Source organism: Elgaria multicarinata, chromosome 10 (assembly GCF_023053635.1).
Source record: "Elgaria multicarinata webbii isolate HBS135686 ecotype San Diego chromosome 10, rElgMul1.1.pri, whole genome shotgun sequence".
NCBI classification, from domain to species: Eukaryota; Metazoa; Chordata; class Lepidosauria; order Squamata; family Anguidae; genus Elgaria; species Elgaria multicarinata.
The window spans coordinates 7,294,279-7,567,015 of NC_086180.1; the positions used below are offsets into that span (position 1 = coordinate 7,294,279).

General features: G+C 45.4%; 3 protein-coding genes across 5 annotated transcripts; 2 read left to right on the forward strand and 1 right to left on the reverse strand.

Moving 5' to 3' along the window:
• Positions 1 to 18,998: 18,998 nt before the first annotated feature.
• Positions 18,999 to 44,399, forward strand: MAVS (mitochondrial antiviral signaling protein). Its single transcript, XM_063135761.1, has 7 exons — positions 18,999 to 19,090; positions 24,808 to 24,937; positions 27,517 to 27,691; positions 30,881 to 31,164; positions 32,695 to 33,355; positions 36,769 to 36,884; positions 41,743 to 44,399. Exons 2-7 carry the CDS (start codon positions 24,821 to 24,823, stop codon positions 42,463 to 42,465), a joined length of 2,076 nt encoding a protein of 691 aa, XP_062991831.1. The 5' UTR covers positions 18,999 to 19,090; positions 24,808 to 24,820; the 3' UTR covers positions 42,466 to 44,399.
• Positions 44,400 to 51,243: 6,844 nt separating this feature from the next.
• PANK2 (pantothenate kinase 2) lies at positions 51,244 to 65,196 on the forward strand. 3 transcript variants are annotated; one of them, XM_063135202.1, is made up of 7 exons: positions 51,244 to 51,579; positions 54,643 to 54,992; positions 57,249 to 57,502; positions 58,392 to 58,568; positions 60,800 to 60,923; positions 63,151 to 63,276; positions 64,676 to 65,196. In XM_063135202.1, exons 1-7 carry the CDS (start codon positions 51,321 to 51,323, stop codon positions 64,724 to 64,726), a joined length of 1,341 nt encoding a protein of 446 aa, XP_062991272.1. In that variant the 5' UTR covers positions 51,244 to 51,320; the 3' UTR covers positions 64,727 to 65,196. The 3 variants fall into 3 exon arrangements, with proteins under 3 accessions (XP_062991272.1, XP_062991270.1, XP_062991271.1); XM_063135200.1 differs by lacking the exon at positions 51,244 to 51,579 and having other exon boundaries at positions 54,770 to 54,843; XM_063135201.1 differs by lacking the exons at positions 51,244 to 51,579; positions 57,249 to 57,502 and having other exon boundaries at positions 54,838 to 54,849.
• A 10,697-nt stretch (positions 65,197 to 75,893) lies between these two features.
• Positions 75,894 to 159,501, reverse strand: RNF24 (ring finger protein 24). The gene is made up of 6 exons (XM_063136144.1): positions 159,442 to 159,501; positions 110,824 to 110,973; positions 95,672 to 95,714; positions 93,752 to 93,793; positions 79,905 to 79,984; positions 75,894 to 76,546 (listed from the first exon to the last, which is right to left on the reverse strand). The coding sequence occupies exons 1-6, from the start codon at positions 159,471 to 159,473 to the stop codon at positions 76,405 to 76,407; spliced, it is 489 nt and encodes a 162-aa protein (XP_062992214.1). The 5' UTR covers positions 159,474 to 159,501; the 3' UTR covers positions 75,894 to 76,404.
• Between the last annotated feature and the right edge of the window lie 113,236 nt (positions 159,502 to 272,737).

Sequence of the window (272,737 nt, forward strand, 5' to 3'; positions counted from 1 at the left end):
TGGATCGGATCTGGACCGAGTCCACCGTGTGGGGGGGAAAAACTACAAAGGGACTAGAGACATATTGGTGAAATTTGGCAACTATTACAAAAAAGAGCAAATTATGAAAGAATTGAGATCTAAGGTTCAGATACAGTGTAAAGGCAAACCAGTGCAAATTTATAATGATCTTTCTCAACGCACATTAAATTGGAGACGTAGTCTTAAACCAATAACGGAAACATTAATGAAGAATAAAATTCCTTATGCATGGGGTTACCCGGTTTTCTTAAGATTTACATATGGGAGGAGGGAATACAGAGTAACCTCATTGGATCAAGGTAAAGATTTGCTGAAGAGGCTGGGTCTGGATGGGGAAGCAGATGGGGCTGGAGTGGGTGGGGGAGGGAATGAGGCTGGGACATCTGGAGAGTAAGAGAATTGTTAATTATGTTGGAGATAATTGCAAATAAAAATGCTAATATAGAGACCTGCCGGCCAGGCACAGCACTGCCTCCCCCCTCCCCCTTTAAAGTAGATGGCTGGAGTATTAGACTCACGGGGATATGGGGGGGGGATTAGAGTGGGGGGGTGGGGAGGGGGGGAAGGTAGGGGAGGAGGGATCGGGGTAGGAGGGTGTGGGTTTTATGTATGGAGTTTGTGTTTTTATGTAAGCAAGTTTGAATTGCTGAGCACAAGGGATCAGAAGAGATTTCAAAAGGGTGATTATGGATAAAAAGATAAAGGTATCAACACTCAATGTTAAAGGTTTAGGGGCAGTCGTGAAAAGGAAGAGAATAGAACAAATGCTAAATAAAGAGGGATCAGATATTATAATGATCCAAGAGACACACCAAGGCTCCGAGAATTCGAATATGATAAAATTAAAGTGGTTAGCCTATTATGAAAAATCATTAGGGACATCAAAAAAAAATGGAGTGGCCACTTTGATTTCAAAAAAAAGTGGGTTTATATTAGAAGAGGTAAAAAAGGATGACAAGGGTAGATATCTTATGTTAAAAGGTAAAATTGAGGGAAAGGTTTATACTTTGATTAATGTTTATGCCCCAAATGAGAGGCATAGAGAGTTTTTTATAAAGCTGTTCAAAGAAATAGAAGAATTTAAGGAGGGGTATGCATTATTAGCTGGGGATTTTAATATGGTTATGGATAATAAAAGGGACAGGTCAAATCCCACTAATGCTGAAAAGAGGAACAATATGACTATATTGAATAAATTAGTAAAAGAAAATGATTATTTAGATTCGTGGCGCTTACTTTACGGGAATAGGCCTGGATTTTCATACTTTTCCCCAGTTCATCATGCATACTCCAGGATAGATTATATATTTGTTTCAAAAGACTTTGCAACGAGGATTTGTAAAATGGAAATGGGGGTAATAAAAGTAACCGATCATGCCTTGTTAAGTTTAGAATTTACAGTTAAGAAAGATTATAAAGAGGCATATAGATGGAAGTTGAACACAAAGATATTGAAATACAATAAAATAGTAGATAAAATTCGGAAGGAACTGTCGGAGGCATGGGAAATTAATGAAAAAGGAGGAACAGCTGGGTCAGTCATTTGGGACACCATGAAGGCTGTAGCAAGAGGAATCTGTATTAGAGAAACATGTAGTTTAAAAAGACAACAACGTGCAGAACAGGAAAAGTTAGAGATAGAAATTAAAAACTTGGAGGAAAGATATTGGCGAAGTAAAGATAAATATAAATTAGTGGAAATACAAGCTAAGAAGAAACAATTAGAAAACTTAAATATAGAAGAGATTCAAAAGAATTTAATGTATATGAAAAGGGAATATTTTGAAAACAGTGATAAGAACTCGAGGTTGCTTGCCAAGCTCACACAAAAAGAAAAAGGGAGGAATGGGATAGAAACGTTGAAAGATAGTCGAGGGAATTATTGTCATGCAATGAAAGCTAAAATAAAAATTTTTCAGGAATTTTATCAGGAATTGTACAAGGGTAAAGAAATTCAACAAGAAAAGGTGGAGGAGTATATTGGAAGGTTTATAAAGAAGGAAATAAAATCAGAATATAAGGAGTTAATGGAGTCAGTAATAACTCAAAGAGAAGTTGAAGAAGTTATTGATAAGTTAAAAGTGGGTAAATCACCAGGAGCAGATGGTTTGGGTCCAGAATATTATAAGGTCTTCAAAGATTGTTTAGTTCCAAAATTAATGGAACTTTATAATAGGATATTATCAGGAGAGAAGATACCTGAATCATGGGAACATTCAGTGATAATTCTGATCCCAAAACCAGATAAAGATTTGACTAATCCTGATTCTTATAGACCTATTTCTTTAATAAATCAGGATGCTAAAATTTTTACATCTATTATGGCCAAACGATTAAATAAATTTTTGGCAGAATATATAGGAGCAGATCAATGTGGGTTTGTGGTAGGAAGACATATGCATAATTTAGTGGGTAGAGTTTTAAATGTAATAAATGTAATAAAAAAAGCAAATATTAAGGCAGGTATTATGGCATTAGATATTTTTAAAGCTTTTGATTGTGTGAGCTGGCAGGCACTAAAGAGTATTATAGATAAATTGGGATTTGGAAATAAATTTAAAAATGTAATAGAACAGTTATATTCCCAAAATACGGCGGTAGTGGTGGTAAATGACGGACTTACTGAAAAGATACGACTAGCCAGAGGAACAAGACAAGGATGTCCGCTCTCGCCGGTCCTTTTTGTAATGGTTATGGAAGTTTTGGCGAAGGCACTAAGGGAGGATAAAGAATTAGAAGGAATTGGAGAGGTAAGGGAGATAAAGCTAAACATGTTTGCGGATGATACTTTATTGACCATTAAGAATCCATTAAGAAAATTAGAAAGAATTAAATATCAGTTGAGGGAATTTGAGGAAATTACAGGGTTAAAAATAAATTGGTCTAAATCAGAGATGATGTTGTTTAACTATACTAAGAAGGAAGAAAAGGATTGGGAATTTAAGGGGATGGAATTGAAAGTTAAGAATGAGATTAAATACTTGGGAATTAAAATTACAAAAAATCTAGAGAATTTAGAAAGGGAAAATTTAACGAGGTTAAAGAAGGAGGTATTAGAGAAATTGGAGAAATATAAAAGATTAAATTTATCTTGGTTTGGGAGAATAGCTTTGATAAAAATGAAGATATTAGCTAAAATTAATTTCGTATTTAGGATGTTACCTATAAAAATATCAGAAACCGAGATAAAAAGTTGGCAAAATATTATTAATAAATATTGTAATGGAGAAAAGAGAGCAAGAGTGAATAAAAATAATTGGTACCTAAGCCAAAAAAAGGGGGGAATGGGTCTCCCAAACATAAAATTATACTACGTAGCAAATAGATTAAGACATGTTGTAGAAGCAATTATGGGAGTAGGAGATTTATACTGGATGGAAGAAAAAATCATAAGTAAGGTAGAGATGAATCTGGAGAATGTTTTTTTTAAAGATGGAGGAAGAAAATGGATTGGAAGTATAGATAATCCACTCCTGAGGACTCAATGGGAAATTTGGAGCAAATTTAAAGGGAAGCTGCTTCCGAGCAACTCTCCCTTAGCACCGATAATAATGTTAAAGAATTTCCCAGAGGATCTAAAGGGTAGATTATGTAAAATATTAAAAGAGAAAAATAAAATAAAATTAAAGGATTGGGTAAGAGATATTAAAACAAGAGAAGATATGGAAAATTTGTTAAAGGAGAAGAAGCTATCTTGGCTAGAATATGGTCAATTAGAACAATGGAATAAAAAGTGGATTAAAGATAATAGAATGTGCAGAAAGATGACGAGGTTTGAAGAATTAGTAGTAAGTAAGGAGAAAGGAAAAGGAGGTAGTATAGTTTCAAAAGGATTAATGAGTGAAATATATAAAATATTGTTAGAGAAGGAGTTTAGAGAGAATACAGAGAAAGTGATTTGGGAATCAGATTTGAAGATACAAATAGGGCGACAGAGCTGGGAGGGACTATGGAAACAAAGAGTGTTGAGAAGTTTATCAGTAAGAATAAAGGAGAATTATTTTAAAATTTTATGGAGGTGGTACCTAACCCCGGTTAGATTGAACAAGATAAGTGATCAACATTCAGCAAATTGTTGGAGAGGATGTGGGGAAAAAGGAACGTATTTACATATGTGGTGGCAATGCAAATATGTACAAAGATTATGGAAGATGGTGTTCTCAGAAATCGAAGAAATAGTGGGAATGAAAATAGAACAAACACCAAAAATAGCATTGCTGTCACTATTTGAAGATATAAAGTGTGGAAAAGGAACTATAGAGCTGATATCGAGTTTGTTGGTTGCAGCATGATTGATGATAGCTAGGAACTGGAAGATCCAAGGGGAATATTCTATTGAGGAGTGGTATAAAGTAGTATGGGACATAGCCATTAATGATAAACTGACATGTAATATTAAGTGGAGAAAAGGCGTAACTAAAATAAATGAGTTCGAAGGAATTTGGAAACAGTTCCTAGTGTTCGTGTTTACTAAGGGAGATGGGAAACCACCATCAGAAGAAACGATTAGATTTTGGACTCAAGAATGATCCCGAGGTGGGGGGTGCACTTTTATGTTAAGAATGAAAATGTTGTAGTGTGATAAGGCATATGTAATAGTTTTTGATATTTGTACTCAACAATTATTCAATATGTATGAAGCAGATATTTGATGTATTTCTTTTTCTTATTGTGTTTGTTTCAATTATATTTTGGAAATGTTCATTTATGTTTATATAGTGTTGAAAATGAATAAAAATTATTAAAAAAAAAAAAAAAAAGAAAAGCTTTGTAGGTCAACAGGAGAAGTTTATATTGGATTCTGAAGTGAATTGGAAGCCAATGAAGAGATTTCAGCAGTGGAGTAACATGGTCAGAGCGGCGAGCCAAGAAGATGATCTTAGCAGCAGAGTGGTGAACAGAAACCAACGGACTGATGTGAGAAGAAGGAAGGCCAGTGAGAAGAAGGTTGCAGTAGTCCAACCGAGAAATAACCAATGCATGAACAAGAGTCTTGGCAGAAGAGACAGACAAAAATGATCGAATCCTGGCAATATTATACAGGAAAAAACGACAAGATTTAGCTACTGCCTCAATATGAGGAATAAAGGAGAGCGAGGAGTCAAATATAAAGCCAAGGCTACGAGCTTCCTTGACCGAAGTAAGCGTAACATCATTGACAGTAAGAGAGAATGAGAGATGAGGAGAAGGTTTAGGAGGAAAAACAAGCAATTCAGTCTTTGCCATATTAAGTTTCAAACGACGATCAATCAGCCAAGCTGAGATATCTGAAAGACATGCCGAGATACGATCGTGAACATCAGGAGAAAGTTCCGGAGATGACAGATATAGTTGTGTATCATCGGCGTACAGATGATATTGGAGGCCATGAGATTGAATAAGCTTGCCCAAGGGCAACATGTATAAGGCAAAGAACAACGGGCCAAGCACCGAGCCTTGCGGAACCCCTACTGAAAGGGGAAAGGAGGAAGACGAGCTGCCATTAGCCAACACGCTGAAAGAGCGACCCGCTAGATAGGAGGCAAACCAGTTATAGACAGAGCCACAAAATCCAAGGTCATGAAGGGAATCTAAGAGAAGATCATGATCAACCGTGTCAAAGGCTGCAGTTAGATCAAGGAGAATAAGAACGGAATAATGGCCTTTAGACTTGGCAGTAAGGAGATCATTGGTGATCTTAGTAAGGGCTGTTTCGGTGGAATGCAGAGGACGGAATCCAGATTGAAAAGGATTAGGAAACTAATTGGCAGCCTGTGAACAGATTTTAAAACTGGTGTAATGTGGTCACTGCCACATTTTTGTGCCTCAGCTTTGGATCTTAAAACTTCCAAGCTGGGATCATTTCCTGTGTTTAAAGCAAACGTGGTATCAGTTTTTGCAACGATGCTTCTTGGCTCAGCAGTTCCTTCAGCTGGGTTGCTAGGCAACTGCAGAGGCATGCCCTCAGTTTCTCCAGATTCGCTACAATTGTCTGACAAGCCTTCCACTGCTGCTTGGGAATGTGTAATAATAAAAACTTTTCTACCTTCTAACCTCATAATATCAGTACCTAGGATTAGAGGTTCCTCCTGACAGGAATTAACACCTAAAATACATTTCCCTGTGACTCCCCTCCATGTAACCTCCATCTTGGCTACAGGAATTTCAATTATGTGCCCTGTCACAGGTTTGATGTTAATTTTTCTGTGAGGAATAATCTCCCTCCTCACAAGGTCTCCTCTAATCAGAAATAAACAAGCTCTAGTATCTAGAATAGCTTTATGCTTTTTTCCATTTATTAAAACGTCTTCCCACACTAATGTGTAACACTGGGAACTTTGGAGATGTTCAGCATCTTTATTTATATCCACTCTCCTTACTGAGGTACTTTTCTCTTCCCTCAGCCTGGGACATTGTGGTCTAATATGCCCCACGAACCCACAATGAGGGCATGTGAGGTCTGTATTTCCAAACATAGGTTTGGTGGTGTTTCCCGCCTTTTCTGTTGGCAACTGATTTTTATTTACTTCAGCCTCCTTTTTACTCCCATTAGGTTTATACCCTGGTTTAATATTATTTTCTTTAGGAGACTTGCTGGTCATATGATAGCCCCGGTTTAAGGAAAATTGATCAGCCAGGGAAGCTGCATCTTGATAAGTTTTTGAGTCTCTATCTCTCACCAGCAATCTTATTTCTTGAGGGATTTGAAAAATTAATTGATCTTTAATCATCAGATCAACTAAATCTTGTTTGGTTTTCACCTCAGCACAGGTGGTCCATTTCTCAAAATGATCTGCTAACTTGTGTCCTAACTCCACAAGAGATTTGGATGACACAGCATTAAGGCTTCTAAATTTCTTCCGGAAATACTCAGGCCCATAGCGAAATCTTTTATAAACTGCTGTTTTAAATGAGGCAAAATCTAAAGCTTCCCCCACAGGAAAACTGTTATAAATTTCAGCCAGGTCTCCCTTGGTCAAGTTAGGGATAAACTTCATATAATCTTGTGGCTTTACTTCCCACATCATGGCTGCCTTTTCAAAGGTATTGAAGAAAATTTGGGGATCTTGCCCCTCAACATAAGGGGTAAAGTCTGTAGGAGATAATTTGGGAGGTCTAGCCCCTTCCTCAATTCTCCTCTGATCTTCCCACTCAAATTTTCTCTTTTCCAAAGCAAGTCGTTCTAGCTCCAGCTCTCTATCTTTTTCTCTTAATCTTATTTCTGCCTCACGATCTTTTTCCCTCAGCCTTTCTTGTTGTTCTATCTCAGCTCTCTTCAATTTAATCTTTTCTAATTCAAGTTGTCTATTAGCCTCCTGTTGCTCTCTTTGTTGTTTTAATTTCTCTATTTCTAGCTGAATGTATTGAGGAGACATTTCTACAGGCACTTGCCTCAGAGGATTTACCTCAGTTTCACCTGCAGCATGAACTCTGTAATATTCTATAAGAGCCCATTTCATTTCATCAACTGACTTTCCTTCAGTTGTCAAATTTAAACGTTTACATCTGTCTGACAGAGCATCTTTCTTCAACCCTAAGATCTCCATCGTTAATAGACAGAGACTTAACTTTAATAAATAAAATGGTACTGGGAGTTTTCAATTGAGGTCAGGAGTGGTAAACTTTATATTTTATAATATGTATCTCACCACAGACAAAAATATCCTGTCAGAGAATTGTATCAGCGCAACCTCTGACTTAGGTAATATGTAACTTTCACAGCTAAGGACCTCAGAGGTGCTTTACAGTAACCACCCTCTGTCCTGTTCACAAATAAAATCCATTTTGACTTCTGTCACTATAAATGAACAGAGTCTACTTCGGATCCCGACGCTGCTACCACTTATTATGCCACGACACAGGCGCTGAACAACAGACCTTACCACTACCACCACTTCTTATGGGGCGACACAAGCTCTGAACACCAGACCCGGCCGAGGCTACTCCCTGCTCAAGCCAAGCACCACTGCTTGATACGCCTGAGGCAAGGGATAAAACCTACCTTCCTCCAAACTATGTGGAGAAAGGGGTTTAAAATTGGAGAATGGATTTTAATTTATATAATAATGTGTTGTGAGTTATATCTGCTTAGGTGAATGATTGTCAGAGTGGGTGTTATATGTGTAAACTTAAGATGATAAATGCCAAACAGACACGTGGGATTTTTGTGGTAGTTTTAAAAACAAAACAATCAAAATTTATTTTTAAAAGTTCATAAGCTTTGTTTCAAATAACAACATTTAAAAACCTTTTTGAAACCTTTCATACAATCCGGTCACTCATTCACATTCGCACTTTCCTTTTTCTCACACAATCACTCTTGAACTTTCTTTATTATCAGTATTGATTAATATACTTCCACTATGTGCACACCACACCCTAAAGACACCACTCACTACACTGACCCTCAAATTTCCCAGAACTTAAGTACCATAAATACAGAGAGCACTACAGACTCTAAGAGTCCCTAACAAGTCTCCCTGGAAAGAACAAGAACAAGAACTAGAACAGTACAGAACAGAACAGAACTCTCAATCCCCTCCGTCCTTCCCTTATATATCACTCCTCTCCCCTCCCAAGACATTCTAACTCCGCCCACTCAGGCCAACATTCTAAAAACCACAGACTTACACACAGCAGACATACATTTGGAATTGACTTGTGGGGTGTAACGCCTCAGTCACCCCTAGGTGTACTGGTGACCAGCCTGGCTGCCATATTTTGAACTAGTTGAAGTTTCCGGACTAGGCACACAGGTAGCCCTATGTAGAGCGCATTGCAGAAGTTGAGCCTCGAAGTTACCAGCACGTGCACTACCGTCTTTAGATCTTCTCAGTGTGAGGGGTGGACCTCAGTGTGCGGGGTGGACTGTATGGGAGAAGGCGATCCCGCAGGTAACTTGGACGCAAGCCATGTAGGGCTTTAAAGGAAATAACCAACACTTTATACCTCACCTGGAAACTAATTGGCAGCTAGTGAAGAGATTTTAAGACTGGTGTAATGTGATCACCCCTAGCCTGGCTGCCCTATTTTGAACTAGTTGAAGTTTTCGGACTAGGCACAAAGGTAGCCCTATGTAGAGCGCATTGCAGAAGTTGAGCCTCGAAGTTACCAGCACGTGCACTACCGTCTTTAGATCTTCTGACTCTAGGAAGGGGCGCAGCTGGCATATCAGCCCAAGCTGATAGTAGGTACTCCTGGCCGTCGCATCTATCTGGGCTGTCATTTGGAGCAATGGATCCAGAAGCACCCCCAAGCTGCAAACATAGTCTTTCAGGGGGAGTGTAGTAGTATGCTTGCAGTATGCTTGATCTCAGTAAGCCCCTTGGTGTGGATTTTGTTTTGTCCCACTAATACTGTCTGGACTGCTGTCCATCACTTGGAAGTTTAAGAATGGCAGCTCTAGACAAGGTCTGCACCATTGTGGTGCTCCACCACCACACAATCTTAGTTTTGGCAGGTTTGCTGTGGCTTCCACTGCAGCATTAAGTAGGAGAAATTCTTTTCTAAATATAGCTAACTGCATCTTGCCACATCCTGAAGACAGGAAGCAATCAATTTCTCCGGAGACAAGAAAATGGAAGTAGTCAAGCACATATCCCATGTGTCTGGTTTCCATTGGAGTTGGAATGCTGGGAGAGTACTGGGGCCCTTTCCACACCTAAGGATTATCCCAGGAAAATGGAGGGATCGTTGCTGCCTACTCCCGGGATCCCCTGTGTGTCATTTGGATGCACAAGGATGATCCTGGGACAATCCCGGGGGGAAAGGCAGGTATAGAAATGGCCTGGGTCAGGGAATGCTGGCGCATAGTTAAATTATGGAACTCACTACCACAAGATATAGTGATGGCCACCAATATGGATGGCATCAAAAAGGGGTTGCATAAATTCCTGGAGGCAAAGGCTATCAATGGCTACTAGCCCTGATAGTTGTATGCTATCCACAGAATTTGCGGCAATAAGCTTCTGTGCCCCCAGTTGCTGGGGAACATGGGTGGGAGGGTGCTGTTGCACCATGTCTTGTTTTGTTGGTCCCTGGCCGACGGCTGGTTGGCCACTGTGTGACAGAGTGCTGGACTAGATGGACCCTTGGTCTGACCCAGCATGGCACTTTTTATGTTCTTATGACTAGGTATCAAACCCTTCTTCCTGATGTACTAGTTTTCTATTTGCAAGGAATTTTGTGGAGGGAAGGAGCATTCAGTCATGGGAAACTCCCAGACAGTCTGAAATTCTACAACTTCAGGGACATGTAGACCTGTGAGACATCCCTCTGTTTGTCAAATCCTATAATACAGGGATGGGCAACTTCTGGCCTTCCAGACAGTGTAGGCTGGGAGTTCCAATGTCAGTGGAATGATGAATCCGCTCCGGGTTTCAGTCAGAACCAGACAGAACTCTAAAGGAGCTCTCCGAAGTGATAGCTCTTTACATTTCTGACTGGTTCTAACTGAAACCTGGAGCAGATTCATTGCCCCACTGACTCTGGAACCAACAGCCTCCACTCGCTCCAGATGTTTCAACTTACAACTCTCATTGGCCTAAACCAACAGAGCGAATGGTGAAGCATGATGGGAGCTGAAGGCCAAAACATCTGGAGGGTATATCGTTATTTGACGAAATGCACTCTGCACGTGCTCTGTTCCGAGTATTCCAGTGCTGAGCCCTGACCTTGCAAGCAAATGCCAAGGGTGAGCTCTGGCCAGGTGTGAATCTACTCAGCTTCCTTGACAAGCCTTCTGCTGATGCAGCGTCTGGCCAACCTGTTCTCAAGTATCATTCGGTGGCGAGGGACCACTGGAAGTTCCTTCCCTTTGGTCTCAGGAACCAACCCACCCTATGGCTGGCTGCACTGTCAGCATATAAGAAATGGACTTTGTGCATCCATTACTGACAGTGGTGGTTTAAATATTTATAGCATTTGCTAATAAATGGTCTGTGGTAGGTGCACTGAATTCTTTGCTGGGCAACAACAGCTTTAGTTTACAGTAACCTCATGGTGCAATCCAGTGCACGTCTACTCAGAAGTAAGTCCCATTTAATTTGTTGAGTTCAGTGGAACTTCCTCCCAGGTAAGTGTGTATAGCATTCCAGCCTTATAATGTAATCCCATACATGGCTACTCAGAAATAAGCCCCATTGAATCTATTGAATTCCATGGGACTTACGCCCAGCTGTGTATAAGAGTGTCATCAGATGAGTGTTTTATAGCACGCTCATTACTGGCCGCGCACGGATGTTCGCGGGTCCTTTTGACAGTGATGTCTACCTTCTACACATCTTCTGCTCCTTCTGCTTTTTTCCGTCAAAAATAAGGCCTGGAAAATCAGATTTTCTTTTCTTCTTCTTCTTTTTTTACTGTGATGATACCTGCTGCCATTTCTTGCTGTGTGCACTGAGAGTCCCAAAGCTAAGCACCTTAAGGAAAATTTTAGAGACTGAAGTCACAATTGCTTAACCTGGGAGTAATTTATTGAAAAGAATCAAAGATATTCATTCAAGAGATCAGATAATGGATCTCAGGACTGGCAGGGGAAGGAAAAAAAGGCTGGTAGCAGCATTGATGAACAAAGACAGAAGCAGCTAGCAGGCAGCCTATCCCTGAAGAAAGAAGCAGGGAAAGTTCACAGGGTTCTCTGGAAAAGTGGGAGTGATGACAGAAGAAAAGGGTTGGAAGTGACTAATGCCATTTCTACACCAACCCGAAAATCCAGGCTGGTCACGGACGAGTCCCTGTGCATTCAAATGATGCACAGGGTCTCTCAGTAGGAAGGAGGGACGAGAACAGGTTTTCACAGGGATAAGTACTCCCTGGGGAAACCCAATTCTTCCCATGGTCTCAGGATCATCCTGAGACCAGGGGAGGTGTGGCTGCCTGTCTCAGCTTCTTCCCTCCTACCCGTGAGTAGCAGGGATCACTAGAGGGAAGGAACCAGGAGGAATCGGGGTGGGAGGGCAGTGGGGTCGGGGCCTTTTAAAAAAATAACCCCATGTATGTTTAGCGTTGGAGCGCACGTGCGCTCATCTCCTTAATTATTTTTTTTAAAAAATGGCGGGCACAACAACCTTCTTCCTCCCTGGACTAAGGGGAGGATCTCGTGTTCAAGATCTCGTGAGATCCTCCCCTCTCCCTCCCTCTAAGGCAGTGGTTCCCAAACCTTTTCAGGTCACCGCCCCCTTGGTTCCACAAACTCATGCCCAGTGCACCCTACCAAACACTATAAAAATCATTATTCAGAATAGCGGTTTTCAACGACCCACTAAGGAAGATAATAACAATAAAATTCAAAACAGTAACAATGAATTCAATATTTATTCAAAATCTGAAGCACCGGCCATAGGCTTGCCAAGGGAGGGAGAGAGCGACCGCCTCTGTTTTGCAGCCGGCGTGGCAGGGCACACCAAGCAGGCATGTCTTTTCATTATTAAGATTAAGATTACTAAAAATTTAGAAGATTTGGAAAGTGAAAATTTAAATGGATTGAAAAAAGAGGTAATAGAAAAGCTAAAGAAGTATAAGAAACTGAATCTTTCTTGGTTTGGAAGAATAGCTCTAATAAAGATGAAAATTTTGCCAAAGATCAATTTTATTTTCAGGATGTTACCAATAAGAATTTCAGATTTAGAGTTAAAAAGTTGGCAGAATCTTATAAATAATTACTGCAATGCGGAGAAGAAAGCAAGAATTAACAAATCTAATTGGTATATAAATCAAAAGAAGGGTGGATTGGGTCTCCCGAACCTTGAGTACTATTATATAGCAAACAGGTTAAGACACATTGCTGAAGCAATTCTAGGGGTAGGGGACTTAGAATGGATGGAAGATAATACATTAGATAATATTGAGCTAAATTTGCAGAATGTTTTTTTTAAGGAAAAAGGGAAGGGTAATTGGCTTAATGAAATAGATAATTACTTTTTGAAGTTCCATTGGGAACTCTGGAATAAATATAAAAAGGAATTGCTTTCAATTAATTCCCCTTTAACACCAGTGATAATGCTAAAGAAATTTCCTGAAAATTTAAAGAATAGATTAGGTAAAGTTTTAAAGGAGGAAAATAAAATGAGATTAAGTGAATGGTTAAAGGGGATGAATACAAGAGAGAGGATGGAAGATGTTTTAAAAGATTTGAAATTATCATGGTTAAACTATGGGCAATTGGAACAATGGACTAAAAATTGGGTAAAAGAAAATAGAGAGTGTGGAGAGAAGACGAAATTTGAGGAATTAATTGAAAAAAAAGGGATTGATAAGGGACAAAATATAGGGATAAAAGGGTTAATGAGTCAACTATACAATATATTAACTGAGAAAGGAGTGTGGGATAGCAGTGGGAAAGTGGTTTGGGAGACTGATTTGAAGATACAGATAGGACAGCAGAGATGGGAGGGATTATGGAGACAGAGAGTGTTGAGAAATATGTCAGTAAGAATAAAGGAGAATTACTACAAACTGGTATGGAGGTGGTATTTAACTCCGGTCAGATTAAATAAGATTAATAATCAGCTTTCAGCAGATTGTTGGAGGGGATGTGGTGAAAAAGGAACGTATTTACATATGTGGTGGGACTGTAAACATGTGCAAAAGTTGTGGAAGATGGTTTTTTATGAGATTGAGCAGATAGTGGGATTTAAAGTAGAAGTCACACCAAGGATTGCACTACTTTCACCGCAAGAAGAACTTAAATGTAATAAAGAAACGAAAGAGTTAATAACGAATCTGTTGACGGCTGTGAGACTGATTGTAGCCAGGAACTGGAAGATGCAAGGAGACTATTGTATTGAAGAATGGTATAAAGAAGTGTGGGACATTGCTATAAATGATAAATTGACATGTAATATTAAAATGAAAAAAGGTATAGCAAAAACAAATGATTTTGAGGGTATATGGAAAAAGTTCCTGGAGTTTGTATTTTCTAAAGGCAGTGGGAAACCACCAACAGAAGAAACTATGAGTTTTTGGAAACAGGAATGAGATCCCGAGGGGGGGGGGGAGCACTGTTATGTTTAGTATAAATATGTTTAATAGGCAAAATTTGAATATTTGATATTAAGGTAATTTTATGTATATGTAACAAGTGTTTTTTATTTGATGTTTTGTTGTTGTTATATGTTGTTGAATAAAATTTTAAAAATTAAAAAAAAAAAAAAGAAAGAAAGAAAGAAAGAAAGAAAGAAAAAGGGAGGAAGAAGGGGGCATTTCACAAGATCTCTCTTGTGAGAAAGAGTGAGGCTTCTCTTGGTTCAAAGAGACCCTAACCATTCAGCAGTCCAGGAGCTGGTGATATGCCCCCAAACTAAGTTTAATCATTCAAATGTAAACAATGGCCGTAGTCCTTAAACAATGGCTCATCGAAATTAGGACGTGTGCTACTTGGGAATCAAACGAACTATCTTTCCTTCCTCTGAGCTCCGACAAATAGGTAAGCATGAACACCTGATAAGTGGATTTTCCTAGCGACCTTCTTGGGCTGACATTTGGGAGCCTTAATGTAAATGGAAAATAGGATTAAAGGAGGGTAAGAGGTTAAGGAATCAAATATGAAGAATCCTGATCTTGCCACAAGGGATTGACAGCTTTGTATGATGCACACCATTCTGCTTTGAGTGTCAGGCCTGGCCCTTGGAATGGCCAACTTCTCCTAAACTCTCCCAAACCGGACTGAAGCCTTCTTTTCTATGTCAAAACAACCAGAATATTGGATCAGACCAAGGCTCCATCTAGTCCAGCATTGGGTGCACACAGTGGCCAACCAGCTGCCCATGTGAAGCCAGTGGCCAACCAGCTGCCCATGGGAAACCCACAAGTCTAAAGGCCATTATTATTATTACTGCCAAGTCTAAAGGCCATTATTCCGTTCTTATTCTCCTTGATTTAACTGCAGCCTTTGACACGGTTGATCACGATCTTCTTTTAGATTCCCTTCATGACCTTGGATTTTGTGGCTCTGTCTATAACTGGTTTGCCTCCTATCTAGCGGGTCGCTCTTTCAGCGTGTTGGCTAATGGCAGCTCGTCTTCTTCTTTTCCCCTTTATGTAGGGGTTCCGCAAGGCTCGGTGCTTGGTCCGCTGTTGTTTTCTTTATACATGTTGCCCTTGGGTAAGGTTATTCAATCTCATGGCCTCCAATATCATCTGTATGCCGATGATACACCATTATATCTTTCTTCTCCGGATCTTTCTCCTGATGTTCACAATCATATCTCGGCATGTCTTTCAGATATCTCAGCTTGGTTGCTTCATCGTCGTTTGAAACTTAATATGGCAAAGACTGAATTGCTTGTTTTTCCTCCTAAACCTTCTCCTCATCTCTCATTCTCTCTTACTGTCAATGATGTTACACTTACTCCAGTCAAGGAAGCTCGTAGTCTTGGCTTTATATTTGATTCCTCGCTCTCCTTTATTCCTCATATTGAGGCAGTAGCTAAATCCTGTCGTTTTTTCCTGTATAATATTGCCAAGATTCGATCATTTTTGTCTGTCTCTTCTGCCAAGACTCTTGTTCATGCATTGGTTATTTCTCGGTTGGACTACTGCAACCTTCTTCTCACTGGCCTTCCTTCTTCTCACATCAGTCCGTTGGTTTCTGTTCACCACTCTGCTGCTAAGATCATCTTCTTGGCTCGCCGCTCTGACCATGTTACTCCACTGCTGAAATCTCTTCATTGGCTTCCAATTCACTTCAGAATCCAATATAAACTTCTCCTGTTGACCTACAAAGCTTTTCACTGTCTAGCTCCTTCCTATCTCTCCTCTCTCATCTCACACTATTGCCCCGCTCGTGCTCTTCGCTCCTCTGATGCCTGGAACGCTCTTCCAGAACATTTGAGAACTACAAGTTCAACCGCAGCTTTTAAAGCTCAGCTAAAAACTTTTCTTTTTCCTATACCTTTTAAAACTTGATTTTGTTCTGACTTTATACTGACTTTACCCTACCCAATGCCTGTTTACCCTACCCTGTGCCTGTTTGCATTCTCTTCCCCTCCTTATTGTTTTATTATGATTTTATTAGAATGTAAGCCTATGCGGCAGGGTCTTGCTATTTACTGTTTTACTCTGTACAGCACCATGTACATTGATGGTGCTATATAAATAAATAAATAAATAATAATAATAATAATAAGTAGGACATGAGTGCAAGAGCATCCTCTCACCCATGTTCCCCAGCAACTGGTGCACACAGGCTTACTGCTTCGGTTACTGGAGATAGTACACAACCATCAGGGCTAGAACCCATTGATAGCCTTTGCCTCCAGGAATTGGTGTAACTCAGTGGTTCCCAAAGTGGGCTGTACTGCCCCCTTGGGGGCAGTGGGATTGCATAGGGGGACATTAAGAGGCAAGGGGGCAGCAGGGGGGCACTCGAGGTGGTCTTTTCCGAGAAGCGCCTCTCCAGAAGGTCTTAAAACCCAGGGACATTTTTTATGGGAGAAGGTAGTTTGGTCCCAAGCCATGTAGGGGAAGAATCCACACATGTATTAATACCATTTAAGAAGAGTCCTTTTAACGGTGAATTGAAATGTTTCAAAAGTACCAAAACGCAAATGAAGAGACATGCCCTGATTGGTGTGCCCTGCCACGCCAGCTGCAAAACACAGGCGTTCGCTCTCTTTTCCCTCCCTCCCTTGGCAAGCCTATGGCCGGTGCTTCAGATTTTGAATAAATATTCAATTCATTGTTACTGTTTTGAATTTTATTGTTATTATCTTCCTTAGTGGGTCATTGAAAACCGCTATTCTGAATAATGATTTTTATAGTGTTTGGTAGGGTGCACTGGGCATGAGTTTGTGGAACCAAGGGGGCGGTTACCTGAAAAAGTTTGGGAACCACTGGTCTAACTCCCTTTTAAAACCTTCCAAATTGGTGACCATCACTACATCTTATGGCAATGGATTCTATAGTTTGACAATGAGCTGTGTACTCCCTTTGATCTGTCTTGAATCTCCCACCGGTTTCATGGGATGAACCCATTGATTTCTAGTATTTTGAAAGCGGGAGAAAAATGTCTTCCTATTCACATTCTCCACCCAATGCATACTTTTGTACACCTCTATCCTGTCTCGCCTTACTCATACTTTCCCCCACAAGCTAAACAATCCCAGCTGTTGCAACCTTCCCTCTCAGCGGAGTTGCTCCAGCCCCTTGATCATTTCAGCTTCCCTTTTTCCTAGCTCTACAACAAAATAATAATAATAATAATAATAATAATAATAATAATAATTTCTTACCTGCCTCTCCATTTTGATCTAGGCGGGGAACAACAGTAAATATAAAATACATAAAACTGAATTAAGAACATAATATACATTAAAATATCCTAAAAACATCCTAAAATTCCACTGGATAGGCCTGCGGGAAGAGATCAGTCTTGATAGCTTTCTTGAATGCTAAAAGGCTTGATTTCTGCCATGCGCTCTACATAGGGCTACCTTTGTGCCTAGTCCGGAAACTTCAACTAGTTCAAAATACGGCAGCCAGGCTGGTCACCGGTACACCTAGTGGGGACCACATTACACCAGTTTTAAAATCTCTTCACTGGCTGCCAATTAGTTTCCGGGCGAAGTATAAAGTGTTGGTTATCACCTTTAAAGCCCTACATGGTTTGGGTCCAGGCTACCTGTGGGATCGCCTTCTCCCATACAATCCACCCTGCACACTCAGGTCCTCTGGGAAGAATCTACTTCAGTCAGCAAAAACTAGATTGACAACTGTTGCGCAGAGGACCGTCTCTTCTGCTGCTCCCAGGCTGCGGAATGACCTGCCGGAGGAGACTTGTCAACTTAACAGTCTATCAGCATTTAAGAAAGCTATTAAGACTGATCTCTTCCGGCAGGTCTATCCAGTGGAATTTTAGGATGTTTTAAATTGATTTTAGGATGTTTTAACAACGTATATTATGTTTTAATTCAGTTTTATGTATTTTATATTTACAGTTGTTCCCCGCCTCAATCAGAATGGAGAGGCGGGTAAGAAATAAATTTATTTATTTATTTGATGATGATGATGATGATGATGATTAAAAGACTGTCAAGTTCCTGCCCAAGAGTTTCTCTCTCTCTTGCCCGGCTTCGCCCGTTCTCTCTGGCTGCCCCGTTTGCTTGGAACGCGCTTCCAGAGCAACTACGTACCACGAGTTCCATCATAGATTTTAAAACGCGTTTGAAAACTCATTTGTTTTCAATAGCTTTTGGTATTTTAGCCTGATTTACTGTTCTTATTACTATGATTATTCGCTTATTTCTGTTTTGTGAACCCCTTCCCCCCCCCCCCCTTCATATGTTTGAATGTGATTTTAGATTGTAAGCCTTTAGGCAGGGTGTTGCTGTTTTATTTGTATATTTTGTACAGCACCAAGTACGGTATTTCTTCAATTCTAAGACACACTCCCCCCCCCCCCATAAACATCTCTAAAAACGGGGTGCGTCTTAGAATCGCGGGTGTGTCTTTGGGTTTTTTTCTGTTGGTGGTACTGAAATTAGTGTGCATCTTACAATCGATGGTGTCTTACAATCGAAGAAATATGGTACATTGTTGGTGCTATATAAATAATAATAATAATAATAATAATAATAATAATAATAATAATAATAATAATTTGTTGATGAGGCCGTTCCACAGCCCAGGGTCCGTTTTTAGGGTGCAGCGCCCAGGACTGAACACAACATTCCCAGTGCGTTGGCATCATCACAGATTTCTACCAGGGCAGTAGGACCTTGGCAGTTTCATGGTCCATTTCAATCGCTGCCTTGCTTCCGTGTCAACGCGCACGCAGGACGCACGATTGGCTCTCCTGCACGCACGCAGGAGAGCCAATCGTGCCACGGGGGTCGTGTGAACGCAGCCCGCGACCCCCGCCCGGAACCGCCCCCCCCACTCTCTCCCCCCTCTTTGACGGACAGCCCAGAACGGAAGCAACCAGCCAATCGGGCGCAGGCGGGAGGCGGGCTCAGAACGTTCCCCGGCCTGAGTGCGCGCGAGACCGAGGAGGAGGTCCGCCCAAGGCCGCTACCTCGCTCGTGTGTCCTTCTCCCACCGCCGCGCTTCTCCTGCGATCCGACGTCTCCCGTTGCAGGCGAGTCAAGGGCAGGTAAGAAGAGGCGCGCCGAGCCACCTCCGAGCATGCCTCACGGCCTCCCTGGAGGCGGTGGGCGCGTTTTGCTCCGGATTAACACTACGGATTAACTCCACTTCTCACTCTACTCCCCTGCTCGGGTCAGGCTGAGACGCGTGTCCGGGGCAATTCCCTTTTGTTTGCATTCACGGCCATTGGGCGTCACTCTTTGCTGAGCCCGGGGGTGCCTCAAGCTGAATAACGCAAAGTGCTTTCGCTTTCGTCACCGGCTTTTGTTTTTATTTTACCATCTGAGCATGGAAGGAGGCAGCAGCCGAGGCCTCCAGAGGCCCGTTTACACTGGGGTTACCCTATGAAAAGGAGGACGGGGCTCCTGTATCTTTAACAGTTACATAGAAAAAGGGAATTTCAGCAGACGTCATTTGTACACATGCAGCACCTGGTGAAATTCCCTCTTCATCACAACAGTGAAAGCTGCTTCATCACAATTTATTTATTTATTTACTTATTACATTTTCATACCACCCAAATAGCCGAAGCTCTCCGGGTGGTTCACAACAGGTAAAACTCCAGAGTGACCAGATAACAAAAGAGGACAGGGCTCCTGCAACTGTTGAGATGAAGAGGGGATTTCACTAGGTGCTGAATGTGTACAAGGGACTCCTGCTGAAATTCCCTTTTCTATGCAACTGTTAAAGTAGGGTGACCATATGAAAAGGAGGACAGGGCTCCTGTATCTTTAACAGTTGCATAGAAAAGGGAATTTCAGCAGGTGCCATTTGTACGCATGCAGCCCCTGGTGAAATTTCCTCTTCATCACAACAGTTAAAGCTGCAGGAACTATACTTGAGTGATCAGATTTAAAAGAGGGCAGGGCACCTGCAGCTTTAACTGGTGTGATGAAGAAGAAATTTCACCAGGTTCCCCATATATACAAATGACACCTGCTGAAATTCCCTTTTCTATGCAACTGTTAAAGATACAGGAGCCCTGTCCTCCTTTTCATATGGTCACCCTATGGTACCTTGAAAGATGCATTGATTGCCAGTATGTGGAGTATATTACAGGAGTGATCCTATGTATGTGTAGACAGGAAAAAAAAAGTCCTACAACTCCCAGCATTCCCCAGCAAGCACTTCTGGCTGGGGATTGCTGGGAGTTGTAGGACCTCTTTTTTTCTGTCTACACATACATAGGATTGTGCCCCAAGTTAGTAAGTAGGCAGACAAAGAAGCCTCTTATACAGTCATTTTGATCTACCTTCCTAGTTTAAAAAGCGGTACATTGTGTCCCTCTTGCATAGTTTGAGGACTTTTCCTGTGATTTGTTTTACAGCACAACAGATCTGCAGTGATCCAGGCTCCTTTCCTTAAGGTTGTGGTTCTGTTTTGTTATTAAAACAACAAAGAGCCTTGTGGCGCCTTTAAAGATTAACATTTTTATTACGGCATCAGCTTCCATGGACGAGAGTCCTGTTTCATCAGATGCTTGAATTGTTATCCTAAATGGGCAGCCATATATACACCCACGTGGTTGGGGAGGGGGGGGGGGGGAGAAAGAGGAGTGAGATCAGAGGGAAACAAAATTCAAAAAGAACAGGCGGTAATCATTGGGTAAAAGCAAAATAGTCACCGTTTCAATTTACAAGGCATTGTTGTTAAGTATATGAAAAGTAAGATACTTGCTTAGTCATTAAAATTGTGTATGTATGGCTATGTCAGGGTTAAACAGAAAAAGACTATCTGTGTGCAATTACCTTGAGATACACTGGGAGCTCTACAGGGAACCTTGCCAGGATTTTCTTAGGACATTAAGGGGTTAAGGTTAGCCTGACCACAGCTGTTTGTAATGTAGATAAGAACTGTGTAGATATATATGTGTATATAGTTTCTCACTTTTGTAAAATGGAACTGGACTGCACGGAACTGTAAAAGAAGCCTGAAGAGAATAAACTAACTCTGCTGTGTAAGACCTGCATGGTGTGCGTTTGTTTCTGGGCACGGACAGAATCCCAGAGGAAAAGTTCTGGCACCCAACAATTGTTGGTAATGAAACATTCATCCGGGTTTGCTGGTGGTTGAAGTTATCCATTAATAGAAGTATAGCTTCGAAATCACGGGAGGTACTGGTTCCTCTCTATTTGGCCCTGGTTAGGCTTCATCTAGAGTATTGCGTCCAGTTCTGGGCTCCACAATTCAAGAAGGACACAGACAAGCTGGAGCGTGTTCAGAGGAGGGCAACCAGGATGATCAGGGGTGTGGAAACAAAGCCCTATGAAGAGAGACTGAAAGAACTGGGCAGGTTTAAGCCTGGAGAAGAGAAGATTGAGGGGAGACATGAAAGCACTCTTCAAATACTTAAAAGGTTGTCACACAGAGGAGGGCCAGGATCTCTTCTCGATCCTCCCAGAGTGCAGGACACAGAATAACGGGCTCAAGTTAAAGGAAGCCAGATTCCAGCTGGACGTCAGGAAAAACTTCCTGACTGTTAGAGCAGTATGACAATGGAATCAGTTACCTAGGGAGGTGGTGGGCTCTCCCACACTAGAGGCCTTCAAGAGGCAGCTGGACAACCATCTGTCAGGGATGCTTTAGGGTGGATTCCTGCATTGAGCAGGGAGTTGGACTCAATGGCCTTGTAGGCCCCTTCCAACTCTGCTATTCTATGATTCTATGATTGCCCCCACCGTGAAGTTGCTTCTCAAGAAATGGAAGAGTTGGGTTTAATGAACATGACTTCCATAACCTTATTGTAACTGACTATAGGCTCATCTACACCAAGCAGGATATTCCACTATGAAAATGTTATATAAAAGGCAGGATCTACACTACTGTTTTATAGTGGTACTGAAGTGCACTGACAACTTTTGGGGCCCATGATACACCTACACCAAGAAGGATATTGCACTATGAAAGTGGTATGAAAGTGGTATATGGTATGTGTCAATGGGCCCCAACAGTTGTCAGTGCACTTCAATACTGCTATAAAGCAGTAGTGAGGCTCCAGCCTTTTATATACTGCTTTCATGCTGCTTTTATAGCGGAATATCCTGCTTGGTGTAGATGAGTCCTGACAGTCCAGCTTTATTCAAACATGTCACCAGTTGCTTTACCTTTACATTTCTCATGAAGTGAGTGAGCAGTCTTTAAGTGCGGAAGAGTTTCCTTCCTTCCTTTGTGAACCCTGTTGAAAAGGATTTGGAAAAGTACTGTGATTCTACATGATACCGTAGATTCTAAGGGCTCATCTACACCAAGCAGGATATTCCACTATGAAAGTGGTATGAAGGTGGTATATAAAAGCCAGGAGCCACACTACATAGAGGCATTGAAGTGCACTGACAACTGTTGGGGCCCATGACATATACCATATACTGCTTTCATACCACTTTCTTTAGTGTTATATCCTGCTTGGTGTAGATGTGTCCTGGGCCCCAACAGTTGTCAGTGCACTTCAGTACCGCTATAAAGCAGTAGTGTGGCTCCTGTCTTTTTTATACCGCTTTCATACTGCTTTCATAGTGGAATATCCTGCTTGGTGTAGATGAGCCCTGATTTTCTTAGTGAGAATATCTCCTGTGTTGCCTTCTACTTCATCACACTCCTCCTCCTCCATTGATGAAATACCTGGCTGATTGTGGTCACTAATGGAAGACAGTAGAGTCAGTCTAAATGAAACTCTTCCAACAAGAAATCAAATAGTGGTTGTGGGATTTGTGTTGTTTTCCATGAATATTTAAGCTGGTATGCATCCTCAAATTCATTGTCAAGATTGAAATCAGTTTCCAGGAGCGATTGTCTAATACGCTGGGCAGCATCCTTCAAAACGTTAACTGCCATTTCATCAGCATTTAGTGTAGAGAAGTAGACAAGGATGGAATGATTTCTTTCTGTTGGCTTGGAAATCCTAATTTTGTCACCAAATAGTTTCAACATGTAAAGTTTCACTTCTTTATTTGTTATGAGAGCTTCTCCTGACTTTTTATTTACAAAACTACAGATTTAACTGAGTGTTAGACCATAGCCACTGTCCAGAAGTTCTTGAAGAAGTGGTTTAACATCCTCCATTGCTTGAACTTTGGATGATGTGCTTTCCTCATCATCCTGACTCTCACTTTGCTGGCTTTGCTTCTTAAATCTTTGAAGTTAGGCTTCAAGACACAGCTTCTGGTTGTAGAAATCAGCACCAAAGAAAGCAGACTCATCTTCAAGTAAGGTCCCATGGCAAGTGGCCCTAATGAGAAAAGGAGTCCAAGATGGGTGGGAGTTTCTAAAAAAAAATGAAATTTTAAAGGCACAATTTTACAAACAATTCCAACAAGGAAAGAAGATAGAAGACAACAGAAGAAACCAATGCAGCTCTACAAAAAGCTTAGAGGTGACGTGAAAAGAAAAAAGGAAGGCCAGGCTACAAAAGAAGAGTGCAGGAATGACATCAGGAAGGCTAATGCTGAGAAGGAGCTGAGGCTAGCGAGGGATGCTAAAAGCAACAAAAAAGCTTTCTCCAGGTATGTGCATAGTAAAAGATAGGGGAAAGAAATGGTGGTTCAGCTACTCAATGAGGATGGCAAATTGATAACAGATGACAAAGAAAAGGCAGAGGTGCTCAATTCCTACTTTGCCTCAGTCTTCTCCCAAAAGTGGGACTATGAACCACCTGGCAAAAATGAAGTACAGGTTGAAGGGACAGGGTTGCAGCTTGAGAATGATAAACAAATGGCCAAGGAACACCTAATTTCTTTGAATGAGTTCAGATCTCCAGGGCCCGATGAACTGCATCCTAGAGTAATGAAGGAGCTAGCGGAAGAACTCTTGGAACCGCTGTCTACTATCTTTGTGAAATCATGGAGGATAGGTGAAGTGCTGGTTGTCTAATATTGTCCCTGTCTTCAAAAAGGGGGAACTTGAGAGCTACAGCCTGCCGCTACACTGAACTGTTGACCAACACAAACACACAATCCACAGTAAATGAGAATTTTAAGTCTATGAAAAGCTTCACAGTACTTTTCATTTACTACTTTCTGAGTAATCCAAAGTCCAGTTAGGAGAGAGTCCATGTGCAGAGGGCTTTCTGAGTCCCAGACGGCGATGGATCCAAACAGCGAGGAGTTTTGGGCCATGCAAGCAAAATGTTCCTAGCAATACTAGGAACACTTCGATACCACTATAAAGCAGTAGTGTGGTTCCTGCCTTTTATATACCGCTTTCATACCACTTTCATAGTGGAATATCTGCTTGGTGTAGATGAGCCCCTGGTCTGCTTTTGTTGGAGTTTATATATCATTTTTAGAAAAGCATATTTTCATATATGACATTTCATTGAAATTGATATATTCAAATCTATGCAGCTACAATTTTTTCCTCTTTCAGTTTTATTTTGTTTTGTAAAGTTTTACAACATTTTTTTTTAAAAAAAGAAAATCTTTATTGCTGTTGTATTGTGTGTTTTTTTAATAATTTTATGTACACCAGGTGAGGATCCCTTCAGGATGAAAGCACGGTTGGACTAGATGACCTTGTAGGCCCCTTCCAACTCTGCTATTCTATGATTCTATGATTCTATGAAACATATTGAGCAAAATAAATAAATAAGATGGTTTGCCTCTCCTGACTTAGTTTTAAGGGAGAAATGCCTCTGCTTTAGCTATGTGTTTCTTTTTCAAGTGCATTGTGAATTGGACTTCTGATCATGTTCATGAGACAATAACAGCTTCTTTCTTCTTATTGTTCTAGTCACTAGCTGAAGATGGGCTTTGCTGAGGAAAAATTAATAAAGTATATTAATAAAAACTTGCGAAAGTTCGAGTGCATCCGCGTGGAGCAATTACTGCTGCATCTGCCTTGCCTCACTGAAATGGACAAGGTAACTATTAAGGAATAATTTTTTCCTGCTACTGCTGATGCGTAGGGTCGAGACCGCTGCGGGGGGTGTCTTTGGGCCAGCTTTCCCCAAAATAGTGCTGTCAACATTGGTTGGACTACAACTCCCATTAACCCTTTGGTCGTGCTGGCTGAGAATGGTGGGAGTTGTAGTTCAACGCAACTGGAGGGCACTGGGTTGGAGAAGGCCGGCGTAGGCAATACTGGGCTAAATGGATCCGTGCTCTGACTCAGTATAATGTTCAGCTTCCTGGAATATTTTTTTTAAAATAAATCAGATTTGACTGATGACTGTGAAGTTGTGCTTGAGCATATGAGCAATCCCTGGTGAAATTAGGTGTTCCTGGTCAGTTGTCAGAGGATGGGGCTTGATTGCCGTTCCCAGGGCCTTGCCCCTCCCCTTTTTTAACAGACAGAATAAATTACGCAAAATCAAATCAAATTTTATTTGCACCAAGCCATTGGCCATTGCAATTTAGAACAATTAACTGGACATAAGGCGTAAAACAGACAATAAATGTCCTGAGTTCCAGGAAAAAAACCAAAGTCCTTAACATATAAAACTCTGTGTCTCCAAGCAAATAAAAAAAATAAATACAGTTAAGGCTAAAATTATATAATTTAAAACCCAGGGTGTAATTGCAGCCCTCATTTTAATAGCATTTGCAGTTTTTGCTGTAACAATCCTGTTGGAATCCTCAAGAAGAAAGTTCACATAATAATCAGTTGAACGCCCTGGATAAGGCATTCAACTGAGTATTTCTGTACAAAGAGCAAAATAGCAGCACGTGGGCAATGGTTTCAGTGTTACCATCTCCACAGATAAATTACGCAAAATAGTAAGAACTGCAGAACAAATTGTGTGATCTCCATAGTTCACAAAGTTGCAGAATTCAGCTCTAAATGTCACAGAACTGCAGTTACCTTCATACACTTTTTTTTAAAAGGGCAACACACACAATTTACACCTGCTGTTTATCCTGGGATAATATTGAGGTCGGCCCTATGGGGCCACATGACGCACAGCTGAGCCCAGGGTGAACCGGGGACGACCACTCCGTTCTCCTGGGTTATCGGGCACTGCCGTTATCAAAATTTCCCCCACACACCTCTCGAGGCAATCCTGAGGTCCGTAGGTGGTGTGGGTCTCCCCTCCCAAAGCCATCACTGTTCCATACAGTCTAGCTGCTGCATTTTGCACTAGCTGCAATTTCTGTGTTGTCTTCAAGGGCAGCCCCACGTAGAGTGCATTGCAGTAGTCTAATCGGAAAGTGACCAGTGCATGCACTACTGTGGCTATGTTGTCCCTGTCCAGGAAAGGCCGTAGCTGGCGGATCAGCCGAAGCTGATCCCAAGTACTCCATGCCACAGAGTGAGTTCCCTGCCTTCTGGATGTGTTTAATGGCATGTTCAAGTGTTAAAAGTGCTTCTTGTAAATTATCTTGTTAGGATTGCAACAATCGTGAAAGGTAGACCGGTAATTATTATGTACGCTATTGCAGATGGTAGTAGTGTAGGGGCTGAGGCAGAGAGAGAGTAGCTTGCCTAAGGCCACCTAGTGAGTTCATGGCAGAGCCTAAATTTGAATTAGGAACTTCCTGATTTGTAGCACCAGTCTTTTAGTCACCGCACCACATCAGCTGTCCTTGTGCTATGCCAGCTTAAAGTGGCACTTGCACATTTGTACAGCTATATGTTCGCCCTTTCGTTTATTTTAAAAATAGCAACATATAGCTTTAAAACAGTTGCAAAATTGCTTGGGTTATTGCGGGGTTAGGAGGCTAGTGTCATGTATGCCCCTACTGCTCCTGTGTTGGGAGCAGGTGGCGCAGGTAATCAATCAGAAACAGATTCTGATTCAGAAGATGCCAAGCCAGTGGGGGAGGAAGTTCACAAGGGAGAGCCTCCAGTTGCAAATGCCCCCTTCCAGAGTCTATCTCCTCAAGGTCAGATCCTATGCTCTCAGGAGACAGGGGGTCAACTTCCGGGGGTGAACATTCAGAAACATTACTTGATGCTAGGAATCGCCAGAAGTTAAAACATTCAGCGAGATTAGCAGCAAAGAGACAGCTGGAGAGATTGCATGAGAAGTCGTCTACGCATCCTCCACCTTGAAACTGGGGACATTTGAAAAGCCTTTTCTTTCCTTTGAACAGTCAATTGTTTTGCTTAGTTTGCATAGCGTTGCCTAGGGAGAATTTTCCCTGAAAAGTGCCTAGTTTGTGTTACAGAAGTGTTAATTACTTGCAATAAAGCTTTGTAGATTGGCCTAAGAACTTTCCTTAGTTTTGTCTCCTTGGGGACGCCTGAGCAGCTATAGCACACGACAGCTAGTTGACTTCACAGGTACTGGCAAATCAGTGCCTTCCAAAGTTGGCTGTTCCCTGGTTAGTGGTGCATTTGAACTGAACGCAGCAAGAACGCTTCTGAACCATCCCTGCTGTTCTAGAAATGTTACACCGTTACACCCGTATTCATGTTTTAGATTTATTCACTAGCTTCAGCGGGGCTCTTTTTCGCCTTCTCCTGAAGCCTGCATTTGCCTGTTCCCCCTATTTATAGCAAGAGATTAAAGCGCACGTGGCCAAAAGCGGGAACAATATTTCTGTGTGGGAGCTCTTTCAACGCCTGCAGATCAGGGAAAACTGGGTGTGGCAACTCTTAGATGCTCTCGAAGAGGACAACATGGGACACCTAGCTCGTGAGCTACGAGAAGTTTACAACTCCCACCTGCTCCGTAAGTTGCCTTTCTTTCTTTCTTTCTTTCTTTCTTTCTTTCTTTCTTTCTTTCGCAAGCGGTAGCCGCTTTACCTTCTCAGGAGAGTGGAGGACTTCAGGTTTGCTGAAGGGCAGTAATCTAAAGCTTTGAAATGCACGAACAAAGCAGGCATGTACGGGCTGATACAGGTTGCCTTGGCCAACATGGCACGTTGCTTGGGGTAACCTCTAGGTTGGAGTGTTGTGACATGCTGTGATATGTTGTGACATGTTGTGATATAGCTGCAAGAAAGGCAAATGCTATTTTGGGCTGCATTAATAGAAGTATAGCTTCCAAATCACGTGAGGTACTGGTTCCTCTCTATTCGGCCCTGGTTAGGCCTCATCTAGAGTATTGCGTCCAGTTCTGGGCTCCACAATTCAAGAAGGAGGCAGACAAGCTTTAGCGTGTTCAGAGGAGGGCAACCAGGATGATCAGGGGTCTGGAAACAAAGCTCTAGGAAGAGAGACTGAACAAACTGGGCCTGTTTAGCCTGGAGAAGAGAAGATTGAGGGGAGACATGATAGCACTCTTCAAATACTTAAAAGGTTGCCACACAGAGGAGGGCCAGGATCTCTTCTCGATCCTCCCAGAGTGCAGGACACGGAATAACGGGCTCAAGTTAAAGGAAGCCAGATTCCAGCTGGACATCAGGAAAAACTTCCTGACTGTTAGAGCAGTACGACAATGGAATCAGTTGCCTGGTGAGGTTGTGGCCTCTCCCACACTAGAGGCCTTGAAGAAGCAGCTGGACAAGCATCTGTCAGGGATGCTTTAAGGTGGATTCCTGCTTTGAGCAGGGGGTTGGACTTGATGGCCTTGTAGGCCCCTTCCAACTCTCCTATTCTATGATTCTATGCGCCTTTGACCACCATTCAGGAAGTTTTGCTCAGGGGTAAGCAGTGTGATGGCCTCCTTGCAGATGTTTCGCAGCAGTGCTGGGGCTGGCTGGGACTGGCGGGAGTTGGCATTCTCCTTCTGCTGCCCCCCGAGCTCTTGTTTTCCATAGTGACTGGAGCTACTTTAGTTAGTTTTGGGGGTAATTCAAAGTGCTGGTGTTGCTCTATCAAGAGATCACAGATTGCATCCTGGGTACCTTAAACGCTGTCTTCTCCCACACGTGCCTTCGCTCACCATGACATGTCTTAAGATCATCTGGGGACAGAACCGGCCCTACCATTAGGCAGAGTGAGGTGGTCGCCTCAGACGGCAAATGCTGGCAGGTGGCAGCGAGGTCTAGGGGGAGAGGGTTGGATGCTCTGCCATGTGCCCTGCCCCCCCACCCAGGTTAGCCAGGTGCGTTATGTGCAGTAGGGGATGCTGTCCCACTGTCAGCGCAATTATAACAAAAGGGAAAAGGGAAACAAACGAAAAATAACAAAAAGTATAACCAAAAAAGCATATCCATTCACAATACCTATTCACAACAACATCAGTGCTTTAAAATAGGAGAATATATATAGAATCATAGAATAGTAGAGTTGGAAGAGGCCTATAAGGCCATTGAGTCCAACCCCCTGCTCAATGCAGGAATCCACCCTAAAGCATATATATCCAGCACATATATATATATATATATATATATATATATATATATATATAATGTAAGCAGTCTATGGCCCCGTTTGGAAGACACCTTAAACCACGGCTTTAACCATGGTGAGTAAGGCTTTTGCCTTAGTCACTGTGGTTAAAGCCGTGGTTTAAGGTGTCTTCTGAACACAGCCTGGCTTTCTGGCTTAACCACCATGGTTAAAGCCATGGTTTAAGGTGTCTTCTGAATGGGGCCATAATATCTATATAAGCATCCAGAGAACGTTGGTGACTGTAAGAGATCTGTTCACATTATTATTATTATTATTATTATTATTATTATTATTATTAATTTATATAGCACCATCATGCAGCAAGAGCAGTAAGATCTTCAGATCACAGAATGTTAGGGGTTTATCCTTCCAGGCTTGAAGTATGACTGTTTTTGCCGTCGTAAATGCATGTTAATCCCCACGTCACAGGTTACAATTTAAAAGTGCATGAACGTCTGCAATTATCACAGATTTTTCAAGAACAACATTTACGCAGGCAGTAACTTCCAAGCCAAAAGAAGCCATCACAAGGCATGCACATATCATATGCCTCAACGAGCCATATGAAGAGCCCTGCTGGATCAGACCAATGGTCCATCTAGTCCAGCATTCTTTTCACATAGTGGCCAACCAGCTGTTGACCAGGAACACACAAGCAGGGTACGAGTGCAACAGCACCCTCCCTCCCATGTTCCCCAACGAATGATGTACATAGGCTTACCTCTTGCGCTCCTGGAGATAGCACATAGCCATCAGGACTAGTAGCCATTGATAGCCTTCTCTAGGAATTTATCTAACCCCCTTTTAAAGCCATCCAAGTTGGTGGCTAGCAAAGCATTGGAGTGACCAGACCAGGATGTGGTGGCCATGCTGTTAAATCAGCCTTCCCCAATCCTTTGCCCTCCAGTTGTTTTGAACTACCACTCCCAGCATTCCTCACCGTGGGCCCTGCTGGCTGGGGATGATGGGAGTTGAAATTCAAAACGTCTGGAAAGCACCAGCTTGGGGATGGGCTGTGTTAGTGGCATCTAGATGTAGAGTTTTCCCCACCCACTCGGTAGTTATGCGGTGACCCTATTCAGACAACACGCTAAGCCATGGCGGTTAAGCAGTTTGAGCTAAACATTACGGCTTAGCATGTGTGAACCATTCTTAACCATGGTGGGCGCATAACCACGGTTTAAACACACTCGTTAATAATAATAATAATAATAATAATAATAATAATAATTCTTACCCGCCTCTCCGATTGGATCGAGGCGGGAAACAACAGCAAGCATAAAATACATAAAATACTGATTAAAAACATAGTATACGCTGTTAAAAAACATCCTAAAAGAATACTAAAAGCATCTTAAAATTCCACTGAAGTCCACTGAATTAACCATTTACCGCAAAAAAGTTAGCGGCCTAACCATGGCTCAGCGTGTTGTGTGAACAGGCCCACTGACTGGCAGCAACGGCACTCCAGAGATTCAGGCGGGATTTTTTTCCTAGCCCTACCTAGGGTTGTAGGTGTTTCCCGTCCCCCCCACCCTAACAGAAATTAACTGCTGCATCCTTGCGTGTGTTCCTCCTCCAGCTCCTCGAAACAACGCTTCAGCAAGCGCCAACCCGCCCGCTGGGAGTAATATTCCCCGGCCCCCAGAGTCCAGTGCCCCGGCCTCCAATCTGTGCTCTTCTGCTGTACCAGCTCCTTCTCCTCTGCATAACATGTGGAGCTCTAGTGGTGCCCAGGCTCCTTCACCCGTGCCTTCAGAAGCCCTGGGGGCCGTGTACACCTCACATGACATGGATGATTACAGTGCTCCCGTTCAAGAAACCGAGCTTCCGTTGAAGAGCTGCGAGATGGTGGTAAAACCGAAGGTTTGTTGGCTTGTTTTATCCTTGACTTTGGGTCTCTTTTATGCTGTTAGTTTTACTCTACCCTGTGCCTGTTTGGTGCATTCTCTTCCCCTCCTTATTGTTTTATTATGATTTTATTAGAATGTAAGCCTATGTGGCAGGGTCTTGCTATTTTATTGTTTTACTCTGTACAGCACCATGTACATTGATGGCGCTATATAAATAAATAATAATAATAATAATAATAATAATAATTAGCGCCAGGTGAGCTTGGCTTTTAAAAATGGGGTTAAATCCGTTGTCACTGTTTTAACGCCTTTGAGTTGCCACGAGTGCGCTGTGTGGAGCCTGGGACTGACTGTGGCTGAGCGATAGAGCTCATGTTTTGCATGCCAAAGGTCCAGCGATCAATCCCTGGACTGATCTCTTTGGAATGACTGGGAAAATCGAGGGAGATGTGCAAATCTCCAATTGTTCTCTTCTCCATCAAGAAATATACAGTGGCTGAATGTATTGCACTGTGTTAGGATTCAGATACTAGGCCCCAATGGGAAGATGTAATGGTGCTTACTCTGTCTAACTTCTCGTTTGGATTACTGCAATGCGTTATACGTGGGGCTGCCTTTGAAAACGGTCCGGAAACTTCAACTGGTACAAAACAGGGCAGCACCGTTACTAACAGGGACTGACAGGCGAGACCGCATCACGCCAGTCCTTTTCCAATTTCACTGGCTGCCAGTCCAAGTCCGGGCCTGATTCAAAGTGCTGGTATTAACATTTAAAGCCCTAAATGGCTTGGGGCCAGGTTATTTGAAGGAACGCTTCCTCCCATATGTACCTGCCCGGACCATAAGGTCATCCTCAGGGGTCCTTCTCCATGGGCTACTGCCAAAGGAAGTGAGGCAGGTGGCTACCAGGAGGAAGGCCTTCTTTGCTGTGGCACCCCGGCTGTGGAATGAGCTCCCTAAGGAGGTTCACCTGGCACCTACACTATATTCTTTTAGACGCCAGGTGAAGACCTTTTTATTCTCCCAGTATTTTAACAGTCTATAAATTTAATTTTAACTTTGCAGTTTTAAATTTGCATTTTAAATTTGTATTTTTGCATTGCTGCTGTTTTTATCTTGGTTGTGCTTTTATATTATATTTTATATTATGGTTTTATACTGTTTGTTTTACACTTTGAATGGTCTTCATTCTGTGAACCGCCCAGAGAGCTTCGGCTAAAATAAACAAACCTCTGGGCAAAGTTATACCACCTTGAGATTGTTTCTAATAATTTCAACAGTGAAGAAATATTTCACATAATCTGCCATAATGTTTAATTATTATCATTATTTTAAATATTTATATCCCACCCTATATCACTAAGATCTCAGGGCGGCGTACAGATAAAAACTTACAGTATAAAACAATAAATATGCACAGTTAAAAACAAATTAAACCATGATCCAAGTTTAACTATCGTGTGAGCTTTGCCAGGGTCCATCTGGGGAAGAAGACTTTAGTGCCCTGCTCTAATTGCATTACCCCTGTGATTTTCCTCTTCAGACCACAGCCAGTGGTCCCAGGAAGCCAGAATCTTCCAAGAAAAGTGCAGCATCAGCATCTAAGCTCAGAGATGAAGGGGAGAAACCAACTGATACCCAAGCCACATCAGCTACAAACGTATCTCCGGCGCCTTTGACTCGAGGCCACGTGGGAGAGAAGCCCAAGGAGGCAATGCCAAATGCACCACGCTCCTCAAGTTCTGATGCAGCTGGTTCGGAACAGAAATGGGACGGCCGCCAGCAACGGCCTGTTTGCGTGAAAAATGGGTATTTTGGCAACTTGAATCGCCCGACAGACAACGGTGGGCCTCCAGCACCAGCTGCTGTTTGTAGCCCCGGGATTCCCAGTAATCAGCCGGAGGAGAATTCCTACAGCTCTTCTGACAGCCCCCCGTTGGCTTCAAGTTTGCTAGGTGAGAGGCGGGCTGAAGAATTGCTTAAGGAAGACAAGATCCAAGGCCTGCAGGGATATCAAAACGAGAGGCTGTTGGCTGCTCCGGTGGACGCCAGCAGCCCCTTCAACCTGCAAAGACGGTTTGACATAGGGCTGGAAGGATCCCGGGGTCAACAGGAAGGCAGTGGTCATGCTGCAGCGGTGGATTTTGATGAAAGCCCTGAATCCGGCCCAACAGGCAGTGTACCTGGAAATCTCCTGAGAAGAGGTAAGGGTGTGCCGTGTCCAGGGCCCGTTGGAGGGAAAAAAAGCCACAAACCTAGCCAACATGCTCCGATGAAGACCCATCGCCCACTTGTTCATGGTTAATAACCAGTAGAAGCATAGAATCATAGAATAGCAGAGTTGGAAGGGGCCTACAAGGCCATCGAGTCCAACCCCCTGCTCAATGCAGGAATCCACCCTAAAGCATCCCTGACAAATGGTTGTCCAGCTGCCTCTTGAAGGCCTCTAGTGTGGGAGAGGCCACAACCTCACCAGGCAACTGATTCCATTGTCGTACTGCTCTAACAGTCAGGAAGTTTTTCCTGATGTCCAGCTGGAATCTGGCTTCCTGTCACTTCAGCCCGTTATTCCGTGTCCTGCACTCTGGGAGGATCGAGAAGAGATCCTGGCCCTCCTCTGTGTGACAACCTTTTAAGTATTTGAAGAGTGCTATCATGTCTCCCCTCAATCTTGTCTTCTTTAGGCTAAACATGCCCAGTTCTTTCAGTCTCTCTTCATAGGGCTTTGTTTCCAGACCCCTGATCATTCCGGTTGCCCTCCTCTGAACACGCTCCAGCTTGTCTGCGTCCTTCTTGAATTGTGGTGGCCAGAACTGGTCACAATACTCTAGATGAGGCCTAACCAGGGCCGAATAGAGAGGAACCAGTACCTCACGTGATTTGGAAGCTATACTTCTATTAATGCAGCCCAAAATAGCATTTGCCTTTCTTGCAGCCATATCGCACTGTTGGCTCCTATTCAGCTTGCAATCTACAACAATTCCAAGATTCCCTTCTCGTTTGTAGTATTGCTGAGCCAAGTATCCCCCATCTTGTAACTGTGCCTTTGGTTTCTATTTCCTAAATGTAGAACTTGGCATTTATCCCTATTAAATTTCATTCTGTTGTTTTCAGCCCAGCACTCCATCCTATCAAAACCACTTTGAAGTTTGTTTCTGTCTTCCAGGGTATTAGCTATCCCACCCAATTTGGTGTCATTTGCAAATTTGATCAGCGTTCTCTGCACCTCCTTGTCCAAATCATTAATAAAAATGTTGAAGAGCACTGGGCCCAGGACTGAGCCCTGCGGTATCTCACTCGTTGCCTCTCCCCAGTTTGAGAAAGTATGGCTATGGACACCAGTTTCTGGGGAATGTGGGTGGAACGGTGCTGTTACACTCATGTCCTCTCTTTGGACTTCCCATCAAGGCATCTGCTTTGCCCCTCAACTAACAAAATCCTGGCCTTTGGTTGGATCCAGCATGGCTCTTCTTAGGTTCTTAAGGGCACAATCCTATGCATGTTTAGACTGAGAAAAGTCCTACAACTCCCAGCATTATTTATTTATTTATTTATTTATTTATTTATATTTATTTATTACACTTATATACCGCCCCCATAGCCAGGGCTCTCTGGGCGGTTTACAGAAATTCTAAAATTGAGATAAAAACAAGTATACAAAATTTAAAATTCTAAAACACAGAACATACACACATAAAGCATTAAAAACCGTTAAAAAAACTAAACATGTGGGTGATTAAGATGTGCTGCCATATGCTTGGGCAAAGAGGAAAGTCTTAACCTTTAAAGACTAGCCCTTTCCGGCAGGCCTATCCAGATCAATGTGAAATCAAGAATTTTTAAGATGTATTGATTCCTGTTCTAATGTTGTTCCCCGCCTCGATCCAAAGGGAGAGGCGAGTAAGAAATAAATTATTATTATTTTTTTTTATTATTATTATTATTATTATTATTATTATTATTATTATTATTATTATTATTATCCTGGCGCCGGAAAGATAGCAGTGTTGGCGCCAGGCAAGCCTCGTCAGGGAGATCATTCCATAGTCCGGGGGCCACCACCGAAAAGGCCCTGTCCCTCGTTGCCACACTCCGAGCCTCTCTCGGAGTAGGCACCCGGAGGAGGACCTTAGATGTTGAACGTAGTGACCAGGTATATTCCCGTCAGGAGAGGCGTTCCGTCAGGTATTCTAGTCTCAAGCCATGTAAGGTATTGTGATCCCAAGCCGTGTATTATTATTATTATTATTATTATTATTATTATTATTATTATTATTATAATATTTGTATCCCGCCTTTTGTCCAATACTGGGCCTCAAGGTGGTCTTACAAAATTTAAAACATACTTTGTAAAACCTAGGAAAAGAAATGTAACAAACAAACAAAAAAACCCGTTTCAAATACACAACAAAATTATAAGTCATTTACATAGTCCAGCGAGCCAGGACTCTTTTCTGTCTGAACATGTAGGGTTGCACCCTAACTTGCTTGTGATGGAATGAACATCAGAACGCAGGAATCTGCCTTATAACTGTCAGGCTATTTTTCCATCCCACCCAGTGGGAGGGCAACTGGTAAGGATATAGAACAGCGTTCCCCATCCTGCTGTCCCAGCATTCCTGACCATGGGACATACTGAGTTACAATGATGGGAGTTGTAGTCCAGCACCTTTGGAGGGCACCAAGTTGGGGAAGGGCTGCTCTAAACAAAAAAAGAGAAGTAGGTGGCCCTAAGTTGTTTGTCATCAGTTTTCCACAACCCCACAGTCACCTCTGCATATCCTATTCTCCACCCTGTCCTTATTGTTTATCTGCTTTGGGAGAATGAGAATTTCACTGGCACTTTCTGCCTCCCTAGGGAGGATGTGGTGTTAAGGCTTGTGAGCCTTAACTCCCAATTTCCCTGCTTTTTGGTGCTTGGTTGAAAACTGTAGAGCCTTAACATTGTTTTGTAAACCGTAGGTTTTTTGTTCAATGAATTAATATAGTGTGTGGCACTTTACAAAGTAGTAGAAGATAGATGCCTGCCCCGAGGGGCTTACACTTCATTGTTTGGCACGGGGCAGAGAAGAGAAGATGGGGAGAGTGATGGAAGCAGGCATACAGAGGAGAAAAATGTGCATTTCCAGTAGAGACGCTTGGGCTGAGTTAACCGGTCCTTTTTCATTCGAACTGCCAGGCCTTGCATCATGACCCTTCCTGCCTGTTGTGATCATCGAATTCCATGTTCGGTTACCCTGAATCAGGTGTGGGGAACCCAAGTCAGGATGTCAGGGGCCACATGCTGGCAATAGGGGCGGCACTGCTGGCATGCACCCCCATATTTTCAGACACATACGCACACAATCACTCACTCGCACACAGATGTGTGAACACTTTCCTGATTCCTCCAGTTGATCCATACGGATCAGTTGAGGGTAAGATGGGGGGCGTCTTTTATCCCCACCTTAGTGCACTGGGTGCAACGGTTTAAACCTGCACCAGTGCTCAGCTCCTCTTCAGTCCATTGAGAAAGGAGCATTCACCTCAGGTTCCTGGCACCCTTTCTTTTCGACACCTTCCACCTTTGACGTTTCTTCTTCTACAGACGTGATCTCTTCCCCTAATTCGCTTACAGGGCTTGCAGCTCCTCCGAGTGATGTGTACTCCAGTGATCTCAAACCTCCCATTCAAGAGGGAAAGATGCCTTTTGACGAGCCGGACGGCACGGTCACTGCCCCTGTGCACGAGGAGGTAAGCTGTTTTTTGTCAGCTCTAGAGATGTTCAGAAGTGTTGAAGTTGCTGGGTACAAAAGTCAAAATTTGGGGGAGATCAGGGACCTGGGAAGCAGCTTGAGGCTGTGTGCTTCTGGAAGCTTCTGCATGCAGAGTGTGGCACCTAGAGCTGCGTGGGGATCAATGGTTCTAGGCAGCTCACTCTGTTTGCGTTGACCAGGTGCCTGCCTGCTCTCCTCTGTCCTGCTGGCATTTCTGTTCCCACTCTCAGCAGCAATTTGAAGCTACCAGGAGTGTGTCGGGATAGAGATGTAAAATTTCTGGAACTTTTGAAGCCATGGAAAAAACCCATTTCTTTTCCGGGGGGTTTCGGGGGGGGGGGGGGGGGGAACGGAAATTTTCAGAAAAATTGAAATAATGCAATATTAGTACTTCCTTTTACAGATTGAAAGTCACTTTGTTACTTTAGGAACATAAAATGTAATTATGTCCAAGTTAGTCTGGCATAAAATTATTACGTTTGGTACATTAAAAGTGCAGTGTATTCAAACAATTATTACAAATTTAATTTACTTTTATTTTATTTTTAAATTTTTTTGGTAACAAATGGAGCTACAAGCTTCTGAACTGTTAGGAACACCTGAACTGTAAGGAATCTCTTTGGTTTTTGGAAGAAAACACATAAACTGTTTATTCAACATGACTAAATTATATATAATACACACACACACACACTACAAGAAGGATGCAGACAAGCTGAAGAATGTTGAGAGGAGGGCAACCAGGGTGCTCAGGGGTCTGGAAAAATTGGGTGGGATAGCTAATACCCTGGAAGGCAGAAACAAACTTCAAAGTGATCTTGATAGGCTGGAGTGCTGGGATGAAAACAACAGGATGAAATTTAATAGGGATAAATGCCAAGTGCTACATTTAGGAAACAGAAACCAAATGCACAGTTACAAGATGGGGGATACTTGGCTCAGCAATACTACAAACAAGAAGGATCTTGGAATTGTTGTAGATCGCAAGCTGAATAGGAGCCAACAGTGCGATATGGCTGCAAGAAAGGCCAATGCTATTTTGGGCTGCATTAATAGAAGTATAGCTTCCAAATCACGTTAGGTACTGGTTCCTCTCTATTCGGCCCTGGTTAGGGTTAGGCCTCATCTAGAGTATTGTGTCCAGTTCTGGGCTCCACAATTCAAGAAGGACACAGACAAGCTGGAGTGTGTTCAGAGGAGGGCAACCAGGATTATTATTATTATTATTATTATTTATTTATATAGCACCATCGATGTACATGGTGCTGTACAGATAACACAGTAAATAGCAAGACCCTGCCGCATAGGCTTACAATCTAATAAAGTTGTAGTAAACAATAAGGAGGGAAAGAGAATGCAAACAGGCACAGGGAAGTGTAAACAGGCACCGGGAAGGGTGAAGCTAACAGTATAGAGTCAGAACAAGCTCAAAGTTTAAAAGCTATAGGGAAAAGAAAAGTTTTTAGCTGTGTTTTGAAAGCTGTGATTGAGTTGGTAGTTCTCAGGTGTTCTGGAAGAACATTCCAGGCATGAGGGGCAGCAGAGGAAAATGGACGAAGCCGAGCAAGGGAAGTAGAGACCCTTGGGCAGGCAGGAAGCATGGCATCAGAGGAGCGAAGAGCACGAGCGGGGCAATAGTGTGAGATGAGAGAGGAGAGATAGGCAGGAGCTAGACCGTGAAAAGCTTTGAAGGTCAACAGGAGAAGTTTATATTGGATTCTGGAGTGAATTGGGAGCCAATGAAGAGATTTCAGAAGCGGAGTGACATGGTCAGAGCGGCGGGCCAGGAAGATGATCTTAGCGGCAGAGTGGTGGACAGAGACCAGCGGACTGATGTGAGATGAGGGGAGGCCAGAGAGGAGGAGGTTGCAGTAGTCCAACCGAGAGATAACCAGTGCGTGAACGAGAGTCTTGGCAGAAGAGACAGACAAAAATGGTCGAATCCTGGCAATATTATACAGGAAGAAACGACAAGATTTAGCTACTGCCTCGATATGAGGAATAAAGGAGAGCGAGGAATCAAATATAAAGCCAAGGCTACGAGTTTCCTTGACCGGAGTAAGCGTGACATCGTTGACAGTAAGAGAGAATGAGAGATGAGGAGAAGGTTTAGGAGGAAAAACAAGCAGTTCAGTTTTTGCCATATTGAGTTTCAAACGGCGATGAAGCAGCCAGGCTGAGATATCTGAAAGACATGCTGAGATACGATCGTGGACATCAGGAGAAAGTTCCGGAGATGAGAGATATAGTTGTGTGTCATCGGCATACAGGTGATATTGGAGGCCATGAGATTGAATAAGTTTACCCAAGGGCAGCATGTATAGAGAAAACAGCAGCGGGCCGAGCACCGAGCCTTGCGGAACCCCTACTGAAAGGGGAAAGGAGGAGGATGAGCTGCCGTTAGCCGACACGCTGAAAGAGCGACCCTCTAGATAGGAGGCGAACCAGTTATAGACAGAGCCACAGAGTCCAAGGTCGGGTCTGGAAACAAAGCCCTATGAAGAGAGACTGAAAGAACTGGGCATGTTTAGCCTGGAGAAGAGAAGATTGAGGGGAGACATGATAGCACTCTTCAAAGACTTAAAAGGTTGTCACACAGAGGAGGGCCAGGATCTCTTCTCGATCATCCAATAGTGCAGGATACGGAATAACGGGCTCAAGTTAAAGGAGGCCAGATTCCAGCTGGACATCAGGAAAAACTTTCTGACTGTTAGAGCAGTACGACAATGGAACCAGTTACCTAGGGAGGTTGTGGGCTCTCCCATGCTGGAGGCCTTCAAGAGGCAGCTGGACGACCATCTGTCAGGGATGCTTTAGGGTGGATTCCTGCATTGAGCAGGGGTTTGGACTCGATGGCCTTATAGGCCCCTTCCAACTCTACTATTCTATGATTCTATATGTATAATGCTAGCAGATATACCTGGTGTTGCCTGGGTCCCATAACAACCCAACTTTAAAAAATTACATTCTAACTCACTTCCAGATGAGCTAGAAACTTTAAATTTTGGACGTATTCGATTTTTCTTTTTTAAACAAATCTGAGGCTGTAGTGGCCATTTCACAGAGTAGCCGCCTCGTCCTGCACAGCCCCTTCCTTCCACTGACAAAACGCCTACAACTCCCAGCATGCCTTGGCCGGGAGGGCGGAGTTGCCGGGCTCTGGGGGTGACGGGTTGCTCGTGGCCACGCAGGATCGGTGACCTGCCCACACGGGACCCTGCATGACTGCGCCACAGCTGCCCAGGTCCCATAAGGGCGAGGAGCAGCATCAGTAAAGAGTGGAGGGAAGTGGCTCCCAGAGGACACAAGCAGCTGTGGACGCTGGTGTACCCTGCAGGGACCCATGCAGATCTCGCATGGCCGGGTGGGCAATGCTCTGAGATCAGCAGCGGTGAGGCTATGAGTGCCCTGTCGCCCTTGGAGCCTGGTAAGTCTTCCCTCACGGTCAAGGCATGCTGGGAGTAGAAGGCGTAATGGCTGCCAAAGCCTCTGAATTTTTAAAATTATTTCCGAACACTTGAAGGAAAGGAAAGGAACCTCTCGTGCAAGCACTGAGTCATTGCTGATTCTTGGAGGGACGCCAGCTTTCGCTGACGTTTTCTTGGCAGGCCTTATATAGTGGGGTGGTTTGCCGTTGCCTTCCCTGGCCGTTATTACCTTTCCCCCAGCTAACTGGGGACTCATTTTACTGACCTCGGAAGGATGGAAGGCTGAGTCGACCCGAGCCGGCTGCCTGAAACCAGCTTCCGCTGGGATCGAACTCAGGCTGTGGGGAGAGTTTCAGCTGCAGAAACCGCTGCTTTAACACTCTGTGCCACACGAGGCTCAGTTAAACACCCAAAAAATGAGTTTTTAATTTTTTTCTGGTTGATTGTACAGCAAGACTTACCAATTTCCAAAATTTTAAGTTTCTAGCTCATCTGGAAGTGGGTTAGAATTTCTGGACACACAAACACACACACACGTTCAGCTTTATTTATTTAGATATAAACATCAACAGCACCCTACTATTTGTTGCAAACCACTCAGAAAGCTTTGGCTATGGGAGGGTATAGGAATGAAATTAATTAATTAATTAATTAATTAATTAATAATAGATACATCCCTAAACTGAGTCAGACTTGATGTTCCATTTCACAGAATCCGAGAGTTGGAAGGGCCCATGTCGGCCATTGAGTCCAACTCACTGCTTAGTGCAGGGATCCAGTTTAAAGCATCCCTGATGCCTGGCTGTCCGGTCTCTGTTGGAATATCTGCAGCCAGAGCCCACCCACTCCCTAGGCAGCTTTTTCCATACTCTGATTGCTCTGACCAGGAGGGAGTTTTTCCTGAAAACTGCTTTCCTGTAACTAAAGCCTGTTATTTCATGTCCTACAATCTTAGATGATAAGAGAACAGGTTGCAGTCTTCTTCTGTGTGGACAACCTTTTAGGTCAAGAATGGGGAACCTCAGACTCGGGGCCCCAATTCAGCCAGGGTTTCTCAAATGGCCGCACCCCTTCCCCTATCTCCACCCCTTTCCCCCAATCACAGATCATTTAGTGATTTCCTGGATTTTGTGGAGTTTTCCCCCATTCTAATCCCCCCATTCTTAAGGCTGTAGGGTCGAAGAATTGACACACAGTATTCAAGTTGAGGTCTGACCAGCGTAGATTAGAGTGGAACTATTACTTCCTATGGTTTTGAAATGGGACTTCTAGCTTGGCCTAGAACTGACTGCCCAGTCCTGTCCATTTGACTCAGTACTGATGGACATAAGCTCTGCTACCTGAGATCTTCAATAGGGAATGTCCTTACCTGTTTGAAAGGCTGCATTAATGTCTTCCCTCCCGCAGGTGACTTTGCTTTCAAACACCGCAGACTGGAGCACTCCGCCTTCACGTGGGAACGGGAGCAGTGTCCATTGCCTTCACAGAGATAACCATATCTTCAATAGCAATTATGATAGCGATGTGCCCTGCAAACCTAGCGTCCTGCTTTCAGAATTAGATGAAGGTGTGGCAGGACAGTTGAGCAGTCCAGAGACCGACCCCGAATATTCTGGCAGTTCGTCCAGATTTCGCCTCAGCAGTGAGTTCTCTTCAACAAATGACCCGATATTGCTGAGTGAATCCAGCCAAAAGGGTCAGTCGGATGAGTTGAGCCCCTGTCCGGCTGTAGGTAACATTTCGGGGAGAAGTGTGACAGACGGAGCAGGTGACGCTTCTCCTCCGCCTGTGCGTGACAACCTCCAGGACGACAACTCCATCCGAAACTACACCTTCCATCTGGCGGAGAATCCCAGCGCTGACCTTACCGGCGCACCTGATGTGCTTGCTTTGGGTACCAATCCGAGGATTCGATCTCCGGATACCTCCTCCGGCGCGGTGCCTGGACGTCATCTCGTCCAAAGTCCCACTTCCCGCCCTGAGAATTCCGAGGATCTCCTCGCAAACGAGCGAGACGGTGCCGCCGCGCTGCCGCCGCCACCGCCCGCAAACGATTATAACTTGCTCCTTGCTGTTTTCGCCCTGGCGTGTGTCGCAGCCGTGGCTTTTGCGCTGTACAAAAAGAAATAGAAGCTCGGCTTACGAAACGCCTCCCAGCCTCCTAAACATCAGTAATGAATCTCGTGCATAGCCAAGCGTTATAAAGTTTTCCCTGCCCACCAATGATTTATGCTGGGTGTCCAAAAAACCAGGGGCGGGGGGAATGGAAAGACCATTGGTTCCTTTCAATATACTTTCCCCTCGCGGATGTTCTGTGATGCTCACAGCATTGGATTATCCTTTTGCACTTGCCAGTTGCCTTAACGTGCACTTCCTTTAATCCAGGGCTGGTCTGGCTTCAGGCTTCTGGGATCTTCGTTTTTCGCTAGAACCCTGAGGTCCACGGACAGGAGCCAGCTGCAAAATAGGGGCTCATACTGCTAGTTTTATGCTGTTAAGGAACAGGGGGTGACTCTAAGCACATACTCTGCCCAGCAGTTTGTGATCAATAGCCCAACCAAGCTTGCACATTCTTTCACCCAAAAATCCATACCTAGTTCCCCCCACCCTCAAGAGTTCTTTATCTGGGGTGGGGTGGGGTGGGGGTGGGAATAGTTGCTGCTGCTTTGGAAACCCTGACCAACCCACTGCAAATCACCCAGAGATCTACTGGAAGACCCATCTCCTGCCCACACCCTTGCGTTACTCCACCCTTGAATGCGGCTTAAAGAATTGGACTTTTTATTGTGATGGGTGGTATTTCGTACCTGGATGACCCTGGCGCAATTGGTGACGTCACCTCCTTGGCAGGCACAGGCGGACAACCTCCCTCGTGACCCAATGCATCTGGTAGATCTCTCCGGTGGAAAGATGTACTGCATTAAAAAAATAAAATAATCCGAACGATACAATGCATTGCTTTTGGAGAAATTATGCCGCACCCTTCTGCCAACTCTGGTGGCGCTCTTATGTTTTAGCTGCTCTTCGCTTTCGGATTCCGGGGCATAATACAATTGCTTACCGCCTACTGGAGATAAAGAAGAGGGTATGCTTATTTCCCATCATGCCTTAGGCTTAAGAGCTTCATGAGGGCGTTGATTGGCTACTGTTGGGAGCAGGGCTTGATGGACTTTTGAGGCTGCCTTTGCGTCGGGGGAGTGACAACTAGAGCAATGGGAATCTAGCGCTTGAAAGTGCAACTGGAAACTAGTGCAAACCATCAGTTCTGGAATAGGTCTGGACAAGGGAGCTGCATTGATTGATCCCATTCCGGAAGGGCTCCTTTGAGCTAGTTTCCTGGGTTGTGCTACGAAGCGGTAGCTTCGCGTTGTGCTAGTGATCACTCCCATGGTCTGATCCAGCAAAGACAGGTTGCTTGGTTTCAGCTGATCTTCAGCAGAAGATTTATAAAGGGTCTTGTATGGTAGCACCTGATTCTTTTCTTCCTTTAATATCTGTCTTCGGGTTCCTCCACCCCCCTCCATCATTCCTCAGGCTTAGTAGAATTGCCCAAGTGCCTAAAAAAAACAGCATTTTCTTTTTAAGTATTAAAAGAAAGAAAAGAAATATTTTCCCCCAGCCCTGCTTTTTCTGCAACCAGTTAAGATATACTTCCCCAACCTGGTGCATGCCAATGACTATGCTAGTTGAGGATGATGGGTGCTGAAGGTCAATACACCTGATAGGCACCAGGTTGGGGCAGGCGTAAGACCAGGGGCTCTATTTGAACTCAAGTTTGTACTTGTGTTTGTTATTTATTTATTGCAAATTTTGTATCCTGCCTTTCCATTTCTTGAAAACACCAAAAACATGTCCAACCCTAAGAAGAGCAAAAAGTAAAATCGACAGTGATACGAGAGCTACAGAAAAGGTTCAAAATTCTTCCTACAATGGCATACCGTTCCCCCTTCCTAGACATCTTCCATCCCTCTTCCGTTGTTAGCAAAGCTTTCCTTTAATAAAAACATTGTGAGATTGTACCATTCTTCCTGCCTGCCTCCCAGCGGCCTGGTCATCTGAAGATTCTGCTCATTGTATTTGCTGATTTAAAAAAAAATAATACTCGATTAACAGAAAGTGTGTTTGGCTATTTCACGATCCCATCTTAACGCACGCACATTTCTTCAGTACACTGCAGCAAATATGTTGCAGGGCTGGGAACGGGATGCATGTACACAAATAGCTTTTGTTGTTTATTTGTTCAGTCGCTTCCGACTCTTCGTGACTTCATGGACCAGCCCACACCAGAGCTTTCTGTCGGCTGTTGCCACCCCTAGCTCCCCCAAGGTCAAGTCTGTCACCTCCAGAATATCATATAGCTACAATTGTGTAAATTCAGCACAGTTGGAACTGTGATGGCTCATGGCTGTACCAGATGCCTTTTAAAAGTATAATTAATGTTCAGTTGCTGCTAGGAACATAAGAAGTTGTCTTGTACTGATGAAAGTTGTCATCCAAACTATCTAGAGGATGCCAGGCCGGAATTCACTACCACAAGATATGGTGATGGCGTTAAGAGGGTTGGATAAATTCTTGGAGGAGAAGGCTGCCATGGCTACTAGTCCTGATGTCTACTAGTCCTGATGCTATCTCCAGTATCCAAGGCAGTAGCAGAGAGAGAGAGAGAGAGATGTTAGCTAGTTTGGCAGAAGCAACTAGAGCATGAGCAGAAAGCTTGTTTACCAAAATGGAAATCCTAGCTGGCCACAACTTTCCTGTCTGTCTGGTAAGAGGAACTCTTGTAAGAGTCGAATGCTTCAAAGTTCACCCAGAGTGAATGCTATTTCTGCACCCGTACAAGATTTCAAGGAAGGACAACTTCCCTTCTTCCTGCAGCCACCTGCGCCCCAAAGCGCCTTCAGAGAGACAGGCAGGCTCCTGAACAGTGAGGGATGGGCTTGGGAAAGGTAATCACCCCAAATCCGGAGATACTTCAGGGGTGCAGGTTGCTACAGAGTGAAGAAGCAGATGGGAAACTCTTCTTCCATGAACTTTAGAATTTATTTCAGCATCCAAACCTGAAACTGTCCACATCAAATGTTCTTTTATTTTGCACGGTTCGTTCTGGTTTCGCTAGCCATGTGAAGAGGGCAAGGAGCTGGCTGGACTACCTGCCCTCAACCACAGGGAATCTTATTTGGCTATCCTATAAATTTTGCATCAGATACTGCATTCTTTGCCTCCACCCTACCCACCTGCCCTCTGAAATGCTGCATGCAATCTACCCTTGCAACTGCTGCATTACTCACGCACCATTATAAGGTGATGAAGTGCTGTGTTTTCAGTGCTGGATCAGAATGAACTAGCGTACGTGTATTGTGAAGGGAGAAAACTAGGCTGTTTTTTTTTTATCCTCCCCACCCCCACCCCTAATCTGGAAAGGCCTTTATTAACAGATGAACAGAGTGACCTATCAGAAATTGGACACGGCAAGTTCTTTTGATGAAATTGTTATTGCATCAAATCAACAGTGCAATTTTCTCAATAGAAGTTGCCTGCCATCATGAAGGTTATAGTTAAATGATCCACGGAGATATCACACCCACACCTACACACCCATTAAAGTCTGTCAGTGTTGACGCTCCGGAGGGAGAGGGTAGTTCAGAGTGCAGAAGCCATTAATTCCCCCCACACACCAAAAAACTAAGCTAGTTCTTAATATGTGTTTTATTCTTCCAAGGAGCTTCAGACCAACATTGGCACATGGGCCCAAAGAGTTCTTTCCATCCCCACACCCCCAGCCCTCACACACTCAGCCGCACACACATACACACAACCTTTACGTATAAACTTGGCCCTATATTCATAAACGTGGGCATGAGCAGGCCCTGCTCTTTCAATCCACCCACCCCTTTTTTTTGCAGCAGACGGGGTGTGTGTGTAGGTTTTTATGCTTGTACATTCCTATTCACGTTAAAGGCCCTATGTGACGGGGAAGTAAGATGTGCCCACCAAGGGGTATTCCAGTGTCCCTTTGCACGTGCAGCCTGCGTGCTGGAGTCACGTGTCAATCAGTCCTGTGTGTGTGTGTGTGTGTGCGCGCGTGGATTGTGTTTTTTTGGTTCTCAGTAGAATGACTTCTCCAGTGCCGTTCAGTAGGCTGAGTCGGGGATTCCAATCTGCATTTCCCATATCCCTGTCTCCCCTCACCAACTTGGGTCAGGGTGTTCTCTTGTTGTTCTATGCAAGCATTTCAAGCAGGAAATGAAGCTTGCCTGCTCATTACATCTGTTAACACTCAGGAAATATTATCGCATAGGCCTGCAGCGCTAGCCTTCCATTTCCTGTGTTGCTTTCTCACTGGGCTTACCTACCCTCCTGCTTCTCCAACTCCATCACTTCGTAAAATGATCCCCTACCCCACCCCCAATTCCCCAACGAACACTCAGTGTCTATCTTGCCAGCATCATAACAATGAAGCTCTCCAAGGTATTAACAATTTCCACATGCAAAGGTCTAGCTGAGACAGTATTTGTCTTGGATGTTCATTGACTGGGTTTTCTGTTTTTTGCTGTTGGTAAATTCCAAGGCTTTAAGAAACTGCAGGGGTGGTGTCAAAGAAGGAAGGACGTGCAGCAGTCAGAAGGTTTCAGCTAATGCGGTGATAATGGTAATCTATGTAAGTGGGTCAGTAGGTTAACATGTGCGTCTATCCAGAAGGATCCATGAAGGGCAGTGAGACAGCAGTCAGCATTTTCAAAGCTGAATTTGAGAGTACCAGATTCCTCTCTCAAGTACTAAATTGGGCAAAAGTGAAAAGAACAAAAACCTGGACCAAACAGTCCTTTGGTCTGATGCAGCTTTCCTTATGTTCAGAGGGGTTTACGAAATCCGTTTTCAAAGCTGCAGTGTCTGCACACACACAAGCTACCTACTGCAGAAATGGGGTGGGTGGATTGAAAGAGCAGGGCCTACTCATGCCCGCATTTATGGATCAAGGGCCAAGTTCACACTTAAAAGGTGTGCCCAATGCTGGTCAGAAGCTCCTTGGAAGAATAAGACACATATGTAAAAACTAGCCTAGTTTGGGGGGAAATTAATGGCAGTGTCTTATAGCATAACCTCTGTGCATGTCTATTCAGAAGTAAATCCCAGTGAGTTCAATGGGGCTTCCTCCCAGTATACTAAGGGTTAGTCATACTTACTAGGGAGTAAGCCCCACTGACTTCAGTGAGGTTTATTTCTGAGCAAATAGGATTGTGCTGATAGGTAGAATACAAAAAGACCTGTTTGGCCAAATCAAAGCTGTTTGTAAGATGTAAAAGAAAACGGGGCTCTTTTAATAGCTGCATAAAAGAGTGAATATTTATTTATTATTGATTTATTTATTGAAAGTATTTTTTAGCATGCCCTTCATCTTAGGATCCCAGGGTAGCAGCTTGTCATATAAGCTACACTTGCTGAAATTCTTGCTTCTGTACATTAAAAGTACAGGAGCCTTGTATACTTCCCCATCTGGTCTTTCTCTGTAAGGTGAAAGAAAAACATTAAAAAATACACCAAGATAAGCTCAGTACTGTCATATATGTGAATGATGCAGCCATCTTGACATGTAGAAATTAAACTCATGGAGCTATTCTTACCCAGTATACTGAGAGATTAGTGGGGGATTAATCTTAATTTTGGGGTGTCAGATTGCACAAGAAATTTATTTATTTATTTATTTATTTATTTATTTATTTATTTATTACATTTTTATACCGCCCAATAGCTGAAGCTCTCTGGGCGGTTCACAAAAAACAGTAGAAAAAGGCAGCAGTGCAATCCTATGTGTCTTCTCAGAAGTAAGTCCCATTGACTTCAATGAGGCTTACTTCCAGGTAAGTGGTAAAGGATTGAAGCCTGATTATATTAACAGTTCAGGTTGAATGTTATGAATGTACACAAAGCGTTGCTCCCCAACTACACTTGACTTCATATTTTGTTATTTAAGGCTTTGTACATTAGACTTTGAGAAACTGTATTGCACAATTCTGCAAAGCGCACCTCAACATTTTTTTCTTCTATCCACAGCTTTCCTACAAATCCTTTGGGGCAATTTTTCCAGTGACTACCAGCAGGATGTTTAGAGGGGAAATGGTTTCCAACCAGAGTTTTGTAACTTTCCCCCAAAGAGGAAGTGAAAGTCACAAGACAATGCTAAAAGATTTTTTTTAACATACTCAAGGAAAACTCAAGTTGTACTGGGAGCTTTCAGCTGTTAATTTTTTTAAAAAAAGCCTGAAAAGCATGCACATTAATATGAGGGAATGGGGTTATTTATTTATTTATTACATTTCTATACCGCTCAATAGCCAAAGCTCTCTGGGCAGTTATTTCTATACTGCCCAATAGCTGAAACTCTTACAGATGTTCCCTTCATTTAAATTTTGTTTAAAGATCTAGATGAGCACTGTGACATTTGAAGGATATGACATATAAACATTAAAGTTGGGCTTTTTTTAAAGAAACTTTTAAAAGGTACTCTAAATGGAACAGTTATGGTTGTGTCACTTTGGGATTGTCACAGGTGCTAGCCAATACATGCCCGCAGTGCATGCGATTGTAGTCCACACACTCCTCACAATTTCAGTGGTAGGACTAGTCTGAGGCAAGTGTTTGTCCCATTTTTACAGCGACAAAACCTTGTGGTTAATTACTGGGGAAATGTGATTCCTCACCACCAAAAGGCCCCCTTCATGAAAGACGTCTGCAACACCTGGAATACTGTTTACACTGATATACAATTGTCTTAAAAGACCATAGGTGTAAATGAAAGCTTTGCTATATACCGTGTTAGGTGCAAATGTAATAAATGTAATGTAATAAATAATAACAAAATGTTCCCCAAGGTGGATAACGTGGAATTAACTCTTATTATCCCTACAACACTCATGCGTGGTAATAGAGAGTCCAGAAAAATGCTTGCCATGTTTTAAACAGCCCTCCTCCTCGACTTTTAGTGGATAGCTGACAGCACAGAAATGTGGCAGCTTTTCCAGGCATGGAGATAAATGACTGGAAAGTCTTCATTTGTTTAATCTCTTAAGAGATGTATTGTTTTCAGGTGCCACAAGAGTCTCTTGCTGCAACAAACACACAGCTACCTCTCTGCCATTGGTTTAATCCCTTTGTGTGTGAGTGTGAGACAGCTGCTAAAAGGCACAGGACCAATAAAGAAGATGGCAACCTTAACTGATTTAGAAGATGTACAGATGGGTAGGGTGGTCAACTTTTTAAATTGCCGCTGCAGTTGTGCAGCTTGAAGTTTGCAACAAAGGTGAGTAGGACATTGTGCATTACAGGTGGCAATGTGCATGCTGTGAAAAGCTGCAGAAAAGGGCAACTAAAATGATGAAGGGGCTGGAGCATCTCCCCTATGAGGGAAGGTGACAACAGCTGGGATTGTTTAGCTTGGAGAAAAGGAGGATAAGGGGAGACATGATAGAGGTGTACAAAATAATGCATAGTGTGGAGAATGTGGATAAGGAGACATTTTTCTCCCTCTCTCAAAGTACTCTCAAAGTACATTTTGTGAACCGCCCAGAGAGCTTCAGCTATTGGACGGTATAAAAATGTAATAAATAAATAAATAGAACCAAGGGTCACCCCTTGAAGCTGATTGCTGGGAGATTCAGGACAAATAAAAGGAATTACTTCTTCACACAGCACATAGTTCAACTATGGAACTCACTACCACAGGATATAGTGATGGCCACTGTTACAGCCACCAATTGGGATGGCTTTAAAAGGCGGTTGGATAAATTCCTGGAGGAGGAGGAGAAGGCTATCAACGGCTACTAGCCCTGATGGTTGTATGCTATCTCCAGTATCCGAGGCAGTAAGCCTGTGTGCACCCATTGCTGGGGAACATGGGTGGGAGGGTGCTGTTGCACCATGTCCTGCTTTGTGGGTCCCTGGTCAACAACTGGTTCAGACACCAGACCTTTTTATTCTCTCAGCATTTGAACAGCCTATAAATTCAATCTTAACTTTGCTGTTTTAAATTTGTATTTCTGCACTGATGCTGATTTTATCCTGGTTGTGCTTTTTATATTGTATTTTATATCATGTTTTATGCTGTTCGTTTTATACTTTAAATGGTTTAAATTTTTGTGAACCGCCCAGGGAGCTTCGGCTGTTGGGTGGTATAAAAATGCAATAAATAAACAAACAAAAAACTGGTTGGCCCCTGTGGGAACAGTGCTGGATTAGATGGACCCTCTGAGGGCTTTTCTTGTGTTCTTGTGTACTGATGAGTGAAACTGAGGCCACTATTAAAGACACAAGGACAGGCCAGGGCGCCATTTCACCCTGGTCCTTTGGCATTCGATGTCTTGGTATGAACCAAGGGTGGTGTAAGCATTCCTGAGGTAATATTTTTGAAGTGTTTTGAACACGATATATATATATATCAATCGTCCATTTGAAATCAGCGTATATAAACAGTATACTAATTGTGCGCGTGCATATATGTATTTTTCTTTGCACCAAATCCTGTCCTTGCTGGGTAGGCATGGATACCTGATGTGCCAATCATGCTCTGAGCCCCGCCCGGTAGCCCAATCCCGTTCGTTTCACTGGAGCGCAAACATGTCGCTCCCGCTTCTGGAGGAGACGGTTGGCTACAACTATTCCGTTATACGTCCCACCCCTGGAGGCCTAATCCCAACAGCCCCGTTTTGTTCGAACTTTTTTTGGTGCTGTTGTCAATCTTGAACGGACGACGTTAATTGGAGGGATTCGATCTTGGCTCCCCCCCTTACATCTTTCCCCAACCTTATTGGCTAGTGTGTTTGTCGCTCTCAATAAGGAAGGCCGTGATTGGTGGATGTTTGGGGAAACTGTCTTCCCCCCCTTTTTTCTGAGGAGAAAAGGGCGGGAGCGAAAAGGGCGTTTGGCGCAGGCGCAGTGTCTGGTTCGGCTGCTGCTCTTGCCGCGGCGAATGGGGCCGGGCGGCGCTGCGGATGGAGCCGCTGCAGAATGGAAGTGGCGCGGCCGAAGCTGAGGCGGAGTCGCGGCCACCACCCGCCACCGCGACAGGAAGCGAAGCTGGCCTCCCCGCGGAGCAACCGCTGCGGCGGGCGCCCGCCTCTGCGGCCCCAGGCGATGGCCGGCGGTGCGGTGGAGGGTCTGGGCGGGCGGAGGCCGTCGCGGGCCGCGAGAAAGAGCGCGCGGGCCCCGCTTTCCGGCCGCGCCTCGACTCCCACCGCAAGAACCGCCCTCGTGAGTGGCCGCTAGGGGGCGCCGGGCGGGAGCCGCGCCTGTGAGGGAAGAGGGCGGGGGCGGATGCGCTTGTGGGCGGGGCCTGACTGAGGGACAGACAGATGCGCTTGTGGGCGGGGCCTGTGTGGGCGGGGGCGGATTTATTGGTGGGCGGGGCTTGTTCTGAGCTCTTGATTTCTCTTTGGGTGAACTTGTAAACCAAGATATTTAACGTTATTACATTTTTGCCCCATTTTCCCACCAAGGGATGTACAGCAGCAGCTTTGCCCAACGTGGTGCCTTCTGTATGTGTTGGACTGCAGCCAGCACGGGCAATGGGAATTGTGGGAGTTTTGGGCCAGCGCATCATGAGGGCACTGTGTTGGGGAAGGCTGCTGAATAGTGTGGTGTACATGTTTCAGATTATTATTATTATTATCACCATCATCATAATCATCATCATCCCGCCTTTTGCCCAATGCTGGGCCTCAAGGCGGTATCTCAAAATTTACAACATATACATTAAAAACCTATAAATAGATACTAAAGTTAAAAGTATATGAAACATATTCCAATATTTTAACATTTCAAATGGCAATTAGTTTCCACAACAGCCCTGTGAGGTAGGTTGGGCAGAGCGACACGGACTGCGATTGGCTCACAGTAGACTAGAGAGCTTCATATCTGAGTAGCAAGAGTTTATAAAATTATGCCCGGTGTGGAAGAAAGTCGATAAGAAGGGAAAACCTCTTTCATAACACTAGAATTCAGGGCTTTCCACTGAAGCTGAATGATAGGGAAATTCAAGATGGATGAAAGGAAGTACTTTTTCACACAGGGCTAAGGAATTCACTACCACAAGTGGTCATGATAGTTTATTTATTTATTTATTTATTTATTACATTTTTATACCGCCCAGTAGCTGGAGCTCTCTGGGCGGTTCACAAAAATTAAAACCATTCAGAACATTATAAAACATCCAACAATCTAAAAACCCAAATACAAAATACAATATATGGCAGATCCAGTTTTCATATCATGGTTGGTAAACAGAGATTACGGCACACTTTTCCTGGTTTGGATGGAACAGAAAACTGCAGATTAGAGAATTTACAGGGTGCTGCTCGGACAGTGCTGTTCCAGGCCAGGGGAATTGCACACTTTCTGGAGGCTCCAGAAGGTACATTTTGCCTCCCCGCTGCGCCAATCAGGGCCTTAAAGCCCCTCTCAAAACCTTGGATTAAGATGGTTAATGGTTGCCAAATTGGACAGCTTTTTTTAAAAAAAGGATTAAATTCATGGAGGATAAGACTGTCAATGGTTACTAGTCATGATGGCTATATGCTCCCTCCAGGATCAGAGGCAGTGTGCTTCTTACCTGTATGGCAGTTGCTGGGGAACATGGGTAAGAGGTTGCTATTGCATTCATGTCCTGGTTGTCGCTTCCCAGACACATCCGGTTGGCCACTGTGGAGGTGGGATGCTGGACAAGAGAGGCCTTTGGTCTGATCCAACCGGGCTCTTACGTGAACAGGGTTCACAAAGAGCTTTCCTTCTTTCCATGCTACTGCACATCTGGGAAGAGTTCATGTGCTATCTGTGCGTGGGATGGATGGTTTCATTAGTGTTTGTCTTTTGCAGTCAGTGATGTCATCCTTTAGGATTTATATTTATATGATTTGTGCATCACCTTTCTACTAAGAAAAATGGCATTCAAGGCAGCTTAATATTAGGAATCCTTACAAAGCTATAAATTGGTATTTGTGAAACCCATCTTTAAAAAAAAAATCCATCTTAGTATCTATTCTGTTTATGACAGCCGAGGAAGTGGGAAAGAAGCATTTCTCATGCTGTGAAATGTGTTTACGTTGCTGGTTTCTTACTAGGACAGCAAAAATAGTTCTTACCACAGATATTAATATGTGCTTAGAGCTCAGCTGTTTTTGGTTGAGGAGGGAAAAGGTTTTTTATATAATCAGGTGTCCTGAACTCTTGAGTTCCTGACATTGAGAGTCAAGAGACCACTTGCTGCCAGGTAAATGATCTAATCAATAACAGGATTTTAAAACTTGCATGGGTAAGCACAATTCATTGTCTCCATTACCATTTATTTGCCATTTACTTTAATGCGCCCATTCAGAAGTAGTTGCTATGTGGATTTATAAGGTATTTATGATTGTGAACCGCCCAAAGAGCTCCGGCTATTGGGTGGTATAGAAATGTAAATATAATAATAATAATAATAATAATAATAATTTATTTAGCTAATGGGGAAGCTTTGGCAGGTCAAAACTTGAGAAATGTAAGAAAAACCACCCCAAAAGCTAAGAATAAAAATATGTTCATGCAAGTTCTTTATGTCGGAACTTTAAAACCTTGAACATCAAAATATACCTGAATTACATCTACTAGTATCACATCTGGCTGAGAAATCGCAACTGTTAATCCCTCTCTTAGACAAAATGGCTGAAGTTTGTGGAATTTGTATTTGTGTTGTGTCTCGTGACTCCTTCCCGACTGCAGTCCTTTCTCTCTCGTGTGAACTTGTTTTCTGCTCAATATCCTTTTCCATACAGCTCCCCCCTTTCTCACGTCCCTTTGCAGTGTTTTTGCTAGACAGGCTGATGTTTTAATGCTGAATCTACGTAAACCCTGTTCAGTTGTCAGCATATAGTGTCTATATGCTGACAACATTCCTGCATTGAGCAGGGGGGTTGGACTCGATGGCCTTGTAGGTCCCTTCCAGCTCTACTATTCTATGATTCTATGCAAGGAACAGGGATGAGTATACTCCTTCTTTTGTCATTCTCGCTGCCCCCCCCCCCCCATGTGTAGATGGCAACGAGAACTATGAAAGGGATGAAGCTAGTATGCTGTTCCTCACTCCACATTGCAGAGACCTATGAGCTTTCTAATGACTGAACCAGGTTATAGTTTTGCCAGGATTCTAATATTTGTTGCAATCTCCTGATGTCGGAATGTGGGTGATGGTGCTGAATGTTGTATATGGGCAGGTAATAACAAGTGTTTTATGCATATAAGACTGCCTTTTATAGTTATCCTTTCTCTTCCTTATTCCTTTAGCCTTTCCATGGTTTGGCTTGGATATCGGAGGGACGTTGGTGAAGCTTGTCTACTTTGAACCAAAAGACATTATAGAGGAGGAGGAGGAGGAAGTGGAGAATCTGAAAAGCATTCGGAAATACCTGACCTCCAACACTGCCTATGGAGCTACAGGCATTCGGGATGTTCACCTTGAGCTAAAGGATCTTACGCTGTGTGGACGTAAAGGCAATCTGCACTTTATACGCTTTCCCACTCATGACATGCCTGCTTTTATTCAGATGGGCAGCGAAAAACACTTCTCAAGCCTCCACACCACCTTATGTGCCACAGGAGGTGGAGCCTATAAATTTGAGCAGGACTTTCGCACAGTATGCAATTTTTGGCTTATATACCCTTAAGCTGCAATAGCACCTTGTTAGGGGTTGAGTGTGTATTAATATCCCTGAAACAGCGGTTCCCTGTTGGAATGTGTTTGGGGTAGTCTAGTTTCCTGATCTGACTTTAAGAGCAACGCAGAGTTGGCCTCCACGTCTGTAAAATAGATATTTACTAATCGCAAAACCTTGCCCCTGGCATTACATGAAGTAGGGCTTTACAAGAACAGCTGCACAATCAAGATGCCCAGTTAAGAGTACTGGCTACCGCAGCTTTGCATCTGCCATCCCTTCATGAGTTTAACGTGTGTTGGCTTAGCTGATAGAAGAGTTTATCTTGTAATGACTGTTGTGACTGTGCGGTAATTAGGGAAAACTGCTTGCTTACCGTTGAAGTGGGGAGTGTGTGTGTGTCTTGCTCAAGTACCTGTGGAACAGAGCAATGCTTGAAATACTTTCTTAGTTTAGTTAACCAAAGACTGAGGGTAGCAGGAGGCAGTTAAGGGGTCTCTTTGCAGTCCTCTCCACATCAGCTCTGGCAGCTAGTCTTCATTCATTATGCAGGGACATGGGCTTGCTGCATGCCTATGATTTCACTGTGAATCATGGAATTCAGTGTATATTTTATTTATTTATTTATTTATTGCACTTATATACCGCTCCCATAGCCGGGGCTCTCTGGGCAGTTTACAGAAATTCTAAAATTGAGATAAAAACGAGTATACAAAATTTAAAATTCTAAAACATAAAACATACACACATAAAGCATTAAAAAACGTTTAAAAAAACTAAACATGTGGGTGATTAAGATGTGCCGCCATATGCCTGGGCAAAGAGGAAAGTCTTAACCTGGTGCCGGAAAGATAGCAGCGTTGGTGCCAGGCGAGCCTCGTCAGGGAGATCGTTCCATAGTCTGGGGGCCACCACCGAAAAGGCCCTGTCCCTCGTTGCCACACTTTGAGCCTCTCTCGGAGTAGGCACCCGGAGGAGGACCTTAGATGTTGAACGTAGTGACCGGGTATATTAACGTATATATCAGGCTCTTGCAAATCTCCGTTTTCCTTTTTTTTCTTTAAAGACCCATCACATTTCCGTTCCAATAATTTTATGAACGTGCTTTTCCTTCCGGTAAATTGATTGATAGGGTTTTTTTAAAAAATAAATTTATGCAATTCTAAGATGCTCTGGGGTCAAAATGGTTTAATAAATAAGTCAATACAAACTAAGCAGACTCCTCAAGGTAAAGGGAGGATGTGATTCTCAGGAGGCAGAGGAACTAAACCAGGGATTGCAGTCCACAGTGAGGGTATATTTGGGAGTTTATGGCAGAGCAGAAGCAGCTAGGCCACCTTGCACCAAATCCAGGGGTAGTTGGCCTGGATTTGGTGCAATGTTTGCTAAAAGCAGTCTGATTCGGGGATGGCTTGCTGAAGCCCCCTTTCCTCATGAGCGTCTTGGAACTGCCATAATCAGTTGACAGGATTATGGGAGACGTGTATATATTGGGGAAGAACTGCAACTCAGTGGCCTTTTTGGCTCTTAGCTGCACCGCTGCTCATCCTGAAATCAGGATGTTAGCTGAAATCAGGATGTTAGTAGACGTTAGCTGCCCATCCCAGGACAAAATATCTTTTTCAACTACCAAATATTTGAACCATCGTGAAGTCAGGGTGCAACACTGTGGCCAAATCTGAGGGCAACTACCCCTGGATTTGGTGCAAGGTGGCCTAGCTGCTTCTGCTCTGCCATGAACTCCCAAATATACCCTCACTGAGGACCGCAATCCCTGGTTTAGTTCCTCTGCCTCCTGAGAATCATATCCTCCCTTTACCTTGAGGAGTCTGCTTAGTTTGTATTGACTTATTTATTAAACGATTTTGACCCCATGTGTTTTGACCCCAGAGCAGCTTAGAATTGCATAAATTTATTTTTTAAAAAACCCTATCAATCAATTTACCGGAAGGAAAAGCACGTTCATAAAATCGAACCACTGTAATCATATTTATATTTCGTTCAGAGCGCTTAACCTAGCGAATTGGTATAGGGTTGAATAAACTGTTTTCACTACTGCTGCTGCTGAACTTCCTGGATTTGGCATTGCTGGCCTAGGAAGTCGACACGCAATAGGCCAGTGTCCCTGAGTGATATGCCTGTGGGAGAAGGAAGCTGCCACCATGTGCTAGGTCCCACTCCCCGGGCCCTGCTGGAAGTGTTTATCTGGTTCTCTTCAGAGCTTGTTTCTCCTAACAGGTGAGCGACCTCCAGCTTCACAAAATGGATGAACTCGACTGCCTTATTAAAGGAGTTTTGTACATTGATTCAGTTGGGTTCAACGGACACTCGGAGTGCTACTATTTTGAAAACCCAACTGATCCTGAAAAATGCCAGAAGCTCCCCTTCAACTTGGAGAATCCGTACCCTCTCCTTCTGGTAAACATCGGCTCGGGGGTCAGCATCTTAGCAGTGTATTCCAAAGACAATTACAAGCGAGTGACGGGGACCAGGTGAGAACGGGAGGTGAACGCACGATGCCTTTAGCTCCGATAAGCCGTGAATTCGTCATCTGCAACTCATATATGCAGCTAAATGTCACCAATGTATCAACACCACTGTCACCCAACACTGCTGTCACCATGTGGTCATGTGTGCACACTGATCATAGTGTAGTCAGAAAATATCGTGACGGGCTGTGCTTGGGGGTAAGCCCCATTTAACACAATGGAACTTAATGAGAAAAGTGCATGGGGTTGGGCTGGAAGAGTGTTAACTACTTCCTTGAGTTCATAGGTCATACAACAGGATTTTCCACACCCACCCACCCACCCCTGTGTAGAGAGATCTGTGCCAGCTAGTGGGATGTCAGCTATTTTCATTAGGACTTCACTACAGACTTGGTTTCTTGCCTGTGGCTATTCCCCTTCTTGCCCTATGTTCTTGGGGAAAAGGTTGAACCATTTACAACACACACACAATGTACAGCACCATGTACATTGATGGTGCTATATAAATAAATAATAACAAAATAATAATAATAATTAAAAAAAAACCAGTGCGAGAAGAGGGCCAGGATCTCTTCTTGATCCTCCCAGAGTGCAGGACACGGAATAAAGGGCTCAAGTGACAGGAAGCCAGATTCCGTCTGGACATCAGGAAAAACGTCCTGACTGTTAGAGCAGTACGACAATGGAACCAGTGACCTAGGGAGGTTGTGGGCTCTCCCACACTAGAGGCCTTCAAGAGGCAGCTGGACAACCATCTGTCAGGGATGCTTTAGGGTGGATTCCTGCATTGAGCAGGGGGTTGGACTCTATGGCCTTGTAGGCCCCTTCCAACTGCTATTCTATGATTCTTTTGGCAGTTGAAATTACTTGTGCGTCTTTTCTTTTTTGCTAGCCTTGGAGGGGGAACCTTCTTTGGTCTGTGCTGCCTTCTGACTGGCTGTTCCACCTTCGAAGAGGCTCTTGAAATGGCATCCCTTGGGGACAGCACTAAAGTCGACAAATTAGTGCGGGATATTTATGGAGGTGACTATGAGAGGTTTGGACTGCCAGGCTGGACAGTAGCATCCAGGTAAGGTCTCACCTGGTGCTTTTGTAAGGGAGCGTAATACCTCTGTAGGACTCTTTTCTGATTTATTTATTTATTTATTACATTTTTATACCCCCCAATAGCTGAAGCTCATCTGGGCGGTTCACAAAAATTAAAACCATAATAAAACAACCAACAGGTTAAAAGCACAAATACAAAATACAGTATAAAAAGCACAACCAGGATAAAAACCACACAGCAAAAATTGATATAAGATTAAAATGCAGAATTAGAACAGTAAAATTTAAATTTAAGTTAAAATTAAGTGTTAAAATACTGAGTGAATAAAAAGGTCTTCAGCTGGCGACAAAAGGAGTACAGTGTAGGCGCCAGGCGGACCTCTCTGGGGAGCTCATTCCACAGCCAGGGTGCCACAGCGGAGAAGGCCCTAGTTTGTACATAACAAAAATGATTTACAAATTAGTACATAATTCACCTAGTTTATACATAACAAAAAATCCTGGCGCTTGTTGCCCCCGCTTTCAGTCGACAACCCAGAAACGCCCCGTTTCTGGGTTGTTACCATGACATCTGAACTTGGAACTCTGCATTGTTTAGGGGAATAATAACCCAGGGTTATCCAAATAGTAACAATAATCCGTCGTTTGTTGTGGAGTTAACTCTGGGTTGTTTTACCCCCAAAACAAACCAGGAATACAGCCTTACTGGGTTGTTGATTGAAAGCAAAAGTGAGGAGCGCTCCGGAGTCACCATGCTCACTTATTCCCACTCAGCTACAACAATTCCTGGTTTAAACAACCTAGGAATTGTGTGGTACATGGACAATCCTGTTAATTGTAATAGGCTGCATTTAACATTGTTCCCTGTCCAGAGCCTTTTGAGATGAGGTGGGCTAAAATTCAAAGAAATAAACATGTGTTAATAATGAAACAGAGAGTGGTCATAGCATTTTGTCTTCTGCTTCTAAGGAATGAATCCAGTAAGTATTAGTGGAATCCAGAAATAAAGTATATTTAGGTTCTGAATCATTCAGTTCAGCCTTTCTCACCCTGTTGCCCTCCAGGTGTGTTGGACAATAGCTCCCAGCATCCCCCAGCCAACACAACTGGAGAGAACCAGGGTGAGGAAGGCCGCCTTAATTGCTTGATCTCTGTCTTTCTCAGTATATAGTCCTGAAATCATTTGATAAGCCTGTCTCTCTGCTTGAGAACAGTGCTTGTCAGCAGATAGTGGATAAAGGATGGAGCCAGCTGGCCTTTTATTTATTTAAAACATTTCTTGGCCTCCTTTCAGGGCAGCAGAAGCCCTCACAAGGCGGCTTACAACAAGATGGCAGTTTATTGCCTGAATAAGTGGGCCTTTTTTCCTTTTTTTAAATGCTCTCGCTCTCGCTCTCCCCCATATTTTTGAATCTTGTATTTTTCATCCCCACTTCTCCCATTCCAATTAGGCTTTTTATTTCCCCCGTGAAATAAATGATTGCTTATTTTCTTTGAGTTATCTGGTGCTCTTTTGCTCCACGGATCCTTCACAGCACCCTCGCTCTCTGTTTGTGCTGTGCCGTGGGTGGGCCGCTGGTGTGTGTGGGCAGGTGATCCTGTGTCTTCGCAGAGCGGCTGAACTAGAAGTCCTTCTCATCTGTTCTAGCTCTGTGATTATGTTATTATTATTATTATTTTTATTTATATAGCACCATCAATGTACATGGTGCTGTACAGATTACACAGTAAATAGCAAGACCCTGCCGCATAGGCTTACAATCTAATAAAGTTGTAGTAAACAATAAGGAGGGAAAGAGAATGCAAACAGGCACAGGGAAGTGTAAACAGGCACCGGGTAGGGTGAAGCTAGCAGTATAGAGTCAGAACAAACTCAATATTTAAAAGCTATAGGGAAAAGAAAAGTTTTTAGCTGAGTTTTGAAAGCTGTGATTGAGTTTGTAGTTCTCAAGTGTTCTGGAAGAGCGTTCCAGGCGTAAGGGGCAGCAGAAGAAAAAGGACGAAGCCGAGTAAGGGAAGTGGAGGTCCTTGGGCAGGCGAGAAGCATGGCATCAGAGGAGCGGAGAGCACGAGCGGGGCAATAGTGTGAGATGAGAGAGGAGAGATAGGCAGGAGCTAGACCGTGAAAAACATCTTCTGGAATTGTGTTCTTGTTTTCACACCGGGTGTTTTTTTTTTAATGTGTGTCTTGTAAATGGTTCAACCTTTTCCCCAAGTGATTTTTTTTTTCTGTGTGCACGTTTCCCTGTCCAGCTTCGGAAACATGATGAGCAAGGAGAAACGAGAGGCAGCTAGTAAGGAAGACCTGGCAAGAGCCGCCTTGATCACCATTACCAATAACATCGGCTCCATAGCACGGATGTGTGCGCTTAACGAGGTACAAAAAGGGAAGCTGAAGGCGGCATACACACACACACACACACACACACACACACACTGCCCCTGGTGTGTGGGAGCCAGTCAAGGGCACACTTTTCATTGGGGATCCGCGCTCCCTTCTTCCTTGCGGGGTGGTGGTGAGGAGGTGCTTTCTGCATGCAGTGTGTGCTTCGCTGTCCAGAGAGCATTGTGGAGTAGTGACACTTGGGCTCCAGGCTGAGTGAAACGCCACTTCCCTCTGCTCTCAAGGTGAGTCAGGAGCAGAAATGACTACCATGGGATATGCTACATGATGTTTCTAGTTTTCCTAGTGAACTACTCACTTGTTCCTTTGTGAATAGCAAATGAAACATTTATTTTCTGGGGGGTGTTCAGGATAGTCAGATGGGAGGGACATTGGGGGTCATTGCTGCTTTAAAAGGGGTCTGTGGCTCCCCTCCTTTCAGCAAAGAGAGCATGGCTAATATTCCAAGCTGAGGACGTCCACAGAGGAAGAGTGTAGCAGAGCCTGGGGGTGGGGGGTGGGGAGCAAGGGCTGTCCTAAGGCAAGAGGTGCTCCATCTCTCCCAGCCTCTCTTGCTGATTTACCTGAGCTCGGGGCTTTCAGCTTCTTTACAGTGCTGCCTTGTTGCAACCATGTCAAGCAGCATTGTACAGGGCTATGAAAGAACCGGGGCCTGCTCGTCTGGTTACTTCGGGGCATGTGTCCTTGCACAACTATAAGTAATTCTTCAGATTAGTGGCCAGACGGCAAGAAAGGTTAGTGTGTGTGCGTACGTGCGTGCGTGCTGGTGCTGAAATCCATTGCCTGATACCAGCAGCTCCTAAGAGAGAAGTTCTGGGGCAACTCAAGAAGCAGGATGGAAAGGTACGCTGGGAAACCAGAGATAAAGATGGTACTCATGTAGAAAGCGGGTAAAGGGGGAAAGTGTAAAGTTGGATCTCGAAGCCAGGTCTGAGCTGGGTTTTAGTTGAGTTGTTAAGGTGAGTCGCAGAGTAACTGCTTTTGTTTATGCTTATATAATCACTGACTCTAGGATGCTGCGTGGGGACGCTGTTTGGATATACACACAGGTTAGATACTGCACTGGTTTATTTGTGCTCAGTACGTGAACTTCATCTCCTCCTCCTGAATCACTTTACCACCATCCTCCTGGGACTTGGCTTTCTCTGTCCCTAGGCCCCATTTCTCCCCTCCCCAGTCAAACTCACAGGCACACTCAAAACATCAGAAGCGCCCTGCTGCATCAGACCAAGGGTCCGTCTAGTCCAGCACTCTGTTCACACAGTGGCCAACCAGCCATCGGACAGGGATGAACAAGCAGGACATGGCGCAACAACACCCTCCCACCCATGTTCCCCAGCAACTAATGTTCAATATTCTGTGACTTATCCTTGCCCAGTTAAAATGTTTGAGCCTTCTATGACATCACAGCAATGCAGCTAGTGGCTTGGATAAGATCTTACATAGGTGTCCCATTTAAAGATCTTTGGACAATGTGTCAATCAAAACTGGTATAAGAGCCTGGGAATTGCAGTCCAATGACTCTTCTCCCATGATGCTCCAATCCCCAACTTCGATAATCTAGATTTGCATACTAGCTTGTCCTTTTCCCTGAAACGGTCTCTTCTGTAGCCTGACTCTACTCCTGCCAATAACTTTTCTAATGAAAAAATGAGAGCCAAGCTCTGGTGCTGTTGTTCTTTAATCTTTAAAGAGCCTCCAAGAAATCATTCAAGATTAAGGAAGAACAGCGTTCCATCGCACCAGAGCTTGGCTCTCATTTTTTTCATCGGTTCGGTGGTGCTCTTTCCCCTCTTTTGTACCAATAACTTTTCCACCCAGATGTGTGTTGTCCTTTCTGGGTCAGCACTTTCCGCCCTCTCATAGATGCTTGACAAGGTGTAAGAGAGGAGGAATAAGGGGATGATGTGTGTGTCGTCGTCCCCCCACCCAAAGGGACCTGCTTAATGTTGAGGTTTGAAGGAGGTGAAGGCCAATGGAAATAATCCTTTGCCAGTGAGACAGCTGCCAACACCTGGGCTTTGCATTGTTTTCTGGAACATATCAGTGACTCGGTCACTAACGTTGTGATGTGAAGCAGTATGAACAGATCCGTGAATATGGCGCTCTGAATTCACATTGGCAAGCAGTACGTTTTTGAGTCTGTCCCCTACTCCGAAGGTGGCAAGCAAGATTCTAATTCTCCTTTCCCTTCTTGCAGAACATCAATCGAGTGGTTTTTGTGGGCAACTTCTTGCGCATCAATACAATCTCAATGAAGTTTCTGGCGTACGCTCTGGATTACTGGTCAAAGGGGCAATTGAAAGCCCTCTTCTTGGAACACGAGGTAGGGTCACACTGCATTGCAGATGCTGGTTCAGTTCAGACAACCCGTTGCTTGACGGTGTTTTTAGAACTCCACAGTGGAGTTTTTATACCACCGTTGAGAAATGTGAACCGCCCAGAGAGCTTCAGCTATTGGGCAGTATAAAAATGTAATAAATAAATAAATGTGTTGTCTGGCAGGAAAACTCCGCGCAACAGTGGAGGGGTTTTGTTTGGAAAACACTCCATGCAGAATATCCACGCTGTGCAGAAGAGAGTTCCTACACAACCGTTGTGTGGTGGGCTCTGTGGAGTTTTCTGTTGTGTTGACTTTTTTCACTGGCTGCAGAGTTCTCTGGCAAGAGCGGCAACAGGACGGAGTGCCGCTCTAGGAGATCCACTGGGATTGTTTTTTTCGCAGCGATGGCTGATGGGATACCATTGGGAGGACCAGGGGAGGAGAGAGGGCAGAGGAACTGTCCATCAAATGTCACGATGGATTTTACTCAACTCCGCAGTAGCTCACAGTCACACAACGGTGGAGTTAGAACATGTTGTGTGGAGAGAACCCCTTAAAAACCTCAACTGTTGAGTGGAGTTTTCCCACTGCGTTGACTAATGTGTTGTCTGAACTGAGCCACTTTCTCTCTTCCCCTCCTTCTTATCTAACCTGAGGAAGGGAGCAGCATGAAGAGGGATTTTTAAAATTTCCATCCTGATTTTGGTGCTGTGTTTTTTACTCTTGACAATTCAATGAACTTGGAGCTTGTGTTGTAATTCCTTTAATAATTAATTGGGTTTTTATCTATAACCAGAGGACTCTGGGTAATGAACCCTTTCTCGGCCAAGAGCAAATTTCGGTCCATAGAGATGGTTGGAAGCAGCAGCAGCAGCAGCAGGCCAAAATAATATTTTTACTAGGGCCACGTAACAGAGACCCAGGGAGGAGGGGTGTGTTGGTGGGAGCATGGACGAGATGGGGGTGAAACTCGGAACTTTAAAACGATGAATCTCCCCCTGAAAAGTTCTCCAAAACATGGATAGCAACTGCTCCCCCTGAATATGGGGTGGGGTCACCGGAAGGGGCAACTCAGAGCTGATCCGGGAGCAGAGGCACATGATGGGGCCTTTCCCTGACTCTCTTGCATCGGGCTCAGATGAGAGAGGGTTTTGAAGAAAATCTAAAATATACTTCAGTTAAAAGATTATCAGTATTTAATATGCTGATTAGTTTTACAGGTTTTTAATCAGTTTTATATATATTTTTTAGTGTTTTTATATTTGATGTTGTTCCCCGCCCCGATCCAGAGGGAAAGGTGGGTAAGAAATAAATTTATTATTATTATGGCAAGTGTTTTTCAACAAAGAGTCTGATTAATTATATTTGTGGGGGTTTTGTGGTGTGTGTGTGTTTTTAACAGGGTTACTTTGGAGCGGTTGGGGCATTTCTGGAGCTTCTGGATCCATCCTGATTCCACATGGTGCCTGAACCCAGGATGCCGCTGGGAACATTTACACCAAAGGGAACATCTGCATTCATTTAGCTTTATTTGTAAAAGCTTCTGTCGGTTTGACAGATAATAGGAAGTAATTTTGAGCGGCCTCATCAATCAAGGACAAGGGTATTTTTTTTAAGAACCGTTACAGCTCATCCCAATATATACTAGTTTGTAAGAAACCCGTACCTGTATATGCAAGTGTGTGGACTGAACATACCTGTCTTTCAACTCTTAAAATGCATGTTTAGTCAGCCTTGCGTTGAGCAGCTTTTGTTACCGAAACAGGGAACCGGAGCTGAGATGGAGCAAGTTGCACTATTCACAAACTATTTTAAGTGTGAATGTACTAATCTTGTATGAACTTGAAGGGCTGTGTGAATTTTAATAATCGCACCAAGACGTGCAGGATATGAAAACACACTTGAAATATTAAATCTGTTGTTTTTTTATATAAAAAAACGCAGTTTGTCTTCTTCTGACTTGAAAGAAAATTGCTTCCTTGTTTGTGTTCATGTAATACCTTGAGGGGAGGGGAAGGGAGGGGGGAGAGGAAAGCAGGGTTTAAGCCTGCAATCCTGATTGTGTTTGTAGCAACATGATCTGTCACCTTTTCTTCCCACCCTAAAGATCCCATCTCAGAAAACCGGGAGGGTGATCAGATATTGGAAGCCACCTTGTGGATGGCAGTATTTTTGGTGTGAGGGTGCAAAGTGCGTAAGCATCTAAGATGAACAAGGAAAAGGGAGAAACGTCTCAGGTTGCTGTAAACATCTTTATTTTGGACAAGCCCAATGCGTTTCGGGCTCTGGCTTTGTGTTAGTCCTGCTTAAGGGGGGTTGTAATAATGTAGGGTGACCATATGAAAAGGAGGACAGGGCTCCTGTATCTTTAATAGTTGTATTAAAAAGGGAATTTCAGCAGGTGTCATTTGTATGCATGCAGCCCCTGGTGAAATTCCCTCTTCATCAGAACCGTTAAACCTGCAAGAGCCCTGCCTTCTTTAGCTCATTCATTGTTATTTATTACGGTCACAGACCAGCAAAGTCAACACCAAAACATACAAAGGATACATAAAAACTGACATAAAAACAAAATACAGCTTGGTGAGTTGCTTCTCTAAGAAGGATTGCAGTGTTATTTTTCTAATTTGCATTGAGGTCATGAGAAACTTAGAGACCCTTTCAGTAATATGGGAGGACACATCCCTTAAACAGATTAATACCAACGTTGTGGGGCTACATCCAGAAAAGGCTGTTAATAAAGAAAATATTAACTTTTTTCTGCATTCCTCATACATGTTACAGTGCAAATTATTATTATTATTATTATTATTATTATTATTATTCCGCCTTTTGCCCAATGCTGGGCCTCAAGGCGGCCTTACAAAGTTTAAAATATACATGGGGGGGGGAAGGGAAATAAAACCATAAACAATTAAAAATACACAACAAAATTATAAGACTTTAACATAGATGGAGGGCTGGATTATTCTCCAAAGGCCTGCTTGAACAAAAAAGTTTTAGCCTGCTTCCGAAAGCCCTTCAAGGAGGGAGCCAGCCTAGCTTCCCCGGGAAGAAAGTTCCAGAGCACCGGAGCAGCCACCGAGAAGGCCCTCTCCCATGTTCCCACCAAGCGTGCCTGTGAAGATGGTGGGACTGAAAGAAGGGCTTCTCCAGAAGATCTCAAAGCACGGGCAGGCTCATAAGGGAGAATACGGTCTTTCAAAATGACGTGTTCAACAGATTCTATTGCTCAAGAACCACAGGGACATATCTGTTCATTAACCCTAGAGTAACCTGATACAAAAGAGGGCAGGGCTCCTGCAGCTTTAACTGCTGCGATGAAGAGGGAATTTCACCAGGTTCTCCATATATCCAAATGACACCTGCTGAAATTCCCTTTTCTATGCAATTGTTAAAGATACAGGAGCCCAGTCCTCCTTTTCATATGGTCACCCTACATCTATGGCAGAAGAAACGGCCTGGGTTTTTGTTTCGCAGGCATAAGATCTATTTTGGACTCTGTGACTGGAGCTTTTAGGTACTTACAATTTCTCCAAACAGTGAGATAAAAATAACCTCCTGAGTTTCTGGTTTTGGTAATAAACCACCTGGGTGCCAGCAGTAGACCATTGCTTCACTTGGTTTTCCTGTGAGAATGAAATGGTTCCTCCTTATTGCGGTGCCTTGCAAAGTGTGGGGGCCGCCTATAGCCTTAAGAGAATGGGGCAGGCTATGAATGCATTACGAGAAAGAAAGGGACATTGCTGCTGTGGGGTGTTCAACAGCGTCACACAATTGGGTTTGATCTTGATCTTTGCAAATTACAGAGGGACGTTCAGAGGGACTTGCATACTGTGTGCAAGCTGCACGATCTTGGAACGTGCATATAGGCAATTGCTGAGTTCGCGGGGCAGAACTCTTTCACGAAAGACACTGTGGTGCTACTGACTTGATAGGTAGTTTGTCACAACCACGTGGGATCAGTGGAATACCATGGAGTACTTTACCACCTACTAAGTGGATCTACTTCCCCCATTGACATGGAGAAGGAAGCTGATAGTCCTCATGGCTATGTGCTACCTCCAGTATCAGAGGCGGTAAAGCTCTGCACACCAGTTGCTTGGGGACTTTGGCCGGTGGGTCTTTTTGCACTCCTGTCCTGCTTGTGCGGTTCCCGTGGGCAGCTGGTTGGCCACTGGGTGAACAGAACGCTGGACTCTTCATGCCCTACTTAATTACTTCCTGACACTTTTAGCTGACAAACAGGATGCAGGACTAGATGGACTGATGTTCTGGGGCAGTAGGCCTCTTCTAATGATGCAGGGCCAGCCTGTCTTAGTGAGACCATTTACCTGTCTGGTGTCCAATATTGTCTACTCTGACAGGGGTCTCAGGCAGAGAAAACATTTTCATACAAAATTATGCATGGTATGGAGAATGTGGATAGGGTGACATTTTTCTCCCTCTCTCAAAATACTGGAACCCGGGGTCCTCCCCTGAAGCTGATTGGTGGGAGATCCAGGACAAATAAAAGGAAGGACTTCTTCACACAGCGCATAGTTAAATTATGGAACTCACTACCACGAGATGTAGCGATGGCCACCAATTTGGAAGGCTTTAAAAGGGGGTTGGATACATTCCTGGAGGCGAAAGCTATCAATGGCTTCTAGCCCTGATGGTTATGTGCTGCTTCCAGTATACGAGGCAGTAAGCCTGTGTGCCCCAGTTGCTGGGGAACATGGGCGGGAGGGTGCTGTTGCACCATGTCCTCCTTGTTCATCCCTGGCGGATGGCTGGTTGGCCCCTGTGTGAACAGAGTGCTGGACTAGCTGGACCCTTGGTCTGATCCAGCAGGGCTCTTCTTATGTTCTTAACCATTGCTACACAATCCTTTTACTTGGAGAGGCCAGCAGTTGAATCTGGAACCTTCTGCATGCTGAGCATGTGCTCTTGTCCCTGAGCTTAAAACCTCCCCCTCTCCCAAATATGCTTTGTAATCCCAGGGCAATCAAGAGCAGTTAGAGGCAGGTGCCGGGACAGGCGGTCAGTTACTCTGCAGTAGGTGCCCAGCCCAGTTTGGCAAATGAAAGCAAATCATCTTTCTCACTGTGCATCTTGAAACAGCGTCATTTTTGAAGGAACCAGCATCATCACCCAAGTCAGTGGTCCCTTTGGCGGTGACATCTATTGTAGTTCATGAAAAGTAGGTCAAGAGGAGTTAAGTTCCTTAACTGATGGGAGGGGGAGGGATTAGACCTGGGGGAGGGGGGCTGGCGAAAGATGAGTTGTGTCTTCAGCAGAAACTTTCGCAGTAGGTGTGGTTAGAGAAGATGCGGAGTGGGATTTGGGAGTGTGGATTTGCTTCTGAAGGCTAATAGTGACTCTATTTTAACACCCCAAATCCCTAGACATTTAGGAGAGATGCGAGTTAAAATGCAGTCTTCAAAAGCGTGGTTTAGGGAGAAAATATTCTTTCAGCAGAGATGTTTGAAGCAAAGGGGCCGCCATATATTTTGTTTCTGGCAGGGAATATTAAAATATCTGTACTTGGAGAGAATGTTGGGAGCCAGGGTAGAGGCTGCTATGCAAAAGAAGAAGAAGAAGAAAAGGTGAGGGCTGTTTAAAGCCAGGCAGGTAACGGCTCAACTGAGCTGAGTTGCAGCGTGTTCAGTGTTACTTTTGACCCCTTTGTTATCACTAGAGGGCAGCATGGGTCTATCCAACCGCACAAACGTGGTTTCAGTAGGAATGCGAGAACATTTTTGTTTCAGTTTGGTTCTGATAAGAATTCACCAACATTTGCAAAGTCCTCCATATTTGTGACAAAAAGAACTTGAAATTTAAAAAACAAGCAAACATGTAAAAGAAAAGAAAAAAACCTGATCTATTTGCCCACTCAGGCCCAGGGCTTTGAGTGCTTTCTCTTAAAAGTCTGAATTAGAATCCCTGTGTATTCAGCCATGAGAGTCTGTGTGGTGTAGTGGCTAAAATGTCGGACTGGGAGTCGGGAGATCCAGGTTCTAGTCCCCACTCAGCCATTGGAAACCCACTGGGTGACTTTGGGCCAGTCACAGGCTCTCAGCCCAACCCGCCTTACAGGATTGTTGTTGTGAGGATAACATGGAGAGGAGGAGGATTATGTATGCCATCTTGGGTTCCTTGGAGGAAAAAAGGTAGGATATAAATGCAACAATAAATAAATAATTAATAAATAAATGTAAATTCTTAATTAGGGTTGCCACCTCTTTTTTGCTCTCCTTTTTAACAGGTATATGGCAGGGAAGTATATCATGCTCCTCTTGATACAGGGAATAGCTGTACATTAGAACGTAAGAAGAGCCATGCTGGATCAGACCAAGGGTCTGTCTAGTCACACCTCTGTTCACACAGTGGCCAACCAGCTGCCCACGGCAAAACCACAAGCAGGACACGGTGCAACAGCACCCTACTACCCATGTTCCCCAGCAACTGGTGCATATAGGTTTACTGCCTTTGAATCTGGGCAGTGCAGATGGGTGAGAAAAGCTGTACCTATTGAATTTGGCTGGTGTAGATGGGTGAGAATATTGTTTCGGATAAGAATTTACCGAATATTCCAAAGTTCTCCGTATTCAGGAGAAAGAATTTGGGATTTAAAAAATCTGAATGTGGGAGAAAACGAAACTGACAGACGGAACTTTCAACATAACTTAATGGATGGTAACTGGAAATGAAGCTGTTAGAGTGAAGTTGACCTGGGCCGAAGTTGATGTATGTTGCAGCTGATTTGTGGCCTGTTGGTGTGTGGCAGCCTTGTGAGTGATTGAACCCCTTGTCCAGATGAGTGTCCTGAGGCAGCTGCTTCCCCAATAAATGTCATAATTAGGGGTGTGCACGGACCCCCTGCTCCGCCCCACGGGCAGATCCGAAAATTTCAGATTGGCCCACGCCGCTCCGCCCATACTCCGCTCCTCTTCGCCGCAGAGCTCCGGCTCTGAATCGGAGCTCTGCAGTGGAGGGGAGTGGCGCCAGGTAAGGGACCAAGGGGAGGGGGGCCTTACCCGCCTCCGTCCGCGGTCCGTCGGCGTCTTCAATTGAGCCCGCGGTTCAACCAGGAAGTCTGGGCTGCAAGTGGCCCAGACTTCCTGGTTGAACCCCGGGCTCAATTGAAGATGCCGATGGACCACGGACGGAGGCAGGTAAGGGAGAGGAGGGCGGGGGGGTTACCGGGCCCTGCCGCTGTCGCCGCATGGGCGACAGCGACAGCGGCAGGGCCCAGTAAACCCCACTTACTTTCCGGCGGAGCTCCGGATCGAGGCGAAGGATCCGCCTTCACCTTGATCCTCTTTGCCACACTCCGCCGGCCCCCCAATCCTCTTCGCCTCCGCCTTAAGGGCAGGCGAAGCCCCCCGCTCCGCTTCTAATTCGCCGGTCCGATTAGAAGCGGAGCACATCCCTAGTCACAATACAGTCCTGGCCTAATGGATCTGCCATCGCTCTCCCTTCTACCTGGGGACACCGGGAGGTGGTTAGACTATTTCTCCCTCTAGTGCAGGATTGTCTATGCTGAGCGGTACCTGCTCGCCATGGTCTGATGAAGGGGGCTTCTCCATCTGCTCCCAGATCCTTTTAACGGGAAACTCTGCTCTTCATGATCTGCCTCTTTAGTCCACTGTGGGGCCTACTCTTTGGGTTGTCATTTGGGAGCCCTGGACTTTGTCCCCAAGGCCCAACAGTAGCTGCACCACTATTTCACCAAAGCTTTTTTGTGGGTCACTTCCAAGCACAGAGGTAAGTGACAAAACCACGGGCAAAACTATCCTGGCAGCTCCTATTACCTGTTACCTGTTACCTCCTATTACCTGTTACCTCCTATTACCTGTTGGTAATAGGAAAAATGACCTTTGTGTGCAAAAGCCAAAGAAACGCACAGCATCAGGAGGAAAACAGAGTTGGCACCTGCCGGGCCCAGTTCTCCCAAAGGGTGTTTCATTTGGGGACAGAGAAAGTGACCCAAAGAGGCAGCAACTGTAGCACAGATGCCTCCCAGCTGATCTAACTAAGCACAAGAGACCTGCAACTCTCCATCAGAGGCGAAGCTGAAGCTGCTCCCTCCACAGAGCGGATTGGAAGGACTGACCACTCGGCCTCATGCAAAGATGGCAACACTTCCATTGTGGGAGAAAATACGTGGCTGTTTTACGGACGAGGCCTCTGCCTTTCCCAGTTACGCATCAGAACTCAACAGATGAAGCGCTCACCCAGCGTGGAGATTCCGTGATACCTGCCACGCTTCTGCCTGCCATCCCGGTTGCATCCTGCAAACCATTTGGGAAACTCACCCCAGGGGATTCTAGGTTCCCCCCCGCCCAATTATGTTCTATGTTTGGCTTGCCAGCAGGGCCTTATAAAGCTACTATGCATTAAGGCAGCCTTGCCCAGTCGGCTCTCCAGATATTTGGGACTACAATTCCTATCAGCCCCAGCCAGCATGACGAATGGGCAGGGAGGATGGGAGTTGTGGTGTGAAACCACCCAGAGAGCTTTGGCTATTGTGCGTGGGGTGGGGTGGGGTGCGGTATAGAAATGTAATAAATAAATAAATGAAACCTATTCTAGCACAAATCTTTCCCACGTCAGAGAAAGCTGCTTTAACTAGTAGTTTATTGCAGAGCCTCTGGTTGCAGCCTAGCAACCATTGACACAGACCAAGATTGCAGTTGGAAGGTTCTAACATCATGAGAAGTTTGCTACACAAGCAGTTATCTTTTAGATAACACCGTCTTTATTATAGTTGGACTTCACAATAACCACCTTGTTGTGGTAAGTCATTATTGCTCCCATTTTATAGCTGGGAGCTATAAATTAATTCCTGGGGACACTTCCCCCCGCCCACTAAATTAAACATTGGAGGCATACTTTCGCGTCACACATTGCTAACCAAGATCCATGCTGTCTGGCTGAGGATTATGGAAATTTCAGTCTCTCCACACCTGCAGGACTCCAGGTCGGGGAAGGCTACGATAAACGGCATCACAAAACAATTCCTTTTTTTAATGGTGTGTACAGTTTTGGTCACCACATCTAAAAAAAAAAAGACATTGTAGAGCTGGAAAAAGCTGCCAAAAAGGGCAACTAAAATGGTCAAGGGGCTGGGGCACCTCCCCTATGAAGGAAGGTTACATCAACTGGGCTTGTTTAGCTTGGAAAAAGGGAAGCTAAGGGGAGACATAATAAAGGTGTACAAAAATTATGCATGGTGTGGAGCATGTGGACAAGGAGACATCCCCCCCTCAAAAAAAATACTAGAACCCAGTGGGGTCAATCCCATGAAGCTGATCGGTGGGAGATTCCAGACAAATAAAAGGAAGAACTTCACACTGCATAATTAAACTATGGAATTTACAACCACGATGTAGACATGGCCACCAATTTGGATGGCTTTAAAGGGTTGGATAAATTCCTGGAGGAGAAGGCTATCAATGGCTACTAGCCCTGATGGTTGTGTGCTATCTCCAGTATCTGAAGCAGTAAGCCTTTATACATCAGTTGCTGGGGAACACGGGTGAGAGGGTGCTGTTGCACCGTGTCCTACTTGTGGTTCCTGCTTGACAGCTGGTTGGCCACTGTGTGAACAGAGTGCTGGACAAGATGAACCCTTGGTCTGATCCAGTATGACTCTTCCTAGGTTCTTATTTTCCTCCTCCTCCTCCCCATGGACTGATCGGCCTTGCACGCACCATTACATTGCTTGATTGACTTTTATTGCCCCAAGTGCCGGTGACCTTTTGGCATCAACTTGAACTCCTGGAAATTCTCCAGGTGCTCAAGCACAGGCCAAGTTGCTTATGGTTTGCCCAGCTGGCAACGCCACTCTGCCGCTGTTCCCTTGACCCACCCCCAGCTACTGTGTTGTTTCAATGCTCAAAGGATAAGTGGTCACCTTGCACACCAGGGCTTGGGTACACCCAATGGGTTACTGAAATATCACAAAAATTCACCCACCCACCAGCAGCCCAAAGAAATGCCAGGACAATATCCAATGGCCAGAAAAAGAAGCTAGCTCCATCCATCGGCCAGAGAAACAGTAGTTAGCCATGACTAACCTAAATCCCATTGCAAAGGAAAATTCGGGAAATAGCAATCAGTGAAGAATTGACACAGAAGTTACAATGTCAAAGAGGAATAAAACACAAAGATAATTTTGAAAAGGACTGGAAAAATATATAGAATATATGAAGAAAGAAAAGAATAGAGCAACTCTGGCAGAAGCTTACAGGACTCCCTGGGACTCCTGAAAAGAAGCAGTGTTATAAAATAGTAGAAAATAAAATGGAAGAGGTAAGGAAAAATGATCTACCATCTTAGAGAAATGGGGCAATCTAAGGGAGACAGACTGGGCTGGGGAAGGGGCTAAATGGTAAAATGTGAAAGGAAAGTAATTTTGCTATAATTTTTAGCTGTAAAAAGTTTACTACATTTTGAATGTTTGTTTATATATATATTTAAAACAACAAACAACAACTAAATCCCTTTGATTTCACTGAGCCTCCCTTAAACATGACTAAGGGTGCAAATGTTATGCATGTTTAGACAGAAAAAAAGTCCTATAATTCCCGGCATTTTCCAGCCAGCGTGCATAGGATGGCACCCTAAACCTACACCCTAAACATGCATAGGATGGCACCCTAAGCCTACATCCAACCCTTTGACTTTGCAAATGGATGTATAGGTTAGTAAGAACAGATTCACACATGCACACACGTTATTTCCAAAATCTGCCTTTATTTACATTTCAAGTCAAATCACATGCAAACTTTTCCTTCCCACCCACCTCCCCAACATTTAAGAATAGTGTGATTAGCAAAAAAGATGCATTCAAATTTTTAAAATAGCAATTAAATATACAAAAATATAGCTTACAAAGTAAAAACCCAGCAAATGTTCTCTTTGTCTTTTTTATTTAAAAAAAAAATATTCTGCTGCAGAATTTTATTTATTTTAGTGTACAAACGCGTCTATGAATCCAGGAGGATCCCTAAGGTTCATAAACTCTTTCAAGAGCTGCGCACTATTTACAAAATGATTGTGGAAGGGGAAAGTTTGAGGTTAGGGGTAGAAAGAGATCAGACTGAACCTGAATGTGTTAAAATGGTAAATGTCAATTGTAACCTTAGGCAGCGATCTCTTAGGGCTGCTACTGAAATTCATGCAATGTTATCAACTGGCTATTGGAAATGTTACCCTGTTGCAGAAGAGCTAGGAAGAACAGTCTATGCCGTGGTTAGAAAATGTACAATGTAATACTGAAAAATCCGTTCCCTCTATCCTTGGATCAACAGCAAGTACTGACATATAAATAATAATTTAAAAAAATACAGTCCTCAAAACAAGGGGGAAAAGTTTCGGTTTGCATCCTTTGTATACTCCAGAATAATATGCACACAGTTAATTTTGACCATGGTGATAAGGGCTAGAAACTTGCTTTTTTAAAAATAAAAAATAAAATAAATGCAAGCGGTTTTTAGGAAGCCAAATTCACAGCAAAAGTGGAATTGGGCTCCGGTATGTTCTGTTTGGCTCTGTACTGGGGCAAAAACATGTAGTCCAACACATCTGGAGCGCCCCAGGTTGAGGAAGGCTGTACTAGAGAAATATATCAGTGGCCCCGTTCAGACAACACGCTAAACCATGCTGCTTAATGCATTCCGTTAACCATTTTGTCACTAAGCAGCATGGTTTAGCGTGTTGTCTGAATGGGGCCAATGGCTACTAGTCTTGATGGTGTTTGTGCACTTCACCCAGGGTTCAGAGACAGTTATTAATCACTGTGGTTGTCCCCCAGCAATTGAGGGGTGTGTGTGTTTAAAGGCAGTATGTCTGTCAGTACTAGTCAGTGGGGACCAGGAGCGTGAGTGTGCTTTCACACACGTCCTCATCTGTCTGGCCACTGTGGGAACAGAATGCTGGACAAGACAGGCCATTGGTCAGATCAAGCGCCAGGGTTCAGCTTTTGTTGTCTCGTCTGGATTTCACAGAAGAACACCCGCCACCAAAATCGGCACTTTTAACACGCTCAAAACGATGAAGACTTCAAATTTCAGGGCTACATTTGTTTTTTGTTTTTTTTTAAAAAAGCAAACTCACTCTCCCTCGACATGTGTCAACGCCCTCTTTCTGGGCTGGCAAACCCCTCGAAATGGATTCACATGATGGGAGAATAGGAGAATACTCCCGTATTCCAGTGCTGAATCCAACTGGCTGGACGTCAGCCCCTTTCATGAGAATGACACCTTGGCCTTGTTATTCCCTTTGCTTCTCGCGGGACAGTAATTTGTGAGATCTGTTTCCCCCTTCCACATTCCTGGGGCACTTAAGGAACCGTTTTCCGAGGCAGGATTTGAGCAAATGTGGACCTTGAGTGCCTAAAAGTAACCCATCACGCCACCGGTAGAGGTCGGCCTAACTTTTAATCAAGCACATTCCTTGCACCATTGTAGGGTCTCATCCTTAGCGGCTGTGGGTGGGCTCTACTACCGCCCCCCCCATCCCACACACGGTCGAGAGAGCATCTGACGTCCTGAATCATCCGGCAGCGGTGTCAGGATTTGGCCTTGCTGCTCGTTCAGTTCCAAGCGCCACAGGCAATGCGGTGTGAGGTAACCACTGGGGTGGTGGGATTGCGGGGCGCAGATTTCCCTAGGAGCATGCCGCGTCTCTCCATCCATCCCGAGACGCAGAGAGGCACTCCGCCGCACGCAAGGCGCCCGGGCGTTCCTGGCTTTTGTCTCTCGGATCGCTTCCGGCTTGGGCCTCTCGCCCTCCATCCGGCTCAAGTCCAAGACAAGTCCGATCTACCCTACAAACGACCTTTGTAAAGTGCTCGTATGAAAAGAAGAAGAAAAAAGAGGAGAAAAGAAAAGCCAAACCCACAGACTCGCCTTTCCCCCTACTGGTTTGTCACACTGGTGGACGCTGTGCTAGGGACGCTTCTGTAGCTGAAGCCCCTGCCCTTCCTCCTTCAAGCGCATCCGGGGAGCTTGTCACGAGCCAAAGGGAACCCTGGCCAGTACTCCAAGGCCGTGAGCAGCAGCTTCAGAGAGCGGCGAATCCCTGCACGGGTCTTGCGGCCGGTGGGTTGTGCCGAGGGCGTGAGCAACTTGCGGGAAGCTATACGATGTTTGCCGCCCCGGGCAGGGGCTCTTGCGGGGGGCCGTGGTGATCCGGCTTGCTGTGGAGCTGGGCCAGCTGGAGAACGGCCATGTTGCAGAGTGGGCACACTTTCCGTACCTCCAGCCATTTGATGAGGCACCTGGGGGTGGAGAGGAAACACATTCAGCCATCAGACGGGCTCTGTCGGCCGCCTTATAGAATCATAGAATAGCAGAGTTGGAAGGGGCCTACAAGGCCATCGAGTCCAACCCCCTGCTCAATGCAGGAATCCACCCTAAAGCATCCCTGACAGATGGTTGTCCAGCTGCCTCTTGAAGGCCTCTAGGGTGGGAGAGCCCACCACCTCCCTAGGTAACTGGTTCCGTTGTCGTACTGCTCTAACAGTCAGGAAGTTTTTCCTGATGTCCAGCTGGAATCTGGCTTCCTTTAACTTGAGCCCGTTATTCCGTGTCCTGCACTCTGGGAGGATCAAGGAGAGATCCTGGCCCTCCTCTGTGTGACAACCCTTTCAAGTCCTTGAAGAGTGCTATCATGTCTCCCTTCAGCCTTCTCTTCTCCAGGCTAAACAGGCCCAGTTCTTTCAGTCTCTCTTCATAGGGCTTTGTTTCCAGACCCCTGATCACCCTGGTTGCCCTCCTCTGAACATGCCAAGAGCTCCTGGCCCTCCTCTGTGTGACAACCTTTCAAGTATTTGAAGAGTGCTCTCGTGTCTCCCCTCAATCAGTTGGTCAGCTAGCCTTAAAGCTAGCTGACCAACTGCATGAGCCTCACACATAAGACAGCAGAAATGCTTTATTTGGTTTTAGACGGCACACGCACAAGAACTACCCCTGGCTTTTAGAAAGGGTGAGAAGCCACGTATTTTTCATTTAGCCTTTTAAATTACATCATTTACATGTTTTAACACTTTACTGTCTTTCATGCTCTTATTACTTAAAAAAATGTTTTAAAATGTTAATGTTTTAAATTGTTGTTGACTGCCTTGATGGTGTTTTTTTTAAAAAAATTAAGTTTTGAGAATAATAAACAAACTAATAAACACCGGGGGCAACTTACAGGAAATCAGAGATCCTAAGTTTCGTGGATGATTGAAAGTAGATCAAGTCCATTCATCTAAAAGAGTCTTTCCAGAGCGTTTCATGCGTACTTGGTGGGTGTCATTATTTTGCTTCATTTCTTACATAAAGCTCCATCACACCAGGGATTAACACGCTCCCTACTGATGGAAAAGAGCCCAGCTCTGAACCAGAGAAACTTACAGTAGTTGCCATGCCTTCGCTTCTCCGCCTGTGTTTCCGTTCCTCAGTTACTTCCTCTTTCAAAAGAGGAAGGACAGAAAGAGCACGAGGCCCATTGAGTCTGCTGTTCTAACGGCGCTGCTTCTCCTGCACGCAGCAGGAGAGAGCAGCAATTCAGAGTTTAAAAAAACATCGGACTTAATGAGGGATTTTGTTGTTGCGTGAGGAAGGCCAGAAGGGGCGGGAGGCAGACGATGTCATATGAGGGACCTGAGCACACTCTGTGAGTGCTCAGGAACAAGCGTGCAATAAAACGCTTGTCGGATGGAGCTTATAGTCTAGGAAGCCTTGATGGCATTTTAGTAAACAAGGCAGACCAGCAACAACATTAGCAGCAGCTGCCTCTTCATGCAGAGGAGGAAGGAACAGCGATTCTTCCAAGATGCACAAGGATTTCAGAACATCATTGTATCAAAAACAATGATGCAAAAATATGTCTCTTGCTGCCCAGTTCATCGGGGGCACATTTTTAATCAGCACGACTAGAAGGACGATTTAGTAAAATCCTGGTTAATGAATGGATATGTCCCTGTAGCACTGGAACACTGGTTGCAATTTAGATGGGGTGTGTGCTGAAGTGGGGGGCAAATGGAAGCTCCCCCACCCCCAGTGCAGAGAACAGGAAGCACGGCAAAGCGTTAAAGACCCCCCAACACAGACTCCAGGGTCCCAATTCAGATTGCATGCACGCATGCGCACACACACAGGCTGTAATGCACACTTCAAAAGCCATTCCCCCCCCCATTGCTAATTTAGGGTGACCATGTGGAAAGGAGGACAGGGCTATCCTAGACTGTCCAGATACAAAGGAGGGCCGGGCTCCTGCAGCTTTAACTGTTGTGATGGAGAGGGAATTCCACCAGGTGCTGCATGCCTACAAGTGACACCTGCTGAAATTCTCTTTTCTACACAACTGTTTAAGATACAGGAGCCCGGTCCTCCTTTCCATAGGGTCACCCTGGCTAATTGCATGGATGGCATCTCCTCTCTTTTGGCTCTGAGCTGCTGGAAGTAGCAGGATATAAACCAGGGGTGCTGAATCTCAGGCCTGAGGGCCAAATCCTGCCTTCTGGAGTTCCCTAGAAGGCGCTGCCCTCTTCCCCAGGCCCTTGCCCTGACCCCCTATCGTTCAGTGGTTCCCTGGCTTTTGCATGGATTCCACCCCTACCCCCCATTCTCAAAGGTTGAAATGTCTCCCCTAAGGCTTAGCTACTGACATATTTAAGTTAAAATGTGCTGGTATTCCAGCCCCACCCCTTTTTGCCTCTGGCTCCTCCCACCACTGGACCGCAGACCTCAAAGTCTTCCCCAAAATGGAATTGAGCCCCTCGGGCTGAAAGAGGTTCTTCATCTCTGATATAAATCCCTTTAGCAAATGAAACCAATTATGAGTCAGGCCCTGTGGCTCTCCTAACGCTGTCTAGTCTGGCTGGCTTGATTCCCAGGAACATCTACCTTGGAAGTCAGAGCACCAGGCTCAGTGGATCTTTGGGCTGATGCAGCATAAACGGTCCTTGCCGTCGAAAAATTCCCCAAGCGAACGCCTTGCATCTGAAACCGCTTCATGCCACATCTGTCCATCCGTCTGCAGGCTGGCTGCTGTTCCCAGGTAGAGGGGATCTTCCTAAGCCCTGCCAACCACGGACCTTCTAACTCAGCCTTCCTCAACCTGGGGCGCTCCAGATATGTTGGACTACAACTCCCAGAATGCCCCAGCCTGGGGCATTCTGGGAGATGCAGTCCAACACATCTGGAGCACCCCAGGTTGAGGAAGGCTGTTCTAACTGGAGATGTAAGCAACTGAGCCTTCTGCAAATTCAAGGGTACAGCCAATACTCTAGCCCTGAGCTAGGGGCTCCTGCATGAAGGTGAACCACAGGTTGAAACCTGTACATGGCGATAGATGCGCATGACCTGAAACTGTTGGGCAGGCTCTTCCTCACCTGTAGTTGCCACAATCATGGGACCTGGCCCTTAGATGTGGGCACAAGGGCCAAGAAAACAAGGACACCCCCCCCCCCCCAGTCTCATAGCCAAGGCCCGTCTCCCCAGATGCTTTCCCCTTCCCCTTGGAAACATAGAGGCTGCCAAGACCCCCGGGGCTGCCAAGACCCCCGGGGCTTCCAAGAGATACCCGAGAGGTCGTCACAACCATTTTGCTCTGGATTTTCGTGCCGATTGGTGGAGGTTGGCACTTACTTTCTATGGAAGGCATGTTTGCATGGACAGATGCCCAACTCATCCTTTGGCTTGAATTCTTCCAAACAAACAGCACAGATCTGGAGAAGAAGCAAAGGACAAAACGGAAAAGAACAGTCAGCCAGAGACATGCCCACACGCCTGGAAAACGACAACAACACCCCACTTTGCATTCACGGCGGATGAGATGAGATCGAGGGAGAGAGAGAGAGAGAGAGAGAACAGTTATTTCATGGTTTATCAGTACAGGGAAAGACTGCCAATTCCTCTGAGAAAACGCCACTAACTAAATTCTTTTCCATGTGGTTACAGATTGGATGAGTTTCCCCAGCTTCGGCATTGACCTTGGCAGGTCTTCAGTGAAAGCGGGTTGCGCATGACTTCTTTCTTTCAGATTCTAACAAACGCAGTTCGGTGGAATCTGCCCCCAACCCCTAAGTGCCCAAATTGACGGTGGATCTGTAACATCATTCATTTCTAAAAGCTGAAGGCTCACAGAAGTATTTGAAGAGAAAGGTGTTATCCCAGTTCGCCTATGGGGTTCATGTTATCCTTCAATTCTGATTTTAGGGGTTCGCTCTCCCTCAACTCCAAGGGCCTCAGTGAGTATTACTGGAGACTTAATGGGTATTGCTGTTTCTTAAGTAAATTACTGCCTTAAAATCGCAGCTAATGGAAGCTTGGTTCGTTAACATTTGCAGGCCACGTCAGGTGCGGGAATCCATTTCCAAGTGTGGTTTCTCCTAGGTGGTTTAGGGCTTAAAAAAAAGTAAAAACAAGCCCTTTGAATCATGCCCAGAAACAAACTGGTAGCCAGTGGAATATCCTTAACCAGCACATTTCCAGATGCTCTAGTTAGTAAGCTCACAGCTGTATTTTAAACCAGGAGTGGGCAGGAAGTAGATCTCCGGACGCCATGGACTTCCGGTGCTCAGCACTCCTGACCACTGACCATACTGGCAAAGGCTTCTGGGTACTGAAGTCTAAAACATCTGGAGAACAGTTTTCTGCCCTGGCCCTGTTCTAAACCCAACTGAAGTTTCCAAGAAGTCTTCATTGGCAGCCCCAGGTAGAATGCATTGCAGTAGTCTAGCCTGGGTGTTACCTGGGCATGCAGAACAATGGGTAGGCCATGTTTTCCCAGGAAGGGCAACTTGTACCTAATGTACCCACTGAACCTGGCTAAAGATCTTTATGCTTTTTGGGACACTGGCTTCCCCAACCATAAAGCCAGATCTAACAGCATCTACCAAGGGTTAGGGTGACTGAAACAGCCACTGCAGACCTAAAGGCCTCCCATTCCACACGCTGTGTGTCAACTCATCAAGTGATCATACCAGAGACCAAAGTCAAACATAGAATCATTACATAGGATAGTAGAGTTGGAAGGGGCCTACAAGGCCATCGAGTCCAGCCCTCTGCTCAATGCAGGAATCCACCCTAAAGCATCCCTGACAGATGGTAGTCCAGCTGCCTCTTGAAGGCCTCTTGTGTGGGAGAGCCCACAACCTCCATAGGGAACTGATTCCATTGTCGTACTGCTCTAACAGTCAGGAAGTTTTTCCTGATCTCCACCCGGAATCTGGCTTCCTGTAACTTGAGCCCATTATTCCATGTCCTACACTCTGGGAGGATCGAGAAGAGCTCCTGGCCCTCCTCCGTGTGACAACCTTTCAAGTATTTGAAGAGTGCTATCATGTCTCCCCTCACTCTTCTCTTCTTCAGACTAAACATGCCCAGTTCTTTCAGTCTCTCCTTATAGGGCTTTGTTTCCAGACCCTTGATCATCCTTGCTGCCCTCCTCTGAACCCCCTCCAGCTTGTCTGCGTCCTTCTTGAAGTGTGGAGCCCAGAACTGGACGCAATACTCAAGAGGAGGCCTAACCAGTGCTGAATAGAAGGGAACCAGTACCTTGCATGATTTGGAAGCTATACTTCTAATAATGCAGCCCAAAATAGCATTTGCTTTTTTTGCAGCTACATCACACTGTTGGCTCATATTCAACGTCACACGTCCCTTGCCAACGCCAGAAGACTAAACTATTCATATCTAGCCAGAGGCTCTTTGATGTGCCACCATCCAACTGGGTTGGCCATGCAGAGATTTCAAGAGGAGTAAACTGTAAGCAAAGCCACCTATGAAAAGCGGGCCAGCCAAACAGGGCTCCACGGACAATACTAACACCCGCTTTTATGTTTTTTAAAAGGGCAGCTGTACAAGTCAGGGATCTCCAACGCAGCACCCGAAGGCACCTCCAGTGGGGCCCAAAAGCTCTTCATTCCCTGCTTCCATCTATCTATCTATCTAATTGAAAAGCGTTAGGGCACCAGATACTCCTTCCTTGTTCCTGAACCTCCTGCTCATCAGTTATCCCATGGGCAGCGAGAGGAAGTAAGGCAACGGGATAGAGGGGAGAGAAAGAGTGAGGCTAGAGGCGGGGAGTGGTGAGAAACAGAGAGGTAAAGAGGTAGGGTGACCCTATGGAAAGGAGGACAGGGCTCCTGTATCTTTAATAGTTGTATTGAAAAGGGAAGTTCAGCAGGTGTCCTTGGTATGCATGCAGCACCTGGTGAAATCCCCTCTTCATCACACCAGTTAAAGCTGCAGGAGCCCTGCCCTCTTTTGTATCTGGCCACTCTAGTATAGCTCCTGCAGCTTTAACTGTTGGGATGAAGAGGGGATTTCACCAGGTGCTGCATGCATACAAAGGGCACCTGCTGAAATTCCCCTTTCTGTACAACTGTTAAAGCTACAGGAGCCCGGTCCTCCTTTCCATATGGTCACCCAAGGCTAAAGAATGGGAATGGAGAGACAGAGCGCAGAGGGGAACAGTCTGTGTGGGCAGAAGTAGACTGGGCAGGCCAGGAGGCAACTCTGTCCATTCCCCTCTCCCTCCCAGCCTCTAGCCTCACTATTCCTCTTCCTGCTCCACCACCTCTTCACTAGCCAGGCCGCCACATCCTCCATGGAAGCCATTTTGTGGTGGTGCCCGCAGCAGGTTCTCAAACCCCCAAACGTGCCCACAGGTCCCAAAAGGTTGGGAACTCCTGGTATAGGTGGTTACACCTTCATGCTTCTCCTTCCAAGGCAGGGCAGACATCTTGCGAAGGATGGAACATCTCCTCAAAAAGTGCCTCTCCGTTTGTGCGGTCAGGCACACAGCCACAGCTGCTTTTCAGCTCTCGTTTCTATCAGGGGAAGGAGAGGAAGCCGATGACTCAGGTTTGGAATCTCACAGTCTGGTACACGCTGTCCTAAGGAAACAGACGTCTCATCTCCCACAGCAACATGCCTGCTTAGCTGGGTGGGCCGTTCCTTTTAGCCTGAGGGCCAGTCTAGGAAACCAAGATGCCATGCAGCACGGGTCCCTCGCTCAGTATCACCTACATCAAAGGTACTGAACTTCACAAGCCATTTGACGGTTTCTTCAGTGGGGGAGCGATGACTCCGAGATCAGTGGGGCAGAGAATCCGCTCCGGGTTCCCGTCAGAACCAGTAAGAACTCTAAGGGAGCTCTCCAAGGCATGTCTATGACCCTGTTCAGACAACACACGAAGCCATGGTTAGGCTGCTAACCCTTTTGCAGCAAACGGTTAGTGAGTGTGTTTAAGCCATGATGATATAGCCACCACGGTTAGGAATGGTTCGCACAACACGCTAAGCCATAATGTTTAGCTCAATATGCTTAACCACCGTGACTTAGTGTGTCATCTGAACAGGGTCTAGGCCACAGTGGTTAAGCACTTTGAGCTAAACATTATGGCATAGCATGTCATGTGAACCATTCCTAACCATTGTGGCTACATAACCATGGTTTAAACATGCTCACTAACTATTTGCTGTCTAAGGCTGAGTTCAGAAGATCTTAAACCATGGCTTTAACCACAGTGAATAAGTTTTTTTGTGTGTTTTATTCACCATAGTTAAATCCATGGTTTAAGGTGTCTTCTGAACACAGCTTAAGGGTTAGCCGCCTAACCATGGCTTAGTGTGTCATCTGAACAGGCCCTATGTTTCCCCTCTCCGTTCTAAAAGGTCCCTAAGGCTTAATTTCTGGCGGTAAGAGCTGTAAATGAAAACATGCTGGTGATTGGGATATTTTGGGTATTTGGGCCCTGCCCCTTTTCCCTTCAGCCCCGCCCACCTCTGGAATGCCCCCCCCCCCCCAAGATCTTCTTTGAAGTGAAATTTGGTCCTTGGACTGATTACAGTTCAACAACCTTGGTCTACAGCGATCGCCATCCGCTTCTCAGGGTTTCAGAGATGGATGCTTCCCAGCCCTACTGGGAGATGCCAATAATAATAATAATAACAATAATAATAAATTTATTTATTTATTCCCTGCCTCTCCCTCTGGATCGAGGCGGGGAACCTTTTGTACACAGAGCGTGTGCTCCATCATGCAGCATAAATCTGCGTAACTAACCAATTCAAGGGGTAAATCCCACCCACACGGGCAGTTGTGTCTTATTGCATTCGTATCCCTCTCTTCGTGCAAGGAGCTGAGAGCAGCATAATTGTATAATTGTTTGAATATATTCAGCTCAAGACCTAACGTTAATTTATGTATCCTTCTTTTGATTCTGCTCCCTTCCACATTTGATCCCTATGTATTATTTCCATATATGTTTTAATGGTATGTTTTCTGTAATTAATTCAATGTATTGATTCCCTGTTGAAATGATTTGTATTTTTCTCTTTCTGGTCAATTGACTGCAAATAAAGATGATGATGAGGGTGTTACCCTGTTTTATCCTGGATAGCAGGTCAGGTCAAGAAGCCCACGCTGTTGCGTTTTATTGCTAAGAAAGAACCCGGATTCCCACATCTCAACTCAAACCCTCTAATCCAGCCTTCTCAACCTGGTGCACTCCAGGTGTGTCGGACCGCAACTCCCAGGTTGGAGAAGGCTGATTTAATGGCTTAACACTGAATGGGACAAACGGTACCCAAAGAGGTCACATGTCCGGTTATCTCAAGCAGTAGCCACCAAGGAGCCATCCCTCCAAGAGCTCGTCGAATTAAAAATCAAACTGCCCACGGCGGCACTCAGTGGCAATGAGTTACATAGAGTGAACAAGCCTCTGAAGAAGCCCTTCCGTTGGATCAGCAGAGTTTGGCTAGGTTTTGAGTGGACAATTAAAACCCACTAACTTTACAAGTGACCTTTTCCTGGTGATTAAAAACTATCAGCCCTAGCTAGTTGACTTGCAGATCAAGCATTTCTCTTTGTGGCTGGCAAAAAAGGTACTTCTGGAAAATCTTGAGCTGATAGTATTATGTTATTTGGGGACATGCTGGATCCCTCTTTTTCCCTTTCTCACGGACTCTCGGGTCTTTCCAGCCAACGTCCAACATGCTAACCACGACCCTGCCCTTTGCCAGATCGTTGTTCTGTGACTGTCGGCAGGTTCTGACAACGCCACGTACTGCTGCATGCACAAACACACACGCACATAATACCCACAGGCCCATACAGAAAAGGATCAACACAGATGCCTGCATTTTGGGACTTTCCTTGGGAAGCGTAGCTATGAGAACTGCCACGGTGCGCACCTGCGTTTCACAAGCTACCGCTACACCACTGCCCAAAGTCACCTACTGACATCTGGGTGGGGCCGTGGCACAGTGGTAGAGTCCCTGCTTTGCACAAAGAAGGTCCCATGTTTGATCCCCGGCATCTCTGAGTAAGGCTGGAAAAACTCCTGCCTGAAACCCTGGAGAGCCGCCGCTGCTGCCTGTCAGTGTTGACAATACCAGGGTAGACGGGCCAAAGGTCTGGCTCAGTAAAAGGCCGCTTCCCATGCTCCTAACTTCACGGTTCTTCCTTTCTAGTTCCGGCTTGCTGAGCGAGATCTTCTCTTACAGCTACAGGCGCGCCTTCTAGAACTTCGCTCTGCAGAAGATACTCTAGTGCAGCCTTCCTCAACCCGGGGCGCTCCAGATGTGTTGGACTGCATCTCCCAGAATGCCCCAGCCAGCTGGCTGGGGCATTCTGGGAGTTGTAGTCCAACACATCTGGAGTGCCCCGGGTTGAGGAAGCCTGCTCTAGTGACTTGCCTTCCAAGGCAACCGGAGTGAATTTTATCGCTGATCAGGGATTTGAAACTGCCTCCCCCTGGCCCAAGGACCTGATGGCAGTTATTAAAAGCTGAATAACATTTTCGAAAGGTTGGAGGGAGACACACACACACACAGAGAGAGAGAGAGAGAGAGAGAGAGAGAGAGAGAGAGAGAGGTTTGGGCTGGCGAAGCAAAGGAGAAATTGCCCAGTGGAAAGGAATGGGCGCAACCCCGAAGCAGCGACGTACTTTAGCATGTGAGCAGGCTGTCAGATGTCTTGAAATACAAGCAGAACCAGAAAGGTGGCTGGCTGTATCCAACCAATATCTCCAACCTGTCTGTCTTGGCCTAGCCTAGACGGCTCCCTCTGCCCCCCCCCCCCCCAGAACTTCTTGGCTTTTAAGAGCCGCTTTGTCTTCCTCATAGCCCAAGTTCACCGTGGGAAGCAAAGAACACAAAATGATGATGGTGGCATGTGTGTGTGTGTGTGTGTACTGTGTGTGTGTGTAGCAAAATAGCCGTGGGGAACTTTCTGGGAAGCGATCGAATGATTCCAGCTAGTAGTTTTCAGTGGAAGTTTTACATGTGCCAAAATAAAGACATTCCTTCTATGAAATAAATGTGTTGGTCTCTCTCTCTCTCTCTCTGTGTGTGTGTGTGTGTGTGTGTGTGTGTGTGTCCACACAATGAAAACACGTGCTGGGTGTATCAGCTCCTTCTATCTGAAAAGCTCACGACTCCTAAATGAACCTGCCTGGCCTTTCAAGTCCTTCTCACAGCCTGTGATCCAGGCCACTTCCTTACAGAGGTTAGGCAGGCATCCCGGACAACTCTGGAAAGGATTGTTGTTTTGAGGATAAAATGGAGACGAGGAAGGGCATTATGCACACTGCCTTGGGTTCCTCGGAAGAAAAAAAGTGGGACCTTCTCAGGTCCTCTGGGAATCATAGAATTATAGAATAGCAGAGTTGGAAGGGGCCTACAAGGCCATCGAGTCCAACCCTACTCCAGTCAACAAAACCAAGGCTGACAACTATTACCCAGAAGACCTTTTCTTCTGCCGCTCCCAGATTATGGAATGACCTGCTGGGAGAGATTCGTCAACTTAACAGTCTTCTGGATTTTAAGAAAGCTATAAAGACTGATCTCTTCCGGCAGGCCTACCCAGTTGAATTTTAAGATGCCTTTTAATAATGTGCCGCTTTTAATGATGTATTAGTTTTAAATGTTTTAATCAATTATATGTATTTTATGGCGTTTGCATTTGTGCTGTACCCTGCCTCAATTTGGAGGGAGAGGCGGGTAACAAATAATAACTACTATTATTATTATTATTATTATTATTATTATTATTATTATTATTACTACTACTATTATAAATAAAAAACAGGAGGGCTGGTTTAGATTCCGGGCCTAAGTTTCTGCACCTCTGTCATAAACGCTGAAGCAAGGGTGTATAGGGAGATATTTCTTTTTGCACCTGCCCTTAAGTGCTCTGGGAGCCCAGGACCGAGGCACAGATGGGTGTCCACTCACCTTTTGCCAATGCACCTGCTACGGTGTCGAATTCAAAAGAGTTCTGGGATTTAGGCCTGAAAGCATCTCCAAGCGGAAATGCCATATGCTTTTCCTCACCATTCAGATGCCCCTCTTTGGAAAACAAAACTTGAATGTGTGTGTGTGTGTGTTTGGGTGCACGTGTGTAAAAAATGAACACGCAACCCTCTGGATTCTAGGCCCTGGTCTGTCCTTCATGGTTCAAAATCAGCTTGGTTTCTTAATAAAATCAGTCCTGGGGGTGGTGAGATGTACCTTTCTCAAAAGAATTGGCTCGATTTAGACCCAACGCCTTGGCAGGCTCCATGGAGGCCTGCTGGGACTTTCTCCCTGCCTCCCTCATGGCTCTCCACCCAGAGTAACAATTTACAGCGTATATAAATAACTTCTTCATCTGTGCGACTGTTGGCAGGGCAAGCCGCGGTCCGGTTGCATAACCGACGTTTTGCTTTGCTTCCTCCGAGCTGTGCGATAACGGTGCCAGGTTGGTGCTGCTGGAAGGAGGGGCGTCAGAGCTCATGCACCTAAGGGCCAACATGCCTCCCCCCTTCCCCTGCCTCTCCGGTGTCCCAAAGTTTAAATTTAGAGTCTTGGCCAGTCACGCTGAAGGCGCCGCAGTAATTCAGGAGGGCTTTATTCCTCTTTCCTCCTTGGCAAAAGAACGCTGCAGTTTTTACGAGTCAAAAGGGCAAAGAACCTCCTTCCCGAACTCAGAAATAGGTTGATGGGAAGGTGACCCAGGTAAGATGTTATTTCATTGGATTGAGGCCTGTCGGTGGAGGAGGCAAGCCTTCAGACGTCACTGGGCTCTTCTTCAAACGGAAAGGTATGCTGTGGGCTAACGTTTCTTAACTGGAGATGCAAGGGATAGAATCTGGCACAAACGCCATGCACAGCATGTAACCTACCGCTCAGCTATGGCCCTTACCTGACATTTTAACTCTCACGGCTTCCCCCAAAGAATCCTGGCAACTGGAGTTTGGGGAGAGTATAATTCTGTGATGGAGATACCCAACCTCTCTCACACAGAGCAACAGTTCCCAGGGTTTCCTGGAGAAAGGGCCACTATTAAAACAATCTGAGTCGATAGCTAGTATAGATAGGCCTGGCATATTTGTAGCTGGGCTTGCCTATTCCTAGTAAGCCTCTTGAATTGCTCACTCGCCCGCTCTGTGTGTTTTAAGACAGGGGAACTCCAAGCTACTGCTGGTGCGTCAGCTGCGACACCTTCTGGACAGCCTGGCCACAGTTATCTATGTTGTGAAAAAAGAGGGGAAAAGCACCGCAAAAAGGCTGTAGGAAAAAAAGAGGTGACTAGTTCTGGTGCTATGAAATGTCAAAAAGTTTCTTTATTTTTATTTATTTATTTATTTATTTATTTATTATTTATTTATTTATTACATTTTTATACCGCCCAATAGCCGAAGCTCTCTGGGCGGTTCACAAAAATTATTCTTATTCAATAATTTTCTTATTTGAAAATTATTGAATAATTATTCAATTATTGAATAATTTTCTTATTCAAAATATAAAAAACGTTCTAAAAACTTTAAACCAAACGTGTACAATGCTCAACGTTTCATATCTATCTATCTACATGCTCAAGTTAAAGGAAGCCAGATTCCAGCTGGACATCAGGAAAAACTTCCTGACTGTTAGAGCAGTACGACAATGGAACCAGTTACCTAGGGAGGTTGTGGGCTCTCCCACACTAGAGGTCTTCAAGAGGCAGCTGGACAAGCATCTGACAGGGATTCTTTAGGGTGGATTCCTGCATTGAGCAGAGGGTTGGACTCGATGGCCTTGTAGGCCCCTTCCAACTCTGCTATTCTATGATCTTTCTATCTATCTATCCCTCATCAGGTAGAGTGTTAAAAGATAAATAAAAGAAGTTATTTAAGACTATATAGCTGGGAACAGATTTAGGGAGTGGAGGAGAGTGCCGAGGTAATGTAAATAACTACACTAGCTGTAATGATAAAAAAATACAAACTCAGTAACCGTTTCCTCTAATACAAACGGTTGAGTTGATTACATCATGAGTAGGTTAGTCCAGTAGAAACTTAATGTAAAGGCCCATATATTGTATTTGACTATGAGTGTGGTTTCTTTTTATTTAATTTTAAGTTGGATGAACTTGTTTATAATGCAATATGCCTTTATATACATTTTTCTTGAATGTCTTAGAGCTCCTGATGAAGGATATATATAGATCCGAAACGTTGAGCATTGTACAAGTTTGGTTTAAAGTTTTTAGAACATTTTTTTTTATATTTTGAATAAGAAAAATAAAGAAATAAAGAAACTTTTTGACATTTCATAGCACCAGAGCTAGTTGCCAGTTTTTTCTACAGCACAGTTATCTATGCCCTGGTAAACTCCAGATTAGACTACTGCAATGCTTTGCATGTGGGGCCGCTCCTTGGAGACCACTCGGAAACATCAACTGGTTCAGCAGTCTAACTGCTTTGACTGCTGTTTAGGACAAAGCCATTAGTGCGACGAATGGCGTTTGGAACACCAGACCAGTTGGAACACAGCTTCAAGGGCAACCCTGTACCTTCTCAGGCTCCATTCAAAGCGCCGGTGCTAATCTCTTAAACCATGAGATGCCACGAGAGATAAGTGGTTTTACGTGGTATTTTTCAAACTTTTAAAGCTTTATATTATGTCTCGTCCTGTTGTATTTCCTGGTTTCAATTGTGAAGTGTCCAGAGAGCCTCGGCTATTGGGAAGGATAAAACACAATAAAAAAATGAGGTGAGGTGAGGTGGGCAGGCACTTGAATTAGGGTGACCAACTGTCAGGATTTCCCCGGATTTGTGGTGTCAGGGGGGATTTTCTATAATTTTCAATAATGTCCTGGAATAACACACCTTCCCCTTTAAGGCTGCCATTAGCATAGCAGGAGGGAATGACATGCTTTCTTGAGGCACATCATTCCCCCACCCCGAGCTCCAATTGAGGTCTTAAAGGGGAAAGTGGGTCATTCATGGACATTATAGAAAAGGCCCCAATTGGAGTGGATGGTGGTGGTGCAGAATGAAATCCTTTCCCCTCCTCCACTCCAATCGGGTTCTTTAAGGTGGCGGGGGAATAAAGTACTTTCTGCAGGACTCAGAAAGCTGCTTCCCCCCACACACACACACTAGGTGTCCTCTTTTTTGGTTTCCCAAATATGGTCACCCTACTTGAATGAGGGCTTCTTCAGTGGGAGGCCCTTGGTTTGCACAACTCCCTCTCAAAATAGGTGCAATTAGCCTCAATTGTGACTTTCTTTTATTACATTTATATCCTGCCTTTGTTTTCCTCCTCAAGGAACCGAAGGCAGCATACGCAATCCTCCTCCTATTCATTTTTATCCTCACAACAACAACCACCCTGTGAGGTAGGTTGGGCTGAGAGTCCGTGACCGTCCCAAAGCTCCCAAATCAGGGCTGGTACCCTAGGCAAGGGGAGCTACTTGCACTCCCCCCCCAAAAAAAATTGCCAACTTCGATTCAGCTGTTCAAGAAGAGTTTCTGAACTACTATAGTTTCCTTTTATTATGTTTTTTCCCTTAAAACAGCTAATTTGTAGAAAACGGTGACCCTTAAAGGGCAGTACTGCGCCCCTCTGAGGTCTGCACCCTAGGCGGCTGCCTAGTTCACCTAATGGGCGCACCGGTCCTGCCCCAAATGTCCGTTAAAGACCCTTTCATTTACACAAGCATCAGGGTTCCTGGCTTGTTGGCACTGTGGTGTTTTGAGGTTAGATTGCTATTGTTGCGTTTTCATTGTTTTAGTGCGATTTTATGGTTGTTTTATCGGTACTTGTTCTATTAATATTGTAAGCTGCTCCATGCTCCTTCTGGGGTGGGGGGAGAACCAGAATTCGAAATGGTCTTGCATTTTCATTCATTCACTTTGCTTAGGGCCAAAGTAACCGTTGTCTGGACATGTTAGCTCTTTGCAATCAGGTCTGGAGTCTCTTCTTTGGGTAGCCCTTGTTATTGTTGTTGTTGTTCAGTGTTGTTGAACAACAACAATGTTGTTCCCCACCTTGATCCATATATTATTATAATATAATAAAATATAATATAATAATAATATGTTGTTGTTGTTGAGGTTAGGTGGGTGATGACGACATGGGACCGGGCCTGTCCCTTGGAGGATCCCAGCTGTTGGGACACCATTCTCAGGACCATGAACCTTACACACACACACACACCCTCAGTGACCTTTCTGTTTTAATCACCAAGGCCTTTTAAATTCAAAATAACGACACTGGAGGCTGGGCGGCTCTGAAGTCTGTTAGTGTAGCAGTAAATCTGCTCCAGGTTTCAGTCAGAACTCTAAAGGAGCGTTCCAAGGTCGGAAACAGTTTGCTCTTTCATGTTCCTTTAGACTTCTGACTAGTTCTGACTGAAGCCTGCATCACTCCACTGACATCGGAGTCACCAGCTTCTACTGGATACAGGGCATTTTCTCTTGAGAGAGGCATCGCTTCCCACAGTGTGAAACCCATTCTTTTTACCCCACCGAACCCCTCTGGCGTTTGAAATGGTACAAAAAGACAACGAAGCTGATTGAAGTGGGGGTGTCAAAAGTAGCACTCCTCCAATTCTGAAAAGAAAAAGAAAAAAGCTTCGGCAGCCTTCCCCAACCTGATGCCCTCTGATGTGTTGGACTACAATTCCTATCACCCCCAGCCAGCATAGCCACTGGTCATGGGAGCTGTAGTCCAACACATCTAGAGAACACCAGATTGGGGAAGCATGGCCTATGCATGTTTTTTTCTTAGCAGCTAAGGGGATATATAATTGCTAATAATAATAATAATAATAATAATAATAATAATAATAATGGCAAAATAATGATGATGTTTCCCGGTTGGGATGGGGAGACAATGACCCCGTGATCACTTTCTGGTAAAACGGCAGCAAAGCAAACCAAGTTACTCAGCCAAACCGATGGAAGCAGTCTCCATTCAACAGTTCCTAGAACGACACAATATCTCACACAATATTCAGCTCCCTTAGATCACTGCATAACCTGGGAACGAAGGTGTTCCTTTGGCTCATGTCCAAGTTCAGACATGGTTTCATATGTGATCAGAGGGAGAAGCAAGTTACAAGTGGCAAAGAGCACCTTTTATCAGCTTAGGTTGATATACCAACTACGCCTTTATCTGGACAGAGATAGCCTAGCTACAGTTATCCATGCTCTGATAACCTCTCGTTTGGATTACTGCAATGCGTTATACGTGGGGCTGCCTTTGAAAACGGTCCGGAAGCTTCAGTTGGTACAAAACAGGGCAGTCCGTTTACTAACAGGGACTGGTCAGCGAGATCACATCACGCCAGTCCTTTTGCAACTTCATTGGCTGCCAGTCCAGGTCCGGGCCCGATTCAAAGTGCTGGTATTGACATTTAAAGCCCTAAACGGTTTGGGGCCAGGTTATTTGAAGGAATGCCTCCTCCCACATGTACCTGCCCGGACCTTAAGATCATCTACAGGGGCCCTTCTCCGTGAGCCCCTGCCAAAGGAAGTGAGGCAGGTGGCTACTAGGAGGAGGGCTTTCTCCGCTGTGGCACCCCGGTTGTGGAATGAGCTCCCCAGAGAGGTCCGCCTGGCGCCTACACTGTACTCCTTTCGTCGCCAGCTGAAGACCTTTTTATTCACTCAGTATTTTAACCCTTAATTTTAACTTAAATTTAAATTTTACTGTTTTAACTCTGTATTTTAATCTTATATCAATTTTTGCTGTGTGGTTTTATCCTGGTTGTGCTTTTTATACTGTATTTTGTATTTGTGCTTTTAACCTGTTGGTTGTTTTATTATGGTTTTAATTTTTGTGAACCGCCCAGAGAGCTTCGGCTATTGGGCAGTATAAAAATGTAATAAATAAATAAATAAATTACAAGAAGCGAAAACAGCCTCTAGATCCAGGGTGGGCAGAAAATAGATCTCCAGATGTTTCGGTTTCAATTCCCAATCATTGGCCACGCTGGCAAGGGCTTCTGGGAGTTGAAGTCCCAAACACCTGGCAATCTACCTTCCACCCACCTCAACCCCTGTTCTCCATCAAGGCTGTATGCCAGGCGATCATTTCTAAAAAGCGATGGGATGGACTTTCCCCTTAACACGATCTTCCTAGTAGCAGCCCATGGCATTGGTAGCTTGATAACTGTAGTTAAGTCATTTGACGGATCTCCATCAGGGTAGGGTGGGGGAAATGCAGCTTACCTCATGTAGGTTGAGTTCTTTGACTTTTTCCTTTAGAATAACCTGCCAGGAAAGATGACATGTTAGCAGAGGGGTTGTACCAGTCCCCCCAAAAACAAAAAACAAACAAACAAAAAAACAAATTCCAAAGCACAGTTTAAGCCTGACAATGAACAGACCTTGCTCTTTTGCTTAAAAAGCCTTGGCCGCAGAGGTTTAAAGGCAGCTTCAGAAACGCAACACCCTGGCTATAAAACCACTGCTGGACACATGAAAAGGAGCCCAAACACCTGGCCCAAAGGGATATGAAACGTACAACCAATTTCTAACACCTCAAAGGAGTTTCATGCATTGAATGGCTTCTGTGGGACCCCCAAAGAGGGAGTTTCATGCATTCCGTGGGACCCCCAAAGAGTTTCATGCATTGAATGGCTTCTGTGGGACCCCTCAAAGAGAAGGACAGCAGACTAAGAGGTGACCCTGGTGGTGTCTGCCATGACACAGGCTCTGAACTTGGCCACAGACACGCCCTGCTCAAGCTAAGTTCCACCACTTGAGGATCCTGAGGCAAGGGACAAACACCGCCTTTCTCCAAACTAGGTGGAGAAAGGAGTTAAATTGGAAGGATTTCAGTCATAAATCAAATTTAAATTTTACTGTTCTAACTCTGTATTTTAATCTTATATCAATTTTGCTGCGTGGTTTTATCCTGGTTGTGCTTTTGATACTGTATTTTGTATTTGTGTTTTTAACCCGTTGGTAGTTTTATTACGGTTTTAATTTTTGTGAACCGCCCAGAGAGCTTCGGCTATGGGGCGGTATAAAAATGTAATAAATAAATAAATTAATTAAAAAGCGCTGTGAATTATATGTACTGAGAGGTGAATTATTGTCAGAGTGGGTTTTAAATGTAAATAACTACAGATGATAATGGCTAAACCGACAAGTGGGATTTTTGTGGTAGTTAAAACAAACTGGTTAAAACTTTATTTTAAAAGTTCACAAGCTTTGTTTCATAATAAAACAGTTCCCAAAAAACTTTTTAAAACCTCACATCCAATCCTTTCACTCTTCTCATACACACTTTCCTTTCTCTCACACCTTCACTCTTGAACTTTCTTTATTATCAGTATTTATTTTATTTTATTTATTACATTTTTATACCGCCCAATAGCCAAAGCTCTCTGGGCGGTTCACAAAAATGAAAAACCATCAATATTGATTATCAATATTGATTATCAGTATTGATTAATATATACCAACTGACTATCAGCACACCACCCTCAAAAGACACCACTCTCTACACTGAACCTCAAATTCTCCAGAACCCAAGTACTCTACACACCATGAGCTAACACAGAGAGCTCCCAATCTCCCCAGTCATTCCCTTATATATCACTCCTCCCCCTCACAAGACATTCTAACTCCACCCACTCAGGTCAACATTCTAAACACACCAGACTTACGAATGCTAGACATGCCTCAGGGAACTGAATTGTGGGGTGTAACGCCACAGTGTCCAATGGAGTAAGTGCGTTTAGGATTGCAGTTGCAGAGCGTGAAAGTTAAACAGCTTGTTATTTTTGTGCTTTATAAAATGACTGTGCATTTGTGGAAGTTTCTAGGGATGTAAAAGAATTTCGTTTTTGCTCGCAAAACTTGTGAGCATGCCCTATTCGAAGTCCCAAATGCACGCTCACGTACGCCACTCCCACCTCCCCCCACAATTCATGTGAGAAAATTCGCTCGCGTGCTCAGAGTTAGAACACGTTTTTATGTTCGTGATACGTGGAACTGTGGGCAAGGTGCTTAGTATATTAGGATTAAAAATTGGTGTGGCCAGCGGCGGCCATGTAAAATTGTCTTGAAAAGAGAGAGAGAGAGAGAGAGAGAGAGAGAGAGAGAGAGAGAGAGAGAGAAGAATACATGCACACATCTCACCTGTTTGTAGGCATAAAGCTCTTTGTGGGCTTGATGTCTTAGCCTAGAAATCAAGAACAAAAAGAATAAATTTGAAGGCAGAGTAAAAACAAACAAAAACACGGAAAAAATAACCTAGAAAAAAAGATCACAAGAGAAAGTTGGTCCCCCCACAAATAAAATAGTAAATCGTTTGGTGAAATGCTTCCTGCACTGTACAATTTCAGACTGTAGGTTAGAGTAATCGCACTCCACACTAAACCATAGTTTAGTGCAACGTGCGCAAGCAGGTGAGCCTTGGCTGTTATGCTCCGGGATCCCCTTCTCACACAGGGCCAAGAGATGGTGTTTGGAAACATCTGGTCCACCGCAGCCTTCCTCAATCTGGTGCAGACCAACTGTTGTGCACTAGGACTCCCATCAGCCCCAGCTACTTAGGGATGATGGAAGTTCAAGTCCAAAAGTGCTGGAGGGCACCATGTTGGAGACGGCCGATCTACCACAACATCAATCCATATAAGTTGTCCCCTCCTCCCGGGATTCGTTGCTCTGTTCCATGAAAGACACACAGAATTCACAGCTTCTGTCAGGTTCTGTCCTACAGTACCACCTGGTGGCCGCAGTGCACCTTGCCGGCCGCAGAGTAATTGCAGGACCCATGCCCATATCAGCAAGCACTCTCAGATGGGCTGATGCAGATCAGCTGGGAGTAGCCAGGAGCGGGCTATATAAGAACGACATTTCTGCTACAGCCTCTGCCACAGCAACATGGTCTTCTGTAGCCCATTCCTGACTTCCTGCAATTCCAGACCTTGCCTGACCATGCTTTTCACCTCTGGCCCTGCTTGTCTCTGGACCATGCCTTCTGCCTCAGGCCCTGCTTGGACTCTGTTTGCCTTTGGACTCTGAACCCTGCTTGCTTCTGGACCTTGTCTCTGGCCCTGCCTGGACTCTGTTGCCGGTTCTGCTGCCTTCCATCCTGGCCCTGGCGTTCCTGCGCTGAGGCCTTGCTGCCCATGCCCCAGACCTTGACAGCTTCTGCTTTCGTGACAAGGGGTGCTGAAGGAGCAGAGTCAGCTCCCGGTCTGAAGCAGCCTTGGGCAGAGCACTTTCGGTCAAGGAGGGCTTACCTGGCTACAGCTGCAGCACTTAGTAGCTGGGCCTAGTTGCCCTGTAAATCTCCCATCAAGCCCCAGAGTGATGCCTAACTTTGGGCATTGGGGGATCCAGCCAGGTGCTGCTGCTGTGAGTACCAGGTAAGAAAAAACAGTTAAAGCTGCAGGAGCCCTAGCCTCTTTTGTATCTGTCCATGCTAGGCAGGGCTCCTGCAGCTTTAACTGCTGTCATGAAGAGGAAATTTCAAAAGGTGCTACAGGCCTACAAAAGACACCTGCTGAAATTCCCTTTTCTATGCAACTGTTAAAGATACAGGAGCCCTGTCCTCCTTTCCATATGGACACCCTACCTCTGAGGGACTGTTGAACCTAATATGTTTAAGACAGTATAAGCCCACTCAGTGCAACAAGACAATAAGCTGGCCCATGGCTCAAAGAGGCTGCAACCTGCCCCGTTTGTATCTACTGGCAGTGCCGGCCCAGGTTTCTCCTCTACCTTCATGCTGCCATTGTCACCTGTTGCTTTTGCTCCTCTTCCTCATCATTGCTCCCACTTGCTTGGCAGGCAGAGAGTCAGGGAGCAAGGAGGCTGGGGCGTCTCCTGCTCTTCACCACCAACATCCTTGTCTGGGTCGAAGCGTGAAACAAGCAGACTGCAGTGGTGAAGAGGAGCAACTCCAGGGAGCTCTTGCCGGTGGACCCTTGCTGGGATGTGGGCTCACGACAGGTGCTCAGCCACGCCTACCTGCTAGGGTGACCCTATGAAAAGGAGGACAGGGCCCCTGTATCTTTAACAGTTGTATTGAAAAGGGAATTTCAGCAGGCGTCCTTTGTATATATGGGGAACCTGATGAAATGTCCTCTTCATCACACCAGTTAAAGCTGCAGGAGCCCTGTCCTCTTTTAAATCTGATCTCAGTATAGCTCCTGCAGCTTTAACTGTTGTGATGAAGGGGGAATTTCACCAGGTGCAACATGCATACAAAGGACACCTGCTGAAATTCCCTTTTCTATGGAATTGTTAAAGATACAGGAAACCTGTCCTCCTTTTCATGTGGTCACCCTACTACCTGCCCTTGATGCTCGCTCTGCCTAGTGGTATAGAGCACACATGCGTTGCAAGCCAGAGGCGTCCTAGGGCTCATCTACACCAATTAGGATATCCCACTATGAAAGCGGGATATAAAAGACAGGAGCCACACTGCTACTTTGAAGTGGACTGACAACTGTTGGGGCCCATTGACACAGGCCATATACTGCTTTCATACCACTTTCATAGTGCTATATCCTGCTTGGTGTAGTTGTGTCATGGGTCCCAACAGTTGTCAGTGCACTTCAGTACCGCTATAAAGCAGTAGTGTACATCCTGCAGTGCACTTCAACACCGCTACAAAGCAGTAGTGTGGCTCCTGCCTTTATATACTGCTTTCATAGTGGAATATCCTGCTTGGTGTAGATGAGCCCATAGTTTTGCATGCATGTTTTGATTGGAGAACTCCACTGAAAACTTTAGAAAAGTGTTAATTTTGAAGGATAACTCCATTTCAGGTCACGTATTGAACTCAAAGTGTGAAATGGGGTAATTTTGCATTAAAATGTGAACCGAGTTAATTTCTCCCCTATGTCTATAGTTGCCTAGATAAACCCACAATCCAAAGGTGGCATTACTACTGAAATATTTCAGGTCGTACAAAATTCTATAGCTAGATTAACTGGAACCTTGAAATCCCTAAAAGACTGGCAGCCAGGTCTCCTCTCATATTTTCCTTTCCAGTTAGTAAGATCAGCATCTGAGTCCCCTGCTTCAGTTACCCCCACCAAATGAGGTGAGGTAGGTAGCTACAAGAGAGAGGCCTCATCTACACCAAGCAGATATTGCACTACGAAAGCGGTATATAAAAGGCAGGAGCCACACGACTGCTTTATAGCGGTACTGAAGTGCACTGCAGAATCTACACTACTGCCTTATAGTGGTATTGAATTGCACTGACAACTGTTGGGGCCCATGACACAACTACACCAAGCAGGATATAACACTATGAAAGTGGTATATGGTCTGTGTCAATGGACCCCAACAGTTGTCAGTGCATTTCAATACCACTATAAAGCAGCAGTGTGGCTCCTGCCTTTTATATACCACTTTCATACCGCTTTCATAGTGGAATATCTGCTTGGTGTAGATGAGCTCCTAGATTCAATCCCTGGCATCTTCACTTAAAAGGTGCAAAATAGCAAAACTCAAACAGGCTTTGGAGGGGGAACAATCTTCGATTGTGAGACGCCATCGATTGTAAGACGCACACTACCCTATTTCTTCGATTCTAAGACACACTTTTTTCCCATATAAACTTCTCTAAACATGGGGTGCGTCTTAGAATCGTGGGTGTGTCTTAGGGTTTTTTTTTTCTGTTGGTGGTACTGAAATTAGTGTGCATCTTACAATCGAAGAAATACGGTAATTTCAGTACCACCAACAGAAAAAAACCCCTAAGACACACCCCGTTTTTAGAGATGTTTATATGGGGGGGAAAGCGCGTCTTAGAATTGAAGAAATATGGCATTAAAACTCAGCGTTAAGCCTGTGGAGTAGAAGTTTGCTTTACAAAGGGATTTTAGCTTCTCTCCAAGTCATTTATCTTATATTTCCGGGGTCCAACTAGTGTCTCTTGTCATCAGGGAAGTTGCAAGTTACCAATGACGACAAAAATGAAGAGTGGGGGGAAAATAAATATTTTTAATATATATATATATATATATATATATATATATATATATATATATATATGTATGTATAGATTTACCACCATTAATAGTAAGTACACTTAAACTCTGCAGGTTCAAATCTAGAAATCTGCAAAACACACAGCGTCTGTTGGTGGCTTGGATACACACATGACGCACAAACGCACACCTCTCCCAGGGCGAAAGCGCAAGAAAAGCATTCCTCCTTCACCACCTAGGAAAGTCCCTTCCTTAAAAAAGAAGCCTGATAGAATTATTTGTTCTGGCTCTTGAACAAGGAGGGTTTTTAAGAATGCCACAAACACATCAAGGCTGGGCACTTGGGTTTCGTGCTATATATACTTCTGGGTGGCTGGGTTTTTAAAAAAATAAATTTTAAAACAGGGTGCAAGAAACCAACACAGCTTGTTGTTCAAATGGTTACTTCTTGTTCTGTTGTATTTTCATCCTACGCTTGCTTCTGCTATAGGTTTCTTGCAAAAAAGCACACGGCATTATACCCACCCACTCTCTGTCCATCAATTGCCACTGGGTGATGCTTGCAGGAATTTATACTTCCTAAACAGGTAAGCAGAAGTATTTATTTGTCCAGGTGTGGGTTGCAGCTTGAAAACAGTAAAGGATGAGGCTAAATGGTCCAAATGATACATATATTTGCAAGGAGACCTTTACACGAGCACCTGAAACATTGTTTCCTGTCAAGGTTGACTCTCTGGTCTAGGCCAGGCTAAAAACGGAGTAGGATGCTACTGGAAATACATAGAGCTTTATCACACCAGCGTTATACTGTGCAATCACTGCGAATTGCATGCAAAGTTTTCCACCTTATAACCTGCTTTGATTGCGAAGTACTCCCATGTATCCTGCCTTAATTGTGCTATAAAGCCAAAAGATTCGCCATATTTAGCCCCTACATTTTGAGCGTATCTTCTGAGCCACCGCTGGGACACAGGAGCAGAATTTTAAAGAAATGCTTACATCTGCGTAAGCTGTAAAGATAAAGACACCAAAATCGGCACAGTAATAGATATTAGGGAGAGCTTTAAGCATACCAAATTTGAATTGAATTGGGTCATCCGTTGATTTTTTTAATGATTTTTTACATTTCCCCCCTTAAACTCACTTCCTGGTTTGCAAAGGATCGCTGCCTCCCGGTAGCAAAAACAACAACAATGGTGAAAGCTTAGTACTACGGGATAATCCGAGAGAAGCAGGGATGTGGGATGAAGCTTACAGTATAGCTCCTCATGGGATTGTACCACTGCAGAATGCACAAAGTGGATTTTGTCCATGCTGGAATAACTTCCTGTTCCTGTATCAAAATCTTCCCACATGTTAAAAACGTTATTCTGGCCTGTACTAGCTTTCCAAGTTCAGGGAGGTTTTGACAAAAGCATGCAACCCTATTCCTTTCCCATTCATGCTGAGGTGGTACAGCCCAGTGATGACTGTACCAGGCACCTTTCCTGGATGCTTCAAAAGGCCTATTCACAAATCCACGATGAAAATCTACGGACAAATCCGCCACGCACAATTCGGAATTGTAGTATTGTAAATCGGACACTCTCTTTCTGTACATAAATGAGCAGAATGCAATCTTTGTAGAAGCTGTCCAAGTCTCAATGCCTAAGCAGTGCATTAGGGTCAGGACTGGCTTAGCAGAGGAAGAGAAACGGCACCGCTGTGCCTTGCAGGACAAAGAGATACTGCTTTGCAAAAGGAGTAATGAATGACTTGTTTAATCTGAGCACAATTGAAGCTGAAAAATAATCAACTCTCCCGACAGCTTTATGTTCAAATATGCAGTTGAATCTGCCTGAAGAAAAGGCATCAGCTGCAAAATGAAAACTGGAGTAGAACAGAACTTCTATGGGAAGCTATAAGAATTATACCAAAATTTAAAATGTGCCCAAGACCCCTTACTGAAATAGTTAAAGCAGACTGGAAAATAGCTATTTACCTTGTCACCTATGGTGAGCAAAAATTGCCTCCAGGTGAACAACAGACAAGGAAGGTTTTGTACATTATAAAGAACAGTTTTCTTTCCCACCACCACCCTTTTTATTTATTACATTTATATCCCACCTTTTTTTCCTCCAAGGAACCCAACGCAGCATACATAACCTTCCTCCTCTCCATTTTATCCTCACAACAACAACCCTGTGAGGTAGGCTGGGCTGATAGTCTGTGACTGGCCCAAAGTCACCCAGTGAGCTTCCATGGCCAAGCGGGGACTAGAACCCGGATCTCCTGACTCCCTGTCCGACACTCTAGCCACTACACCACACTGCCTCTCCCTTTTCCTTCCTTCATGCATCATATAATCACTTACACAGGTATGGGTACACTATTGTAAAAATGCTTTGTGGGCGAATAACTTTGGCAGATTTATTTGTGAGCCTGAGTTATGGGATTACATTATTTGATATAGACAGAAGGTGCCAAGTCTGCGGGTGATAGTCAGACACACAGGAAGGTGTTGGTACCAAGTACAATTGCAAAAGAAAATTTTTAGAAGGTACACAGAGAACATTGTGACCCAATAATAATAATAATAATAATAATAATAATAATAATAATAATAATAATAATAATAATAATAATATGTTACCCGCCTCTCCCTCTGGATCGAGGCGGGGTACAACACAAATGCAAACACTATAAAATGCATATAACTAATTAAAATATTTAAAACTAATATATTATTAAAAGCAGCACTATATTAAAAAGGCATCTTAAAATTCAACTGGGTTTTTGAACAAAGCAAACATACAACCTGCGTTCCAACACGTTTGATCTAAAGTGTTCTTCTTATGTATGTGAGATGTTGCTACTCCGGATTTGATGTTTAAATCTCTGTTTCTACTGCCAAAGAAGCCTGTGTGCTTCATTCAAGATGGAGACAGTTCTGAATAAACAGTTTATATTTTCCAACGTGGATGATCGAAAATTTGACTGACTAGACTACAAAACTGATGGGCAGACACATAGAATAGCAGAGTTGGAAGGGTCCTACAAGGTCATCGAGTCCAACCCCCTGCTCAATGCAGGAATCCACCCTGAAGCATCCCTGACAGAGGGTTGTCCAGCTGCCTCTTGAAGGCCACATCACAAGGCCCAATCGCTTCGGAGAAGCAGGAATTCTATATTCTCTGGTGAGGACCACATTGGACAAGTGACTAGGCAGGCCCCTGAACCCGCACTTGAGTTCCTTCCCAACATCTGCACGGGAAGGAAGGCAAGTGCAAATTTTCCGGCCCTGCGCCTCTGGAAAAGTAAAAAAAAAATAAACTGGAGGAGGGCGAGGGAGGAGAGGAACGGGGCTGTTCCTCCCCCGCTTTAAATTTTTTAATAATCTGTATCTGTGGAGCTCCGCAGATACAAATAATAAAAATAAAAACGGTGTGTGTGTGTGTGTGGGAGGAACGAGGCAGGCAGAGGAGGACGTGAAAGGGCCATCTCCTCCCTCTGGCCGCCCATTCCTCCCCACCCCCATTTTTTAAATTTTTATTACCTGTATCTGCGGAGCTCCACAGATACAGATGATTAAATTTAAAAAGTGGGGGAAGGAACAGACCGTTCCTCTCCTCACTCCCCCGGTTTTTATTTTTGTTACTTTTCCAGAGGCGCGGGGCCGCCCATGGCGACCAATCAGGGGGGCACTATGGACTCCATTGAAAAAAAAAAAAAGCCGGGGTAAGCGCCTGAATTTTTTGGAGCGGCGTTTCCAGGGTTTGCAACCCGGATGGCTTTGCAATGGCAGCTGCATCATGTAGATCAGCCTTCCTCAACCTGGGGCGCTCCAGATGTGTTGGACTGCATCTCCCAGAATGCCCCAGCCAGCTGGCTGGGGCATTCTGGGAGTTGTAGTCCAACACATCTGGAGCGCCTCAGGTTGAGGAAGGCTGGTGTAGATGATATGTCGCTACTGTGAAGCCACCCTTCGTGTAGATGTGCCCCAGAAGTGATCTTAAGGGGCTTCCCAGACCCCCGTCCTGAAGACAAGTAACTCCACACAAGCTAAGGGCTTAACTTTATTACAGACCAGCCTCCTCCAACCCAGTGTTCTCCAGATACGACACACTACAACTCTCATCATCCCCAGCCAGGGAATGCTGGGAATTGCAATCCAACACATCTGAAGGGCACCAACTTGGGGAAGTCTCCTAAAGGCAGCGGCAAAGTGGTTAAATAGTCTATGGCCCCGTTCAGAAGACACCTTAAACCATGGCTTTAACTACAGTGACTAAGGCAAAAAGCCTTATTTGCTGTGGTTAAAGCCATGGTTTAAAGTGTCTTCTGAGCACGGCCCGGCTTTCTGGCTTAACCACTGTGGTTAAAGCCATGGTTTAAGGTGTCTTCTGAACAGGGCCATTCTCTTTTCCCCATGAACACTTGAAGCTGTAGTTCCCCTAACAGAGGGCTGGATCAGTGGTCCCCTTCTGTTGCAGGAAGACTTCTATCAGAGGAAGGGAGAGCGCCGCTCTTTCCACACTCCACTACCTCCTGCTTCCTCCTGCTTCCTCCGGCCCTACTGGAGAGCCATTGCTGCCAGTCAGTATCAATAATATTGGGCTAGAAGGACCCACAATCTAACTCAGTTTCCTGTGTTCTAGTCTTCCATTCAGTGCTATTCAACACTGTGCCCATAATGCCGCACGTTTGTTGAAGTTGATGGACCGAGGATGAACACAGAGTTTTAAAAGACAAGGAAAGAAAGCTTGAGGGTATTTACAAGCAGCTGTAGGACTCTTTCGAAAGACACAACTTGCTCTATTGTTGGATGCCTTTTGTGTTGCAAAACTTCTATATTACCACGCGCTCTCCTCCACCCTTCATTCCTTCCATAGATTTAATGTGTAACTCATTCTGATTCAGGGCGCAACCCTAACCCTAATTAATAAATACCAAATCCTCACTTCAAGGGCAGCAGAGCCTACTGGAACTAATATAACCTCAATGACCATCAAACCAGTCAGGTGAGGTCAGAGCAATTTCAAATAAAGAAAACGCTCTATTAAAAACATCAATATAAATGGGAAAACTAATTAAAAACCTCTCACTCCTACTTACCAGGTACAATACCTATGTGCCACAGGGCACGTACACAGACTTTCAGGGCACGTACACAGATTTTACCATGGAACTCTCTTCTAGCAGAGATCAGACAGAGTGAACTTTTACCAAAACTGATGTGGGGATCGCTTGATATGAGATGGCAGGTACATGGGTCATTTTAAAACTTCCACATTATTTTACGTTGATGTTTAATTTTAATGTGGCGCTTTTAGTTAAATTGGCATCCCCATAGGATGGATCAAGTCTGAAGTGTTTAAATAATAAAATAAATGAAAAGAGAAAAATGCTTAATCTCCAGCACATTATTTGTTTTTTGATTTATTTATTTTTTAAAAGTCAATATCTAGGAGGGGATCCTTCATTTATATCAGCCTTCCTCAACTTGGGGCGCTCCAGATGTGTTGGACTGCATCTCCCAGAATGCCCCAGCCAGCTGGCTGGGGCATTCTGGGAGTTGTAGTCCAACACATCTGGAGCGCCCCAGGTTGAGGAAGGCTGATTTATATGGAAGAATGGCCATGGATAAATAGGATTAGGAGAGCTACAGAGACCAACACATTTAGAGGCCACCAGGTTGGGGAAAGCGGTTCTAGAGCTCTATCAGATGAGTGTTTTTTTGCACGCTTGTTCCTGGGCACTTATGGATTTCCGCGGGTCCCCCTCGTGACGTCGTCTGCCTCCTGCCTCTTCCAGCCTTCTTTGCGCGACAAAAAAACACCCCAGTAACTCCGACTTATTTTGAAAGACGGAAGCTGCCGCTATCTCCTGCTGTGTGCAGGAGAAGCAGCGGGATCAAAACGGCCCCCAGAATGGTGCAAGTTGTTTACTTCCTCTTTCAAAAGAGGAAGTAGTGAGGGACAAACGCGCGGGCGGAGAAGCGACGGGAAGCAAACGCGATTTCCCTCGTCTGATGGAGCGCTTTGAATCATGAATGAGCAACATTTCTATTTTCCTTGGGTTTGGTGTAGCTAGAATAACATGTAGACTCCTATGCTTGGAAAACTCCCCCCCCCCTCAAAATATCCCTGCAACTTCTCTTACAAATGTGCTCTCACTTTGAGGGACGTGAGCAGCCACTGCGGTGTGGACAGCTCTTGTGGAAAACGCTCTTTTGAAGCGAAGCACTGCGTGAGGTTGTTCACAACAGCGGCCGATAAACTGGAATCCACACAATTAAATCCCTTGTACCCGATGGGCCAGCAACAGGAAGAATGAAGCTGGCACAGAATTCGCCCACTGCTGCCCTAGTGTCAGAAATGTGGGTTGCCTTAATAACTGCCCCAAAAGGTGCCGCTCCAACCGCGTTTGCCTCCATGGCTAAACTTCCAAAGCAGCAATAGTTTTGCAAACCAGCTGTCTTTTCTACCACTTGGTTCAGATTAACAAGTCAAGCCTGTTTCATTCAGCTCTGAACCGCGCTGCTGAGTGAGCAACATACATGTGATAAGACACTGAAGGGGGGGTTGGGAGAGAAAGATACCAACAGTTCCTTAAGCATGGAAGTTATTCATGATTTGGAGCTGGGATCTCTAGGGTGGTGCAAGTTTTGAAGCTCAGACTCCACTTTTTGATTAAGTTCTTGTAGTCTCACCACCTGCCCTCAGAGAAATAAGTGTTTTGTGAGCGGCCATGCCTGCCATGGCAGCCATTTTGTGAGAGTGCCCTCGGCGTTCTCTCAAAATTCCGAATGGGCCCACTGAGCCAAAAAGGCTGGGGACCCCTGCCTTGGAGTGATAAACGCAGGAAATCACCCAGCAAATTTGTTTCTGCCTCCTACCACATGTGTGAAGAAGGTGAAACACTTCTAAAAAGGTTATGTAAATTTGCATTTTCATAGAATCATAGAATAGTAGGGTTGGAATGGGCCTATAAGGCTATTGAGCCCCGGTGGCTGTCCAGTTGCCTCTTGAAGGCCTCTAGTGTGGGAGAGACCCACCACCTCCCTAGGTCAGTGGTCCCATTGTCATACTGCTCTAACAGCCAGGAAGTTTTTCCTGCTGTCCAGCCGGAATCGGGCTTCCTGTAACTTCAGCCCATTATTCCGTGTCCTGTACTCTGGGAGGATTGAGAAGAGATCCTGGCCCTCCTCTGTGTGACAACCTTTCGAGTCCTTGAAGAGTGCTATTTTAAATTCATATTTTAAATTTCTGCATTGCTGCTAGGTTTTATTCTACTTATACTTTTGTATTGTGGTTTTAAGCTTTCATATTATGTTTTATGCTCTACTTATGGTTTTAATTTTTGTGAGCCACCCAGAAAGCTTCGGCTATGGAGCGGTATGGAAATGAAATGTACAGAAAGCCACGGGGGGACGGGTTTTCCACGCACTGGAAAAACACCCACCACGTCACTAAATAACCAGCAATGGTTCCACAGCATTACTTTTCTGGCATTCTAAGATCTGCCTGGAACATCAAAGCACTTACTTGAAAAACAATTAAGGCGGCATCTAACTAGCGACCAAATGAACCATTCTGCTTTGGAAACGGGGGGGAAAATGTAAAACTAGTTCTCAAGTGTCCAACAGAAGAGAAACCAGGTATCAAAATGCCAAGTAGACAAAGCAATTGCAGCTGAGGGTAGGTCTCTGCTTGCACAAGATGAGGAAGTCGACACTGAATATGTTAAAAACCTGATGGGATTTGGAGTACCAGCGGAGAAAGGGGTGAAAATAAGTTTTTGATAGAGAGACGTACTGTTTCTCGAAGTGTAAAATAGTTCCTTCTGATTTGGGGAACTCCAGGCCTGCCCTGCATCAAACTATAAAACAGTGTGTTTGGTCTGGGTCAAATCCAGCCTGCCTGGGCACCCAATCCGGCTCACTGGGGTTCCCCTGGTGCCATTCCCTTTCCCCAGGCCACTGGATGGTTTCATGGCTTTTACACAGTTTCTCCCCATTTTTAAAGTTTGGAATTACTCTCCTAAGCTTAGTGACTCGCTGGAAGAGCTTTACGATAAAATATGCTGATATTTTTGCTACTTTGGCCTTGCCCACCTCTGGAATGCAGCCCCCGAGACCTTCTCTGAGAGAGGTCCCCCACCCTTACTTTAAATTTATACACCATGACGCTTTGTGCAGACACCATGCAATGAAAACCCACGGGCGCCCTCGGTCCTGTGAACGCTTCGACACGCATCCAGATCACAAGAAGATTGGCATTCTCGGGTGTTGCACCAGATCACTCTTCCCTGTCCTGGTGCCCTCCAGATGTGTTGGATTACAACTCCCAGCATGCTGGCTGGAGGATGCTGGGAGTTGCAGTCCAACACATCTGGAGGACGCCAGGTTGAGGATAGCTCCTAAAGGCAATCCCTATTCCTTCTGGGAATAGTACACATTGTACATTGTACTATAGCTGGACATCAGGAAAAACTTCCTGACTGTTAGAGCAGTACAACAATGGAACCAGTTAGCTAGGGAGGTGGTGGGGCATTCAAGTGGTGGGCCACACTAGGGGCATTCAAGAGGCAGCTGGACAACCATCTGTCAGGGATGCTTTAGGGTGGATTCCTGCATTGAGCAGGGGGTTGGACTCGATGGCCTTGTAGGCCCCTTCCAACTCTGCTATTCTATGATTCTATCAGGAGCCTGGAGATCCAGCACTAGCTCTTTATTTCAGGGGATTCAAATGCCGAGAGAAGAGATACAGAGAGTGCAAAAGGGAAAGGTCTGCATGGACAGAAGCAGGCCAGGAGGCAACTCCGGCCATTCCCTCCCTCCCAGCCTCTAGCCTCACTATTCCTCTCTCCTCTCCACCACCTCCTGACTAGCCAGGCCCCCACGGCAGCTATGATGTGACTAGCCACATCCTCATAGGCAGCCATTTTGTGATGGTGCCCACACGTCCGGAAAGGTTGGGGGACTCCTGTCTTACTCGCTACACCACTGTGACATCTGGCCAGGGTGGGCAACTCGAGGCCTTGGCCCAGGACCCTTGACCCCGAGTCAGATCATTGCTCTATTTAGCCCAGTACTGCTGATGGGCAGCAGCTTCCCATGGCCTGTGGAAAGAGGATCCTCCCTCATCACCTGATCCCCGTTTTTGCTGGAGATGCCAGCAGTTGACTTTGGGTCCTTCTCAATGCGAAGGAAGGTGGTCCACCACTCAGCTGGAGTGCTTTCAAATCCCCAGGCGGACATCTTTGGGCAGGGAGGAAGGTGACAAAAACCGCCTCCCTTTCCCCCTCCAATCCAAACTGCAGGAAATTGCTGTTGCTCTTCGGTCTGAGGAACAGGACACCTCTAGGGAAGCCACCTGGCAGCTCCACAACACCTCTTGGGAGGTGTACCGATGTGCATAAAAAACAGGAGCCTGCCTGCTTGCCTGATTTCTTGTTTTTGCACTTGCCAGGTGAATCACAGAATCATAGAATAGTAGAGTTGGAAGGGGCCTACAAGGCCATCGAGTCCAACCCCCTGCTCCATGCAGGAATCCACCCTAAAGCATCTCTGACAGATGGTTGTCCAGCTGCCTCTTGAAGGCCTCTAGTGTGGGAGAGCCCACAACCTCTCTAGGTCACTGATTCCATTGTCGTACTGCTCTAACAGTCAGGAAGTTTTTCCTGATGTCCACCTGGAATCTGGCTTCCTGTAACTTGAGCCCGTTATTCCGTGTCCTGCACTCTGGGAGGATCGAGAAGAGATCCTGGCCCTCCTCTGTGGGACAACCTTTCAAGTCTTTGAAGAGTGCTCTCATGTCTCCCCTCAATCTCCTCTTCTCCAGAACACGGCTTCTCTCTTCCCAAGCAGCAAACCGCCTTCCGGAGCAACTCGTGCAGCTTTCTTGTGATTTGGCCCTCTCCCACCAAGGTCCTAAAGTGCATGCCCAGGGCCCACACCCCGGCAGGGGCCCACTGAAAGGAGCCTCCTGAACTTGCTCTCCGCTTCCCCATGGCAACCTGCTTGTTCTTCGGCCTCTCGCTCTGGCCCACGCACCAATCGTAGTGAGAAGAAGGCGCAGCAGATGCCACCACTTGCTTGCTCCCAGGCTCTCTGCCCGTCAAGCAAGCAGTAACAACGATGAGGAGAAGGAAAAGCATTCCCAGCTGGTGACCGTGGCAATGAAGCGGCAGACTCACTGAGGGAGGGAGCCAAGCACCCTCAAAAACCTGGAGCCAGCACTGCAGATACGCAAGTACACATTTGAAAACAAACACACGGGACTCAGTTATTATTATTATTATTTACTTATATAGCACCATCAATGTACATGGTGCTGTACAGAGTAAAACAGTAAATAGCGAGACCCTGCCGCATAGGCTTACATTCTAATAAAACCATAATAAAACAATAAGGAGGGGAAGAGAACGCACCGAACAGGCACAGGGTAGGGTAAAACTAACAGTATAAAGTCAGAACAAAATCAAGTTTTAAAAGCTTTAGGAAAAAGAAAAGTTTTTAGCTGAGCTTTAAAAGCTGCGATTGAACTTGTAGTTCTCAAATGTTCTGGAAGAGCGTTCCAGGCGTAAGGGGCAGCGGAAGGAAATGGACGAAGCTGAGCAAGGGAAATAGAGACCCTTGGGCAGGCGAGAAACATGGCATCAGAGGAGCGAAGAGCACGAGCGGGGCAATAGTATGAGATGAGAGATAGGAAGTTATCTCTCTGCTGAGCATGCTAAACAAACAGGCTTTGTAAAGCGGAAAAACGACTCCTGGGACAAGGCGCTTCGCGATGTCGCTAGCGCCCAGCCCATCGGCCCTCTGCACAGCCCCTTCTGCCTCAACCTGGCGGGGCTTGGGACCCCTTGAGTTTGACCCGTGAGAGGAGATTGTAAATTAGACAACGCCATGACAATTCTACTTCCCAGAGCGAAGTGGCTCCTGTTTTTAATGTATACCAGCTTTCCCCAGCTGGGTGCCCTCCGGACATTTTGGACTTCAGCTTCCATCAGCCACAGACAGCATGTTCAGGAATGATGGGGGTTGTCGCCCAAAACATTTGGAGGACACCAGGTTGGGGAAGGCTGGTGTAGACCCACATCCCCCTTCAACACCTGTCTCTTTACCATCATCTGCTCTTACTCATAAGAAAACATAACAACATCCCTGCTGGATTAGTCCAAAGGTCCACCTAGTCTAGCATCTTTTTCCGGCGCATGAATCCGATGTGTGTCTAATTTATTCCCACGCCAGAACGCGGGCAGACCACCCAGCGCAAGGTGACCGCAAACACCAACGTGCAGAGGGGAAGTAAGGACGAAGGGTTGTGTGAAACTGACCGGGATGAGCTCGCTTACCTGATCAAGTAGCAGCAGAAGAGTAAACTGAGGATGAAGACAAATATGGCCGTGCCAAAGACCACAATGTATATGTTCAGAGGCAGGTTCTGGAATCCAATGTTTGGCATCCTGAAACTGTAATGCTGGAAGTCTGAGCTCATGGATGGTCTGCCAAGAAAGGAGAAAAGGAAAGGTAGTTATTAAAACGTGTCATGCCGCACCTTCCGATTCAGCAAAACCTCAACTCATCTATAACACCGTTTTAAGAAACTCGCACGAGAAGGGACTGAAAACGACCACGGAAATAAAAGAGCAAAGACATAGCAATAAGAACAAGGCAAACGACGCAGCTACAGATAATCAAAGCAATCCCAAAATCCCTCTGAAGAGATAATGTTGCTTTTTGCCAAATGCCAGAAGGGAGACTCCTGTGGAATTCTCTCCATTCTGCAAATTCGTAATGCCTGTTTACCTAGGTGTGCAAGAGAACCGGGATATGGAGTGTAAACTGTGTCTGAATCCCGGGTGGGGCAGGGGGCAACGCCTTCATGCATGGATTCTGCGCCAGGGGGCAGATTGAGAGACGGTGAAGAAATCACCGGCTGCCTTAAGCACCCAACCACAGATACTCACTCAAAAGCCATCAAGCACTGAATTGCTTGGTTCAAATTTTACATACTGTAGAGGGATCACAGAACACAGATGGTTTCCACACAGGAGGTGCCTGTTTCCTGCCCTGGCATCTCCCATTGAAAGGATCAGGGAAGAGGTGATGGGAAAAAAGTCCTCCTCTGATTGAGACCCCAGACAGCCGCTACCCACCAGAGTAGAGAGCACTGGACTACATGGACAAGTAGCCTGGGTGCTTCCAGACAAGGGAACATCCAGTCTTAGTCCAACTTAGAGTAGACCCATTGCAAGGAATGGCACTGAAGTTAGTCAAGATTAACTTGGGTCCCATTCATTTCAACGGGTGTACTCTGAGAGCTTCATCCCACGCGCCTGCTTCCCTCGGATTATCCCCGTAGCGCTAAGCTTTCGTGGTTGTTGTTTTTGCTACCGGGCGACAGCGATCCTTTGCATACCAGGAAGTGAGTTTAAGGAGGGGGGAAATGTAAAAAATCATAAAAAATCAATGGATGACCCGATTCAATTCAAATTTGGTATGCTTAAAGCTCTCCCTAATATCTATTACTGTGCCAATGTTGGTGTCTTTATCTTTAAAGCTTATGCAGGTGTAAGCGTTTCTTTAAAATCCTGCTCCTGCACCCCAGTGGCGGCTCGGAAGATACGCTCAAAAAGTAGGGGCTAAATACAGCGAACCTTTTGGCTTTCAGGCAGGATGCATGGGAGTCCTTCACAATCAAAGCAGGTTATAAGGTGGAAAACTTCTGAGTCCTCTGCACGCAATTTGCAGTGATTGCACAGTATAGCGCCGGTGTGATAAAGCTCTGAGTGGGATTAATATTGGGTACAACTCAAGGCACGCAAACCACACTGCTTCATTCATGGAATTTTACAGGATGCCCAAATATATTCATTTGTAGCCCTCCTGTGTTTTTCCCACCGTCCGTCCCCCTTTTTTTTTTGTACAAGAACAAAAATTAAGGGTGGGGGCAGAATGGCTGTGGAGTGCCCTTTGAGTCTTAGCACTAGGACATGCCTCCATTTGACAGTGCCTTCCTGGAGATGGCAACGCCAGCCAGAGACGTGTGGGTGGCATTGCCGTGGCCACCAGGTTGTCGCAGGCCAGGCCCGTCCCCTCCCTCTCTGCTCCAATTCCCCGCTTGCAATAAGAGAGAATTGGGAATTGGAAGAGAGAACACGAAAGGCAATACAGCTTTGCCAACCTTCCCACTTTAGGCAGGCCCCACTCCGGACTCCAGAGGAACCCACAAACAAAATAAAGCCGAGAGGAAGAACGGCTTATTTGATCTTCTTCTTAATTCAACATTTTCCTCCCTAGATCTACATGCAAATGCTCGGGCAGAGAGAGAGAGAGAGAGAAGAAAAAAAGAAAGAAAAGTATATAAGAGGAAGAAAGACTTAAAAATCATCGCTGCACAATTACACTTACATGCTGTGCGGCATTGAGATAATGGCAAAGGACATCGGTACGCAAAATGTAGAATGGGCTGAGAAGCTTTAAAATAGTTTTCTTCTGTAGTGGCGTCTGTCTAAGATGAGTAATGTTCCTTTGGCAGTGGCAAGCAGCAGCGTCTCATCCGGTAGAAATTCCCTCCTCTAGTTTTTCACAGCCTGACTAGCGTTGGCTGTGCTCCAGGGTTGCTAATGCCTCTGAGAACTGATCCCTGTTTCAGCTTGGCGAGGATGAGAGATCCCCTGTAAGCAGAGAGCGTTCTCCTTTTGTTTCCAGGCGTGGCTTCCCTATCGTGGCTTTATTATTGTTTGGTTCGCATGGGGGAGGAGGAGGAGGAGGAGGAGGAGGAGATTTCCATTAACCCACGTGGCAGATCCAGAGGAAAATTACAAGCATCATACAAGCGGGACTTTACAGCCTTCACGTGGCTGTGCCCGGAGAATGGCTGTCTGGCAGGTTTTAAGCCGTATCCCTTGTTTTCCTCCCTTCTCTAAGCATGCAGGCTCATCCACAGGAGAGAAATAGGACGCTAGCCCAGAATGCGTCTTCTCCTCTTGGGGCTGATTTCGCAGGAAATGGGTCTCCATTTTGGATGGTGGGCATGCGCTTGAAACATGGCATGCTCAAGGCATTTGTGCAGAGATTGCCACACGCATCAGCCAGGGCTGGCATCAAGGGTTGGGAAAATACTGAGGGTCCTCAAAAATCTGGACATGGCTTGGCCATCATTTGGTTCCGTACCACCTCAAAGATGCTCCCGGCAGCTTTGATCTAACCATGGCTGTGCCGTTATGTTTTTTCCCCTGGAAAAAAACAAACCCAACTTTCCACGTGGTCCGGAAGCTGTGCCACAGCTATCACATCTTCAATTGCTAACAGGGCTCAAGTTGGGAGATTAGCACCAGCGCCCATAAATGGAGATAAAGCACTGGGTGTTTTTCTATATGACCTGGGTGCAGTCACCACGGTTACTTTATGAAGCGGAAACCTACTAGGATGTTTTGTGGCAGTGCGGTGGCAAAGTACCAGCAAGTGGGTGATCAGGGTTACAGAGGCTGTCTATACGCGGGGAAAGCCCAGTGGTGGCTGCGAATCTGTGCTGCTTCACTTATATGATGTAGACGCAGCTTCGCAGCCACCACCGTGGGGCTCTCCTGCGATGCTGTGCAGTGAAAAAGTCGGGGATTTACCCCAACTTTTTCATTGGGAGCGAAGTCACGACAGCTCTTCCGCCGTCTGACCTCCAAGGGGTGGTCCCGGTGGAAACTGACTGGCGTTTGGTCACCTTCCAGCACGAAGAGGGCAAGGGGTGGGGCTCCATGCTCTCTCCTTGACTTCAGGATTACCCGACGTCATCCCAGGTGAGTAAAACCGCAGGGGTTTCGCGAGAGGCAGCACAAACTCGGCGCCGTGGAGAGAGAGCCTGAGAGCTTGCAGAGTGGAGCAGCCACCTTGTTGGAGATCATAGAATCATAGAATAGCAGAGTTGGAAGGGGCCTCTAAGGCCATCGAGTCCAACCCCCTGCTCAATGCAGGAATCCACCCTAAAGCATCCCTGACAGATGGTTGTCCAGTTGCCTCTTAAAGGCCTCTAGTGTGGGAATCATAGAATGGTAGAGTTCGAAGGGGCCTCTAAGGCCATCGAGTCCACTCTCAAGTTTTTTCTGAAGCAGGCTTTGTCGGAACAAAGGCTAATGGTGTTAGATTCTTGTCCTGAGGATCTTTCCAGCAGTATCTTGTTCGTTTGTTTTAATCAACCATGCATATACTGTCATAGAATCATAGAATCATAGAACAGCAGAGTTGGAAGGGCCCTACAAGGCCATCGAGTCCAACTCCCTGCTCAATGCAGGAATCCACCCTAAAGCATCCCTGACAGATGGTTGTCCAGTTGCCTCTTGAAGGCCTCTAGTGTGGGAGAGCCCACCACCTCCCTAGGTAACTGGTTCCATTGTCGTACTGCTCTAACAGTCAGGACATTTCGACCTGGCCTGCAAGGCGGCCATTTTGAGTGACACGAGCCTTAAGGGGCAGGAGGACACACGCCTCCAACCCTGTTTCCATCCTGGCAAAGGAGAAGACGTGGAACTAAAAAACTCTTTCTGTAAGGAGAAACTTAAATTTAGATTTAAATGAGGATTCCTTTCTGAGGTAACGGGAAGGACGTTCCAATGGAGTGAGTCATCACTCAAGAGACCAGTAACATACAACAGCTGTAAGGATCTGTTCAGCGGAGAGAAATGGGAAGGAAGGGTTTTGTCATCCTGAAAATGGGAGGGAATCATTATTTAGCGACTGTGAACGCATGACGTAACTTTTGCCTCAAATTCATGGCAGGGATTCAAAAGCCAACGACAGCAATGGGACCAGAAGTTCACAAAGGCGAACAACATTATTTGGCCGAATCAGACACTTTAACCGTTATGAGAGAGGCAGAGCTTGGTGAATTTAGCTCTGAAAAAGTCTTTTATAGGCATTTGAGGTACGGCACCGGATCTCATTCCATCGGCTCTGCTGAGAGACCAACAGACCATTTAGTCAGTGGTGCAGCTACTGCTAGACTTTGGAGCCAAAGTTCATGGCTTACAGCTGAGAAAACAAGGCCAGAAGCCTTGATATGTACCTGCTCTGTATGTGGCCCTCTGTATGTAATTTGGTTCTGTGCCTGAACGTGCCGTAATGCTAACACTGTTATATCAGCAAGGAAATGTTTAATTGGAATTTCTAACTGTCAAGACCTCTTGATATAGTAGAAGGCAAATAAGCTGGCTTGATAAGGGGGACTGACCATCCAGGTCAATCTGACATTGCCAGAAGAGTTATGGGCCATCTGTTGATGAGTTATAATGAAGAATTTTTCTTTGATCTGTCTTTGTTTTGCTTTAGAACTTAGCTAACTGCTAACTGGTTAAGATGCTACTATGTATAAATATATCTGCTTTCCACACTGCCAGGTGAAAAGTTCTTTGACTATAAGACTCTCTCCATACAGCTGTATTACACCCAATAAAACAGAGTTGCCTAACACAGAATCATAGAATCATAGAATAGCAGAGTTGGAAGGGGCCTACAAGGTCATCGAGTCCAACTCCCTGCTCAATGCAGGAATCCACCCTAAAGCATCCCTGACAGATGGTTGTCCAGCTGCCTCTTGAAGGCCTCTAGTGTGGGAGAGCCTACAACCTCCCTAGGTAACTGATTCCATTGTCGTACTGCTCTAACAGTCAGGAAGTTTTTCCTGATGTCCAGCTGGAATCTGGCTTCCTTTAACTTGAGCCTGTTATTCCGTGTCCTGCACTCTGGGAGGATCAAGAAGAGATCCTGGCCCTCCTCTGTGTGACAACCTTTCAAGTATTTGAAGCGGGCTATCGTGTCTCCCCTCAATCTTCTCTTCTCCAGGCTAAACATGCCCAGTTCTTTCAGTCTCTCTTCATAGGGCTTTGTTTCCAGACCCCTGATCATCCTGGTTGCCCTCCTCTGAACACGCTCCAGCTTGTCTGCGTCCTTCTTGAATTGTGGAGCCCAGAACTGGATGCAATACTCTAGATGAGTGGATTTTTTAAATCTTTGACACACTCCACGGGCCCCCAAGTGACCACCCAGAAAGTGGCCTGGTTGTTGGGAAGGGGCAAATGTGTCAGTAAATTGTCCTAATTGCCCTCAGTGACTTCATCACATGGACCAGCCTTTCCCAACTTGATGCCCTCCAGAAGTGCTGGACTGCAATTCCTATCCGCTCAAGCCAGCGTGGGCCATGGCCAGGGATGCTGGGAGTTGTCCAAAACTTTTGGCGGATCCGGGCTGGGGAACGCTGGTGCTAAACACGTTCAGTTGTTGTGAACCGCCCAGAGAGCTTTGGCTATTGGGCAGCACAGAAATGTAATAAATAAATAAATAAATAAATAAATAAGATAATGCATATATGGGCTGATTACTCCCCTAGTCTCTCGCCATTGGCTATAAAGTTTCAGGCTGATAGAAGTTGTAGGCCAAAACATCTGGAGGGCCACAAGACACCCAACTCTGAATTTTCAGCACAGCTTGTATTTCTGCAAGCTGTATTGAAAAACAGCCAACAAGGTGTGTGTGTGTGTTTTGCAACACTGCTGGGGGGGAAAAATTCCCATTAAACACTGGTCAGTAATTTTAAACTAATCCTGTTGAATGGCGCAGATCCAGACGTCTTTCTTTTTCTTTTCTTTTTCTTTTAAAGATAGTGCTTCTGTTACAGGGATCTCACGTTTTCTTAGGACTCAAAACATATTATTTGTTGCAAGGAAAGTGAGAGCCTTACAACCCTGCTCAAACTGTTCCATCCACTCCAATGACAAGCTTTGCACGGAGTGTTGGCATTTTGGTGCCAGGCGCACCTATCACACAGGGGCAGATCTTCTTTCAGACCATTTTGGAGAAGCTCTTTAGGGGGGGGGCTGCATTCCAGTTGTGGGTGGAGCCAAAGGCAAAAGTGGGCAGGGCCAAAAATACCAACCTATTTTAGCTTAAAGCTCTTACTACCAGTCACTAAGCCTTGGGACTCCTCCAAATGAGTGATTTGTTGCACACTCATGATTGGCCACTTATGGAAGTTTTCGGGTCCATTAAATGATGTCGCCAATGACCAGGATGTCTCCTGCTGTATCCCTTGGAAATCCCTGTATGAAAAGAGCCACTTTTAATGTGGTAACATCCAGGAAAAAGCAGAATCTGCTACCACTGGATGGTGCTGTCTCATCTGAAGTGAAGGGAGGAGAATTATTCATAAGAACATAAGAAGAGCCCTGCAGGATCAGACCAAGGGTCCATCTAGCCCAGCATGTGGCTTGATGTGTCAGCCCCAGTGGCCTAATGGATAAGGCATTGACCTCCTAAGCCAAGGATTGTGGGTTTGAGTCCCATCTGGGTTGGTCTTTTCCCCTGCTCAGTTTTTACATTTGATTTGAATACTTCCTCTCTCTGTGTGCTCTGTGTGCACTTCCATTCACTATAATGAGACAGCGCCATCTAGTGGTGGAATTATTGCGCAATGCTGATTTTACACACTGGGAGATCCCGCTTTTTCTGGATATTACCACGTGATATGTGCTTCTTTTAAAAGCAGGGTTTCCAGGGGATAATACGGGAGACGTCCTGGTCATTGACGACGACATGTAATGGACCCGCAAATTTCCGTGAGCGTGGAATAACTCACTTGTTTAGAGGAGCCCTTTCTCCTCACTTGGATTTCAGTTTTTAATATTCAGTGAATGTTTCCAGAGAGACAGAATATATAGAGATGAAGTTTCTCCAGCTTTTCTCTCCTTCTCCTGACCCCGCTATCGTACTTGAGACCTTATGTCCCTCGAGGCAGAGTTCCCCCCACCCACGCCTTTTCTACTTGGGCTATAAAATTCCATTTGATATCCACGGAAGGTTCTTTATTACTGACGTACAGAATTCTGAGTTTTCGTGGTACACTTTTGATGATGTGCAGAGTCTGAGCAACTCTGACTTCAAATTTAGACACTCCAGCTCCCCCGAAACCTGTTCTCCAGAACAGCTTTGAAAAGTCTCGGGTTTCCTGGTGTTGTTGCAGTACTTGCATCTAAAAATCCAGTTCTTCTGGTGCCCATGAGAGATTGATGCGAGTGCCTGGGAATTTGAAATGCTATTCAAAGCTCTCCTCTCGAGTTTCCTGTTTGTGAAAGTTTTTGACCCTGAGCAACCCTTCCAGTGCTTTCTGCACAAGGCAAGGATTGTACACATAGGTCTCCGTCTCCCCAAGGCAGCTGCACCACTTCACACTGCAGGTGAGAGCTAATATAACTGAATACTCCTCAATGCAAAAAAAATAAATTAAAAAAAATCCCTCGCACATAGAAAACTAGCATGTCAGGGAGAAAACTACCATAGAACCAGGGATTTTTGGCTATCTAGTTCTCTACATGCAGAACATTCTCTTTTAAAAATGGAGAATTCAGTCGTGTGTGTGTGCCCCTTTGCTTGTGAGAGTGTGCGAGTTGGCACAGTCCTACATAAGCAAGGGAACACACACAACAATAATAATAATAATAATAATACCGTATTTCTTCGATTCTAAGACGCCATCGATTGTAAGACGCACACTAATTTCAGTACCACCAACAGAAAAAAAGCTTTGATTCTAAGAAATAATAAACGCATTTGCAATTCTAAGACGCACCCTGTTTTTAGAGATGTTTATGTGGAGGGAAAAGTGCGTCTTAGAATCGAAGAAATACGGTAATAATTAATAATATATTTCTTACCCGCCTCTCTGTTTGGATCAAGGCGGGGAACAACAGTAAGTATAAAATACTGATTAAAAACATTGTATACATTGTTAAAACATCCTAAAAGCATACTAAGGGAAAGGAACCTCTCATGCAAGCACTGAGTCATTACTGACTCTTGGAGGGACGCCAGCTTTCGCTGACGTTTTCTTGGTAGGCCTTATAGCGGGGTGGTTTGCCGTTGCCTTCCCCGGCCATTATTACCTTTCCCCCAGCTAGCTGGGTACTCATTTTACCGACCTCGGGAGGATGGAAGGTTGAGTCGACCTGAGCCGGCTGCCTGAAACCAGCTTCCGCTGGGATCGAACTCAGGACGTGGGGAGAGTTTCAGCTGCAGAAACTGCTGCTTTACCGCTCTGCGCCACACGAGGCTCAAAAAGCATACTAAAGGCATCCTAAAATTCCACTGGATAGGCCTGCTGGAAGCTCTGGGCCCGCAGCGTAGCTCCAGATGCATGGGCTCTCCTGAAGACCTTTGCGGGCTGAGCAGGAAGGTCTGGCAAAGGGTTTCTACATAGCTGGCTAAACCCGCTTAGAAGCACCTGAGCAATTGGGAACCCGGTGGCAGAAACATCTGGCAGACCTCGCTGCTCAAGAGGGGCGGCATCCCTCCACACACCAGCGGCTGGCGATCATGAGCGGTACAGCGCTAAAGCTGAACGGTGGCAGGATGAAGAGGGCCGAAATGAAACACTTCTTCACTTGGGACAGAGTGAAAGTATGGGATTCATTTCCACAAGATGCGACAGCTACCAAATTGGGCAGCTTTAAAAGGACATTAAACAAACCCACGAAGGAGAAGGATATCAATGGCTACTAGCCATGATGGCTATAAGCTACTTCCAGGATCAGAAGCAGCGTGTCTTTGTATGCCCAATTGCTGGGAACAGGAGGGGGAGGGTGCTGCCGTTGCACCCATGTCCTGCTTCTGGGGTTCCCACAGACATCTGGTTGGCCACTGTGTGAACAGAACGCTGGCCTTTGGGCTAATCCAGCACAGCTCTTATTATGCTCTTTAGAAGCGCCCACACATCCAGAGACATTGAGGTGGGACTTGGACGGATAACCCTGTCTAGCTATCCAGTTTAAGCCATCACCTGTGCTGGCCAATGCCTGCATCTGGCTTGTGCCCAAGAAAGAATGGCTCCCTGTATGCATTGTGGACCAACGTTGTTGTAATAGAATAGAACAGTGCGTCCCAAAAACCTGTTTGCTGAGACACATGGCGTTCCTCCGTTGCCCCGAGTTAAAGACTGCAAGCGCTTGTTGACTTAGTGCAGCCAAAATATCATGAAGGAAGATTTACTCAGGGGACCCTGCCTCTTGAGTAGAATCATAGAATCATAGAATCGCAGAGTTGGAAGGGGCCTACAAGGCCATCGAGTCCAACCCCCTGCTCAAGGCAGGAATCCACCCTAAAGCAGAGTATCTGCTTCATGGTTTGAAGGGGACCAGCTCATGGCAATAACTCACACAGGGACCCCTGTGGAGCCTTTAAACCAGGGAGGTGGAATTAATCCGGCCCACAGAAGTGCCACATGGAGGACACGCAGTCTCCTTGGTTTCCAGCCACAGAGCGTCATCACACGCGGGTGGGTGGGTGGAATCACGTCTCCAGACCGTCGCTTCTCCGCCCACGCGTTTGTCCCTCATTACTTCCTCTTTTGAAAGAGGAAATAATAATAATAATAATAATAATAATAATATTTATTTATTTGTTACCCGCCTCTCCCTCTGGATCGAGGCGTGGCACAATACAAATGCAGACAGCATAGAATACATATAATTGATTAAAACATTTAAAACAAATACGTAATTAAAAGCAGCACATTATTTAAAAGGCATCTTAAAATTCAACTGGGTAGGCCTGCCGGAAGAGATCGGTCTTCATGGCTTTCTTAAAATCTGGAAGACTGTTAAGTTGACGGATCTCCTCCGGCAGGCCATTCCATAATCTGGGAGCAGCAGAGGGAAAGGTCCTCTGGGTAATAGAAGTCAGCCTTGTTTTTGTTGGCTGGAGTAAATTCTTCCCAGAGGACCTGAGTGTGCGGGGCGGATTGTACGGGAGAAGGCGATCCCACAGGTAGCCTGGACCCAAACCATGTAGGGCTTTAAAGGTGTTAACCGACACTTTATACTTCACCCGGAAACTAACGGGTAGCCAGTGAAGTGATTTTAAAGTTGGTGTGATGTGGTCACCGCTAGGTGTACCGGTGACCCACCTGGCTGCCATATTTTGCACTAGTTGAAGTTTCCGGACTAGGCACAAAGGTAGCCCTATGTAGATCACATTGGAGAAGTTGAGCCTCAAAGTTACTTCCACGTGCAGTCGTGCACTATCTTCTTTAGGTCTTCCGACTCTAGGAAGGGGTGCAGTTGGCGTATCAGTCGAAACTGATAGTAGGCGCGTGGCCCATTTTGTGGGCTGTTTTGGTTACACTGCTTCTACACACAACAAGAGATAGCGGCAACTTCTGTTTTTATTTTAAGTCGGACTTACAGGGCTGTTTTTTCGTGGCGGGAAGGAGGCTAGAAGGGGCGGAGGCAGACGATGTCGTGAGAAGGAGCCACGAAAATCCGTGAGTGCCCAGTTATGAGCGTGCAATAAGACGCCCGACTGATGGAGCTCATAATCTCCAGCAAGGAGGAAGGAAAAATGCTCAGGGCAATGGGTGCATCATCTGGCCCACAGAGGGGCTTGGGGGGGGGATTCCCCCCACCCCGCCCAAGCAGTTCTGTACCTCTGCTGTAAAGATCCGATCCTCAACACATATTTTCCAGGGGCTTTTCCTTCTCTGCCTTTCTGTTCCACTACATAACTTCTAGGTGGTGCTGTTGCGCAGCGGAATTACGCAACTACACTAGGGTTTCATTCCTCCTTTCCCAGACATATCAAACTTTCCGTGATTAACCCCCCTCCCCACTGCTAAAATGGTTTCAAAGGATGAGAGCAGCCCTGGAGGATGACAACGTCATGTGAAAGTCCCATAAGCTACCATGACTGAAGAATCACAAGCGCACAATAAATGCCTAGGGTAGAAAGACCCTGTAAAAGGATCAGGTAGCAGGGTTGGGAATGACACTCTCTCCAAGGCCCTACAAAACCAGTCTCAAGCCGATTAGCCTGTACTGAGCTAGAAAAACAAATGATCTGAATCTGTAAAAGGCTCCTCCATAGAATGACTAAATGACTTCACCTGCCAGGCACCGGGAGTGAATAAAGAAATGGCCAAGGGGATAATTTGCTGGGGAGAATCAACAGATGCCGGAAAAAGGAAAAGACCCCCCCTTCCTGCCACCAATTCTCTCCATCAAATGCCCCCCACCCCAACCTTTGCACTGACATAAGAAGAAAAACCACAAGGGAGCGAGATACGTCTTTCTTTCTTTGCAACGGATAATTCCTCCCTCAGGCCAGCCATAGTTCTGCAGTCTCCAGCCCCAGCTGCAAAAAAAAAAAAAAAGACTACTGGCCTACATGGCAGGGCTGTCGCAAGGATGACCGAGATGATGTCTGTGAAGCACTCCAAACCTGCTACGCTAAGAACTACTACTGAGAAGAAGTCAAAAGGCAGCACATTAGCTGCTAACAAAATTAAGCTCCTTTTAATACTGAATCCATTCAGCGACTTTATGAATAGTGGAGTTTCCCAGAGTCTCAATGGATTTAAAAACGGAACATAAAAACGCCCCCATCAGAATTCTCACCGGAATGAATGAGCGCTTGTCGAAAGTGATTAAAAGCTTCACAGCTTTGCTTGCTATCTTGTAACACAGGCAAGTCAGGAGGCCTCCTCGGGAGGAAGGGGCAAAGCTGCTCCCGCCCCCCCCCCCACATGCCTGCTCCAGAAACATGGTTTTAAAGGTTGCTTAAATATGCTTTAAAACAGTGTGTACGTTGGGGGGGGGGCACCAGTAGGCCTAATCCGCCGCCCCCCAGCTCACACCCCTCCCTTTCCTGCAGCAATCTGGTGAAGCATAAAAAGATGGGTGTCTTCCTGCATTGATAGATGGCCTTGGATTCCTCTCTGTGCAGTGAGAGCAAAAGAGAAAGAGAGAAAGAAGGGGGAGAGAGGAAGAAAGGAAGGAAGAAAAGAGGAGAGAGAGAGAAAGAAGAGAAATAGAGACAAAGAAAGAAAAAATGGGAGTAAGAGAGAGAGAGAAAGAAAAGAAAGAATGGTAGGGAGAAAGGAGAAAGAAAAGAGAAGAGGAAAAAGGAAGAATGAGAGGGAGAAGTGGGAGAGAGAGAGAAAAGAAAGAAAGAAAGAAAGAAAGAAAGAAAGAGAAGAGAGAAGAGAGGAAAAAAGAAAGAATGAGAGAGAGAGAGAGAAGAGAAAGAATGGTAGGGAGAAAGGAGAAAGAAAAGAGAAGAGGAAAAAGGAAGAATGAGAGGGAGAAGTGGGAGAGAGAGAGAAAAGAAAGAAAGAAAGAAAGAAAGAGAAGAGAGAAGAGAGGAAAAAAGAAAGAATGAGAGAGAGAGAGAGAAGAGAAAGAATGGTAGGGAGAAAGGAGAAAGAAAAGAGAAGAGGAAAAAGGAAGAATGAGAGGGAGAAGTGGGAGAGAGAGAGAAAAGAAAGAAAGAAAGAAAGAAAGAAAGAAAGAGAAGAGAGAAGAGAGGAAAAAAGAAAGAATGAGAGAGAGAGAAGAGAAAGAAAAGAGAAGAGAGGAAAAAAGAAAGAATGAGCAGAAGTGGGAGAGAGAGAGAAAAGAATGAAAGAAAGAAAGGAGAGGAAAAGGAAGAATGAGAGAGAGAGAGAGAGAGAGAGAGAGTGAAGGTTGCTTTGGTCCTGCCCACTTTTGCCTTGGCCACACCCACTTTTGCCTTGGCCACACCCACCACTGGCATGCAGGTCCCTGAGGATCACACAAACATGAATTTAGCCCTCAGACCAAAAAAAAGAAGAAAAAAAAGAGGAGAGGCAACGTACCAAATATTTCTATGACCATTTCAAAGATAAATTATTTGGCCAAAGGCAAAGCAAAGAGCATTTTTTAACCAGGTTAAAACGGCAACCGAGAAGATTTCTACACACCACTGGCTCCAAGAGACATCTATTTAAGCCTCGTCAACACAAAGGTAAAGGAGGAACTTTAAGACAAAAAAGGCTGGATTCTTGAAAATGGAAAAAAATATGGAGGGTTGCCTGATGTGCTTTCCGCATTAAAAAAAAAAGAAAGAGCAAACCTCAGTATTTTAGGGGATGCTTACTCAAGGGCAATGGAAGCCTCCCCACCACCGTGTAGCCCACAATCTATGCTGCAGCCCTGCCCAATTTTGCCATAAGCCCTGAGACATCACCGCCCCAAACATACACACACACACACATAAACACACACAGAACGAGAACAGTGGCTACTGTTTACTAAATCACCCATTATTTCATTTATTTATTTATTTATTTATTTATTTATTTATTTATTTTTGCATTTATATTCTGCCTTTTTTCCTCCAAGGAACTCAAAGTAGTGTGAACATAATCCTCCTCCTCCTCCTCTCCATGTTATCCTCACAACAACAACCCTGTGAGGTAGGTTGGGCTGAGAGTCTGTGACTGGCCCAAAGTCACCCAGTGAGTTTCCATGGCCGAGTGGGGACTAGAACCCGAATCTCCTGATTCCCAGTCTGACACTTCAGCCACTACACCACACCAGCTCTCTTAACGCATCCTTCAGCATCTCAAAAATTGAACCTATATTGTGGTTTTTGTAATATGCAGTTTGGGCCGTAGCTTAGTGGTACAGCACCTGCTTTGCATGCAAAAAGTCCCAGATTCGATCCCCGGTATCTCCAGGTCGGGCTGGACAATTTCCTGCCTGAATCCCTGGAAAGCTGCTGCTGCCAGCCAGTGTCAACAACACTGGACTAGATGGACCAAGGGCCTGACTTAGTTTAAGGCAGATGCTTATGAGCGTATGTTCCTAAGTTAATTTAATCAACTTGTTAAAAGGCAGACCTTTAATCAACTAAAACCATCCGGCACTTGCCAGTGTAAATACATCTCCATGAATTTCACTGCACGGACTTACTGGAGACACGACAGCTGTATAAAGTGGCCCAAAGTGAAACCACGACGAGGGGTTTGAACTCAGGTCTCTGTTGGGCAGAGGACATTTCATAAGAACGTAAGTGCCACGCTGGATCAGACCGAGGAACAATCTTGTCCAGCATTCTTTTCGCACAGTGGCAAATCAGATGGCCACAAGAACCCACAAGCAGGACATGAGTGCGACACCTACCCTCCCGCCCATGTTCCCCAGCAACTGGTGTACATAGGCTTGCTGCCTCTGATACCACTGGTAACACAAAGCCATCAGGAATTTCTTCAACCCCTTCAGCCTTCCAAATTGGTGGCCATCACTACAGCTTGTGGTAGTGAGTTCCATAGTTTGAGTATGTGCTGTGTGAAGAAGGACTTCCTTTGATCTGTCCTGAATCTCCCACCAGTCAGCTGTATGGGATGACCCAGCTGGGTTCTCGTATTATGGGAGAGGGAGAAAAATGTCAGAGATTGTGATGATGCTACTTTGAAGAACTGCTTTGTTGGATGAGACCAAGGTCCACCCAAGACCAGCATGCTACCTCCAATTGGGGACCTTCCCTCAAAGAGAATGTAAGCCTATGCGGCAGGGTTTTGCTATTTTATTGTTTTACTCTGTACAGCACCATGTACACTGATGGTGCTAAATAAATAAATAAATAATAAGATCCCCCCACACCCTTTTGCCTTCCTTATCTACCTCTGTTTTTCTCAGCTCCTATCTACATTGTACCTTAATTTCTTTTTTTAAAAAAAGCCATCAATATGTCTTTCAAAGCGAGGAGGAAATGCCAGCAGTCTTAGGATCTTTTTGTGTGTGGAAGATAATTCACCTTTTGAAGACAGATAAAGCACAGCGCATGGCTGGCGAATGGGGGAAGACCGAAGGGAAACAGAAAAATACCAAAATGGTACAACAGACAGACACAGAAAGGAAAATTACAGCAGGCGGTTACGAAATCATGCTCATTTGGAAGGAAGCTTCAAATCGCCCCCAAGAAATATAGCAAACCATATTGCTTAGACCACACAAGCAACAGCAAAATATCCAAGTGGAACAGGCGAGCACAAGCCCTTTAAGTCAGAGGAAGGAATTCCCCCCCCTCCCCCAGCCTGAAGGCTGAATTGCATTTCAGAAAAGCTCTTGTGGAGGTGGAGCAGGTTCCAGTGTTCACCACGGACGTTCGTGGGTCCTTTTCATGACGTCGTCAGCCTCTGATGCCTCTCGTCGTTTTTTAGGTTTGTTCCACCATGTTGCAAATTGCCAAAAATGCAGTAATAACAAACCCCAGCCAAAAAACGCCACCAAAGAGGTTGCGTAATCCAAGAATCAGATGGTATCGCAGAAATGTTGCAGCGCCATCTACTGGTTATATAAATGAAACATATGGAACGTGCCCACAAAGGAACCGGGGAATTGCGCATATTGTGCCCATTGTAAACCTGTAAAGACTCCGGAAGACAAAGACCCGGTAAGGCTGTGGGATTTTTCCTTAATGTAGAGAAGCCCTAACACAGCTACCCGTGTGGGGTGGGGAAAATTGACAATGCAGGCCCATCTGTAATAAAGGGTGCTCTGTCTTTGCCAAATATTAAATAAAACATGTTTAAAGGCATAGTTAGACCACCAGGAAGATCCTCTGCCACTCTTTAAGAGGTCAAGGAGGCAAAAAGTCACCTTGTGCCTTGAGGAATTAAAATGTCAGTGTAGGATTTCCTCAGACTTTCATCATAGATCAGAAAGACAGGATGCCTCAATACACAAAAAAGAAGGTGATTTGGGGAGCCAGGAGGAAGATAAGAAGAAGAGAAACACAACTTTAAGAAAAAATACAGGTGGAGGATTGAAAGGCAGCTCTTTCAAACAGGCTACATTGCAATAGAAAATGCATAGAGGGAGGGAGGGAGTGTGTGTGTGAGTGGGGGGAGAGAGACTGTGGCCCTGTTCAGACAACACACTAAGCTATGATGGTTAAGCGCTAACCATCATGGCTTAGCGTGTTGTGTGAATGGCATTTTTCCTTACCATGGTGGCTGTATAACCACAGTTTAACCATGTTCACTAACCACTAGCTGCAAAAGGGTTAGTGTCTCTAACTATGGCTTAGCATGTTGTCTGAACAGGCCATGTGTGTGTGTGTGTGTGTGTGTGTGTGAGAGAGAGAGAGAGAGAGAGAGTGACAGAGACAGACAGACCGAGACTGTGCTTGTATGTGTGAGAGAAAGAAACTGTGTGTGCATGTGAGAGAGAGACTGTGTGTGTGTGTTTGTGCATGTTTGAGGAAGAGAAAGATTGTGTGTGTGTGTGTGAGAGAGAGAGAGAGAGGGAAGGAGAGACTGTGTGTGCATGTGTGAAAGAGAAACTGTGTGTGCATGTGAGAGAGAGATTGTGTTTGTGTGTTTGTGCATGTTTGAGGAAGAGAAAGATTGTGTGTGTGTGAGAGAGAGAGGGAGACTGTGTGTGCATGTGAGTGTTTGTGTGTGTGAGAGAAAGATTGTGTGTGCATATGTGTGTGTGAGAGAGAGAGAGGGAAGGAGAGATTACGTGTGTGCATGTGTGAGAGAGAAGCTGTGTGTGCATGTGAGAGAGACTGTGTGTGTGTGTTTGTGCATGTTTGAGGAAGAGAAAGATTGTGTGTGTGTGTGTGTGTGTGTGTGTGTGTGAGAGAGAGAGAGAGAGAGAGAGAGAGAGAGAGAAACTGTGTGTGCATGTGAGTGTTTGTGTGTGAGAGAGAGAGAGGGAGGGAGAGACTATGTGTGTGCATGTGTGTGAGAAAAACTGTGTGTGTGCATGCGTGTGTGTGTGAGAGAGATTTGTTGTTTCCAAGAACTGCCAACACCAGGCCCAAGAATGCACTGCTGATGTTATTTAAAGAAGAGGGGGAAAGGTTAAAGGCTCTGTTCCAGCTGGTTGCAATTTCTAAGCAACTATTTTTTAACTTGAGCAAAAAGGGGGCATGGCTGGGGGCGGAGGGAGGAGACGTGAGGCCACAGTGAAACATTTACTCGCCTCACGTTTTAAGTACTCCTTAGGTGTATTAACAGGGCCTGGAAACACCCTGTTAAGGCAACGGGACGACAACAACACCAAGTTTCCACATGGCAAGGCACGTACATAACGGCTACCCGATGAAATGGCTGCCTGGGACAGATCTAATAATATCTGAGCCCGGGCTGGCTAGGATGCGACGTGACATTCTCATCCATCAATGTCAAAGCCCAGATTCTGTTCTCTCCCAAGCGAAAGCGAGCGGAGGAGAGGCTGTCCCTGCAAGAAGGGATGAAATGCCACTGAGGCCCAAAAAAGAAGGGGGGGGGGAGAAAACAAGAACCCAAGAAAAATGAAACACGTACAGAAAGCATGCTGTCTGGGAATGATGGGAGTTGCAATCCAGCACATGTGGAGCGCACCCGATTGGGGAAGCCAGGAATAAAAGAATTGATTTACAAAAAGGAAAGTCCTGGGCACGTTTGTGGGTGGGTGTGCAATAACTTGATGGGTGCAATAACTTGATATGTGCAATAACTTGATGTGTGAAATAACTGCTGTGTCTGTTTCCCCATTCACACATGTTCCATCCACAGACATCTGGTCTAGGCAGAGATCCCTACTCAGCCCTGAAGTGTACTGCTCTGGCCAGTTGCCATTGCTCAGACTAACCTACCTCGCAGGACTGTTGAGGAGATTAAAGGGTTGGGGAAGCAAGACATGACCACCGCTTTGGGTTCCTTGGAGGAACGGTGGGATATAAATGTAGTAATAATAATAATAATAATAATAATAATAATAATAATAATAATAATAATAATAATAATCCCAAATGCTGCTATTTGAAATAGCATTGCCTCCTCCTTCCCACCAACATCACACAGCATTATCCGCACCTGGGCCTTGTGTACCAACAGTGTTTGTGAACATTCCATAGCACCTCATCAGCTGCTGTGGTGATTTCAGACCTTGTAGCCTGTGTCTGCCATCCTGGATCCCCCAAATGCACCTTTTGTGTTTGTGCGTGTGGGGTTGATTATCTGACCTTCAGGTGCAGATCGAACATTTCCCTGAAAGTTTGCATGTTCTGCGTTCTAATTCGTTACGTTCTCTGTGCCTCCGTGACCACAAGAGGTGCCATAAGACTGCATGGCTTCTGCAGGGCACGCAGATTGCAAAACGACCCCAGGGGCTGAACTCCCTTCCGTGGTACAGCCGGCACAGTGGTGATCCAGAGTGCCACCGACCCATCCACGTGGGTCCATTGCAGGGACGTGCATCAAATGCAGGTCAAGGTCTTCCCGTGAGCTCCTAGAGCAGCCTTGAAAAGCTGCCCCTTCCACTCCCACTTGCGCTCAAGGGGAGAACTAACCGACCAGCGTACACAACTTTCGTTACTCTTTATCAGTGGGCTGATTTGGAAACTCGGCTTTAAAGTTGCAACACAGTGATGAAATGCAAAGAGGGCGGCGAGGGAGGCATCTACCCATGTCCTGCATGGAAGGGGCCTGGCTGTCTCCACCCTAAACCTCCGAGTGACAGATTAGCTCAGAGGCAGATCAGGGCAACTCTGACTGTGTTGGAAGTAGGCCTGCCTGGACCACATTCTGTCCCTGCAGCCTCCTGACCTTCCTTTCGAAATGCACCTACAATAAACGCGAGAGCTGTTCGTTTAAAGGGAGGGGCCGTGGTGGGGTGGAATGGAATGACCCTTCTGTACCAAAGGAAACAAAACGTTTCCGGCCTTAAAGGTGGCCTAGAAACAAATTTAGGGAGAATTTTAGAGAGCTGGTCGTACTAAATTATGGAAGTCAACCAAACACGCACAAACGTCTTTTCTACAAACTGTTTTCTCTCTGCGTACTTTTATTCTCAGCACAGCTGAGAACTTCTGCATTCACTGGAATTTGGGGGTTGACGCAAGAAGCACGAGAATGTGCAAACTGTTTAACTGGATCGGACCCAGACCCATTGAATCCAGCATTCTGTTTCCAGCAGTGGACAGCAAGAGGCCACAGGGTGGAACACAATCACCTTAGAACATAAAAAGTGCCATGCTGGATCAGACCAAGGGTCCATCTAGTCCAGCCCTCTGTTCACACAGTGGCCAACCAGCCATCAGCTAGGGATGAACAAGGCAGGACATGGTGCAACAGCACCCTCCCACCCATGTTCCCCAGCAGCTGGTGTACATAAGCTTACTGTCTCTGATACTGGAGGTAGCACATAGCCATCAGGGCTAGTAGCCATGGATAGCCTTCTCCTCCAGGAATTTGTCTAACCCCCTTTTAAAGCCATCCAAATTGGTGGCCATTACCACATCTTGTGGTAGTGAGTTCCATAGTTTAACTATGCATTGTGTAATGAAGTACCTTCCTTTTAGTGTCCATAGCATCTGCTACGAAGAGGTAAAACAGGACTTGCTAAATGTTACCCTCACCAACTAGCACATGCGCCCTTGTTCAGGACCTGAACCAGCACGCCGGCCAGCCGGCCATGCCCAACCTAGGCCGCAGGTCCCAGAAGTTCTGATAGAACAATCGCCCATGGATTTGTCAATCAATGGCGAATAGTCACGATGCAAAAAGTAAAAAGGGGAGTAGCCTTCACGTAGAGTCGGTGAGAAAAAGGACCTAAGGGATATGGTTCAATTTCCTATATTAACAAGAAGTACCCAACAATTGTTGTTCAATAATATGTATTTACACACTAATCAGTGAATATCACAACTCCCAACTATAGTCCAATTTACAGACAATAATGGATGGTGAAGATTGCAGATATAAATGTACCATCAAAGTATCAATCAAATCAATAATGAATCATAATACAGTCCAAATGAAGATAATAGCGACAAAACCATATTAATCAACAATCAAAATAATATCAATCAGCAATCAAAGCGGTCATTCTGGATTGTGTGTTCCGTTTCAATATAAATCTTCAGTTGTATATCACTGTCATGATGGCCATGTGGAACCTCCACTTTCACAGACAATAGATCACTGAATCACTGTATGTTTCCGAGCCCAATTCAAGGTGCTGGTTTTGATCTATAAAGCCTTACATGGCTTGGGACCACAATACCTGACGGAACGCCTCTCCCGACGTGAATATACCCGGTCACTACGTTCAACATCTAAGGTCCTCCTCCGGGTGCCTACTCCGAGAGAGGCTCAGAGTGTGGCAACGAGGGACGGGGCCTTTTCGGTGGTGGCCCCCAGACTATATGGAACAATCTCCCTGACGAGGCTCGCCTGGCACCAACGCTGCTATCTTTCCGGCGCCAGGTTAAGACTTTCCTCTTTGCCCAGGCATATGGCGGCACATCTTAATCACCCACATGTTTAGGTTTTTTTTAATGGTTTTTAATGCTTTATGTGTGTATGTTCTGTGTTTTAGAATTTTAAATTTTGTATACTCGTTTTTATCTTAATTTTAGAATTTCTGTAAACCGCCCAGAGAGCCCTGGCTATGGGAGCGGTATACAAGTGCAATAAATAAATAAATAAATAAATAAATAAATAAATAAATAATACCAGTTTCTACTGAGCGACAGTGAGAGAGGACTACCGCCTTTTCACGTCATGCTTGTGGGCTCCCTGGAGGCATTTGGTTGCCCACTGTGGGAAACATGAAGCTGTCCTTGGGTCTTATCCAGCAGGGCTCTTCTTCTTATGTTCTCATGAGTCACGGCTCTCTGGGTGGCTGGGAGGTCATAGAGTGTGCAGGTGCGCCCCGATGTCAGAGGAGGCGAAAGCCATGGCCCTCCAGATATTGTTGGACTTTAACAATCCATGAGCATTGGCCGTGCCAACCGGGGCTGATGGGAATTGGAATCCAACAACATCTGGAGGCCACAGGTGCCTCACCTCTGCCCTACATTTTAAAGAAAGCAACAGACTCCTAAAATATTTACAAGCTCTGTTTTTTATTAGAAATTCCTTCCTGTAACTTGCAAAGACCTATTTACAAAGCCGATATAAATCAATCATACATACAGGATCTCTTCTCAATCCTCCCAGAGTGCAGGACACAGAATAACAGGCTCAAGTTAAAGGAAGCCAGATTCCAGCTGGACATCAGGAAAAACTTCCTGACTGTTAGAGCAGTACAACAATGGAACCAGTTACCTAGGGAGGTGGTGGGCTCTCCCACCCTAGAGGCCTTCAAGAGGCAGCTGGACAACCATCTGTCAGGGATGCTTTAGGGTGGATTCCTGCATTGAGAGGGGGTTGGACTCGATGGCCTTGTAGGCCCCTTCCAACTCTGCTATTCCATGATTCTATGCATGGTTGATTAAAATAAACAAACAAGATACTGCTGGAAAGATCCTCAGGACAAGAATCTAACTAACACCATTAGCCTTTGTTCCGACAAAGCCTGCTTCAAAAATAACTTGAGACTGTTTCAAAAAAATATCCTATATGCGCTCAGCAAATTCATTCTCCAAGTTTGGGTGCTTATGCACAACCCACATACAATCGGAGCTATCAGGAAGCTAAGGGGGGCGGGGGGCAGAATCCAGCGTTTGCAAAAGTAAAAACAAATATTAAAAAAAACACAAATTAATAAGGGTGGATGAGGAGGAGAATCAAGTATACTCCATGGGCACAGAATGCTGATCAACATTTTGGGGTCGGGGGAACCTGGAAAACCAGGCAGGGAAGAGGATTGGGTGTGGAATGGAATATCGTAGAAATGGGCATGGCTGGCTGGAACCCTGAAGAAGAACACTCTACTGCAACACTTTTGTTGCAGGTCGCATTTATATCTGGCTCTAAGAAGGCACTTCCAATAGTCTTCTATTCAGCTAATGCTCAGGTATGCAATTGCTGAACTTCACTAATGCTACCGCGTCAGGTGCTTCCAGGCTCCCTGCTGGCTGGGCCTGTTTCTAATGCTCATGTTTCACATTACAAATAAGTTTCATTGAATAGAGCTAGGAAACCGTGATGTAAAGAGGCAGCAGTCTAAATGAAACTGTAAAATGCAGCTTCAGAGGCTGGAACTGCAAACCTTAAAATAATAATAATAAGCATAACAATAATAACAGACTGAACTGTTATACACACAAAATAAAAACACACATACCTCATTGACATAGCAATACATAATGACAAAAATGTTGTAGAAAAGGAAGAAGAAAAGAGAAAAATATACTCCACTGGCTATGGAAGTTAAAGAACTATAACAACAAGAAACTATAACAAGAAGTTTAGGAACTATAAGAACAAGAAAAAGTTATAATTATTCTGTTGGTCACATCAGTCACTGGCATCACATCATTATTACTTTTTTTACAGAAAAACTTCAGAAACTAAATCCACGCCAACATCCAAAAAGCAGTCATGCTTAAAACATGTTCAATAGTCAGGAAATGTCTGAATCAGTAAAAGACAGCATGACTTGGCAAAGCCCGTTATGTTCATCTAGAAAAAATGCCAAAAGCGAGAAAAGAGATATAATAATATTGATATTGATGCAGTTAACTTAGAGGGGTATAGGAGGCACTAAAATAAAAGGATGATTATGTTCAGCGGGATATTTATAGTCACCCGTCTTGCTAGAAAATTACGCACTATTCTTAATGGACTATAAATAATAATAGTAAAAGAAACCATTGGCGCGGGACCAGACCTCACTCTTTACTTCCTATTTTTGTCATAACAAAGAAGTATACATTGTGGACAGTTGTTTCCATGACTGTGCAAAGAGCCTTAGTGGCTTTGAACTTTCAGTATTTCCCAACTCAGTAAGTGCTGATATGCAAAGACTAGGGGTGTGCTCCGCCTCAGTCCTGAACCCTGAATTCGAGTTGAAGCAGGCTGATTTGGCCAACCTCAACCCGAATCTGAGTCAGAAATGGGCTTTTCTGGATGCCGTAGTTTGCAACGGTAGGTCTACGGCAGGCCAGGTTCAGGGGGTGAGTGGGAGGGGAGGGGAGTCCTAGCTTTCCCAGGTGCCTGCAACAGCCGACCCGATTCGGATCCGAATCCAAAGTGGGCCAGGATGATTCTGAAGCGCCCCGAGCAGAACTGGGGCCCATCCAGAAGCTCTGAATTGGCTTCCAAGGTGAATTGGGAGGACAGACTGTGCACAGCCCTAGTAAAAACACTGATGGAACAGAAATTACACATCTATTTATTAAATTTACATCTCAACTTCCCTTCAAGGAATTCAAGGCAAAGGACACGGCTCCCAACCCTCCTAGTTTATCCCCATGACAACCCTGTTGGGTAGGTTACTATGGCACAAGGTTACCCAGTGAGCTTCATGGCTGATTTGAAACGGAGACTCCCTGGTCTTTGTGTAAAAACTCTAACGAGAACACTACACTGATTTACATCTATAGCTATATTCTATATCTCCATTTATGCTTTATTTAGGAATAAATTCCTATTACAGTGACTTGCTCAGGCAACAGAAAATAAAGATCTGATGAAAATAAAACCAACAAATCTAAGTACAAGCTGACATTTTCACTGCAGCAGCACAGGAGTTGAAATGCAATTTTGTAGAAGAAAATCGGGTTGATTTTGTGTGTGTCCAACTACCTTAATACCACTGAAGGTTTTTTAGGGACATCTGGGTGTTTTACTGCGATAACTGTAGTGACTGCTCAGCCGCTTCCTAGTATCTGCCGCCTGAGGCCACTGCCTCCCTCTGTCTCATGGTAGGGCCAGCCCTGCACGGTTTGTAGTTTAGCTTTAATTGCACAGCACAAGCCATAGTTAAGGCATTCAATCATACATACATCCCAGATTTGATGGATTGCGCTGGAAAAATGAGGCCTGAGCCCATGTCTCGCCCGCTCCGTCCCTCCGAGATCCCACTTTTCAATTTCTTCCTGGCATTTAGTAGAGAAGGGCAAAATTAAACTCTCGCATCCAGCAGTGTTTTACTTTCATTTCTCTCCTGCCTGGCGAGAAATTGAGCCGCTTGTGCCATTTATAATAAACCAGCGTTGATATTAACACTCAGAGCTGGGAAATAAATACTTCCAGCATGGTCGAGATGGTCATAAGTTCACCGATTGCAGACTGGGAGTTTATGTAACAGTTTTGAGTTCCTTCGTACGTCCCCTTCCTTTTTTAAAAGGAAAAATAATAATAATTCTGCCTCTTCATGTAAAAGGAACGGGAAGTATTGATTCAAATTTGCTGGCAGCTCAGGTGGCTTACCCATAGAGGTGACAGAAGATTATGTAAAGTAAAGAAAGACTGATGAAATAGAGGCTGCTTATTATGGTGTGTTATACTGCGTCATCGGTGTATGAGGCAGTGTACACAATTGCCTCAGCAGAAACAGACAGGTCCCCGTCCCCAAGTGCTATACAATACCAGATGTTTTGGACATCAACTCCTAGCAGCCCCAGCTAGCATTGGCCAATGTTCAGGAATGCTGCGAAGCTGTAGGCCAAAAAACTTCTGGAAGGCAACAGCTGGAGGCTGCTGCACAATTGTTAAAAAAAATGACACTGGGCTAGGCTAGGCAAAAGGAGGAGGGCAGAGAGAAACCAACTTGGCTCAGTGGTAGAGTCCCTGCTTTGCATGCAGACTGTACCAGGTTCAATCCTCAGCATCTCCATGTACGGCTGGAAAAACATCTGCCCTGAAACTCCAGAAAGTCATTGCTGCCGGTCAGTGTTGACAATTCTGGTCTAGATGGAGGAAGAATGTGACTCAGTGGCTGGGTTCACACAATCAGCAGGGGAAACCACACAGTACGGGTTGTTTCTCCTGGGCTAATGGATTGCTGCATCGTCCGAAGCTGGCGCGTGGCCCAGCAGGGGTGGCTTTTAACCCATTCCACAAACCATGGCTTGTCATAGGGGTTGTGGGGTGGATTTAGAAGCCACCCCCACTGCACACCAGGTTCAGAAGGCACAGCAACCTGGAGTGCAGCACAGGAAACTGAGGAAATGCCGGACACACGAGCCGCACGCATGGGAGCAGGAGAAAGAATCCATACTGAGTGATTTCCCCCTATAAAGACTGATCTCTTCTGACAGGCCTACCCAGCTGAATTTTAAGATGCCTTTTTTAATGGTGTGCTGCTTTTAATGATGCACTGGTTTTAAACATTTGAATTAGTTTTATGTATTTTATGTTGTTTTTACCCACCTCGATCCAGAGGGAGAGGCGAGTAACAAATAAATATATTATTGTTGTTGTTGTTGTTGTTGTTGTTATTATTATTATTATTATTATTATTATTATTATTATTATTACCCTGCCATGAGCTGTGAACGAGAAAGAAATGGTCAAGTCCAAGGCTATACAGGAAAGGTAGATGTTCAGGTGCCTGAAGGAAGCGAGAGAACTGGTCTTTCAGCAAGCAGAATTGGCCCAAAGTCCAAATGTTAACTCCTCTTTTCGAAGTAACTAGATTAGAATCACAGAATAGTAATGTTGGAAGGGGCCTCTAAGACCATCACGTCCAACCCCCTGCTCAATGCAGGAATCCACCCTAAAGCATCCCTGACCGATGGCTGTCCAGCTGCCTCTTGAAGGCCTCTAGTGTGGGAGAGACCACAACCTCCCTAGGTAACTGGTTCCATTGTCGTACTGCTCTAACCGTCAGGACGTTTTTCCTGATGTCCAGCCGGAATCTGGTTTATGTTTCATCCAGATGTTTTCTACTCAATCCTGCCTCATTTTAAACACTGTGAATGTTGACCTAAGGAGAAAATATTAACTTCCATCCCCAAACAAATTGGCACTCTCTTCATAGAAGAGGGAGGTCTTTGGTCTGCAGGCAACCCCTGCAACTTAGGCCCCAATCCAAGGTTAAAAGCCGCTGAGAAGGGACGTGTATTGGGGCCGGGGGGCTCCAGGAGATTTATTTATTTATTTATTTAATTACATTTATATACCGCCCCACAGCCGAAGCTCTCTGGGCGGTTTACAACAATTTAAAATGGTAAACGTTAAAAGTATACAAAATTTTAAAACCATCAAAAACATAAAAACAACAGTATAAAAACAACAGTATCCATTTAAAAACAACAATTCTGGGGTCCATTAAAAAAAGGGATTTGAAGGGATTGAAGCCTGTCTCTCCTGCAATGCAGTTACTAGAAGTGGCTTCGGGGGGGGGGGGAGGCCTTAACCCCCTCTTCTCCAACATCCAATTTATGTCCCCCCCCCCTTCCTCGGTGCTGCTTTCAAGCCTTAATTAAAGCTAGGGAAGGAGGATGCCAGGAGTTAGGAGACCCAATTCGACACTGAATACATTACGTGTTTATGGGTTGTCTTATTTATTTCACTCAAGGAGTACAAGTCAGTATACTGTTATCCTCACCACAACCCTGTGAGGCAGGCTAAGCTGAAATAGAAGACAGTGATTGGACCAAGGATCCAATGAGCTTCGTGGCTGAGTGGGCGTGTGAACCAAGGTCTCCTCAAGTCCGAATCCAACATTCATTCCACTACACCACACCGGGTCTCTTAATGAAAGGTTGGGCTGCTATGTGACAACCACTGGAGGTGTGGGAGACCTTTGGGGAATGTCCAGAGGTGCCTTCTGGAAGAGATCTTTCAAAGTGTTGGCAGTCAGATCCAAACCAGCCATTTGGAAGTTTAGAGAAGGTAAACGTGGCTTGCATGGATCAGCTCCGGTTGCCCCAAAGGCAGAAGTGGTGTAAGTGGAAAGACCAGACCCAACCAGGACAGAACATACATTGATGTCGGAGTTAGAGGACACGGAGGTGAATAAGAAATGGCGCGAGAGATAAAAGAAACAAGGAGAAATTTATAGGATATACAGGGCTTCCTTACATTAAGCAAAAATCCCATAGCCTTTGGGGGGCTTTGTCTTCCGGAGTCTTTGCAGGTTTATGATCGGCTCAATACATGTGCTTCCCCCCACCCTTGTTTTTGCTGGTTCCTTCCCATATGTTTTGTTTATACCTCCAGCAGATGGCGCTGCTATATCGCCCAATTTAGATTCATTACCGCATTTTTGGTGACTTACAAAATGGCAGATTCCCGCTTGCAAACAATGGGAAAGGCATGGGAGGTTGACGACGTCATGAAAAGGACCCGCAAACTTCTATGAGTGAACAATCACGAACGAATAATAAATACCTTGTGTAGAGACAGCCACATGGAGAATGAAACGGAAGAAAGACTGAAACACTGGTGTTCTCCTGTTTCTCTTAACCCCTTTCCCTTAGATTGGTCTGTGGTAATTTGATTTTCCATTTTGTTGGAATGTGGCTACCTTCCCCAACTTGATGCGTTCCAGATGTTGGGATAGAATTCCCATCAACCCAGCTGGTTGGGGGGGGTGTTTGATGGGAGTTGTAATTAAACCCATCTGCGTGTCACCCAGTTGGGGAAGATTGGTGTGCAAAGATATGACTGGATGGGACACACGTGTGTAGTTGGTTATACAGAAAATTCATAACCTACCTCACAGGGTTGTTGTGAAGATAAAAACGGAGAGGGGTGAAGAGCCACTTTGAGCTCCTTGGAGGAAAGGTGAGACATAAATGTAATCAGATAAATAATATAAAACAAGATTGTCTTAACTAGCAAGGTAGTTTTGTGGAGGGTTGAAACTGTATGGACAATGTTGAAAGACAGGGGAAAGTGGTACTAAACAGAGATAAACATACAATGTCTATGATAAAAGTGTTTCAATCAACCTTTTTTTTAGCACTAATTCTGGAGGAGAAAAGCCATTTACAAGGGGAAAACTCAGATCTACCAGCAAACGACACAGTTCACAGCTTTCCCACGAAAGATCGGCCATTGAACTCAGTGGAACAAGTAACAACTGTGAAATCTAACTTCTCCCTCACAAGCTGGCTTCCGGCACCAGCCCCTGGACTGCATCTGCCCAGCTGCAAAATGCAAAAAGGAAACCACACACCTCTTACTTAGCAAGGAAGCTATGCAGTTGTTACCAGGGTCACAACCCCCCTAAGTCCCCAGGGCATGCCTATATTGCAGTTCTGCAGAAGTCCAGAATTAACACAGAATCCGGTATGTCACATGCAAGTCAGCTTCTTGAGAACATGTTTGTTTCTTGTGGTTTGTTGGTATTTTAAAATCGGATTTCTTTTTGGGTAGCTTTGATAGTAGCATGATACGCTTGCAAATGGATGCGTAACGTCTGATAAAAATCTCAGAACAGCGTCTGAAGATTTCCAGTGGCCAGGGGCAAGACATTAATGCTCGCTGTTAGCTCTAGGCAGCAAAACTAAAATGAATTCTGCAAAACCCCAAACGTTGCAAAAGAGAATATGAAGAATAGTTTGCCCAGGCCACAGAATTCAGCTTTTCTCAGCATGGAATTTGGACTGCCTGGATGGAGCAGTTTTAATTTTGCTAGTAGCGGCAACCCCAAAATATACGCAAGCTTATCACAGTTGAATTTATAGAAACCGAAAAAGCTGGCATTGACTAAGATTTGCGTGGATTTTTAAATTATTTTTTACCGATGTTTGAAATCGTAAAAGCAGTGGGGTAAAGGAAGAAGAGGTGGGATGTTGTTGAGGAATTCTTTTGAAGTGGGAAAACATGATTCAACAAGCGTTTTTCCAGTCAGGAACTACTTGAGATTTTTCCACTTGCAGGCAAGGGTCATTGTGTCACAGAGGGGACACCGCTGAAAATGGATGAGTAGCAACGCCATGATGTAATACATCCTGAGGCCTCTTCCTCTCTCTTAATCAGATTTTGTGCCAAAAGTAGTTCCTGGTTGGACTAAAGATCTTCTTGCTCTTGCTTTTGCAACATTTGAGCATACTGCTTACTTAGGGTGACCATATGACCGGATTTACCCGGGGTTTTGACGACAAATCCGGGAGGGGGAGGGGAAATCCGGATTTTTTTCCAAAGAGCAGCTCTAATGGGAATGAACAAAAATGCTTATAACTCCATCATTTTTTAAGATAAAGTCATGAAACTTGGCATGATGGTAGCTCTTTGGAAGGGCTTTAGTCATACCAAATTTGAAACAGATCCGTTCATCCATTGATTTTTTAGGATTTTTTTTAAAAATTGAGGTTTTAAAATTATTATTTTTTAAATCGTCATTTTTAAAGATAAAGAGATGAAAGTTGGCAGCATGATGGCTTTTAGGTAGAGCTTTAGCCATACCAAATTTGAAACGGATCTGTTCATCCATTGATTTTTAGGAATTTTTTAAAATTTGAGGATTTAATATTTTTTTTAAAAAATGTTATTTTTAAAGATAAAGAGATGAAACTTGGCACCATGATTGCTCTTAAAAAGGACTTTAGCTATGCCAAAGTTTGAGGTTTTAAAATTATTTTTTAAAAATAATTTTAACATGGCGACCATGTTGTCCTCCTTTTTGGTTTCCAAAATATGGTCACCCTAGCTTACTTACATATATATGGACTGCTAACATTACCATATATATTTGAAATGGAAGTGTTAATTCTTTCTTCCTCTCCTTTTCTTTCTTTTTCTATATCAAGGGAGACGTAAATGATTACTGTTTATGGATATGTTTAATGATATGGTCTTTCTTTTGCCCACCCATTTTTCTGTTGTTGCTGCTATTGTTGTTAAGGTTATATTTGCAAATAAAAGGGGGGAATTGTTCCTGGTTCCAAAAATTAAAATGCTGACCATAAAAATATGTTAAGAGGATAAATGGACATTGCTTAGGTTTTAGCATAAAATAGTAAAGTGTCTTAGGAAAACTTGAAAGAGTGACCAATTTATTACAGCATGAACATCCGTGAACCAGCGTCCACATTCAGCCAATGGAGTGAAATCAACTTCTTGTGGAGTAATGCCTATAAATTTAGGTGCCACACGACACAGGACAGATACAACAACCCCTTGTCATTCAGGAAGGTTTTAGAATTATAGAATCATAGAATAGCAGAGTTGGAAGGGGCCCATAAAGCCATCGAGTCCAACCCCCTCTCAATGCAGGAATCCACCGTAAAGCATCCCTGACAGCTGCCTTTTGAAGGCCTCTAGGATGGGAGAGCCCACAACCTCCCTAGGTAACTGGTTCCATTGTCGTACTGCTCTAACAGTCAGGAAGTTTTTCCTGATGTCCAGCTGGAATCTGGCTTCCTTTAACTTGAGCCTGTTATTCCGTGTCCTACACTCTGGGAGGATGGAGAAGAGATCCTGGCCCTCCTCTGTGTGACAACCTTGTAAGTATTTGAAGAGTGCTATCATGCCTCTCCTCAATCTTCTCTTCTCCAGGTTAAACATGCCCAGTTCTTTCAGTCTCTCTTCATAGGGTCAAGTGTGGTAAGAGCAAGGGGCCTACAAGGCCATCGAGCCCAACCCCCTGCTCAATGCAGGAATCCACCCTAAAGCATCCCTGACAGATGGTTGTCCAGCTGCCTCTTGAAGGCCTATAGTGTGGGAGAGCCCACAACCTCCCTTGATAACTGGTTCCATTGTCGTACTGCTCTAACAGTCAGGACGTTTTTCCTGATGTCCAGCCGGAATCTGGCTTCCTGTAACTTGAGCCCGTTATTCCGTGTCCTGCACTCTGGGAGGATCGAGAAGAGATCCTGGCCCTCCTCTGTGTGACAACCTTTCAAGTCCTTGAAGAGTGCTATCATGTCTCCCCTCAGCCTTCTCTTCTCCAGGCTAAACAGGCTCAGTGGTCCCACTGAGGCTGTGGTCATTTCATAACCCCATAAATTCCAGGCTGGAGAAGGAGATGTCAAAATCATGTCAAAATCCGACATAACTCCCCCAAAGACACACAGCCGTAACGCGGTACAAACTTGAACCCAATCTAAAAGTCACGGTAAATTGTGAATGCAAATATGTGCATTATTGCAGTTAAAACCCGGCGCTGAGGCGAATGGACGGCTGCGTCATGTAACCTAAAACGTGAATATACTCATTTAGGTCGGGGTAAAGAAACCGTATAGACAAGCCTGGGGTTGGATAAGCTGAGAGTCAGTGACCGGCCCAAGGACACCCAGTGAGCTTCAGGGGCGCATCTCCCGGCTCCCAGCCCAGCACTCTAACCACTACACTGCACTGCCTCATGGAAGTTGAAGACCAAAATATCTGGAGGGCAGCAGGTCGGGGGAAGAGGCATCGTGCTATTAGTGCAAAGGAAAAACGAAGCCACACGGCAACTATTTTGGTCGTATGTCTTCACGATGCAACATGTAACCAGAAACCTGAAATACTGGAAGGTAGAGTGGCATTACTCGTTCCAGAAGCGCTTTGGAGCAACCAGCATGCCGGAGGGAGAGAGGTTACACTCTAAAGGTCAAGGCGGCCCATGTATCTGCCGTCAAGGAGTAATACAAGCTTTTAATTCAGGTGACAGATACTCGATGATAGACCATTTATCAAAACAAGCAACTTGACGGTTCTCCGGCCTAATTCTTAGAAATGCAGATGAAGAGCGTCACGCTATGTCTGGATTTGATGGCTTTGGGTGGCAGCTGGGGGTTCAAATATTTAAATTGCTTCCTTTCTCTGTGTGTGAGAGCTTTGGCTATGGGGTGGTATAGAAATGTAAATAATAATAATAATAATAATAATAATAATAATAATAATAATAATGTGTTACAGAGATGCACACACAGAGAAAATGAAAATGTTTGGGGAAAGTACTACAACTCCTAGCATCCCAATCTGGGTGTGGTATGCTGGGAGTTGTAGTCCATCTGGAGAGGACCAGGTTGAAGAACCCTGGGCTAAACCTTTGCTTTGTGTCTGGGGTGTCTATAATAATAAAAGGGGATGTTTGTCTGTCCGTCCGCACCACAACCCCCAGACTGTGAAACCTAGACACTTGAAATTTGGAATGGATACTAAGGGGACCCTAGGGACGTGCCCTTCAGGGTTATTTTGTTTTAAAAACACATTCATTCCACTTCATTTCAATGGGTCCATGTGGTTGAAGCCCGCAGCAACGTTTTCAGCCACTGAGGGCAGCACACAGCTTTGAAAGATTGAAGCCAGGGGAGATCAGAAGGCCTAGGGATGCAGCTATATGTGTACCTCCCTCCCCACTGATGTGGGGCAGCCCCCCTGGGGAATGGAGTGTACAGAACCCTAAGGGCTACAGGGTGACCCGGGGTATGGGGCCACGTTTAGGGGGTGTCAGTAGGTGTGGCTTCACTCAGAAGGGGCAGGTGCAATGTGTCCAGCTGTCTAACAGCTGTGTGAGTTTTCCTGAAGGACCCTCAGTATGAAACTACGGGCTATTCCAACTCGTGCAGAAGCCAGGCCTGTTGGCTAGTTTTCTATATACACATAGGAGCGGACTGTTGGAGAAGTTTCAACCAGTGCTTAACAGCGCAAACCGATTCATGTTTAGGGGGGGAGCAGGGAGAGACCTACAAGTTTTCAACAAAATTGCAAGACTTTTTCCTATCTCAACTTGCATAGGATCACGCCCTAACTGCCTGCATGTTTACTCGGAAGGAAGTGCCACTGATTGAGGCTGCAGTTATTGCACACCCATTGGGGAGTAAGCCCATTGAACCCAATGGAATATCATCATCATCATCAGTTTTATTATTACTACTTTCGAATAGGCCATGAATAGGATTGCATTTGTTACAGTGCAATCCTACACATGTCAATTCAGAAGCAACTTTTCCCTGCTGTGGACTTCTTGTGTACGGTTCTTCATCCTTCCCCCCCCTTTTCCTCTCTTGCCCCTCCCTCCCCTGTTTGTACAACCTTTCTCTCCTTTTCCTCTCCTGCAACACAGTTTCAGCCCTTGAGCACACACCCACAAAACACTGTTTTGAATACAGCTAAAAATACACGTTGAGGGTACAGCGGTGTCCTTCCGATTTACTGGAAGAACCGGACTTTACCAGCACAAAAAAAAAAAAAAACACTAAAGAGGGGGGAAGGCGAGATCAGGATGACGTCATGTGATTCTTCAACATGCAACGCAGGGAGACAGTGGGCTATGTCACTGGTGTGATGGAGCCCAAAGTCAGGGATGGCAGGTAACACAAATTATATAAGGATGCAGGTGAAAGAGCCCTTGATGGTGTGACTGGTGTTGTTGGGTCCTGTGACACTGTTGCCTGCATAGATGTGGGGGCAAAGTTGGCACTTGGGTCTATTGCATGGTCTGGTCTCTCTGCCTGTGTGTCTCTGTCCTGTGTACTATTGCTGGTTAGCATCAGCTTCAGGTTGGGAGGCCAGGACTGGTCTGCCTCCCAAGGCTTGCGAGAGAGAAGTGTCTGTGCTGATGATGGGTTGGAGTTCACTGATGATCCATTGCAGTGGATTCAGTTGGGGGCTGTAGGCGACAGCCAGTGGTGTCCTTCCCTTGGTCTGTCATCCTTCCTGGGTATCCATATGGCCCTGTCAATCTGTCTTTAAGTTTAAGGTGCTACTAGCGTTGGCGATAATCTGTCCAGTTGTGAAAGAGAAATTATGCGTTTGGCTTGGGCGAGTGTGTGTGTGGGGTGTCTAACAGGGCATCTGTGCAGTTGGAAAATTTGTTTTAAAAAAACCCTGCCCCCTCCCCCTTCTTTCCCCCCTCCAGATCATTGGTTTTTGTCAGGTGATGGACATGGTTGCCTTCCACCCCCTTCACTCTGGTTTTGCTGTCTAGCATTTTACCGATTCAGCATTTAATTGGCTGGGCGCCGTTTCTGCTGGCAATGAGGGTGGGGTTGGAGCAGCAAAAGTCCGTTCGACCAGCTCAGCACAAGTCCGTTCACTTGACCGGCAGATTCATCAAGCTGGAGACCCACCCCACCCTCCTCTTTCGTCAGCAGGACTACCCCCAACAAAAGCAACGTAGAGTGAGGACGGCGATACACAGGATGGAAGGGCGCTTTTATTTCACGTGGAGAAAATATATCAGGCTTTCTGGGTGTTTTTTGGTGGTGCAGGGAAGGCTAGAAGGGCTACAAGGTGTGCGGGCGGCAGACAACGTCATGAGAGGGACCCGCGGAAATCCATGAATGCCCAGCAACGAGCGTGCAATAAAACTCTCGTCTGATGGAGCTCTGAGTCCAGACTCGTTTGCTATTTTTGAGAATGAGGCCTTTGCACTTTCAAGTCAGTAATACAGCTGCACCGTATAAATCTCACCAGAAATGCAACGTGCTATCGGTGGCTTGCCATTTCCCAGGTTAAAAGTGCACAACGGGAATTCGAATTAGCTGCAGACCCCGCACTACATTAACAAAAACAACCCTTTGGCTGACCAGTCCATTGCTCCCCCTCACACCCAGCCACCCACCCCACCACTGGAAAATAATATCACCGCCATGTTCATTTCGGAAAATGAAACAGCCTTCTAAAACTGAGGAGTTACCCCTTGCATCAGAGAGACATCTCTCAGTTCCAGCAAGATTGGCATATTTCAAATTGCAACCAAACTTGTGGAACGAGTTAGCTAAAAATACCACCATGGCAGCTCTTGGCACAGTTCACAGATGACTTTGCACAAGCCTGCCCACAAAGAGAACCGCTCATGGCTGAAAACGTGACTTCTCTCTTTGCACTCTCTTTTTAGAGACACACGCCACACACCCCACGCCTGTGAACTCGTCCTGGGCGGGGCTGATGGTTGTCCTGGCTCTACCAATCAAAGCCAAGATTGCGACACTCAGAAATAAATAAGACCGGAAGGGCAGGTTTCGTTTATTTATTTCTCTTCTGCGTTAAATGTTCCTTAGCCAGCGAGATCCAGCATTTTGATAGGGATGCTTGGAGGAAACACTCAACTTTTATTGTTACCTTTATTCCTTGGACAGTGTGAGGCATCGTGGCACTTCCTATATGGGGGGCCATCCTCAGAAATAGGGGTGCCCAAGGCGGAAAGTCAGAACAGCAGCCCTCAACACATACTCCTGGGTTTTGTGCTGCCGCTGCTGCATGCTCCAAGTAGAGATTCTGCAGGCACATGTCCCAGGGAACTGAAACACGTGATGTCAGGACTTGTGGGACTCAAACTGATGCCCTACGCCTTTGGCCAAGGACAGGCCTGCAAGCAATACCAGCTGGGATGCCAACACCAGAGACCTGGGTTTTCCCAGTCCATGATCCCCCAAATTATCCTGGGGAGACCATCCAAGGTTTGCATGTACTCATTCAGAGCTATATTTATTTATTTATTTATTGCATTTATATACCGCCCATAGCTGAAGCTCTCTGGGCGGTTTACAAAAGTTAAAAACAGTGCTGCTGAACGAACAGTTTTCCATCTCCTGGTGCTTCCAGGCTGTTCTCTTGCCTGTCCGTGGTTGCCTCTGCTGCAGGCCCTTGCTGCTTCTCCTGACATGGATGCCTGCACTCAGAACTGTCCCCCGCCCCTTACGCCACCCTTGGACATGGTCATCTCATGAACACATCAAGCTGCCTTTAGACAAGTCTCAGAGCATCAATTCTCTGTCTGTTCTGTCTAGCAGTGTTCCTCGGAGGCTTCTTCTGCCCTGCTCCACGACACTCTGTCTTAAGTAGAGATGCCGGGAGTTGAACTCAGAACTTTCTGCATATAAAGAACATGTTCTACTACTGAGCTGCCATCCTACCAAAGTGGGGAGGCAGGCAGATGCTGAGCCCACACGTCACACTCTCTAACCCAGCCTTCTTGGCCTGGATGAGTCGGAATGCAACCAGCATCATCCACAGCCAGCTGACTGGGGATGATGGAAGTTGTAGTAGACACATCCAGAGGGTGCCCGGCTGGGATTTGAGGTTGCTCAAACCACTAAGCCGCAGCAGCTGACCACTGGTTACACAGAAGTACAACACAACACAACACAACGCAACAACTGGTATATTTGTGCATGTTGCTGAATATAGGCATCAACTTTGCCTTTTATTCTCTCTTCCTCTTCTACCCAACCAGAGGAGTTCGCTTTTCCTGACTGCGCTGTCTTTGGAGAGGCGGACAGAAGCCATGCTTCTCGAAACCAAAGCCTCGAGGAACACACGGCTGGACGACTCGGAAATTCTTTCCCAGTAGGTCTCCAGGCCAAACGAAATACACCAAAGCCACAATTCAAGTCTCTGCCTTTAAAGCCGCAACCCAAAAGCGTAAGCAGAAAACTCGCGTCACCTCAAACACGGAGAGAGGCACAAGGCCGCCTAAATAGCAACAGGGTCACCTTAAAGCTCCATCCGACGAGCGTTTTATTCCTGGGCACTCATGGAATTTGCTCAGGTCTCTCACCTGACGTCATCTGCCTCCCTCGCACGACAAAAAAAAAAAAAGCCTGGTTAAGTCCAATGTTTTTTTTAAAACTCGGAATTGCTGCTCTCTCCTGCTGTGTGCAGGAGAAGCAGAGCCATTAGAACAGCGGACTCAATGAGCCTCATGCTCGTTGTGTACTTCCTCTTTTGAAAGAGGAAGTAACTTGAGGAAGGAAAACATGGGCGGAGAAGCGAAGGTGGGGAGCGTGTTCACATCCCCCCGGTGTGATGAAGCGCTTAGTCCTGGAGAGTCACAGATGGAAAACTGGGGCAGGGGAGAGAGGAGAGAAAAGGGGTTCTTTCCCCCGAAAGAAGTCCAAGTGTACAGTGCCGAATGCTGACACCCATGGGCATTACTTGGCCTGGTGGGGGTGGGGGGCAATTCATCCCCCTACCTTAAAAGGGGGTGCTAAAGCCAGGTTTGGCCAAATGAGCTGCCTTTTCTGTGGCTGGGAAATTCCATCCTAAGAAAGATCTACCTGATGTTTTCCCTGCTCTGTTTTGTTTATTTAAGGCTTCCAGCAGAAACCTGCCCTTATCCGCTCAGATTGTGTGTTTGTGTGTGTATAAGGATGGTAAATTCATTGCATGTGTACTTTGCTGGTTGTTATTTATTATAGTTTACGTTTATGTTGTTCTAAGACCGCCATTTATTGCTCCTTCTTGGTATGCCTCTGAGTGCTCCTGACTCTATCTTCCATTGCAAAGATGGGAAAGAACATTCAACTTCAATCAGCTATTTTGATTAAGTTAGATATTTTGTTAGCTGCCTTTGGGTGCCAGCAACAGCAGGATCTATCCAAATAAACTCTCATTTTAGGTCTGCAGCCCTTAAAGAGTCTTCCTTTCGCCGGAGAGAGCCTGGGGCGTGTTTATGAGCTTCATCCCACATACCTGTTTCCCTCGATTTATCTCCTACAGCTTTCGCCGTTCTTGTTGTTGCTGCTACCGGGCGGCTAGATCCTTTGCATACCAGGAAATGGGTTTAAGAAGGGGAAATGTAAAAAAAAATCATAAAAAATCAACAGATGACCCAATCCAATTCAAATTTGGTAAGCTGAAAGCTCTCCTTAATATCTATTACTGTGCCAATTTTGATGTCTTTCTCTTTAAAGCTTACGCAGATGTAAGCATTTGTTTAATTTTTCTTCAAATCCTGCTCCTGCGCCCCAGTGGCCGCTTGGAAAACAACAAAAGATACGCTCGAAAACTAGTAGCAAAATATTGCACTTCTTTTGGTTAAGAAGCGCAATTAAAGCAGGATGCATGGGAGTACTTCACAATAAAAGCAGATTATAAGCTGGAAAACTTCGGAGTCCTTTGCACGCAATTCGCAGTGATTGCACAGTATAACGCTGGTGTGATGAAGCTCAATGTCTCCCTGCGTGACCGCGTGCCGGTTTCAAGTACAGAGAGGAGGGCCGCGTTGACCACACAAACAGAGGTTCAGCGCGTTTCCAGGCTGCACACTGCAGCACTGGGGTGGGGGCAGGATTTGCATTGCTTGCCCCAGCTTTCAGGGGCAAGGGTGAGGTTTCCACGCGTAGCACAGAAACATGTAGGCGGGGGTGCCGTTACAATTTCCTCTTTTGTCTGCTCACCAGGGTGGCGGGTGGGGAACGGACCACAGAATTTTGCATGTCTGTCCCAACTAAGAACACAGCCTGTTTGTTTGCATCATGCTACCAACTTTGAAGGGCCGGGGGAGAAGTACATAGGGAGGAGGGAATGGGACTGAGTTAATCCCCGCAATTTTCTAAGCATTTTAAGTCAGTAATCTCTTGATCTCATTGTAAGGAATTAAGAGCCCTTCATTGGGTTGCCAGTAAAGTGTTTAAAAAGAGGATGTCTGCGGCCAAAAAAACAAACCAACGTTTCGCATAACCAATACCCCTCCCAAAATCGTAACAGACAGCGAGCCACAGTTGAGGAAACCTCATTTGGTTACCTTTCCGTAAGAACATAAGAAGAGCCCTGTTGGACCAGACCAAAAGCTTGTCTAGTCCAGCATTCTGTTCCTACAGTGGCCAACCAGGTGCGTGTGGGAAACCCAGAAGCAAGACATGAGCGCCACAGCACCTTTCACTCCCAGCAAGTGGTATGCAGAGGCTCATCGCCTCTGATCCTGGAGATAATATAGTCATCACGAGGAGTAATGATCCTTCATCACTTTATCGGACCTCCTCTTCAATCCATCTGCGTTGGTGGCCTCTGCTACATCTTAAGAACGTAAGAAGAGCCCTGGTGAATCAGACCAAGGGTCCATCTAGTCCAGCACTCTGTTCACACAATGGCCAACCAGCCATTGGCCAGGGATGAACAAGCAGGACATGGTGCAACAGCACTGTCCTGCCCATGTTCCCCAGCAACTGGTGCACACAGGCTTATTGCCTCAAAAACTGGAGATAGCACACAACCACCAGGGCTAGTAGCCATGGATGGCCTTTGCCTCTAGGAATTTGTCCAACCCCCTTTTAAAGCCATCCAGGTGGGTGGCCATCTTGTGGTAACACGTTGCCCTTTGTCTGTCAAACTTCAGGCAACACCCTCTAGCCCCAACTTGCTGCATCGGGGACACATTCATAAACATGGGAGACATCCCTAGAAAAGGCAGATACATCATCTTCTTAGGGCAGCGGGTGCAGAACCTCAGACACAGGGCCCAAATTCACAGCTCTGGGAGTTCCCAGAAGGCCCCTCCTCCTTCCCTCACCCCGCCCCCTTTTCCCGCACCACTAATCATGTGGTGGTTTCCCAACTTTTGTGCAGTTTTCCCCCATTCTAAAAGGTTGAGATGCTTCCCCTAAGGCTTAGTTATTGGTATTAAGAGCTTTAAGGTACATTAGCGTGGTACTAGTCACCATGAGCATTAGTAGTCCTGCACCATTCCCACTTTTGGGGCCCTCAGTCCACATAATAATGCAAATGTAGCTCATGCAGAGTGAATCCCCTCTCCGAAATTTGCATGCGGCATGGCCCCGCCTCCTCAGTCATGCACCCCGATTGGCTGTCTCCACCTGTGCCCACTCCCCGCTGGCAGTGACAACTTAACTGCATGGCTGCGCCCAAGGCCCACCTTCCCGCCCCACTGACTGGCTGAGAAGGGCTGTCCGTTATTATCCCGCCGGCCGAGGGGCTGCCTTGCCTCTTTGGCGCAGAGGAAATTCATTGTTATTAAAGCTCGAGCTTTGAACTTCCCCAAATTTTCTGCATGTCTACACAGCTCAAGCTTCAGTTTAAAACAAAAATGAGCAAAATTGGTCAGGTAGATCTCGAGTTAATGAGCCCTGACACTGCCGTGTTCTTATATAAGATTTTTGGTACTTCAGCCCCACCCACCGTGGAATGTGTCCCCTGAGAGCTTCTCCAACGTGGAATTCAACCCTTGGCCTGAAAGAGGTTCAACACCCATCCTCTGGGAAAATCCGGCACTAGAAAAAGAGGGCAAGCTAGATGGGCAGTTCTAGAACCACAATGGCCTTTTCCAGCTGTGTCTGGGCCTATCTGCACTACCAATGCATAGAGATTTTAAGCCAGTTGCACTGTTATGGCTCCTCCCAAAGAATCTTGGGAATTGTAGTACAGCAGGAGTACTAAGCCCACCCACCCCACCTCACAGGACTACAGTTTGCAGGGCTTCCTGGGGAGACAGAATAGCCGTCATCCTCAGGGGTCCTTCTCCATGAGCCCCTGCCAAAGGAAGTGAGACAGGTGGCTACCAGGAGGAGGGCCTTTTCTGCTGTGGCACCCCGGTTGTGGAACGAGCTCCCTAAGGAGGTTCGCTTGCCACCTACATTATATTCTTTTAGACGCCAGGTGAAGACCTTTTTATTCTCCCAATATTTTAACAGTCTATAAATTAATTTTAACTTTGCTGTTTTTAATTTGTATTTTAAATTTGTATTTTTGCATTGCTGCTGTTTTTATCTCGGTTGTGTTTTTATATTGTATTTTATATTATGGTTTTATACTATTGTTTTGTTTTGAATTGTCTTAAATTTGTAAACCGCCCAGAGAGCTTCAGCTATTGGGCGGTATAGCAATGCAATAAATAAAATAAATAAAATAAATAAACCAAAGGTTACATCTGTAGCATTTAATGGTTTGTTTCCAGAGCGTATAGTTCCATTTTCAACCAGACAGCTTCCAAAACCGATCAAAAGATGAGACAAAACAAAACTGATGAAACTGATAAAAGCCTAACGTAACAAAGGTGCTGATAAAATGCCAATTTGGCAACGGAAAAAAAACAATGTGGAATAAAGCAATAAAGGGCAGAAGACAAAGCAATAAATAAGACAGAGGGTGTGGGAATTAAAAAAAGTATCCACAGGAAGACTAGGAAGTCAGAAGGCCTTCAGCTGGTACCTAAAACTTGACCATGAGGGCAACAGGTAGACCACTCTGGGGAGTTCCTTCTACACATAGAAGGAACGAGAAGCTGCTTTGGGCAGAATTAAAAAGGAAAAGTCCCATCCCCCCAAAAAATCCCTGGGATTTTTTTTTAAAGTTTTTTCCTGTCTCTTCTACCGCCCCCATTTTTTCAGTTTCTTTTCCCCAGGCCTTCAAATCTCTAACAGGATGGGTGGGAGAAATGTTGCCGGCTAAAACATTGAGGGTGTACGCGTATGTGTGTTTGTAGTTCTGGCATCGGGTTCACTCTATGACTTGTTGTGGAGTAGTGGTTAGAGCAGAGCTTTCCAAACTTTTCATGTTGGTGACACACTTTTTAGACATGCGTCATTTCGCGACACAGTAATTCAGTTTTACTAGCAAACCGAAGGTTAAACTAACCCCTTACAAGAGATACGGACACATACATAAATTGTAATAACGAAATGTATGGGGACACAACATATCTCATGAAAACCTTTCATTTATATTTTTAAAAATATGTGATTTGCAAGATAATAACATACATTTCCAAGACTTTTCACACTGAACCAATTTTGTCGAGCTGCGATCGAGCGGCGGTTGAGACGGTGTTCTATCAAAGAACTGGACCCATGGAATTTCTCGAATGCGTCACTTTAGGTGCAGCCGCGTCACCGGAAGTGACGCGGAATCAGCCGTTTCAACCCGATTATGCATACTGCGCATGCGCAGTACCTGTATGATCCCTCGACCGTGGTGTGCATACATGGATATGACGGAAGGGGAATATACCAGTGCACCATACTAATCGGCACCTTTGCTGCGTAAAAATGCATGCAAGTTGGTATTGCTTATTTCACAGAGACTCTGAGGTTTCTCGTTACGTTTGCGTGACACACCTACACACTGCAGCTGACACACTAACGTGTTGCGACACACCGTTTGGAAAGCTCTGGGTTAGAGTATTGGACTGGGACAGGGGAGACCCAGGTTCTGATTCTCACCTGGCCATGAAGCTCACTGGGTCACTTTGGGCTGGTCACTGATTCTCAGCCTCACAGGGCTGTTTTGAGGATAAAATGGAGGAGGAGGAGGAGGAGGAGGAGGAGGACCTTGGGTTCCTTGCTAGAGAAAAAAAGGTGGGATATAAATGGAGTAATTTAATGCACAAGCATGGAGTAATATCAAACCAAGGCAGGGAATGACCTCTGGCCCTCCTTAAATTACTGGAATGCAGTAAACATGCACACCAGCATAACTCCTGGGATCTCTGTCCAGCTGGCTGGCTTAATTTTTTTAAAAAAGTGGGGGGGAGCAGAGAGTGTGTCTCAGACAAATTCTTGCCATAGGTGAGGTAGCATGAGAACCTCACTGACATCACTAGGGCTTTTTCTTAGAAGAAAATGCACCAAGGGAATGATTTCGGTGCCCAACAGAGTTGCAGGAATCCAGCAATCCATGTTTCACAATGACTCAGCTGTAGCAGGCCTAAGGTCTGAAGGCACCCAATGCAGCTTCCTCTCTATTCGGCACTGGTTAGGCCTCATCTGGGCACCACACTTCAAGAAGGATGCAGACAAGCTGGAGGGGGTTCAGAGGAGGGCAATGAAGATGATCAGGGGTCTGGAAACAAAGCCCTATGAGGAGAGACTGAAGGAAATGGGCATGTTTAGCCTGGAGAAGAGAAGATTGAGGGGAGACATGATAGCACTCTTCAAATACTTGAAAGGTTGTCACACAGAGGAGGGCCAGTATCTCTTCTTGATCATCCCAGTGTGCAGGACACAGAGTCATGGGCTCAAGTTACAGGAAGCCAGATTCTGGCTGGACATGAAAAACTTCCTGACTGTTAGAGCAGTGCGACAATGGAACCAGTTATCTAGGGAGGTGGTGGGCTCTCCCACCCTAGAGGCTTTCAAGAGGCAGCTGGACAACCATCTGTCAGGGATGCTTTAGGGTGGATTCCTGAATTGAGCAGGGGGTTGGACTCGATGGCCTTATAGGCCCCTTCTAACTCTACTATCCTATGGTTCTATTAAGGAAAGGTAGACCTAGAATTTGGTCAGAGCCTGGATTGGGAGCCACCCAAGGACCCTGATGGATGCCATCTTGAAACGCATGGAAGAAAAGGTGGGATGTGTAATTGACTAAACAAAACAACAGTTTCAGAGCTTCATCAGATATAGGGAAAATCACAGTTCCCTACCATCACTTCTCCACCGCCGCTCCTGTCCCACAGTACTTCCTCTTTCTTCGTGGAGAAGAAAGAAGAAATAAACAAAGACCACGTGGCCCATTCAGGGGCTGTTTTTATTGTGCTGCTTTTCCTGCACATTCAGGAAATGGCGGCACATTTCGTTTCCCTCCAAAAGGGTGCATTTTGTGACGGAAAAAAGGTAAGAAGGAGCGGGTGGCGCGTAGGAGGCAGATATTGTCGTCTAAAGGACGCGCGAAAAATTGTGAGTGGGCCGTAGCAATTGTGCAATAAAACGCTCATCTGATGATGCTCTCAGTCCTAGTGGAAGTCAGTGAAGACAAAATGGGGCTAGGTGAACCAATGGCCTGACTCAATATAAGGCAGCTTCTGATGTCCTACGAAGCTACTATTCCAAGGGGAAAAGTACGTTTCAGCTATCAGAAGTTTTGGAATAGCTGCTTTATACTAGGGCTGTGCTCTGCTCTGATTCGGATTGTGAATCCGAAGCGGAGCGACCCGATCCGCCTCCGCCAAAGGCGGATCTGAATCGGGTCAGGGGAGCTGCGGATCGAGGTGGAGCAGTTCGCCTCCATCCGAAGCTCTGAATGCAGGTAAGTGGGGGGGGGGGAGGGGGCTCACTTGCTCTTACCCGTGGCCTGCTCTTCTGGTTTGAGGCCTGGCCCTCAGTTGAAGCCAGTGCTGGACTGAGTGCTGGACTTACCTGACGGAGGCAGGTAAGTAGGGGGAAGGGGGGCTTACCTGGTTCCGCTGCCACTGCAGTCCGTGCGGCAACGGTGGCGGAGCCAGGTAAGGGGGCAGGGGGAGGGGGGCTTATTCGGCCCATTTTGCCCCCCCCTTCCCCCCTTACCTGCCTCTGCCACCCACCAGGAGGGCCTTCTCTGCTGTGGCACCCCGGCTGTGGAATGAGCTCCCTAAGGCGGTTCGCTTGGCACCTACATTATATGCTTTTAGACGCCAGGTGAAGACCTTTTTATTCTCCCAGCATTTTAACAGTCTATAAATAAATTTTAACTTGGTGTTTTAAATTTGTAATTTTGCATTGCTGCTGTTTTTATCTGGTTGAGCTTTTATATTGTATTTTGTACTGTGGTTTTATACTGTTGTTTTATACTTTGAATGTTTTTAATTTTTGTGAACTGCCCAGAGAGCTCCGGCTATTGGGTGGTATAGAAATGTAATAAATAAATAAATAAAATAAGTAAGTAGGGAAGTGGGGCAAAATCTCGATCTGCCCCTCTGGATCTCGCTCCGTAGAGCGGGGAAGGGTCAGATCGACCCGAAGCGGATCGGCCAGATCCGAAAGTTGCGGATCCGGCCACGAAGCGGTTCGGGTGTGTGTGTGTTCGTGCACAGCCCTATTTTATACAGCCATCCAGAGACAGACCACAAAGAGAACAGAAAAAGTCCTGTGGCATTCACGGTAATAGCTCAGAATAGACCTTCATTTAATTCCCAGTTTTCTTTTCCAAGTTGTTTCTCAGGAGATGACTCAAAAAAGCAATGTGGGTTCAAAACTTGTATTTGTTTCGAGACGTCTTTCCCAGGAGTTTTGTACACACAAAAAGTGGCAAGGCAATAAACAAATTATAACTAGACTTTTAGGCACGATACTTTTACTAGAAGTGTTGGTGACCACCGGAGTTCAATGTCCTTTTTTTTTTTTTAGTGCTACAATCAAGTTCACACTAGTTGTGTTCTGCTATACACTTATGAAAAATTAACTATTTTGGTTGCAAGGAGTCAAACTGTAATTCCGAACAAAGAAGAAGCTTCAATACACTCTCAAAACTGACAGTTTGAGCTCTTTGGGGAAAGAGCATTTATGCAATGCTATCAAATACGGTGTACACAGCTGGTGCTAAATAAATACGTGCCAAAGGAGAAAGGGAATCCTTGACACAGGAGTGTGACTGCAGGTGTGAAATGCACAGCCCTAAAAATACTAAACAGAACTGCAATGTTTGAAGCTGTGTTTTTTTTGGCTTGTCTCTTAAAACTTATACCAGACAAAAAGCAAAAACAACGAAAGTTTCCTATGGTCACAGAATGTCTGCCAAGTATACAAAAGGAAGAACCACATAAAATAAGGGAACCTGCGACCAAATGAACACCAACGGAAATCCAAACACATCATTACAACACAATGACAACACCCTCTTACTTTCTAGTTACAGCCTACAGAATTACATAACTGAGCAGAGAGCACACAATGAATCAGTCAAACATTTCTACATCATACTCTGCGCGTCAGATGAAGTCGGCTATAGTTCACGAAAGCTTATGCCAGAATACATCTGTAAGATCCTTAAGGTGTCACAGGACTCTGTCGTTTTTGCTCCAATAGACCCTCTGGAAATGTCTACATAAGAATCTGGGGTGGAACAGGAAATTTCACTTCCTGAACACAACAGACTCACATATTGCCAAATTATGTAATTCCGCAGTCCACACATGGGCGTGCGCAGCTCATTTCATTAGGGTGTACACCTTAAAGGTCCCAATTGGAGTGGAGGAGGAGAAAGTACGCTTTCCAGGGCCTCCAGAAAGTGCGTGATTCTCCCCCATCATGGCGGCTGCCATTAGAGTGGCGGGGGGAATTACACACTTTCCGAAGGCCTGGAAAGCACGCTTTCCCCTCCCTCGCTCCAATCGGAGCAGTGAGGGGAGGGCAGGAAAGCGAAGGCAGCCCTGGGAAATTAGGGTGTGCCTGGGAATACCTGGCACACCCCGTGTGCACGCCTATCAGTCCACGCTTCAATTGAAGGCAGATGCGGCAATTTCAGAACCAGCCTCTTAGTAGGCAGAACCACATAGAATCATAGAATCATAGAATAGCAGAGTTGGAAGGGGCCTACAAGGCCATCGAGTCCAACCCCCTGCTCAATGCAGGAATCCACCCTAAAGCATCCCTGACAGATGCTTGTCCAGCTGCCTCTTGAAGGCTTCTAGTGTGGGAGAGCCCACAACCTCACCAGGCAACTGATTCCATTGTCGTACTGCTCTAACAGTCAGGAAGTTTTTCCTGATGTCCAGCTGGAATCTGGCTTCCTTTAACTTGAGCCCGTTATTCCGTGTTCTGCACTCCGGGAGGATCGAGAAGAGATCCTGGCCCTCCTCTGTGTAACAACCTTTTAAGTCTTTGAAGAGTGCTATCATGTCTCCCCTCAATCTTCTCTTCTCCAGGCTAAACATGCCCAGTTCTTTCAGTCTCTCTTCATAGGGCTTTGTTTCCAGACCCCTGATTATCCTGGTTGCCTTCCTCTGAACACACTCCAGCTTGTCTGCGTCCTTCTTGAATTGTGGAGCCCAGAACTGGATGCAATACTCTAGATGAGGCCTAACCAGGGCCGAATAGAGAGGAACCAGTACCTCACATGATTTGGAAGCTATACTTCTATTAATGCAGCCCAAAATAGCATTTGCCTTTCTTGCAGCCATATCACACTGTTGGCTCATATTCAGCTTGCGATTTACAACATTTCCAAGATCCTTCTCGTTTGTAGTATTGCTGAGCCAAGTATCCCCCATCTTGTAACTGTGCCTTTGGTTTCTATTTCCTAGATGTAGAACTTGGCATTTATCCCTATTAAATTTCATTCTGTTGTTTTCAGCCCAGCACTCCAGCCTATCAAGATCACTTTGAAGTTTGTTTCTGTCTTCCAGGGGATTAGCTATCCCACCCAATTTTGTGTCATTTCTAATCCGAGCAGCATGGCCACAGTAGTTCCAGCTGGTTGGGATAATACCAAACACCACCAAAAGAACAGAGAGACTACAAAGCTAAATTAATTTGTGCACTAGCCTCAAAGGTGGACACAGTGAGATAAAATCATATCATGCTGGTTAGGGGTACCCTAGCCCAAATTACAGTGGCAACAGCAGTTGGGAATCTTTCAAGTATTTGTCAAATCCTAAGAGTCTGATAAAAATAAAAACCTGCCATTTCTATAACTAGCTCCCCTCCATTTGCCAGTGGAAAATAGATACATTAGTTTTATATTACGTGACCTAAGGCTTCATGCTGTGAAGGAAACAAACCCAACAGGACTCATATGACCGGGGTGGGTGACTTACCCTCTTAGAGATTTTTTTTGGGGGGAAGGAATTAAAATACAGAATTACCTATAAACCACGAGGCAAATTAAGGAGGTTAGTAGAGTCATATTCATAATTTGGGAACTGAACACACTGCAAAGCTCAGGTATCTAGAAAGTATGAATGGGGTGGGGGGTGGGGAAATCACTGATATAGGCTTGATTATTGACCCTGGTAATATATAGGGTGACATCTCCTGGAACTGCCCCAGCCAGGTAGGAAGAACACAATAATGAAACGTACAACTTATTATGTCATTAATAAATAAATTAATAAAATATTTTTTTCTTTCATTAAGAAAAAAGAGCAAGTTTTAACTCAACCTGTTTGTCAGCGTAGATATCAATGTGCCTCTATATTAAATTTATATTTCATTTTAAAAATGGTAGTTTTTTTTTTAAAGAGATACCTTTACCTTAGCTTTTTAAACAAACAAACCAGACGTTTTGAAAGTTTCATCCCGTCCGATTCAACTACCTAAGCACTACATGTTTCAAGTCATGGTAGTTTGGATGGGCGATCCTGTTCTCCAAATAACATAAGATTGTGCCGGCCAAATTAAATACGAGTAACAGCAAAACATTAGCAAAACAACTGGGAATAGGTAACACACTTGCTAAATAGGGAGAGTCTAGATGGACACTTCCTAGCACTTCCAATCAAAAGAAGACATTGGCAGTTATTCCATTTCCCCCCTTCTTAACGGATTTTCCACGTAAGAAAAGAAAAAAACAGGAGAAGTGGCTGGAAAACATTGGAGGTTAACCTGGGTCTCACCCAACGTCTGCAACATTTCATGGAGGATAGAACACTAAAAGTCTCATCGAAAAGCATCCAAGCAGACTTAACGATTAATAATAATAATATCAACAATAATCATGTATTTATTTGTTACCCACCTCTCCCTCTGGATCGTGGCAGGGCACAACACAGATGCAAACACCATAAAACACATATAACTAATTTAAACATTTAAAACTAATACATTATTAAAAGCAGCCCCTTATTAAAAAAGGCATCTTAAAATTCAACTGGGTAGGCCTGCCGGAAGAGATCAGTCTTTATGGCTTTCTTAAATTCCGGAAGACTGATTTTCCATTGCGTCTTAACAATCAGCAATCACAACCACAGAACTCCACCTGACCTCTCTCTCTCTCTCCCCCCACTTTAAACCCTTGTTCCCATTTTTTTGCATGTAAAAAGCAACGACTCGATCTTGTTCACGCGTTTTTTTTTTTCATTCTCCAAACCAACCGCCTCCAAAGCCGCAAGTCTCAATCACACCGGAAGCAGAAATCTTGCTCTCGCACCATTGACTCTTTCACTCTTTCGCTTCGGCCCTCCCTGAATTTGGGCAAAGAACGAGCTGCAACTTACAGGAAGTTGGGCGTCTGAACGGAGATGGACATCTGCAAAGATTAAATAAACAAAACAAAAAAACGAAAACCGAGAGCCCACAAAGAAGCGCACAATAATAGCAGCGATCAAAGAAAGAGCTCCACTAACCCCGAACCTCACTGGCCGCAAGACGACTGCTACGGGTATGAGACTGGAAATTAATACAGGCCACAAGAATCCTGATGAAGCAAAGGTACAGTAACTGACAGGCACAGCTGCTGTGCACCGAGGTTGGAGCCAGCTGACCAGATACAGGATGGGTGCGCCTTCCACCGGCCTTTGATCAGCCAGGAATCCTACACCACCACCTAAAGAAGAGCTGACGACAAGCACTGAAAATGCAGCTGGCAGCTTCCACCCCTACGGTGGATAGTAAATGGACCAGCAAACCGTTCCATCTATACCTTCTTTTATTCCCTCTTTATGGGAGACATTTGTCCACATCTTCTACGAAAGGAAAATTAAGTGTCTGAAGACATAGGAAGCGTCTCTTTCCGTTTCAGGGCAGACCGTTCTTGCATTTAGTCCAATATTCTTCTGAAGAACAGAAATCCCCCCCAAGGTTTTAAGTAGGAATGGAGGAGAATACACATTCAGTTCATATTTCAACAGGAACGTACCTAATTTTGCACCAACGTGCAAACTGAAACACAGGTAGCCTTCAAAATTCGCACTCCTCCGAATTTTGCAACGGAGTTCTCCAATCCAAAAAGGCGCCCAAAAATTCACAGATTAGTGAAAAGAACATTAAAAATCCATCCCGCTAGGAAAATGATTTGCAAAAAGCACATACAAAAGTGTACGTATTCAGAAAAATATGCACAAAAATGCATTCAAATGTGAACTTAAAAAAAAAAAAAACACATTCAGGACGAAGCGGACATATATTTCGAGAAATAAGAAACTGAGAGAAAATGAAATAAATGTACAGGTTTATCCCCTGATCTTTTCCAGTTGGAGATGCCAGCAACTGAGCCTGGGACCATCTGTATGCAAAACATTTGCTCTCCCACCGAACTACAGCCTCTCCCCTTTTGAAAAATGAAACTGCTGCAAAAGATACATAGGGGTCATAATGACCATTAGGCATGACTGACCCACTTACTCCACATTTAATCATTGAGATGCCAGCAGCCCGAGATAGGGTTGCTTACTTCAAATCAATGCAAGACTCTCTGCATCTCTCTCTTCTGATCACTCCCAGTTGTCCTTCTTTTCTCATTCCTGCTTCTTATTAACATGATAAACTTATGTCTAGTCTGTATGCTTCAGGACTTCAGATATGTGATCACATATCCGAATGCTCCTTTGTGCAAAAAAACCTCCCATGGGCATAGAAAACTAGCCTATCAGGAAGCCTAGGCGCTTTCTCCCTGATAGGCTAGTTTTCTACACGCAGAGGAATTATTCTTTTTGCATGGCAGAGCAGTCGGTCATGCAAGCCACTGCCTCCGACCCAAGCAAAGACTGGTCACCTCAGTGATAACTACAGCTGAATGAATTTTATTTACGGTCACGAGACCAGCAAAACAACACAACAATATGAGCACATATAATATTCCCAAACCGATGGAATAAAATGGGACTATGATAACTAGATTTAAGTCTCCTCTCTCTACTCTTCTCTTCTTTCCTCTGGCAAGATCTCAAGTCCCAGACCTCATGAAAGAGGGAAGTCCCTATATTTTCTGGCTTGTTTCCTTCCCAGGCTCCTGTTTCCCTGGGTTCATATTTCTTGTACCCCTCCTTTTACAGGCCCTCCTGTCTACACTTTCCTAAGATCATTCCCAGCTCTGCCAATCTGCATTCTTTGCCGCCTTCTCTGAAATCAGAGCAGCTCAAGCAATCACTGCAGGTGAGGCTTCACCGCCATCGTAAAATCCCTCACCAATACTATATAGTTATGACCAGACACTCACAGTCACAATATACTTGATCGCTATAAGCCTTTCCACTGATGTAGCGAACGGCTTGCTAAGCATAACATGCAAGGTTACAGTCATGGTAATCCTAGGGCTCTAATATACATCATGTTCCATCACTCAGTTTAGTTGAGCTGGTTTAGACCTGCCTCTTCTACTACATCAGCAAGAGAAATGCTTTATTGGGTGAAGCTATCAGTTTCTTGCACACTAAGTGGTTTTTTTCTGGGAAGAGAAAACCAAGCTCCGTGGTAGAGCACCCGCTTTGCATGCAGAAGGTGCCAGGTTCGATTCCCGACATCTCCAGGTAGGGCTGGAACCCCCGGAAAGCTGCTGCTGCCAGCCAGTGTCAGCAATACTGAGCCAGAGGGAACACGAGTCCAGCTAAGTAGAAGGCAACTTTCGATGTTGCTACGTTACTGGGAGCAGATTTGTACACGCCTGCTTTAGGTTGATGCTGCAGACGCACAAGTTCTCTACCAAAAACACATGATGTTCTGCTCCACGCGTCTGTGTGCGCTTGAGTGCGTCTGGAGCACAACACAGAGGGGAAATGCCCTATAATTGACTGTGAAGCAGCCTCAGGTTGTCAGTCTTTGGAAGAGAGAATCACGCCCTCTAACAGCGGACTCAGCTGCCGAGTACCGAAACAAGACTGCAGCTCAAACGGGCCCGCTGAGAAATAAGATGACGTGCCACGCTGCAACATTTTATCACAGCTCCCCCTGGTTATTTCATGTTTCCCTTCCATGCCAAAATGCTATTCCAGATCCATGCTAATTAAGGGTTAAAAAACAGTCTTGTCAGCGATTATCTTAAAAAAGGAAAAAAGGGCCTGGGTACAGGAAGGTTTGATCCAGGGTTTACTTTGCCCGCAAGGCTGATTTTATCATTTGGCAAACTTTGATCACAGCGACCGTCTTGAACCGTGGCCTTCAACCTCTTCCGATCCAGGTCCACCTTCTCACCACCATCATCACCAGCTGCTCTTCCTCTTCCTCCTCCTTGCTGCCATTTGCTTGCCTGACAGGCAGAGAGACGGTGCCCGCTCCTGCTCCTCCTTTGCACCACCACCGTTGCCTGGGCCAGAGTGAGAGGAAGGGGAAGAAGCAGGTTTGAATGGGGAAGAGGAGGAGCAAGGCCAGGGGGCTCTGGTCACTGAGTCCCTGCTGGGGTGGGGGCCCTCGGCAGGCGTCCAACCATGCCTAACCTTGATGCCGGCCCGGAGTTGAAAGACCCACTTCTTAATCTTTTATCACATTTGTACAGGGCAGGCTTCCTGCAACCTGGCGCCTTCCAGACATACCCTCCAATGGCCATACTGGCTGGGAATGACGGGAATTGCAGTCCGACACATCTGGAGGGCACCAAGTTGGGGACAGTTGGTATAGCAGATGCGCAGCTGTTGCAATCCAAGTCTGCCTGCAACCCATAAGTGAGTCCTGTTCAAAACCAGCGGTCTCAAAAACCTACTTTTCTCAGAGACGACACAAGAATGGAGAAAGCTCAGTTGCTATATGCTAGAAGAAGTCATGGACTGAAACAACTGGGCCTGTTTAGCCTGGAGAAGAGAAGATTGAGGGGAGACATGATAGCACTCTTCAAATACTTAAAAGGTTGTCACACAGAGGAGGGCCAGGATCTCTTCTCAATCCTCCCAGAGTGCAGGACACGGAATGATGGGCTCAAGTTAAAGGAAGCCAGATTCCAGCTGGACATCAGGAAAAACTTCCTGACTGTTAGAGCAGTACGACAATGGAATCAGTTACCTAGGGAGGTTGTGGGCTCTCCCACACTAGAGGCCTTCAAGAGGCAGCTGGACAACCATCTGTCAGGGATGCTTTAGGGTGGATTCCTGCATTGAGCAGGGGGTTGGACTCGATGGCCTTGTAGGCCCCCTCCAACTCTACTATTCTACGATTCTATGGAAAGGCCAAATAAGCAAAGGCAAGTGAGGGCAGGGCAGGGATTTAAGGGGATCAGGAGCCAGATGGGAGACGTGGGTAGATGAGGCATGAGCAAGTAGCAGCCAGCCAATTGCATTCTGACTGGCAACCAGGACTCACTGACTGTCATGGTGGTAGAACTGGGAACCCCAGTAAGGAACCAGGCGGAAGCTGCCGGTCAATTCTCTGTTATAGCAAACGGCACTGCTGCATTTCAAATCGTACTGGGAAGATTTGTTCCTTCGCTGGCCGTCCACTGATTACACAGCTCAAGGTTCTTCACGCCATGATCTGGATCTAAAGAACCACACAATTCGTTCTGCACAAGGGGGTTGGACACGCATCTGGGAATGGCATTGCCGGATGGTAAACCAGATTTGAAACCCAACAGAGTTCTGTAAGCAGCTGGTGATAAAGGAAAGGAGTCTCCCATTCAGAGGAGAAAAATAAAGTCAAGAACACTCCGCGGGGCACAGCTAAAGTAGCTCTTTGGATTCCACCCAACACATACAGGCGTTGCTCAGCCATAAATAAAGAAATGACCTGTATTTTTAACCTGGTTTAGTTTTTTTTAAAAAAAGAACAAGGTAAGATAAATATTACCTATGTCAGACACCAACAGGTGAGCAAACACCAGAGATTGGGAACTGGAAGATAACGCCTCTCATTTGCCAGTTAGGGCCTTTTTCTAACCTCCAGATCTAACTAAGCTGTCTAAGTCAGACCTTTGGTCCATCTACCCCAGTATTGTCAACACTGACTGGCAGCAACATTCTCCAGGGTTTCAGGCAGGATTCCTTCCTAGCCCCATCTGGAGATGCTGGGGGTTGCGACCTGGGACCTTCTGCAGGCAAAGTAGTCCTTCCTTAAAAGGAGAGATGGTTCCCATGTGATCACCCATCCAGCTTTTTGCCAGTGTTGATTCTGCTGAGCAAGTGAGTCAGGACTGAATTGCTGCCAACTGAGCTAAACATAACAAACATCTACTGACCACAACGGTGTTCCTGCCTTTCTTGAGTAATCGCACAGCGTTATCCAGTATAGTCTTGGCTTCCACTGGAGAAAATGTTTTTGCCCCACTCCCAAAGTTGAAGATAAGTGTATGTGTGTGGGTGTGGGTGTGTTATGGCAACAGGGAAGACCCATCTTTTTCAGGCTGCAAACTCTGTCTAAGCAGTGCAAGGCAAAATGCTAAACGGTTCTGCAAACTGAGCCAATGAAGGTTTCTCAGATTATTTATTTATTGCATTTTTATCTCACCCAAAGAACTCAGGGAGGAGGCACACCTGGCTCTCCCCACTCCCATGGCAGGCACACAACCACCCTGTGAGGTAGATAAGGCTGACCAAGATCACTCAGCAACAATTGAAACTCAGGTCTCCTGGAGCCTAGCCTGAGACACACTGGCTGTCCCTCAGCTTACTTTGCCTTCTTCTTCTGGGTAGCGGAATGGATTAGGCCCAAAGGGAGAGAAGCAAGCAAATAGGCAGTGGTGGTAATGGTAAGGAGATAAGACTCAGGAAATTTTGCCAAAGCCCCCCCCCCCCCCCCCGCAAATCTAAGATGTCCGGGAGCTTTCTCTACACAAGACTATTAATTGGCTGTTAATACCCTGTATCTACTTTCAGTTTCATCACGGAATTGAGATCCAAGCACTGCACAAGGAGCGCTTCCTTTCCTGCTTTTCTACTATATAATCTCTAGGTGGCACTGTGCTATAACAGAATAGTGCAAATACACAAAAGGAAATCACCCTTTCTTTCACCTTCGCAATTAAATGCCGCATTTCCCCTGTTCTAAAAAAAACTCAGCGAAAATGCTGGTTAGACACAGAAGCGAAACTGGAGGGTCATGCCATCGTCTAAAGAACTCATTAACAACTGTGAGAAGGTCATGATGAGTGCACACAAAATGGCTCATGTAGAAAAGCCCAGTGAGACACATACTATATTTAGACAAACATATGAAGTCACCTTACGTTGAGTCAGACCATTGGTCTATCTAAGCCAAAGTACTGTCTTACAAGCATTGACTTTCCAAGGTCTCAGGCAGAGATCTCTCATCACTTGTTACCCATAATTCCAGGGCCTGATCATGGGGAAAGTGTGTGCCTGACCATGCCAAGGTCTTCTGCATTAGCAGACGAGATTGAGTGATTCTGTAGCAGCTCGACCATCTCTGTTTGTAGTTCAGTTTCCTTAAGACCTCATTAACCTTTTATTTATCTGGCAGGAACTGTCCATCCACCAAATCCAGGTCCGAAGCATGTGTTCTGACTAGCAATTGCATCTGCTTCATTTATATGTCATCTTCCCTGCAAGGTAACTAGAGACAGTTACAAATCACCCTTCCCCAACCTGGTGACTTCCAGATGTGTCGACAAATGGCCATGCTGCCTGAGGATGATAGAAATTGCAGTCCGACACATCTGAGGGCACCAGGTTCAGGAAAGCTTCTTTAAATCAAGACACAGGGCTTTTTCACATGAGTGAAATAAGGCACGCTCATGACTGGCCACTCACGGAAGTTTGCATGTCCTTTTGAAGATGTCGGCAACGCCCTGCATGTCTCCCATGCCTTCCCCTAGTAATTCCGTTTCTTAAAAAAAACACTGATATCCTGATTCTGCTGAAATATCTCAGGATTTCCAGCACTTACAGGGGATGTTGCACTATAAATCACCCACTAGAGCAGCCTTCCTCAACCTGGGGCGCTCCAGATGTGTTGGACTACAACTCCCAGAATGCCCCAGCCAGCAGGCTGGGGCATTCTGGGAGACGCAGTCCAACACATCAGGAGCACCCCAAGTTGAGGAAGGCTGCACTAGAGGGTGCTGTCCCATTCAGGGCTATGATAAGCAAGAAGAGGAGAACTTTTCCATTATAGACCACATGGTCGCCCCTTTCCGGCCATGTAATGTAGCCCATTGTAAAAGAGAAACAGGAAGCAAAGCCCTGGTAAGACAACGCAATTTCCCCTTAATCCAAAGAAACACACATACACAGTCTTAGCTTTGGAATCAAGGAAAAGGACCTGGCAGGAAGTTGATATGTTGGATTTGTAAAGCTCTCGTTTAAACACGGCTTTATAAACACACCTCTTTGTAAGCTGAAGTGGGAACGTTTGACATAGGGGCAGCCTTGCATCTATGTCAGAGTCGAAGCAAGTCAGACTCATGGTTTTAAATGCCATTTTAGGAAGCTCAGGTTTTTGTTGGGTTTCTGTTCCAAATTTCCAGCTGGGTCTGGCCAGGGACAGAGCTACATTCAGTGGGTTTCCTGTCCCTAAATGACTCCACGGCTATTGCAAATATTATGAAGTCAGAGATCTGCAGCCAAGCGTTTCGTCACGTAACAGTTATTATTATTAATAATAATAATAATATGTGAAATTTAGTTCACCGTGCTTCTTTAGTTTCTTAGTTCTCAAGCCCACGAGCTCTTTGCTGCCAAGCTGTTTACCTTTTTGCTAGCAATCAATGGCTTCAAGTCACGATGGCTATGGATCATAAGAAGAGCCCTGCTGGATCAAACCAAGGGTCCATCTAGTCCAGCATTCTGTTCACAGTGGCCAACCAGCTGCCCACGGGAAAACCACAAAAGGACAGGAGTGCAACAGCATTCTCCGACCCATGTTCCTCACCAACTGCAGTACATAGTCACACTGCCTCTCATACTGGAGATAGCACATAGCCATCAGGGCTGGTAGCCATTGATAGCCTTCTCCTCCAGGAATTCATCCAGCCCCCTTTTAAAGCCATCCCAATTGGTGGCCATCACTACATCTTGTGGTAGGGAGTTCCATAATTTAACTCAATACCAATTTCGGGAGTGCATGAGTGGAAGGGGGCTATTGCCCTCCTGACTTATTTGTCGGCTTCCCCTAGGCATTTGGATGGCCACTGTAGGAACAGAATGCTGGATTAGAAAGGATTTTGGTTTCATAGAATCATAGAATAGCAGAGTTGGAAGGGACCTACAAGGCCATCGAGTCCAACCCCCTGTTCAATGCAGGAATCCACCCTAAAGCATCCCTGACAGATGGTTGTCCAGCTGCCTCTTGGAAGGCCTCTAGTGTGGGAGAGCCTACAACCTCCCTAGGTAACTGATTCCATTGTCGTACTGCTCTAACAGTCAGGAAGTTTTTCCTGATGTCCAGCTGGAATCTGGCTTCCTTTAACTTGAGCCCGTTATTCCGTGTCCTGCACTCTGGGAGGATCGAGAAGAGATCCTGGCCCTCCTCTGTGTGACAACCTTGTAAGTATTTGAAGAGTGCTATCATGTCTCCCCTCCATCTTCTCTTCTCCAGGCTAAACATGCCCAGTTCTTTCAGTCTCTCTTCATAGGGCTTTGTTTCCAGACCCCTGATCATCCTGGTGGCCCTCCTCTGAACACACTCCAGATCCCGGCTGTTTCTCTTGTAGCAACTGTGCCAATTGTTAAAATGCTGTTACTCGCCTCTTTTCCCCTTCAGTTAGAATATCTGTGAACATTCTGTGACATCACAAGAGCTCAACCCAATCACAAGCAGTGGATGCAGAGATGAAGAGAAGCATATTCTGGCCCTTTCCATCAACGAAGGAATCAAGGTTGCTGGTGTGTGTGTGCACATCTGTCTGTCTGTCTGTCTGTCTGTCTGTCTGTCTGTCTGTCTCTCTCTCACACCCACACCCTATTGTAATCTATTCTAAGTCATCTTCAAGATCATTCAATCAAAAGGCAGGATATAACTATTCTAAATAAAGATATTACATACTTAGAGAAATGAATCTTTAGGGATTTTTATTTTAGAAACCTCTCCTGTGAGTTACACCATGGGTTCTTGTTGTGTTTCATTCTCCCCCTACTCTTTATAAATCGTTCTCTTCTTCTAAGCCACCAGTCCTTTTACAACTTCATTGGCTGCCAGTCCAGGTCCGGGCCCGATTCAAAGTGCTGGTATTGACATTTAAAGGCCTAAATGGTTTGGGGCCAGGTTATTTGAAGGAACGCCTCCTCCCATATGTACCTGCCCGGACCTTAAGATCATCCACAGGGGCCCTTCTCCGTGAGCCCCTGCCAAAGGAAGTGAGGCAGGTGGCTACTAGGAGGAGGGCCTTCTCCGCTGTGGCACCCCGGTTGTGGAATGAGCTCCCCAGAGAGGTCCGCCTGGCACCTACACTGTACTCCTTTCGTCACCAGCTGAAGACCTTTGTATTCTCTCAGTATTTTAACACTTAATTTTAACTTAAATTTAAATTTTACTGTTCTAACTCTGTATTTTAATCTTATATCAACTTTGCTGCGTGGTTTTATCCTGGTTGTGCTTTTTATACTGTATTTTGTAATTGTGCTTTTAACATGTTGGTTGCTTTATTATGGTTTTAATTTTTGTGAACTGCCCAGAGAGCTTCGGCTATTGGGCAGTACAAAAATGTAATAAATAAATAAATAAAATGAAAGGGAAGGGTTAGGTTTTATGTACCATAGACTGCAAAATGCCCCAGATAATGGCAACACCTGGCCTAGAACCTTTCGTAAATAAACACTCCAGATAAGCCAACCGTGCTCATGTGTGTGAATTTTATGACGTGCCTGCTTTCATATACCACTCCCAACCGCAACAGGATATGAGTTCCATTTAACACTATCAATACTTCTGCAAGAATGGGAAGAGCATTACTGTACTACTGCGTGAATCAATATGCCACTTCCTTTTCAAGGTGAACGGCTCGGAGTGCAGCCTCGGACGCTGTGGCAACGAGCCGTTGGGAGAAACACCTTGTAACTCCTCTGTCGGAGTGGCAGGGGCGCGTGCAAGTGCAGCATGGAATGAACCAGCAGCGAGGCCATGATCAGGAGGACACCCCCAAGATAGCTTTGTGCAGGTTTTAATTCCTAGTGAGGAGTGTCTGGCCTGTTTTGTTGTTTATTCGGTCAGTTGCTTCCGACTCTTTGTGACTTCATGGACCAGCCCACGCCAGAGCTTTCTGTCGGCTGTCGCCACCCCTAGCTCCCCCAAGGTCAAGTCTGTCACCTCCAGAATATCATCCATCCATCTTGCCCTTGGTCAGCCCCTCTTCCTTTTGCCTTCCACTTTCCCTAGCATCAGCCTCTTCTCCAGGGTGTCCTGTTTTCTCATTATGTGGCCAAAGTACTTCAGTTTTGCCTTTAATACCATTCCCTCAAGTGAGCAGTCTGGCTTTATTTCCTGGAGTATGGACTGGTTTGATCTTCTTGCAGTCCACGGCACTCTCAGAATTTTCCTCCAACACCACAGTTCAGAAGCATCTATCTTCCTTCGCTCAGCCTTCCTTATGGTCCAGCTCTTGCAGCCATAGGTTACTACAGGGAATACCATTGCTTTAACTATGCGGACCTTTGTTGTCAGTGTGGTGTCTCTGCTCTTAACTATTCCATGGCTACCTGCAAAGGTTTATGGGTGAATGGCTGCTTCTGCTTCTAAGCGAGCAAACGGTTGTTTTTCTGTACTAGTTTGCAAAATTCCTCTGTCCCTGGGAAGATGAGTCAAAGCACGGATCTCATCGTGGAGCGTACTAACCAGCCTACATTCCAAGGTGGTTCAGTCGAAAAGCTGGCCATAACACCCTTGGAAACCCAATTAGTGGGTCTTACCCATACCAAAGGAAGTTAAAGGAAGCCAGATTCCAGCTGGACATCAGGAAAAACTTCCTGACTGTTAGAGCAGTACGACAATGGAATCAGTTACCTAGGGAGGTTGTGGGCTCTCCCACACTAGAGGCCTTCAAGAGGCAGCTGGACAAGCATCAGTCGGGGATGCTTTAGGGTGGATTCCTGCATTGAGCAGGGGGTTGGACTCGATGGCCTTGTAGGTCCCTTCCAACTCTGCTATTCTATGATTCTATGAAAGAGATGTCAAGAAGTGCCTTACTAACAGTAGTGCTCATTGGCAATAATGCTTTTCTATGCTGAGAATGTAATACCTTGTTAGTAAACCTGGTAATCAATCACTTGATTAACTTGGCAAAAGTACCGAGGCCAAGTTATGCTGTAATTGTTCTTGTACCCGGGGTGTGTGTGTGTCCAGATTTTGCCAAAGGGTCTTTTGTGCAGGTCCACCTTTATTGGGATATGCCTGAAGTGCTGTGAACTATTCCAGTAAAGACTGTCTCCTTGTAAGTAAACTATGGATCTGGCTCATTTGTTCCCTTGGTAACCCTGAAAAATCTAAAAGCCCATGGCTGGGGCATACAAGGAGAGAACACTGAAGACATATATTGATGTTCTTTTAAAAAGAATTTATTTATTACATTTCTATAGCGCCTAATAGCCAAAGGACATCTGTTTATTTACAGCATTACAAGTTAACCACCGGAGACCAAGCAAACAGGCAATGCTGGCATATAAAGTAGCGTTATTTTCACAAATAATTATGTTCACCCTTGTCCCAAGCCAGCTAAAAAAATCTCAGACTTTTGTCTCTTTCAGTGACGACATTCATTCACCCAAACTTCCAGAGGGGTAGCTAGTGTTAGTCTGTTATCGCAAAGAACCCTGTGTTACCTTAAAGAATAAACAAAAGCTTGTGCTTTAATAAATGGGTTTGTCTAGGCATTACAGGCCTCTTTGTCGTAGATCTATGGACAGTGTTTCTCTCCAGCCTGCACAAAAGAAGGTGGGGGTTATGTACGATAACTAGCAGCCACCAGCCATCAATGTCCATTTTAAAAAAGGGCAGAGTAGACTTCACGCTTGTGGGATCTACTTTGTGTTTTATTAGATCCACCAACTGGAGCCAGGTGCGAAATAGATACACTTAGAATTAAAGACTGTGATGCTCCTGAGCAGATGCTGAGCCCAGAAACTGATCCCACAGAATCAGAATTTTTCCACAGGAAAATCCATTCCTGGTTACCCCAAACTTCCTTCATTTCAGCAGTTAAACTGAGGTGGGGAAATCATTTTGTTAATGCTTTTGTTGAACTTGGAATTCAGAAATCCTTATCTATTTAGTGTAAATCACTAAATCTATCAATAAATCACCCTGAGGTCTAGCAATAGCTTCCAGATTATCTTCTGTCCACCCATAAGGGAACTTTTTAAAGCTATAAGCTAGAGGAAAAATCTAAAGATTTTTTTAAAATCTCATTCTATATACCCGGAATGCACTTCTGCCATTGATACAGTAGCCTTCTTCTTCTCTCTTTTTAAAGTTATTGAAAACTCGTCTTAGCGAGACAGTGTGGTGTAGCGGTTAGAGTGTTCGACTGGGAAGACCCGGGTTCTAGACTCCACTCAGTCATGAAGCTCTCTGAGTGACTTTGAGCCTGCCACTGATTCTCAGCCTAACCTACCTCACAAGGTTGTTGTGCAGATAAAATGAAGAGGGGGAGGAGGATCACATAAGCTGCCTTGGACTCCATGGAGGAAAAAAGGCAGTATATAAATGTAATTATAAAATAAATAAATGAATGCATTTTTACTCTCGCAATTTTCTCATGATACTTCTTGCCTTTTCATGAGGTTTTCCAGCTACTAGATACACCAGTTGCTGGGGAACATGGGGAGGAGAGTGCTGTTGCACTGTGTCCTGCTTGTGGGTCGCTGGTTGACAGCTCGTTGGCCACTGTGTGAACAGAGTGCTGGACTGGATGGACCCTTGGTCTGATCCAGCAGGGCTCTTCTTATGTTCTTAGATGGACATTTGGTACATTGTCTCTCTCATCCCTCTTATTTTTATTAGATTTGCAGGTATGACCACATTCTTTAATTTTTATAGGGTGCCTAGCAAAGCAACAGGCATGATATAAATGCTACACAACCACAATGTTGAAGTTCGCACCTGCAGTTGCCAGCCAGTACTCTAAAGCTGGTGGAGCACAGTGACAGTGGTCCAGATCCATGCTTAGACACAAACACTAGTAGCTGAAAGAGGGAAGAGGCACCGATCACACAGTGTGGTTGAACCTCAGTGCACAGCAAGTGTTAAACCGATCCGTGGATTTGCATACACGCCGCCAACGCGCCCTGTAACTCAAAACACACAAAGAACGCAGACAGACTAATGTATCAGTCTCAAGGAGAACTTCACACAACTCTCTGGCCCACACTGCTATACCAACACATAACTGCTGCTGGAATAGAACCAGTCACATATTATTTTCTTCATCAGCCTTGCATGAGCTAGGAAAAAACAACACAGGCAAAATAAACCAGTGTGGTGTAGTGGTTAGAGCGTTGGACTGGGACTCAGGAGAGCTTGGTTCTAGTTGCCACTCGACCGAAAAGCTCTTTGGGTGTCTTTGGGCCAGTCACTGACTCTCAGCCTAACCTACCTCACAGGGTTGTTGTAAGGATGAGGATTACGTAAGCTGCTTTGGGTTCCTTGCAAGAAGAAAAAAAAAGGCAGGTTATAAATGTAATGATACAGAAAATAAATATAACTCCCTTCTCACCAGCATGTTCACCTGCTGTTCTTGCCCCATATCCTCTTTCTCAGCAAGCAAGGAGGCAGGGGCATGTACTTTGCTGCCTCCTCACCACCTGTGTTGGTGGCAGGTGAACAAGCAGGCCAGCGGACCCCTGCCTTGGTGTGGGCCCCCTCGGCAGGTGCCCAACTACGCCTACCATTGACCCCAGCCCTGCACAAAATATATCTTATGCACGTCAAGGGAGTAATCAATTCTTGTTGTAAACACAAAGGAAACTGGGACACGGCTTAAAGACTTCAGCAGTTTCTCAGCACAGGGCATTCTGGGAAACTGGGATCCATGGAACTTGAACTCTCCTGCCTTCCTGCAGCATCTAAGGCCCAAAACGCTGCTCTAGCCTTTAGGCGAAGAATGGAGCCTACTGCTTTACTTCTAGTAAGCAGCGAAAAGTGTATGTGTGTGTGTGATGGTGCTGGGGAGATGACAGCAGCCGTGTCCGTCCATCTGTCTGTCCCTGTCCCCCAAGTCATGGCCGCAGCAGTAAGATCCTGGCTAGCAGTACCCAGTAATTATGTCATCACCAAATAATAATAATAATAAAAAAATATTTATTTATTTATTTATTTCTTACCCGCCTTTCCCTTTGGATCGAGGCGGGGAACAACATTAGTACAAGAATCAACACATCTTAAAAATACTTGATTTCACATTCATTTGGGTCTGGGTAAGGTTGCTGGAAAAGGCTAGTTTTCAAAGCTGTCTTAAAATCACAGAGAGAGTTAATTTTACAAATCTCCTCCGGCAGGCCGCTCCACAATCCGGGGGCGACAGAAGAAAAGGTCCTCTGGGTAACAGATCTCAGCCTAGTTTTGGCTGACTGAAGTAAGTTCTCCCCAGAGGACCTGAGTGTGTGGGGCGGATTGTATGGGAGAAGGCGATCCCGCAGGTAACCTGGACCCAAACCATGTAATGGTAATGACCAACACTTTGTACTTTGCCCGGAAACTAATGGGCAGCCAGTGGAGTGATTTTAATGTTGGGGTAATATGCTCACCTCTAGATGTACTGACCAACCTGGCTGTCGTATTTTGTACTAGCTGATGTTTCCAGACTAGGCACAAAGGTAGCCCTATGTACAGCGCATTGCAGAAGTCAAGCCTTGAGGTTACCAGCGCGTGCACAACCATCTTCAGGTCTTCTGACTCTAGGAAGGGGCGCAGCTGGCATATCAGCCGAAACTGATAGGAGACACTCCTGGCCGTCGCATCTATCTGGGCTGTCATTTGGAGCGACGGAGCCAGGAGCATCCCCGAAACTGTGAACACAGTCTTTCAGGGGGAGTGTAGGCCCATCCAGAACTGGCTGACACACCTCCAAACCTAGGTCAGAGCCCTTGACAGCAAGCACCTCCGTCTTGTCTGGATTCAGCTTCAGTTTGTTTTTCCTTATCCAGCCCATTACCGCCTCCAAGCATTCATTCAGAGGAGATACACTGTCCTTAGCTGATGCTGTTATTGAAGGCATAGAGAAATATATTGGGGTGTCATCAGCAGACTGATAGCACCCCGCCCCAGGCCTCCGGATGATCTCTCCCAGGGGTTTCATGTAGATGTTAAACAGCACTGGGGATAGGATGGCACCTTGTGGTACGCCATACAACAGCTCCTTTTTTGAGGAGCAGCTATCCCCAAGCATCACCATCTGGAATCTACCTGAGAGGTAGGACCGGAACCACTGGAGCACAGTGCCCCCAATTCCCAACCCCCCCAGGCGTTCCAGAAGGATACTATGGTTGATGGTATCAAAAGCCATTGAAAGGTCCAAAAGTAGCGTCCAATGAGCTCAATCTGGATCCATTTTGAAACAGACCTCAGGAGATCTGGTATCTAATCCATCTGTACCACTTCAGACTACAGATGGGGGACTGAATGCTTCCTCCTCCCCTAAATATAGCAAACTAGCATCTCAGGGAGATGGCTAGGCTAGAACTCCCCAGTATCTACTTCTCTATGTGCAGTAAGCATTTTTAAATATATATGTGATATGCAATCCCACCTACCTGTTGTACAGCCCGAGAACAGTTTTACCACGACCACGTGGTCTGCTGTTTGTGTAGGATACAGAAGCTGAAGTGAAACACAACAGCACAATAACCACACAGCTGAGAGGAGAGAGAAGGCCAGCTTTTCTAGTTCTCTCCACGGAGACAGGATTCCCTGCAACTAAACATTCCTAATAGATTAGCCAACCATCGTTCAGATTATGGAGTGCCAAAAGCAGAAGAGGCCCAGGACAGGTCAGATAATTTAGTACAGGCTTTTCCACTGTGGTGCCTTCCCAATGTGCTGAACTACAACTCTCATAATCCCCAGCCAAGTGAGTTTAGGCTAGCAAGCAGTGCTGTCCTCAATGGGCAAAAACTTGCACCAACCCAACCTGGAAGAATAACACAAAATAACGGGCTCAAGTTAAAGGAAGCCAGATTCCAGCTGGACATCAGGAAAAACTTCCTGACTGTTAGAGCAGTATGACAATGGAATCAGTTACCTTAGGAGGTTGTGGGCTCTCCCACACTAGAGGCATTCAAGAGGCAGCTGGACAACCCTCTGTCAAGGATGCTTTAGGGTGGATTCCTGCATTGAGCAGGGGGTTGGACTCGATGGCCTTGTAGGCCCCTTCCAACTCTGCTATTCTATGATGCTATGATCCTTCTCAAGCCCAAATATGGCAATCCAGCCTCACTTGAGCAGTGACTTGGCTCTAGGATGTTAGCCCACACATCACGGAAGTGGTACCGGATGAAAAAAAAAATTACAATCCCCCCCCCCCCCAGGCAGGGGGTTGTACACCAGCATTGCTACGTCCCACACCTGCGTCAACTTGCCACCCACCCACCTGCCACCTGGACCACACGTTGGCACAATGCAAGCCCCTTGGATGCTCTGAATGAGTGCAACCCAACAATCACAAGGACTTCGAGTGGAAGCCCTTTGAAGACACTCCCGTATAGTGATTCACGCTGAACATGTACATCGGGCGTCACATCTGATTATCTCGTCTGTCACATGGAGATATAGTGGGTGGATGCATACCAGGGAAAAAGTTGTGAGAGCCTCGAACGCCAATTCCTTCATATAAGAGGGCCTCAGACTTTCAGCACAAAAGAACTGGACCAATGAGTTGCTCCTCACACCTACTTGCAACATTCCAATATTCTGCTGCCCCGATTGGGACTTGGAAGAAAAAGCAAAGTAGGGAGAGACCTCCGGACTTCCAGATATTTGGGCCTTCAACTCCCATAACGCCTTACCATTGGCTATGCTGCAAGGGCTGATGGGAGTTTTAGGCCAAACCATCTGAAGGGCCACAAGTTTCTCACTCTAGCTTTAGGGGATTTAAAATCCCTTTAACCACCTTGAGCCCAGAGGATAGGGTGGGACCGAAAAGTTTTAAAATAAAAAACAATATGTGATGGGTTCAAACAAGAAGACGGGGGTAAAATCTCAATCCCGCCCCCTCCCCGTACAATTTGCAAAGCTCTCCAACTTTCCCCTCTAATCCAAGTCTCCTTTAGTTCAGAATAACCACAATACTTAACATTAGTACCTCTGTCAAATGTTCATATGCATTTTCTAGTTATAATCCTTACGAGGACCTCATAAGGTAAATGAGAATTATTATCTTCTATATTGGAGATGAGACAGACTAAGGATGAGCGTAACGCAGTGGTTCCCAAAGTGGGCCGTACTGCCCCCTTGGGGGCGGTGGGATTGCATAGGGGGACGTTAAGAGGCAAGGGGGCAGCAGGGGGGCACTCGAGGTGGTCTTTTCCAAGAAGCACCTCTCCAGAAGGTCTTAAAACCCAGGGACATTTTTATGGGAGAAGGTAGTTTGGTCCCAAGCCATGTAGGGGAAGAATCCACACATGTATTAATACTGTTTAAGAAGAGTCCTTTTAACGGTGAATTGAAATGTTTCAAAAGCACCAAAACGCTAATGAAGAGACATGCCCTGCTTGGTGTGCCCTGCCACGCCGGCTGCAAAACAGAGGCGTTCGCTCTCTTTTCCCTCCCTCCCTTGGCAAGCCTGTGGCCAATGCTTCAGATTTTGAATAAATATTCAATTCATTGTTACTGTTTTAAATTTTATTGTTATTATCTTCCTTAGTGGGTCGTTGAAAACCGCCATTCTGAATAATGATTTTTATAGTGTAGGGTAGGGGGCACTGGGCATGAGTTTGTGGAACCAAGGGGGCGGTTACCTGAAAAAGTTTGGGAACCACTGGCGTAAGGCAACCTAGTCAGTTCATTGTAGAAGCAGGATTTGAACCAAGGACTTGCCACTTCATAGTATAGTCTTTTAGCCACATTGCTACAATAGCGCTCCAGAACTCCTCAGTTTCACAGGGACCTACCGCATAAATATCCAGCAATTCACATTGACCCGTATTAAAAACAACAACAAAACCCCCAGCAGTTCAGAAGAGGCTGATGTTTGAAAATTAACTCACCAGCCTCTGTTAACACAGCTACACATCTACACGCATTAATGTTTAATTTCACAAAAATATCTAGTTTCAAATTAACAGTGGCTGTGTGTAGAAAAAAATCAGTTGTAAGCCAGGAGGAAAAGAGAGAGACAGACAGACAGAGAGAGAGAGATCTGGAATTTATCAAGATGCTAGACATTTTTGCACAACTCTCCCCCCAAAAAACTACAAACTGCCTTTAAAAAAGAAAAGAAAAGTTGACATCCCCAAAGAAGTCATATTTTGGAAGAAATTCCCAGCTATGTCAATGTATTGGAACCTCCTCTTTCTGGAGGAGAGCCTTGCGAAACAGAAACACGAAAAGACAGACAGGCAAACTTGACAAATTTGGAGAGCAGACACCAAAAATGAAAATCCAGGACAATGAAGCCAGTGGGAAAACGCATTCTGCATTTTGAAGAAGTCCTGCAAGAGGAGCCATTGAGCCAGGTGCCGTGTTGCTAAGCACGTTTAACATGCACGACCCAAAACTAGACATTGAAAGGGTAAGAAAGGAAAGAGGCAAGCCGCCGACCAGAGCCATATGCAATCAAAATCTATTGCCAAAGGTTCTTCTAACACACACACACACACACACACACACACACACACACACGGACACCCGTAGACACACACCAGATGTAAAGAGGTTTGGCACCTCCTAGGATATTTGCAAGAGGGTGTGGAGGAGGAGGCCAAAACCAAGGGGGAAGCTAACCGCATTGGCTTGTAATGTGAACAGACATTAACAAAACCAGCTGCTTTATTCAAAGTCTCTGCAAATATCCCGTAAGAAATTTCTATTCTCTACAGTTCGTCTATTCTTTTTTATTATTTATTTTTTGGGAACACGAACGCTGCGAGTTCAGGCTGTCCCTCTTGTTCAGCACTACCGATTTTCTTTTTAACATCCTAGCACTTTGCTTGATCGTGCTCTTAATAACAGGCTATTTTGGGGTGAGCTGAGCTGAGAAACTGCAACTTCTGTATGCCTAGACGAACAAGCGACCGGCATATAAATCTTGTCTGACTTCCTTCACGCAAGGAAACTGTGTCGCTAGTCCTCCTTCCTGGCAGGATCCTGTTCCTTTGGAAAGATGCAGGTCTGGACCTGTACGCTTTGGAGATGAACGTCGAGAGATTTTAGGGTCTTTTGCCTTTGTGCTATCGAAACAGCCGCCCCAGCCCCAGAGGTGAAAATCCATACAGCCGCTCAATGATGCCCATGCATTTCCCAGAGCCTGGGTCAATACAGAATAGCAGAGAGTGGGCGCTGCACCCCTGCCAATGCCAGCCAAATAAAAGAGCAAGGACTGAATTAGAAACTAGGACAGTTCCACGGGGACCTGGCTTTCCCCCCACAGCTAAGGTGGGTACGACAGAACCAGCCCCTCCAAGGCGCCCATAAAAAACCAGGGCTGACAGATGCCGTGGCATTTAAACGAAGGGACGCTGCATTGTTTCGGAACGCACACATCCACAGCCTCCCAGGGCCACAGAACATCACCCCACGGCAGCCCCGCACGGTCACGTGCCCCGATGCATCCCCTAGGGAAAGCTCTACCTCGTGACTGCACAGAGAGCCCTAGGATGGAGAGGGGGCCATTTCCCAAAGAGACCCAAGACACCGTCCCAAGGTTGCCGGGCCACGGCCGCCACAGGAGAGAATGCCACCCCATCCATGGAAAGCCCCCACAGGAAAGACTGTATAGCTGCCCCACAGGAGAGATGCTGGCCCAATCCCATAGAAGGTCGCCTTCCCCCACCCCCACACCTGTATCTAGCCACAGACCTCCCCACAGAACAAAAGCCAACACTGTCTCAGGGAGCGTATTAGGACAAAACCCCATGCCCCCCTAAATTTCACAGACACCCCCCAAAACTCCCCCTCCCCCCCAATCTTTTCACAGCCTCACAGAAGAGGATGCCCCTTTCATATAGTGCCAAATAGAAGACCATCCACTGAGCCCTGGAACAAAATCGGGGTCCCTTCGCCCCTGATCCTCACCCCCCCACAGAATGCCACATTCATAACCCTCCCTGGCCGACAATCCCCACAACAGTTCCCGTAGATGCAAGATCTCCCCATACAACAGGGCTGTATCTCCTCATAGAGCCTTCTCCCCCACCCCCACCTCCAACCCTGCAAGCCTCATGCTTACATGGAAGCCTGCAAAACAGACCACCCAACGAACCCCAGAAAAACTCTGTGTCCCTTTGAGTGTGGGGTGTCCAAAGGCACCCCACTCTGGAGCCCCACAGACTCCCCCCCCCGTATTCCATTCATTGTCTGGCATCAAAGAACATCCCAGACATGGACCCCTTTCCTGGGGAGGTGGGAGCAGAGAAGGGCCAGGCTGAACCCCCCCCCTTGATCTTCCCACCCCCCACCCACGGTGACCTTACACCCCCAAACCCCATAGATGCCATAAGTGTGTGTGGGGGGAGGCAGTGTTGGGAGAGCAACTCTACCCCCTTTTTGTTGCAAGTCAGCCTCCCTCCAGCTGCGTTGGACTCCAACTCCTACCATCCCCAGCCGGGGATGATGGGAGTTGGAGTCCAACACAGCTGGAGGGCCCCAGGGTGGACGAGGTTGTTGCAAGTCATACAGCTCTAGAGCTATGCAACCCAGCAGAGGCTGGCAAATAAATTAATTCATAAAAAATACATTCAATCCCCCCCCACACCTTAAAATTCACACGGAAGGCTGGAAATTATCCCTCTACACACACACACACACACACACACACACACACACACACACACATCCCTCCTCTCTAACAACACCTCTGATTTTGCATGCCTGCAAACAACTCTCCTCCCCATGCATTTTGCATGACACTGGAAACAATTGCTCTCTCTTCTCCCCACCCCCCCCACCCCCAGGAGGGAAACTGAGGCAGGGGAGACCGAGCTAGGTACTCACCCAGTGAAGATGCTGCTCTCTTTGCACCGGCGGAGGCGTCTGCGGAGCTCCGAACGTTGACAGCCGCTTCACAGCGAGAAACGCCACTCAATGCCAGGCTAGAACACAGACACACAACAGCGGGAAAGGGACCCGGATGTGGAGCACTCCGCCCCCTCGCTGCTCCAGCCCACCCACTGACATTGCCCGTCGTAGGGCAAGCCTGCCGCGTGGCTTCCCTTTCCGTCCTGCGCAGGCGTCTGAGTAATCCTTCCCCATCCCAGAAGCAGTGGGTGGCTTTTGGGGCGCCGGGTTGCAGCACTCACAGAGCCATAAACTAAAGTCAGAACAATTTTGTTCGTCTGTTAGCTGCCACTCTTCATCTGGCTAAGTGGTACCACGTGCAGGGCATAGGAGGGGGAACAGAACGGTCCAAAAATGTGTACCACCTGATGAAGAGTTCTGTGAGAACTCGAAAGCTTGCACGTTTTTGTGGGATTTTTGTTGGTATTGCCCTTATTTGGATCTTGGATTTCCCCCCACCCACCCCTCGAGGGTCAACAGTTAAATTTTGTTTTAACTGTTTTATTCTGTTTTTATTTTCATTTTATCTTGTACACTGCTCCGAAATTTTTCAATGGGGAGCGGTGTATAAATATTCTAAATAAATAATTAAATAAATAACATGCATCATTATCTTCGCTGCAATGCACAGACATGGCTAAACCTGAAGAAATTGTTAACAATAGTGGATGATCTGTTATGAACTTCATTAAAAACAAAAACACACGCGCAGAGAATGTTGAAGTTTGTATATAAAAAAAGAAAGACATGGCGCCGGTCTAGGAGGAAAATCACGATGGGCAACGCCAACCAAAATTCCAGGGAAAAAATCTGCAAACTTCCGTGTTCTCCAGAACGCTTCATCAGGCTGAGTGGTACACATTTTCTGACCTTTCTGCTCTCCTTTCTATCCTTTGCTTGTTCTGCCACCTAGGCTCATGAAGAGTTCTGGAAGACTGGAGAGCTTGTACATTTTTTGCTTGGGCCTAATAACGGTATTGCCCAACTGTGGATAGTGAAGTTTCCGTGATTCACGCTCACATAGGGACACGCTTAACTGGGGTGAACGAGGCCCTTCTGTTTGCGTGAATTCTATAGCCGCCATTCTCCAACATGGCCGACAGATGAAAACATGCGTGTGGAAAGAAAGCCCATTTTGATGGCTGAATAGAGGGGAGATGAAGGGTACTAGAAGAACCATTACTAGACCACAGTATGGTCTACAGCAGGGATGGGCCAATTGTGGTTCTCCAGGTGTTTAGCCAGGCCTGGTGTCAAGGGTAGGCATATGAATGGGTGCTTGCTAAGGGCCCACACCTCAAATGTAGTCCACTAGCAAGATCCCCTTGGACCTGCTCCTCTTCTTCCCTATTGCAATCTGCTTGTTCACTTGCTTCTCACTCTAGCCCAGACAACAGTGGTGATGAGTAGGAAGAGCAGGAGATGTCACTGCCTACTTGCTCACCTGGGCTGCATCTTGGAGACGGGGCTTTTGCGCCATGAGACCCCAAGTCCCCGCTTTTGCGCTCCTTCGCGTTATCCACATGTGAAGGAGCGAACGCAGTGGTTTGCATGCGAAGAGGAGCGCATCCCCATTTGGATTTTTTTGGTGTTTTTTTCCCCTTTACTTTGGAGGAAGCGACATGCCCGTGCGCAGGGTGCCCGCGCCTCCTCGCATCCCTGATTTTTAAAATCCTTTCGGGGGCTTCTCCCCATGCTGGAGAAGTGCAGAGGTGGGCTAGTGACCATTCGGATCACTGGCCCACCTCCTCCCCTTTAGAATCATAGAATCATAGAATAGCAGAGTTGGAAGGGGCCTATAAGGCCATCGAGTCCAACCCCCTGCTCAATGCAGGAATCCAATACAGGAATCCTTGTCTGGGCAGTTGGCAACTAGGGTGACCATATGGAAAGGAGGACAGGGCTCCTGTATCTTTAACAGTTGTAGAGCAAAGGGAATTTCAGCAGGTGTCATTTCTACACATGCAGCATCTGGTGAAATTCCCTCTTCATCACAACAGTTAAAGCTGCAGGAGCCCTGCCCTCTTTTGCATCTGCTCACTCTAGTATAGCTCCTGCAGCTTTAACTGTTGTGATGAAGAGGGAATTTCACCAGGTGCTGCATGTGTAGAAATGACACCTGCTGAAATTCCCTTTGCTCTACAACTGTTAAAGATACAGGAGCCCTGTCCTCCTTTTCATAAGGTCACCCTATTGGCGACCAATCAGGGTTCGCCATCCACCGCGGCTCCGAAGCAAGGCGACAGACACCAGATGCTGTCATTACCTCGCTCCAAGAGAAAATAGTCGCAGTAAGTCCCCGACTTTTTAAAATTGGAGCTTCAGGGAAAAACCTCAGGAGGGCTCCACAATGGCAGCTACGTCATGTAGATGACCTGCCGCCACTGCGGATACACGCTGGGGTAAACCCCTTGTCAAGACAAGCCCAGGTCTCTGCCTGTCAAGCAAAAACATGCCCCCCGTCTATATAACAATGAGATTGTCTCCTCATTAAATATAAACCCGAATTTTCATTGATTCAAATGCAGGTAAAGAGCGTCACACTGCAGCAGCAACACCGATTTATTTCCTGAATATTTTTTTATAGTGAGTTATAAATGCGCATGTGCGCATTTATAACTCACTATAAAAAAATATTCAGGAAATAAATCGGTGTTGCTGCTGCAGTGTGACGCTCTTTACCTACATTTGAATCATTGAAAATTTGGGTTTATATTTAATGGGGAGCCAATCCCATTGTCGTATCGAAGGGGGCCATCTCAAATGCGAAGATGCGCATTATCGGGTTAAAAACCCAGCACTACGGCGAATGGACGGCTGCCTAAAATGCGAATATGTGCATTTAGGTCAGGGTAAACAAGCGGTATAGAGAAGCCCCTGGATGCAGAGGTGGGTGTAAAGTTTGGCTGCACAGGGCAGGGCTGCAAATTGTCTTTTAGCCGGAGAGCCAAATGCGGTTTTGGAGAATGCTCTGAGGTCTGCATTCCAGCAGCGAGCTGAAGGCAAAGGCGGGTGGCATCAAAAATGCTAGCACATCGTAGGTGAAAACTCCCTACTGCCAGTAAATTAGCTATAGAATAGGAATTTCAGCCTCTTAGAATGGGGAAAATGGCATAAAAGATGGGAAAGGCAGGTGGGGTAAAGGGTGAAGAGGCCCTGGCATCTGGGCAACCTTGGAGCGGCAAGATTAGGACTCCGGATGGGCCGGATCAGGACCTCAGGATGAGGTTATGCATGCGTTGACTTATGAAAAAGTCTTTGTGCAGTTTAAATGGAATTCTACCGGCACTCCTAAATTAATATAGGTGTAAATTGTGTAAATGTCACTTAGGCCGTAGCTAGACCTAAGGTTTATCCCAGGATCATCCCGGGTTCATCCCTGCCTGAGCGCTGGATGCCCTGTGTGGCACTTAGATGAACAGGTTTGACCCCAGGACAATCCTGGGATAAACCTTAGGTCTAGCTATGGCCTTATTTTCAAACATTGGGAGTAAATGTTCATCTCCTGCAACAAACCATCTAGATGTGTTCTCTGTAGCTTTGTGTGTGATGCCATGTCCCGGCTTCTGGAGGTATATGAGGTGGGGTGTCTGCTGCATGGACAGTTTTGCCTCACAGCGGGACTTGAACTCCTTGGCTGCCAACTCTGTGCTTTACATAAGTACTTACGTGCAGAAGCCAATGGCTGCTATTAAAAACAAACCTTTCTGGTGTTCTTCTGCTATGCCCAGGGGTTGAACTTAGGGTTCTCGCAGTGATTCATTGAGCTCCGTCAGACAAGGAAAATTGCATTCGCTTCCCATCGCTTCTCCGCCCACGCATTTGTTCCTCGTTACTTCCTCTTTTGAAAGAGGAAGTAAACAACCTGCACGGGGCCCATTCAGCACCCCATGAGTGCCCAGTAACAAGCATGCCAAAAAAAAAAAAAAAAACGCTTATCTGATGGAGCTCATTGACTAAAATATTTGGGAATGAAAAGTACGATCACATATTTTAAGAAAAAAGAAGTCAATCGAATCTGATGACTGTTGAAAATATTTCTAATCTCTGTTTAGAGAAGGGTGTTTAGTCCGAGGACCGTTAGGGTCCCCATCCAGCTCTTCATGGCTCCCCAGAAGGCCAAGGAAGGACTACGAAGGAATAGCAGCAATAAATAACAAGGCCAAGAAGCCTTCTTTGAAATCATGACATAGAACTCTTAAGGCACAAATTCTATGCATGTTTAGACAGAAAAAAGGTCCAAGACTTCCAGTATTCTCCAACTAGCCATGCTGGCTAGGGAATGCTGGGAGTTTTAGGACATTTTCTGGCTGGGGAAAGCTGGGGATTTTAGGACATTCTCTGCCTGTGGAATGCTGGAAGTTTTAGGACCTCAGGCTGAAAGAGGTTCACCACCCTGGTACATATATGTATATGTGTGTTTGTGTGCATGTGTGTGTGTGTGTGTGTGTACTTTTATTGGTCAGCTTCTCTTTGATGCCTAAGGCTTTGCCTTTTTAGCTGTCATTGCCATGTATTGTTGAAAAAAAAGAAAGAAAGTGGAGGAGATTAGCTGAACCTACCTCACAGAGTTGTGAGAATATAATGGAGAGGAGCCTCCTTGGAGGAAAAGGTAGGATAATATAAATGTAGAAAATAAGCAATAAATAAATAAATGTTGCTTCCTGAAAACTGGGATATGTGGAACAGTGTTTTTCCCACAGAGGCAGATGTCACCAAAATCAGGTTCTCAAAGTACTCGTGCCTTGAGCAACACTGGCCCTGAGTGAGGTTCGTGCATGACTGCAAAAGTCTGGAAAGCGTTCCTTGCTGACCCGCGAAAAACCAGCACTTGGGCCTGTGGTGCGGCTCTCCAGAACCCGTCACCTCGATTCGACGTTTTCAGTGCTGACCAGGAAAAACCCTCCGTGGATGGAAAATAATCCCCGCCGCGCCTCTGCGTAATGACAGGGCTGCGAGGGCAGAGCTCACAAATTGCCATGAGGTTTTGTCACAGGTAAGCTGACGGCATTTGGACTGAGCCCAGGAAACCGGCAGGACGTCTCTCAGCTGCATTCTTAAGCGTTCAGCTTAACCGGGCTGCCAGAAAGACGCAGGCACTGTGGCATGTTATTCAAAAATAAAAATAAAAATTGGCTTCTGACTTCAGGGATGCGTGAGCGATACAAGAGGGTGACCCAAAGCGCTGGGCGGCCTTGTCTTGAGGGGAGTCTTATAACTGCTGTGAGAATCCCCCCTGCTCAGGCAAGAGAGGGGCTTTCGGCAAAGTAAGACTTCCAAAAACTGCCGTGATGGGTGGCCGGAGGCTAATTTTCAGAGGACCTCAACTCCACCTGGAAGCCAGCACTGTGGCCTCCACCCTCCAAACCTGTTTCCCAGCTACCCCTGGTAACTGGGGGCAGGCGGTGGAAGAAATGCCTTCCATACATCCGTGGTGTCAAACCTCTTTCAGCCTGAAGGTTGAATTCCATTTCTGAGATGCTCTTGAGTGTCCAGTGGTGGGTGGTGCTGAAGGCCAAGAGGGGAAGGCCGAAAGAAAGGAGATTGGGACTAAAAGTACAACAAATATTGGCACGTCGTGGTTTAAAGTTCTTTATTGCCAGCTGCTCAGCCTTCGGAGAGGCATTTAAACCTCTTAGAATGGAGTTGCGAGGGCGGGGGGACTTGAAGAAAAGTCATGAAACCACCAAGCCATTCCTGTTTGGGGAAAGGATGTGTGGCCATTTGGGGATCCCTGGATGGCCGTTTTTGGCCCCCACCCCCGGGGCTGAGATTCCCCACCTCTGCTGTACATGGTCAGGTTCATTTTCTTCCTTATCCATCCTTGTTAGCACTGGAGTTCAGGTGTTGGCGTGTCTGAACACAGGCGTGTCAGCATGCCAGAGACAGCATGGGATTTCACAATATTTCTGTTTCAGCTCTAATGTCTTTTGCCTCCTATGAACAGGGACACCCTGAGAGGAACACAACAGAGCATTACCAAGCCCAAGAAGTTTTCCCCCCTGAAACACATTATTATTATTATTATTATTATTATTATTATTATTATTATTATTATTATTATTACCATATTTCTTCGATTCTAAGACACACTTTTTTCCCCATATAAACATCTCTAAAAACGGGGTGAGTCTTAGAATTGCGGGTGCGTTGATTATTTCTTAGAATCAAAGCTTTTTTTCTGTTGGTGGTACTGAAATTAGTGTGCGTCTTACAATCAATGGCATCTTAGAATCAAAGAAATATGGTATTATTATTATTATTATTATTATTATTATTATTATTATTATTATTCTCTCTTTTCTCGCTCATGGTGGTTTTTCTAGATGGACATGGCAGGCATTGCCAAGCCATCCTCTCTTTTACTGATTCAGGAATTTCCTGATAATTGAGCATGTTTTAAGTATGACTGCTTTCTGGATGTTGGAGTGGATGTATTTTGGTGGGCTCAGTTTCTGAAGATTTTCTGTATAGTTTTTTTTTATGTGATGCCGGTGACTGTGATGTGACTAATGGGGTAATTGTGACCTTTTCCTGTTGCCATATATTTTTAAACTTCAATAGCCAATGGTGTATATTTTTCCTCTCTTTTCCTCTTCCTTTTCTGCAACATTTTTGGCATTAGGTATTGCTATGTCGATGAGGTAAGTGTGTTTTTCTGTTTTGTCTCTAACTGTTATTTCTTGTCGGTTATTATTATTATTACTATTCCCCCACCTTCAAATATAGATCAGCAAGTTAAAAAGCTTGGGTGAATAAAAGAGTTTTCATCTGGAGTCACAAAGGCATCAGAGTAGGCACCAGGCAAGCCGCTCTGGAAGCCGTATTACAAATCCGGAGTGCCAACACTGAAATAGGCCCTCTCCCCATTACCAACCAATACTCTTCAGATGAACAGGGAAACCCAGGATCTCAGTGTACGGCTAGGCACATCTGATAGAATCAATGCTTTAAAATGCCTTATTGCAGCAATTCTGACCTTCATTCATCTGCCTCCCCTGCTCCATGGCTGTGCGCGGCGGCTGAAAATTTGCACCAGAAAGCAGTGACAGAACAGGGCAGCTTGCTGACACAGGCCAAAGAGGACAATACGTTCCGCATGAACATGCTGTTCCTTTGTCATTTTGTAGCAAGTGCTTATACCCTTTTTTAAAGCTGGGTTTTATTTATTTATTTATTTTGAAGTAAACCAAGTAAGAATAATAGAGTCCTGAAACCAAAGTCAAAGCTTGTTCACTGAAATGGCTGGTGAGTTTCAAGCCCAAACTTCAACCTCTATTATTATTGGCTGTTGAGTGATTTCTTTAAAGTATTTTTAGACTGCTCCTCTAGGGTAAAAGGGCTTCTGGAGCAGCTTGCAAACAATCAATTAAATTGTGGTCCCAGCCCACAAGCTGAAAGAATTAAAAAGTCATGACACACAAGGAAAAGGGACAGGAAGGGAAGAGGAAAATCAATAAAGTAAGGGTGGAGGAATGGCGCTTTCTCTCTCATCTACCTTTGTACAGCCCGCTGGTATGGCTGCTGGTGGTGACAGCTGAGCAAGGAGGAACCTTCAAGGAGATGGTCTTTCAGCACGGTTGGTGAAATGGCCCCTTCCCTCACTTTGTTCACCCTCCAATTCTCTTTCCCCCCAGGCCTTTGCATGCTCCATCCGTCTTCCCATCCGGTCTTTGCTTACTCAGCCCACTGCCTACTTCACCCATTTCTTGGTGCCACATTGTCATTCTTTCAATGACCATCCAGCACCTTCCAAAGAGCTCATCACCCCCCAACATTTTCCTTTTCTTTTGCCTTCCCTCACTGGAAAAAGCATGCGGCCCTTTCTGTGTCGAGATCCAGCGTGGGTTGCACCCGAGACATATTGACCTTTCACTTCCGTTGCAGAAGTTACACTGTTTATCAGGATTCTATTGCTGATAGCTTCCCCAGGACAGTTAGAATGTTCACGAACTTTCCATTGCATCATAGCAGCTTAGCCAATAGCTTTAGAACTTGCCAAACACAGTTAATAGCCAGTTAACCTCTCCCTCCCTATGTGTGTGCGATGCTACCTGCCATCCTGTACCAGCATAGCTTGATTAGGAGAGACCCTCCGCATATAAAGGCTGAGAAAACACTACAGGACTTTCCCCTTACTGCTGTGGTCTTCCAGTTTAAGGGTCTTCCAAGGTTCACTGTAGCTTCTTCTGTCTCCACATGGACACAGCTGGCATGCTGGTAGGGAGGCTTACAGGGCTGGCATTTTGGCAAACTATTTTTGGTAGCAGACTGTCAATAGCATTTGATCAGTTGGCTCTGGGATAATAAAGTGAAGAATGGGATTGATTCCACTGAGAGGGCTGTGTAACTCAGCGCAATCAGTCCGAAATGGATGCCTTAATTGAGCCAGCATGTTATCTATCCATCATCCTGTCTCACTTTCTCTCTCTCCCTGTATATTTGGTTCAATTCTACACTGATCAGAGTCTGGGGCAGACAGCAAGTTAATTTCTAAAACGTGCTGGATCTCACGGCTGTGTAAAATGTCACCTTTTCTAGCTAGTCCTATATGTGTAAGTGTCCTGCAGATCAGTGCAGGGGGTGATGGTGTCCATAGGGTGTTGAATCCACTCTGGGTTTCAGTCAGAAACTGTCAGAAGTCTAAAGGAGCTAGAGGCCAGGTAGTGATGCAGGGCCTTTTTGACACCGCCCCATCACCTGCTGCTTTCTTGATGGTCATTGGGGGGGGGCCCTTCACTGTGGGGGTGCTAGACTTCAGCCCCAAGGTCCAGCCCTTGCAGCATCACTCTAGGGTCTAGTGGGTGCTCTCTTACATCATTGGGTCCCTGCAGGCGTGCCTGTAATGTCAGGCAGCAATTTCTGCTTAGTAGCTGGGCCTGAGATGCCATTCAAATTCCCAACAGTGCCCTAGAACGATACATAAAATACAAAAAACACGGCAGTCTCAGCCTAAGTCTAAGGTACAATAAAATTCTTCAACATCAATTTCCGTCGGCTTATGGCAGCCGCACAAAAACTGGCCACTTTTAGAGTAAGCTGAGGATTCTGATCCGATAGAAGATGTTTTATGTAATATTCTTCTGATCTACCGGGAGTTCGCTGCAAGATAGAGGTTATAAATGTTTGGCGCAAATCTTGATAAAAGGAACAATACGGCAGAACATGGCCTACTGTTTCCACTTTACCCATCTCACAAGGACATACCCGTTCTTGGTAGGGTATATTTCCAAACCTTCCATCTAGAAGGGCTGAAGGCAGAATGTTAAACATGGCCAGAGTGAAAGCTTTCCTGAATTTAGGAATATTCAAGTCTACCAGATATTTTGCATAAGCAAATATCCTCCCATTATCTATGGTGACCCTATGGAAAGGAGGACAGGGCTCCTGTATCTTTAACAGTTGTATTGAAAAGGGAATTTCAGCAGGTGTCATTTGTATATATGGGGAACCTGGTGAAATTCCCTCTTCATCACCACAGTTAAAGCTGCAGGTGCCCTGCCCCCTTTTAAATCTGGTCACTCTAGTATAGCTCCTGCACCTTTAACTATTGTGATAAAGAGGGAATTCCACCAGGTTCTCCATACATACAAATGACACCTGCTGAAATTCCCTTTTCTATGCAACTGTTAAAGATACAGGAGCCCTGACCTCCTTTTCATATGGTCACCCTACATTACCTCTAAATTGAGGATACCTTGAAGCCAAACTCAAATGATTTTGCAATTCCATATCCCAAATACGTTGTTGAATTGTCATTTTAGCTTTTTCATAACCAAGACCAACTAGGGCATTTGTTGAGAAGCCCAGAACTCTGTTTTTCATATAGTGTAGTTTTCTATTTTGTCTGGAATGTATCAATTAATGTCAGTGGGGCCAGGCCCACTGGGAAGAAAATCAGCTTCAGCCAGTAAGGAATCCTAAGGATCCATATACAGGCCTCAATAGAAATTTGCCCTGTCTCTAAACGGACAATTACATTTGGAACACAACTTGGGACTCCCAACACTAAATGCAAAAACTTAGTCTGAGTGACTTCAAAGGGGGCAAAACTTTTGTATGCACACAACTGTGATCCAGATAACATCTGGGAGATGGCCTTCACCTTAAAATAGGGTGACCAAATGAAAAGGAGGACAGGGCTCCTGTATCTTTAACAGTTGCATAGAAAAGGGAATTTCAGCAGGTGTCATTTGTATGTATGGAGAACCTGGTGGAATTCCCTCTTCATCACAATAGTTAAAGGTGCAGGAGCTATACTAGAGTGACCAGATTTAAAAGAGGGCAGGGCACCTGCAGCTTTAACTGTTGTGATGAAGAGGGAATTTCACAAGGTTCCCCATATATACAAATGACAACTGCAGAAATTCCCTTTTCAATACAACTGTTAAAGATACAGGAGCCCTGTCCTCCTTTTCATATGGTCACCATACCTTAAAAACTTGAATGGCTGAGGGAATATATTGGCCTCCTTGCCCTAGAACGATGTTACATCACAGGCACTGTGGAAAATTAGTTGTTTAGAGATGGCTGCCTCGTATGGGGAGCCCAGGGCAGGACTCAGCACTACATGGGGCCCTATTGAGACACTGGAATCCCAGCAGCTGACTTTGGATGTGCTGGCTCTGGGCCTGAGTCTGTATGACAAGCAGAGCCCCATAAATGTAGTCGCCATTGGTGATCAGGAATCTCTTCCAGGCGATTACATTTGTCGATGAACCTGAACTGAGAGGCCCTTCTGAGTTCTCTACGTTTGTATAGCAATGGTAGGCAGACCTGAAGCTTTTTGGTTATACTTTGTGGTTGCTTTCCACTATTATTATTTATTTTATTTCTTTAAAACATTTGTATCCCGCCCTATATCACTAGGATCTCAGGGCAGCATACAGATAAAATCATACAATATAAAACAATAAATATACACACAGCTAAAAACAAATTAAACCATGAATCAAGTTAAGACCAGTATGTAATTTAAAAGCAGTAAAAACAATTAAAACAGTTAAAACAATGTGCAAGCCAGGTGAATTTAAGTTAACCATTAAAGGCTTTGTTGAAAAGCCATGTTTTTACTTGGTGCCGGAATAGAGTCAGCGTTGGCGCCAGTCGGGCCTCCAAGGGAGGGAATTCCACAGCTGGGGTGCCACAACAGAGAAAGCCCTGTCCCATGTCCCACCATAGCGTATGTGTTGCATGAGAAGGGCTCCTCCAACAGATCTCAAGTCTCGGAGAGGCACTCCCTCAAGTATCGAGGTCCCAAGCCATTTAGGGCTTTAAACATCATTACCAACACCTTGAATTCCGACCAGAAGCGTATAGGCAGCCAGTGCAGTTCCTTTAAGACCGGTGTTATGTGGTCTCTGTAAGATGTACCTGCCAGCAGTCTAGCTGAACCCCGAGATCCACCAACCAGAGCCAGGTGCAAAAGATGGGCACTTAGAATTAAAGAACAGGGTGCCTCTGAGCACATTCTGAGTCTGGGGGCTTGTTTTATTTATTTATTTATTTATTTATTTATTTATTTATTTATTTATTACACTTATATACCGCTCCCATAGCCAGGGCTTTCTGGGTGGTTTACAGAAATTCTAAAACTAAGATAAAAATGAGTGTACAAAATTTAAAATTCTAAAACACAGACCATACACACATAAAGCATTAAAAACCATTAAAAAATGAAACATGTGAGTGATTAAGATGTGCCGCCATATGCCTGGGCAAAGAGGAAAGTCTTAACCTGGCCCCAGAAAGATAGCAGCGTTGGTGCCAGGCAAGCCTTGTCAGGGAGATCGTGCCATAGTCTGGGGGCCACCACCGAAAAGGCCCTGTCCCTTGTTGCCACACTCCGAGCCTCTCTTGGAGTAGGCACCAGGAGGAGGATCTTAGATGCTGAACGTAGTGAGAGGGTATATTCACGTCAGGAGAGGCGTTCCATCAGGTATTGTGGTCCCAAGCCATGTAAGGCTTTATAGGTCAAAACCAGCACCTTGAATTGGGCTCGGAAACATACAGGCAGCCAGTGCAAGCGGACCAGAGCAGGTGTTATATGGTTGAACCTTCTGGTTCCCGAAATCAATCTGGCCACTGCATTTTGCATGAGCTGCAGCTTCCGAACCGTCTTCAAAGGCAGCCCTACGTAGAGTGCATTGCAGTAATCTAACTTGGAGGTTACCAGAGCATGGACAACTGAAGCCAGGTACCAGAACTACAGTGAACTCATAGTCGGGGGTCTGAAAGCCTGGCTGATCTTCTGCAAATCACCCAGAGATCTGCCAGTAGATCCTGTTGTATCTTTTGCCCACCTCTGTTGAATGGGATTACAAAATACGCTCCCCCACACTCTTTCGCTAACCTTTGGCTAACCCACCGTGCCAGGAATAACTCTCTTTAGTTTTCAGTCAGTAGCTTTGCAGGTGGCTCACAATGTGGCCCAAATCCAGCATGAGACATAACTTCTTGGTCTCAATAGCATGAGCCAAGGGGCTTTAATCAGTTTCTTGCTGCTGCTGTGTTTAACCTCTCCGCCTTTTAATCCGGCCTTTCAGCAGAAGAAATTGTTTTCATATCTGCCCACCCATTAGCTGCCTCTCCAGGATCATATGTGCTTTAGCTGTACGTCCTCCTATAAACCGAGAAACCAAAGGAGAAGTCAGCATAATCTACAATCCATTGAAACCAGCGAGCCTGCACTTGACGTCAATGGCACTAATCCAGTTTATGTGCAAGTGGCGTCAGTTTAAGTGACCTGTGGGTTGTTTGCCCGCTTGCTTACTCTGGGGAGAAAAGACATGCACTGACCACAAAGCAATTTTGTGGTCTGACAGTCCAAATGGGAAGTAAGAAGAAGGCAGAACCTAGTTATCATAACTCATGAGAATTCTGGCTGGTGTTCACGACAGGGTTGTGATCCTGTGTGCAATGACTTGGAAATAACTCCCAATGCATCTGAAACTGTGCATGAAAGAGTCCTAAACTCTCCTACTAGACCAGTCTCCTGTTTCCATCAGTGGTCAGCCAGATGCTCTGTCTTCAGAAGGAAGACTCAAACCCAGAACATTCGTTTAATATTCATGGTTCAATAGATGTATGTGAAAACACAAAGTCGGGCAAAAGGTAAATCAGGAATTACTAGTAGATCTCTGGGTGATTTGTAGGGTTTTCTACATAAGGCATTTATTGTGCCTTGTCATTCTCTACTCATGGTTGTTTATGGGTTCTTTAGACAATGTCATAAACTTCCAGTTTTGTTTCTGTGTGGGAAGAGCAATTTGGTGAGGGTTTTTTTTTTTTAAGAGCAAGGGGAATGCAGTTTTTAATGGCCAGGAGTGCATTTGCACAATTAAAGCTAGCGCGCCAGCTGCGCCCGTTCCTAGAGATGTCGGACCTGGCCACGGTGACACATGCCTTAGTTACATCCCGATTAGATTACTGTAACGCGCTCTACGTGGGGCTGCCTTTGAAGAGTGTTCGGAAACTCCAGCTGGTTCAAAGAGCTGCAGCCAGATTGTTGACCGGGGCTGGTTACAGGGAGCACACAACTCCCCTGTTAAAACAGCTCCACTGGCTTCCAGCAATTCAAAGTGCTGGTTATGACCTATAAAGCCCTATATGGTTCGGGTCCAGGTTATTTGAAAGACCGTATTCTTCCTCATAAGCCTGCCCATGCTTTAAGATCTTCTGGAGAAGCCCTTCTTTCAGTCCCACCATCTTCACAGGCGCGCTTGGTGGGAACATGGGAGAGGGCCTTCTCGGTGGCTGCTCCGGTGCTCTGGAACTCTCTTCCCGGGGAAGTTAGACTGGCTCCCTCCTTGATGGGCTTTCGGAAGCAGGCTAAAACTTGTTTGTTCCAGCAGGCCTTTGGAGAGTAATTTAGTCCTCCATCTAGGTTAATGACTTATAATTTTGTTGTGTATTTTAAAAGTGTGTTTTGTTTTGTTTTTACATTTCTTTCCCTAGGTTTTTACAATGTATGTTTTAAATTTTATAAGACCGCCTTGAGGCCCAGTATTGGGCAAAAGGCGGGATACAAATAAATATAATAATAATAATAATAATAATAATAATAATAATAATAATAATTTGTATAAGCAAAAGAAACACTTTTTTCACTTGTGTATTTGTGCTATTCTGCTATACCACACTCCCACCTAGAAGTTATGTAGCAGAGAAGCAGGAAAAGAAATGCTCTTTGTATTGTGTGTGGATCTCAATTCTGAGACAAAACTAAATGTAGATACAGCTGAATAATAGCCAATCAACAACCTCGTGTAGAAAAAAAAAATCATAGTAGAGTAGCCAGGATTTCTGGTTCCCAATACAAATTGCTTCTCATCTTCTTTATGCTAAGAAGATAAGAACGCAAGAAGAGCAGTTCTGGATCAGACCAAAGGTCCATCTAGTCCGGCATTCTGTTCACACTGTGGCCAATCAGATACCCACGGGAAACTCTCAAGCAAGACATGAGTGCAACAGCACCCTCCCACCCATGTTCCCCAGCAACAGGTTTACCTAGGCATACTGCCTCTGATACTGCAGGTACCATATAGCCATCAGGGCTAATAGCCATTGATAGCTTTCTCCTCCATGAATTTCTCCAATCCCCTTTTAAAGCCATCCAAATTGGTGGCCATCTTGTGGAAGTAGCGAATTCCATAGTTTAACTCTGCACTATGTGAAGAAGGGCTTCCTCTTATCTGTCCTAAATTTTTCTGGTTTTTCTGGAGTCACCGCTACACACACAGGTCCAACCATCACTCCCCTTTAGCGATGTTGACAGGAGAGGGGGCACTTTTGGGAGACCATGAGTGTCATCAGATGAACATTTGATCGCATGCTTGCAATGGCCCACGTATGGATGTTCGCGCGTTTTTTAGATTATGTCATAGAATCATAGAGTAGTAGAATTGGAAGGGGCCTTTAAGGCCATCGAATTCAACCCCCTGCTCAATGAAGGAATCCACCCCAAAGCATCCCTGACAGATGGCTGTCCAGATGCCTCTTGAAGGCCTTTAGTGTGGGAGAGCCCACAACCTCCCTAGGTAACTGGTTCCATTGTTGTACTGCTCTAACAGTCAGGAAGTTTTTCCTGATGTCCAGCCGGAATCTGGCTTCCTGTAACTTCAGCCCGTTATTCTGTGTCCTGCACTCTGGGATGATCGAGAAGAGATCCTGGCCCTCCCCTGTGCAACAACCTTTTAAGTATTTGAAGAGTGCTCTCATGTCTCCCCTCAATCTTCTCTTCTCCAGGCTAAACATGCCCAGTTGTTTCAGTCTCTCTTCATAGGGCTTTGTTTCCAGATTCCTGATCATCCTGGTTGCCCTCCTCTGAACATGCTCCAGCTTGTCTGCGTCCTTCATCTGTCCTTCATCTGCCTCCCACTCCTTCCGCTCCTTTTTCCGTTGCAAAATAGACCCATTTTAATCTGTTTTTTTTTAAACAAACAAACAGAATGTGCCTCCATTTCCTGCTGTGTGCAGGAAAAGCGGCACAATAAAAACACCCCCTGAATGGGCCACGTGGTCATTGCTGCTTCCTCTTTCTCTCCCCGTGTAAAGAGACCATCACTATTGTGGGACAGCAGCAGGAGGCCAGAGCGATGGTAGGGAAACGTGAAAATCCACCCGTCTGATGACGCTCCATGCGTAGAACGTAAGAACATAAGAAGAGCCCTGCTCGACCAGACCAAGGACCCATCTCGTCCATTCTGCTCACACTGGCCAACCAGCTGTCGACCAGGAACCCACAGGTAGGACGTGAGTGCAACAGCACCCTCCAATGGGGTTCTGTTGCTCCTATATATAGGCTGCTCCTATAGGATAGCCAGAAGTTATTCCAAGACAGTCCATCAGGCCTCCTGTTTCTTGAAAGAGCCGTGCGCTGTAGCCACAGTCCGTGCGTCCTCCGTGCCACACTCACTGAAATATCCTATTGATAATATCTCAATGGCAGAGAGAAAAAGAAGAAGGATACATGATCTCTTTCTTCCACCATGACCAAAACATCATGACTTTGGCTCATGCCTGGAGTTGTTTTTTGTTTGAAAGGGGAGTCCTCTGCCCATCCGCCGCTACGATGAATGGACACTTCAGGAGAAATGACCGTGCGTGATGTGATGCTCTTTGGAGCATTAACAAAGCTTCTCATGTATTTAGCTAATGGGACCAGATCCCTAATGAGAATAACCAAATAAACCACTCTAGCTGTGTCAACATACCGAGTCAGCTGTGATTTAAAAAGCAGAAACAAAGATCTCACCTAATTCATTCTTAACCTGAATGTTACAACTGAGCAAATATGTTAACCTAACATGGGTGATAAAAAGAAAAGGAAAAGAAAAATCAGGTCAGCTGTGAACTGACAGGTCCGGTGAGTGATGTCAACCACAGGAGGAATTCTAGTCTTTGGAATAATCATAATCATTTTCTTTTCCTTTGTGCTAGGGACAGATTGCTGTGGAAGATCAAGGCCGCTCTTTCACTTTCATCAATTGTTTGTAAAGGCCCTGGATTTTTCCTGTTCATGCATGGTTTACTCACGGTTGCACTGTTTCATGGTCTATCTAGTCCCAAGGACTGCATTGCATGAAGAGTTAGATTCTTTGGTAAATGGGTAAAAAGCTTTAAAACACCACCGGGAAGAAAATGAGCGGGCATATACCTGAACCAATAGTATTCTCAGTATGGGTTATGCCAGCTGTTTCTAGAATGGTATTCTGCATTACTGGAAAGGTAAATTTTAAGTTGAATCCTGATTTTTAGAGGAATTTGGCAGTGGTCCTTAAAGGATGGGCACACTAGCCTTAGACCAGGGGTAGGGAACCTCTTTCAGCTGAGGGCCCGAATTCACTTTTGAAGAAGCTCTCAGGGGCTGCATTCCAATTGTGGGTGGAGCTGATGGCAAAGGGGGGGGCAAAAGAGGTGGAGCTAAGACACAAACATTACCAGCGTATTGTAGCCAAAGGACATAGTCCTATGGGCAATGGCCATAAGCCTCCAAATTCGGAGGCTTGAAGTATACAGAATATTGATGGCAAGAGAGGATCAGGAAGATGGTTATAAATTGGCATGGGAAAATGATATTAAATTTCAAATAAGTAACCAGAGTTGGGATAAGATATGGAAAGCACGGAATTTGAAAACCTTATCAGTAAGAATAAAAGAATTTTTTTATAAATTGGCATGGCGGTGGTACCTAACACCAGTTAAATTAAATCAAATCAAGAAGAAATATTCAATATTATGTTGGAGAGGATGTCAGGAGGTGGGCACTTATGTTCATATGTGGTGGGCGTGTAAATGTGTACAAAAATTCTGGCAATCGGTGTATAAAGAGATAAAAGAGATAACTGGAATAAGTTTAGAGTTATCCCCAAGTGTAGCACTGTTGTTCATATACGATGGGGTGAACTGCACACAACCTATTAAGGATTTGATTACAAACTTATTAACAGCAGCAAAATTTTAATAGCTAGGAAATGGAAGATACAAAGTGAGTATCAGATTGAGGAATGGTATAAAGAAGTATGGGATGCAGCTATCAATGATAAATTAACATGTAATATTAAAATAGAAAAAGGAAGGTGCAATTATAATGAATTTGAGATCATATGGAAACCGTTTTTGGAATTTGTTTTGTTAAGAGGGAAAGGATGTATACCTGTACAAGAAATATTACAATTTTTGGGAAAGGGATGAAGGTGTAGTTGGTCCTGGTGATGGGTGCACTGTTGTTTTAGTTTAATGTAATGTAACTAATAAAATAATAATAATAATAATAATAATAATAATAATAATAATAAAACACACACACACACACAAATTCAGAGGCTTACGGCCATCCAGTGCAGAACGGGAGGAGGGGCAGAGGTGATTTTCGCCTTCATGCTCCTCCTGCTCTGCATTTCAGCTAGATGGGCTTTTTCGTCCATCTAGCTGAGGCATTGGGGAGGGGGAAGGTTGGAGGCTGGGGAAGCTGGAAAATTCCTCATATTCCGGCCTCTCCTTGATGGGAATGCCCCCTTTCCATCCTCTCCGAAGTCACCTTTGCAGTTCTCTCTACATCAGCTGCAAGGCGGAGGGTGTGTGGAGCTCAGACTCCTGGGTCCGAGGTTGGAGCATTGTCCCCAACCTCAGTTCCAGGAATGTGAACTATCTTATGCCCCCCTCCAGATGCTGTCCAGGCAGGGGCCATAGGATTGCACTCTACAGCTTTTATGGCTAGCAACTATTCCTTAGGAGAGGCACTGCTACCTTTTAGAATGGAGGGAAAACGGCACAAAATCTGGGATTTTATGATACTACCCCTGTCTTAGCCCAAACTGCAACCAGTTTAAAGCCAAAGTTCATTCTCATGAGACTGCGTTTGTACCTACTTGGGCATTGGAACCATGTTAACCATAACTTTATGGTCCCCCTTGGGCATTATTTTATATGACCAACTCTATTGCCAAAGGGTTTACTCTATTTCAGGGTTTGAAGTATTTACACTTTCATTTCCTTGCTCCACACTTTCTGATGTGCTCAATTCCTACTTTGCCTCAGTCTTTTCCCAAAAGCGGGTCTATGACCCCCCTGGAGAAAGAGAAGCAGAAGTTGAGGGGGCAGGATTGCAATTTGAGATTGATAAACAAATGGTCAAAGAACACCTAATTTCCTTGAATGACTTCAAATCTCCAGGACCCGATGAACTGCATCCTAGAGTCATGAAGGAGCTAGCGGAAGAACTCTCAGAACCTTTGTCTATTATCTTTGCAAAATCATAGAAGACGGGTGAGGTGCCGGACGACTGGAGGAGGGCTAACGTTGTCCCTATCTTCAAAAAGGGTGAAAAGGAGGAACCTGGGAACTACAGACCAGTCAGTCTGACATCCATCCCTGGGAAAATTCTGGAGCAGATTATAAAGAAGTCAATCTGTAAACACCTTGAAATCAATGCGGTGATCACTAGAAGCCAACATGGATTTGTCAGGAACAAGTCCTTTCAGACTAATTTGATCTCATTTTTTGATCGGGTAACCTCCCTTGTGGACTGTGGGAATGCTGTGGATGTCATATATCTTGACTTCAGCAAAGCTTTTGACAAAGCGCCCCATGATATTCTGATTAACAAACTAGCTAAAAGTGGGCTAGATGGAACAACTATTAGGTGGATTCACAGTTGGCTACAGAATCGGACTCAAAGAGTACTTATCAATGGAACCTTTTCAAACTGGGGAGAGGCAACGAGTGGGGTACCGCAGGGCTCAGTCCTGGGCCCAATGCTCTTCAACATTTTTATTAATGATTTGGACGAGGAGGTGCAGGGAACGCTGATCAAATTTGCAGATGACACCAAATTGGGTGGGATAGCTAATACCCTAGAAGACAGAAACAAACTTCAAAATGATCTTGATAGGCTGGAGTGCTGGGCTGAAAACAACAGAATTAAATTTAATAGGGATAAATGCCAAGTTCTACATTTAGGGAATAGAAACCAAATGCACAGTTACAAGATGGGGGATACTTGGCTCAGCAATACTACAAACGAGAAGGATCTTGGAATTGTTGTAGATCGCAAGCTGAATAGCAGCCAACAGTGCGATATGGCTGCAAGAAAGGCAAATGCTATTTTGGGCTGCATTAATAGAAGTATAGCTTCCAAATCACGTGAGGTACTGGTTCCTCTCTATTCGGCCCTGGTTAGGCCTCATCTAGAGTATTGCGTCCAGTTCTGGGCTCCACAATTCAAGAAGGATGCAGACAAGCTGGAGCGTGTTCAGAGGAGGGCAACCAGGATGATCAGGGGTCTGGAAACAAAGCCCTATGAAGAGAAACTGAAAGAACTGGGCATGTTTAGCCTGGAGAAGAGAAGATTGAGGGGAGACATGATAGCACTCTTCCAATACTTAAAAGGTTGTCACACAGAGGAGGGCCAGGATCTCTTCTCGATCCTCCCAGAGTGCAGGACACAGAATAACGGGCTCAAGTTAAAGGAAGCCAGATTCCAGCTGGACATCAGGAAAAACTTCCTGACTGTTAGAGCAGTACAACAATGGAATCAGTTGCCTGGTGTGGTTGTGGCCTCTCCCACATTGGAGGCCTTCAAGAGGCATCTGGACAAGCATCTGTCAGGGATGCTTTGGGGTGGATTCCTGCATTGAGCAGGGGGTTGGACTTGATGGCCTTGTAGGCCCCTTCCAACTCTGCTATTCTATGATTTTATGATTCTATGATTCTATGTTTGCTCAGCCAAAGCTGATGCACATTGGTGCGTTCTCTGCCTCTGACCATTCGAGAGGCAGCGTGGTGCACCATTGCTTTTCCATGGGAAACACAGGTTTTCTAGACATCATGGATTTAGAGATATCCTCCTGATCCAACCCAAAGAAGGGAGCCTGGCCAAGTCTTTTGAAAGAAATGGTTAAACATTAATCATGACATTTGGAGTGACACAGAGCCCAATCCCAAAGGTGCTCATGGAGTCCTTGGGAATGCTGCTGGCACCCTGCTCCTTCCCAGTTTCATGAATGAAAAAAAAAATCTGATGAATGAGAGGATGTTTGTCAAGTGACGAAGAAATGGGCCTTGAACTGTGGTCAGTGCATACTTCATGGTTTGGCTGTCTGGATATGTTGGAACAGGCATGAACGAGACTCCCCTTCCTCCTCCTCCTCCTCCTCCTCCTCCTCCTCCTCCTCCTCCTCTGTGTTATTGTTTTTATGCATGGTTACGGATCTCAAGGAGAGCTCGCCTAGCTAATCAGCAAACCGTGTAACTCTGCTGTTCGTTCCCATTATCCCCCCCTCCTGCCTCTGACTCAGACAGGAGATATGGGTCACTCTTTCCCTCATTGTGAAGCAACAAGATATTGTTGGACTTACAGTTTCCATCATCCATAACCTTCCATGACTCCAGTTCCCTATGATAGGAGCTGGAGTCCCCAAAGCTTCCCTACCTCTGCTGTAAAACCCAGGAAGAAATTTAGGATTGCCCCCCCTGGGGTCATGAACCCACAGTTAAATTCCCACACTTGGGAGCACAGGGCTTCAGAGCACCAGAGAGTTTAGGAAAAACCTTCCTCAGCCTAGTGCCCTCCAGATACGTTGGACTGCAGTTCCCATAATTCCCAGCCACCGTGGCCATTGGCTGGAGAACTCCATTGCAACATTCGGAGAATAGTCAGTTTTGAAGGATCACTGGGTTCTGTTTCTTGCACTGTGCAAAGAAAGCGCAAAATTAGGCAAGTGAATTAAAATGCAAAGCCAACAAATTTCTCTCCCATCCCAAAATATAACTGAACAATAAAAATGTATAGCGAGTTAAAAGTCCTGTGAGACTAAAAAAGGTTTTGTCTGGTGTTGAAACATTAACAAAGAAGGTGCCAGGGAACCACTCTAAAGTGGACATGGCACAATTGAGGTGCCACCAGTGAAAAGGCTTGCTCACAAGTAGTCGCCTGTACTTAGAGTCATAGAATAGTAGAGTTGGAAGGGGCCTACAAGGCCACCGAGTCCAACTCCCTGCTCAATGCAGGAATCCACCTTAAAGCATCCCTGACAGATGGCTGTCCAGCTGCCTCTTGAAGGCCCCTAGTGTGGGAGAGCCCACGACCTCCCTAGGTAACTGGTTCCGTTATCGTACTGCTCTAACAGTCAGGAAGTTTTTCCTGATGTCCAGCCAGAATCTGGCTTCCTGTAACTTGAGCTCGTTATTCCGTTTCCTGCACTCTGGGAGGATCGAGAAGAGATCCTGGCCCTCCTCTGTGTGACAAGCTTTTAAGTATTTGAAGAGTGCTATCATGTCTCCCCTCAATCTTCTCTTCTCCAGGCTAAACATGCCCAGTTCTTTCAGTCTCTCTTCATAGGGCTTTGTTTCCAGACCCCTGATCATCCTGGTTGCCCTCCTCTGAACATGCTCCATGCTCCAAAGCAGGGCCCCTGATAATGACCTCCATGCATGGTTGGGCACATATGGGAAGTGATGGGTCTTTGACTGGCTCACACAATACGCTAACCCACCCAGTGTGAGTTGTTGCTGAACCATGGATTATCGTGTTGTCTGAACTCAGAGCACTTACCACAAGGTGGCTTGTTAACCATGTAGTGTGGCTTGTTTACTCTGAATAACCCAACAATAAGCCATGGATTCTCAAGGTGGTTTGTTTGAAACAACAACACCACCACACTGCATAGTTTACAAGCCACCCTGTGGAAAACATGCTGAATTCAGACAACACGATAAACCACCCTGAAGAAAATGCCCTGTTTTTCATGGCTTAGGGACAGGGCTCACACAGCACGCTAATCCCATGAAAACAGCACTTTGAATTAAGTCCAGAAACAAAACAGGAGCCAGAGATAATGATACCACACTGGTATAAAAGGATTGTAATGCTCATTTCCAGTAGGGCTGTGCTCCGCTCCGATTTGGATAGCGAATCCGGAGCGGACCGACCCAATCCGCCTCCGCCAAAGGTAGATCTGGATGGTGTCAGGGGAGCTGCAGATCGAGGCGAAGCGGTTTGCCTCCATCCAGAGCTCCGAACACAGGTAAGGGGGGAGGGGGGCTCACCTGGCGCTGCCGCTGCAGTCCGTGCGGCGATGTTGGTGGAGCCAGGTAAGGGGGCAGGGGTGGAGGGGTGCTTACCTGCCTCCATCGCGGTCCGGTGCTGGCTTTAGCTGAGGGCCAGGCCTCAAGCCAGAAGAGCAGGCTGCGGCCTGCTCTTCTGGTTTGAGCCCTGACCCTCAGTTGAAGCCTGCGCCGGACCGCGACAGAGGCAGGTAAGTGGGGGGGGGAAGGGGGACTTACCTGCCACCGCCGCCGCAGTCTGTGTGGCGGCGGCGGCAGAGCCAGGTAAGGGAGCGAGGAGGAGGGGGCTTATTTGCCCCCCATTTTGCCCCCCTTCCCCCTTCCCTGCCTCCGCTGCCCACCGCAGAGACAAGAAAGTCGCATGAGGGAGGGTCGGATCGGCCCGATCTGAAAGTTGTGGATCAGGCCATGAAGCGGTTCAGGGGGTGGGGTCCGCGCTCAGCCCTAATTTCCAATCCGTACCCTTCTAGCCATATTTTGAAGTAACTACTTTCTGGACTGTCTTCAGAAGCAGCGCCAGGTACAACGCCTTACAATAATCTAGATGGCAGGTTACCACATCCATGAATCTAAGCTATCACCATCCAGGTAGGGTCGTAGGAACTGATAAGAGTTAAAAACAAGCAATGTCCCCCTCTCCATGTATCGTCCTTCCCCACCCCACCCCACCCCGTAGTTGCTATTTAATACAAAACAAATACCAAATATTTGTTTAGGAGCTGCAGCTCGTGCAAAATGCAGCGGCCAGATTGATTTCGGGAACCAGAAGTTTCGACCATATAACACCTGCTCTGGTCCGCTTGCATTGGCTGCCTGTATGTTTCCGAGCCCAATTCAAGGTGCTGGTTTTGACCTATAAAGCCCTACATGGCTTGGGACCACAATACCTGACGGAATGCCTCTCCCGACGTGAATATACCCGGTCACTACGTTCAACATCTAAGGTCCTCCTCTGGGTGCCTACTCCGAGAGAGGCTCAGAGTGTGGCAACGAGGGACAGGGCCTTTTCGGTGGTGGCCCCCAGACTATATATGGAACAATCTCCCTGACGAGGCTCGCCTGGCACCAACGCTGCTATCTTTCCGGTGCCAGGTTAAGATTTCCTCTTTGCCCAGGCATATGGCAGTACATCTTAATTACCCACGTTTAGTTTTTAATGGTTTTTAATGCTTTATGTGTTTTAAAAGTTTAAATTTCGTATACTTGTTTTTATCTCCATTTTAGAATTTCTGTAAACCTCCCAGAGAGCTCTGGCTATGGGGGCAGTATACAAGTGTAATAAATAAATAAATAAATAAATAAATGTGTCAAATATTTAATTGCATCATCTAGTTTGTCCCTAAGCAAGGGGCTCTCATCAGATCCAGAAGGTTAATTATGTTTGGTATGGATAAGCCAAAAGCAAGAGTTTTCCTTTTGCTGCAAATGAATAAATAAATAACAGGTGGGTGTGTGAAGTTCAACACGGTCGCATAATGCAGCCTCTTTTGGAACATCTTGTCCCGGAAGATACTTATTTTTTCCCTATCGCAGTCTGAATTTTTTAAAATAGAAGAATGTGCAAGTTTTCGAAGGCCGATTAATGCTGCGGTTGATAATATTCTGGGAATGGACTCCAGACCTTGGTGACTAAGAACCGTGAAATGCGGCACATGGATTTATTGCCGCTGTTGCAACCTCAACGCGATGATGCGGCAGGGGAATGTTTCGCCGACTCAGCCTGAGGCTGTTCCAGGTAAACTTGAACTTCTGTGAACACTCCCTGTTGCCCACGGGGCATGGCTGTTCTGTCATCAGTGGGTTTTGCTTTCCAAAGACCGGCCCACGTCTCCTGTTACTTCTCGTGCAGTGCCTTGGAGAGAGGTGTGGCACAGGCCTGAAAGGATAACGTAACGATCAGTTCATTCTGACTCATTGCTAGCCGAACGTGCTTCATCCACGTGCTTTCATGTTGACATGGAACCCACGGGCGGCTCTTAACATCCAAGGTGTGCAAGTTGTGACTCTCCAGCTGTTTGTGGAGAAGAGAGGGGGAAAGCGCCACAATGCAGATGTGGAAAGAGAGACCAATTCTGGTGCTGGTAAAAAATGTTATTCTCTTTAACAAATTCTTCTTTAATGAGCTCAGGAAGTTTTTCCGGATGTCCAGCCAGAATCTGGTTTCCTATTGACCTGTGGTCCAGCCCTCATCAGGATACTTTCAGCAAAACTGTTGTTTGGTTTAGTCCAGCCTTCCTCAACCTGGGGCGCTCCAGATGTGTTGGACTGCATCTTGGGGCATTCTGGGAGATGCAGTCCAACACATCTGGAGCGCCCCAGGTTGAGGAAGGCTGGTTTAGTCAATTACACATCCCACCTTTTCTTCCATGTGTTTCAAAATGCACTCTTCAAATACTTAAAAGGTTGTCACACAGAGGAGGGCCAGGATCCCTTCTCGATACTCCTAGAGTGCAGGACACAGAATAACAGGCTCAAGTTACAGGAAGCCAGATTCCAGCTGGACATCAGGAAAAAATTCCTGATTGTTAGAGCAGTACAACAACAGAACCATTTACCTAGGGAGGTTGTGGGCTCTCCCACACTAGAGGCCTTCAGGAGGCAGCTGGACAACCATCTGTCACGGATGCTTTAGGGTGGATTCTTGCATTGAGCAGGGGGTTGGACTCAATGGCTTTTTAGGCTCCTTCCAACTGTACTATTCTATGATTCTATGATGGCAGCTGTTCAGCCTTGCCTAGGGGAGGGTGCAGGAAGGACAGAGCCATGTTCTGTTCTGTGGAGAAGCTGAGCTCAGAAGCCCCTCCGACACTCAGCAGGAAACCATGTTCCCCCATGGAGGCGGAGGCCTGTCTTGCCTTCATGCAAGCTGGGGGGAAAAATGTCCTCCCATTAGTTTGCAAGGTTGAAAAGGAAATAATTGAGATCTATGGATTGGTTTGTCGAGTTTTCTATGCCTGTCCTTCACTTAAAGCTCCAATCAAATGACCAAAACAGAAGACATATACAATCATCTTTTAAAAATGGTTTCGTAAAAACAAAACCGTTAAACCGAAACCCATCAATGCCTGTAGATCCTGCCTCCGGCTTTGAGCCCCGCTGATACGGTCTGCAGTGATTTGCATTTTGAAACAATTAAAAACTTGGTTACTCGTTCATCACCGCGTTTCTTGGCACAGGATTACGGTGCCCAGACATGATCCCATCTGTGAACAGTCTCCACTGACAAACATTGCACAAAAGGAGAGAATAGGCATTCCGGTCTTGTGTGGGTCATCTGTTGAAGCTTGAGTACACCGGATTTGAGTGCTACACGTAAATTATACACCGCCCCACAGCCGAAGCTCTCTGGGCTGCTATAAACATCCCACTTCTTTTCAGATGGCACTGAACGTCATCAGGGGCGGAAGAATCACATTTCCTTACCGTCGCTTCCCCCCCCCCGCTTTTGTCTCACAATACTTCCTCTTTCTTTACACAGGGAAGAAAGAGGAAGTAAACAATGAACAGGTGATCCATCCAGTGACCCATTCAGTGACCACATGACCCATTAAGTTTTTATCCCTGCTTCTCCTGCACACAGCAGGAAATGGCAGCACGTTTCTCTACAGCCAAAAAAGTCGGATTGCCCAGGTCTTTTTTTGCAGCGGCAAAACAAGCAGAAGGGGCGGGAGACATGCGGGAGGTGGACGGCATCGTCAAAAGGACCAATGGGAAACTGTGAGTGACAGTAATAAGCGTGTGATTAAACGTTCATCTGATGACACTCTATAAATCTGGCATTGCACACAGGTGTTGGCAATTAACGGGTTGACTTAACAAGGATATATATATATATATATATATATATATATATATATATATATACACATTCCTGGCAGGACTCTTAGCACAGGCCTGCAGCAGGGATCTTCCTAGTCTAAAAGAAGAGGGGGGGACCTCTGGATGGTAGACAGTACTTTTTTAAAAACAACACTTTTTAAAATTGTGAATATCAACAAACAGAACAGAAAATACATTGTGAAAATGGGGGTGGGGTGGGGGACACCCATACATTGTATATATAGAATTATCATCATTCCCATCATATGTGCTGCCCCTCCCCCCAAGGAAGAGAGTTATACAAAGGTTTCAAGAAAAACAGACCAGATATCCATATATTTATCCACTTGCAAGTTGCAACTGTATAACACTCGTTCAAAAGTTGATAATGTTATTAGGTCCTTGATCCATTGCATTATGGGAGGTGTGAATTTGTCCTTCCAATGTGATAGTATAAGTCTTTTGGCTGTCATAAGGGCTCTGAAGATCCATCTGTGCTGACCAGGGGGGAATCCACATGTCGTACCGAGATCGCTTCTAAGCGACCCCAGTGCGGCATGAAAGCGATCGTGTAACTTGCCTTTGGAAGAGCCGACAAAGAGACGTCCTTCCCGCCACCGCTGCCGCTACCCAACTCCCTCCTCGCAGGCTGGGACGGAGAGCTCGGGGGAAGAAGGCGGGGTGGAGAGCTTCTTCCGCTCTCAACCCGCCTTCTTCAGCCCAGCTCTCCTTGCCGGTCGGCGAGGAGGTCTGTGGGCGGCGGGGGCGGGAAGGACGTCTCTTCGTCGTCTCTTCCAAAGGCAAGTTACACGATCGCTTTCACGCCGCACTGGGGTCGCTTAGAAGCGATCTCGGTACAACGTGCAGATTCCCCCTAGGTGTTAACTTCCAAGAAGACAGTAGGTAATTTAGGAGGAGACGCACATTATTCCATATTATAGATTGTTTCAGTGCAAAGTTCATCCTTATTATAACCTCCTCCTAAAAGTGGTAAGCGTGGTAAGCAGCAGTTACTGCAGCCGAAACTCTCCCCACGGCCTGAGTTCGATCCCAGCGGAAGCTGGTTCTCTAGCAGCCGGCTCAGGTCGACTCAGCCTTCCATCCTTCCGAGGTCGGTAAAATTTTATTTATTTATTTATTTATTTATTACATTTCTATACCACCCAATAGCTGGAGCTCTCTGGGTGGTTCACAAAAATTAAAAACATTCAAAGTATAAAACAACAGTATAAAACCATACCATAAAATACAATATAAAACTCAACCAGATAAAAACAGCAGTAATGCAAAATTACAAATTTAAAACACCAAGTTAAAATTTATTTATAGACTGTTAAAACGCTGGGAGAATAAAAAGGTCTTCACCTGGCATCTAAAAGCATATAATGTAGGTGCCAAGCGAACTTCCTTAGGGAGCTCATTCCACAGCTGGGGTGCCACAGCAGAGAAGGCCCTCCTCCTGGTAGCCACCTGCCTCACTTCCTTTTGCAGGGGCTCGCAGAGAAGGACCCCTGAAGATGACCTTAGGGTCTGGGCAGGTACATACGGGAGGAGGCGTTCCTTCAGATAGCCTGGCCCCAAGCCGTTTAGGGCTTATTATTATTATTATTTATTTATATAGCACCATCAATGTACATTGGCTTTAAATGTTAATACTAGCACTTTGAATCGGGCTCGGACCTGGACTGGCAGCCAATGAAGCTGGAAAAGGACTGGCGTGATGTGGTCTCGTCAGCCAGTACCCAGCTAGCTGGGGGAAAGGTAACCACGACTGGGGAAGGCAATGGCAAACCACCCCACTACAAAAGTCTGCCAAGAAAACGTCAGTGAAAGCAGGCGTCCCTCTAGGAGTCAGCAATGACCCAAGGGCTTGCATGAGAGGTTCCTTTCCTTTCCTAAAAGGGGACAACTGCTGGGCATTGCCAAAACATATGAGTTAAAGAAGCATTAGATGTATCACATCTCCAACAGTTATGCAAGTTAGACAAACCCTTATTGAGAAGGCGTTGTGGAGTCCAATAGAACCGAAACAATTTTTTTTTTTTTTGCTGAATAAGACATAAGGCTGTACTTAAGGGGATGTCGCAGAGCTAATTCCCACGCCTGAATGCCAGACACACTTAAGAACAAGAATCGTGCTCTATCAGATCAATGGTTAGGTTGTCCAGTGTTATAATCCTATATATGGGCCTTACAGACAGGTATTGCGTTAGGCATCCAATTTGGCTTAACAGCAACAATGCCATACAATGACAACATAAAAAAAATACACTAATAAAACCACAGATGTCAAAGCTACATGTAACGATCATGTAAAAACAAGAGCAGAGGAAGGGAAAAACAACAGAAGGATTAGACAAATTTGTATAGCAGAGGCTTAGTCATTCAACCTTCCCTCAGCTATGTCTGTCCAGATGAGTTGGGCTACAACTGCCATAGAATCATAGAATCATAGAATAGCAGAGGTGGAAGGGGCCTACAAGGCCATCAAGTCCAACCCCCTGCTCAATGCAGGAATCCACCCTAAAGCATCCCTGACAGATGGTTGTCCAGCTGCCTCTTGAAGGCCTCTAGTGTGGGAGAGCCCACATCCTCCCTTGGTAACTGGTTCATCACTGGAGGGCACCAGCTTGGAGAAGGCTCACCGTGGTGGCTGGGAATGATGTGAGTTGTAGTCCATCATATCTGGAGGGCGCCAGCTTGGAGAAAGTTTCCTCATTCCACATCTCCACACCACACCCTCTGGGGTTAGCCAGTCGGCCACGCAGGAGAAAGCTTTCTGAGAAGGAGGTGCAATTTGCTCCTGCACTTCCTTTCCATCCTTTCCCAACAGAGGCTCAAAGCTTTCTACATCTCAAAAGGCATTTGGAAAAGTGGTTGCTTAGCTGCTTCGTACAGGTTGCTGTTCTCAATCTGCAATATTTGTCATTCTGAGTAGGTGGTTTATTGGTTATGTCATGATATATTGGATATATATGATTGGGGTTTTTTTTTCTTGTCACAATGGGTGCCTTATTGATAGAAAGCTGGGAAAGAAACTAACAAGGGCCCGTTCAGACGACACTGAGGGCTCTGTGGTTAGCTTAACCATGCTTCTCTGTGGTTAGCACGAACCACAAGCTGTCCGCTCGCACGCAGCACCGTTAACCCTGTCTGGTTCCCGGTTTCCTTAACCACACACTAACCACAAAGCAGTTGGATGAGAGCCTGAGTCCTCCAAATGCTCTGCCCCGTATCCCATCAGTCCTTGTGCTAAGAGAATTGTGTGATTTAGGCCGCTCTATACTGGTAGCTCTATGATTTCGCCCCTTAACCACAGCTGCATCACATAAGACACCTTAAGCCAAAGTTAGTGCCGCCAACCTTGCTGCAGAACAGGGTTAGTGAAGCTGTCCACAGTGTGGTTAGCGGAGGCACCTGGTTAAGGAAAACGCATTTCAGACGACACTGTTAACCCTGCTGCTTAACCAGGGCCGGTGCTACCATAGAGGCCACTCAGGCGGCCGCCTAGAGCAACAAGCTAAGAGGAGCGCCACGTAGCGCAGCACTCACGTGCGTTGTTGGCTGTGAGCCGGGCTGGCCCAGCCCGAGGATTCAGCTGGGCCTGGGCGGGCGAGATGGCACCCTGTGCCCGCCCAGCCGAAGCAAAGCCAGGGACACTGGGGTGGGGTGGGTGGCTCCACATTCGGACTTCCGCCCGGAAGCCACCCTCCCAGAGCCTGCAGCTCGACCCTGGCCCAAGCCAGCCTCTGCCTTACTCCCGAGGAAAGGGCACTGGGTCGCCTCGCCTCTCTCCTCAAACAGGCCGCGATGTCCAGGCAGTGGGCAAGCGGAACTCCCTCTCCCTACCCCCAGGAAAGCTAGGGACTTGTGGACTCCTCGCAAGGCAAAATCTCCTGCTTCCCGATCCTGCGCACGTGGATCAACGGGACTTGCATCCGAGAAAGCCTTGCACCAGGAGGCACCAGTGCGGCCTGATCCGCCTACGCCTCCTTACTCGGAAGCCTTATTCCCCCGAGTAAACGTGCGGAGGGGATCGGGATGCCAAGCTGCATAGCGGGTTGCGTTTGCACGGAAGTAAGTCCTGATGAATTCCAGACGGCTCGGTCCCAAATCAAAGTGAGCCAGTCCCAGCTCTCCACTCAGCGCACACGTTCGGACTTCTGCGCAATTTGAGGTGCGTGTGCAAGTAGCTCGCCTTGCCTAGGGCGCAAAATAGTCTGGCACCGGCCCTGTGCTTAACCCCAAACCCTTAACCAACATGGTTAATGGGGCCCTCTGAATGGGGCCCAAGGAAAACATTTAATGTTGAGGAGAAGCATACCTCTGTATATTAGATGCTAAGGAGAAATAATACAGGACCGTTAATGCCTTCATGGACCTTGCCTAGTGCCTTTAGAGTTCTGACCAGTTCTAACGGAAACGCAGAGCAGGGATGAACAGAGTCCCACTGACATTGGAGCAAACGCCTTCGATAGCTCCTTTTGAGTTCTGTCTGAAACCTGGAGGGAATCTACACGTCGTTGTGAGGGCGCTTACATGCGCCCCCAGTGCGCCCCCACAATGACTGTGTAGACCGAGAAAGAAGAGACGGAGGAAGAGGTGGAGCAGGCGGCGGCTGGGGAACCGGCCGCGTCCTTGCCGCCGCCGCCGCCTCCTCCCCGCTGGCCTCCTGCTGCCGAGGTTCCCCAGCCTCCTCCTCCTCCTCCTCTTCCTCCGTCTCTTCTTTCTTGGTCTACACAGCCGTTGTGTGGGCGCATTGGGGGCGCATGCAAGCGCCCTCACAACGACGTGTAGATTCCCTCCTGGAGTGGGTTCGCCGTCCCACGGACATCGGAGCAAACACCTTATATAGCTCCTTTAGAGTTCTGACTGAAACCCGGAGCAGGTTCACCGCCCCAGGGACATCAGAGCCACCAGCCTCCACTGGATGATTGCTCTACTCAAAATGCAGAGGAGCACGGATAAACTCTTGGCGCTGACTGTAAACAAGTCAGCTGAGAATAAAAGTGAACGTTGCCGAGAACGTGAACGTTGCAAGGGAGCACCTTTGGGCTCAGCTCTAGTTCCGACACGTTCTAGGTGCAAATAGCCTTGCCTCATAACAGGCACAGAGTTCGCCGAGTCTGCAGAGAAGAATTTCCGTCACCAAAGAGATCAGTGTCTCCTCCTCTAATTAACCAGCCCCGCATTTCCCAATTGCGTTTTACATCATGCGAGAGGAGCAGCAAATGATATCATCCCCTGGGCTTCTGGCATCTCGAGAAGTAACCATGCTTGGTAGCATCAGGTATTTCGAGTTCACATTGGTTAGGTCATTATGCAAAGGCCAGGTAATTAAAGCCCAGAGAATCTATATATACAGTTCTCAGCAATGGAAAGCACTCACCCCACGTTCTGTCATTTTGGCGTGAGTGCAAAGCAAGACACTTATTTTCATACCAGAGGACGCTCAGGCTGCTGAATTAACGTCTGCCAAGTTGCTGCTGTTACCAGCATAGGAACAGGTTAAATAAAACAGGTGGCAACCCTCTGCTCCCAACAACCCTACCATCTCACATTTTGCTTTCGCCATAAGACAGCCTTCCTCAACCTGGGACGCTCCAGATGTGTTGGACTGCACCTCCCAGAATGCCCCAGCCAGCCGAGCTGGCTGGGGAATTCTGGGAGTTGTAGTCCAACACATCTGGAGCGCCCCAGGTTGAGGAAGGCTGCCATAAGAGATGTTAGGAACAGGGTCAACTGTTGATCCATGTCGCCAAGGAGTGCCTACTTTCAGGACCCTGGGCAGAGAAGGGTCACCAGCCAGCTGCTAGCGATCAGGAATTGAAATGGGGACCTTGTGCATGGAGAGCGGATTCTCAAGCATGCTGCTAAGGCTCTTCAAAAATGGGCTATTGACCTGTGGTTCAGCCCTTACTTTCAGCAAAACTGTTATTTGGTTTAGTCAATTACACGTCCCACCTTTTCTTCCATGTGTTTCAAGATGGCATCCATCAGGGTCCTTCGGTGGCTCCCCGTCCAGGCTCTGACCAAATTCTAGGCCTACCTTTCCTTCATAGAATCATAGAAGAGTAGAGTTAGAAGTGGCCTTTAAGACCATCAAGTCCAACCCCCTGCTCAATGCAGGAATCACTTAAAGCATCCCTGACCGATGACTGTCCAGATGCCTCTTGAAGGCCTCTAGTGTGGGAGAGCCTCCCTAGGACTTTGGTTCCATTGTTGTACTACTCTAACAGTCAGGAAGTTTTTCCTGATGTCCAGCTGGAATCTGGCTTCCTGTCACTTGAGCCCGTTATTCCGTGTCCTGCACTCTGGGATGATCGAGAAGGGATCCTGGCCCTCCTCTCTGTGACGACCTTTCAAGTCCTTGAAGAGTGCTCTCATGTCTCCCCTCAATCTTCTCTTCTCCAGGCTAAACAGGCCCAGTTCTTTCAGTCTCTCTTCATAGGGCTTTGTTTCCAGACCCCTGATCATCCTGGTTGCCCTCCTCTGGACCCCCTCCAGCTTGTCTGCATCCTTCTTGAAGTGTGGTGCCCAGAACTGGACGCAATACTCAAGCTGAGGCCTAATCAGTGCCGAATAGAGGGGAACCAGAACCTCGTGCAATTTGGAAGCTAGGAACCAGTACCTTGCTCGATTTGGAATCTCTTTGGACCTTCCCAAATTCACCTCAGTGGCTCGGTTTAAGAGCAAGGTTAAGTGCCAACTCTGCTGTCAGGTTTTATGAGCTTTGCCTTCTACACAGAGAATTCATTCACTTGCTCTGGATATGCATTTTTATAAAAAAAATTTTATTTTCTACAATACATAAACATACACATTACATCACATAAAAAACACACAACATACTACATAATTCAGTTGAATACAATATCTTATCTTAATAACATAATCAATACACCTACAGTGCACCCCCCACCACGGGATCTCATTCCTGATTCCAGAATCTCATACTTTCTTCTGCTGGTGGATTCCCACTCCCTTTAGAAAATACAAATATTAGGAACTGTTTCCAAATTCCTTCAAAATCATTTGATTTAGCTATACCTCTTCTCCATTTAATATTACTTGTTAATTTATCATTAATAGCTATATCCCATACTTCTTTATACCATTCTTCAATAAAATATTCCCCTTGTATCTTCCAGTTCCTAGCTATAATTAATCTTGCTGCAGTCAACAAATTCGTTATCAGTTCCTTAATTTCCTTTTTACATTTAAAATCTTCTTCAAATAGCGACAGCAATGCAACTTTTGGTGTTCTTTCTATCTTCATTTCAACAATTTCTTCAATTTCCAAAAACACCATCTTCCACAATTTCTGAACATTGCTCTGGATATGCAACAGGACGCAGGGTGAGAGATAGACTCTCTCCGTCACAAACGGAGCACTAGGTGAGTGGAAGCCAAAGTGTTCCCGGAACAATAGTACTTGGAGAAGCAGCTCTAAGGGACAGAAAAGTAAGAGCAGTCGCTGTTTCACACCATCTTGCTCAAGGTGGAGTGTTGTTATGTAAAAGGGTTAATTGCACAGTCCAATTTCCTGATGGCATCATTTATAAACCTGGCAGCAGGAAATATTACAACATCGACAGCAATTTCTGGCTTGCGTTCCTGCGTTCTTTGGGTTTCTAGGGAAATTGCTCTCCACACCTTGAGAGGCGGCGCTCTTCCTCTTAAACCCACATCTTTTTGTTTCCCTTCCAATTCCTTTGATCTCTCAGGCAAGCAGGAACCTCCAAATTGGCCTGGGAGGGTCACTTTGGCCCAGGGCACTTCCAAGGGCGCTTGGAGAGGTGCTTTGGCCCAGGGCGCTTCCAGGTGAGGCTCCGGCTGGGTCATTGGCCGGCCTCTTTTGCTGAACTTTATGGGGACCGGGGCAGATGAAGGCGCCTTCCACTTGCAACCCTCCCGTGTTTTTCCACAGCTGCTTCTGGGTTTTTTCGTACTGCAGAAAATGCATTACATTGTGGAAGTTGGAATGGCTCACAGACCCTTTTAAATATTCATTCTAGGGGCCCTTCATCTCATAGAATCATAGAATCATAGAATAGTAGAGTTGGGAGGGGCCAATAAGGCCATCGAGGAATCCACCCTAAAGCATCCCTGACAGATGGTTGTCCAGCTGCCCCTTGAAGACCTCTAGTGTGGGAGAGCCCACAACCTCCCTAGGGAACTGGTTCCATTGTCGTACTGCTCTGTCAGGAAGTTTTTCCTGATGTCCAGCTGGAATCTGGCTTCCTTTAACTTGAGCTTGTTATTCCGTGTCCTGCACTCTGGGAGGATCGAGAAGAGATCCTGGCCTTCCTCTGTGTGACAACCTTTTAAGTATTTGAAGAGTGCTTTCATGTCTCCCCTCAATCTCAAAGCACCCAAACTCTGGGCATCTCCCACTTTTCCAATTAGCCCTCACTCACCCTCCTGCCAAATGGATTGGGTTGAGTTGCAGCAGCTTTTCCCAAAGTGATGCTGACTGCAACTTCCATCATCCCCAGCAAGTATGATCAGACTCCCCTAAGTTGATGGGCACCAGATAGGTTGGACTGCAGCTCACACCATCCCCAGCCAGCATGGTCAACTTTCTCCAAGCTGGTCCCTCCACGTGGATTAAACTACAACTCCCATAATCCCCAGCCAGGATGTTCAACCTTCCCTGACCCAGTTCCTTCAGGGTGTTTAACTTTCCCCAACCCAGTTCCCTCCAGGTGGTTTGGACTACAACTCCCATAAACCCAGCCAGGGTGTTCAACCTTCCCCAACCCAGATGTGTTGGACTTCTGCTCCCATCACCCCCAGCTGGGAGGAGTTGTAATGCTGAGCTACTCCATCCAGCTGGGTGCAGCAGCTGGACAATTGCTATAATGGGCTCATCTGCTCCCTCTGCTTGCCAGTGAGTTGAGCCGCCAACTCTTAGTATTTGTGTCCACCCCATGGTTGACTTTTTCCTAAAAAAAACCACTGGAGAAACACAACCGGCTGCAGAGTTGACTAGTCGCACAACCGGTGGTTATTGTGTAGGGTGACCATATGGAAAGGAGGACAGGGCTCCTGTATCTTTAACAGTTGCATAGAAAAGGGAATTTCAGCAGGTGTCATTTGTAGGCATGCAGCACCTGGTGAAATTCCCTCTTCATCACAACAGTTAAAGCTGCAGGAGCTATACTAGAATGACCAGATATAAAAGAGGGCAGGGCACCTGCAGCTTTAACTGGTGTGATGAAGAGGGAATTTCACCAGGTTCTCCATATATACAAATGACACCTGCCGACGACCGTTAAAGATACAGGAGCCCTGTCCTCCTTTTCATATGGTCACCCTATTATTGTGTTCTCCAAACTGAACCAGTGGAGTTTTTTGACCTGTTGAGTGGAGTATTTCACCTGGCTACAGAGTTCCCAGGCAAGAGCGGCCAAAACCGAGTCAGCCACTCTGCAACTGCCAGCACAACTCGCAGAGGCTGCTGGGATAGCACCTGGAGGACTGAGGGAGGCAGAGGCTGTGTCAGTCAAATGCCGGGTTGTCTAGTAACCCACTCAACGTGAGCCTCAACTGCTCCATGGGGGCGTGGCACCATGTCGTGTGGGGAGTACCCACAAAAAACCCAGCCGTGGGTTGACTACTCCACTCACCATTGACTAAAGTGTTGTCCGAATGCAGCCCATGGACACCTGCGCACACCTATGGGATTGCCACACATTGGAGGTCAGCAGCTGGGGAAAGTTCACCTGCTTAAATTTGCCAAGCTGCTCTTAAAGGCGCTGGAGCGGCGCCAGCCCGAAAGATGCGAGGTGCCTCATTTCTTATTTCCTTGCTACTTCAGAATAAGGACTCAACTCCTCTCATCTCCAGCCAGTTGCTGAGCTTGTCAGTTTTTTTGTTTTGCATTTTCCCAAGGCTTGCCAACTTTTCACCCAGGCTTTGTAGCTGTGCCCTTTAACGGCAGCTTGGGATTAGCGGGTGGAACTTTGCACAGCACCGAGATACATCTGGCCGTTGCTGCTGTATATCAAGCTGCGTGAACCACGCGTCTCGAAATCTCTTGAGAAGGACCTAATGGAATAATCATCTTGTGTTCTCTTTCCCCAGCATCTGGTAGGCGGTGGAATACTGCTTTGAATATGGAGTCTCTCTATTTATTTATTTTTAGTTATTATGGCTAAAAAGGCATCAATAGACTTGCATTCCATTAAACCTTTTATGGATTTTTAAAAAACACCTAAGGTGTTGGCTATACTACCGTGCAATTAACTGACTAACTATACTGATGCAAGTTCACTGTGAGAGACAGCGAGTTCGCTGTGGAGCATTGATGCTCTGTTTCCTGGTTGAAATTCAAAGCCATTACATAATAAGGGAGTCGATTGAAATTACGTGCTCGCCTTCACGGCTCTGCAGGCCAAGTTTGTCACGACTGGGCTGCAATAGCAAGCAATCCAGGAAGATGGAAAACTCAGTGGAGAAATGGACAAGTCTGGGTTGGAAGCTGGTATCAAGTAGGGTGACCATATGCAAAGGAGGACAGGGCTCCTGTGTCTTCAACAGTTGTAGAGAAAAGGGATTTTCAGTAGGTGTCATTTGTACGCATGCAGCACCTGGTGAAATTCTCTCTTCATTGCAATAGTTAAAGCTGCAGGTGCCCTCCTCTCTTTTGTTACTGGTCACTCTAGTATAGCTCCTGCAGCTTTAACTGTTATGATGAAGACAGGATTTCCCCAGGTGCTACACGCATTCAAATGACACTTGCTGATATTCCCTTTTCTATACAACTTTAAAGATACAGGAGCCTGGTCCTCCTTTCCATATGGTCACCCTAGTATCAAGTGGAAGGTGCCTTCTCAGCAAGGCCTGGGATTGCCACCTTTGTTTAGTTGGTGCTGCTCACATGTCTGCAACCCAGAAATTAAGCAGGCAAGAAATTTCCCCTCTCTGGTTTGGAGACCAGTGAGAGCTTTAAGTTACAACATGCTGGTATTTTTTGCTGTGGAAGCTGGTGGCTCCGATGTCAGTGGGAGTGGTGAATCCGCTCCAGGTTTCAGTCAGAACCACTCAGATCTCTGAAAGAGCTATTTGCACTTTGGGTCGCTCTTTTAGTGTTTTGACTGGTGCTGACTGAAATCCGGAGCGGATTCACTGCCCCACTGACATCGAAGCCACCAGCCTCTACTGATTTTTGCATTTTTGCCTCTGGAATGGGGCTTCCTGCAAGCTTTTCCGAAACTGAATCTGGCACTCGGTCTAAAAGAAGTTCCCCACCCCTTTAATAAAGGCACAGGAGCAAGGGCAGTGTGAAAAAGGTGGCAACCCGAGCAAAGAGTGGAGACTGAAAATTAAGGCTGCCCACTCTTCAGGCGGTACTTTTAGGTCAGCAGATGTAAGCCAGGTGGTCAGTGTTGTGCTCTGCACCCTGAAATACTACACCCTGCTGAATTCTTCCGATCATAGAGGCAGAAGAGCAGGCCAGACTCATTTTTCCTGGCTCGTAGGCAGCAACCCTACATTTCAAGGCTGTGAAAAAGTAGTCTTCAAAGTATCAAAGCCCTGCAACTCACAGTTGCATGCTGGCAAATCCGAGCCTGGAAAGCTTGTGACACATGGGTGCTTCTTCTCAAGCCCATCATTAAGTGAAGCCCAGCTGATCTGTGTGCTCAAAAGGAACCCAAAAGGCGGCCACCGTAGAAACAAAATAAACCCAATGAATTAAATTGTCATTCAAAAAATTATACACACTTGTTTTTACTAAAATAATTATTTGCAATCCAATGCTAATACAAGTCTACAACAATTAACTACCACATCAGTGTAGCATTTCATTACATATCAATAGCATTCAATTGTACTTAACAATCATTTCAAACCAAATTTTAAACAATCATTGCTGAAAATCCGACCCATAGACATCAAACTCTTTAATCTAATCACAACAGTATATTAAGACCAAATTTAATCAAGAAGGTTCATGTTATTCCTTGTTTCGAAGTATCTTCTTCAAAAACGTTGGTCTTTGTACTCTGTAAAATATAACAATTTCAAGTAAACACATTTGATTAGAGTTACACCACAGTAACAACTCTCATTTACTTCTTATTCTTTTGGCTGGTTCACAAGATAAGAACACCACTGAATATTTCTTTATTCAGATAACTTACCGCCAACAGGCAGTGGAAAGCTCACACAATCTCTCTTTATTAAGTTTTTCAAGGTGAGACCATCTTCCGGAATTATATCTACACGGTATACAAACAGCTAATTAGCTATATTTTTCCAAAACAGGTAAAAGTCTGTGCCATTGCACAACATTATACTTCTTTAACATTCCAGGAAGACAACACAAAATTAGACCTTACATACATACCAAAACCAGTAAACCGTATTTCGCTTCGTCACATTGTTTTCCGTTTCTCAACTGGCAGACAGTAGCATCTGCTCAGTTGATTAAATAATGAACCACAGCATAGATCTCACAACCGAGGCTTCTGTTCTTAAAGTGATATCTACCACTCAGGCTCAAGTTCCCAAGAAAGAAGAAAATTCCAGACTGGAATTTAGACCCTGTGGGGCCACTGAAATCTAAATGTCCACTGAGCCTCCTTTCTAAGCAAGACATTGTCATAACACTGCCAGTTGTATTTGTGTGCATAAACTCGTTCAATTACCAGAAACTTAAAATCATTACATCTATGTCCCATCTCCATAAAATGTTGCACAAGAGGTGCCTCCATGATCTGACGTTTAATCTTGGATCTATGTTCCAAGATCCTCGTCCGAACTGAACGTGTCGTCTTCCCAATGTAAATAAGGCCACATGGACAAATAATCAAATAAATAACCCTTTTAGTGGCACAGTTCGAAAAATGGCCCAAATCAAAGCGACGATGATCCACAGGATGTATGAAAGTTTTCGTTTCCAGAGTCAATGCACACGCAGAACATCTTCCACATTTAAAATGCCCCAAAGTAGGGTCCACTCTCATTGTGGGCTGATCAACATCAGTATGTACCAGTAAATCCTTTAGATTCCTGGAGCGTTTTAAACCAAAATAAGAAAAATCACTGCATCCTGGAAGTTCCTTGACAATGTGCCAATGTCTTTTAATAATGTTAATAATGGGATACACCAATCGAGAATAAGTGAATGAACATGTTAATCTATTGACAGAAGGAGCACGCCGATGTGATATTAGGGATGCCCGTGGTACCAATGCTGCTTTTCTTTCTGCTGAATGGACCACTGCGATAGGGTAACCCCTGTGAACAAGTTGATGTCTTAAATCCAGTCTGCTTCTCATGTAGTCTCGTGGATTTGAGGAATTCCTTTTCAAACGCAAATATTGTCCATAAGGTAAATTTCTCCGTAGACCTTGGGGGAATCCGCACGTCGTTCTCAGGGCGCTCGCATCCGCCCCCAGTGCACCCCGAAAACGATGGAGTAACTTGTCTGTAAAAGAGCCGAGGAAGAAGCGTCCTTGCCGGAGGCGCCGCCACCCAACTCCCTCGGAGAGCTCGGCAGAAGAAGGCGGGGTGGAGAGCGGAAGAAGCTCTCCACCCCACCTTCTTCCCCCAAGCTCTCCGTCCCAGCCGGCGAGGAGGGAGTTGGGTGGCGGCGCCGGCGGCAAGGACGCTTCTTCCTCGGCTCTTTTACAGGCAAGTTACATGAACGTTTTCGGAGTGCACTGGGGGCGGATGCAAGCGCCCTGAGAACGACGGTGGGTTTTGTATAAGGCTTAATATATAATATATTTTGTTCGCGATAAACAACCGTGTCCAGATAGGATAATTCACATTTATCTATATGTGATGAAAACTTTAAACTTTATACTCGCGTGAATGGTATTCATCCAGTTACAAAATTCCTGTATTGTGTGTTCATCCTTGTAAATAAGAAAAATATCAGCAATAAAGCGTTTATAGAAAAAAAATTCCTGGTAAAATGGATTGGTATTAGGATTACAAATAACAGAATCCTCCAAATGTGCCATAAACAGATTGGCTACACTCGGGGCAAATGGATGGCCCATAGCCACTCCTTTTATCTGAAAATAAAATTGATCCGAAAACCTAAAGTAGTTTTTTTCTAATATAATATCCACAAGGTTAAGCAGAAAATACGTTGGTGGATGAGGATTAGATCATAGAATCATAGAATAGTAGAGTTGGAAGGGGCCTACAAGGTCATCGAGTCCAACTCCCTGCTCAATGCAGGAATCCACCCTAAAGCATCCCTGACAGATGGTTGTCCAGCTGCCTCTTGAAGGCCTCTAGTGTGGGAGAGCCCACAACCTCCCTAGGTAACTGATTCCATTGTCGTACTGCTTAGGGTGACCATATTTGGGAAACCAAAAAAGAGGACACCTAGTGTGTGTGTGGGGAAGCAGCTTTCTGAGTCCTGCAGAAAGTACTTTATTCCCCCGCCACCTTAAAGAACCCGATTGGAGTGGAGGAGGGGAAAGGATTTCATTCTGCACCACCACCATCCACTCCAATTGGGGCCTTTTCTATAATGTCCACGAATGACCCACTTTCCCCTATAAGACCTCAGTTGGAGCTCGGGGTGGGGGAATGATGTGCCTCAAGAAAGCATGTCATTCCCTCCTGCCATGCTAATGGCAGCCTTAAAGGGGAAGGTGTGTTATTCCAGGACATTATTGAAAATTATAGAAAATCCCTCCTGACACCATGGAAAGAACAAAAACCAGGACAAATCCGGGGAAATCCTGACAGTTGGTCACCCTAGTACTGCTCTAACAGTCAGGAAGTTTTTCCTGATGTCCAGCTGGAATCTGGCTTCCTTCCTTTAACTTGAGCCCGTTATTCCGTGTCATAGAATAGCAGAATTGGAAGGGGCCTACAAGGCCCCTTTTATCAAGAACAGTTGTTATGACCATGCGTGATTCATCATGTGGAATATTAGTATATAACGAATTTACATGTGGTAGTTTATTGTTGTAGACTTGTATTAGCATTGGATTGTAAATAGTTATTTTAGTAAAAACGAGTGTGTATAATTTTTTGAATGACAATTTAATTCATTGGGTTTATTTTGTTTCTACGGTGGCCGCCTTTTGGGTTCCTTTTGTTCACATTTTCACCACCACTGCCTCCCTTGCTATAGTTGATCTGTGTGCTCATCTCAGAGCCTTTGAAAAACCTCAGGGCTGTGGTTGGGGAAAATTCCAGCGAGTACCGCCTACATGGGTTGTCACTGGGGAACTCAGGAGACATGGCTCCTTTGGAGTTGGCGCTGAACTCGGCCCCCAACAGGTTCCTCCAGGCCACACCCGAGGTTAGCCTTGGGGCATTTCTAAAATAAGCAGTGGCATGGCCTGTTCTGTGAAGCGTCAGACCTCAATGGCCCCATTCAGAAGTCATCTTAAACCACAGCTTTAACCACAGTGGTTAAGCTAGAAAGCCTAATTCACTGTGGTTAAAGCCATGGTTTAAGGTGTCTTCTGAACGAGGCCAAAGTGTGAATGTATTTTAATCATTCTATTTATTCTTTTATTTACATCCCAACTTTCTCCCAAGGAGGCACAAATGGATCTCTTCACTCCCCCATGTCATCCTCACAACAACCCTGTGAGGGAGGTTAGGCTGAGCGGCTGCCCTTTTGGTCATGTTGTGAACTTCAGGACTGAAGAGGGATTTGAACTCGGGTCTCCGCAGTCCTAGGCTAGCACAATAGCCGCTAGATCACACTGGTTCTTTATTGCAACAGATTCAAAAGTTTAAGGCTGCCTGCTTTTCCTCCCTAGCAGGGCTCCAGTGCTGATTAACAGCTCATAGCATGCTGTATTTCCACGTCTTTGGAATCAGTTCACAGCACAGGAGTCCTGCCAGAATAAAAAGTTGGCAACCCAAGACTCAAGATCGGTAGAGGCCCGCTGTGTTCGTTTGTTCCTCATAAAAGGGCTTGCCTGGGCTGATCCCCTTGTGCCGTCTTTAGCCTGGGAGTCTTGCCTGACTTCACTTGTTATGTAGTGTAACCTAACTGCTTGTGGGAGAGAATGAGGCCGAGGAGAGAGAAGGAGCATTGCACGGATGTAGTTTGCAGGTAGTGGCACCCAAGACCGCTCCATCCAGAAAGCAAGGCCCAGATCCGATTCCACGGCCCTGTTGCCACCTACTGGCTGTTGCGGTTCATGGCACATTCCTTGCCACCCTGAGTCCTTCCTTTTTGGCTATAGGAAACTGCCTATTTCATGGGGACACCTAGCTCTACTCATATAAGAGAACTGCGTTGGGTGCCTGTTAGCTACCAAGCAACGTATAAGGTTATGTTATTATCCTACAAAGCCCTAAGCAACTTGGGACCAGCATAGCTAGCAGACCACCTTCCCACATACACACCCAGACGACAACTACAAACAGCTCGATACACAGAAATGTCAAGTTAAACTTTATCGATGGTTTGCATGTATTAGACACCACAGAGGCTTGTGGAAAAGAAGCTGGCTAGCTCTAACTGAGCTAGCCAGCTTCTTTTGTTTGGAAACAAAGCCTGGAGAAGAGAAGATTGAAGGGAGACATGATAGCACTCTTCAAATACTTAAAAGGTTGTCACACAGAGGAGGGCCGGGATCTCTTCTCGATCCTCCCAGAGTGCAGGACACGGAATAACGGGCTCAAGTTAAAGGAGGCCAGATTCCAGCTGGACATCAGGAAAAACTTCCTGACTGTTAGAGCAGTACGCTCCTTCCATCTGGATTCCTGCATTGAGCAGGGGGTTGGACTCGATGGCCTTGTAGGCCCCTTCCAACTCTGCAATTCTATGATTCTATGAACAACTTGAAAAATGAATTTCACCAAGGAAACACTGCTTTTTTAAGGCCTGCCAGCTCTGCTTGGCTGGGCGCTCTGTGGGCTCACTTGATTATGGGAATAAGGAGGTCTTTCTCAGCCCACTTACCTGAGATGCCACTAATCATACCTGGGGCCAGTACTTGTTTCGGGGCTTGAGAGTTCATGGGCGTGACTCCTTCAATGGCGCCCCCCTATCCTGGAATGGGTGGGACATGCTGGTGAAGGCGTTTTTGTTACTCTGTGTCGTACTGCCATTATACAAATCTTTATACATAGATTATACAAATCTACGGTGCGACCACACTTAGAATACTGTGTACAATTCTGGTCACCACACCTAAAAAAAGATATTATAGATGTGGAAAAAGTGCAGGGAAGGGATACTGAAACGATGAAGGGGCTGGAGCATCTCCCCTATGAGGGAAGGTTACAACAGCTGGGATTGTTTAGCTTGGAGAAAAGGAGGATAAGGGGAGACATAATAGAGGTGTACAAAATTATGCATGGTGTAGAGAATGTGGATAGGGAGATATTTTTCTCCCTCTCTCAAAATACTGAGACCCAGTGGGGTCAATCTCATGAAGCTGATTGGTGGGAGATCCAGGTCAAATAAAAGGAAGTACTTCTTCACACAGCGCAGAGTTAAATTATGGAACTCACTACCACAAGATGTAGTGATGGCCACCATTTTGGATGGCTTTAAAAGGGGGTTGGATAAATTCCTGCAGGAGAAGGCTATCAATGGCTACTAGCCCTGATGGTTCTGTGCTATCTCCAGTATTCGAGGCAATAAGCCTGTGTGTACCAGTTGCTGGGGAACATGGGCGGGAAGGTGCTGTTGCACCATGTCCTGCTTGTTCATCCCTGGCCGATGGCTGGTTGGCCACTGTGTGAACAGAGTGCTGGACTAGATGGACCCTTGATCTGATCCAGCATCAGGGCTCTTCTTATGTTCTTATGAGGATCTTGAGTCCTCTGTGCAATGTGGAGGGAGTAGCACTCTTGGGGTGTAGGGCCCTTTGCTGGTCTTGGGGCCCTGGCAAATGCCCAACTGTGCCATCCACTGGTGCCAGTCCTGCCGCCTCGGACCTCCTGCACGCAAAGCTTTGGCTCTCTGCCATTTGCAGTCTGGGTCCTGCTTCTGGGAGAGGAAATGGAAGATCAAGTGTGAGAATTCGGGTTGGGGTGGGGGAGAAAGAGAAGCAGTGGAGCAGAGCCAGATGTGGGGTACCAGATGTGCTTGGAATGCACAGCATTCCTTTGAGGCCGAGCCTGGCCTTGTCGATCACGTCCAATGTCAAGCTAGAAAGGAATTTTGCGCTAGACGGTGTGGTGGGTGGCTGGATTTGCAGAGTGGGGTGGGCTGTCCCCTCCAAAGGCACACCCCCTTTCTAGAGAATCCATCCCCAGCCTGCCTCTTGAACCTTTTCCTCGCCCCGTTGTTAATGAGGAATCCGGGGCATTCTGAAACTGCCTGGTGCCAGGGTGGTCGGAATGATTCAGCAGAAAACAGCAGCAATAATGCTCAGCGAGGCCGAACGGAGAAGCACAACAAGTAGGTGAGCCGTTCCACGCAACCCATCGCCCCGACTTCCTCAACCAAAACACAGAACTAGCCGTTCCCGTAACAATCCTGAGATTTGCTCCTGGTCCCTGTGATTCTCTACTGTGCTCAGGTGTGTTGCGTTGGGGAGCAATCTTCAGCCTTTATCATTGCAGAGAAGAACTTGGATGGGGGTGTTAGAATACAGGCAACCTGGAGCCTTCCAGATATTTTGGACTACCAACTGTCTCTGCAGAGGCCACCAGTGAGGGAGGAAGCAGCAGCCAGGCACCTCTCCACCTTGCCTGGGTCCAGCTCCAGCTGAGAGCCCCCTCCCTCCTGCTGTCAACTGTAACTGCTGAACTTTGCAACTAAGATTGTAGTGCCTGAATTTGCTTTCCTTTTCCCCCTCCTCCTCCTCCTCCCAATCCCCTTTCCTTTTGTGTCATGTCTTTTAGATTGTAAGCCTGTGGGCAGGGACTGTCAGGAAATACTTTTGTAAGCCGCCGTGAGAGCCTTTTTTGGCTGAATGGCGGCATAAAAATCCTTAAATAAATAAATAAATAAATAAATAAATAAACTCTCATCAGGCCCAGCCAGCATGGGAAGTTGTAGACCAAAACATCTGCAGGACACTAGGTTGCCTACCCCTGGAATGAATGGCCTTTCTTGGCCCATTTACCTGAGTTCGTAGCCATCAGAAGTGGCTCAGGAAAAGATTCTAGAGGCTACAAAATGGGGCAGGGTCGATGCCTCACTCTTTTTCCTCCCCATGGCTACAATTCCTTATCTCTAGGCTATGGGCCCCAGTCATCACTGTGAGCAGAAGTAAGCATTCTAGGGCTGTACACGGACCCCCCAATCCGCTTCGTGGCCTGATCCGGAAAATCCGGATCGGGCCTGATCCTCTTCGCGCCGCTCCGCCTGTCTCCCGCTCTGCTCTGCGGAGCGAGATCCAGCTTCGCCGCCGTCGCTACATGGATGGTGGCAGCGGCGGTGGCGCAAGATAAGCCACCACCCCTTACCTGTGTCTGTCATCGCGGGCTTCAATTGAGGCCCCAACTTGAAGCCGGAAGAGGCCTCAGCCTTCACTTCCGGCTTCAACCGGGGCCTCAATTGAAGCCCGCGATGGATGCAGGTAAGCGTCCCTCCTCCCTGTTCCCTTACCTGCCGCCGCCGCCGCATGGATGGTGGCGCCAGGTAGGCCAGCCCCCCCACCCCCTTACCTGCGTCTGTCACGGGCTTCAATTGAGGCCCCAGTTGAAGCCGAAAGAGGCCTCGGCCTTCACTTCCGCCTTCAACCGGGGCCTCAATTGAAGCCCGCGACAGACTCAGGTAAATGTCCCTCCTTTAGCTGGTGGTGGCGGCGCTGGCGCCACATGGACGGCGGCCCCGGCGGCGCCAGGTAGGCCAGCCCCCCCCACCCCCTTACCTGCATCTGTCACGGGCTTCAATTGAGGCCCCAGTTGAAGCCGAAAGAGGCCTCGGCCTTCACTTCTGACTTCAACCGGGGCCTCAATTGAAGCCCGCGACGGACGCAGGTAAGCGTCCCTCCTTCCTGCTCCCTTACCTGGCACCGCTGCTGCATGGATGGTGGCGCCAGCAGTGCCAGATGAGTCCCCCTCTCCCCCCACTTACCTGCAGGCGGAGCTCCGTATTGAGGCAATCCTCTTTGCCTCAATCCGCGGCCCTCCTGACTCTCTTCGCCTTTTCCGGAGGCGAATCAGGCCGCTTCGCTCCTGCTTCTCTGAACCGAAGAGAAGCGGAGCACAGCCCTAAAGCATTCTATGAACCTCAGCTTGCTTGAGAACAGTCACTTCCTGACTGTTAGAGCAGTACGACAATGGATTCAGTTTCCTAGGGAGGTTGTGGGCTCTCCCACACTAGAGGCCTTCAAGAGGCAGCTGGACAGCCATCTATCAGGGATGCTTTAAGATGGATTCTTGCATTGAGCAGGGGGTTGGACTCGATGGCCTTATAGGCCCCTTCCAACTCTGCTATTCTATGATTCTATGATTCTATGATGATGATGATCCCGCCTTTCTCCCAATACTGGGACTCAAGGTGGCTTATTGGTACTGAAAGACACGAGCAAAGTTTCTAGGGCTGTGGAATTCATGTGGAATTCAACGTCGGTGGCTGAGACGTATTTGCAGTGGTCAGAGGGTAGCTGGATGGGCTTTCGTGGCTTCCTGGTCTCCCTGCAACTCGGAGAAATAAAATCTACTATGCAAACAGACAGAAATCTATTATGCAAACAGGCGGAAATCTATTATGCAAAAAGGCCACGTGGCCTTTCCTTTGCATCGTGTCATAAAACACTGCTTTTGTCACAGGGCAGGATTTTGGCCACTTGGTTTCAGATTTCTTTCTCACTTGCCTTTCTGGGTAGTGTAATGAGATACAGGATTCTGCAGCATGGCGACACTTTGCCAAACACGTTATACCAGAAATTACGATGGGATGGCAGGGGACAGGGTGGAGGTGGGGGTGGAAGCAATACATGGTGGCTGAAACAAATAGACCACTTCAGGCTCTGGAAAGCTCTTAGGATGTGCTCTCCAGTCCTCCAAGTAGTGAGAGGGTTCAGGGGTGCAGCATTTACCCTGGGGTGTTATCCAGGCTTACTGGCATTTTGCACATAGGTGTGCATGGCACATTTCGTAGGGGGGGAACCAAGGGATTTCCTTTTTAAAGACGGACGTTGATCAAATACTCAGTCATAAAAACATTATTATTATTATTCATCTATTTATTAAGCACTAGATACACTAGGGCTGTGCTCCGCTTCTCTTTGGATCGGAGAAGCAGAAGCGGATCAGGGTGCTTCGCCTCCCCTTAAGGCGGAGGCGAAGAGGATCGGGGGGGCAGCGGAGCGTCGAGGAGCAGATCGAGATGAAAGCGGATCCTTCGCCTCAATCTGGAACTCCGCAAAAAAGGTAAGGGGGCCTTACCTGGCGCTGCCGCCGCCCATGCGGCGACGGCGGCAGAGCCAGGTAAGGGAGCAGGGGGGAGGGGGGGTCTTACCTGGTCCGTCGCGGCCCATCGCCGGGTTCACTAGAGCCCGCGACGGGTTGAGCCATGGGCTCTAGTGAAGCCGGTGACGGGCTGTGACGGACCAGGTAAGTGGTGTGCGCGAGGGGGGGTTTACCTGGCCCTGCTGCCGCTGCCCGTGCGGCAACGGCGGCAGAGCCAGGTAAGGGGGGAGGGGGGGTCTTACCTGGATCCGTCTGCGGTCCGGCAGCGGCTTCAACTGAGCCCAAGGAATGCAGCCTAGTCTTCCTGTTTGAGTCCTCAGGCTCAGTTGAAGCAGCCGCCGGAGCACGGATGGACGCAGGTAAGGGGGGAGGAGGGAGGGGGCCTTACCTGCTGCTGCTGCGGAGCTCCGATTCGGATCTGGAGCTCTGCAGCGAAGCGAAGCAGACCACTGGCGGATCAGGGGGTCCGTGCACAGCCCTAATATACACTAATGCCTACTCTGCGTTTGGCCTGCCGGACCATGGGAGGGTCATTGCGGGGTGGGGGGTGGGGATGAGGAACACTCCTCAAGCCCCAACATTGGTGGGGCTCTGTGGTGACACTGACCTTTTCATCCCTGCTGCCGGGAGCAATGAGGCTCTCTCGAAGGCAGCCGTTCTTTGGTGTGGCGGTGGAGCAGCTGGAGGGCAGCCAGAGGGCCATTACAGCTACGTCTGGATCCCCCTCTGGATCCCTACTCAATGCCCCCCTCAATTCGCTCGTACTTTCGATGGGAGGCAAATGATGAGGCTTGCTAAGTAATCTACAAAGCTTTTATTAAGCAACAAACGTCTCTGCAACCTGAATAGAGTCTACCTCTTTGAAACGACCCCCTAGGCAAAACTATGCAAACTAAGCAAGACGATGGTCCGCTCGAGAAGAAAAAGAAGTTACTTCTCAAATGCCCGTAACTTCAAGCGCCTGGTGCAGTGGTAAGTTCTGGCACAATCGCTCCGATTTTCTCACGGCTTCTTTACTGCCCGGCGGATCCTAGCATCAGTTAGTGTTTCGGAACGCTCTCCTCCGGAAGAAAGCTCACTTCTCACTGAGTGTGTAGGATTTGGCCTTGAGGAGATAAGCTCTGGAGAGGGCTGACTCCCACCTGGGGAATCGCCCGTGAGAGCATCCTCCCCCACTGGTCCAGGCTGGCTGGTGTCTGGCGCTGCGTCTTCTAGTTCTGAATCTGATGCTGATTGATTACCTGAAACATCTTCTCCCAAAACAGGGGCAGAGGGGTTAGACATGACACCTTGCGCACGCCTATGATTCTGCAATGCTTGTGCTTATTTGCAGATATGAAGAGGTGGAGCACAGATGAAGGCTCACGGCTTAGCCCTCCAATGACTGCTGCTCCTACATCTGCCAGGGAATACCCTGCACCCTAAGATGCTCCAGTCAAAACCGTGGTCCATTTAGCTCAGTATTGGCTTTTATGTCTGTCTGCTCCTCTGCAGGGGTCTCAGGCAGAGGTATTTCTCAGCATCTGCTACCCAAAGGCCAAACTACATGTGACGCAGGAGACCCATGACCGCTGGGTGTCTTTTTTTAGCCTGAAAAGCAGCTGCAGGAGGAGAGCGCACCTGGATCAGGGCCATAGCGATGGGGGCAGGGGTTAACCCATTTGTCCGTGCCATTTTCTGAGTCCCCCTCCAATGCTGTTCACTGCAGAGGAGGGGGAAAGACTGGTACCATGCAGTAATGATTTCCATTCATGCTGGCGGGGGGTTGATGGGATGTGTAGTCCCACCAGGGTTGGGGAAGCTTGCATTAAAGAAATGGCTCTTGTCAGGAAGGATTCCCTAATCCTGATCCAATCCCCCGCCCCACCCCCGCCGCTGCCTGACTGTTTTCAAAGCTTTATTTTTAAAAACACCAGGAGACCCACATCATTTTTAATTTGGCTCTTGCATTCTTTTAAGTCGGAGATGTCAAAGACTGAACCAGTGCCAAGGTTCAGCCACAGCTCCATGGGCACTTATAGGCATGTGATCCTGAAATGTTCTCCCCGTGCAAAGATTTAATTTCTTGAAAATTGGAGAAGTGAGATGTGGCCTCAAGAAGGGCAAACCGCCCAGAGAGCTTCAGCTATGGAGCGGTATAAAAATGCAATAAATAAATAAACTCTGATGCAGACTAACTTATATTTTATTTTTTTAAAATAAGGCATCCTTTTAGAGCTTTTCTACACTCTTAATGCACTCTATCTACTTTCAGTTTCATTGCAGAATTAAGATCTGAACACTACATGGGAAGCGTTTCCTTTCCTGCTTTTCCATTCCATGACCTCTAGGTGGTAGTGTGGTATAGCGGAATAGCGCAAATATACTAGGGGGGGGGGGGAAAGCATTTTCTTTCGCTTTTACAATTAAATATCACATTTTCCCAGCTCTAAAAAAGTTGCTGAAAGTGCTCTTCAGGCACAGAAGCAAATCTGGATGGTCACACCATCATCTAAAGAACCTGTAAACAACTGTGAGTGGGGAACAACAAGCGCATGATAAATGCCTCATGCAGAAAAGCCCATAATCGCCCCCAAAGGAAAAATAGGGACAGTGATTGATTTATTAGCAAGAAGCCCTCTGGGAACGACAATGCACCTGCCAAATAATCCATGAAATTCTCTCCATCGAACTACATTTCCTAGAGTTCCTTAGAAAGAGACATTAACCGGCTACTAAATAATTGTCCTGATAGCTACGTGCTACCTCCAGTAGCAGAGGAAGTAAGCCTATGGCTGCCGTGTGAACAGAATGCTGGACTAGATGGACCCTTGGTCTGATCCAGCATCAGGGCTCTTCTGATGTTCTTATGTTCTTAACTAAGCAAAACCAGTTCAAGTCTGTAGTGCAGATATGTCCTGAGTCTTGGTGCCTCTTCCCTCCCCTCCTCACCCAACAGCAATATGGAGATAATGCCACTGGCCTACCTTATAGAACGGTTGCAGGCATTGCTGAGTTAATGTACGCCAAGTGCTTTGAATGCTGTAAAGCATTATATAAAGGGAACTATGATTTCTTGGGTGGTAATGATGTGTGTGGTCGCTCCAGAACGAGTAGTGGTGCTTTGCTGTCCTCTGGTGGTCAATATGGGAATTTGTTTATTTGAAGCAAGTTTAATTAAATTAGGGTGACCATATGAAAAGGAGGACAGGGCTCCTGTATCTTTAACAATAATGTAGAAAAGGGAATTTCAGCAGGTGTCAATTGAAGAGGGTGAAATTCTCTTTTCATCACCACAGTTAAAGCTACACTAGCTATAGTAGAGTGGCCAGATACAAAAGAGGGCAGGGCTTCTGCAGCTTTAACTGTTGTGATGAAGAGGGAATTTCACCCTCTTCAATTGACACCTGCTGAAATTCCCTTTTCTACATTACTGTTAAAGATACAAGAGCCCTGTCCTCCTTTTCATATGGTCACCCTAATTAAATGCATTAGGTGTCCAATTTACCTGATCTCTCTTTCCCTCTCTCTCTCCCACACCAAATATGTGTTAGTCAGACCGCCCACTATTCACTTCCAAGAAGTGTGTGTTTCTGATAACACAGAGACTGACACCAATGAAAAGCAAGCTGAATGAAAATGAAAAGCAACCAATGAAAGGCAACCCCTGTCCTGGACGGGGTTGCACTCTCCCTAAAGGATCGGGTCCGTAGTTTGGGGGTGCTCTTCGATCCAGAACTGTCACTTGAGGCACAGGGGAACTCAGTGGCAAAGAGCACCTTTTATCAGCTTAGGCTGATATACCAACTGCGCCCGTATCTGGACAGAGACAGCCTAGCTACAGTTACCCATGCTCTGATAACCTCTTGTTTGGATTACTGCAATGCGTTATACGTGGGGCTGCATTTGAAAATGGTCCGGAAGCTTCAGCTGGTACAAAACAGGGCAGCCCGTTTACTAACAGGGACTGGCTGGCTGGCGAGATCACATTACGCCAGTCCTTTTCCAGCTTCATTGGCTGCCAGTCCAGGTCCGGGCCCGATTCAAAGTGCTGGTATTGACATTTAAAGCCCTAAACGGTTTGGGGCCAGGCTATCTGAAGGAACGCCTCCTCCCATATGTACCTACCCGGACCATCTACAGGGATCATCTACAGGGGCCCTTCTCCGTGAGCCCCTGCCAAAGGAAGTGAGGCAGGTGGCTACTAGAAGGAGGGCTTTCTCCGCTGTGGCACCCCGGTTGTGGAACGAGCTCCCCAGAGAGGTCCGCCTGGCGCCTACACTGTACTGCTTTCGTCGCCAGCTGAAGACCTTTTTATTCTCTCAGTATTTTAACACTTAATTTTAACTTAAATTTAAATTTTACTGTTTTAACTCTGTATTTTAATCTTATAATCAACTTTGCTGTGTGGTTTTATCCTGGTTGCGCTTTTTATACTGTATTTCGTAATTGTGTTTTTAACCTGTTGGATGTTTTTTGTGGTTTTAATTTTTGTGAACCGCCCAGAGAGCTTCGGCTGTTGGGCGGTATAAAAATGTAATAAATAAATAAATAAATAAATAAACCTCACCAAAGGCAGGAGGAAAGATGTGGGGTGTAGGTGGCTTTGGTGATATTAAAAGGTCTGCATCTGCAGGATTGGACAGGGTTAACTGTCCAGAGGGAGAGGCAGGTAAGAAATAAATATAGGATGATGATGATGATGATGATGATGATGATGATGATAATGATGATGCTTTGGGAATGGTTGTGTTCTCTGTGTGGCAAACGCGGAGTGGAGAAGCTGAGCAACTTATTCAGATAAGCTGCATGGTGTGAAGAACGTGGATAGGGAGACATTTTTTCTCCCTCTCCCATAATACTAGAACCCAGTGGGATCACCCCATGAAGATGATTGGTGGGAGATTCAGGGCAGATCAAAAGGAAGTACTTCTTCACACAGTGCATAGTTAAACTATGGAACTCACTGTCACAAGATGTGGTGATGGCCACCAGTTTGGATGGCTTTAAAGTAGGGTTGGATCAATTCTGGGAGCAGAAGGCTATCAATGGCTACTAGTCCTGATGGTTGTGTGCTACCTCCAATATCAGAGGCAGTAAGCCTACATTCACCAGTTGCTGGGGGACATGGGCAGGAGGGTGCATTTGTATCTGTGTCCTACTTTTGGGTCCGTGGTCGACAGCTGTTTGGCCACTGTGTGAACAGAGAGCTGGACTGGATGGACCCTTGGTCTGAGCCAACAGGGCTCTTCTTATGTTCTTATGCTCTTAAACGATGGATTTCACTTCCATGAGTTCTGGGGAAGGGCCACAGGTCAGTGGTAGAGCACATGCCTTGCATGCAGAGAGCCCATGTTTGATCCCTGGCATCTTCAGTTAGAGCTGGACACATTCCCAGCTTGAAACCCTGGAGAGCCGTTGCTGCCAGTCAGTGTTGATGGACCAATGGTCCATAGATGGACCAATCTATGGACCAATCTATGGACCAATGGTCCATAGATGGTCCAATGGTCTGACTCAGTATAAGGCAGCTTCCTACATTATTAAGATGTAGTGATGGCTGCCAACTTTGATAGCTTTAAAAGAAGATTGGACAAATTTACAGAGGATAAAGTGATCAATGGCTACTAACCATGCAAGCTATATATTACCTCCAAGATCAGAGTCAATATGCCTATGTACACCAGTTGCTGGAGAACATGGAAGGGAGGGTGCTGTTTCACTCATGTCTGCTGTGGGCATCCCACAAGCATCTAGCTGGCCACTGTGTCATAGAATCATAGAATAGCAGAGTTGGAAGGGGCCTACAAGCCCATTGGGTCCAACCCCCTGCTCAATGCAGGAATCCACGCTAAAGCATCCCTGACAGATGCTTGTCCAGCTGCCTCTTGAAGGCCTCTAGTGTGGGAGAGCCCACAACCTCCCTAGGGAACTGATTCCATTGTCGTACTGCTCTAACAGTCAGGAAGTTTTTCCTGATGTCCAGCTGGAATCTGGCTTCCTTTAACTTGAGCCCGTTATTCCGTGTCCTGCACTCTGAGAGGATCGAGAAGATATCCTGGCCCTCCTCTGTGTGACAACCTTTTAAGTATTTGAAGAGTGCTATCATGTCTCCCTTCAATCTCCTCTTCTCCAGGCTAAACATGCCCAGTTCTTTCAGTCTCTCTTCATAGGGCTTTGTTTCCAGAACCCTGATCATCCTGGTTGACTAGATGGGCTCTTGGTCTGATCCAGAATTCTCTTATTAGAGAATTCTCAGCACCTTAACAAAACTACACTATTCCCAAAGTGTGCCTACTATTAGCTTCAGCTGATGCCAGCTGCGCCCCTTAGTCGGAAGACCTAAAGACGGTAGTGCACGTGCTGGTAACTTCAAGGCTTGACTTCTGCAATGCGTTCTACATAGGTCTACCTTTGTGCCTAGTCTGGAAACTTCAATAGGGCAGCCAGGTTGGTCATCAGTACACCTAGGGGTGACCACATTACACCGGTTTTAAAATCTCTTCACTGACTGCCATTTAGTTTCCGGGCGAAGTATAAAGTGTTGGTTATCACCTTTAAAGCTCTACATGGTTTGGGTCCAGGCTACCTGCGGGATCGCCTTCTCCTGTACAATTCGCCACACTCAGGTCCTCTGGGAAGAATCTACTTCAGTCTGCCAAAATTAAGCTGACAAGTATTACCCAGAGGACCTTTCCTTCTGCCGTTCCCAGATTATGGATTATTTATTTATTATTATTTATTTATTGCATTTTTATACTGCCCAATAGCCGAAGCTCTCTGGGCGGTTCACAAAAATTAAAATCATAATAAAACAACCAACAGTCTAAAAACACAAACACAAAATACAGTATAAAAAGCACAACCAGGATAAAACCACACAGCAGAAATTGATATAAGATTAAAATACAGAGTTAGAACAGTAAAATTTAAATTAAGTTAAAATTAAGTGTTAAAATACTGAGAGAATAAAAAGGTCTTCAGCTGGCGACGAAAGGAGTACAGTGTAGGCGCCAGGCGGACTTCTCTGGGGAGCTCATTCCACAACCGGGGTGCCACAGCGGAGAAAGCCCTCCTCCTAGTAGCCACCTGCCTCACTTCCTTTGGCAGGGGCTGACGGAGAAGGGCCCCTGTGGATGATCTTAAGGTCCAGGCAGGTACATATGGGAGGAGGCGTTCCTTCAAATAACCTGGCCCCAAACCGTTTAGGGCTTTGAATATTAATACCAGCACTTATACCTGCTCTGAGGCAATAAAGACTCTTCCGGCAGGCCTACCCAGTTGAATTTTAAGATGCCTTTTAATAATGTGCTGCTTTTAATAATGTATTAGTTTTAAATGTTTTAAGCAATTATATGTATTTTATGGCATTTGCATTTGTGTTGTACCCCGCCTCGATCCACAGGGAGGGGCGGGTAACAAATAAATTATTATTATTATTATTATTATTATTATTATTATTATTATTATTGGGCCACCATATGAAAACTTTAGTCTTGGCTCCATTTCATTACAAGCAGAATAAACGTTGACTTCCCACATTCTTGAGCGGGTTGCACTTTTTCTGTGCATCATTCCTGATAAGCTATTTTTCTATGTTCAGGGAGTTCTTTTTCCACGTATGTTTTCCAACTTGCAAACCCCTTGCCACCCCCAACCAGCACTCCTACTTGCAGAAGGAAGCTGGGGCATTTCATAGAATCATAAAATGGTAGAGTTGGGAGGGTCCTATAAGGCCATCAAGTCCAACCCCTTGTTCAATGCTGGAATCCACCCTAAAGCATCCCTGACAGATGGTTGTCCATTTGATTCTGCTGAATGTCTAAACTGGCCATCAGATAGATTGGATGCATCAAATCAGCTAAAGGCAAACTTAAAATATCCGATTTTGATACAATATGGCATGGTGTTATTTCATATACAAAATTAGGGACATACACAGTGACATCTATCAAAGCCCTTTGTCTGATTGTGGAAAAAGAGGCGAAATATTATGAAGAACCATGAAATAAAATCTCCCAGCAGCCATGGATTGCTCCAAAATTTATGCCTATAAATAAAGTAGGAAAAATAGTTTAAGGGCACAAAATAGGTTAGGGGCATATTTAGACTGAAAAAAAGTTCCACAATTCTGAGCATCTTGGAAGTTTAGGACTCTTTTCTGTCTAATGTCGCCCTAAATGTACTGCCCTCTGTCAACAACTAGACTTAAATTTGGTGTAATTTTCTGTTCTCTTTTGTTTGTCTTTAGAAAATCAATTTTAAAAGTCATGTAGGCTGGCATGGGTGACATTATACAGGCCGTACCCCATTCATTGCACGTCTGGAAGTGTCTGTCGCACACAAATCACGCGCCGTACTGGTTTCTGGTTTGGTTGTTGTTGTTGTTTTTATTGTTGTGGACGCAGCTGCACCGCTTGTTCTGGGATATCCTGTCCTGAGAGAAAGGACGACGTCTGTGCCAAGGAAGGAAGACAGAGGAAACAGGTCTGTTTGCATTCCAAAATGAAAACACCCCGTGGGATTTGATTTGTTGGTAGGAGCGAGGGAAACGGCACTGCTTTCCTTCACCCCTTATTCTCTTGCTGGGTTCCTATCCTGCCGAGGAAGATGCAAATAAACGTTCCATCTCAGGTCTTGGCATGCCATGCGCCACTTTTCTTCTGCAGAGCAGCCCAACATGGGGGTGATTTGCAGGGCAGAAATGGCAAGGAATCACTCACTGCTCTTTCACAGTGACTTTACCCCCTCCTGATATTCCAGCTAGTGTAGCCAATATTTTTAACGGCCTGGCTCCTGTGCCTTTCAAAACAGCTTGATACACAGAAATGTCAAGTAAAACTTTATCGATGGTTCGCATATATTAGACGCCACAGAGGCTTGTGAAAAAGAAGCTGGCTTGCTCTAACTGAGCTAGCCAGCTTCTTTTGTTTGGAAACAAAGCGCTATGTTAGTTTTTCCCTACCCTGTGCCTGCTTACCCTACCCTGTACCTGTTTGCATTCTCTTCCCCTCCTTATTGTTTTACTATGATTTTATTAGATTGTAAGCCTCTGTGGCAGGGTCTTGCTATTTACTGTTTTACTCTGTACAGCACCATGTACATTGATGGTGCTATATAAATAAATAAATAATAATAATAATAATAATAATAATAATAATAATGAAGAGAGACTGAAAGAACTGGGCATGTTTAGCCTGGAGAAGAGGAGATTGAGGGGAGACATGAGAGCACTCTTCAAAGACTTAAAAGGTTGTCACACAGAGGAGGGCCAGGATCTCTTTTCGATCCTCCCAGAGTGCAGGACACGGAATAACGGGCTCAAGTGAAAGGAAGCCAGATTCCAGCTGGACATCAGGAAAAACTTCCTGACTGTTAGAGCAGTAAGACAATGGAATCAGTTACCTAGGGAGGTTGTGGGCTCTCCCACACTAGAGGCCTTCAAAAGGCAGCTGGACAAGCATCTGTCAGGGATGCTTTAGGGTGGATTCCTGCATTGAGCAGGGGGGTTGGACTCGATGGCCTTGTAGGCCCCTTCCAACTCTACTATTCTATGATTCCATGATTCTATGATGCAGTCAGTGTAATGAGGACATTGCGTCATGGAGGTATATGATGTGGGCACAACCTGGAGTGGCTTTTTTTGTTTTGTTTGGAAGGCATGGCTCATATAAATTTTGTCCTTGAAAAATCTGTGCTTTTAAATTTCATCCCTGTGCTGTGGGGATTAACAGATGGACAGCAAAAGTGATATTGAGAGCTTTTCTACACAAAGCATTTATTCTACACTCATGATTCCTTATTTACCGGTGTTTATGGGTTCTTAGACAATGTTGTGATCCTCCAGTTGAGAACACATTCACAGGGTTGTGTGTTTTGTTTTGTTTTTAGAGCAGGGAAAATGGGGGTTTCTTTTTTTTTTTTTTTTTTTTTTTTTTGATGATCACTTATTCTTTTTTTTATTTAATATTAATTTTCAATATTAACCTATTAAACATAATATAATAAACATAACAGTGCTCCCCCCACCTCGGGATCTCATTCTTGTTTCCAAAAACTCATAGTTTCATCTGTTGGTGGAACCCCCCTTCCTTTAGAAAATACAAACTCCAGGAACTTTTTCCATATACTCTCAAAATCATTCGTTTTTACTATGCCTCTTTGCATTTTTATATTACATGTCAATTTATCATTTATAGCAATGTCCCACACTTCTTTATACCATTCTTCAATACAATAATCTCCTGTAATTTTCCAATTCCTAGTTACTATCAACCTCGCAGCTGTCAGTAGGTTCGTTATCAATTCTTTCATTTCTTTATTACATTTAGGATCATCATGCAGTGAGAGTAATGCAATCCTTGGTGTAACTTCTACTTTAAATCCCACAATCTGTTCAATCTCATAAAACACCATCTTCCATAACTTTTGCACATGTATACAATCCCACCACATATGTAAATACGTTCCCTTTTCTCCACAACCCCTCCAACAATCTGCTGAAAGCTGTTTATTAATCTTATTTAATCTAACCGGAGTTAAGTACCACCTCCATACAAGTTTATAATAATTCTCCTTTATTCTTACTGACATATTTCTCAACACTCTCTGTCTCCATAGTCCATCCCACCTCTGTTGTCCTATTTGTATCTTCAGATCAGTCTCCCAAACCATTTTCCCAGCACTATCCAGCCCTCCTTTCTCAATTAATATATTATATATTTGACTCACTAACCCCTTTATCCCTATGTTTTGTCCCTTATCTATTTCTTTTTGTTCAATTAATTCCTCAAATTTCGTCCTCTCTTTACATTCTCCATTTTCTCTTATCCAATTTTTAGTCCATTGTTCTAATTGAAAATAATTTAACCACGTTAATTCCAAATCTCTCAAAACTTCTTCCAACCTCTCTCTTGTATTCATCCCCCTTAACCACTCTCCTAATTTCATTTTATTTCTTTCTTTTAAAACTTTGCTTAACCTCATCTTTAAATTTTCAGGAAATTTCTTTAACATTATCACCGGTGTTAAGGGGGAATTACTTGAAAACAATTCCTTTTTATAATTATCCCAAAGTTCCCAATGGAACTTCAGAAATTGGTTATCCAAATCATTAAGCCATTTACCCTTCCCTTTTTGCTTAAAAAACACATTTTGCAATTTCAACTCAATATTCCCTAGCGTATTTTCCTCCATCCATTTCAAATCCCCTACCCCTATAATTGCTTCAACAACATGTCTTAACCTATTAGCTAGATAGTAGTACTCAAGGTTTGGGAGACCCAGTCCGCCTCTCTTTTGGCTTAAATACCATTTACTTTTATTAATCCTTGATCTCTTCCCTTCATTGCAGTAATTATTTATAAGATTCTGCCATCTTTTTAATTCTATCACTGAAATTCTTATCGGTAACATTCTAAAGAAAAAATTAATCTTAGGTAAAATTTTCATCTTTATTAAAGCTATTCTTCCAAACCAGGAAAGATTCAGTTTCTTATACCTCTTTAACTCTTCCTCCAATTCTTTTTTCAATCCATTTAAATTCTCACTTCCCAAATCTTCTAAATTTTTTGTAATCTTAACACCCAAATATTTAATTTTCTCTTTGCTTTTCAAAACTGAAGCCTTCCCTTCCCACTCCCTTTCTTCCTTTTTAGTATAGTTGAATAACATCAAATCCGATTTTGCCCAGTTTATCCTTAACCCCGTAACTTCCTCAAAATCATTCAACTGCTGTTTAATTCTTTCCATTTTACCTAAAGGATCTCTGATAGTCATCAATGTATCATCTGCAAACATGTTCAGTTTAATTTTATTACTATTACCTATCCCCTCTATCTCTTCATCCTCTCTTATTGCATTTGCCAACAATTCCATCACCAATACAAACAGGACTGGCGAGAGTGGGCATCCTTGTCTTGTCCCTCTAGCTAGTCGTATCTTGTCCGTTATTCCATCATTTACTACCACTACAGCTGTGCTTTTAGAGTATAACTGTTCTATTATTGTTCTAAATTTAGTACCAAATCCCATTTTATTTATAACCAACTTTAAAGTTTGCCAGCTCACACAATCAAAAGCCTTAAATATATCTAACGCTAAAATACCCGCCTTAATCCTTGATTTTTTTATCCCCTGTATTACACTCAAAACTCTACCTATTAATGTGTGCATCTGTCTACCTGCTATAAAACCACATTGATCTTCCCCTACATATTTAGCTATACATTTATTTAACCTTTTAGCCAAAATGCCTGAAAAAATTTTTGCATCTTGGTTTATTAGTGAAATTGGTCTATATGAATCGGGGAGAGTTAGATCCTTATCTGGTTTCGGAATTAAAATTATTATAGAATGCTCCCATGACTCTGGGATCCTCTCCCCCTCCATTATTGCATTATATAATTTCAACAACTTTGGCACTATTAAGGTTTTAAATTTTTTGTAAAACTCTGGTCCTAAACCATCTGCCCCTGGTGATTTCCCTGCTTTAAGCTGGTCTATAACCTCCTCTATTTCACTTTGCGATATTTTATTATCCATTATTTCCTTATGTTCTTTTTCTAATCCTTTCTTCAAAAATTTATCCACATATTCCTCCGTCCTCTTCATTTGGATATCTCTTTTCTTGTATAACTCTTCAAAAAAATCCTGAAAAATTTTTATTTTATCCTTCATCAAATGACAATCATTACCCTGCTTATTTTTTACTAACCCTATCCCATTTTTGGCTTTTTCTTTCTGTGTGAGTTTGGCAAGCATCTTAGAGTTCCTGTTACTATTTTGAAAATATTCCCTTTTCATATAAATTAAATTCCTCTGTACCTCTTCTAAATTAATATTTTCTAATTCCTTTTTTTGTGCCATTAATTCTATTAATTTATGTTTGTTCTTAGTTTGCCAATATTCTTTTTCCAGCTTTATTATCTCTTTTTCTAAAGTAGCCTGCCTTGCCTCTTGTTGTCTTTTTAATTTACACGTTTCCCTAATACAGTTCCCCCTAAACACAGCCTTCATGGTATCCCAAACCACTGCTATTCTTGTTCCCCCTTTCTCATTTATTTCCCATGTTTCTGACAATTCCTTCTGCATTTTCTCAATTACTTTATCATTCTTAAATATCTTAGTATTCAATCTCCACCTTAATGCTTCTTTATATTCCTTACTAACTGCAAAAACTAAGCTTACCAGTGCATGATCCGATACCTTGATTGTCCCTAATTCCATTCTACATGTCTTAGTTACAAAATCTCTAGATACAAAAATATGATCAATTCTGGAGTATGTATGATGGACTGAAGAATAAAACGTGAATCCTGGGTCTGCCCCTCTGAGAACTCTCCAAGAATCAACAAAATCCTTCTCTTTAATTAATTTGCTTAAAATAGTAACATTGTTTCTCTTTTCTGCTTCAGAGGGATTTGACCTATCTACTCTATTGTCCATAACCATGTTAAAATCTCCCGCCATAATTACATACCCCTCCTTGAATTCTTCCATCTCTCTTAATACCTCCTCATAAAATTCTTTTTGTTTATTATTTGGTGCATACATGTTAATCAAAGTATATTTTTCCCCCTCCAGTTTACCTTTAATCATGAGATATCTCCCATTCTCATCTTTTTTAATATCCTCCATCATAAACCCAGTTCTTTTTGAAATCAAAATGGCCACTCCCTTTTTTTTTGATGTCCCCAACGATACTTCATAATAGACTGGCCATCTCAATCGAATAACGTTCTTTTTCTCCTTAATTTGATGAGTCTCTTGCAGAAATATCATATCAGAACCATCCTTGTTTAACAATTGTTCAATCCTTCTCCTTTTTACGACTGCCCCCAGACCTTTGACATTGAGCGTTGAGATCCTTAACTTCTTATCCATATTCATCTCTCTGATCTTCTATTCGATCCCGATCGTGTTGAAAACATAACATACACACATATACATACAACACCTCTAACATACCCTTCCCTCCCACCCCACTTCCCCCTTCCCTCCCATCACTTTTCCCCCCAATATATACCCGGAAGTCTAATACTTCCGCCATTTTTTTTTTTTACCCTTTGGGGGGGGGGGAAAGAAGCCAGGAACCCAGAGCCAGCAGGAACTAATTAATATATTTCTTATCATCGCTATATTAACCATCTACACCACCCCCCCAACTGCTCCTCTTTCTTCTTCATCACCGCTTTTTGCACCGCCACCAGCATCTCTTTGAGGACCCAAACCTAAGCTCTCAAGAAGCTCCATGCCTTGCTGGGCGGAGAAAACCCTATGATTTTCCCCGTTGTATGAGAAACGCAGGAAAATCGGATATCCCCATGCATAAAGTATTTTCTTCTTTTTCAATTCCTCCGTTATGATCTTGACACTGCGTCTCCATTCCAAAGTCTGTTGGCACAGATCATTAAAGACCTGCACTGATGCTCCTTGGAACTTCAGCTCACCCAATGCTCTTAATTCTTTCATCAATTGCTCTTTCTTGTGATAGCTTAAAAATTTCACCAAAACATCTCTGGGGGGTGCACCACTTCTGAAACCCCCTACCCTGTGAGCACGCTCCACATCTTCTTCAGCTAATTGCAGGGTTGGGACTAGTTCTTTAAACCAGCTTAGAATATTCTTCCTGAGGTCCTCCCCTTTCTTCTCCACCATATAACGAACGCGAACGTTTACTCTTCGTGCGTTATCTTCCATAACAATCAGTCTCTTATCTAGATCTTTAAATTTCACCTCTTGATCATTTTGAGTCTTCTTAATTTCTTTAACTTGATTTTTCACTTGATCAACCTCTGTCTTCAAAAAGCCTAGTTGATTGTCTCTTATAGCCATTTCTGCAGCCAGCTTATCCACCCTCTTATTATTTTTGTCAATTTCCGTTTCAATTTTCATAAATAGTTCAGCTTTAAGACTTCTCAACATAGCTGAAATTTGATCCACCATTTCCTCTTGCCCTGCTGGCTCTACGCCAGCTCCGGCAGCCATCTTCAACTCCTTTGTCGTTATTACAGATTCTTCTTGTTTTTCTTCCGTCTCCAGCTCTGGATCAACAACTCTTTGAGGTCTTTTAATGATATTGTTGGACGCGTATTGAACCCAGCGTGGCTTCACCACCGGGGCAGTTTTTTTGGGTGGCATAGGCTTGTAAATACTGCTGTTGCTAATTAGTTTCGCTTTCAAATCCAACAAACAGCGAGCTCAGAAGGGTTTTACTGCCGTGCTTAACGAGATTTATTACTTGCTACCGAAAAGGTGGCTATCAATCAATCTCTCCTGACGATGGCTCTGCAATTAAAATTCCTTTCAAGATAAGCTCTCCGTCTGGGAGATTCCTTATACAGCCGCTCTTAACAGTTCAAGGAGGGGCTACTTCTCCACTAGCCACCTTCCTTCCACTTCAAATACACTCGTTAAGCAGCAAAATACTTTAATCTTTTAAATCCCATTCTGTAGCTCAAAGTTTCCCATTCAATCTTCACCGTTCTTCACTATTTCCAGCCCAGATAATTAGATGATAAGGCTTAAAAACCTACCGGTCCATCGGCAGTTCTTTTTTTTCCTTATTGCTCCATTGGCACGCTGGCTCCTCCCCATGGGGGTTTCTTTTGAAAGTGAAAGAAACACTATTTTCTTCTTTGTGTATTTCTGCTATTCCACTATAGCACAGCACCACCTAGAGGTTATGTAGCAGAAAAGTGGGAAAGGAAAAGCTCTTTGTGTAGAGTTTGGATCTAAATTTCTGTGATGAAACTGAAAGTAGATACAGTGATTAGCAGCCTCATGTAGAAAAGCTCTGAGATCCCTTACAGTTGCAAAGAGATTTAGAGCTTCTCTGAATGAGTGATTTATAGCACGCTCGTGATCAGCCTGAATGGGAAAAGAAGGAATGTTTTTGACTGAAAGGTTTCTATGCCCAGGAAACCCCCAAACAATAGAACAACTTAGAGTTGATACAGGATGGCTACAATTATCCCATCTCCTTAGGGACACTAACACAAAGATACACGCACTGAGAACTTTAACAGCATTTGAACGAGCATTGTTAATGGTAGGGGAAGGAGGGAAGGGAATAGTATCTTTAGCATATGTTATATTAATAGATGTCCAGATGAGCACAATGGAGGGCTTGAGGAAAGTGTGGGAAGGAGATTTTGAAAGAAAAATAGAAGAAGCTAGATGGAACAAATTATGGCACAACAGACCATTTAGATCAATATCAGCTTCTATTCGAGAAACGTCTTTGAAAACACTGCATAGATGGTATTGAACACCAGTATAACTAGCGCACTTCACTGTTGGAGAGGCTGCAAGATAAAAGGCACGTACTTTCATTTATGGTGGTCTTGCTCATATATACAGGGATACTGGAGATCAGTACATAGAGAATTAATGGTTATTACTAGAGAAACTATTTTATATGATCCAGAATTATTTTTATTATCAATATATAAAGGACTTAATACTGGATTGAAATGTAATACTGGATTGAAATGTTTATTTATTTATTACATTTTTATACCGCCCAATAGCCGAAGCTCTCTGGGCGGTTCACAAAAAATTAAAACCATGAAGAGCATAAAAACAACCAACAAATTTAAAACACAAATACAAAATACAATATAAAAAGCACAACCAGAATAAATGTTGCACACTGGGCTGACATTTTCACTAAGCTGTCCATCACAACACAGAATACTTTGAGGATTCAGTTTGAGTGACTTGCTTGAGGACACAGAAATGAAGGTCAGGAAATGACCTTCAGTAGCCAACCAGTATGTGGGAAGAAAACCCCTCTTCCTTTAGTTTTACTTTCATATCATCACATTCAGACAACTTCCCTCTTACCCAAGAAACAGCATTATAACCTGTTTTTCAAGGGAGCCATTGTTATTTTTATACTGTTGTTTTTATGATTCTGATTTTTTAATTTTTTTTTGTATACTTTTTAATGTTTACCATTTTTAACTGTTGTTAAACCACCCAGAGAGCTTCAGCTATGGGGCGGTATATAAATGTAATAAATAAATAAAAATGTAATAAATAAATAAATAAAGACTTAATAATATTCCTGTTGACGGCTGCTCATCAAACAATCATGCAGCAGTGGGAAAAAATTGGACAATTTGAATTTATCTGCATGGTATCGAAAGATATGGTCTGTGGCAATACCAGAAAAAATAACTTATGACTTGCTTGAAATTCAAGGGAAATCAGAATCAACATTGTTTGATGTCATATAGGGGAGATTCGTTCAATATGCATCACATCCGAATGTACAACAATGTTTGCCTGCTTCAGCATTGAATATATGGACATTGTAACAACAAATGAAGGAATATAGCACATTTATGGTTTGGGGTTTTCTTTTCTTTCTTTTTTTCTCTTCTCCTTTTTTTTTTTTTGGTCTCCTTTCTTCCTTTATATATATATATTCTCTCTACTAAAAAGAGAGAGAAAAAATCAGCCACTCATGGAAGTCTGCAGATTCATTACACATCATTGTCAACATCCAGGGTCCCTCCTGTGCTATCCCCTGGAAATTCTGGGTTTAAAAAACCCGAGAGATAATGTGGGAATATTCAGGAAATCGCATCATCTCCCAGTGTGTAACCTTGACGTTGTGCGATAATTACGCCACTAGATGGCACTGCCTCTTTAAAATGAATTGAGCATGTGGTGCAAGTAGAAAGAGGAAGTATTCAATTTGAAATCACATGGCTGCCCATGTAATGCGGCCGATCACATCCCAGCAAAAGCAGAAAGTCATGGTAAGGCAGCGTAATTTTTTTTTAAATGTAGAGAAATTAATGTAGGTACGGCTGAGAGAAAGTGACTGGCCAAAAGTGGTCCAGTGAGAAATGGGGGTGCATTTACTGGCAGCAAACTGGTGTGTGTGTGTCCATCTTGTTTGGCTGTTTTATTTGAGTGAGGCAGGCTGTGGCTCTTTGTGTGTGTGTGTGTGTGTGTGTGTGTGTGTGAGAGAGAGAGAGAGAGAGAGAGAGAGAGAGACCTTCAGTGTGTATTGTATATTTTCTGGGGTTGTAAGCTGTAAAAGGGAAAACTTGTATTTGTATTTGAGTTCCCCACCATGGAAGCGATATCTCTTTTGCTTCCAGGAAAGCATGGAAGACTATTTCTACTAAATAGTAAAAAGGAAAGGAAAGGAACCTCTCCTGCAAGCACCAAGTCATTACTGACTCTTGGAGGGATGCCAGCTTTCGCTGTTGTTTTCTTGGCAGGCCTTATAGCGGGGTGGTTTGCCGTTGCCTTCCCTGGCTGTTATTACCTTTCCCCCCAGCTAACTGGGGACTCATTTTACCGATCTCAGGAGGGTGGAAGGCTGAGTCGACCCAAGCCGGCTGCCTGAAACCAGCTTCCGCTGGGATCGAACTCAGGGCGTGGGGGGAGTTTCGGCTGCAGAAACTGCTGCTTTATTGCTCTGCGTCACAAGAGGCGCAGTAAAAAAGTTTTTGCATTATTGTTGCACATTGTTGACTGTGTATGTGTGTGTGCACACAACGGTCATGTGTGAGTTCAGGATCAGAGGTAGAATAGGGGGCTCACAACAGATGGCAAACCCCTGGCTCCGTCATAGTTTCGATCTGGCCCTGATCCTGGCTAGTAGCCTTTGAAAGCCTTATCATCCATGAATTTGCCTAATCCCCTTTGAAAGCTTTCCAAAAAACCCTACTTTAACTATGCACCCTGTGAATCATAGAATCATAGAATAGCAGAGTTGGAAGGGACCTACAAGGCCATCGAGTCCAACCCTCTGCTCAATGCAGGAATCCACCCTAAAGCATCCCTGACAGATGGTTGTCCAGCTGCCTCTTGAAGGCCTCTAGTGTGGGAGGCTTTCAAGAGGCAAAAAAATCCTTCCTTTTGTCTGTCCTGAATCTCCCATCATTTGGCTTCCATTGGGATGTGAACCGCCCAGAGAGCTTTGGCTATTGGGCAGTATAAAAATGTAATAAATAAATAAATAAATAAATAGTATTTTGAGAAAAAGCTCCCCCTCTGCACTTTCTACATACCACGCATCATTTTATACACCCATTACTCACCTCTTACTCAAACAGTTTATAATTATCACAGCAACTACTCTCCTCAATAAAGATTCACAATGATTCAAGTCACGCAAGTGCTGACAAAGTTCAATTTATTTATTTAATTCATTTATTATTGCATTTATATCCCGCCTTTTTTCCTCCAAGGAACCCAAGACGGCGTACATAATCCTCCTCCTCTCCATTTTATCATCACAACCACAACCCTGTGAGGTGGGTTGGGCTGAGAGTCTGTGACTGGCCCAAAGTCACCCAGTGGGTTTCCATGGCCGAGTGGGGACTAGAACCCAGATCTCCCGACTCCCAGTCCAACACTTTAGCCACTATGCCACACTGGCTCATTTTCTGAGCCAATACAAAGCCAAAAAGAGGACAGTTGTGTGCAAACAGCTTCCATTCCTTAGCCAGGACATAGTCTAAGGGTGCAATACAACAAATTTTTAGATGATCATCAGCCAGCCAGGGCATTTCCCTACCGCCGCTTTGCCTCCTGCTTCTGTCCCGGGGAAGAAAGAGGAAGGAAGCAACAACCATGTAGTTCAGTGGGTGTTTTTATGGTGCAACTTCTCCTGCACACGGCAAGAAATAGCGCCAATTAGCATTACAGGCAGAAGAATCGGATTTTTGGGGTGGTATTTTGAAGCGGGGGAAACAACAGAAGAACTGGGAGACACGCCATAAAGGGCATTTCTGCAAACTCTGGGGTTCCCGCAGGCCTGCTTATGCCTCCGCCCTGTGCATGAAAGGTGCCATTTCAGTTACTGCCTCATTTACAGTGAGTCCAGACACCATCATCTCCCGTCCCGTGTTTTTCCATGGCTTCTTAGATTTCCCTCACCTTCTTTCCACAGAAAAAAACCCCGATAACGCAAAAGAGTTACACAATGTTTATGGGTTGTTGTTTTTTTATTGGTAGTTCTTGGAGCCCTCGGTCTGGAGCACCTTCAGAGAACATGTTCACAATTAGTATGTAGCCTCGAAATGAAATACTCAGCATTGGCCACGAGGGGTCAGTTTCACATATGCTGTTCCTACCTAGCCCTTGTCAATAAATTACTGAAAGTTTTAAAAAACTTCCTGTACAGGGAAATTGGCCCTGTCTGCCAGACTGAGCAGCTTTTAATGTTGCATGTGTTATCCTATCAAGCTGGTTTATGGGATATAATTAGGGCTGGCGCATCTTATTTTTTTTATTTTAAAGTGGGTATTCATTGAAGGTTGTTATTTAACTGGAGATGTGCAGTGTAAGGTTACATTTACGTGTCCTAACAGCAGGCCAGCAGGCTGAAAAACAATTTAGCAGCTGATTCAGTTACTGTCTGAACTGGATTATGAACGGCTCCGTCTTCTAGATGATCAGCAACAGAGCTGAGCATGAAGTGCCTGAAAAGGATGGGTCTGGCCATAACTAAAACCAGCCATGGTAATGTGAACCTCCATATTCAATAGCAGTTTATCTCTGGTTACCAGATGCTGGGGACAAACAGGTTGTCTCTGTCATTTTCTGCTTATTCCTGGGAGCTTCCATCTGGGACTGCACAAGGACAGACAGATCTAGTCTGATCTAGAATGGGAATTTTTAAGAACATAAGAACATCAGAAGAGCCCTCATGCTGGATCAGACCGAGGGTCCATCTAGTCCAGCACTCTGTTCACACAGTGCCCAACCAGCCATCGGCCAGGTATGAACAAGCAGGACATGGTGCAACAGCACCCTCCCACCCATGTTCCCCAGCATCTTTTTATGTCCCTAGGGCATTTTCACAAAGGATTGCATGATCCTACGCTTGTTTACTCAGAGGTAAGCCATTTCTTCTGAATAAACACACATAGGATTAGACTGTAAAAATGCTTTTAATGACCCAAACTTACAACATGTTAACTCTGAAGTGGGATTTATTTTCTGGTGCAAATGTATTGGATTACAGGGCTATTCTACATAAGGCTGTTAATATGCGTTGCAACTTCTTTCAGTTTTGTCGCAGAATTGAGATCCAAACCCTACACAATTCAGCTCCACAATTCAAGAAGGACGCAGACAAGCTGGAGAGTGTTCAGAGGAGGGCAACCAGGATGATCAGGGGTCTGGAAACAAAGCCCTATGAAGAGAGACTGAAACAACTGGGCTTGTTTAGCCTGGAGAAGAGAAGATTGAGGGGGGACATGATAACACTCTTCAAATACTTGAAATTGAAGAAGTTGTCACACAGAGGAGGGCCAGGATCTCTTCTCGATCCTCCCAGAGTGCAGGACACAGAATAACGGGCTCTTACAATTACAGGAAGCCAGATTCCGGCTGGATATCAGGAAAAACTTCCTGATTGTTAGAGCAGTACGACAATGGAATCAGTTACCTAGTGAGGTTGTGGGCTCTCCCACACTAGAGGCTTTGAAGAGGCAGCTGGACAACCATCTGCCAGGGATGCAATGATTCCTGCATTGAGCAGGGGGTTGCACTCAATGGCCTTGTAGGCCCCTTCCAACTCTGCTATTCTATGATTCTATGATTCAAGAATCATTTCTTTTCCTGCTTTTCCACTACGTAACCCCTAGGTGGCACTGTAGTATGGTGTAATCGCACAAATACCCAAGTGGAAACAGCATTAACTGCAGTTTCTGTAGTTTTTCTGCCATGATCCTCTCCAATACCTTCCCTAAGAAAGGGGTATTTGCAACTGGGTGATAGTTGCAGTTGCATTTGTAACTGGGGGTTGGACTCAATGGCCTTATAGGTCCCTTCCAACTCTACTATTCTATGATTCTATGATAATACCATTGGGTTCAGAGTGGGCTTCTTCAGGAGTGGTCGCAGTACCGCCTCTTTAAGGACAGCAGGGACCACCCCTTCCTATAGAGAATCATTCACCACCTAGTCAATCCCCCTCGGTGGCATTGCTGCAAGTACCTGGTCAACATCACCAGGCTGCAGCGGCTGAAACTGATCCCACAAAATTGGGCAGATGGTGGTATCAGACACCATGACTGGAACTGTGCTAATAACAGTGTCAAATTTGCTGCGGAGACAAGCGAATTTGTCCTCAAAGTGAGATGCCAAAAGGTCACAGTGGGTCCTTGAGGGAACCAGGGCCCCATTCGCTGTAGAGAGTGTTAACAAACCCCAGACCACTCGAAAGAGCTCTGCTGGATGGCTACTTGATGATGTGATGGAGGCAGAAAAGGAAGCCCTCTTTGCTACTCACATTGCTGCACAATAGGCATGATTATGCGCTCTAGAGCACGCTCGGTCATCTTCACTTTGAGACTTATGCCATTTGTGCTCTAGCCGACGTCCAGCCTTTTTCATTGCCTGCAGTTCCCTAGTATACCAGGGAGCAGAGTGGGCTCCACAGTGCCAGCAAGGGCACTCAGGTGCAATCCGGTCAATCCTGTTCCATAGTGATGCTAGGGCCTTAGCTGGATCGCCAGCTCTCTCCACTGGAAAGTCCCCCAAAGCACTGAGAAATCCATCAGATTCCATCAGTCTCCTCCGGCGGACCATCTGAATGGGTCCCCCACCCCTGCAGGACAGAAGTAATGCCGAGACTTCAAATCTCACCAGGAAGTGATCTGGCCATGACAATGGGGTTACTTGGAAACCCACCCACCCCATTTTCAGATAACTCACCACTTGGAGCAAAATCCAAATCAAGGGTATGCCCTGCTTTATGTGTTGGGCCGATGACAAACTGAGGCAGCCCCATGCTTGTCATGGAGGCCATGAAGTCCCGAGCCGGAACCCCAGAGACAACTTCAGCATGAAAGTTGAAGTCACCCAGAACTACCATTCTGGGTTCTTCCAACATCACAGTCAAGACCATCTCTGTCGTCTTAGTCAGGGGGGATGCTGGACAGCAGGGTGGGCGGTATACCAGCAGCATCCCCAATCTGCCTCTATGGCCCCATACCTGGTGCAACCCCTCAAGGCCTGTTCCAAGGTAGAGTGGCTTCCTGGTAATAGAGATGAAAGTTCTGTAAACTACGGTGACTCCACCCCCTGGCCCTCCTGACTATGTTGGTGCTGCACCGAGTGCCCAGGTGAGCAGAGCTGAGTCAAGTCAACCCCACCCAGCTCATCCACCCAGGTCTCAGTAATACATACCAGATTGGCCCGTTCATCCATCCAGGATTGAATCATGGATGAGTGTGGTCTTGTTGAGGACCGACCTGGCATTAAATAGCAGCACCACAAGGCAAGAAGGTGTGCACATCCTTGCCACAATGGAACTTTACTCACACTCTGACTATTCATGACAAACACACACCAAACAAACAAATCAGCTTAGCGTGTTGTCTGAACAAGCCCAGTGTGAGCCACGACTTGCGTGTTGTGTGAACCATTCCTAACCATGGTGGCTACATAACCATGGTTTAAACGCTAATCATTTGCTGCAGAAGGGTTAACAGCCCAACCAATGGCTTAGCGTGTTGTCTGAACAGACCCAGTGTGAAATGGATGTTGGCAGTGCAAGCTCCAGGTTTTTGAGGGCCCCCTGGGCAAGACACCCTCAGCAAGACTCCTCCCTTAGCAAGTCCACCTTCTCACCACCATTATCAAGTGGACCATATGGAAAGTAGGATAGGGCTCCTGTATCTAATGGTTGTAGAGAAAAGGGGATTTCTGCAGGTTTCATTTGTCTGTATGCAGCACCTGGTGAAATTCCCTCTTCATCACAACAGTTAAAGCTGCAAGAGCTATACTAGAGTTACCAGATACAGAAGAGGGCAGGGCTCCCGCAGCTTTAACTGTTGTGACGAAGAGGGAATTTCAACAGGTTCTGCATGCATACAAATGACACCTGCTGAAATTCCCTTTTCTGTACAACTGTGAACGATACAGGAGCCCTGTCCTCCTTCCCATAGGGTCACCCTACCATTGTCTCCAGTTTCTATTGCTCCTCCTCCACTTCCTCATCACTGTTTGCTTGAGAGGCAGTGAGCAAGGAGGCCTTGGCATCTCCTGCTCCTTCTCACCACCGCCACTGCCTGGGCCAGAGCGTGAGGCAGGTGAACAAGAACAAAGCAGTAAGAACATCAGAAGAGCCCTGATGCTGGATCAGACCAAGGGTCCATCTAGTCCAGATCTCACAGTGGCCCACCAGTCATCGGCCAGGGATGAACAAGCAGGACATGGTGCAACAGCACCCTCCCACCCATGTTCTCCAGCAACTGGTGCACACAAGCTTACTGCCTCGGATACTGGAGGTAGCGCACAACCATCAGGGCTAGTAGCCATGAAGAGGGGGAGCAAATCAATGGGGCTCTTATCAGTGGGCCCCTACTGGGCATGGACCCTCAGCAGGTACCCGACCATGCCTACCCAAGATGTCGACCCTTGACCTTGGGGCTCGGTAGCGTGGGATTGCTTGTGGGAGAAGAAGGAAAACCTCTGTTGCCTTGACCAGTTTTGCCGAGAAGAAAGCCACTCTTTGTCTCCCACAAAGTTCTCCTTTCTAGCCCCTACAAAGCAGCCATTGTGCGAAAGCTGCAGCCATGGCAAAGCCGCCACCCTGGGTTGGCCAAGCCTCTACTCCTGGGGGAAAGCAATCGTGCTTTCCCTGCCGTGTTTTATTTTTAATTCAGACAGGAAGGAAACCCAGGAAGCTGGTGAAGAGACTGAGCGTGCAAAATCTCAATGGCCTCCCTTAAAGGGAGTGTTTTATCAGGCACTTTAACCGAGTGATAACAGGAGAAGTGATTCTGGCCAGGGTAGCTGGAGACTGAATGTAGTTCAGATAACAAGAAAGAAAGAAAGAAAGAAAGAAAGAAAGAAAGAAAGAAAGAAAGAAAGAAAGAGCAAAGGAAGGGAATACCTTATACATTTGAACTCCATTTTATTATCGTATATAAGGAAATATAACACATATTATAAACCAGTGGTTCCCAAAGTGGGTGGTACCACCCCCTTGGGGGTGGTGGGATTGCATAGGGGGCATTAAGGGGCAAGGGGGTGGCAGGAGGCACTCAAGGTGGTCTTTTCCAAAAAGCGCCTCTCCAGAAGGTCTTAAAACCCAGGGACGTTTTTATGGGAGAAGGTAGTTTGGTCCCAAGCCATATAGGAGAAGAATCCACACATGTATTAATACCGTTTAAGAAGAGTCCTTTTAACAGTGAATTCATGTTTCAAAAGCACCAAAACGCTAATGAAGAGACATACCCTGCTTGGTGTGCCCCGCCACGCCGGCTGCAAAACAGAGGCCTTTGCTCTCTTTTCCCTCCCTCCCTCGGCAAGCCTGGGGCGGGTGCTTCGGATTTTGAATAAATATTCAATTAATTGTTACTGTTTTGAATTTTATCATTATTATCTTCCCTAGTGGGTTGTTGAAAACGGCTATTCTGAATAATGATTTTTATAGGGTAGGGTAGGGGGCACTGGGCATGAGTTTGTGGAACCAAGGGGGCGGGGACCTGAAAAAGTTTGGGAACCACTGTTATAAACAGATGTAACATTCATGGAAAAACAATAACAAAGCATTAATATTATCTAACATTCCTACCAAATATTCAGAACACCTTGCTAGTGGAAAACAAAAGAAAAACAAAACAAAACAGTTCTACCAATTTAGACAGAAGTTGACAAATTTCATGCCTTAACAAGGAAAAAGGTTTATATTGTTCAATGTCCAAGTTGTATCTAACCTCATAATGTCAATAAAAGGGAGCCAGGTGTTAGAAAAAACACCAGGCAATCCTTTGTCTCCCGTCTTTTAAAAGTGCATATGCTGTTAATTTAGTCGTCTCTGCCACTTTCAAAACCTTACACAGGCATTCTTTCAAGGCTCTTAGTGCTTTGCTAGACCTATCTGAAAGACCGGTCGAGAGGAGGGGTGAGCCCGGACTGCAGCTAGCGCAGGCTGTCGCCCCAGTCTGTACAACAGACGCAACGGGCTAAAGGAAAGCCCCGTTGCGTCCGCCATTTTTTTATTTTTAAAGGGCCAGGTGTGCAGGAGCGCACGAGCGCCAAAGGTAAGGTTTTTTTTTAAAAAAAAGGTTTCTTCATTCCCCCTGGCCCCGATCTCCCTCCCTGGCCGTGATCTCCCCCCTGGGCGTGATCTCAACCCCTGGCTACGATCCCCCCGGGCTGTGATCTCCCCGCCCCCGGCTGCAATCTCCCCCTGGCCATGATCTCACCCCCCGGCTGCGATCTCCCCCCACTGCGATTTCCCCCCTGGCCGCAATCTCCCCCCCCGGCCACGATCCCTCCCCCTGCCCCGTGTGTGGCTTCTCCCGGCTACACGCGAGTAAGCCGCGTAGCTGGGAAAAGCCGCGGAACAGGCTAGACCTTCCGTAGTCCCAGGCTCAGCCTGGGATTGTGGAAATACCGGGCTACAGGTGGAGCCTCATTGCCCTGGGGCAAGGGAGGTTAACCCTGCCTAAACCCGGGATCCCCTGCACGTCATCTGGATGCACAGGGGCGATCCCGGGTATTAGCCCGGGCTAACCCCTCGTCTAGCAACGCCCTTAGCTTAACCTTCCTCATGGAGTTGTTGTGAGGAGAGGAAGAGCCGCCTTGGGATCCTTAGAGGAAAGGTGTTATATAAATCAAATAAATAAATAAATATGCAAGTTGCATGTCTGTGAGAACAAGAACACAGGGTAACAGGCTGAAAGAGTTAACCCCCCTTTGCATCACCATGGCTTCTAGGATGCCATGGTTAATGTCATCACGGTTAACGTCATCATTATGATTAAGGTCACCATCATGGTTAATGTCATCAAGTTAACATCATCATGGTCAAGCACAACAAAGAAACGAACCTTCCTTTTCCCAGGCTGCCGCAGCACCTGGAATTGTTTCAATTGTGTTGGCTAAAATAAGCACTTTGTGTGAATTTTCCAGAGGAAACCATTTAAGGTGGGCAGGGGGGAGAGAAAGAAGGAAATAAATCAGAATAAATCAAAAGGAAAGGCGTGTATGCTCTCGGATATGCCACTGGGAAAGTTTGTGTGCCACTCCCTGGGGGCAACGGAAGGTGCGTTGATTTATTGGAGGCGTCAAATCTTGGCAGCCATTGCCTCGACAGGTTGGGAGTCCGCTTCGGCTGCACGTCCATCTTGCAGTTATAATCCACTGCGGGGTGGAGCACAGAGGCCATGGCCCCCGCATGGCTGCTGCTGGAATAAAGTTGCTGGTGGACAATTCTTCAATTGCATAATTCTACTGAACTTTGCAACTAAGATTGCAGTGCCTGAATTTCCTTTCCTTTCCCTCCTCCTCCTCCTCCCTCCCAATCCCCTTTCCTTTTGTGTCATGTCTTTTAGATAGTAAGCCTGTGGGCAGGGACTGTCAAGAAATACTTTTGTAAGCCACCGTGAGAGCCTTTTTTGGCTGAATGGCGGCATAAAAATGCTTAAATAAATAAATAAATAAATAAATAAATAAAATAACTTACATGCTGCGATTGGCTACAATTAGGGATGAGTGAATTTGTCAGTTTCGCTTTCTCCCACATTTCAGTTTTTTAAATCTCAAGCTCTTTCTCTCCAGAATATGAACCGCTTGGTGAATTTTGGTAAGTACCAAAACAAATCGAAATGGAATCCTCTCCCATCTGCACCAGCCAAATTCAACTGGCACAGCTATTCTCAGCATGGAAGGGGCCATGACGTACCTGTTAAAGGTGAAGAGCCTGCTAGAAAAAAGAGTGGAGGGCAACCCTAATTCAGCATTAACGTGGCTATATGCCAACAGTTGCATAGGAAACGGAATTTCAGCAGGTATCATTTGTATATATGGAGAACCTGGTGAAATTCCCTCTTCATCACCACAGTTAAAGTGCGAGACGCCACTATGAGCGTCTTGTTACAAGCTGGAAAGGCGGGATAGAGGTGTTTTAATAAACAAATATACAAATAAGCCTCAGTTGCATGTTGGAGCATTTGAGCTGAAAGGAATACAATCTGCATTTTCAGAAAAGCAGCGCTGTGTTGTGAAACCGCCAGAGAATTCCAGTGGCGCCTTATCTGGCCAACTGATCCTTGTCTTCAGCCTGCTTTTGAAGTTTCCGTTTTCACATGTCACCGTGTGCTCAGAGGTCCCTCAGTCAGCTGTCTCAAAATGTTAAGCATGAGATGCGATTAATGACATTTCACACTCCCTAAAGTCCTGTGACCTGCGACCAGATCTACTTAGTCAGATAACTAAGCCAGCCCCCTTCTCTCTTGGCTTTGAAAACATGGGGAAGGTGGGAATGGATTTCTATCTGCTTTCATCCTCACAACACCCTTGTGAGGTAGGTTGGGTCACGAAAAAGCAACACAGGCAAACCCAGAGAGGCAAACCCAGAGAGCGTTTTGCTGAGCCGTGGATCTGAATGCAAGATGCACGAGCACACATGATTAAACCAAACTTTATTATACAGTCACAGCCCCACTCACACCTTAAATAGGGTGGCCATATGAAAAGGAGGACAGGGCTCCTGTATCTTTAACAGTTGTATAGACAAGGGAATTTCAGAGTGACCAGATACGGAGTGACCATGTTGAGTGACCAGACACAAAAGAGGGCAGGGCTCCTGCAGCTTTAACTGTTGAGATGGAGGGAATTTCACCAGATGCTGCATGCATACAAATGACACCTGCTGAAATTCCCTTCTCTATACAACTCTAAAAGATGCAGGAGCCCTGTCCTCCTTTTCATATGGTCACCCTACCTGAAAAAAAAATCTAAAAGTAGTCTTCTGGGGTGCAACGGACATACCTTGTTTGGATGCCAGTGATGAGAAAAACAAACCCTTCATCTGCTACATGTTTGAGTTCCAGGCTGCTGCTGTTAAAAGCACAGGAGCAGAGCCAGAAAAAGAAAAACAAGATTGCAGCCTTGGTGTACTGTTTAGAGACTTGGACTGGAACCAGATCCACACCAGGCAGGATATAACATGATGAACGTGGTTTGAAAACAGTATATGGAACAGGTCACAGGTCCCAACAGTTGACAGTGCACTTCGGTACTGTTATAAAGCAGTCGTGTAATTCCTACCTGGTACTCTGGAGATCTGGGTTCCGGTCCCCAATCAGACATGAAACTCATTAGGTGGCTTTGGACCAGTCACTGGCTCTCAGCCTAACCTACCTCACAGGGTTGTTATGTAAATGGAGAGGAGGAAGAGGAGGGGGATTGTGTACACTCTCTTGGGTTCTTTTTTTGGGGGGGGGAAGGCAGGATATAAATGCAACAGATATATAAATGGTTAATAAATCGAATTGCATCTCCAATGTCCTCTTCCCCTCCTAAGAGCCACCTGCTGTTCTTCTTTCCTGGTGGATCGTGCCAGCTCTAAACTCGGAGGAACTAGCTCTTGACTTGCTGCTGTGCTCAAGGTCACGGACACCCCAATGTCGCGGTGGAGGTTCATGGGAAGGTGGTCCGAACTTTGGCAAATCTTGCCATACAGAGGCAGGCTAGGCTGCGTTTCTCCTCCTTTCTCTCTTCAAGCGTTGACCCAGATCTCTGAACACTAGGACAAACTTTCCCTTTGTGCCTTGAGAAAGCCTGCTTAGTAAGCTAAGCACAAGACATCTTGCAGCCGGGAAGGCACGTGCCAGGTTAGCCGAGGACGCCCGGCCCGGCCACTGCTTCTGAGCCACCTTCTTTCACGGCTTTGGACTTGGCTATGGCTTGTACGAGATGTTGAAGCACCCTTTTCTTCTCTGGGTTGAAGAGGACTTTTTGCTATGTGTTTTGGCGTGGGGGGCACAGCGAATCCACCACCATCACCTCGCTGCCCCTCCACCCACACTTAACATCGCTGGAATTATTGCTCTCAGAGGTGGTGCACACTTTCATGGGCACCCTTAGCACTAAATTGGGCCCTCAAATGCTGAGCGTTGGCATAGGGTGACCATATGGAAAGGAGGACAGGGCTCCTGTATCTTTAACATTTGTACTGAAAGGGGAATTCAGCAGGTGTCATTTGTATATATGGAGAACCTGGTGAAATTCCCTCTTCATCACAACCGTTAAAGCTGCAGGAGCCCAGCCCTCTTTCGTACCTGGTCACTTTACTATAGCTCCTGCAGCTTTAACGGTTGTGATGAAGAGGGAGTTGCACCAGGTGCTGCATGCATACCAACGACACCTGCTGAATTTCCCTTTTCTATGCAACTGTTAAAGATGCAGGAGCCCTGTCCTCTTTTCCATATGGTCACCTTAGCGTTGGGTGGCTTTTGTATGTTTCCCCCCAATTCTAAAAGGACAAAATGCTAAAATATGCCGGTCTTTTTGGTTGTTTTGACCCTGCCCCTTTGGCTTTTGGCCTAGCCCACAACTGGAACGCGGCCCCCGAGAACTTCTCCCTTGCTTCATATTATTAATTTTTCTCTGTCCTCTGGTTCATTTCTTTCTGCTTTTAAACATGCTACAGTCTCTCCTATTCTCAAGAAACCTACTCTTGATGTGCTATCTCTGTCTAACTACCGACCTGTCTCTTTGTTGCCGTTTGTTTCAAAGATCCTGGAGCGTGTGGTCTACTCTCGTTGTCTTGATTTTCTTCCTAGTAACTCTGCTCTGGATCCTTTTCAATCTTATCCCTGCTATCCTCCCTTCCTTGAGACAGTAGCTAAATCCTGTCGTTTTTTCCTGTATAATATTGTCAGGATTCGATCATTTTTGTCTGTCTCTTCTGCCAAGACTCTTGTTCATGCATTGGTTATTTCTCGGTTGGACTACTGCAATCTTCTTCTCACTGGCCTTCCTTCTTCTCACATCAGTCCGTTGGTTTCTGTTCACCACTCTGCTGCTAAGATCATCTTCTTGGCTCGCCGCTCTGACCATGTAACTCCACTTCTGAAATCTCTTCATTGGCTTCCAATTCACTTCAGAATCCAATATAAACTTCTCCTGTTGACCTACAAAGCTTTTCACTGTCTAGCTCCTTCCTATCTCTACTCTCTCATCTCACACTATTGCCCCGCTCGTGCTCTTCGCTCCTCTGATGCCATGTTTCTCGCCTGCCCAAGGGTCTCTACTTCCCTTGCTCGACTTCCTCCATTTTCTTCTGCTGCCCCTTATGCCCGGAATGCTCTTCCAGAACATTTGAGAACTACAAATTCAACCGCAGCTTTTAAAGCTCAGCTAAAAACTTTTCTTTTTCCTAAAGCTTTTAAAACTTGACTTTGTTCTTTTATACTGTTAGTTTTACACTACCCAGTGCCTGTTTACCCTACACTGTGCCTGTTTGCATTCTCTTCCCCTCCTTATTGTTTTATTATGATTTTATTAGAATGTAATCCTATGCGGCAGGGTCTTGCTATTTACTGTTTTACTCTGTACAGCACCATGTACATTGATGGTGCTATATAAATTAATAATAATAATAATAATAATAATAATAATAATAATAATAATAATAATATGACCCCCCTGGAAAAAGTGAAGCAGAAGTTGAGGGGGCAGGATTACAGTTTGAGATTGATAAGCAAATTGTCAAAGAACACCTAATTTCCTTGAATGAGTTCAAATCTCCAGGGCCCGATGAACTGCATCCTAGAGTCATGAAGGAGCTAGCAGAAGAACTCTCAGAACCTTTGTCTATTATCTTTGCAAAATCATGGAAGACGGGTGAGGTGCCGGACGACTGGAGGAGGGCTAACGTTGTCCCTATCTTCAAAAAGGGCAAAAAGGAGGAACCTGGGAACTACAGACCAGTCAGTCTGACATCCATCCCTGGGAAAATTCTGGAGCAGATTATAAAGAAGTCAATCTGTAAACACCTTGTAATCAATGCGATGATCACTAGAAGCCAACATGGATTTGTCAAGAACAAGTCCTGTCAGACAAATTTGATCTCATTTTTTGATAAGGTAACCTCCCTTGTGGACCGTGGGAATGCTGTGGACGTCATATATCTTGACTTCAGCAAAGTTTTTGACAAAGTACCACATGACATTCTGATTAACAAACTAGCTAAAAGTGGGCTAAATGGAACAACTATTAGGTGGATTCACAGTTGGCTACAGAATCGGACTCAAAGAGTACTTATCAATAGAACCTTCTCAAACTGGGGAGAGGCAACGAGTGGGGTACTGCAGGGCTCAGTCCTGGGCCCAGTGCTCTTCAACATTTTTATTAATGATTTGGATGAGGAGGTGCAGGGAACACTTATCAAATTTGCAGATGACACCAAATTGGGTGGGATAGCTAATACCCTGGAAGACAGAAACAAACTTCAAAGTGATCTTGATAGGCTGGAGTGCTGGGCTGAAAACAACAGAATGAAATTTAATAGGGATAAATGCCAAGTTCGACATTTAGGAAATAGAAACCAAATGCATAGTTACAAGATGGGGGATACTTGGCTCAGCAATACTACAAACGAGAAGGATCTTGGAATTGTTGTAGATCGCAAGCTGAATAGGAGCCAACAGTGCGATATGGCTGCAAGAAAGGCCAATGCTATTTTGGGCTGCATTAATAGAAGTATAGCTTCCAAATCACGTGAAGTACTGGTTCCTCTCTATTCGGCCCTGGTTAGGCCTCATCTAGAGTATTGCGTCCAGTTCTGGGCTCCACAATTCAAGAAGGACGCAGACAAGCTGGAGCGTGTTCAGAGGAGGGCAACCAGGATGATCAGGGGTCTGGAAACAAAGCCCTATGAAGAGAGACTGAAGGAACTGGGCATGTTTAGCCTGGAGAAGAGAAGATTGAGGGGAGACATGATAGGACTCTTCAAATACTTAAAAGGTTGTCACACAAAGGAGGGCCAGGATCTCTTCTCGATCCTCCCAGAGTGCAGGACACGGAATAACAGGCTCAAGTTAAAGGAAGCCAGATTCCAGCTGGACATCAGGAAAAACTTCCTGACTGTTAGAGCAGTATGCTCCTTCCAACTCTACTATTCTATGATTCTATGTGTTTTCTGGACTGCCTGGCACTTTTCATACTGTTATTTGCTCATTGACAGAATCAGAATTTGTTTCTTTCATTCCAAATTTGCGCAAATTTGCACTTATGAGAATGCCCAAATCCCCCCCCCCCCAAATGCACATTTGCACACTTTAGCCTATGGGGGAACTGCATATTTTCAGTCTTTTGTTGTTTTATTTTGCACCTTTTTCTATTACTAAATTTGCACAAAATTCCAGAAAGTTAAGAAAACGGCCTGCAAGTCTGCGGAATCTGCCCAACTGGGGAAATATTTGTGACATAGTTCCAATTTCCAGAGGAATTACCGTGTTGTTGTGTGTTTTACCGCAGCGACTGTTGTGCTTAAAGACAGAATGCTGCATAGGATTTAGGAATGAGCTCTGCCCAAAAAATGTTCAGATAATTTCCTAAGGTGTAGTCATGTACCTGCGTTGCAGCAAAAACCACAAAGAGTCTTGCCGGCACCTTAAAAACTTAACACATTTATTTGAGCATAAGCTTTTATGGACACTGTTGACTTCGTCAAAGGCATGAAGTGTTAACCTCAAATTGGCAGTTTAATATACACAGGCTGAGGCTTGGGACGTAAACTGCGTCAGAGGGAACTGAAATGCAGAAAGTACAGACAATGAGGACTACCTTAACAGCAGCCATTCACAAAATGTTGTTTGGTGATAACACAGGCATCCCTGCTGGTACTTTTGGACCTTTCAGCGGCTTTTGATACCATCGACCATGATATCCTTCTGGAACACCTGGGGGGTTTGGGAATTGGGGGCACTGTGCTCCAGTGGTTCCGGTCCTACCTCTCAGGCAGGTTCCAGATGGTGATGCTTGGGGATAGCTGCTCCTCAAAAAAGGAGCTGTTGTATGGCGTACCACAAGGCGCCATCCTATCCCCAGTGCTGTTTAACATCTACATGAAACCCCTGGGAAAGATCATCCGGAGGCCTGGGGCGGGGTGCTATCAGTCTGCTGATGACACCCCAATATATTTCTCTATGCCTTCAATAACAGCATTAGCTAAGGACAGTGTGTCTCCTCTGAATGAATGCTTGGAGGCGGTAATGGGCTGGATAAGGAAAAACAAACTGAAGCTGAATCCAGACAAGATGGAGGTGCTTGCTGTCAAGGGCTCTGACCTAGGTTTGGAGGTGTGTCAGCCAGTTCTGGATGGGCCTACACTCCCCCTGAAAGACTGTGTCCGCAGTTTCGGGGTGCTCCTGGCTCCGTCGCTCCAAATGACAGCCCAGATAGACACAACGGCCAGGAGTACCTACTATCAGCTTCGTCTGATTTGCCAGCTGCGCCCCTTCTTAGAGTCAGAAGACCTGAAGATGGTTGTGCACGCACTGGTAACCTCAAGGCTTGACTTCTGCAATGTGCTGTACATAGGGCTACCATTGTACCTCGTTTGGAAACGTCAGCTAGTACAAAATACGACAGCCAGGTTGGTCACCAGTACATCTAGGGGTGAGCATATTACCCCAACATTAAAATCACTCCACTGGAGGCCTATTAGTTTCTGGGCAAAGTACAAAGTGTTGGTCATTACCTTTAAAGCCCTACATGGTTTGGGTCCAGGTTACCTGCGGGATCACCTTCTCCCATACAGTCCGCCCCGCACATTCAGGTCCTCTGGGGAGAACTTATTTCAGTCAGCCAAAACAACGCTGTCATCTGTTACCAGAGGACCTTTTCTTCTGTCACCCCCAGATTGTGGAATGGCCTGCTGGAGGAGATTTGTAAAATTAACTCTCTCTGCGATTTTAAGGCAGCTTTGAAGACTAGCCTTTTCATAGAATCATAGAATAGCAAAGTTGGAAGGGGCCTACAAGGCCATCGAGTCCAACCCCCTGCTCAATGCAGGAATCCACCCTAAAGCATCCCTGACAGAGGGTTGTCCAGCTGCCTCTTGAATGCCTCTAGTGTGGGAGAGCCCACAGCCTCCCTAGGTCACTGATTCCATTGTTGTACTGCTCTAACAGTCAGGAAGTTTTTCCTGATGTCCAGCTAGAATCTGGCTTCCTTTAACTTGAGCCTGTTATTCCGTGTCTTGCACTCTGGGAGGATCGAGAAGAGATCCTGGCCCTCCTCTGTGTGACAACCTTTTAAATATTTGAAGAGTCCTATCATGTCTCCCCTCAATCTTCTCTTCTCCAGGCTAAACATGCCCAGTTCTTTCAGTCTCTCTTCATAGGGCTTTATTTCCAGACCCGTGATCATCCTGGTTGCCCTCCTCTGAACACGCTCCAGCTTGTCTGTGTCCTTCTTGAAGTGTGGTGCCCAGAACTGGGCACAATACTCTAGATGAGGCCTAACCAGGGCCGAATAGAGAGGAACCAGTACCTCACATGATTTGGAAGCTATACTTCTATTAATGCAGCCCAAAATAGCATTTGCCTTTCTTGCAGCCGTATCGCACTGTTGGCTCATATTCAACTTGTTATCTATACATGGAAGGGATTTCACACAATCTGTATTTCCCTATAAATGACTTTCCGTTAGAGCAGGGGTGGCCAACTTGCGCCCTCCCTTATGTTTTGGGTAACAAGTCCCATCAACTCCTCCCAACATAGTCAATGGTGAGGGGTTATGGGAGTTGTATGCCAAAACATCTGGAGGGCCACAAGTTGTCCACCCATGCTCAAACTTCTCCACCTGGGCGAATGGGTGCATCAACTATTTAAAATAATTTAAGTTATGAAGAATTTTACAAAAGTTGGCAAATTCTTATCCAAAAACAAGCAAAACGAAATTTTCAATCATCCCTACAGTGCGGTGGAGAGGGAAAAGAAACAAGCTAATTTAATCCCCCTAAGTACTGAAGCGATGTAGTTGGAGCTTCTAAATCCCTTTGGCTGGAAAACTGGTTCAATTCTTGACAACTTTGGAAGCCTCTAATCCTTGGGAGGTGTTTTTCCCCTCCGCCCAAGAAATTAATTCAGGGATAAAGGAAGCTATTAAAGATACAAGATGTAGATGGGTCAAATGGGGTGAGAACCCTCACCTCCTTCATCAGGGAAGTGAAGAAGAGTGATTCATCCTTTGAAAGGGCGGCTGATGAATAAAGCAATTATATCCTCACAAATTTCTAATATCCATCACGCCTGCAGCAAAGTCCGACTCATTTGATGTGGGTGGAAAACACCTTGCTCATGAAGCTGCCAGGCAGCCTTCAAAAGGCAGTAATTGCCAAGGTAGGATATCAGGAAAACCCTGGATTTCCCCTCCTAGAACATCTGGCTGGTGGAAGAAAAGTTGAGTCAGCACCTGGACTGGTGGAGAGGTTCATATACTCAGCAGAATGAAACAGTAAACAGCTTTTCCTTGGCTGTACCACTGTGCGTGTGTATGTGTAGGGTCTCCCCGCCTTGACTGGGAGGTCGTGTTTCTGTAGGGTGACAGGGCGCCTGTATCCTTAACAGTTGCATAGAAAAGGGAATTTCAGCAGGTGCCATTTGTATGCCTGCAGCACCTGGTGAAATTCCCTCTTCATTACATAAGTTAAAGCTGCAGGAGCTACACTAGAGTGAACAGATACAAAAGAGGGCAGGGCTCCTGCAGCTTTAATGGTTGTGATGGAGAGGGAATTTCACCAGGGGCTGCATGCATACAAGTGACACCTGCTGAAATTCCCTTTTCTATGCAACTGTTAAAGATGCAGGAGGAGCCCTGTCCTCCTTTCCATGTGGTCACCCTACATTTAGCACTCTTCAAATACTTAAAAGGTTGTCACACAGAGGAGCGCCAGGATCTCTTCACGATCCTCCCAGAGTGCAGGACACGGAATAACGGGCTCAAGTTAAAAGAAGACAGTTTCCAGCTGGACATCAGGAAAAACTTCCTGAATGTTAGAGCAGTACGACAATGAAACCAGTTACATAGGGAGGCTGTGGGCTCTCCCACACTAGAGTCATTCAAGAGGCAGCTGGACAACCATCTGTCAGGGATGCTTTAGGGTGGATTCCTGCATTGAGCAGGGGGTTGGACTCGATGGCCTTGTAGGCCCCTTCCAACTCTGCTATTCTATGATTCTATGAAAACCAAACTGAACTGCCCTTCATATTGAAATAAATCATGTCAGGGAGGTAGGTAGGCTAAATTGTTCCCTTTGCCTTGCTGGCTTTCAAGGTTCAAGGAGGTTTCTCTCTCCCTCCCTTCCCGTGCAACAAAACAAACAAATAATTGACGGAACCTTCCTGCACATTGAAAAGCAGCAGGTCAGGGAGAGGACTAGGCCAAACATCTTCCCTGCCATGCTAACTTTTAACATTCAGGGAGTCTTCTCTCTGGGCCTGTTCAGACACACATGGAGGCGGTGGGTGGGCAGGGAAACCACGGAAAGGGGAGCGGTAGCAGTACCATGACAAGTGGGTCTGCCGCACGATCGTGGAATCATGTTGTATCCTATGGTTCTGCTACAGACCCCCCCCATGGTTGGTTTACTTCCCTCCGCACTGTTTAGCTGCACATCCTGCTATCCTCCAGGCCCCGAGTGGGCAGCCTGCTGCTACTCCGTTTGGAAAAAGAAAAGAAAAAGAAAAAGGACACCGACCATGGAGAAAGTCTGTGGCAGTAATAGCATTGCCGGAAGTGGTGGTTGCTCTTGCCAGTGAACTCTATGGCCGCCATCATTTATTATTATTATTATTATTATTATTATTATTATTATTATTATTATTATTATTATTATTTATTTATATAGCACCATCAATGTACATGGTGCTGTACAGAGTAAAACAGTAAATAGCAAGACCCTGCCGCATAGGCTTACAATCTAATAAAATCATAGTAAAACAATAAGGAGGGGAAGAGAATGCAAACAGGTACAGGGTAGGGTAAGCAGGCACAGGGTAGGGTAAAACTAACAGTAGAAAGTAACAGTAGAAGTCTGCACAACATCAAGTTTTAAAAGCTTTAGGAAAAAGAAAAGTTTTTAGTTGAGCTTTAAAAGCTGCGGTTGAACTTGTAGTTCTCAAATGTTCTGGAAGAGCGTTCCAGGCACTCCACATCCAGTGAAAGAGGCAGAACTACCCACAGGGATCCCGTCGGACGATACGGGAACCGTTGTGGAAGCTCGCTATCCCGGGAGCAGGGAGGGATGATCCCTCCCTTGACCCGGGATATTGACTTCAGTTGCCCACTAATTCTTGATGATCCCGAGACCGCGGAAAGTGTGGCCAGGCGTCGCGGGTTGTCCTGGCTCCATGCGAGTAAGTGCGAGGAGCCGGGACCCGGGCATGGGGCACAGAGCTCCTCAGGAGCTCTGTGCCCATCAGGGGTGGGGTGGGGGGAAGGCGAGGATTTTTTTTAAAAAAACCTTACCTCTTGTTTGAGCGCTCCTGCACTCATTGTCCTTTAAAAAAACACCCCCAAATGGCGTCCACAATGTGATGCGCTGCGTGTAGACCAGGGCGACGATCTCACAATCATAAAATCGCGAGATCGTCGCCCTCCTAACCCCTCGTCTAGCCATGGCCTTGGTGTGATCCAGCATGGCTCTTCTTATGTTCTTATGAGTGTTTCGTTTGACTTAAATTGCCCACTAATTCTCCTTTATACCAACTTGACAGTGTTGATGTCTAATTGGTGAGATGGCATTTCTCAGAGGCCTTTGGTGCTTTCTCTGCTAATCTGGAATAATCTGGAACGCACGGGACAGCGCGATTCCATGTGCTCTTCACGAAGGAAGTTAAATTTGAGTGAAACTCTGCAGGCTGACTGGCTTGTTTTCAAGAATACACATGTGAACATTGTTGGCATCTGAATCACAGCTGAGCGGGTTCACCAAGATTTTTTCTGTTTGTTTGATTGCAAGGGACCCCCCGCCCCCAGGCAAAACACCTGGGCCTACTAATTCTATTGCTGTGTCCTCATTTCATTTCATCTCATTATTTCATTTCTATACTACCTTTAAAACCTGGCACTCCAAGACTCCCATTTTGGCTTGGAGGCTTCTAATATTAGCATAGCTGGAGGGAAAATGGATTTTTCCAGCAACAATAGATTGTGAACACACATATATAATACACACACACACACACACACACACACACACACACACGCACGCACACACACACACACACACATTTTTATGGATTGATACATTTTACCTGCATTTTTGGACTCTTTTGGGGTGCATACCTATGGAGGAACGCTTGAATTTCAAATTTTTATCATTGTACCGCTTAATCACACCAACAATTTAATTACATAATGGTATTATGATAGTTACAGTTTTACTTTTAATCCCTTCCTGAACTTTCCCAGCACTGAGTCTGCATTTTTCACTTCTGCTGCACAGACAGCTGACGTTTCAGTCAGCTGTCCACCACAAGCCCAAGATCCTTTTTCTGTCTGGCCATAACTAATTGAGACCCCACTGGCATCTACATGTGAGGTTAGGATTTATTCATTTTTTTCAAATTGCAACATGCATCACTTTGCACACTGTCTCACATGGGATCACCTCTGCTCCACAGTGGTTCATTCACCCAGTTTGGGGACATCCTTTCGAAGCTCTTGCTTGCAGTCTAATTTAGGTATTTTATTATTTTAAGTGGTATAGAAGTATCACAAATAAATAAATAAAAATCCTGAATAATTTGTTGTCATCCAGAAATTTCGTTTATGTATTTTATATATTACTAGTGTAAATCCCTTGTTGCCCTGGGGCCTAGTAGTATGAAAATGAGTGGATAAAAGTATATTTGCTGGTTTCCTTTGCAACTGGAGCAACTTTATACTTCTAAAATAAATGTACTACAAAAAATGGCAAAGGTGAACAAAATGTTCTTTTAAAAAAGATAATTAACCATTTCTTGAAGTTTGAGGTAAAAAACACATGATGTAAGATTTCTCTCTCTCTGCTACCTCTGGTGTCCTTTCAGCTCTTTCTCTCCAGCTTCTCTTCCTCCCCAGCGATCATTAATTATATTATTATTATTATTATTATTATTATTATTATTATTATTATTATTATTATTTGTTGCATTTTTATACAGCCCAACAGCCAAAGCTCCCTGGGCGGTATAATTGACTTTTCTGTGCCTGTAAGTGCCCTTTCATTGGATCAGCACTCTAAGAGCTCATGGCAGTAAGCATTAACATGCACATACACACACTGTACCACATGTTACATCCCATGCACACTGTGGGGCATATTCATTAACCCCCCTTTGCCGCATCACTTTCCCTTCCAGAACTGCCCAAAGCTTGAACTTTGAACTTTTTTGAAGTTTCAAAACTTTCTGAATGCCTACACTGCTCAAGTTTCAGTTTAAAACAAAAATGAGGAAAACCAGACTGATATCTCTCCAGTTATTAGCCTTAAACTACTGTATAAATCTACTTTAAACATTTAAAGCCCTAAACGGCTTGGTGCCAGGCTATCTGAAGGAATGCCTCTTCCCATATGTACCTGCCCAGACCCTAAGGTCATCCTCAGGGGTCCTTCTCCGTGAGACCCTGCCAAAGGAAGTGAGGCAGGTGGCTACCAGGAGGAGGGCCTTCTCTGCTGTGGCACCCCGGCTGTGGAATGAGCTCCCTAAGGAGGTTCGCTTGGCACCTACCTTATATGCTTTTAGACGCCAGGTGAAGACCTTTTTATTCTCCCAGCATTTTAACAGTCTATAAATAAATTTTAACTCAGTGTTTTAAATTTGTGATTTTGCATTGCTGCTGTTTTTATCTGGTTGAGCTTTTATATTGTATTTTATATTAAGGTTTTATACTGTTGTTTTATACTTTGAATGTTTTTAATTTTTGCGAACCGCCCAGAGAGCTCTGGCTATTGGGCAGTATAGAAATGTAATAAATAAACAAATAAATAAATAAACAAATATTCTTATATAAGATTCTTTTCTTTTAGAAAGTTCAGGGAGGGGATCTACACCAAGCAGGATATAACACTTTGAAAACGGCTTGAAAAGTGTATCTGGAGTATGTCCTGGGCCCCAACAGTTGTCACTACTGTTATAAACCGTTATAAAGAGTAGTGTAAATCCTGCCCCAGTAGTCCACCATGCAGGGAGTGATCTAGGGGGGATCTACACTACAGCTTTAAAGCACTTTAAAGCGCTTTATAACAGTTTTGACAACTGTTGGAGCCCAGGACACACTGCATATACAGTTTTCAAAACGTTTTCAAAGTGCTTTAAAGCGCTTTAAAAGCAATCGTGTAGATCCCCCTCTAGTCTTTATCTCCTTAGCTTCCCCAGGGAGCTGTCTACATGTGGGAAAAGCCCAGCGGTGGCTTAGATTGCAGCTAAATTCAGAGGGAACGGGGAAGACTGAGAAGGGTGACAGATGACAACATTGTCCCTGCTAATCAAACAAGCCAAAACGAAAGGAGGGGGGAACAGGTTCTCAGGATGCAAAAGGATTTGCTTATACAAAACGGGATGCATTTCGGCGTGTGTCCTTTCATAGGCCTTCTTCAAGGGGCTTACTTGTCAGACGTCGTCTGCAGATTTCCCTCTAGCAATGAACTCGCCTCGCACTGATTGCATCCTGAGGACCTGTTTCTCCCTTTTTTTGTTTGTTTAATCAAACTGGGGTGACCATATGGAAAGGAGGACAGGGCTCCGGTATCGTTAACAGTTGCATTGAAAAGGGAATTTCAGCAGGTGTCATTTGTATATATGGGGAACCTGGTGAAAGTCCCTCTTCATCACAACAGTTAAAGGTGCAGGAGCTATACTAGAGTGACCAGGTTTAAAAGAGGGCAGGGCCCCTGCAGCTTTAACTGTTGTGATGAAGAGGGAATTTCATCAGGTTCTCCATATATACAAATGACACCTGCTGTAATTCTCTTTTCTATGCAACTGTTAAAGATGCAGGAGCCCTGTCCTCCTGTATTCTACACAAACATTAAAGATACAGGAGCCCTGACTTCCTTTTCATATGGACACTTTTCATATGTTGTCAAGAGGGCAGGGCTCCTGCAGTTTTAACTGATGTGATGAAGAGGGAATTTCACCCGAGCTGCATGCATACAAATGACACCTGCTGAAATTCCCTTTTCTACACAAACATTAAAGATACAGGAGCCCTGTCTTCCTTTTCATATGGTCACCCTAAATCAAACACGCCCCAACACTTTGAGTCTGTGTGATATTCTTAACTGCATGAAGAATATTGTGTTCCATCAGCTCATCTCAAAGAAGGATATCACACAGCTGTGAAAGGACAATGAGAACAATAGCAACCTTGGAGTGACCTTCATCACAAGGAACAACTGAAAGCAATGTTTCCCAGCCTGGAGCTCTCCAGATGTGTTGGAATGCAACTCCCATCATCCCCAGACAGCATGGGAATTGTAGCCCCACTCATCTAGAGGGCACTCGGTTGGAGAAAGCAACTGAAATGATTTGAAATGTTAAGTCTTTGTTTCGTGTGGCTGTTAATTGGCGTCATGGCCTTAAACGTAGCGTGACCCTGTGGAAAGGAGGACAGGGCTCCTGTCTCATTAACAACTGTAAAGAAAAGGGAATTTCAGCAGGTGTCATTTGTAAGACTGCAGCACCTGGTGAAGTTCCCTCTTCATCACAACGGGTAAAGCTGCAGGAGCCCTGCCCTCTTTTGTATGTTGTCAAGAGGGCAGGGCTCCTGCAGCTTTAAGTGTTGTGATGGAGAGGGAATTTCACCCGAGCTGCATGCATACAATTGACACCTGCTGAAATTCCCTTTTTTACACAAACGTTAAAGATACAGGAGCCCTGACCTCCTTTCCATATGGCCACGCTACTTAAGCGTTAAAGGCCTTTCCCTTTTCTGAATGCTTTATGAACAATGGTGGCACCTTCGCCTACCTTCCTATATGCCTGGCTCCGGCCTGGATGGTTGGCACAGTCAGGAAATTCCTGGAATGTTCTTGCGCCGTTTGTCAATCCACGTCTCCTGTTGACACGAGCGCTGAATGACGCCTTGGGTTTGTTCCGGCTGTTTCGAAGGGGCGGGGGCGGGCGGGCAGTGGTAAACGGCGGGAGAGGATGTTAATTCCTCCTCTGGCCAAGCGTGAAAGTAATTGAACTAGAAAATCAGAGTTACTGAGAGGCTGCTCTCCTGGCTGTAGGGCTTGGAAATGTGTTTGCGTATTCATTCACTCAATGGAAACCTTGTTCAGGTGCCCCAGCCCTCAAGCAATGAGAGGGGAATTGGGGGCGAGGGGGGGATCACCACCCTTGTGGCATCTGTCTGATACCCATCACCTCTATGATCCTGATTCTGCAAAGTTTTAAAATTGCATTAGAAACCTCCAAGAGTAGAACAGGCTCCCCCCCCCCCCCGATGCAGGGGTGGGGAACCTGGCCCACCTGCGATCCCAATATGAGCTAACGGTGTGATACGGCTGCAAAAACAGCAAATGCTATTTTGGGCTGCATTAATCGAAGTACAGCTTCCAAATTGCACGAGGAGGTACTGGTTCCCCTCTATTCGGGACTTGAGTATTGCGTCCAGTTCTGGGCACCACACTTCAAGAAGGATGCAGACAAGCTGGAGGGGGGGGGGTCAGAGGAGGGCAACCAGGATGATCAGGGGTCTGGAAACAAAGCCCTATGAGGAGAGACTGAAAGAACTGGGCACGTTTAGCCTGGAGAAGAGAAGATTGAGGGGAGACATGATAGCACTCTTCAAATACTTGAAAGGTTGTCACACAGAGGAGGGCCAGGATTTCTTCTCAATCCTCCCAGAGTGCAGGACACAGAATAACGGGCTCAAGTTAAAGGAAGCCAGATTCCAGCTGGACATCAGGAAAAACTTCCTGACTGTTAGAGCAGTACGACAATGGAACCAGTTACCTAGGGAGGTGGTGGGCTCTCCCACCCTAGAGGCCTTCAAGAGGCAGCTGGACAGCCATCTGTCAGGGATGCTTGAAGGTGGATTCCTGCATTGAGCAGGGGGTTGGACTCGATGGCCTTAGAGGCCCCTTCCAACTCTGCTATTCTATGATTCTATGCAGCCTGTGGAGTTCCTCAGAGGGGCCACACAGCCTTGCTGTCTCCACATTGTTTCTACCCAAACACCATTTGTTTGGTGGTTTCTTGGCTTTTGTGTGGCCCTCCAGATATTCTGGACTACAACTCCTAGTATTCCTGATCCCTGTCCATGCTGGCTGGGGCTGAGGGGTGCTGAGGTCCAAAGCATCCAGAGAGCGCCAGCAAACTCATTTCTCGAGCACAGGTCCTTGTGTAGCCACTCACGAGAGGGGAAGTTTCAGGCAGGCTTGGGGAAACCCGAGCTTTGCAGAAGTAGGAAAAAAAAATGTCCTACGGAGAATTGAGTATATGATTTGGGAAGAAGGATTTTCCCTTTCCCCAAAGCAGAAAGGTTGAAGGGGGGGGGGGCGTCTATCAAAGAGGAAAGGGGAGTGTGTGGGTAATGGGCTTTGGGAGACACTCATGTAAAAGCCAAAAACAATAGGAAGCAGAAGTGGAATGAACAGAGAAGCCGATGGAGACAACAACTGGCAGACAGATAACTCTGAAGATCCGAAAACAGGAAAGGGTGGGGAAAGGTCTGAGGAATCTTGAAGAGACATTATCATCTGCAACGGTCTCTGACCTTGTTTCACGTTTCCTGTGAGGAAGGCCCTTTAACACAGATGGTGACGTTTTCAAGGTGGGTGGGCTGAAAAAAATGTGGTGGCGGAAAAGCAGTGATCCAAAGATACACACACACACACACACACCTATACTGGTAAGACTAAAGCTGAAGCACTGTGCTGTTGTAGATAGATTGTTGGACTTAGAGTGAAAAGACCCAGGTTCATATCCCGGTTTAGCTATGAGGGTGACCATATGGAAAGGAGGACAGGGCTCCTGTATCTTCAACAGTTGTCTAGAAAAGGGAATTTCAGCAGGTGTCATTTGCATGCAT

Bases quoted from the DNA above. Each gene is read 5' to 3' on its own strand.
- MAVS (XM_063135761.1), top strand. From the start codon at position 24,821: ATGGGCTTTGCTGAGGAAAAATTAATAAAGTATATTAATAAAAACTTG. The intron at 27,692-30,880 runs GTAAGTTGCCTT...TTCCTCCTCCAG, and splicing joins TTACAACTCCCACCTGCTCC to CTCCTCGAAACAACGCTTCA. The intron at 36,885-41,742 runs GTAAGCTGTTTT...TCCCTCCCGCAG, and splicing joins CTGCCCCTGTGCACGAGGAG to GTGACTTTGCTTTCAAACAC.
- PANK2 (XM_063135202.1), top strand. From the start codon at position 51,321: ATGGAGCCGCTGCAGAATGGAAGTGGCGCGGCCGAAGCTGAGGCGGAG. The intron at 54,993-57,248 runs GTATGCAATTTT...TTCTCCTAACAG, and splicing joins TTGAGCAGGACTTTCGCACA to GTGAGCGACCTCCAGCTTCA. The intron at 63,277-64,675 runs GTAGGGTCACAC...TGTTTTTAACAG, and splicing joins CCCTCTTCTTGGAACACGAG to GGTTACTTTGGAGCGGTTGG.
- RNF24 (XM_063136144.1), bottom strand. From the start codon at position 159,473: ATGTCCATCTCCGTTCAGACGCCCAACTTCCT. The intron at 93,794-95,671 runs GTGAGATGTGTG...CTTTCCTGGCAG, and splicing joins AGCTTTATGCCTACAAACAG to GTTATTCTAAAGGAAAAAGT. The intron at 76,547-79,904 runs GTAAGTGCCAAC...CTCCACCCCCAG, and splicing joins AAACATGCCTTCCATAGAAA to GTGCCTCATCAAATGGCTGG.